This window comes from Chlamydotis macqueenii, chromosome 2 (assembly GCF_036417535.1).
Source record: "Chlamydotis macqueenii isolate bChlMac1 chromosome 2, bChlMac1.mat, whole genome shotgun sequence".
In the NCBI taxonomy this organism is placed as follows: Eukaryota; Metazoa; Chordata; class Aves; order Otidiformes; family Otididae; genus Chlamydotis; species Chlamydotis macqueenii.
In genome coordinates, this window is record NC_141557.1 from 60,501,219 (window position 1) to 60,789,576 (window position 288,358).

Below are 288,358 nucleotides of genomic sequence, written 5' to 3' on the forward strand. Positions count from 1 at the left end.
TTTCCAGCTGAGTGGCCCCTTGGCATATACTGGTGTGTGAGATGGTGCATGTGATCCCTGCAGCATCAGTGATGGTACTTGAGTTTCCCACACCCTCAGAAAGTGCTCTCATTCTTCTTGGATTATCACTGCTACCTTCTCCCACCAGGTCCTTGGAGAAATTCCCCTGGGGTTCCTGGGGAAAAAAATACCTACAGGTGAGAATTTTGAATGCTTAGTCAACACAGCATCTCTCTTCAGTATTTGCTTGATGGGTAGGTCTGTTTTGTGGACACACTGACCTCTGGAACAACCTTGCTGACTGCAGAGTCTGTTGCAATCCTCACTGGAGACATCTGTCAGTCACACATACATCTTGAATGTGAAGGCTCAAAAGTTATAAGCCAGGCATAAAACCATGTAGAGCTGACAGAAAATAGCCAGCTGACTTCCTCAACCTTTGGATTCAGCCTTGTAGGACATGTTTCCACTGAAATGAGGAGACTTTCTTAGGCAGTGCGATGAGCAGAGCTGGCCACTATGGCACAGAATTAATCATTGGGCACAACAGAGCGGCACTTTGAGCTAAAAGGAGTGAAAGGTACCCTCCAGGTTTTGGTGAGTTCAGTGCAGAGCCAAAAGAGTACGTCAGTGCTGGACAAAACTGTAAAAACTACTTGCAAAAATAAATACAGGTTTCATCAGTTGAATATTCCTACAGATTTTTTATTTTAATGTTAGTATTGCCTTCCATTCCTTAAAATCCCTTGGAAATCCTTTAGAAAGTCCTTTAGGAAACTGCATTTGCCCTTTAGCGTCACCTGATACCTTTGCAGTAATCTTGGAGTGACCTTTCTCCCACTTAACTGGAATATTCAAACTGCCCAGACTACCACGTTGTCTTGCTAAGCAGGATTAGGGGAAGAAAAATAGCATTTAACCTTGTTTCAAGAAGTGAGATACATTTCAGACTAGAGGATAAGACTCAATCTATAATACATGTAGTCAGTCTTGTACGTACTCAGTCTAGAGTTAAAATCAATGGTAAGCTCTCCTTAGAGTAATGCATCTCTGTGCTTTAAAATGCTATCAGCACTGAGAAGGGGAAGCACTCCCAGGGATTAACTGCTGAGGTGCTACAAAAATAGCTGTACCAAATATACAATTAATTCTTTAGGCATGCTAACCTATATTTAAACTACTGTATTTTTAATGATTTTTGCAAACAAAACTTGTGAGAAAAAATGTCTACTATTTTTAAGCAAAATCTAAGCATTGGTTTTATTTTGTTTTTAAAAAATTAGATTATCTTTATGAATCCCTTCCAACTGGAGATATTCTATTCTCTATGAGATTTTTAATTTCACCTGTAGGCTTTTAAAAAAAACAACCTAATTTTCAACTGTAATCTTGACTGATAAGCAAACAAATTGTTGAGCAAGTAAACGAAAACACAAAAAACAAAGGAAGACTGTGTGAGAAAGGTATGAAATGTAGCGTTAGTAACACCACCACCACATAACTCTCAATTTGTCTCACATGAGGAAAAATGTAAAATGTTTCCTTTTCTTGTCTTTAAAAAAAAGACAAGAAAAAAAAAGACAAAAAAAAAAAAGTTTCCCTATATTTACAAATATATACACTCATGTGCACGCACATACAAACGCATATACAGGAACACCTGTAATATTTGGGGTTGTTCTTAAGGCTCCTACTTCTACGTCAGCTCAGAAAATTTTGTGTTTCCCCTCATCTTTAAAAAGAACAGTTAACACTTACGTCTTAAAATTCCTTTTGAGTACACAATCTCTCTTTCACATCTTCATGCACACAAACACATGCAGTGTGTGAGCAGGAAGAAAGAATGAGACAAGAAAAGAATTAACTTGCTTTACTAAGCTGAATTTCCAGTTTGTCTATTTATAGTAACAGTGGAGCATAAGCTAAATAGCCTTATGCAGGTTTATGCAAATTGTTTAGGATGAAAGGGGAGCAGAGGTGAAAACTAATGTATCATTGAAGGCCACCAGAAATCTATCTTAATGTTGAACAATGATCTGACCAAAGGAATACTAAACACAGCATGACATAAAATTGTCTCTGTACTTTCAACACCCAGCAGTTCTTACCTTAAAGAAGAGGGTAGCTCTGTCTTGAAGGTTTAAACTCAAAATAGATCCAGTAACATATGTGCTGCTAATTTGACCTAATTAGTTGTTGTTAGTTGCAGGACTTACATGAAGAATCTCATTATATAGATTAGATATAAAATGGAGGGAATCTTGGCCCTCAGTGAAGACCAAGTGAACAGCAGTTTAATATCTAATACATGCTGTTTCTGGGTACTCTGGTCTTTGCAAAGGGCTGTTATAGGGGGGCTGTTTTATCTCTAGTGAGTGTCTTCTGTGACTTTGCCTTCTGTAACAAGCTTATTTTTTTTATTTGAAAAGCATCATTAAGATTTTTATTTAAAATTCCACTAGTTTGGGGGATTGTTTCCTTGGGTTTATAAAAAAAGCAAAGGATTGTATCTGTATTCACTTCAGTGATGCAGTGCAAGTGCTAATTGGCAGGGAAAACACTGGTTGTCTGTAGTATGCTATGTATTGAAAATATTGTTAGCTTCATAGTTATCATTAGAAAACACTAAAATTAACATAAAAGCAATTATTTCCTCCAGTGGGAACTGACTACAGATATATTACTTTTACTTTTGTTGTTAAGTTCATATTGTCAGTGTACTTTTCACTCTTTGACAGGAGGCTCTGCAAATGAAAATATGCAGGCTTTTAGAACTCTTACTCTGGAAAAACTCGCAAATGAAATCAATGTGGAGTTCTGCCCAAATCAGAAGTCCAGAAGGAAGCCTCAGGCCTGGCACTTGAGGAAGCTATGTAGAGAACTGCTAGTGAGTGCACTGTGATGGAAACTCATAGCAGAGCATATCCTGGATATTACCAAGAGTGAAAATTTGACATAAAGAAAACATATATGGGATTAAAAAAAAATCTTAAGCAACTGATAGCTTTCATTTAAAATTAAAAAAATAAAAAAGCAAAAAAAAAGCTGTCTATTGAACTTCCAGTTCATAAATAATAATACTATGCTTTAGCATAACTGATCCAAAAATACGTGTGCACTACAACTTAGAGATGAGCAAAATAGGAAAGACCAGATCTGGTGAATATGAATTACTACATAATGTACATTTTTAAAAAATGGATGAATCAAGACATATGGCTAGGAGTGAACTGTGAAATTCAACTATAATTTGTCTTTATTTTTGCTTATGTCTTGGCTTTTCCTTTTCAAGGGATTCAAGGGATTACACTAAGTGAAATGTTTGCCCTTACACACATTCTGAAATACATCTACACCACATTTCATTAGCCAAACAAGAACGCTACAGGCTGTGAACAGAGCCATGCTCTTACCTTAGAAAATGGCAATATGAACATAAAAAGGAACAGAAACCTTCCTTGGAAAATAAGCATGGTTACAGTATCAGAGTAACACAGCTGCAAGTGTCCCTTGATTTCATGGAACACGATCAGAGCTGTGTAATGTTGTCAAACAATGCCAAGTGCCCTGATGTTAGGCGTTTACAGAACTCCTAAAATGAGATTTGAATGCTTGACATGGAAGCAAGAAGAATTTAAAACATTTTCCTCCAAGTGGTGTCAATTTTACTGAGTACATTTTTACAGCTAAGGGCTTTTTAAGAATGCCTTGGTCAATCAGATCACCTGCACAACAGAAATTACTAGCAAATCTGATAACTGATTTGGGAGATCTTCACTGTTCTGTTGCATAGATAAGTACTGAGATGCACAAGGGGAAGAACGATTTGTTTTGTTTTCTTTTCTTTGCTTTTTCTGAAAGGATTTGCAAAAGGAAACTTGTGGGAACTGGAAAATATTTGTATTTTCCCTAAGAACCAATTCAGCTTTATATAATTGTGGGTTTTTTTGCAAGATATCGACTGTGGAGCTGGCTCAGAAAAAGTCTGTCAACCAAACCAAACAAGAAATATAAAATAATAGCTTTACTGAAGCAAACAATAAAATACAACTGCTTGGGCTATATCCTGGCCTTGGATACGAATGTGATTCTGAAGATACCAATGTGTTGAAAGATCATAGAATCATTGGATTGGAAAGGTTGGAAGGGACCTTCAAAGGTCATCTAGTCCTACCCCCCTGCAAGGAGCAGGGACATCCTCGACTAGATCAGATTGGTCAGAGCCTCATCCATCCTGGCCTTTAACGTTTCCAGGGATGGGACATCCACCACCTCTCTCTCACCTGTAGGACACTATGCAAGTGTTCTACAACCCTCAGTGTAAAAATTTTTTTCCTAATATCCAACCTAAATCTACCTCCCTCTATTTTGAAACTGTTACCCCTAGCCCTGTCACACCAAGCCCTGCTGAAGAGTCTCTCCCCATCTTTCCTGTAGGCCCCCTTGAGGTACTGGGAGAGCGCTATCAGGTCTCCCCAGAGCCTCCTCTTCTCCAGGCTGAACAGCCCCAACTCTCTCAGTCTGTCCTTATAGGAGAGGTGCTCCAGCCCTCTGATCATCTTCATGGCCCTCCTCTGGACCTTCTCCAACTGGTCCATGTTCTTATGCTGGGGGCTGCAGAGCTGGATGCAGTACTCCAGGTGGGGTCTCCCAAGAGCAGAGTAGAGGGGGAGAATCACCTCCCTCAACCTGCTGGCCACACTCCTCTTGATGCAGCCCAGGATGCGGTTGGCCTTCTGGGCTGCAAGGGCGCATTGCCTGTTCATGTTGAACCATCACTCCCAAGTCCCTGTCCTCAGGACTGGTCTCAATCCATTCTCCACCCAGCCTATATTTGTGCCTGGGATTGCCATGACCCAGGTGCAGAACCTGGCACTTGGCCTGGTTGAACTTCATGAGGTTAGCACAGCCCACCTCTCCAGCCTGTCAAGGTCCCTCTGGATGGCATCCCTCCCCTCCAGCATGTCGATGGCACCACACAGCTTGGTGTCATCATCAAACTTGCTGAGGGTGCACTCTATCCCATTGTCCATGTCACCAACAAAGATGTTGAACAGGACCGAGTCCAACACGGACCCCTGACGGACGCCACTCATGACTGGTCTCCACTTGGTCACTGAGCCGTTAACCACCACTCTCTGAGCGTGGCCATCCAGCCAATTCCTTATCCACCGAGTGGTCTGTCCATCAAACCCATGTCTCTCCAGTTTAGAAACAAGGATGTCATGTGGGACAGTGTCAAATGCCTTGCACAAGTCCAGGTAGATGATGTCTGTTGCTTATCCCTTACACATCGACGTTGTAACCTCATCATAGAAGGCCACCAAATTGGTCAGGCACGATCTGCCCTTTGTGAAGACATGTTGGCTGTCACCATGCCTTAGCATGGTTTCCAGGAGAATCTGCTCCATGACCTTGCCAGGCACAGAGGTGAGGCTGACCGGCCTGTAGTTCCCTGGGTCCTCCTTGTTCCCCTTTTTAAAAATGAGGGTTATGTTACCCCTCTTCCAGTCATTGCAGACCTCTCCAGACTGTCACGATTTCTCAAATACAATGGCCAGTGGCTTGGCAACTTCATCCGCCAGTTCCCTCAAGACACGTGGATGCATCTCATCGAGTCCCATGGACTTGTGCACCTTCAGGTTCCTCAGACGTTCCCGAACCTGCTCTTCTGGTACAGTGGGCAGTTCTTCATTCTTCCTTTCCCTGCTTGTGCCTTCCAGAGCTTGGGTGGTGAGACAAGAGCCCTTATCGGTGAAGACTGAGGCAAAAATGTCATTGAGTACCTCAGCCTTCTCCATGTCCTGGGTAACTGGGTCACCCGTTTCCTTCTGGAGGGGGCCTACATTCTCCTTGGACCTCCTTTTGTCCCTGATGTACCTATAGATACCTTTCTTGTGGCTTTTGATGTCTCTGGCCAGATTCAAGTCCGGCAGGCTTTAGCCTGCCTCACCTGATCCCTGGCCACTCGCACAGCCTCTCTGTAATCCTCCCACACTACCTGTCCCCACTTTCACCCTCTATAGGTCTTCCTTACTGAAAGGAAAGGGAAGGAAGGAAGATGTAGTCAGCTGCTGCAGGCTAACATGTCTCCAGTCTCCAGTCTGCAGTGCAAAGATCTCAAAGCAGCCCTGAACAAGTTGTCTTCAGACATGGTTACCGCATAACTGGGTAAACATAGTATGAAGCCTGAGCTGCTGAGCTCTGAGACAAGTGCAAATCTGTATAATGTGCAGCTACATGGGTTTCAGTAACTGACCTGGTACCTCTGCATAGAGCTGCATTGCACCATGAGGGTGTACCAGAACATTCATAGCCAAGTGAGAGTAGCTGCATCATACCCTCCTGGCGCACTATTCTCCACCGAAAAAGAGTAGGCTTTAACTTACACATCTAAAATGAAATAACAAAAATTAGCTGGTGCAAGTGCTGTGTAGGTTTTGCAGATGGTTTATGATTTCTTGTTTTGCTGTTGGGTTTTTTAATCAATATATATATATATATCACTGTTTTATACCCCTTGGCAAAGTATGCAGCAAACTGTTTTGAAGAAGCTTTGAAACCTTTCTTGTGTCATTTCCATGCTGTTACTGTCCACAGGCTCATGAAAGAAAAATCTTGACGTCTCTCTGAGGTAACAGGGAGTTTGCAGTAGCAAGTGGTGAGACAGCAGCATGGCCAGATGGGGCATGGTATTTGGGGAAGCTGCTGAGAACTGTGGCTTACTAGAGATCATAAAAGAAACAGTCAATGAATTCCTCACAAAAATGCATCAACCCCGTTTCCTGAAATGTTGCCTATATAATAGTCTTTAGATGGCTCTAACTGTAGATGAAGAATAGATGAATCAGGGCAGTACTGATGGAAGAAATGAATGATTTGTCAAAAGCTGGAAGGATCCAGCTGACCTGCTATAAATCCTTGCTGGCTGAAAAACATGCTGCTTGCTCACTGGAGAGATTCATTACTATTAATATAGAAGTTCAGTAGGTCACTGTTCCGGTTTTGTTTAGTGAGGGGGTGCCTAAGGTGGTAGCTTCTGTAGGAAACTGCTAGAAGTTGCTCCCCTTTGTTCAGTGGATTCGGAACCTGCTGCTGGCCAAGGCCGAGCAGATTGGTAGCAGAATGTTCCGTGATAACGCCTCTGCGATAACGTATTTAAGAAGGGGAAAAACAGAAAAAAAAAACAGGAGAAGATGTGAGCCGGCTGAGTGGGGACAGAGAGCGGGAGGTGCGAGCCTTGTAGGCCTTGCAGGCCTCACCCTCTGGTCTCTTGCCAGGCGGCCAACTGGGCCCAACTCAGCCCGGCCCGGCTGCAAGAAGTGGAGAGGAGATGAGATGTGAATGAGGTGTAAAAAGGATCCTGAGAGGCGTCTGCCTGCCTGCTGTGAAGAATTTCTTGTGAGAAGAACGGCTGCAGATGCCAAGGTCAGTTCAGAAGGAGGGGGAGGAGTAATGCAGCTCCTGGCCAAGATTCCCCTGCAGCCTGTGGTGATGACCATGGTGAAGCAGGTTGTCCCCCTGCAGTCCATGGAGGTCCATGGAGGAGCAGAGATCCACCTGCAGCCTGTGGAGGACCCCAGCCAGGGCAGGTGGATGCCTGAATGAGGCTGTGGCCCGTGGAGGGCCCGCTGGGGCAGCTGTTCCGGAGGGACTGCACCCCGTGGAAGAGATGACCTATGCCAGTGCAGTTTCACGAAGGACTGTGGCCCGTGGGAGGGACTCCACGATGGAGCAGGGGAAGAATGTGAGGAGTTCTTCCCCCAACAACGAAGCAGCGGCGTAAAACAACATTTGATGAACTGACCACGACCCCCATTCCCTCTTCCCCCCTGTGCCGCTTGGGGGAGGAAGGTAGTAGAGATAATGTTAAGCCTAGGAAGAAGGAGGGGTGGAGGGGAGGTTATCTTGTTCCCTGTCTCAATCTCCTGCTAGTTTTAGTAATAAATGAATAGTTTTCCCCAAGTCAAGTCTGTTTTGCCCACAAGGGTAACTTTAAGGATTTTCTTCCTGTCCTTATCTCAAACCTTGAACCATTTTTCTTATATTATATCCCTCCATTCTCTCAGAGGTTGGGGGGAGTGAGAGAGAGACTGCATAGTCTGGTCCCAATCGGGGCTGAACTGTGACAGTCACAGAAGTCTCATGCTCTCCTGGAAGGCTTAGAATAGAAGAGAGAGGTAAAGGATTCAAATGCTCTTAATGTCTGTACTCTCTGCTCAGCAGAGGACTGGAGAAAGCCCATCCCCATTCTCTGCTGGCAAATTAGCCAGTTTAACCATATTATTTTTCAGTCAAATCTCCTAATTGCTTCAGCAGCAGTCTTGTCTGACAAGTGATTGGAGGTCGAGGCCTTAATGTAATTTTCTTCTCATCTGATTTTTTTTTCTCCAATAGATTACATAATTAAATAGACTTTATACAGACAGAATTGTGATTAAAATAGTCTGAGTGGTCCCCTGTATACAAGGGAAACTGAGCGAGCATGTGCTGTTCTTAGACCTGAGCAGAAGCTAAGGCACAGGTTTGCCACTGAGTGATTAGTGTTATAACCCAAATTTACCCTTGAAGGACTCAACTCTTTTCTGGGTGCCTTGGCTAATTGCTCATCTCTTAAAACTAGTTCTTGTATGAAGAAGCACAAAAGAAAAATTTAAACCAAAAAGTTGTTTTGGAGAACCTTGTTGACATTAAACACTGATGTTTGCTAAGAACTGAACTTGTAGGTGTTGTAAGGCTTTCATTTATTGTTGTGGACAAAGTTTATTTCAGCTCTGTAGTAGAAACTCTCTAGTTAGGTGAATTCAAATTTGCAGCTGAAGTTGTTTAACTGTGGAAGTGGTATATATCAAAACTATCTGTTTCATTTGCTCTCCATCAGAATGCATACAATATAAATCAAACATTACAATCTCAATTAATTTTAAGGAGCAGTTATTATGATGCTCATGAGATCCATTCAAACAGCACTTCAGTAGCCTTACAGAAACCTAGTCTGTATTTTTTGAAAGAGGAACAAGAATGGAGTACCCATACTGATTCCAAATGAAATCTGTGCATGATTTGGAAAAATATACTTTAACTTTTTTCAAGCCTTGGCTTTCCTGAAAATCTAGGAAAAAAAATAGTGAATGTATTTCAGAGACCCTTGAGGAGAACACTCTGTTGAATGTTTATGTTTAAGCCTGGTGATTCCCACTATTTTCTGAAGGACCTCTTCTGTCCTGCCCACATCACTGCTGTTCTCTCAGTAGACACATTTCTGTGGTGGCATTAACAAGCTGTGCCTGCTAGAATGAGTCTGCAGAAATTTCTCAATAGCTTTATGCAGAGTCCTTACTCTTACTGTCAGAGGGAGTGAGAAGAAAAAAACATTTCTATCCATCTCAGATGACAGAGTATGGCATTCTGTCACAAGTAGGGCAATACTAAATATGGATAAAACATTAAGATCTTTGAAATCCTTACTCAGACAAAAATTACCCCAAGACAAAAATTCCATTGATGTAAAACTTTGATTGTGCTTAATTCCAAAATTGCCATGAATCTGAAAAGCTCTAGTTCTGTGACAGGTATTGCTGCCAATCTCCAGTCAATGTATCAGGCACCGAGTGATGAAAACTGTTGGAGGTGAGAAGACACAAAAAGTAAATCCTGAGTTCAGTAAAGTAAAACAAGATGGATAGTGAAAAATAAATAATTATTAAATGGATAATCTATACGCACAAAGTAAGTAAAAATAAACGTTCTGAAACTGTGAGTAGCCCTTTAATTCAAGACTACTCCTAAGGTCCAGTAAAAGGTAGAGAGACTTCTGCTTAGTGTAACCTAGATCCACATACTGCCCAACTCTCCATTAAGAAATGTTTTCCACTTCCAGTGACTCAAACAACAAAGTCAGCTTGCCTCTTAGGAAAAGGCTGAAAAAACAGATAGGTTTTGCAAGGCAAAAGTTGATAAAGCTGGTCTCTAATCACCCTTTCCTGTTAATACTACATTTATTCCCAGAATAGTCTCTGGTTACAAATGCAAGGACATTAAACAGGAAGAGCTGGCTTGGATCAGGCCAACATCCAGAACTTTGAGGGCATTATATATCAAAACTAACCACGTATCTTCCTTAGGAATGAGCCAGAAGTGTACTACAGACCACAAAGAGTTGTTGATAGTTCACAAAACTCCAACCAGATTGCTATCATCTGCAGCAGACAAGTTTGGGCAGAAAATACAGCACCGTGTCAAGTGCATTCCTGCTGTCTTATAGCTGGTTATTTGCTTCAATAGGATGCCTGTTTCAGACAAAGGTTTTGAGGTTCCTTCTTTATATTTGTGAGATCAAGTGGTAAAAATTGGGCTCTTCACTATGCAGGGGGCAAGGTGAGGTATTTGCCCTGTGATGTGAAGCAGTGTATAAAGGATGAAAGAGTTTCATTAATCACCATGTGATATTTCAATATTCCTACAGTGTCTAAGGAAGATGAAGCTTTAACTCCACTGATTCCCCTTGACCTAATAAGAACGGAAATGTGTATAACATATACATATGGGCGTTCTCTACTATATATATGTACTAACTCACTCAACCTGAGGTTGTAAGAACCATGAAAATAACGTAAACCACTAGGTGCCTTGTAGGGAATTACTCACCTGCCATTTCCCCAGCAGCAAGCTGAGAGCCAGAAGAAAGAAATGATAACTGCTAGCATGACAACTCTTTCAGTTCCTAGGGCTAGGCAGCTAGGTGCCACCTCTTATGTGGTGTGAGATGTGAAATATTAATTTACCCCTCAGGATACATGAGCTCAGAAGAAAGCTGAGGACAAGTGAAAATATAGCAGCGTGTATTTGTCTAATATATGTGTGACCGAAGTGAATTTATGCACCAATGTAAACAAGGAGATTAACCTTATTAGCTTTCCAAACACATTAGAGATACTGCAAAACAAAGGAAGTCTTTTCTTTTTTGTTAGATTTCATTTAATTTCAGCTAAGCATCTCTTCCTGTTTCCAGCACTCAGACCAGCACATCCAATCCTTTTACTTTTTTCCTGAAAGAAGTTACAGAAATCTAAATACCAGCCATATTTACAGTTCTGCAGTGTTTGAGGGTCTAAGTCACAGTCTAGAAAACCACCATGAGTGGCATCACATGAACACAGAGCAATTAACATTGTCTCAGATGTGAAATATTTTGAATTTGTAACACACAAACTCCAGCGATGTTGATTCATTCCCTTTGCCTAATGACATCCGTACATGTTCAAAAGAACGACTGCATACTGAGTCTGTAGGGCTAAGACTAACATAAAATATTAAAATATTAATGTAAAAAACTATGTTGCTTTAGATCATATATCAGAGATTCTTTTTAAAGCTACTTTACTATTCAGAAGTGAAGTACCAACATCATTCACAGCTGCAGAAATCTTAAAGAATCTCTGCCTGCTGTTGATCTTTGGGCCCTTCAGCCCAAATCTGGAACCAGCATCTGACATTACTGACAGAAAAATCAGCAATTAGATCTTCAACATACCCATAAGAGTAGGGTTCTGCTTTGATTCTGGAAAGTATTCCTGCCCTACCTTTGAAAAGCCAAATGTTTGCAATCTATTAAAGTATTCTATTTTGACATTTTCCTAGTCCTGATTCTTACAAATGCTTGATCCAAAGCCAAAAGAAACACTGGAGTAATTTCTCTATTTTTTTGGTGACTTTGGAATCAGTCTCCTAATCCCAAAGTTAGATGACATGGTTACAGAAAAGAATATTGTATCGTATTCTGTAATGGCAACTTGGTAACAGTGGTATGTGGTAGGCGCATGACAGGCAGAATTAGAAGGGTTTTTTTTCAAAAACAACACACAGACTCCCAACTCAAGTTATTTTTTTATGAGGCACCGAGTGCAATTTTGTGTGCTATTATAATTAACTCCTGTCACAAGAGTAGCCCTCCACAGCCACTGACTGATTTGTACTCCCAGACAGGCAAAAGTGTGCACAGAAACGTGTTTTCTTGAAAATTTTCTCATTCACTGCACTTGTTCCAACTGCTTCAGAGTCTAGGAGGCAAAATGAGTAAAATCAGCACATTTATTCAAGCAGATGAGACTTTGTTTCTCAAAGGAAGCATATACACCTATATGTAGAAATGTATGTATCAGTATATTTACACACGTGTGTATATTTACACGTATTTCTATGTCTTTATATACAGATTTTGTATATTTATAGATCTGTCAATAGATGCAAAGGCGGAAGCGCAACGCCAGGCTGGCACGCAACCGCCGCAGCCCCACCGGGTGCGCAACCAGAGGGTGCTCAGCAGGGGGCGAGGAAGGGCGCCGGGTGCCCCGCAGGGGGCGGGCTGTCCCCCCGTACCCCCCTGCCCCGCGGGGACGTGGCCGGCCTCCTAGGCGGGCGGCGCGCAGGCGCGTCTTGCCGCCCAGGCCCGGTGAGATGCGCTTGGACGTGGGAAGGGCATCGCCCTGCGTTTCGCTCCCTCCTGCTTTCTCTCCGGCCCCGCTGCCCCATTTTCCCTCCTCTTAGCCTAGTCCCCAGGCTGGCTTTCATTATTATTTTTCTTTCCTTGGCGTTGTTTATTTTATTTTATAAATATTGTCCACTCCCTGGGGAGCCGGTTTGCCACAGGCTCTGTAGCTGCGGCTCCTCCAAATAGCAGTATCTGAAGGGAGACCCGCCTGTTGATTGTTCCCCACTCCCCTTCTCTCTGCGTCCACCCACCCTCTGCCCCCACCCCCTACCTCCGCTTGATTTCCAACCTTCGGATGGTGTTTTGTTGTCATTAGGAGATTAACATCCCTGGAGCGCCAGGGGAGGAGAAGGAGAAGGAGGAGGGTGGAACGGAGAAAGAGACAGCAGGCAGGAAGGTTGGCGTATTAGCAGGAGCGAAGCTCTCCTGCCGCCGTCCCAGCCATCCCTGCCTCCTCGGTGGCAGCGGAGGGGGTTGTTCGCCGGCGCCGCGGTTTGCGGTCGGCGGCTGGGGGACTGCGCCCGGTGCCCACGCCCGCGGAGCTGCGGCGGCGGGGGCTGCCGGCGGGCGTGCGGCCGCGGTTCCTACTCGCAGTCCCCCTCTCTTTTATGAGCAGGGAGGCACAGGAGCGGCAGCGGAGGACACCAGGAGGAGCATTTCTTCCCCGGGGTTTATGAATGGCACTGACATGGAAGAAATACCGTTTCAGAAAGCCAAGACCAAGAGGAAGAAGTGCTGCCGCTGCTGCTGCTCCCCGCCGGCTGCCGCGGCGGCAGGAGTGGGAGCCGGGCTGGGGAATTCCCCTCCCTTCCTGCTGCTGGATGCCATCGCCTGCGAGGACGAGTTTGACTGCAAGGAGCTGGAGGGTCTCTTCCAGAGCTACAATCTGAAGCTGGAGCAGACGTCCACCCTCAAGGCGCTGGCCGTCCTCATCGTGCTCACCGCCAGCCTGGCCCTAGTGGAGCTGCTCTCCGGCCCCAGCCTGACCATCTCCAAAGGCTCGCACCCGGTACACTGCATCATCTTCCTCTCCCTCTTCATCGTCACTAATGTCAAGTACTTGCAGGTCACCCAGCTGCAGCAGATCGTCAAGCTCACCTTGCTTTTCAGCTTCACCTTCTCCTTCCTCTGCTGCCCCTTTTCGCTCGGCGCCTACGGCATGGAGCCCCCCAGTGCCCCCGAGCAGGGCATGTGGCAGCTCATGCTCGTTACCTTCGTCTCCTACTCGCTGCTGCCCGTCCGGACCTTGCTGGCCATCGTCTTCGGACTGGTGGTCTCCGTCTCCCACCTCATCGTCACCGCCACCTCCGTTAGTGCCAAGCGGCAGCGGCTCTGGAGGACGGTGAGCTGGGGCCGGGCCGGGCTGGGTCCTGCAGCGCTGCACAGCCGCGCCGTGCCGTGCCTGCCCTGCAGGCGGGGAAGCGCGGAGGGGAGCCGCGGAGTGGAGGCCGCTTTCCGCTCCCCGCGCAGCCCGGCGGCGTGGCGGCAGCGCCAGGCGGTGCCTGGGGGACGGGGGGGACAGTGCCCGGTGTGCCCCCGGCGGGGACGGGGCCAGGAAGAACCCGTGTTTTAGGCGGTGTCTGCAGTTCCCGAAAGTTTCCGGGAGGTGGGGGGACAAACACGCACACTACACGACACGACAGGACAGGGCGGCTCCAGGGACACGGGACCTCTGGGTTTTGTCTCTCGAAGGAAAACCGGGGAGCGGGCAGGGGAGCCAGCAGTTTTCAGTTTCCTCGCTTCGATCGAGTTGATTAGTATCCTCGCTGTCTCTCTTAGCTGTGGCACCCTTCGCCCCCAGGGATGCTCTGCAGAAACGATCTGAAATAGGTGGGACTCTCACAGGGGAGCCTGGCTGTTCTTGCAAGGAGCCTAGTATTCCCCCTTCAGTTTCCTCAGGGCAGCTGCTGCTGCCTCTCCACAGCCGTTACCTGCTCTGTCAGTGAACTTCCTAGCGGTTCTCTTTCCTCTCTGAATTAATCCAGCGAAACCTCCCTCTGCAGCAAGCATCTTTGGAAACGTGCTGCTGCACTCTTCCCCCCTCCCACGAGGAGCTATTTATAGCCCTGCAGGGCTTTATCCGACTCCCGTGGCCTGATGGGCCGCACTGCCAGGAGAAGGAGGATGAGGAGATGCGGGTATGGGAAAGGCTGGGAGTCGGGGTTTGCCGCTTGAGGCTCCGTTATGTGGTGACGCTGAACCACTGGGAAAGAGAAACCGAACAATTTTTTTTTGCGTTCTCCCTCATGTTACGTTGATTATGTCTGCCCTCAGGGGAAGCACACGGGTTCTGGGGTCTAGATTGGTGTTAGGCAACAATTTAATGCCTAATTGAAGTACTTAGTACATTACTTCTGCTGAATCCTGGCATTATTCTCCATGACTGTGTAAGGCTGTGTTGTGATGCTGGGACGCACACAGTTGTCATGGGCATAAACGCTGCCATAAGCAGAACTGTACACCTTTGTGCCCGGAACTGTTAATTCCTTCTGCCTTCTTAGATGCTCACACAGACACACACCCCAGCATGACATATATGCACATAATAGAAATACCCAGGGACAAGCAAAAGAGTGGGGTTACTGAGACAAACGGGATTATTCATGGCTTCATGCTGCTGAGCTGGCGGACAAAATAAATTGTATATTTTGAAGGGGAAGAGAGAGATAAGCTGAGCTTTATGATTTACCCAGATAATCTGATGGTCTATTTTTAAATGCATGATTTAGAGTTTCCATGAGAGAGAGAGCTGATGAAATGCAGGAGCACTGAGAGGAGCCTTCCTTAAAAGCATCCAAAAGGATGCTAAATACCACTAAAATATTTATCTTTGCGTAGGGCTGAAGACAGGTTTTTTTTACTGCAATACCAATCAGTCCTCATGGGACTCCAGGCTGTCCTGGCTGCCCTGACACAGAGGCAGATTTTAGATTTTCCTTGATGCCGAATTGCAGCTCAGTGTGGCATCTGCTGTTCTAGAAGAACAACATAAAGAGGCTGACAATAACGTCTGCTCAGTAAATTATCTAACCAAGGGCTCCAATATGAAACATTTCAAAGAGAGGAAATCTGCTAACTTACTTTCTTCACACTAGTTTAACTCAGTTATTCAACAGGTGAGAAGCTGGCTTAAAAATACATAGAAATAGTTGACTAGCGGCTGATATAATACATGTATGTTTCTTCATCATCGCACTCTCCCCTCCACCAAAGTAATTTCACTAATTTGTATGCCGTCGCCAGAGCAGTATACTTTGCTGATAACAGGAGGCAGAAACCAGGTCTGAGTCAAGCAGAATAACTGGTCTGTGAACTTGTGTCACGCAGAAAAATGCACATTGATTTGTTGCATATTTGCAAGCAAAAAGTCTTTTTGATTTGAAGACTATCTCTACATATAGAAGGGGTTCCCTTACAAAGAATTTTTTTTTCTTTTCCAAAGAACAATTTCACAATGTTTGGAAATTTAAAACCATGTTAAGGCCACATCATTTCAATTTTATTTACCTGGCTTGAGAGTAGCCCAAGAGTAGCCCAGCCTATTTTGTAAAGGCTAGAATCGATGCTGACTCGCAGTCTGGATCTGCTTGTCAGCAACTGGATTTTTGTCATGACCATCCCAGTGCTTGTAGACACAGCATGCAGTCAGCCTGTCAGGGAGGCTGGACTGCTCTACGTAGAGGTGCAGTAGCATGAATGGTTCTTTTCTTTCTCCTAAACTCTTGCCCACTAACCCCAAGCAAACAGGTGAATTTAAATCTTTAAACAGAAATATGTATCCAGAAATGCAGAAGCACCTGCACCAACCACTGAAGCCAGTGTTCTATTAAAGAAGCCTTTGATTTTTGGGTGACTTGGGTAGGGAACTAATTTTATTTTAGTTTTGCCTGAGCTTTAAGAGAGTGCAGATCTAGTAACTTCGACTGAAGCTAAATTGGGAAGTTGTCAGCAAGACCAAGCACTTCATGTTGTTTCAAGTTCAACTAATTAAATAATAGGCGTAGCCAAGTTAAGAGGTTTGTTCTGAAGTGGGATTTTGGCTACACATCTTCTATTCAATGCTCTCTGAGGAACCACTGTATGCAAATTTTTGAATGCCAAAAGCTTCACTGACTTCAATAGTGCTGAATCAAACCCTGAGTGGGTCCCATGGCGTGCTTAAAATTTGTATTCATATAGATGTACAAACACTTCTGCATATTAAAATCAATAGATCAGCTCATTGTGAGATAAGTTTGTTGTGAGGTCTATGCAGTAAAGTACTTTTAATTTGCAAGTGACAGTTTTCGACAGCACAGTGTTGACTGCAGGTGGCCAGTGGAGATCACAGGCTCATTTTTTATAGCTCTCTCTACCATTAGATGTCGTGCCATGTCATGTCATGTTATGTTGGAGTTGAGACACAGGTATTTGTAAAAGCAAGAGGAGAAGAGGAATGCAAGTGCAGGGAGGAAAAGAGAGCTGGGGGAGTAATGTGGCAGAACTTTATCTTTCCACTCAGTAGTTGGTTTTTCATCAAATGAGATATTTCGATCTCCTAATCTGTCCTGCTCATTTCTGAAGAGAAATGTAGTAATAAATAATATATATATACAAATCCATGGAATATTAAAAATATACAAAGTACTTGTGGGCAAACTTGACCCCATTTGGAATAAGTTCATGGCAAAAGGCATGCTGACTTCACAGCTGGTTTTGCATGTCTTGTTTGACACTGTGAGAAGGATATAAATGGTGTATGTAACCAATAGCATATTGGTCACATTAGTCGGTATCTTTCACTTCCTTTGGAGTCATGGAACAAAGTGTTCATGCCATATAATGTGAAAAGGTATCCACAGACAGCTGAACCTACAAATGAAATTTTAACAGCTTGGATTTCAAGTCTTTTTTTTTTTTTTTTTTTTTTCCCTACAGCTTCTGAATGTATGTTAGGTGCTTCAGAGCAGTTACAGAAACAGAAAACCCTACCCCAAGGAGCTTAGTCTAATTTTTGTTGTGATGCAGTGAGTGGGTGTTAGAGACATTAAGACCAGATGGGGTGAGGAAGGCAAAGCCTGCTCACAGAAATTACTCAGTGGTGGCATGTGCACAGTTTTGTGACTTACTGTTAAATAACTTTTTTGTCCCTCTGAATATTTTTGTCCTCTTGTTTCTTTTTTTTTTCTTTTAAATGTATGCTTATTTCCAGAAAATAAAAAAGCAAAGCATACATAATGTACCCTCACAAATCACAGAAGTCTTTCTTAAAGAGCAAATCTTTTATTTAAACCGTAGTTCCAACCGGAATAACAAAGAGCAGAAGAAAGGTGCTATCATAAATTAGTGAAAAAAACACCCCTACTTTTTTATAGCAGTCTGGTGAAATAAATGTTGTAGTATTTTTCTGACTGTATTTAAAACTGGTTTTATGCATGTATTTATTTATTTCTATGATTAGTATTTTTATTGATTCAGCAAGTATCAAATTTGTAGTGAGGAATGGATTGACTATGAAAAGGATAACATGGAGAAACTGGTAACAATTATTTAACATAATTTATTTAATACTTACAGTTTTATTTTATCTTAACTCTTTGCAGGTTAACATGATAGTAGTCTAGAATATCACAAGGAATTATCATTATCATGCCAAAGTTAATCTTATTTCTGCTAGTGTTTAAAATGTAATTAATAAACACATCAGTGATAGAACTGTTAATCGCTACACCTTTGTCTCTCACACAGAAGGTAGAGTCTAGCAACCTAATAAAAAGGATTGCAAGTCAAAGACAGCTCAGCTCCATTGTCATTGTTATTCAGTGCAAAGCTCAGGTTTTCTCCTTCATGCATATAAAGTACTGCTGAGGCACTGTACTAGTGCATTCTCTGTGATGCTTTTCAAATATTACTATTAAGAATATTTCTAGTATTGCAGACATATCTATGCACTAATAATCTGTTTGAATTAACTGTTTTCATCTCTTTCCAAAGACTGGAACCACTGTTCTCAGAGATTCTCCATATCTGTGTGTAACTCTCAACTTCAAGTTGGCATTTAATCCATATTAAGAGACTGGTAAATTTTATTTCTTTTTCGTAGTTAAAGTGGGATTTTAATCTTCATTTGTGATACAGAGATTGCCAAGTATTGACCATACTCCTTTTACCTAGGGGCTGAAGTATAGGATTTTCTATACAATGTAGAGCTCAGAGTGTTTTTCCACAGAGATTAACGTGCTCTTGGCTTCCTGAGTCTGCAAACTCTGCAAAGCTGCTAGTCTTCATAGGTTTCCAAACAATAACAGCATACTGATGGTTCTGTGTGCTTAAGAAACAAGAAACCTTTGGGAAACTGCCAAGAATCATACAGACTTCAATAAACAGTAAATAACAAATAATTTATCCAATAAGTTTAGTTGGTTTTCTCCTACTTAACAGCTTGGGGAGAATGCAGCTTCCCTCCAGTGAATGTCACCATATTCACAATTTTATAAGAATTTTTTTTTTGGTAGCAGTTCTTTGCAGTGATTTGTCATGTGATCTTTGTATGGACTCTTTTGCCTAGTGTACTACTGTTTGTGTTGCAATAGCACCTGTGGGTCCCCATGATGGACCAGATGCCTGTTAACTAGTCCAGTGAATAAATACATGCCAAAAGGACAGATTTTCTCTTTGGCTTCACCTCTTCCTCTCCCATTCTGTACTTTTCGTTTGGAAAAAACTTCCCGTGAAAATTTACATTGAATTTGCTGATGGTAAGCTCTGGCTGACTTGTCAAACATCTCTTAACATATCTTAATCTTGTTAGGCTCAAAATCTTGTTTATGGACAGAGGAAATGCATCTTACATAAAGCTAGGAATTTATTTTTTTTTAGTGTAATCAAAATCTTAACTGGCTAATCAAAGAATCATTTGTAGGTTTGATGCTATTGTTACCAAAGAGAAAGAGAGCTTCTATGCAGAAAATATTTTAATAATAATAAAGCAGCTAACACTGTTATACACTCACTCACTTTCTACCCTCTTTCCCTTCATGTTATACTCGCCCTTCTCCTGCTTCTCCAAATCTTAAGGTTGGTGGCTTCATTCTGCTGGTTGTGCTATGTTGGCAGCATCTGGAGTCCTTCACTGGAAGGAAGGGGATGTTCATGTTAATGGTTGCTTTCTATTTGCTCTAGGTTCCATTTGGTGACATTTTAATAAGTTTATTAACATGTGTTTATCTTTCTTTATTGGTCTATGGCTCCATGTTACATCCAAATTTACTATATATGGTTCCTGTTATGTATGTTCGATACTTGTTCTTTGTTCTCTTTGTTGCACCTAAACCCAATTTTGTCCATCTTCAGGTCCACATTTCTTCAACTGACCATTGGTGAGTCTTTTTTATAGCTATGGGTGTTGTCTCCAGTACCAAGCCTATGCCCCGTCTTTTGTAATCTCATGCCTATACTCCTTTATACAGTCTCCTGTGTCTCCACTTCTCAGGGCGTCTGCTGTATTTCCATAGGCCTATATTTCTGCATGCTAGATCATTATATTATAGTCATAAAACTGTTGTACTAACATACAAAGATAAGCAAAAGTAACACAGATTAGCTACAGACATTTGGTCAATTAGAAAAAAAAAAATGCTGTTATGTGTAAACCAGGTAAAAAACAGTGCAGGGAATTAAAAAAAAAAAAAAAAGTGTAGCCTGAGAAGCCAAACTTTTAGCCCAGAGCAAGCCTGACATGCCTCAGTCCAGAGGTCTTGCAAAATCGGTATAAAGCTTACAGATTTCTCTATAGCTATGGCAATACAGTAATAGCAATGGCAATACAGTATTACAGGGCTATATGGTTGCAGTCCTTGTTAATATGTGTGTGGTTTAGACTGTCTCCACGTGTCTTATTATTGCTTTCTTTTTAATGTTAACAAAGTGGGCCAAATGGTGGCTTCATTTCAAAATGGTAAAATTTTATTGTCTGGATCCTGGTTAATAGCAAAACATTGCATGTAATGTTAGTAATTAGTGACTGTATTTAATTTACATTCTTACTGTGTGAAGGAGCAGTTTTCATATGTGTGTGTGCAGCTCCGAACTCAGGGACTCCCAATTTGTGTTTAAAGATCTTTGAGGCTTCTGTGGGATAAGTTATTGAGGGTTTCTGTTTCTGTCTTCCTTCATGTCTGTCTTCCTTCATGTCTGTCTTCCTTCATCTCTTCCTTTCTGTCTCTTTGTTTCTTTCCTTCTCGTTCTCTCATCTTTCATTCCCTGTCTCTCTCCCCGTCTCTCCCTCCCTCCCTTCTCGTCCTTCCTCTCGTCCTTCCTCTCGTCCTTCCTCTCCTCCTTCCTCTCCTCCTTCCTCTCCTCCTTCCTCTTTCTCCTTTTATCCCCCTTCCTTCCTTCCTTCCTTGCTGCCTTCCTTCCTTCCTTGCTGCCTTCCTTCCTTCCTTCCTTCCTTTCTTTCCTCCCTTCCTCTTTCTTTCCTCCCTTCCTCTTTCTTTCCTCCCTTCCTCTTTCTTTCTTTCTTTTCTGAACATGTTGGATATATTCAGTGCTAAACTCATATGAGAAACTGTTGAGAATTGGGAATAGTTGTCCTTGATGTGATCTGCCATTTCTTCTTCTAAATTCAAATGTCTAGATTTTTTTTGTTGTTGTTTTTCCCTTGTTATTATTATAGTGCAGTGCCTTGCTGGACAGAACCAGTGTAATACAATATCTAGCTAGTGCAGGTTTCAATTTCTTTTCATCTACTTTAAGCAGCCCTGAATGTCTTCATGTCTATGTTAGATGACCCTTACTAACCAGAGCAGAAGTTTTTGTTTGGAGCTTTTTCTTATCTCATTCTGTCAGTTTAGATGCATTGCATTCTTACATGCTAAATTCTGCTGTTGTCATTTCAGAAAACATCAACTAGCATAAAATAATGCTTTCTGTCTGTCACGTTTAGTTACTGTCTTGTACTTTCTTAGATTCAAAAGGCCATATACTCCTGTCTTCCCTACAGGAATAAAGTAGTAGAAAACACAACTAAATGCAGATGGCATGTATGGAAAGAGGGGAATTAGCTAGAACAGCTTCATTTCTTGTTGCTTGTAAGCTCCTGGTTGTTGCAATACGGGATAATTGTTAGAAAGTCTTTTATGAGTGTGGTAAAGGGATGGCATGGTTTCATGCAGGTTTCATGTTCTGATTGATTCATAGTATGTTATAAGAAAATTTCATCTAGAAATTAAAATGTTTGTGGTTTACAACTCTTAAACATTGCTGATAGGAAGAAGTCAGGTAGTATTAACTCCTGCAAAATCCTTGCTGTTGGGAAGAGGAGGAAACAGTGCAAGTGCGAGAGGGTGATTCAAGCTTTGAGGCTGAGTTCTGTCTTTGGCTTGCTATGATGGGTGGCGCTGAGAGACCATCAAAGAATATAATGTAACCCATATGTTTTATTTTAAAATTTCTGAAGTATGTGATTTCCTTTCTTACTTTCTTCCTCTGGGAAACTTTTCATGGAAGAAATTTGCTTTGCGTCAAATTTTTAAGATATGTACCTGGAGAAATTAGAGGAAACAACATAGTTACTACTCTGTCCACCTGTTTCTTCTGTACTTGGAATAACTGAAAACAATAGCATTACCTTTCATTTACTCAAGTGTAATCTGGGCAAAACACTTCCCTTCAATGCAGGTTAATATAATATAAATTTTAATTCATATAAATATTCAGTCAATATTATACAGGAATGTTTATTCTGTATGAACTTTCCATATGAGCTGATTCCTGAAAGAAATACGTTCACCAAACACATTGTATATACAGAAAAGCTGTTTTCTCCAGCAGGATTTGAAATAGTGAAAAATCCCAGAAATGTGGCTTTAGGCAGGCAATAAAGTGCGACAAAGCTGTAAGAAATATAGCTATTTCTTTAGTTATGGTTCAGGAATAACAGAAGTCCTTTGTCATCCAGAGATGCATGTTGCAGGAAATCATCTACGTCTGCTTAATACAAAGAACAGTATAGAACAATATTCCACTATAACACCACCTTTCATTGTTCACATTTGTTCTGGAGCAAGGTGTTTATTATTTGATTCAGTAACAAGTGGTTGTGCATCCTTCTATACAACTTAATAGAAGTAAACAAAATTAAGTGTTCTTTACAGTGGTTAGCACATAAAATTAATGGATGTTTATAGCCAACCTGAGAGTTTTTCTTTTTGTATAGGTTGCTCATTCATACACTACCATAGCAGAGAAATATTTTTTTTATTTCCATATATCTGCTTATGATTCTCTCTTAGACTGTGAAAGTGGTTATCCATCCACACAAAATTAGGTAATGAAGAAATATCAATAAACACAGTTGTAAAAGAGATTTACATAAAATATATACTTAATTTGAAGTATCAACAGCCTGAAAAAAATATTGTGCTTGAGCAGAACTTGTGAAATTTGTTCATATGAAGCTGAGAATAGGCCTATGCCTTCTAAGCAAATAATGTCTTTTATTCTTTACAGAGTTTCAGTTAATCATAGAATCATGGAACGGTTAGGGTTGGAAGGGACCTTCAAAGGTCATCTAGTCCAACCCCCCTGCAAGGAGCAGGGAGCAACCTGACTAGATCAGGTTTCTCAGAGCTTCATCCAGCCTGGACTTGAACGTTTCCAGGGATGGGGTATCTACCACCTCTCTGGGCAACCTGTTCCAGTGCTCTACAACCCTCAGTGTGAAAAATTTCTTCCTAATATCTAATATAAATCTAACTCCCTCTATTTTGAAACCATTACCCCTTGTCCTGTCACAACAGGCCCTACTGAACAGTTTCTCCCCAACTTTCTTGTAGGCCCCCTTAAGGTACTGGAAGACCGCTATAAAGTCTCCCCAGAGCCTCCTCTTCTCCAGGCTGAACAGTCCCAACTCTCTCAGTGTGTCTTCATAGGAGAGGTGCTCCATCCCACTGATCATCTTCATGGCCCTCCTCTGGACCCTCTCCAGCTGGTCCATGTCCTTCTTATGTTGGGGGCTCGAGAGCTGGAAACAGTACTCCAGGTGGGGAGTACTGACCTGCTGGCCACACTCCTCTTTCTGCAGCCCAGGATGTGGTTGGTCTTCTGGGCCGCAAGGCTGCATTGCCTGCTCATGTTAAACTTCTCATCTACCATCACTCCCAAGTCCCTCTCCTCAGGGCTGGTCTTGATCCATTTCATACAATGTAGCAAAATGAAGCTTTGAGATAAATTGATAAATGTTCACGCAAAGGCAAAGGATATAGGCCTGAGCCTTATTTCACTTTTAAGCACCAAAAACTATCTCATAGGACTTTGGGGATATTTACGTACTGTGCCAAAAATTCTTCTTGCCTGTAATAACTTCATCCCAGAATGATTTAGCTAAAAGGGCACACCATTTAATGTGAACTGTGTAGGAAGTCAAGATCTGCTGTTTAACTTGTGACATGAAAGTAGTAACGTCAGTGGAAAGGAACCTCCCTCTTTATGAGCAAACAGGTCCGTAAGTGAGAGAGGCTATATCAGGATCAAATTCTCATGCAGGTTATCTCTGGGGTCCACTCTGCAGACTCCTGGTCAATGCTGTCATGGCTGTCAAAGATATGGGTGCTAATCCTCACCTGGGATTACAGGTCACTCCTCATGGATGTCCTGTGTGATTCCTGATACTGGACTCTGCAACTGTTGTGCTGATGTCTCTGCTGATCAATGCTGGTTTAATGCAAATTAGCTGTAGTAGGGCTGTGGGAGTTGAAAAAGCCTGTTTTTTAAGTCTATAGTTGGATTAGCTATGATGAGTACTCTATCATTCATCTATGCTTTGAAATATAAGGAATAATGATGCTTTTCAAAGGAGAGAAACAAACTGAGCCTTATCTCCATGTTCAGTATGTGAGTTTCCTCGTCCCACCCCAAGTTATGTAAATAACAGTGGTTCACCACATAGTTGCTTGAGTTCCCCCAGATGGAAAGTTTATATTAGCTTATTTGGACTTCTCCATGCAGCCTTCTAACTATTTTAGGCAGCAATAGATTAAGGAGATTGCAGCAGAGTTAATTTGCCTCATCTGTTAGTCAAAATAAACTGCTTTATCAGCAGTCCATTTCTTATTGCTGACACTGTTAAAAGATTAGTCTCATTTTTTCCTTTGAAAAGACCACAGCCTGAAGAGGGGATTCCTATTCTAAACTGCACTTCACAGTTAATATTGGTTAATATTAACACAATGGCTGAAATGGCTTTGGTAGGTGAGTAATGTGCTTTTCTAACTGAGAGCACATGCTCTTCTTATGGAATATCCTTAACTTAAAAGGATGATGATGTTTAAGAGGAGAGAGGGAGCTTCATTTGCTGGGCTGTTAATCAGTTCAATGGCTATTGCTAAATTCAAAATCTTGAAGAGCTGATTGATAAAATTGATAAAATTATTTGGCATGGCGTTTTTATCTCAACAACATTATTTCTAAGCCTTATTTGATGTCTGACAAAAACATTAAGGGAATCGTGAATGATTTCCTGAATACCAGATGACTGATTTAGTGCAAATTGTACATGTAGTTAATACATTTATTTGGTGGGCAACATATCGGGTAAGCTATAAGGATTTTCTTAGCTTGCCTGTGGGCAAGGGACATGAAAAATGCACCTTTGTTACTCTTACTCTTTCTTACTTTCTTTCTCCAGCCTTAGGAGATTATGCTGAAAAATTTTACAGTTGGTATTTATTTATGAGATGCATCAGCGGGCCTGAGGGAACTGGTGGATGAAGTTGCCAAGCCACTGTCCATCACATTTGAGAAGTTATGGCAGTCTGGTGAGGTTCCCAACTACTGGAAAAGGGGAAATACAACCCCCATTTTCAAAAAGGGAAACAAGCAAGATCTAGGGAACTACAGGTGGGTTAGCCTCATCTCTGTGCCTGGCAAGGTCATGGACCAGATCCTCCTGGAAACCATGCTAAGGCACATGGAAAATAAGGAAGGGACTGGTGACAGCAAACAGGGCTTCACGAAGATCAGGTCATGCCTGACCAATTTGCTGGCCTTCTATGATGGTGCTACAGCATTGGTGGATAAGGGATGACCAACTGGCATAATCTACCTGGACTTGTGTAAAGACAAGTGTCTTTGACACCGTCCCACATGACATCCTTGTTTCTAAAGTGGAGAGACATGGATTTGATAATGGACCGCTCGGTGGATAAGGAATTGGCTGGATGGCCGCACTCAGAGAGTGGTGGTCAATGGCTCGATGTCCAAGTGGAGACCAGTGATGAGTGGTGTCCCTCAGGGGTCTGTGTTGGGCCCGGCCCTGTTCAGCATCTTTGTCGGCGACATGGACAGCCGGGTAGAGTGCACCCTCAGCAAGTTTGCCAATGACACCAAGCTGTCTGGTGTAGTCAACATGCTGGAGGGGAGGGATGCCATCCAGATGGACCTTGACAGGCTGGAGAGGTGGACCCATGCAAATCTCATGAAGTTCAACAAGGTCAAGTGCAAGGTCCTGCACCTGGGTTGTGGCAATCCCAGGCACAAATACAGGCTGGGTGAAGAGCAGCCATGAGAAGGACTTGGGAGTGCTGGTGGACAAGACATGCTCAACTTGAGCTGGCAATGTGTGCTTGCAGCCCAGAAAACCAACCGCATCCTGGGCTGCATTAAAAGGAGCGTGGCCAGCAGGTTGAGGGAGGTGATTCTGCCCCTCTGCCCTGGTGAGACCCCACCTGGAGTACTGTGTCCAGTTCTGGAGCCCCCAACATAAGAAGGACATGGACCTGTTGGAGAATCCAGAGGAGAGCCATGAAGATGATGAGAGGGCTGGAGCACCTCTCCTATGAGGATAGGGTGAGAGAGATGGTGCTGTGCCTGGGATTGCCATGACCCAGGTGCAGGACCTTGCACTTGGCCTGATTGAACTTCATGAGGTTGGCACGGGCCCACCTCTCCAGCTTGTCAAGGTCCCTCTGCATAGCATTCCTCCGCTCCAGCGTGTTGACGGCACCACACAACTTGGTATCATTGGCAAACTTGCTGAGGGTGCACTCTATCCCACTGTCCATGTCACCAACAAAGATGTTGAACAGGGCCAGGCCCAACATGGACCCCTGAGGGATGCCACTGGTGACCAGTCTCCACTTGGACATTGAGCCGTTAACCACCACTCTCTGAGTGCGGCCATCCAGCCAACTCCTTATCCACCGAGTGGTCCATCCATCAAACCCACGTCTCTCCACTTTAGAAACAAGGATGTCGTGTGGGACAGTGTCAAAAGCTTTGCACAATTCCAGGTAGGTGATATCCATTGCTCGTCCCTTGTCCACCAATGCTGTTACCCCGACATAGAAGGCCACCAAATCGGTCAAGCATGATCTGCCCTTGGTGAAGCCATGTTGGCTGTCACCAACCACCTCCTTGCTCTCCATGTGCCTTAGCATGGTTTCCAGGAGAATCTGCTCCGTGACCTTGCCAGGCACAGAGGTGAGGCTGACCAGCCTGTGTTTCCCTGTGTCTTCCTTGTTCCCCAAAAAAAAAAAAAAATCTCCTCTCCGCTTCTTGCAGCTGGGCTTGGCCGAGTTGGGCCCAGATGGCCACCTGGCAGGAGCCCTGAGGCCTGCAAGGCCCACAAGGCTCGTGCCTCCCCCTCTCTGCTGCTGCTCAGCTGCTTCACATCTTCTTCTTCACATCTTTCGTCGTAATTCAGTCCCGATCCAGACCAGACTACGCAGTCTCTCTCTCACTCCCCCTACCCTCCCAGAGAATAAAGAGAGATAATATAAGAAAAAAAACGTTTGAGATAAGGACAGGGAGAAATCCTTAAAGTTACCCTTGTAGGCAAAACAGACTCGACTTGGGGAAAACTATTCCTTTATTACTAAAAAACCCAGCAGAATAATGAGACAGAGAGCAAGATAACCTCCCCTCCACCCCTCCGTCTTCCCAGGCTTAACATTATCTTGACTACCTTCCCCCCCTGCCGAGCAGCACAGCCGGGAAAAGGGAATGGCGGTTATGGTCAGTCCATCACATGTTGTATTACGCCACTGCTGCATTGTCGGGGAAGAACTCCTCACATTCCTCCCCTGCTCCTTTGTGGGGTCCCTCCCACAGGCCACAGTCCTTCGTGAAACTGCTCTGGCATAGGTCATCTCTTCCACAGGCATCCCTCCAGAATGGCTGCCCCAGCAGGCCCTCCATGGGCCACAGCCTCATTCAGGCATCCGCCTGCCCCGGCGTGGGGTCCTCCACGGGCTGCAGGTGGATCTCTGCTCCTCTGTGGACCTCCATGGGCTGCAGGGGGACAACCTGCTTCACCATGGTCATCACCACAGGCTGCAGAGGAATCTTGGCCAGGAGCCGCATTACTCCTCCCCCTCCTTCTGAACTGACCTTGGCGTCTGCAGTCGTTCCTCTCACAAGAAAAGTTCTTCACAACAGGCAGGCAGACGCCTCTCAGGATCTCTTCACATCATCCACCTTATCTCCTCTCCACTTCATCTTCTTGCAGCCGGGCCGGGCCAAGTCGGGCCCAGTCAGCTGCCTGGCTGGAGGCCAGAGGGTGAGGCCTGCAAGGCCCACAAGGCTCACGCCTCCCCTTCTCTGCCCCTGCCCAGTGTCTTCACATCTTCTTCTCCTGTTTTTTTTTTTTCTGCTTTTCCCCTTCTTAAATACGTTATCACAGAGGCATTACCAGGGAATATTCTGTCACCAATTGGCTCAGCCCTGGCCAGCAGCGGGTCCGCCCTAGGCCCGTCCGAGTCCACCAGACAAAGGGGAAACTACTTCTAGAAGCTTCTTACAGAAGCTACCACCGTAGCCCTCTCTCACTAAATAAAACCAGAACAGTTTACTTCGAGTTGCTGGTTGTCTGTAAAGGTAAGGATTTGACACATATATAATCCATTACCTAACATTCTTAAATAAATTCTCCTGACAGGGAGATACCAGTTGCTATCTTGGCTTCTTTTCCCTTGTGTATGATAGTTGCTGCCATTCCACTCAAAAAAAAAAGACTGAAAAATCAAAGATTTACACTACTTTGTACAAGACAGTTGAAAACCTTTTCCTGAAGTTGTAATTTATATATAGCATATAATTACAATATATAATTATAATATATATTAATATATTAATATATTAATCTATAATGCACTGTTGAGTTACAGTAATCTTACTGTGTTCTAAATGAGGATGGTTTTATTCAATGGTACAAACCTTGGAAAAGATACATCTATATATATAATATATATATTTTCCTTATTGCAATTAAGAGTTTCCACAGTGGAGCTGTATGAGGGAAAGGTCTTTTCTTCTTTGGAGTCACAGTCCAAATTTAGGTTGCCAAAGTTCAAGTTTCTTTACTATCTAAAGATATTTTGATGACCTACAAAAATGAGTAAGAAATACTGATGCTGATAGTCCAGCTTCTGAGATGCAAATGTGAGTTTTTTGTTTAACATCACTGTTGGTAACTCAGCAAGCCCAGCAAACTTAAAGTTGTTTTTTTAGTCTGTGGGCAAACCTAGTGTTGTTTTGCTAGGATTGCTTGTGAGGTAATGTGTATGTCTTACATGGAATTGTAATGAAAGTTCACAGGGCTTCTGCCTCAGTGGTATTAACATGTGTAACAACAGAATGGGAGGCAAACATCCTTTCGGGGTGTTACAGAGTCCGCTGCTGTGTTTATGTTTTAACATGTTGGGTAAATACCATGATTCTTACTGTGGCAAAAGTCACATTGACTCTAAATCAGTCCCAAGGGTGGCCTGAGGGCTTTGACGTGTCAGGAAATGACAGTGCTGCAACATGTAAGTAGACATTGGCTACAGCTTGAGCTCATTCTGTGGCATGAATATAAAGTATTTTGAGGGTGTGGGTTTTTTCCTTTAACGAATCCTTAAGTAATCTGGAAACTACAGTACAGTAGTTCAAAAGCTGGCACATAGCAGGCTCTCCTAGAGTAGCTGAAGAAGGGAAAACGATTAGGGGTCAGGTTAGTCAACCTCAGGAGAAATATTTATCTGTCAAGCATCTGGAAATCTCACAGTTGTTTTCAAAGTTGGTTTAACTGTCTCCTTTTTTGGAAAGGTTCTTGGGATCAGTGTAGATGTCAAAGGTCTACTAGTGGCCTAGACATAACAGAGTATCACCTAGATGTAATATAATCAACAACTGCAGATGTTGATTAGTATTATCAGTCTGTAGACTGAGCAGTTTCTGGGTTAAGTTCTTTTACGGAGTTTAATGTGACAAAGGAGTACTATAGGAAAAACAGGTTCTAGTTAGCTTTCTCAATCTTTGTCCTGTAGGTACAATGCTGCATATCTTACACCCCTCCTGGACTCTCTTCAGGGGTGAATTTCTAGTCCGGCACATGATTCCCTGAGCATTGTGAAGAATGAAGGAAGTTTGTTTTTCAAGACAAAAATTAATGAGATACTCATTCATACAAAATACAAAATTTAATTCATTAATACAAAATTAATGAAATAAACACATACTAGACTTCCTTTTAACAATTAATAAACACCAGATGTTTGATTCCACCTTCCATTTTATGGATTAATTTAGTCCTTATTAAACTGATGGACACAGAAGACTGTCAGTGTGAGTCAAACATAATGCCAAAGACAAGAAGGAAACTGCTCTTTGCACTAACTTGTTGATGATGCCTTTGTGGTCTGAAGCACACTATTCCAGCGTAGGGAGCTCCATGTACAAACCTTAACTCATATTTGAGCCAGCTGTATAATGTGTGCAAACAGACCAGGAACTACAGCTAATACATTTTCTCCTCTGACTCAAGGAAACTGGAACATAAGTCTTTGTATTCAGAAGAGAAGAGCATTAGTGACACACCTTGGTGCACCGTGTTCTGGTGCATTCACTTTCTGCATTATGGAGTCACACCTTCCTATAATGGAAGTTGTGCCTGTGTTTTTCATGAGAGTGGGTAGTACTATATACTGTCACACCTGAGGCACATTTTTGAGAATCTGTCAGTCAAGCATAGTCACATGAGCTTACAAACTCTGTCACACAGCCAGGTTACAGCCTTCTCTGTTGCAACCACATCTCTATGTGGGTCATAAAGTGGCATAAAAGTGCTAACACACAGGTCAGATAACAGGAGAGGTAACAAAGCCTGGTGATAAACGGTAATATCATCACATCTGCTGTTTATGTCCTGAATAGTAAACCTGGAAACTATTAGCAAATGTGATGATGTGTGATGCTCAAGCAATGCCCTCTGAACAGGAATCAGAAACCTCTAGTGTTGAAAGGCAGTGCCTAGACTTTGTTCGGACTCCAGGAACATCAGATATTCAGAGCCTCCTTCAGAGTAGGAAGGAAGTCTCATAGGTCAGTGATTAGGGTTAGACAAATAATTAAAAGGCCAGCCATTTCCTTCTGAGTTTCCTAAACCAGCTATTAATGGTCTAGTTTTACTCTCAGGCCACATTTTTAGTCATCATTACCATTGAGAAAAGTAGTCCTGTAGATGTGGATATGCACTCTTGTTCACCCATTTTCACCACCCAGACACAGCCCTGCACTGAATGGACCAGGGAGCTACTGTGGATTGAAATCAGCCTGGTAGGATGGGCTCCCATATGGATGAGTTTACTAGTCCTGTTCACACTTGTGTGGGCTATTGTGGTGGCATGAAGAGGCTGGGAATAGGAGTGAGCAACCAGTGTAAAAAAGACAGTAGAAATGGTGTTTTTACTGTTCTGTCAGTGTATGTCCTCATGTTCTAACAGCAACCGTGTTGTCTTCGCTGCTACATGAACTTCACTGGAAATACCATTAGTCCAATTACATCTTTTGTAAATGAAGCCTAACTTTTAACTTTATAGCTAATCATATGCACATTAATTTAGATATGGATGTTTGGAAAGGTTGGGTTAATTTAGTAAAGCTGCTAAAACTATGTTTTTTATTGATGGATCCTGGAACAGCTTTCAGCGTAGGTGCTAAACCTTTATAAGCAATTGCAAACAAAAATTACTGTTAAGGACCAATAATCATATTTTCTTAAGTTTCAAAAACCCTTTAGAAGTAATTCAAAGATCTCCACTTAAGCCATTTGTGTAGAGGGACTGTTTTGCTAAATGATGTCAAAAGAAGGAAGTGAGTTTTAAAAATTGCTAGAAGCAAGTAAAATATGTTTACAGATTTTAAATTCCTAAAAGGTGGCATTTTAAATCCCCCAAAACTTAAAAAATTGCCTCACTGTCAATAAAGAAGTTTTATACTTGAAACCAATGTGGTGTACTCGATGAGTGAACCATGGAATCCATTAGTTCTGGAGCAGGTAATGATGTATCTGATGCCAAGTACAGAAGATACTGTATGGGATTTTGATATGGGAAATCAATGCATATTAGCATGGAAATGTTATATGAATATGTTATTTCTTTCAGAATGGACAAAAACTATCTTCTCTGCATACAAAATAGGTAGTGTATATCTTATGTTATTACTTTGGCTATATTTGGTTCTAAATACTTGAGTTACAAAGCTTTTACTCAAAAAAACCCTTATTTTTGGTAGCAATGATGATACCCTATAATAATCTGTGCTTTTCAGCACTGCTGCATCCAGTTACAGTTAAGAGCAGAAGGATATTCACAATATGTTTAAATTTGTCTTCCAGTGTCTTTCAGGAAGAGGCCTTGCATAGTACTGTAGTTGCATGTATTCAAATAAAGATGACTTGTAGCAAATTCATGGAAAACACAAAAGAGCAGTTGCTGAAAATTAATGATGCAGTGCTATAAAATGCACTAGTTGTATATCTGAAACAAGTCTCAGGGAAGCACTGCTCACTTAAGATGGTTCTTTTTCAAGGACTGTTTTCTCATTGCAGCTAGGAAAACACAAAGCAAACGGGATTGCTCATGAATCTTACATACCAAATTCTAGGGTGAAATTCAGCTTGTCTTATTATTACTTACTATTGATGTTATAGTAATGTCTACAGGTGTCAACTTTGATGAGCTTCTCAACTTGGTGCTTGCTGTACAAGTGCACAAATAATAGGCAGTCCATTGTTCTCTGCTAGCCATGGCAAAGAGCAGAAAAAAGACTAGAGATCGAGAAGCAAGATGATTTTCCTAAACTTGGAGGTCAATCAGAATAGATTGTGAGTCTCCTGACTCCAGCTGTGGTTGTCTGGGACACAAATTTCATAAAGACTTCATCTTAAGCATGATAAAGCCCTAAGGAATAGTTTAAAATATTTCCATTTACTCTGGGCTAAGCCATACTGTCATGTTTTCTTCTTTTCAATTACTTCGAGATGAACCTTTTCCTTTGATGTGCATGACTAGGGGCAGGATGTTGATAAAAAAAAAAGTGAGGAGTTTCATGTTACAGTTAAATGGAGCATGTTTATGAGCCACTTAAACTTTTTTTCCATGTATTTGCCTCAGTAACTGTGTTATTAACTGCATAAGATGTAGATGAAAGGTTGATTTTGTTCACCCAAAGCAATGATGTGAATGTTCACAACCAAGAATAGCTATTAATTTATACATTTTCCAATAATAGTCAGAATTGTTTCACTTATTTTCTTCTCTCTTGGGCAAAATGAAGCTACAAATATGTTTTTGAGTAATTTTCTGTCACATTTTAGAAGAAACCAGCCATAATTTTAATTGTACATTTTAATGGCTATTCCTTATAATTCTGTATCCCAGATATAATGTTTGAGGCAAAGATGATTGCACTTATGACAGAATATAGTGTATTTTAATTCTGATAACTATAAGAAACTAACACTAAGCAATGTGAAATCTGGAAAACAAACATGATCCTTAAATGCTGTTTTCTACAAAGATTATTTTCATTTCTGTTTGGCATTTTAAAGAAATATTAACAGGCTTTTTGGAGGCAATACACTGGTTTACTTGCAGAGGATTTTGTCTTCTTTTTGCTCCACAACATAAAAGAGTTAGATGTAAGTTGTGTGTATCTGGTCAGGTTGAAAGCAAGCTTGAGAGAGTCAGTTGTTAGTCAAACCAAAAAGACTAGGGAAGCTGTCCTCTAAACCGTTGCTAATTGATGATAATTTCCAGGAGCAGCTTCACAAGTATTATGAGTTAGAAAAATCTTGCCATGCACATTATGGACTTCTACCTGTAGCTATATGTCTGACAGCATATGGTCGAAGCATACTTCAGCAGAACAAATCAAAATGATCGAAGAATAGATAAAGAGTTTAGAATGTGAGGAATATAAGTGGCTTTATTTTATAAAATGTGAAAAATTACCATTTCCTTCCCCTTGTCTGGTTTCATTTGTGAAACACAGACTGTGCTTGTTTTTTGCTATTTGAATATTATATTTGAAAACTGCAAATGCTAGTCTAAAGGATACAATCGCTTACACAAAGATAGAGCAGATTTATTGTGAAAGTTATTGAAAGAAGTGTCCTGCCTGTTTTCTGGGTTTTTCTTTTTCCTCATTCAGTTTTTCCCTCCCAAAGGAAATGAGTCAGAGAACTCTTAATTTCTCATTCTATCTATCTCTTTTCTTCGTTAGTGTTCTTGCACAGACCTCTCAAAGATTTTCCCTCAACTAATCTCTACGCATCTCCATGACTAGAGCAAGGTCTCTTTTTGTGGTACCTTTTCTGAGTTCTTTTATTACACAGGCCATAAATACAAATTTCTGCATCTTGTCCTCAACTCCTGCTTGTTCAAGATCCTCAAAAGAGGAATTCATCTTGGTGCAGCTTCCATTCTTTACACTTTTCAAGAGTAGAAATTGATGCAGAAATGAGAAAAATGAAAGGGTATATTTTTGACTGTTCTGCTTCATCCTGGAATAAGCAATTCACCCAGTGACTTCAGTAGTGGATTTGCTTTAGTATGAGCACCAAGACTCCTCTGTAGACTGTTTTTTTGGTATCTACATTCAGAAGAAAACAGTAGGAAGTGTATTGGCTCTTTCTACATGCTGTTTTGTACAACTTAAATTTGTGAACCTCAGATAATAGCTGGAGGATTGGGTTTTTTTCAGAGTTCTTCAAAAAAATAAAGCTCTCCATGCTCCTAAAATTAAGAGCATTTTGTCAGTTAAGTATTTGAACTAAACTGAAATTTTCCTGCCTGCTTAATTGTAGCTTTCTGCATTTTATGCTTTTTCTAAGGAGCTCTCCTTTACTCTATGATTACAGGCTAGGTTGTAATCTGCTGGAGGTTTCTGGACACAACCTCAGGATCATTACTGAACAGTGGTAAACAGAAAATGCTGACAGTACTTAAACTATTGGTGTTTCTTTTTTGTTTCTTTTTTTTTTTTTTGCCTTCTATTTGGTTTGAAGTTCTCTGTGTAACCCTGACCAGCAAATGTAACATCTTAAGTGTGTTGCTCTTGACTTTCCATAAGCACATCACAAAAGTACAATTTCCTGGGTTTTTTTGGTTTGCTTCTTGAAAGATCATTTGTCATCAACCACGGAAAAAAAATACACCATTCAACCTTCTTAAAGTGAAATCTGCTTTTTTTTTTTTTGGTGAATAAATACTCACTCATCTTCTGAAGCTTTGATGCAAATGTTAAAAGCCTCCAGAACAATATAAATTGTGGCCCTTTACAAATACAGTTTCCAGGGCAACTAAAGAGCCAGCTGTTTCATAAACACTGTACTCTCAAGCAGAAGCATTTATCTGTCTGCTAGAAGATTATTTTACATTTAAAATCGTATTCCCCCTGTGAAAAATACCTCTATCATACTCATACAGGACTATTTGAAAGTAAGGCATGGAAATATATTGTACAGCTGCACTTATAAATGAGGTTTGGGCTGTAAATATGACTAGTGTGATATAAGAAAGCTGGCAGATTTCCTCATGTGCTGCAGCAGTGTCGTAGTTTAGCCCCACTTGGGACCTAGCTACGCAGCCTCTCACTCACTCTCCTCATCCCCCAAGGGAATGGAGGCGAGACAATGCAACAAAAAGCTTGAAGTTTGCGATCAAGGACAGGGAGAGATCATTTGAGTTACCGTCACAGGAAAAACAGACTTGATTTGGGGAAAACTATTTAAATTTATTATTAATAAAACCAAAGCAGGATAATGAGAACAAAAACATCCCCCCCCCCGCCTCCCTTTTCCTAGGCTTAACTTTATTTCGAATTATATCTACCACCTCCTTCCTGCCGCAAGTGGCACAGGGGAGTGGCACAGGTCAGTTCATCACATGTTGTTTTCTGCTGTTCCTTCGTCCTCAAGGGAAGAATTCCCCCCATTCCTCCCCTACTCCATCGTGGAGTGCCTCCCATGGCTTACAGTCTTTCACAAATTGCTCCAGCGTGGAGTCCTTTTCCACAGGGAATAGGCTGTCCCAGTGTGGGCCTGCCACAGCCTCTTTCAGGCATCCGCCTGCTCTGGTGTGGTGTCCTCCATAGACTGCAGGTGGATCTCTGCTCCTCTGTGGGCCTCCATGGACTACTTCAGCATGGTCTGCACGACGGGCTACCAGAGGAATCTCCACTCTGGTGCCTGGAGCACCTCCTCTTCCTCCTTCTTCACTGACCTTGGCATCTGCAGCTGTTCTTCTCACAAGAAATTATTCACAATCAGACTCGGGCAGATGCCTCTCAGGTTCTCTTCACATCTCCTCTCTTCACTTCTCTCATTCGGGCCGTTTAGGTCAAGTTGGGCCCAGATAGCCACCTGGCAGGAGGGCAGAGGGTGAGGGCTGCAAGGCCTACAAGGCTCACACCCTGCTCTCACTGCCTGCACTTCTTCACTTCTTTTATTTTCCCTCTTCTTAAATATGTTATCATAGAGGTATTCTTGCTGTCATCAATTGGCTCAGCCCTGGCCAGCGGTGGGTCCACCCTAGACCCCTCCGAGTCCACTGGACAAAGGGGAAACTTCTAGCAGCTTCTTGCAGAAGCTGCCAGTGTAGCCCCCCCACTACAAAAAAAAAAAAAACCACAAAACAAAACAGCACAAGCAATATCCTTCCTCTAACACCCAGCCAGGGACTGACATGCAGCCCCCTTTCAGTGTGATGTGCTTTACCGCTCCTGTCTGTTGGAAGATGACTGTTAAATCCCAGGTGAGGCTTTTATTGCCATTCAGGTGTGGAAAGGGTGATTTTTTTTGTTTGACAGAATATGTTTGGGTTGTAGCTATGAAAAATGTTTGATTTGCTATTGACTTCCATATGTGTACTTTATGCGTGAAAAAAGTGATTGTGTTAATGAGCTTGTTTCAGAAACTCTGTATGAACTCACCACTTGATTAACATCCTCCTTGAACAATTTAATCATTTGCAACGACCAGCACCATATTCAACTTTTAGTCTCAGAATCAAATTATTTGTTGTTGTTCTGCTTTTTTTGTGACATAGTACTCCATGTGATCACGGCATTACAAGCTTGGCTTTTGCATGTCCTATTTAAGTATTAATGCAGCCTAACAGACAGTTTGTAAACCCTACCCATCTTATATGGTGTAATCAATATAGTGTATGAACAGCTAATTAATTTGACTTGACTGGATTTAAATGACTTGTCTCTACATTAAAAGTCAAGTTCAAAACAAAGATGCAAAAAATTATTTGAGTGTCTTTCTAATTGTGCTTTGGGTAATGTATTTTCAGTATTTGCAGTGTGATTAGTCTTGGTGAGTTTTAGAGAACACAGTAAACACTGTGGTAACATTTTTTTAGTTTTCTTGTGCAACTAAGGAGGTGGTTTAGGCATAGTAATTTTGGAAAACAAAGCAGATCTTGTCCCAGCTATATTTGTATAACTCTTCCTGATTTCTGCACCAAGTGCATTCATGCATATCAGAGTACAGTGACCTATATTAGAAGCCTGTTTTAATTATGTATAATCAATTTAGTATATTTTCAAGAGTTACTCCATTTTTTTACAAATTTTAAGTGAGATGAGAACTTGTGCTTGTTAAGACATCTCTCTCCAGTGAAGTCGGTTCACATAGGTTTAGAGACTCCATTATTTCCTTTTTTAAAAAAAATCTGTTTGCGTGTCCATCCTTTTTTTCTTTTGTTTATTTTTTAATCTTTTTTTCCTTCATGCTTTTTTGTTCTTTTTCTTTCATTATTTTTCTTTCTCTCTTTCTATCATTCCCTCTTTCCATCTTTCTTTCATTCCCTCTTGCTTTGATTCCCTCTTTCTCTCTTTCTGTATTTCTCTCTTTAATTCTCTTTCTCTCTCTCTCTTTCTCAGGTGGCAGGAGAAAGAAAATAAACACTGTATTTTCTTCATTTATTTTCTTCCCTCAGGTATACATGTTGACTTCACTCTGTTTATGCAGACTGCTCAGATGATGATTAATACAAGACTAGCACACTGGAAAATCTGTAGAGAACTGTACAGGGCTAGAACCTGTCACCTTCTGTAGAAATGTGTTCTGTATCTGACTTCACTGGGGATTTTGACTAGAAAAGCCTAGGGAATAGTAAAGTACAGATTTCAAGATTTGCTCTTCTGGCTGCTTGTAGTCTTTCATGTACTAAAGCATTTTGACTTCTGAGGTTTGAATCAAATTCTTAGGTTTTTTTTGTACAGAGAAGCAGTGACCTACTCAGGTCTCATCACCAAACTGATCTGTAAATGTGAAGACATTTAAGCATAAATTTGTGAAGGTATCCTCTACTCAATGTTATGAAGGCTAAATATCCCCTTAGAAATAATTTAAGACATAGTGGTGACCACATTATATATTGAATACTACATTATCCGTATATTCAATGAGACTTGAACTGTGAGGCACAGGTCCTCACAAGTATTTATGTCTCAGAGCCCCTAGGTTGATTTTAGAGACAATTAGGCACCTAAATATGTATGTGGCACCCAAGTCAAGCCTTGGTTGACTGCTTTCATCTGTCTCATAATGATTTCTCCACAGCCAGAAGCCAGGCCTTTACTAGCAAACACCTTGAAAACCGTGGATGCTAATGGAAGCTCTGGTTCACATGGAAGCAAGTGCTAAGAATCTGCAGGTATACACTTTTTTTACCAGTAGTGCTTAGTTTGATGAATGTCAACTCAGGAATTGTTTGCCATTTATCAGACTCCACATCAGGAGGGACACATACAAACCGTGAAGTACAAATTAATGCAGATAGAACTGGTGCAGTGTGTCCCTATTACCTTGGGCATTTACTGGGCACAGCAAAGCAAAGGTGGTTAAACTCTGAGAAATGGCTTAAATGCCTTTCCTCTGCAGAAGGAAGTCCGACTCTCCATGCTCCATAAGAGAAGACCTTGGGCTTCCAGCTTGGGCCTGAGGTGGATAACTCTGGATGACTTGTGCTGCAGAAGCTGAGTTACACTCCAGCTGTGCCAGGAGTATTTGCTTGAACACCTTTCAGGATTGCATACTGAAAACATCTTAGCTGTTGAATTTAATTTGGGCTGAAACATCCAAAAGGTGCAACTCCTCATGATCTTGGTAGAATTAAACTTCTAACTCTAGGCATTAGTTCTTGCAACTGGATAGAGTGGTGCAGAAATAATTTTATAAGCCTGAGCTCTTGTTTTGTTTAGGAAGGTTGTGGTAACTTCACAGGACTGAGTTCCTGCTTCATGGCCATTTGAGTCACACTGTGGTGCCACCAGCATCTCCACAAGCACCACAGTGCACGTGAACACTGGCTACTAGTCAGTCTGTGATTAGCCTTTGTTAATTATTAGACTGTAGTAAGACATTGTGTTTCAAAGGTCAAGATAGGAACCATTGGTACCCAAGAGATAATCAAAAGTGCATACTAAAATGGTACCAGTGTAATTGTGTAACTGTTTGCTCAGGCACTGGCAGTGAAAACATAGTGATAGGTGCTTCATTAATGATGAGAGCCTGTCCAATAGCATTAAATGGAACTTTATTCCCTGATCCAGAGCATACTTCCTACCATAGCTCCAGTGACTTTTGTTTATATAAACTGAAAATCTATCCCTTGATGTTTTTTGCTTTGTTAATTCTGTGTTTGATTATACCTATTTATCAAATAGTTATAGAATACATTTGCCATCACTGAGCTAGTACTCTGAAAATTTTTTTAAGACTTTTCTTGTAGCCATATGCTCAGTAACAGGAATAATATAATTTGTTATGATGAGATCATACACAGAGGAGAAAGAAATATGTGGTCAGAAAGAATCACACAGATAAGTGCTATTTGTGTTACCAGGAGGGATCATGGCTGGGCTATCATGTGGTTGTAACTGCACAGCTTAGGTTTTTGTTCTTAATCACACTGATGAGCACATGCAATACAGCATCAGCGTAGGAGATTTCCAGAACATCAGCAATCACTGAAGACAGACCATATGAAAAGCACATGCTAAGTTTTCATGCTAAGAAGTCTGACAAATGTGCAAGAATTGGAAATCTTGTAAGAACTGGAGATACAGATGAGTTAAGTTGGTATGAAGATGTTTTCCCTTTAGGAAAAGAATAAAAAATATTCTTAGAATTTTCTTTGGCTCCACTTAAAAGCAGCATTATGGCCTGTATACTCCTGAAAGAGGAAGGTTTCTTAAACTATGATACAGGAAAAACAACATGGCATGTAGGTTATCTTAAAATAGAGGCTGTTCCTTAGTCATCTCCTGCTCAACTGTCAGAGTATATAGCACCACCCCTCATATTAGCAACCCCTATGAAAATGAATGCCATGCAGAGAAGTAAAAGGGAAGGGGAGAGTCAGGCAGAGCTTAATCAGACAGGCAAATCAACCCCCAAAAACCTTCTACTCTCCTTTCTCCAATACCTCTTGAGCACTTCTACCCAGAAAGATAAATTTAATAAAATAAATTTTAAAAAATCCCCCAGCAAAGACGTGCATAAGGATTTTGTTGAACTAGGTTGTGCATTAGTGCAAAACAAAAGGATAGTCCCTGCCTCCTCCCAAATAAATGTAGTATTATTGTGCTTAATAGTAAACAGTAAATATTAAGGAACTGAAGTTGGATAACAAATTTTCATAGTAATCATATCATTAATGCATCCATGTTGCCTTAAGGTACATGTACGTACATTTAGAAAGAAGCTGTTTTCAGGGAAGGTAAGGAACTGTCCCATCTGTTTAACAGCTTCCTGTGTCTTATGGAAATAATTCTTTCTGTCTTTATTGCCAGTCACTGTGACACCGTGTCTGTCACCTTCCTCTGAAAGTATGCTTCTGGTAGTGAGCACTCCAGGAGAGCACGTCTCCAGCACTGATCTGTTCCAGGAAAAGAGTTTCTCCTCGTGGCTCGAGGAATGGTCACAGCTGCCTGTCTTAACGACAGAGATTAATATAGCAGAACGTGAGGCCAAATTCAGTGCAATGGATTGTAGCATAGAAAGGGAATGCTGAGCTTAAACTGACAGTGGTGTAAGGGAAACATCCAAGAAACCAGCTGAATTAGAGAAGGACTGCAACGCTCTGCTGTTTTTCTGCTTGGGATGAAGTGAGCCCCAGCTCAGGTATTTGTTCTGTGTGCAACCGCCAAGGGAGATACTTACACATCTCTTAGAGAAAGGGAATCTCTCTGTGCTTTCTGTCTGTGTCAGTGTAGCTACTCTCTAGATACATGTCTGGATATCTAGACTTCTCATATCAGTTACCTTCATGGAAATTATGGTCAAGAAAACAGTACATTTAATTATCAAAGAAACTTTTATTTTATGGCCTATTACTCACAATTTTATGCTTGCTTCGCTGTGCCTAGTACCTGGGGCACATTCAGTGATGTTCTCAGTAGAGCTTTTTCATAAAGTTTTTACTGATGCCCATGCTGTTGGCAGATTTTGGAAATTGCTTCCCACTCCCTTATTTTTTTTCTCTCTATTCCCCTTTTCTCTACATCAAAGTGGAATGATCTCTCAGTAAAGTTAATTCAGGCCCTTGAATTATGTCATATGTCAGGCTGTGGGAAACCATGCACGGTGATCTACAAGGGTAAAAAAAAAATAGATGCAGTTATAGTTCTGCATATCTAATAGTAAGAAATAACTGATTTAGTGATAAACTTGCTCATAATCATCACACAGTTACTACTCACTGGCCATTCAGTCCAGTAATTGAAGTGAACTGGCATTCCCCTTGCAGACTGGCTGCAGTGGTGCTGATAGCAGCAGGGCAAGCGGAGCAGGGCATGACCATCAGAACCATGGTGCCAGGTTGCTCACCACAGTTCTTGCAGTTCCTCAGATGGAGGTCAGTGGTGTGGCAGATACTGCCTGCGCTCTGTGGTGGCTCAGCGTCAATGACTACCAAACCATCTCATCCTTTCAATGTGCTGTGAACTTCACTTTTTTTACACCGTGGAATGTATTCTGTTCGAATTCACAAGTCCTTGAAAGGGTCAACACTCAAGTGCAGCAAACTTAAACTTGAGAGTCCACTGCAGATCATACTGCAATGCTGCTCTCTTCACCCTGACTAGAAGTCTTCTGGTTTCCAATGTTAGAAGCAAGGGTAGAACTTGGAGCCACAGTTCATTTGAGTGAGTGGATAGTAGCTGTATAAAAATTGGACCTTATTTAATGATAAGTATATCATAAATCACTTGGCAATGGGTGTATCTTTGAGTAACTGTTTAAAGCAGAATTGCATGAAAATTGTAAATTCACATTACTTCTGATTCTAGTTTGGCAAATACTGCCCTTATTCCACCTATTTTTTTAATTAATACTTAATAAAGAAGCATGTTGATGAAAATGTTAAATCTCTGTTGTAAACATTTAGGTCCTTTCTGATAATTAATACGATCTGCATTTGGGCGGTAGGAGATTTGCATGTTTGTTTCCAGGAAGGTGGAAGTCATTTGCAGGAGTGGAGAAGCATGATGTACACTCACAGAGTTACATGTGTCCATATTGCTGTGTGGGTTGGCTAAGCACGCAATTAGAAAAACAAATAAAGCATATGTAGTTCCATATTTTGTATGGAACTACATCAGAGTGTTAGCCTCGCTTGCTTGCTTGCAAAGCTGTTAAACATTGGCTATGTGAAGGCGGGCAATATAGCAGGGCAGCATGAAAATTTGGGTTGAGTTGTAATCAGAAGTGATCAAAGGCTGTTGAATAAATGTTTTACATTTTGTGTATTTTGATTTTATTATAATATTTGGGATGCCTTTTTCAGTCATTCTAAATTGGAATTAGGAACATATATGTGTAGATATTACATATACATTTATAAAACATACATATAAAAATATATAGATGTCGCACATACATATATGTATATGTATCATTTCAGAATGGATTATTTTGGAAATAAGTTTAAATTTAAACTCCTTTAAGTAGGTTAAGATATTCCAGTTATCTGATCAGTGGAATACAGTCACTGACCTACATCTGGGAGGAAATATTTTTTCTGAAAATGCTGTTGTAACTTTAAAACGATAATTAATGGAATGTATCTGGCAGCCTAATCTGCATTTTAGATAACTCGGAATTATTAATTATCATGTTATACCCAGGCAAACTTCTGATTTCTGCAGAGAAGTATCTAGGCCTTTAGAGCTTGAAAGGAGATAGCCAAAAACAACTACGCAACAAGGGATAACTGTACAGGATGAAAGGGATTTGCTCTCCCGTGGATTTCCTGCTGTGCTATTTCAAATCTCTTGACAGGGTTACAGGGCTAGCCTCATTTCTTTCTCCCTGATCTATTTTTGGCTTTGTTCTTGGTTGCTTGCCATGTAGTGTCTCACAGTGGAGTTTTGGGATTCTTTCACATATACATAAAATATCTCCACAATGCAAACATCAGGTTGGCTATACAAAACACTGTGAAACCAAACCTGTTTTTTTCAGAAATAGTATTTCATACCTCTTCATTGTAGCACTTTGTGCAGTGACACACAGGGGCAGGGATGTGTGCTTGGTGTACACCAGCCACTTCTCGTACTACCAGATTAGCCAAGGTCCCTTTCCCATATCCCACTGGTCTGTGAATGACTTCTCTTTTAAGTGATGAGGACAGAAGCAATCTTGTATTTTTCCACAGATTATTCTTCCAACTTAATTATTGTGCAGAGCATGGCATGCTGCTATTCCCAGCAATTGCTTGTGAGAGCCTCAAGAGTGCTCTGCCTCGCTCTGTTTGGTCCAGTCTGTCCCACTGGTCGTTTGGTTTGGTACGATTTTTCTCGTGCAGAAGAACTGTTGAGCAGAGGCTGTGTAACACAGAAAAACAAATGAGACAACTTATCACTTGAGCTGCTAGATCCATTCAGTCAGTTTTCTCATCAGTGCTGTGATACCTGTGTCCTTTTTGGAGGAGGCCAGGTTGCAGAAACTGTTTCATCCTGTCTCAGGAGTCAAATGCATAATCATGTTTTGGATAAAGGCAAAAATACAAAGTTCTTGTATATGTTCTTGGTCATACTTTATTGTAGGCCCCATCAACTACTTTTAACCACACATGACAAATAATAGCTTGTGCAGTAGTTTTAATGCCACAGCTGGTGGGCTTGACATTAGCTTGCTGTAATGGTTCCAAGCCAGTCTCTGTCTCACAGCACATCTGAATTCCTCACCAGGTTTGCCAGAGTGCCATTGCAGGGTGAAAATTTCCAGAGCAAACTACTGTTTGATGAAGAAAGCCAGAGGTGTGGAAAAAGGTGGGATTATTTTTAATAAAAGGAGTTGTGCAACAACTGAATTAAATATTGCTGAATTGGAACTGTATGACATATCTTTGCAAGAGACATTTGATATTTGTACTTCTCTCGTAGGGTGCTAATTTAAATTAAAATATGTTATCAAAATACTGCATGGTACTCATAACCTTCAGCAACTGCTGAAAGTATTGATTTTGAGCTTTGATCTTTTGTGAAGAACTATTCCATCTGGGAACTGTGGGTTTGGCTATTTCATTTCTTAATTCCTCATGTGATCTCTGTGGTGAGTGGGCATCTGTTCACTACATACTGCAGTTAGAGGGTTCATCCTTTGGTCTTCTGTAAGGTTGTAGTAGTCATAGAAAGTGATGGCTGACTTCCCTTGTTGCCTAACTGGCTGCTGCCAATACCGTTTCCATCATTTATACTAGGTGGTTAATTTGTGGTTCTTGTATTTTGGTTACCTGATTGGGTTTTTAAAATGAACAGCATATAACTGGCAGTATGGCTCTTGTCCATCTGTCTTTAGGCCTTAAAAGTAGACAGGCGGTCTACTGCTTGTCTGCCTATCTATACTTAGAGCATGAACATGAACATTTATTTGTTGCATCTGTCTTTTACTTCTTTACTTGTGGCTTCAAAACTGCCAGACTTGACTGTGGCTTCAAAACTTCAAAGACTTGATGGTAGTCTCTGTAGCTTTCAAATACTTTTGTCTGTAATTTGTGCACCTTTAGTATTTTTTCCCTGAACCTGTAAAAATCATCATGAATATTACAATATGGCCCACATTTATTAGAATGGCACTTCGTGTATATATACTTTACAATAATGGTATGAAATATATAGAGGCTTTATGAAAAAATAAAATATTACCTGGTAGCTGTATTTCTGCTTTGGGCCCAAACTTATTCTCCCTTGTAATCCAGTACTGATTTTTCCTCTGCTTTCAGCTCGGGACAAAAGTACCACAAAACAAACAAAAAACTCCAACAGATTGAAAACCTGACGTCTTTTCTCTGAACTTTCTTCCCTGAAGCATCTACCTTTTTATACAGAAATATTACTCAATTGTTCTCCATTGTACTCTAATTCTGGTGTGGTTTCCCAAAACTTTCTGCTGTAGCCCTTGGCACCTTCAAACTGGACCTCTGATACAAACTGGTTTTTGGCCTTGTAGTGAATTATTTTGCTGCATATTTAGGACTCTTCAGGGCAGCCTTTAGCACCTTTCAGAGCATAGTTCCAGTGCAGTGGATCCCAAACTGTCCCAGTTCATAGACAACATAGGGGCAGTAGGCAATTACTGTACTTAGTCCATAGCTGGTCTCTGTTTGGAGGCTGGAGGTATTTACCCACCATACCTCTTTCTGTATGGGCAGCATGGATGAGACATGTGTGGTCGGAGGACTAGATCATTAAGAAATCACTGTCAGGTTCAGAATATAGATTTATTATTGATCCAAGAGAGTCTGGACTATTCTCCTGAAGTGGATGTTCTTGACAGAGCTGAGGCTTAGCAAAGAAGATAGGTTACATCTTAGGGTTTTGTACCTGTACTGTTAAATAACCTTGATGTTTGAAGTCCTTTTCTAGGTTCTTTTGTCACTGCAACTTAACTTAAATGTACTATACATCCTCAAAGTCAGCACCTTCATAACTGTCACCAGCCTTCCTGTGGAAATAATCAGGGCCAGCATTTTATGACTTAATTCTAATATCTGTGGCATCTTGCTTTATTCAATTGTTTAGCTGGAATAAGTTTCCCTGCAGTGGTGCATGTTGCTTACTCTTGAAAAACATGTGATCTCTCAAGGGGCACAATTTTTAAAAATAAGATGATTTGTAAAGAGTGGGTTATTTTTGGCCAGGTGAGTTTCCAGAGCCAGTTAAACCTGTGACTGCTGGCACAGGATAGGAACAAGAGTTGTCAGAAGGGAAAGTAGCATCAGTCACTGCTTCAGCTGCCTTGATGCCCCCTGCCTCCAATTCCCCAATTAATGTGTATGTAGCAGCACTAATGAGGACATAGTGCAGAGCTTCTAGAATCCATTTGAACACTGAAACCCAAAGCAATATGGCCACAATAGCACAGCATTGCACCTGGAAGGATAAACGCTCTTAAGACAGAGTTTCAAGTCTCCTAGGTAGAGAGACTGCACTGTTGTGGATAGATAGTTTTCAGAGCTCAGCTGGTGTTGTCTTTGCAGCACTGTGCTGTGCTCAGGAGACATACAAGCACTGGTCACGCTTAGGACAGGTGCCTTTGAAGGATGTTGGGTGACTGGCTTTCTATTTGGACTGTGCAAAGGAGTCTAACTCCCTAAATAAATTGACTTATTAAATTATGCAATGTCTTTTACAAAAAAGTTGCATTGCTAGATCGAATTATTGATCCACTTATACTTGTATCCTGCTCTTATCAGTAGTCTTGTCTTGAATACTCAAAATGCTATGCCATATTGTGCAGGCACTACTTAGTAAAAAAAAACACAGAGAGCCAGTGGTGTTCCTGTTCCCTACCAGTAACTCAAAGGACTACAGTGGTGAGCTCTAACACACTGAGCTGTTGCTGCATAATGTTGTATTACTGGAGACAGCAACAGATAGGGTTAATTAGCTGTGCAATTGTACAGATTATAAAGTAGATTTTTGCATATATTGGTCCGTTTGAAAGTGTGATGAGACTTTACAGACCTAGAGGAATAATTTTGCCTGCTGCATTGCTGAAAAGCCTCTACTTGAGATGAAACACAGTAGCTGCTTAACAGCTGGCAGATTCCTATAATCAGTTGAACCTACAGGGGTAATTTAGGTAGGCAAAATATAATTACCTGGTATATTTCCTACACTGAACTAATTACACAATGCGTTACACTGGAAGAATGTCTCACTCAATGTCCCTATCACCACAGGTCTCTAAGGGTAGAATTGTATATAATTTGTATAATCTCAACGCAATTACAAACATATATTAACGTATATAAAGTTATTTAGAGTTTTTTCTAAAACTTTTATCTCAGTCACTGCCTCAGTTCTTGTGCTTAGCTGATTCTAACTATAAAAACAGACCCTTTAGTTACTCGATATAAAAATTAGTCTATTTTAAAATTAGGTTTTTTTCAACATACCAAAGCAAGGCAATATAGCAAATGCAACAGTACACAACATAGACTTTAAAATAAATTTTAAAATATTAGAGATATGTAGGTAGGCTGGCAATAGTGACAGAGCTGCAATAACTAAGTCTTTAGATTACAGTGTGGAAGCTTAAGCTATTAAGGTAGAAAGCATGCTATCATTCTGACTTTTATGTAGATACGTAAGTGAACCAGATTGTGTGAAGTGACTAGTGTCAGAATTTAGTGCTGGAGATCCCAAAAAGAACAGAAGTGGTGTTTCTGTGATAGGTACTTGTGTTAGTTCAGATTAATTTTTAAATAAAGATACCTACTGAGACAGACTTCATGTTAACAGACATACCTTTCCTCTAAAATTCACTTTTCTTTCACTATGCTTTTTCTACAGATTCTGTTGTTTTTCATAGTTTTTACCACTTTACCCAATACAAAAGCAATAGTTCAGTAATGTCACACTGGAGTTTTGTAGGAATGGCTAGCAGAATATGGCCCACTCCTGGCAATTTAATCCTCCTCATTTAGGCATTTGTTTTAGAACCTGTTTTATGGATAATTCAATCTAAGAGATTCCCTGATATGTTCCTTATAAGTAACAATAGTTCCTCCTTCTGAAATCAAACACTACTGTAGATTTTCTGTTTGTTTTGTTTTGTAGGGTTTTTTTCCTTTCTTTTTCCCCTGCAAGGGTATCTGGAAGTAATTTGTGCTTACTTGTACTTTGATGGTTACATTTTGAACCAGGTATTAGGAAAGAAGTCAGAAAAACATTCAGGAGTGCTTCTCCTGTTGTTAATTCCCCATTTATCTGCTTCAGGAAGCAGTCCTTTATGGGATCTAAAAGCTTGCCTTCATTTCATCGTCCAGTGTAATAGTTACTGAGTCTGCGTGGGAACGACGGGAGCCTCCCTTTAGTCTAGAAGCATGATCAGCAGGTGATCAGGAGGTAAAAGGAGGTGATTCTGCTGCTTTACTCCACTCTCATGAGACTCCACCTGGAGTACTGCATCCACCTCCAGAGCCCCCAACATAAGAAGGACATGGACCTGTTGGAATGAGTCCAGAGGAGGGCCACGAAGATGATCAGAGGGCTGGAGCACCTCTCCTATGAGGAGAGGCTGAGAGAGTTGGGGCTGTTCAGCCTGGAGAAGAGGAGGCTCTGGGGAGACCTCATAGCAGCCTTCCAGTACCTCCAAGGGGCCTACAAGAAATCTCGGAAGGGACTTTTGACAAGGGCATGTAGTGATAGGACAAAGGGCAAAGGTTGTAAACTGAAAGAGAATAGATTTAGATGAGAAACAAGGAAGAAATTCTTTATGAGGCACTGGAACAGGTTGCCCAGAGAAGTTCTGGGTACCTCATCCCTGGAAGTGTTCAAGGTCAGGTTGGATGGGGCTCTGAGCAACCTGAATTAGTGGAAGATGTTGCTGTCCATGACCGGGGGGTTGGAACTAGATGAACACAAGCCATTCTAAGATTCTATGATATTCTGCAGCAACAACCTCTCTAAGAGTTCCCAAGGGAACCATACTCCCTCTTTCCATCCTCCTCAGGTTGTGATAGTACTGCCCTGTTAATATACTTTTCCTACAGAAGTATCAAATTTTAATCCATGGAGATTCTGTTACATCTCAATACATCTCAATAACTTAATCACCTGGTTGGGCTGCATGCTTCCTTTAATGCATAGCACCACTCCTGTGACCTTGCCTCTTGTTTTTTTTCCCCATATATTTTGCACTTTGGAAATAAGTGTCCCATTGATTATTTTCTTTCTAGCATCCTTCTAATATGATATTTCTCATTCAGTATTCAGTTTTAATTCATCCCAGTTCCCTCTTCTGTAGTAGCATAGAAGCACATACTGTTTGGTCTGACTACCTACTTTCTATGCTCTGTTTACATTGGACTTGACTGGTTCAAGCTGTTCTTCATTGTTTCTCCCTGTGGAAGTCTAAGTAATCTTTTGTTACTTCCCCTGCAAAGGATGTGCACTCTTGAACTGTGTGATCCTCCACCTTGTCAGAACTCCTCAGTTTTTAGTTTTCTTTTGGCCCATTTTTATTTCTATGAAGTTCATCCTACTTGCAGTAACTCATCCTGTTCCAAAATTGCTAATTGAATGCCTCCATTTTTTAAGGGTCTTCACTGAACTTCTGCTATCACCTCAACTTTCAAGTACCCCATGACACAGAGTTTGAGTCCATGTTCTTTTAAGAAGTATTTCAGATTACTTCATTGAGGGAATTAGGATCAGATTACTGGTATTTAGTTCTGAAGGCAGAAGAACTATCCCCAATTAATGTTTGTCTAAGTTAGGATTTTTTACAAAGGATTTGTGAACAACTAACATGGATACGTCAGAGCATTTGGGACAATCACGCAAGAGATACTCAGTGCATCAGAACTGAGAATTTTTGAAGGATTTGACGTAAAATATTTTTAATTGTATTATTGTTATCTTCACATCAGAAACATACATAAAAAGAGTATAATAATGATAACAGTAAAGAAAACTCTTTACTAGCATAGTTTAATGTGTACAATTCCTTACAGAGTCATAAAAATGAATATAAATAGTATTATGCTGTTGTTGCAAGAATGTATATTTCACATCTATTTTTATTCTTAAGTACAGAAAGGGAAAAAAAGGAGAAAAATGGAGACGTTTTAGTGTACTGTGAAATTATATTTTCTTATTAACATTTCTGGTCTAAAAAATTTCAAAATATCTGCACAGTTATTATGAAGCTTTAAATCAATACCACCTATCTAATTTTTAAATCCCCTCTTATTAACTTGTAATTTCCAGGATTGTTTGTAACATCATCCTATAATGATTTAGGAACTACTTTTTTCAGGAGATTACTATTATCAGGAGACATTACAAAATATTAAAATGGTTGACAAGTAATTGAATGAATAGATGATTAATATTTTAACCTTTCTGCAGGTAGTAAAGGTTTGCCATGAAGCAATAAGCATCTGCCAGATTTTGTGTATATTGTAGCTTGCATATACATGATCAAAATATACATAATCAACAGTGCTGTATTTGCTTTTATTATGAGCCCTTTTATACACTTTCATGCTTAGCATGATTCAGTACATATCTCTGTGATATGTACTGAATCATGCTTTTCCTATACCTGTGCAGTCTTTATGATAAAAGTCCTTTGAGACTTACAGGGTATTGGAATATTTCAAAAAAGTAATCTTTATTTTTTCCTGTATTGAGGGAAAAAAAAAGAAAAAGCCTGAAACTCTTGCCTGTATTCTGGTAATGCACCTTGTGCCTATAAGACCAGAGACTTAAGTGGAAAGTGGGCTAACTGGTGTTTGGTCCACAGGACCAAGACAGAGCTGATCCAAAATAACCTCTCCCAAAATGCACATAGTGTGGGCATCCTGAGCACCACCTCTTTCCAGCCGCAAACCTCTTTCCATGTGCAAGTCCACATGTCTTGGGCATTTTTCTTGCTGTTGTAAATGTAGTCAAATACAGTCCTTGATTTATCTTGTGTCTTTGGGGTCAGATAAAGAACATGCAGAGCCCATGCCAGAAAAAAAGCAAAAATACAGCAGCACCGAAGAGGACATGTCCTATTCCATACTTGTTATTTCATAGAATCATAGAATCATAGAATCATAGAATGGTTAGGGTTGGAAGGGACCTTCAAAGGACATCCAGTCCAACCTCCCTGCAAGGAGCAAGGACATCCCTGACTAGATCAGGTTGCTCAGAGCATCATCCAGCCTGGCCGTGAACGTTTCCAGGGATGAGGTATCCACCACCTCTCTGGGCAACCTGTTTCAGTGATCTACAACCCTCGGTGTAAAAAATTTTTTTTCCTAATATCCAATCTAAATCTACCTCCCTCTATTTTGAAACTGTTACCCCTAGTCCTGTCACACCAGGCCCTACTGAAGAGTCTCTCCCCATCTTTCCTGTAGGCCCCCTTGAGGTACTGGAAGACCGCTATCAGGTCTCCCTGGAGCCTCCTCTTCTCCAGACTGAACAGCCCCAACTCTCTCAGTCTGTCTTCTTAGGAAAGATGCTCTAGCCTTCTGATCATTTTCATGGACCTTCTCTGGACCCTTTCCAACTGGTGCATGTCCTCCTTATGTTGGGGGCTCCAGAACTGGACACAGTACTCCAGGTGGGGTCTCACCAGGGCAGAGTAGAGGGGGAGAATCACCTTCCTCGACCTGCTGGCCACACTCCTCTTTCTGCAGCCCAGGATGCGGTTGGTCTTCTGGGCCGCAAGGGCACATTGCCTGCTCATATTGAGCTTCTCATCCACCAGCACTCCCAAGTCCTTCTCCTCAGGGCTGCTCTCAATCCATTCTCCACCCAGCCTGTATTTGTGCCTGGGATTGCCACAACCCACATGCAGGACCTGGTACTTGGCCTGGTTGAAGTTGGCACAGGCCCACCTCTCCAGCCTGTCAAGGTCCCTCTGGATGGCATCCCTCCCTTCCAACATGTCGGTGGCATCACACAGCTTGGTATTATCGACGAACTTGCTGAGGGTGCACTTTATCCCACTGTCCATGTCACCAACAAAGATGTTGAACAGGGCCGGGCCCAACACAGACCCCTGAGGAACGCCACTCGTGACCGATCTCCACTTGGACATTGAGCTGTTGACCACCACTCTCTGAGTACAGCCACCCAGCCAATTCCTTATTCACTGAGTGGTCTGTCCATCAAAGCCATGTCTCTCCAGTTTAGAGAGAAGGATGTCATGTGGGACAGTGTCAAATGCCTTGCACAAGTCCAGGCAGATGATATCCTTTGGTTGTCCCTTGTCCATCGATGCTGTCACCCCGTCATAGAAGGCCACCAAATTGGTCAGGCACTATCTGCCCTTGGTGAAGCCATGTTGGCTGTCACCAACCACCTCCTTGCTCTTCATGTGCCTTAGCATGGTTTCCAGGAGAATCTGCTCCATGACTTTGCCAGGCACAGAGATGAGGCTGACAAGCCTGTGTTTCCCTGTGTCTTCCTTGTTCCCCTTTTTAAAAAGGGGGTTATGTTCCCTCTCTTCCAGTCATTGGGGACCTCACCAGACCGCCACAATTTCTCAAATATGATGGCCAGTGGCTTGGCAACTTCATCCGCCAGTTCCCTCAGGACCTGTGGATGGATCTCATCAGGTCCCATGGAGTTGTGCACCTTCAGGTTCCTTAGATGTTCCCGAACCTGCTGTTCAAGTACGGTGGGCGGTTCTTCATTCTTCCTTTCCCTGGTTGTGCCTTCCAGAGCTTGGGTGGTGAGACAAGAGCCCTTATCGGTGAAGACTGAGGCAAAAAAGTCGTTGAATACCTCAGCCTTCTCCATGTCCTGGGTAACCAGGTGTCGTAGTTCAAAACCACAACACCAGGATACCCGTTTCCTTCCGGAGGGGGCCTACATTCTCCTTGGACCTCCTTCTGTCTCCTACATACCTATAGAAGCCACTCTTCATTTCTTTGTGCAAGAAAGAGTCAAGTCAGCAAACCCTTAAGAAGGGTTTGTGCATAGTTAAGAAAGATGTAATATGACATAGTATGACATATTACAGTAGTTGCAATTGATTCTTATTGGTTTTTTTACCAGTGATCAGCTTCCTTTGGGGCTGAACGTATTGCCTCCCTTGTCTCATTTGTTTTGAAGCAGAATAAGAAATTACTGATGTATTTTGTTTTTCTCTGTAATTTTCAGAATTCTCAGTAAGTCAGTTAAATCCCACTCTTGTCTTTTCCATAAAATTCTGCTGTTTGCAATCTCTTATAATATGTACATGGAAACAGCACCATTTCTCTTAAGATTGCACGTTTTTAATTTGACGAACAGCTTTAAGCTAACCAGAACTGACAAGACATCCAAAGCAGAAAATAGACTCACCAGATATTTTGTAGGAAGGAGGACTTCCATTTTTTAAATGAAAGTTGGGATGGGTTTCTGACTATTTTGGTAGCTAGAGGAGCACAAAAACTCCCAGGAAGGCATCTCATTCACAATTCAAAGAACAGCAGTCCGTGATCCTTACTTATCATCTCCTTCATTCAAGTAAAAAAAAAAACAAACCACCTCCTCTCTAACAAGGCAGAGCAAATATGAAATTTCGCAAAAGAAAAAAAAATAGCACAATCTTCAAGGTTGTGCTAAATTTTCTTTAAATTTGGCATCATATCTGTACTTTTAGCCCGCTTATTCTTTTGCTCTTCTGCTCAGAGTCGGCATGTTTCAGTTCCACTTTTTATCATTATTTTCCTTCTTTCTTTTTTTAAATTTCCCTTTACCCTCATTTATTCCTTCTCTTCCATAACATATTTGATTTATGTCCTGTATCTCTTACCCTCCTCCAGGTTTCTGATTTAACATTTTTATTTATTTCTGCAGCTCAGCTCAGAAATAAATGCTTGGCATTCACAATATTCAATATTGTGACTTCTTTTCAAGTATTCTTTTTTTTTTGCATTGAAATGTTGTTACATTAAAACAGAACCAGAAAACCTACACATGACAAGAAGATCGTATGACCCAATAAGTTATTAGTCATCTGCTCTCATGATATGTCTTTAAAAGCATTCTGTTGCTTGCAAAATTGGCATATTGTTTTTTCTAAGGTCCTGATCCAGCAATGAGGTTTGTATTAATCAGTTTGGAACACTACTCAAATTCCCAGCTACAGAATCATGCCTTGATCTCTTATTACACTCAGACTATTTTTAATCATACAGCGTAGAGATTCTAACAACAAACTTGATTTTTAGGATCACTAACTGAAAATGAATAGAGTTTGGTCCTTTGGTCCTAAATCTTTAGAATTTCTTTGCTTTCTCTTGAAATCATTGACTGATTAATTTAATTGTTAAATAGAATCATTAAACAGAGATATATCCTCTTGTTTTCCTAATGTCTCTGGAGTGAAAATATGACCGGAAATGCTTTTTTTTAAATCTTCCATCAATTCCTTGCTTGATCAGTTGCTTAGTGACATACTATATATCTGATTTCTTATTGCAAAAGTAATTTTCAAAGTTGAACAAGAAAATGGCTAGCATTGTCCATCTCTTCTGCTTAAATCACTCCTTTGCAACTTTGACAGTATTAAAGCTTTGAAATGCCAACACTGACAGAAGATACCATAGCTTAAATGGCCCTGCAGAGTGAAAATCTTATTATCGGCAGAGACAGCTCTTGTAAAGCACAATAGGAGAAAAGAAAATGGACTCTGTGTAATAGAACAGAGTTTCCTCAAGGCAAACACTTTCATCTTTTCAGGACATTTGACCAGATGTGACATAATTCACCAACTGTTTCAAATATCTGCATGGAGAGGAAGAAAAGAGAAAAGAGGTACAAGAGGACATTTGTCAGGTCTAGCAGGCAATCCTTCTGGTGGAAAGGAAACCGGCTGAGGTCAGTTTGGTCTGACTGCAGTCAGTTTTCACTTAGCAGTACACAGGCAGCCAGAGCAACAACGTATGCACTTTTTCTGCTCTTCATCTCCATCTGCCTTCATTCATCTGTAAAAGGACCAGGTGTTTCAGCAGTGAGAGAGAACCAAGGCCTCACAGTTTAGTCATTCAATCTATTTTGCAGGTGACTTGTTAGAAGACTTCGGTATATTTCTTGACATTTTGGGGGCAGACATTTTTAGTGGTATAAAATAAATATGAGGTCCTATGCTTGATATGAAAAATTTGTACCTAACACTAGGTCATGAAAAATGACTTGAATTTGCTATATAGGACCATAAGTAATGCATTGGGGTTACAGCATCAGTGGACAAGGGACAACCAAAGGATATCATCTGCCTGGACTTGTGCAAGGCATTTGACACTGTCCCACATGACATCCTTCTCTCTAAACTGGAGAGACATGGCTTTGATGGACAGACCACTCAGTGGATAGGGAACTGGCTGGATGGCTGCACCACTCAGAGAGTGGTGGTCAATGGCTCAATGTCCAAGTGGAGACTGGTCACGAATGGCGTTCCTCAGGGGTCTGTGTTGGGCCCGGCCCTGTTCAACATCTTTGTCGGCGACATGGACAGTGAGATAGAGTGCACCCTCAGCAAGTTTTTCAATGACACCAAGCTGTGTGGTGCCATCGACATGCTGGAGGGGAGGGATGCCATCCAGAGGGACCTTGACAGGCTGGAGAGGTGGGCCCATGCCAACCTCATGAAGTTCAACCAGGCCAAGTGAAAGGTCCTGCACGTGGGTTGTGGCAATCCCACGCACAAATATAGGCTGGGCGGAGAATGGATCAAGACCAGCCCTGAGGACAGGGACATGGGAGTGCTGGTGGACGAGAAGCTCAATATGAGCTGGCAACGCGCCCTTGCAGCCCAGAAGGCCAAATTCATCCTGGGCTGCATCAAGAGGACTATGAGACTCCACCTGGAGTACTGCGTCCGGCTCTGGAGCTCCCGACATAAGAAGGACATGGACCAGTTGGAGAGGGTCCAGAGGAGGGCCACGAAGATGATAAAAGGGCTGGAGCACCTTTCCTATGAGGCCAGACTGAGAGAGTTGGGGCTGTTCAGCCTGGAGAAGAGGAGGCTCTGGGGAGAGTGGTCTTCCAGTACCTCAAGGAGGCCTACAGGAAAGATGGGGAGAAACTCTTTAGCAGGGCCTGTTGTGACAGAACAAGAGGTAATGGTTTCCAAATAGAGGCAGGTTGATTTAGATTAGATGTTAGGAACAATTTTTTTTATACTGAGAGTTGTAGATCACTGAAACAGGTTGCCCAGAGAGGTGGTGGAAGCCCCATCCCTGGAAAAGTTCAAGGCCAGGTTGAATGAGGCTCTGAGCAACCTGATCTAGTCAGGGATGTCCCTGCTCCTTGCGGGGGTTGGACTAGATGACCTTTGAAGGTCCCTTCCAACCCAAACCATTCTATGATTCTATGATTTCAACATGATTTCCTAACGATGAGTTCATTACAGTGTAATATTACAGTGTAATATTTGGACAGCTGCTTGAACTTAACTTGTGTTTATTTTCTCTTCTGGGGTATGCCTGTGATCATACCTAACTGACAAACACTGACTTGGGTACCTGGTTGCATCCATGGCTATCTCCTTGCTCTTGAGAAAGTGCCTTGAAGTTAAATTCAAAAAAGGCACTTAGAGGTTTTAAGCATGGGTGTTAGCATTTCCAAGTTTTAAGCACTCGACCTTCCAGGAGCAAAATTGAAGCCCTCCTTGGAAGTAGCCTGTGCACAGCACAGGAGAGTGCCATTTCAGTACCAAATAGATGGTTCAGTGTCTGTGTAGTGTGTATAATAAGCCCTAGGGATAGTACTTAGTCCCCAGCAGCATAGTTCCTAGGCTTGACAAGACCAAGCCTGAACCACTGGAGAAAAGAACTGAGTCTTGGAAGACGCATATTTTGTCACCAGCTCCGTCACTAACAGGCAGAATGAGTCCTCTGCCCCAGCATTGTTTATTAGGAAAGCTTTGTAGAGCACTTTTAAGTTTTTACAGAAAATACTTTGACAACTAAACTAAAGCTGAGTGAGAGGTCCTGAGTGAAAAGCTGGAAGCGCATTCCAGCTGCCAGAACGTGCAGGAGCTCAGCGCATAGTTATCGGTTTTCAGAAAGGCAGGTCCCATAAGAGGCACAGTGTGGAGTACATTTTATGGATATAACCAAATCATGCCATGGGAGCATGAGACAGTGAGTTCACTCAGCTGGTGGCACACAGTGGGCTGCAAAAGGAGCACAGCTGGGAGCCAGGGAAGGAGGCTGTCCCACTCAGACTGGGCAGTCTTCCTCCTGGGTTGTTACAGGAGCAATCTGAAAACGTGGTGCCCCTTGCTGAACTGAAGCCACAGCCTTATTTTGTGCCTCTGTAGCTGAAGAGCTGTACACTAGATAAATGCTTCCTGTCTACAGCAGTCAGGCACCATACTGAAGCTGCTACCCGCCATTTCTCAGCCATGCATAAGATTCAAATCAAGAAAAATTGTATTTAAGATCTGAAAGTCCAGTCACCTAGCAACTGCAGTCCCGTTAAAGCTTTCAGACCAGCTTGGACTATGTATCCCCGCAAGTTTGTATCTCTATGTATTTAATTACTGAAGCTTTATTAAAAAAAAAAGTATTAAGATATTCAGATATATTCTTGTGGGCAAGCAAGTACTGGAAAGGAACCATGCGTTTCATACAGCAAATGCAAACAAATTTTGGACAACAGATTACTGTACTATGCTCTAATTGCACACCATGACATTATACTGAAAAGGGGAGAGAGCTGCAGATTTTTGATGTAGAACAGCTTCAGGGGCTGATTACATGGATTCTGTCAAGCAAGTAAATAACATGCACAAATAAATAAAAATATTAACTGTACTTTCTATAGAAATTATTTAAAATTGCTTTAGCAACATACTCCAAATCTTTTGTGACAGATAGCAGCTATTCATAATGCTTGGGAACAACTGCAATGTCCAAAAACCCCAAACCATGGCAACCTACCCCAAAAGCCCAGAAGAACTGAAGGCTTATTTGTTCCATGGTGACTTACAATATGTCATAATAGAATGCAACAGCTAAATCACTAAATAAATAAAAATAACATTTGCCTTTCTCTTTTCAGCACAAAGAAATTTGTGGGATGTGACAATATATTTTTGTGGGTAGCTCATTGTGTCAGCTTTCCACAGAGGGAAGTGACTGACCCCACATTATTATGTTTAAGGTATATGTTCTGCTGTGAACCTGTTACATACTCTGGAGCACAGTACCGTAGTATAACAGCAAGAGAAAGCTGCAGCTGAGATATCATATCTATCATGTCTTATCTGAGAGGCATACATGGCCTCTTGTATAGCGAAAAACCATGGAGATCAGCCAGTTCTCTTGTATACCTAGACTTGACTGATTAGTATGGATGACTACGAAATTGTTTTTGCTTCACATGTGATATTCTTCAGATATTCTCTTCTGTCTGCAATAGCCCAAACACTTCTGTGGGCTTTGGAGAGACTTTGTTGCCTTGTATGAAAGTAACCTCCAATCTATATATAAGGTCTGATTTGATATATGGAAACATTGCTGATACTAACCTCAACTGGGCTTAACAGATACAAATATGAAACCAAGAGAAATAATTAATATTGTGCACATGCTATCAAGAACCAACTCACAAATGTGTATCGGTACACACACATTATGTATAAAAACAGGCTTCGGATGGAGAAAAATCAGGGCATTTTCTTACTGCTTTTTTGAATTTCTCATGTGCAACAGCCCAGTGCTATATTGGGCAAGTTTCAGACATTACTGTTGCCATTGCAGCAACCATTTCTAATAGAATGCTGCTATGTGTTTAGTCTGTTTTTTTTTTTAAATGCAGTTTTTATGAAGTCATTCATTATTTGTAATCGTTTGAAGTGATTGAGAATATATGATTGAAGGTATTTCAGTCTGTATGCTGCTTGCAGTGTTTTCTATCCAGTCCTTTATGTCTTATTTCTGAAATTTCATATATCAGTGCTGTGTTGTATATCACCTATAAGTCCCCTGTCTGATATTTTTCCTCTTTCTAAAAATCAGCTGCCTTTTTTCCTTAGTTCAAAAAATGCAGATAAGAACAAAAGTTCTTGCACATAAGTGCTTCTTTCTCTCTTCCTAACAAATAAAAAATAAAATTAAAAAATCCAGAAGTCTTGATACATCAAAATAAAGATTTAATTTGTTGGTAATGTGAAAGGTAAAAATGGTGGAATGAGTTCCTTTCAGAAATTCACTAAGAAAGGCACAACAGCTCAGAATCTCAAAAAGAGGAGCCTGAAATTAAAGTCATAGATTCATGTCACACACCTGAGTGACAGTATTGGTGGGCAGGCAGGTGTCACTCTGGGACTTCCACAAAACAAATATTTTGTATCTTACGTAATCACAAGTATCTTTATCAGAATGTTTTTAAGCTGCAGTACTACATAAGTTTTATGATTCAATATTTATGATTCAATCAGCCCCAGTTCTGATATTCCATAATAATTCTCTGCTACTTAATCTCAGAGGTAAGTGCTTCTCACACCAAATAAACGACCAGTGGCGTGTAACATGAGGAGAGGTCCACTAACTTTTAACACTGAGGAGCTTGGCAGCTCTTGACTCTACTTTTGTAGGGCTTATTTTTAAGAGAGGGTTATGGCATGTATTTTAAACAGTGGTTATAAATTGTGTTGTGTACTTTGGTCAAACAGGTATGCAAACAGAAAGACAGACACAGAGCAGATTTCTGCAATTACACATTGTGGATGTACCCTTCAAAAAAACTGGCTGTGGTTAATGGAAATAACATCCTAGATATCCTAAAAGTCTCTCTTCACTTTTACAGTTATAAACACTGTAGTGCTACTTTCTTTTCCTCAATAGGGACATCTGCTCCCATTCAACACGTTATCACTGAAATAACTAGTCACTAATCCCCTTTTTGAGTATGCAGTAGATTCAGGAGGGGTGCGAATGAAGACAGAAACCATGGAGAATGGCACAGCAGAAGGGTATTTTTTTAGTACATCGCATAAAGCAGTTAGGATAAAAACTAACCAAAATAAAGAGGGATGTTTATTCAAAATGGGAATACATTCATTTAATCTGGAGAAAATTTGTTTGGCTGCCTTCTCTGGTAGGAGAGTGTGCTTTTTGGGATGCAGTCAGGAACTATTACACCACTTCAGCAAACAGAGGGAGCAGATGTAGTAATTTAAGTGTTCTCAAAAGGTTGTGAAGTGAGTTGATTAAGTGAATTACTAAACTTAACAAAGCCATGTCAGGATCAAGAAACAATTGTGCATTCTCTTTTATGAAGACTGTAAATTAAGCACTGCTCTAATGGTAACATTTTCCATAACAGGAAAAAGATAAATTAATTCTGTTTAAACTTGTAAAAGGTCTTGTTCATTATATCAATGATTTTCCTAAACAGCACAGTCTTGCCATGCTCTTCAAGAGTTTTTAATGGTGGAAGTACTTACTTATTTTGGTAAGCTGTTCATGACTCTTTCCTTAGAGACATGCTTCACGATAGACATTCCTATTTCACACAAATGCATTTTGTTGTCATATTTCAAAGAATTTTGACAGAATGAGTAAATGTTACATTGTCTGCACAGCAGGAACAACAATAGTGGCACAGAAATTACTTGCAGTGAAATTCAGTTAACAGAGAAAAACTAGAATTCAGGCCCTGCATACGTCTCATCTTATCAGGTATCTGAGGGTTAAGATGTAAACAAACCACATTGGTCTTGTCAAATTTCATCCTTCACCTGGAAATGCTGGTCACATTTCCTACATATTCCACTCTTCTCTACATAGACTGTTGTGAGAACTCATGCTGCTGAAAATAAATGGAATATTGATATTAGCCACTAAATTATAATCCTGGGAGTGATAAATATTGAAATCCCCTCTCAGTCCCATTCATGCCACAAGCCCAGCTTTTAGAAAGCACAGTGGAGTTCTGAGGGAGTCTCCTGAATTTTTCTTCTCTGGTAATTTATATTTCTCATTTAGTCTACTTCAGTTTAGTATTTCAATATTCATCCACATGAATGCCACTTTGTAAAAAAGTCTTTGAGATCCAGAAGTTATTTACACCTTTGTGAAACAGCCATATTTTTCTATGAGGCGGTTTCGTGAGCCAAACATAAAGCTACTCCACAGCAAAAAACAGCCTCAGGTGTGAACTATTTACTATGCAACTGTTTACCCGATAGCCGAATTAGTCTGCTGAGCAGACAGAGTCCTCTCAAAAGGCAGATAATAACATGTAGAATTTTTCACAATTTGTTTGAGAGAGCACAACTGTGTGCATGAATGCACACATGAAAATTCTTGCATTGAAAGAAAAAGAAGTGGAGAATAAATCCTGTCTGTAATAGAGAGAAAAGTTTGAGAGACTCTTCAAAGTCTTTCTCAACTAATCCCAAGGGACACTTAAGAAGTGGGAGATCATTGTGGGGAAAGAAAGGGGATCTTCAATTGAACTCTTCAAGCCTTGTGGTATGCATGTGCCTGTTACATGCTTCTTACTTCCAGAATTATTTGCTCACTCCCTGATGGGCATTGCTGTACTGGACAACTTGAGTTCCCTACCAAAACTAACTTGAGAGCCAAGGAAGTCGATGGAGAAAAAAGCCAGGACAGACAGAAATTTGGTTGAAATACTTGCTGGAGCTGCCTGTCCCTTTTCACTGACTAGGCAGCCCACAAGAGCTAGCTGTCTGTGTTGGAAGTCTGCCTTTGGTAACACCCTCTAGAGCCAGCACAAGGAACCGTGCTAGAGTTCATCCATTGAGAGAAAGCATACCCTACTAAGAACTAGACAAGTTTAAAGCTCAGGATGTTGGTACTGAAGTGCAGCAGATATGCAGAATGCACAATACAAGATTCAGTGACAGCAATTAAAAAAAAAAAAAAATCTTTAAAACAGGCTTTCATGACCCTGGTGCCCTTTTTTTTAAATTCTGGTTGACCTGTAATCTCATTACAGAATGAGAGAATAACATTGCTTGAAAGTGGTTGTAGTATAAAAATGTCTTTGAGTTACTTTGTATTGCATTAAGTAAATTGATTTTTTTTTGGTAGTTCTGTAAATAGAAGGCAATGGGGAAACCTGAAGAGCACTCTTTTTGCTACTAAGCAGTGGTATAGTGAATAATATAGGAATGATTTCAAATAAAATTCTTTGATATTTCAGCAGTTCTCGATGCCTCAGTACCACTTCAGAGATGCTTAATTTTAACAGCAAATCTCTTAATCTTTTATGGATTTACAGCACATAATGTGTGTAAGTTATTTATGTATGTACATTTATATGTATATATAGAAGTATATATTTACATATTAAAATGAAAGGAACTAGGAAATGGCCTGCATTTGAGAAACCCAGAGAGAGAGAGATGTATGTAGTTTGCAAGTGGGGAAAAATAGTAATTAAGCAGAAAATGGGTTGTGAAGGGAAGGAACTCTTACCTCAGGAGACAATCTGCCCTACTTTCTTTTCTCACAGTTTGAAATCTATGAATCTTTTACTTGCTTTTTCACTTCTCCTGATTCTCTGCAGGCCAGAGCTAACAGCTAAGCCTCTGTTTTATCTTAAACTGTTCAAAGCATGTCGGAAAATGACTTAGCCTGCTGAGTCTGAAAGTGGCTGCATGATTGCAGGAATTCAGCTACTGGTTACCCCCAGTCCAGGTGATCATGGTTGCTTGAGTGAAATTGCAATGATAGTCCCAGAACAGCTGTCAAATTGCTACAATATATGGTCTTTTACTGCTTCCAGTTGAAGACAAGAAATTGAGTTCAGTCTTTTTTAAAAAAACAAAAAAAAAAATCTCTATAAGTAATTATTTATGTCTTTGGCCACTCTGATATTAGTGCACAAAGATAATATTAGGTTTTCAGTCCGTGTTATTAACAGCTGTTTTGTATATGGCTGGAGTCAAGTAGTTGCATTGTCTGTAACTGTCTTGACTGTTTATTCTGTGAACTCTCTCTACTGCCTTTGAATACAGCCTTTACAAATCCTTTCTATTTTTATTCCATTGCACTTCTAAGAATTAGCTTTAAAACACACTGTTGTCACTACACTTCAGCATGATAAAATGCAGGGATAAGGTGAGTGCGGCCACATTCATGTCTCTAAAAATAGGATTCTACTGGAATTTCTACAGCAATTTCATTTTAGTGGGCTTTCACTTCTGCTGAAAATTGATATACCTCAAACAGTTCTCTGTGATGACACAAAGTAAAGCAGGATAGAAATTACAGACTGTTTATGCTCAGTCTGTATCATGAAATGATATGCTCGTGTACTGCTTTTCATCTTCAAAGTTTTACTATGTGTATGACCATCTCTGAGAAGCGACATGTGAATAACTGGTATATAAGGTTCTTAGGTTGAATTCTTAGGTTAATTGATTCTTAGGTTTGGATATCTGAGGAGAAAGAAAACACTAATGCTAGGCACAGCTCTCTTCTCTTTATTGTCACAGGGTATCTTTTGATTTTGTGCTGGTCAGAATGGTTGCAGGGAAGTTGTTGTTGATGTCTTATTAATTAATAACAACCAGATATGAAGGTAAAAGTTAGAGGACTTGTGAATCAGTGAAGGTCTGGAGAACCTACCCAGAATGAAGCCTTCAGTTTTCCCCCCTATACTGAGATCACAGGAGATGGAGATGTATATTGCCATTAGTTACCCACATCAGAAACTTCCTTCTTATTTTTGTAGGGTGAAACATTTCCCAAAGGCTCTCCAAACTCAACAGGGAGTTTCTGGATGTAATTTTGGATCTTTGCTTACCATATTGGCAGAATTCAAGCCTTCAATCCTAGTCCCATTAGTCAGTAAGCATTCTTTGCAACAATGTAGGTGTTTGGGTTTTTTAAAAAATTGATTATATTCTTGGCATGTCGAGACTCACTATGCAGCACAAATAAGGGTAGTAGTCTCCTCTTCAGTTTACACTGAGAGATCATGCAACGGTAGAGACGTACTAGCTTGAAATGTATATCTTGAATTATGAAATAAATGTCAGTTATATGATCTTTATGAACTATTTTAGGTGCATAGGAATTTAACATGAATTGTGTTACTTGCTGTAATGTCTTTCTTTGCTCTTATTATACCCAATCTTGGCCAATTTGTGTGCCAGTTGATTTCTGAAATTTTGGAATTTATGAGTCCCGTGAATTCTTGTCATGATGCTGTGGTAGTAACTAGAGTAAATATGGAGAATGAGACTCAGAAGATATTGGGTAATGAGGCCTTATTGCCTCCTTTCTAAACAAACACTGCATTTCATTGCAGAATTTACCATCTGAAGACATGTTTCGGACATCAGAGATGCAATGAGAAACTTGGACAGAATTGCCTTAGATAGGGAGGTTGTGTACAAGCCACTGTTGACTTATTTAGGTTAGTTAATTAAATTTATCACATGCTGCAAAAATATTTAAAAAACCTAGAAGGGCACTTGGGTCATTTAAGTGTCTTTCATCAAGTCACTCTTCATAGAAGGAATTCTGAAGTAATTCATTATCCCTGCTTATAGCATTGTGGTGGGGCTTGGTTTGTGGCAAGGGCCATCATTTGAAAGCACTCTGCACCTTCTGAGAGGTTTGCTGCAGGATAGTATCAACAATATTTTGGGTGATTTCTCAAAAAAATACAATATAGTTGCTCATAGTATAGATATGGGAAGAGAAGCAGATTTTCCAAGTGCAAGCTGCACAATATGAAAGCTTGGGGTACCCAGGCACATATTTTGATTTAGTCACAGGTTTTGTCAGTGCCTTGCTTCTTCTCAACTATAAAGAACGGGAAAATAATATCCCTACTTTACGAAGGCATAGGAAAATAATTTTGGTCTTCCAGGCATCTCGCAGTTGAACAAATGCTGATAGTGCTATTGTCCTTATTAGATACACAGATCTGCCCATGGGCTCATGAAAGAACCAATGCTGAATGAAAGTGATAAACTACAGATCACTGTAAGAGAAATTAACTTCAGTAGATGCAAAGTTCTGTATTATGCAATATTGCTTGCTCAGACTTGTGATAGTTGCTATGATTATAGAATCATAGAATAGTTTGGGTTGGAAGGGACCTTTAAAGGTCATCTAATTCAACCTCCCTGCAAGGAGCAGGGACATCTTCAACTAGATCAGGTTACTCAGAGCCTTATCCAACTTGACCTTGAATGTTTCCAGGGATGGGGCATCTACCACCTCTCTGGGCAACCTGTTTCAGTGTTCCACCAGCCTCATTGTAAAAAATTTTAAAACCATTACCGCTTGTTCTATCACAGCAGGCCTTGCTGAAGAGTTTCTCCCCATCTTTTCTGTAGGCCACCTTTAGATATTGGAAAGCCACAATAAGGTCTCCCCAGAGCCTCCTCTTCTCCAGGCTGAACAGCCCCAACTCTCTCAGCCTGTCCTCATAGGAGACATGCTCCAGCCCTCTTATCATCTTTGTGGTCATCCTCTGTATTTGTTCCAACAGATCCAGATCCTTCTTATGTTGCGAGCTCCAGAGCAGGACGCAGTACTTGATGTGGAGTCTCAGGAGAGCAGAGCAGAGGGGGACAATCAACTCCCTCGACCTGCTGGCCATGCTTCTTTTGATGCAGCCCAGGATATGGCTGGCTTCTGGGCTGGAAGGGCACATTGTGAGCTCTTGTTGAGCTTCTTACCCACTAGCACTCCCAAGTCCTTCTCCTCAGGGCTGCTGTCAATCCATTCTCTGCCTAGCCTGTATCTGTGCCTGGGATTGCCCCAGCCGATCTGCAGGACCTTGCACTTGGCCTCGTTGAACTTCATTAAATTTGCATGGGCCCACCTCTCTAGCCTGTCAAGGTCCCTCTAGATGGCATACCTTCCCTCCAGCATGTTGATGGCACCACACAGCTTGATGTCATCATCAAACTTCCTGAGGGTGCACTATCTCACTGTCCATGTCGCCGACAAAGATGTTGAACAGGGCCAGGTCCAACACGGACCCCTGAGGGACACCACTCGTGACCGGTCTCCACTTGGAGAATGAGCCATTGACCACCACTCTCTGAGTGCAGCCATCCAGCCAATTCCTTATCCATCGAGTGGTCCGTCCATCAAACCCATGTCTCTCTAGTTTAGAAACAAGGATGTTGTGCGGGACAGTGTCAAATGCCTTGCACAAGTCCAGGCAGATGATATCCATTGCTTGTCGCTTGTCCATCGATGCTGTAACCCCGTCATAGAAGGCCATCAGATTATCCAGGCACGATCTGCCTTTTGTGAAGACATGTTGGCTGTCACCAATCACCTCCTTGCTCTTCATGTGCCTTAGCGTGGCTTCCAGGAGAATCTGCTCCATGACCTTGCCAGGCACAGAGGTGAGGCTGATCAGCCTGTAGTTCTCTGCGTCTTTCTTGTTCCCTTTTCTGAAAATGAGGGTTGTGTTACCCCTCTTCCAATCATTGGGAATCTCACCAGACTGCCATGACTTGTCAAATACAATGGCCAGCGGCTTGGCAACTTCATGTGCCAGTTCTCTTAGGACCCGTGGATGCATCTTATCAGGTCCCATGGAGTTGTGCACCTTCAGTTCCTTAGATATTCTGGAACGTGCTCTTTCACTGCAGTGGGCAGCTTTTCATTCTCCCAGTCTCTGCTTTTGTCTTATGCAACTCTGGTGATGTGGGTAGAACCCTTATTGGTGAAGACTGAGGCAAAAAAGTCATTAAGCACCTCAGTCTTTTCCTTATCTCAGGTGGTCAGGTCACCTGTTTCCTTTTGGAGAGGGCCTACATTCTCCTTGGACCTCCTTTTGTCCCCAATATATCTAGAGAAGCTTTTCTTGTTGCCCTTGACGTCCTTGGCCAGATTCAGTTCCGTCAGGGCTTTAGCCTTCCTAATCTGATCCCTGGCCACTTGCACAACCTCTCTGTAATCCTCCCAGGCTACCTATCCTCGCTTCCACCCTCTATAGGCTTCCTTCTTGATTTTCAGTTTGTCCATGAGCTCCTTCTTCATCCACACAGCCCTTCTGGCATTTTTGCCCGACTTGCTCTCCATTGAGATGCATCGCTTCTGAGCTTGCATGAGGTGCTCCTTGAATATCAACCAACTTTCCTGGGTCCCTCTTCCCTCCAGGGCTGTATCCCATGGCTCTTTACCCATCAGATCCCTGAAAAGGCCGAAGTCTGCCCTCCTGAGGTCCAGGGCAGAGAGCTTGCTGCACGCCCTCCTCCCTTCCCCAAGGATCCTGAACTCCACCATTTCATGGTCACTGCAGCTAATGCTGCCCTTGAGTTTCGCGTCTCCCAGCAGCCCCTCCCTGTTGGTGAGAACGAGGTCGAGCATAGCATCCCTCCTCGTTGGCTTCTCTATTGCCTGCAGGAGGAAGTTGTCATTCACGCTTTCCAGGAACCTCTTGGATTGCCTGTGCCCTGCCGTGTTGTCCCTCCAACAGATGTCGGGGTGGTTGAAGTCCCCCATGAGGACCAGGGCTTGTGACCATGAGTCTGCTTCTATCTGCCTGTAGAGGGCCTCATCCGCTCAGTCCTCCTGGCTAGGTGGCCTGTATCAAACCCTCGCTGTAATGTCCCCTGTGCCTGCTCTCCCTCTAATCCTGACCCGTAAGCTCTGTCAACTCCTCCTCCCTCCCCAGGCGGAGCTCCATGCTCTCCAGCTGGTTGCTGACATAGAGGGCGACACTGCCTCCTCATCTCCCCTGCCTGTCCTCGTCCTTCCTAAAGAGCCTGTATCGCTCCATCGCAACGCTCCAATCACAGGAGTCATCCCACCATGTCACTGTGATGCCAACAAGATCATAGCCCTGCAGGTGCGCGCACATCTCTGACTCTTCCTGTTTGTTCCTCATGCTACGTGCGTTGGCATAGAGGTACTTAAGCTGGGCCCCCAATGAAGAAGACTTGCTGGCTGGAGCAATGGGATTTCCTTTGGCCTGCATTTTAGGTTCTCTTGTACTTACCTGAGATCCTTCCCCAGGTTCTGGGCAGTTGTTGCTGGCTCTGGTGCCATACTGACAGTGGTGGGCCGGATTGTGCTTCCCCTCCTCTGGCAACATTAGTTTTAGGCCCTCTTGACAGGCCTGGCAAGCCTTTGGCTGAAGATACTCTTCACCTTCTCAGTTAGCTGTACCCCATCAGCCCCTAGTAGACCAGGCTTTTCAAAGCAAGTCCTGTGGTCTAAGCAGCCAAATCCCTGGCTGTGGCACCATTCCTGTAGCCATTTGTTGACTTGCCAGATTCAACTGGCCCTTTCAGGCCCCTTCCCTTTGACCGAGAGGACTGATGAAAAGACTGCCTGCGCCCCAGAGTCCTTAACTGTTGCTCCCAGGGCGCTGTAGTCCTTCTTGATGTTCCTTAGACTACTCCTGGCTGTGTCACTGGCGCGCACGTGAAACACCACCAGTGGCTAATAGTCTGTGGCCCATACAAGGTTTGTTACTCTCTTAGTAACATCCCTGACAGGAGACAACACACCTCTCTAAAGAGTGTGTCAGGTTGGCAAATGGGTGCCTCCATACCTTTCAGAAGAGAGTCACCCACTACTACCACCCGTTGCCTTTTCTTGGTTGGACTGGTTGTTACGCGAGCAGGTCGGGCTGCCTTGCTCAACTCAAAATTGTTTCACTGCAGTTGGATTGTTGGAAGCGGTATCAGTGACATGGCTAGCAAGGCAGAATTTTTAAAGACAGTGAGCTTTTTTTTTTAATTTTGCTGACTAGAAATGCAAAATAAAAATCTGTATTTTAAAATATTTATTTATTTTTCTTTCTTTCTTACAGCTTGTGGCCAATGCAATCCTTTTTGTCAGTGTAAATTTGTATGGGGTCTTTGTGAGGATTTTGACAGAAAGGGCTCAGAGGAAGGCGTTCCTTCAGGCCAGGAACTGCATTGAGGACAGGCTGAGGCTGGAGGATGAAAATGAAAAACAGGTCAGTTTCTAAGCCTTATTTCCTTTTCTCTGTTTCTTCTGAGGTGACTGTAGTTATGTGAATCACAGGTCAGGACATTTCTGTTGAGTGCATGGTAGGGTATATGTGTGTTTCCACAGCAAAGGAAGGGTGCTGCCTTGCTCCACCTCCTTCAGCTATTCCTCCCCAGTGCATGCACACTCCTTGCTCTTCATCTGCAGCACGCACAGAAGGTGCACGCTGACCCCACAGCTACTGTCAGCTCCAGCACCAGATGGGATCTATTTTAGGGCTCAGGTAAATCTGACATACTATTGTAATCTAAGATCCTGGGTTTTTTTCTGCATGAATGTTTTTAGGTGGGTGTTAGATAAGCTGTAAATACTTCTCTTCTGGCTGTGTTTGCTATACCTCTTTGCATTCATAACACCTAAAAACAAAAGTCTACATTTTCAGGAGAAAGGGCTGCACTGGTATACATGAATAACTGTGATAACAATCTATTCCTTTTCTCAAAAGCCACCTTAGTAGTTTGATGATCACACGATTTTATCACTCAATCTTCCAAGGAGATTTGGAAACAATCAAGAAAACTGCTATATTGTGGAGCTTGCTGTTGTTACTCACAGGTCTGAATCTTAAACCTGTTAAGAACTGTTAATCTGTAAGGTTTGGACCAGATTTTTCTTTCTGTCTAGGTGATAATAGAGGGCCATGCTGGAATACAAAGATATAACTTCATTGACCTCTGTGGAACGATGGTAGCTTATGCCAATAAAGGACTTAAATGGTATTCAAAGATGAAGGGGTCCTCAAAGCTTGTGTACGTCACACACTTTTACTTCACTTCACTTGCAATTTCTCTAGCAAGTCTGTTCCTATGTGTGAAATAACAGAGATCCTTATGTACTTTGTTATGAATTGAATGAATGCATTTTTATGACCTGAACATACTCTGCATAAGTAGATGTCGTCTTCGGACAACTGCATGTCTTTACTGGCTGTGTAAAAATGGTATTAGGATCAAAGCCTTTAGGTTTGCTTTTGGTCTTTTGTAATCCAAAGCTGCAGATTTTCAAAGGCATAAATGTGCCAGAAGTGAATTTCTGTGGGATTTAGGCAACCCTGCTGCTTGTGCCTATGAAAACCCACTTCTGGCATCCAACATGAAAATAATAGTGGTTTTTGTTTTTCTCTAGTTAGCACATTAGAAATCTGTCTTATTTTATATTTTATCCATGCATATGGAAAAACAAGAAAGCAAAAACATCACCCGTAAGTACCATTATTGTTGATAGTATACCTCAAGAATCCTGAAAATGTTTTTCCAGTGCAATATACAGGTCAGTGAAGAGAGTACACTTTTCTCCTACACTTGTGAAATTACCTTTGTGCAACATGTGTACAACGCAATACAGTGGTGAAATATGCTAATTAGCTGTCAAAAGTACCGCCAAAATACTTTCTGTGGTTCTTCTCAATACTTCTTAAGCTAGGGTGAGAATTAAGACATGATTACAGACTGCAAAATTATTCTACAGTTGCTGTGGCATAACATAACCCAAGTTTCCAGCTGGCAACACTCAAGAGTGTTTGAGAGGAAAAGAGATGTTGCTGACCTAGTCTGATTTTTGTGATCGTTCCCGTGTTTTTGTTCTCTGAAGTACCAACATTACATGTTAAAAAGGACTGATTTTTTTTAATCAGACTTTCTTGTCTCATTCAAATGCTTTGACCTGAATACTGTAGCCAAAATGCTAAAATCTTTCCCTGGTATTTCCGTGCAAGTCTCTAAAGGGAAAGAACATACTATTGACTTTTGAACATGCACAACCTTCGGACTGTGTGAGACGAATACCACAACTGAAACTCTAAGGGATATTTCTTCCTCTGTGTCCTGCTTACAGTGATTCTCCTCATGTGATGATGCATTTGCAGTAATAGTCCCACTGATAATTTTGATAAATCTATTCTTATAAGCTAGAGCTCATGTTGTAGCATTTTTGGAGTCACCATGCAGGAATTTGCAAGTAGGATTTGAAAGTGTTGGTAGGGCAAAAGGGGAGCAGATGGACTTTTTTTTAATTTTAAAATTCGGTTTAATATTTGCCCTATTGTCTGTTCTCTGTGGTAACAACAAATAACTGGCCTCGATGGTGCCATCATCCATTTGTTACGTTGCTGAGTGATAGACTACAATTGCAGAGAAATACGAGAAGCGAAGGCCAGGAACCAAGTAAGTTTTAGACCACAAGCAAATAATTATAATCATTCACTTGAGATAAACTACTTCTCTCATTGTCTATAAATCTCTGCAGTAAGACCATCCTCTGCAGAGCAAGCAGTTAAGAATAAGTATTGTGCGGTGGAACTGTGCTGGAACTGTGCGGTGGAACTGTGCTTTTTCTGTTCCTGCTCAGTCAGAGCACCTGAGCACTTCCCCTTTATTCCCACTGCACCATCTCTTTGTTTCCACTTCATTAATTCTAGATTATTCTTTGGCCATACAACAAGCAAGGCATTGTTACTCCTCTCCCTGGAGGACTCCCAGCATTAGATGTTCCTACTGATCCTGAAAGCAGCCTTCAGGCAGTGCTTCACCCCTTCTCAAGTAAGCGAGAAAGAAGCAAGCATGGAAGTTGTGGCTCACCATGCATTAATTCCCTGTGTGCCGGCTCCTGAAGTAATGCCATGCTCCAAGGAAGTGGTAGCATTGTAATTCTGAGGCCATCTTAATTTGAAGTGCAACTGGACCACTGTGTTTAAAGACCTGTAGATGCCCATTTTCCATTTTTCTAGTCTCTCTTTCAGTGTGTGTGTAGTTTTGTCCTCCCCACAGTTTAGTGATGGTGAATTTCACTCTGATTATGTACTTTGAGAAACAGAACTTCTTTTTTTTTTTTTAAATTTGTCATAAACTTGTCTGACAACTTGATTGGGTGCTCTCCAGCTCTTGTTTTGTGATAAATTATGAGTAATCATTCTACAGTAACCTTTTCCATGCCACTCACAACGCTGTAGACTTTCTCATAACCCTCCTCATCTTTCTTTCCAAGCTGAAGAATTGTAGCCTGCTTAGTCTTCCTGATGTGTGGAAGCTCTCCAGACAATAAGAATATTTTTTATGCATCTTCATGGATTGAATTTGGAGATAAAGCATATGATTTCCACCAGTGAAATGCACTTGCTGTAAAGTGCCTGTTGTTTTCATATGAAGAATTTTGGAAAAATGTTTAACTTCCTGCAAACCTCCAAAGCCCACAAAAACATCTTAGATATCTTCACTGATTTTTAAAGACCAAAATAAAGACCATCTTTCAAGCAGAAAAAGAAGATCTTGTTCAGATCTTTCCTTCCCTCCTAAATGTTGCTTTTGTACTTGCTCACAATTAGAACATGGTGGTGGGAAAACAACTGGAGAATAGCAAAGTCTCCAGAGTCAGGGATTCGCTACCTTAAAAACTTTGTGAATTCATATTTAGTTTGTCAAACCATTGGGACTGCAGAAATGTATTTAGTGGTGCCATCCATTTTTCATGAAATAGTTGTGTACTCCACTACAATGCAGGAAATTTATTACAGGCTTCAACATAAGAAGCTAAAGGAAGCACTAAAAACTATAGGGAGTTAGGAAGCACTGGGCTGAGACAGCCAGCTCTGTGGTTAGCTTCAGGATCAGAAGCATGGCACTTCATCTAGTCTAATTAGATTTGCTGAGAGGTAGGGTTGTTCCATTTGCTAGGGCAATGCCGTACTGCTGCTGTAATGCTGGTTCTGGGAGATAGCCTAGCACCTCAGTGTTACTCTGCAGTGCTTTCGTACATATTCACCAGATCATTTGAAGCTAGCTAAATTCTCTTTAAACAATGCTGAATTGTGCGTAAAAATGTCTGAATAGAATCATAGAATCATAGAATGGTTAGGATTGGAAGGGACCTTCAAAGGTCATCTAGTCCAACCCCCCTGCAAGGAGCAGGGACATGCCCAACTAGATCAGGTTGCTCAGAGCCTCATCCAGCCTGGCCTTGAACGTTTCCAGGGATCGGGCTTCCACCACCTTTCTGGGCAACCTGTTCCAGTGTTCTATAACTCGCATTGTAAAACATTTTTTCCTCATTTCCAATCTAAATCTACCCCCCCACTATTTTAAAACCATTACTCCTTGTCCTATTGCAACAGGCCCTACTAAACAGCCTCTCCCCATCTTTCTTGTAGGCCCCCTTGAGGTACTGGAAGACTGCTATCAGGTCTCCCCAGAGCCTTCTCTTCTCCAGGCTGAACAGCCCCAACTCTCTCAGCCTGTCCTCATAAGAGAGGTGCTCCAGCCCTCTGATCATCTTCGTGGCCCTCCTCTGGACCTTCTCCAACTGGTCCATGTCCTTCTTCTGTTGGGGTCTCCAGAATTGGACACAGTACTCCAGGTGGGGTCTCACCAGGGCAGAGTAGAGGGGGAGAATCACCTCCCTCGACCTGCTGGCCACGCTCCTCTTGATGAAACGCATGTATACGTGTATGCGTTCCAAGTGTCTGCTGCTGCGGCACTATCCTTAACATTGCGTATAGTAACTGGGACGTCACTGAGTCAGAGATTTGATTAATAATGGAAAATGAAAAGGTGTCAGCAAAAAATACCATGAGTCTCAGTGCAGAATACTTTGAACTGCTGCTTAGGGCATTTTGAGTTCACATTCCCTGCTGGGTTCAGATCTCCCTTAAGAAAAATTTAATCTAGATATTACACATTTTGGATATGTGTACTACCTCCTTTGGATAAAAGGATGACACCCATAGCAACCCACCAGTGGATTTGTCTGTTATGTTTAATTTCAAGCACTTAGGAAAAGAGAAAAAAAAATAACATTATGTTTGAATAAAGCAAACCATGTTGGTCTTTTATTTTGGTAATGGATAAGAGGTTGCTGGGGTTTTTTTTCTTCCAATTCAGCAACCAAACTGAAGAATGAGTTATTTGCACAGCCTCAGGCAGAAGTAATTTCTAGGGTGTTTGACAGAATGCTTATCAATGCATCAGGTTCTCCTCATGTTTTTCATACTTTTTATTCTCAGAATCTTGCATTTTTTTTTCATTGCAGTGCAGAAGAAAATATTAAATTTATCATTAAAACACAGGCCCGTTTCCATAATCATTCATACTGGCTCTATACATCAGCAAGTAGCCCTGCAGCAAAAATTTCATCTGAATCATGTGTGGGCACAAAAACATGTTCTTGACAAATTATCTAGTGTGCAACAGGGAGCTGATCCTGATTTTCCACAAATTGCAGGGCCAGTGATGATACCTGATCCTTCGCAAAAGCTAGCCAGTACAATCGTTGAAAAACGTAGGTGGACTAACTAATTTTAGCTGACAGGGTAAGCTTGTTCCACATTAATGCTGTGTTCTATGTTACAAGGAGGCTTAAAATTGAATTTATTGTGTCATCGAACCACAACCTTACCCAGGAAAGTCCACCTTCAAAAATCTATTTGCTCTTTTCCAGGATCAGGGAAAAGAGAAAATAAGGAATGTTACAGTTTCAGGCTCTCATTCGAACTGCTGGGCTTCACGGCCACTCATGCAGGGTGGCTAGCAATGCCTCTTAGCCGAATAGCAGCAGCAGCAGCAGAGATGGGAACTCGTCCTGCTCTCTGCTCTGTTTGCCACCTTTGGCTGCTTAGATCCTTACACAGAGTTGAGGTGAATTGTTGCCTACCTTCATCCTGCAACGTAGCATCCCTGGTCTGTCTTCCACTTTTCTCAGGTAAAAGGAGTTGTGAAGAGACACTTTTCTCTCTCCCACACAGCAATAATTGCCCTGAAGCTTTCTACTGACTAGTATCTGTTAGTCCTCTGTCCTGCAAGATTCATGCACATGTCTGTCCTTAATACAGCAAATAATAAACCTGAGGGCTACTCAGGTTAAGTGTAGATCTTCAGGTGGAAGGCTTCAGCTTCGCCCTGAAGCCATTGGGACCTTCTTGTTACCCCTTGCAAGGCACGGTATAGCAAACAAATAAACATGTTCTAAATTTACAGCTCTATTGCAACCTTTTTATGCAGAATAAACATCTCATCTGAATGCGGTTAGTGCCAGAAGCTATGTTATTTGGCATACAATTGAGATTCTTCTTAGCTAACTTTGGCCAAGTAAAAGTGAGATTTGTAAGCTACAGGCAGTAATCCTCAGCAGCAATAGACACATACAAGGGTAGTTCATCCCTGCTATCCTGAACATGTTCCTGAGGATGAGATGAGTTTTTCCCTGGGAGTGGTTACAGGGGGCCAACACAGCTGTGTGATAAGAAAGGTGCCTTGCAATTGGACTTGAAATGTCAAAGTGTAGAAACTCAGTAATACACAAGAAAAAGCATACAGTTGTAAATCATAGAAAGTGCATACATTTTAATTGCATTGTAATTGTATTACTCTACCCACATGCCTTTAATTTGCAAAATACAACATATGGTATTATAGAAAAATCTATAAAAGCCTTTAAAAAGCCACACTTATAACAGCAGGCCAGATCAGTACCATAACAATTTGGTTTAACTTTATTTCACCCCCTGAAAGCTCCCTGATATTAGTAAGTATGCCAATTAAATTGGTTATCGGGCATTTCATTTTTTGACACAGGATGTGATCTATGGCAAATTTCTAAAGAAAAAAATAGGGCATATGGACTTCACTTTTTAGTGTAAGCCTACATAGTCACTCATGCTCAGTCTAACAGGAGGATATCTTGGACTGCTGTTTCTTGCAGTTTGTTCTTTCTCATAGATGTGTGTATGATGGAGTCATGCCACCTATGTTAAGCTCTTATATATTGTAATGGATGCTGGCTTACACTGAGCAGAGTAGACAAACATAAATAGATAAGTTAAAAAAAAAGTAGTTGTATCATTCTGAAACCTGTTGATACTTTGACTATTAGGAGTTTTGAAATACATATTGGGAAATTTTGAATATGTTCTGCTTCAAACAGCTGTCAATTAAATATGCTGGTGTTGCTTGACTCTTGGTGAATTTTTAGTTTATTTTTCCTTCTTGCTCTGTGTATTTTCCATTAGAAAAAGGAGATACTAACTGCTTACCACTTAATATGTCACTTTAAAAAAAATCCTTAGTCTACTTACACCCACTACTGAGCTCCGTTTATGTCACTAGCAATCAAAAAGTTTAGCTTTACTAAAGAGTTCTTGCTTGTTCCACCACTGGCAAAAGTCTGTAATAAGAAAGGACGTGCACTGATATTGAATGGCTACTGCATCTCTAAATGTATGTATTGTCTGTATCAGACAATAGCAATGTTGTGAAGCACCAGTACTAGTGCAGCAGTGTGTCCTTAATGTTCCTCTGATTCTTACACTATTCTGGACCTTCAGCTGCAGTGTGCCTGCTCCAGCAGGCACATCTGCATCCTTTCTCCTCCCCACTCCCCTATGCTGGCCCCATTTCTCAGCAAGGTGCCAGAGTAGATCACAGCAGGTTTGCCATGTATCTGTGTGGAGCTGGTGGAAATACCTGGGTTTTGGAGAAGGAGTTTGGTGAGGGTCGTATCTCATGGGGCAGAGGAAAAGCAGAGACTGCCACAGTCCCAGTACCATCTCGAGCTGTGACACGTAACACGTTCTTCGAGAAAAACACCACTAGCTAGGGACTGGAGGATTAGTGAGGGCAGAAGAGGGGGATGTGTCTACCTTGCTGCAAGTTTAGCTCTGTGACTTTCACTTCCTGAGGAATACATACGTTACCTAGCCCAAGTATTCAGTGTTATGTTGGTGGAACAAAACAGACATGGCTGTAAACTGGCAATAGGTGAACCTGTAGCTGTAGAGGAAACTTAGTATAGCAGAGTTAAGTCAGTGAAGCTATGTTAGCTGTTCCATTTATCCTAGAAGGGGGTTAGTGTCAGAGAAGATGGGAAGAAGCTGGAGCTGGGGCAGAGAGGGGGAGCCATGAGTCTTGTGGGCCTTGAGGCCCTCGCACTCTGGCCTCCTGCCGGGCGGCTGTCTGGGGCCGAGTTGGCCCAACCCAGCTGCAAGATGTGGAGAGGAGATGTGAAGAGAACCTGAGAGGAGTCTGCCTGCCTGTTGTGAAGAATTTCTTGTGAGAGGAACGGCTGCAGATGCCAAGGTCAGTGAAAAAGGAGATGGAGGGGTAATGCTGCTCCTGGCCAAGATTCCCCTGTAGCCTGGGGTGAAGACCATGGTGAAGCAGGCTGTCCCCTTGCAGCCCATGGAGGTCCATGGAGGAGTAGAGATCCACCTGCAGCCTGTGGAGGACCCCATGCCGGGTCAGGCGGATGCCTGAAGGAGGCTGTAGCCCATGGAAGGCCCAGTAGGGCAGCTGTTCTGGAGGAACTGCACCCTGTGGAAGAGATGACCCATGCCAGACTATTACCGAAATCCGGAATAAAACTCCTTAACAGCAATGAGAAGTTGAGAAGCAGACACTACTTTATTGCAGCGCTGGGCGCACGGGGGATCGCTCCACCTAGCATGCACACCTGTTCGATCAACAGCACAGGTTAAATACACATTAATTATACATATTCACTAAATTTCTGAGAAATATTATACATAAACATCAACTTCCCAAGAAATCATTATAATATTCCCCACCCACTTGCACATGCTCAGTCTTTTGAGTCGAGGGTCTTCTGGTGGTCTTGGTGGTCGTCAGAACGCCCCCTCCTCGAATTCGCTGGTCAAACTCCTCCTTGAAATTTCCATATATGGTCTTGAGCTCAAGGTCGTGTTGTCCTTGAAACTTTCTGGCTCCAAAGTGGTGGCTCAGGGCCTATTTCTACAGGTGGTGTTTGAGGTGTTTGGGACCTACCGTTGTTCTAACACCCTTCTTAATTACCCCCAGACATGCTAGACTAACTTCTAACAAATGGGATATTATAATATCTCTAAGATTCTCATTCTCTCTAAGGACAAATAGATTTCATATAAAATTTAACCTTTGTGACTACAGTTCTGCAGTTAGCAAGAATCACCTCGTATTGATATTTAATTTTCAACGTTTATGTCATGTAACAGAACCAGTTCACGAAGGACTGCAGCCCGTAGGAGGAACCCCACGCTGGATCAGGGGAGGAATGTGAGGAGTTCTTCCCCTGAGAAGGAAGGAGTGGCATAAAGCAACATGTGATGAACTGACCATAGCCCCATTCCCTCTTCCCCCCTGTGCTGCTCAAGGCAGGGAAGGTGGTAGAGATAATGTTAAGCTCAGGAAGAGGGAGGGAAGTTATCTTGTTCTCTTTTTCATTATCCTGCTTTGATTTTAATAATAAACAAATAGTTTTCCCCAAGTTGAGTCTGTTTTGCCCATATTGGTAATTTTAAGGATCTCTCCCCATCCTTATCTCAAACCTTGAGCCTTTTTTCTTATATTATCTCTCCCTATTCCCTTAGAGGGTAGGGGGAGTGAGAGAGAGACTGCGTAGTCTGGTCTCGATTGGGGCTGAACTACAACATATGCATACTGTCAGTGCTACTATGAGGAGATCATTTCACTGAAAGATGAAACCTGACTTTGCTGACTCTGCAAGAGAATGTTTTCTTTACACATAGGAAGATCTAGAACGGTACGTTCAGTGGCTGTTCTGTGCCAAAAAAACCTTTCAACTTCATTGATATACTCTCAAGAACCCTCTTATTAAGATCCTACTGAAGCTTGAGAGATAGAGACAACGGCATTTATTTAACTAACATTTAATAAATAAGAAAAACTTCAAAACCTCCCATTTGACTTTTTTTTTTTGTTTTCCTAGCAGATATTTTCAACTATACCATATTACTGTCTTCCCGTACCTACAAACCTTCTCTAAATGTTTCCATGGTTGGTAGCATGTCTTTGCTGACATCTTTTGAACAGAACAATGAACAAGACTAAAATAAGCAATTTGTGTTGAGACTATATGCTTTAACTCCTGAATCCAATTCCTCAACAGAAGAGCACAGAGTTAGAGTATGTTTGAAATGTGTGTTTAAAGGATACAATTCCATGATTGCTGACCATTCTGTCACTGGTGGTTGCAACCAGGGAAGTTTGCAGACCTCTCTTTTCTTTCCTTGTGTTCATCACAGAAAGGCAGAGTCTTGCCACTGCTTTTTGTTTCTGCGTTGTCTTATTTTCCTCCATCTGTTTCTGACTTCACCAAGCAGGAGAGATAAACAATGCGGTGTTCCACACCTAGTTTGAAGGGGTCACTTTGAAGAGATAATCACTGCTGGAGTCAAGATATATGTCTTCCTAGCAATGTACTGCACAAATGCTATTCTTTCTTCCCAGCCAAGCATAAGGAGGCTTTCAAGTTTTCTGTTATAGAGAATGGTCTGATTATATCTGTGTGACTACTTGCCTGCACTATAGTGAGGCAAATGAAGATAACTTAAGTATAAAGCCATGGTTTGGTTGTGCGAATTTAGCTGCTTCTCACACAAGTTCACTTCCAGTAGGAAAATTTACAATAACTGAAATGAGTATCATCCTTTTCCTGTCAAGTTTTCTGTGATGGTTTTGTGGATATATTGAATTTTGCTTGTTAGGTTTCAGAAAGAGTAAATACTAAGGATATGGGGTGAAAGTAAAAAGATGAATGGTAGGGTAATGCTGCAGTCATTTATTCATTACCAGTTTATATCTGATGTCAACGCTCTTAGCTTGCCTTTCTGAAGGTTAATCCTTACTGATATATTTCTAGAGCATTCAGATTTAATAAATATGAGGGCAACTACAAAAATAGGCTATGATTTTTATACTTCTAGTTTCCCTGTTTATCCTCAAAACCTTTCTCTGCTCTTGTTCCTGTTTGAACAAGACTTGTGGAGCTGATCTCAAGTTACCCTACTAGCAATCTTACAGTCCACTCTGGAATCACACTTACCTTTTCAGGTTAGTGTAACATAAATACTCCGTAGTCATTCAATGGTCAGTGGATATCTGGTGTATTGATCATCTACTATAACTATGTTGTTAGCCAGCCTCTTGCTACTCAAAATCTGTGTATTAGATGGCAGTTTTAGGGATGGTCTTTTATGATTATGATTGTAATAATAACCTACTGATAATTTTTCAAGAACTCTTAGGAACATTCTGAAGCATTGCCACCTTGTGGCTTTTAAAAAATCACCACCTTTAACAGTGCTTTTTCTTGTACTTAGCTGGAAAGACATAGCATAGTTTAATTTAAGATAATTAATTAATTAAATCTGCTGGTTTTGTTTTCCAGCTTACTGGAACTATAAATTAATTCTAGTAGTTTTACACAAAGTTGTTCTTCCATGCATTGCACTAGGCTTATTTTCTCTCTTTTTTTTTGTTTTCCTTACAAGGAATTAAAATGGCTACATAGTGTAATATAGAGATGACAGAGACCGTAAACCCACTAAGCAGTGGCTTTTAAAATTATGCAAGAGTGAACTTATCAAGGTATAATTAGGTAGCAGGTGGTCATATTTAGGATGTACTTTGTAGTCCCAACTGACTAAGTAGAAACAGAATCTCAAAATTATACAGATGATTTGACTTTGAAACAGTCCTATTAATATTTTATATACATGTCTGATGCTTGTCTTCTCTGGGAAAAAAAAATGCTTTTAAAATATGATGGCACTTTCCATTTAAGTATAGCAATAACAAAAGAAGATCTCTGGTAGACTGTAGAAATTGGCAGGTTACATTTCATGTTTTGTATTGTAAAAAACCTTGTAGAGTAGATGGTCAAAATGCTCCTTTCTTTTATGAGCTCCTTTTCCTATTTGTCATCATTGTTGGAGCATTACTATAACAAACAAAAATATTTATATTTTATTAGCCAGGAAACAAAGGTGCAAAATGTTGCTTACATGCTTCTTTTCTTTCTTTCCTTCTTTTTAAAGTCCCTATGAAAATGCAAAAAGCAGTGGACCATGGGCACATAGTCTATCCTGAGTAATGTGGTTCAGTGCCAGGAAGTATGAGAAAAGACCAGAATCTGGAGTGCCATCCTCAGCATGTGCTACTTTCCTCAGCATGAGCTTAGGAACCTCTGAGTCCCCTTTTGAGTAAGCTCTATGAGACAGAGCTCTCTGCCAAACCAGAAGTAGGGCTTGGGCTCCCTAATGGGTGAGGGTAGCAGTGCCAGCAGGTTGGCTGTAAGCAGCAGTTCAGGAGGAACCCAGCAAAGCTGACTAAAAGAAACTGAGTTGCGTCCATTACAATCCTGTTCTCATGGGATTGAAAGAGATGCAAAGCAGTAAATTTTTCTGCATGCCCCTTCAGAAGGTCTAGACTATAACTTCAGTCTCAAAATTAATTCCACGAGATGTGCATATACAGTAGCATGAGAGGACAAGGAGCAATGAGATTCAGAGAAACACAAGAGCCCACAGCTTTGAGGCAATGCTACAGTACCTCTGATTGCTTCTCTTCTGTATCCCAGAAAAAAAGGCAACTGTTTCCTTTGATAAAATAGTCTGTTCTGATTATGAATAAGGTTTCTTTTTTGTTTTCTATTTATTTTATATGATAATCTACATGAATACAATTAAGCATGGAGAAGCACAGCAAGTGCATCCAGCTTATGGGTATAAAGTTGTGAGGGGTCATCCAAATGCACAGCAGGCAATGGGAGGGAAAGGAGAGAATCCTCACTGGGAACATTAAGACATTTTTCTGCATTTCCATCTTCTTTTCTGATGAAGGGAGAGTGGGTTCATAAATGATTTGCAGCTTGTTGAAGGAAGTTGAAAATGTACCACAGTAATTTCCCATACAGATTTCAAAATAAATAATTTTGTACAGTAGGAATAGAATGTGGTATTGGGCTGGGTAGTATTATTTGGGGAGTTGCATGAAATTATTATAAATCAAGGTGAAAATTTCAAACGGACTTTAGGAGAGTCATCAGTGTTTGGAAAAAACAGTAAAATACAAAAGAATTATTTTCAAAACAGGAGGGGAAGGGCATCTTCATTTGGAGAGAGATGCAATAAATGTATTAGGAACATGCACTGCAGACTCCCATAAAAGCAGAGCTGAGGTGCAGGTGGGAAAAGCTGTCTATGCCATGGATGGGGATGGGGAAGGGAGTTGTGCTGAGAAGCCTTCAAATTGGAGAAAGCTGAAGAGAGCATTGGGGCAGAATACAGCATGCAGATGACGGAAACTGTTGCTTCAACAATCTCTGTTGTCTGCTTGCTTCTTTCTGCTTCCCCTCTTGGGAAAGAGAAGCCACACTACTGCTAGAAAGTGCTGAGCCTTGAGCTCCCCTGCTATTTTAGAAGCCACGCTTGTGTATAGTAAGGTGGCAGGATGGCTGCAGGCCTCCCCAGGGAGCCACAGGCATGCTCCGCTCCTGATCCTTATGCTGTTGTCCTCCTTGGCACACAATGGTCAGAAGGGACCTCTGGAGATCATCCAGTTCAACCACCTCCTCAAAGCAGGACTGCCAGTGACACCAGGTCTGGCAAGACTCTTAAAGTATTTTCCCAGGTCCAACCCGGAGTGAGAATTGCAGTACAGGAGCTTGTACATACAGTTAGGATTGAGAATGTTCCAAACAAGTAGTAATACAGGGTCTTTTTGCCCCTTTGGAAAATAATAATTTTTTAAAATTTCTCTGCATTTTTTCCTTCTTTGTCATGTGCGTAATGGTGCTAGTTGTTTAATAGTGCCAAGGTAACACTGAGCAATTCCTAATTGGCTTGGTATGCACATTTTGACTTGCCTTGGAGTCAAATTCATGTTTGTTCCTTCTCTTATTTCTAACAATGCTTCACTGCTGTGGGAGAAAGATATCTAGATGTTTTTCTAAATTGAGTATCCTCTTCAAAATTAACTTAGTCTTCATTAATGGTGCAGAAATCCTCATTAATGAGAATAAGACAGTTGGCAGAGACAGCCCAGTTTGGCATCCCAAATCCCAGGCTAGGACTGGCAATTTAAAATACAAATTTAATGAAAAATGTTGTGAATGAAGGAGATATACGTCCTCATCTGTAATTTTCTTTTCTTAGTGACATTTGTGCAGGGAACGCAAAATCATTGACAGACAATTACAATCTCTGAAAATAATATTTTTTTTCAGCGTCTGATTTGACTTAGACCATATTAATTCTGAGTGAAGGTTTACAGTAGGAAAAGAAGAGAGTACAAATTCCTAAAATAGCATAAGTTGGTCATAGGGCCAAGATTTAATTTTCTGGGTAGAAACAAGCTGTAATAAGCCTAAACAGCATTGTGGATCAGTGAGAAAGGTGAAAATGTGGAAACATTTTTCTTCCAACTAGGCCCTGTGTTTTTTGAATAAGCAACATGTTGAGGCTACCCATTTGGCACCAATAAGAATATCTGCAGCGTCAGTGTTGTTTTATTCTAGTCAAATTTGTTGCTAATTGATTAGTGCTCCCTGACTCACTCTTTCATTTTTTTCTGTCACCACCATTCCTTGTCAGAGGCAACAACCACTCAAGCGTGAATGTCACCACAAATGTGACTGGCCTTGCTTCAGTGCTGTCAGTTGTTCCATTCAGTGCACTATGCAGCCATGCACATCTAGTTTTCCTTCTAGTCTGGTTTTCAGATTATTTTTATAATAAGATTAGCCATACAGGAGCAAATGGAAAAAAATCAGACTATGATGGTAGGACTTGCTGAATAGAGATCTAGGCGGAGCCCTTTCCCAAATCTTCCAACAGCTGTATTTGGCATACGTGGATTCACTCTGGCAGCTTCAGACCTCTGAGTCCTTCATCATTCCTTAGGCTGACCTGAGGGGCAATACTGATTTGTTTGACAGATAGGATTTTGTCCAAAATAAAATAGACTTTTCTTGTATTTTTTCTGCTGAGCTAGATACTGTCTTTCATTTATTTTCACTGCTTCAATACTTTCCATTGTGGGGTTGTTTCTTACATTTTCCAGTCTCTCCTCCAGTGACAATTCTTTACAGCTACAATGCTGCTTCCCTTCTTGGCCTGAAAGGTCAGCAGTGGCTGCCCTTTGAGAAAGCCATAATTGAGTCTTTCCTAGCTCAATGAGTCTGGAGACTGCTAACCCTCTTTGTAAAGACTCTACAATTCTTCAGTAATCTATCTCTTTTTTTTTTTTTCTCATAAGTAATGAAAAAAGCAAGCCACCACAATTTGATACAGGATTTTTATAAGCTCCCTTCAAGTCGTGTAATAGTCAAGCTAAAGTGTTCAGGAATTGCCTTTTTTTGTGGCCTCCCTTAATACATCTCACATCTGCAGGTTTCAACACTGTCCAGTGCTATATCCTGCAGCTCTCCAATGCTACCTTCACAATAATGATTCCTATTACTTCCCTGGCTTCTGTGCTATTTGCCATGCACTGCAGAAGTTATCTGTGAGTTTTTTATTCACATCTTGTATTGTAATTGTGTTTAGAAGAACTATTCAGTCAGCATTGTTCTCTATAAGAGTCTAACAGTGTAATTTTTGTTTGGTTGTTTGCCTGTTTGTTTTAATCTGACTTAGGAAACAGAAGCTGAAACCTTACTCTTTGTCCATAACAGCTTTGGAATTTACTTAGCCATTTAAGCAAAATGGCAAAGATCTTGTTTAATATGCTCACTTAAAGAGAAGCTATCATGAACATTTAGTCCTTATCAGACATCATAAAATTGGCATCCAAGATAATACTTAATGAAACTCCAGCATCTTTTTGAGTTTATACCATCTTAAGCACCAGAGAATTTAACCATCAGTCCGAAATTCTCTCTTGTGTGGATTCCTTGTTGTCTGAGGTGTTCAGCTCATTTTACAACCTCAGTATATTTCAGTTAAAACAGTAAGCCAACTACAAGACACAAATAGTAGGCAACAGAACTTCATAAGATCCACTGTTGACAAAGCTATTTGTTTTAAATTTTAACCCAGATTTTGGGTTACCCAAATATATTCTACTGCAGAGATATAAGCATATTTAATTAAATTAACATGAAAATTATAGTAATTAACCATTTTCTACCAAGATGTAAGACTGTTTGGTTAATCTGAAGTTGATATATGCTTAAACTGTTAACAAATATTTAATTTCACCATATTCTTCGCAATATTGTTAGTATACCTATGAGAATGGTAGGAAATAGACTAAATTAACTATCCTTAGCCTCAAATCCACATGAACTGCCACAAACATATGAAGGAACTTTAGTCTAAAGTAAGTACCAGGGCAGTTCTGCAAAGTTTAACTTATTCCTTGGTGACATAAATATTCAATGTATCTTCTTCCAGAAGAAACTGTAAAATTAGAAACCCTTTGAGTATTATTTGGGGTTTTGACTGGTGAATGTGTGCATGTGAGCAACACAAAGCACTTCTCTGTGCAGATACCCTCTTCTCATGTTAATTGTTGCTCCTTATTTATTTAATGATATTTAAATCAAAGGAGGATGTTGTTTGTCCAAGATTTGCATTTCTGTCATGTCTTGCAGCTGCCATTATGGTGGCTCTCAATCATCAGATAACAGAATCACAGAATAGTTGAGTTAGGAAGGTAGTTCTGGAGATCGTCTGGTACAACTACCCTGATTTCCAGGATGAGCTGCTCCACTTTTCCAGGACTCAGGGTGAAACAGACTAGCCTGTAGTTCCCTGGGTCCTCCTTCTTGCCCCTCATGAAAATAGGAGTGACATTTTGTTTCCTCCAATCTATGTTTGATCAAAGATTATCAAGAGTGGCCTTGTGATGACATCTGCCAGCTCCCTCAGTGCAATGGGTGCTGGACTTATGTATGTCCAGCTTTTTTAAGTATTCCTTGACTTAATCCTGTTCTACCAAGGGTACATCTTCCTTTTTCCAGCCTTTCCCTGTCTTCTCTGGAACCTGGGATTCCTGAATCAGGTCATATGTGGCTATATGAATTCATTTAGACTGTTGCAATGACTGAAGCTATCAGGTCTGATGGGTAAGCTTTGAACTGCATTTTAAATGGCAAGTGTTTTATGTGTGAAAACAAAACTTAAGTAGATATCTAAGGACACCTTACAATACCTAAGAATACCTGCTGCAAGTTTTCCAGATGATACCTGTGCATGGGCCAGAATATGTGGAAAAACTACTTAGGCCTTTATAGACAATACTGACAAGATTCAAAATGTTTAGAGGTCCTTTTTATACAGGTCAGTAACCCATGCTAAAAATCTCGCTGTGGATATAGCAAGAAGAGATGTGTTTAACAGGAGTTTGTACTGATGTATTCCATTACTGAGCTGGCTGGAACAGACATTCCCACACTGGATAAGATGTCATTAAAACTGTACCTTTATTACTGTTCTACCGATTCAAACTGTGGATAAGTGTATCATCCAGCCTCGCTGCTTAATAACCAGCTGTCATAGTCCTTGTAGTGTCACACTTTCATTAGATTCAGAAATAGGACACACAAAAGGATAGCAAATGATCCTGAGAAGTCTTTCCAAGACAAATAAATGCTACTACCAATAAAGTTGTTCTTACTAGCATTGTTTTGTTAATGAAAATTATGGACATTTATCTGCTCTTGAAGCTGTCTGTTCCCTTTCTGTATAGTTTTTTTATTATGTTTTTTTTTTTAGTGCAGAAGACTTAAAAAAGACACCCACACAGGCTGCAGAAATTTGAGAGAAATGGTTCATATTATTTATGCTGTGGAAATTCTCAGGAAGCAGACTAGATTAGGAAAAGATTGTCCAGTTCACTAGTTCAAAACTGTTGCATAATGGTCACATATTATACCACAAATTGATGTTGTTTATGTTTTTTTTTAGGAACGTCTTTTGATGAGTCTTTTGCCCAGAAATGTTGCAATGGAAATGAAGGAAGATTTCCTGAAGCCTCCTGAAAGGATTTTTCACAAGATTTACATTCAAAGGCATGACAACGTTAGGTAGGATTGATGTAGCCCATTAAATAATTTGAGGCAGAGAATATACAGTACAAATAAAGTGACATGTGATTGCAGTCAGGTCTGTTATTTATGTAGAGAGGGAGTATGGGCCCACTAGGAAGACTTAATAGTCTTCTGAGAAGATAATGGTGAATCAATATCTTAGAATAGTAGTGCTGGGAGGCAGACAACTTTTTTTCAAATGAGTAGTCGTTCTTTTTGTACTGTATTACATTGAGTGAATAGGAGTATTTATTTTGCATGATATCTTTTACACATTTATATTTTCCTGATAGCAAGATGGACTACTTTTAATGCAATAGATTTTCTGGGTAATAGCATGGAAATACAGAAAGAAAACATGATGTAAACTTTAAAAAATGTGTATCTGTCTGTCTTGGGAGCATTCCTCCTCAGAGGTTATTAATTGAGGGTCAATTCTACTTCTTGCTCTTGTTCAGTAGCAAGCTGTTGTGCAAGTGCCCTCATTTATACTGGCTGTTCTTAAAGTGCATTTGCATTTGCTATTTTTCTCTGCCTCCCCAAGCAAATTCCTTAGAGGCTTTATCTGAATGGTGTTGTTTTATCATACTGCTGCTAGATACTTTTTCTCCATGTGCCTTGCTTCCACATCAAAAACAGTGTAAAAGAGGTTTGAGGTTTTGACACCTTGATTAATGCAGGCTTAATAAGTGATGCTGCAGAGCTGCCTTGATTTGCACCATGTACTCATGTGGGAAAGGAGTAAACTCCCTTAGCACCTGCTCCTCTCCCTCTTCCACTGCTAACTTTCTTCTCTTGAGGTTCAGTCTAGCTCCCATTGAACTGACTCTAGTATTTGCAAGGAGCACTTCCTAATGACTAAGCTTTTGCAACTAAAAGCATTTATGTCGGTGAGGGAATCAGAAATGGCTGTGATGGGAGTGTTTAAAAGACTGACAAATTGTGTCACTTTTACACTGTGAAATTACTGATGATCAGAGGAGCACCTCTCCTATGATGACAGGCTGAGAGACTTGGGGTTGTTCAGCCTGGAGAAGACAAGGCTTCAGGGAGACCTTATAGCAGTCTTTCAGTACCTAAAGGGGGCTTATAGGAAAGACAGGGAGAAACTCTTCAGCAGGGCCTGTTGTGATAGGATGGAGGGTAATGGTTTTAAAATAGAGGGAGGTAGATTCAGATTAGATATTAGGAAAAAAAATTTTTACAGTGAGGGTGGTAGAACAATGGAACAAGTTGCCCAGAGAGGTGGTGGATGCTCCATCCCTGGAAACATTCAAGGCCAGGCTGGATGAGGCTCTGAGCAACCTGATCTAGTTGGGGATGTCCCTGCTTCTTGCAGGGAGGTTGGACTAGATGACTTTAAAGGTCCCTTCCAGGTCTAACTATTCTATGATTCTATGATTTATTCATTAGCAGCTCACTTCTTGCTAATGGTTAACTCCTTACATAATGCTGATCGTCATCACAGTGTATACAAAACTCTTGTTTTTTTAACAATCAATTTAAAGTTAGCTCTAAGTGTACAGTACCCCAGTGCTGATGCTGCAAAGTTAGCATTGTTGGTTACAGTTTTTGATGGTTCTCAATTGCCAAAGGCAGGCTTGAGAGCTCCTGAAGGAGCAAATTCAAGATCAAAGTGAGCTGTCTTCCTCCTTCTCCCATTTCCCTTGTTTATATTTATGGTTTTATGCTATTGCCGTCCCCACCATCAACATAATTTGTCTTTTTAAATTTTTCTTGCCAATCTCGATCTTTCAATGATGTCCTGTCTATATGCAGTCACTTGTGCTTATCTTGTCTGCTACCTGCCAGATTTTTGTTGCTTGGGTGCCTTCTACTATCTATGTTTGTCCTTTCAGTGATCACATTGCTTATGTACTTAGAAAAATCATGTCTAGTTAAGCTGTCACAATGCTATGAAATACATGTATACTACTGTTGATTGCACTTATATTCAGGTTCAAGGCAAGCCAATGATAATTGTATTATGAATAGTACATTTATACATTGTGCATGTCACAGGTCTCTGCATTGGTTACAGTACGGGTAGTCTGGTTTTGGCTTTGCAATTGGACTGGTTGATTACAACACTTCTGAGTCCTCTCTGGCGCTAACATCTTTTTGAAATGTAACTTCAGGAGTACCTTTTTTTTTTTCTACATGAAAGGGTGTTTCATGTAACCACTAAGGCTATTGTGGCTTACTTACTAATTCAATGTGGAGTTCATAAAAGATTTTGAACCTCAGTACCCTACTGGAGAGGTGAATTCATTCTCTGACATTAAGAGAGTGCTTTTGGGGTGAATGGAGGCAAAGTAAGATGGTCTTATTTTAATGTCAAAGGAAAGATCCTCAGGGAAGAGAACTGAAAACAGGAGACTTCCCTCACCATCTCTACTATAAGAAACTTACTTATTTATTTCGGTAATGCAACTACTGTATTAAAAAAAAAAAAAAAGATAAGGAGAGGCATAGTGTCCCAGTAAATATCCAGCAAGCTGTTACTAGCAGATGCTGGTAAACCTCCACCAGAGTGGAGGACAGCACTACAGCATCCCTCTGGAAGTGCTGCTGGTGGTCAGTGCCAATAATAACGTGTTCTTTACGTTTTTAAGGAGATGAAACCAACTTTTTTTCTTTTGAGTAGTGGCAGTTCAGTGCTATACCGGGCAGACCTAAGAGACCATTCCCATATTCTCATGACATGCCCTCTTCACACCAAGCATTCTGTAAAACACCACTATCAAAAAAACAAACAAACAAACAAACAAAAAGCCCCTCTGTTGTTCTAAATTCCTGGAGTTTTTAAGCCCAAAGGTACACAGTGGAAAATAAAAAATAAGCTGCACTTTTACATTTCCTATTGCAACACTTTCTTTTTCTCCCAGCAAATATCTGGAAGTGTCAGAAAGGACAGGCTGGAGGAGGTAGACATGCAATTAGTAAACTGCAATATTTTTCCACTCCTTGCCTATAAAACAAGAACAACAACAACAAAAAAAACCTCACCAAACCCCAACAACAAAAAAAAACCTCACCAGCAACAAAATTCATCTGTTTCAGTCTTGTACATAGCTGCCTGGAAAAAAAAATAAATAAACCAGAGTCTTTAAGCACTAGATCTTGCATGTGAAAAATAAGAGATTCATACAGCTACCTTCTTTATCTTCTCTCAGAAAAACACAGGGGAATACGTTACAGTGAATATATATATACCCCTGTAAGAAGTGAATGATGAATTAGGAAAAGATACTGGTATATTTCAGATACACCATGGCAACAGCTCTGCTTTATCAATTAGTTGGCCAATATTTTACGAACTCTCAAAAAGTTGTTGAATGACTGCCTGCAACTGACTGCATCTCCGGAAGGAAATGGAAGCACGTCTCTCTTTGTTGAGGGCAGAGCCCTCAGTGTTGTGTCATGCTTCAATGAGATCTTGCCAGATCTGCAGTGAAGAGAGGAATTTATTTTGCTCACAGATAACTCTGTTCAGTTAGAAATAACTTCAGACTTCCACCTTAGTACCCAGGATTTTATTTTTCTTTCTGCAGTACAAAGCGGTAAAATCCTTCAACATCAACTGAAAATTTTTGTGTGGAGAGGGGGCCTTTTTAAAACTTACTTTATATTTCCATTTGATAGTATTCCAAGGGCATCAATGAATACTGCTTATGAAAGAACACTAAATAGATGGCTTCCTATGCAGAAAACCAGTGCCATCAAATGAACTTGCAAGGGGCCTGGAAACTGTAGTTGTTTTCTCCTCCAAAATGCTCACAGTTAGCAAACAAAAAAATCCTGCTAAGACAGACGTGTCTCCTAACTTGTGGAAGGTCTGTTATATAACTACTGAAAGTGCCAGAAGTACTGAAAGAAGGGATTAATACTAAGGAATCAAGCTGATAAATAGTGATCAATGATTTACTAACCTTGAGAGAAAGAACACTAGAGTCCTAAACTTAACATAAGGAGATGCTTTCAGGATGCTCTAGCAAGAGCTAAGATAAGTTAGATGGGAACATCCTGAGGGTGTACAGACACAGTGGCTGAGACCAAGATAAGGGGACTTAAGAAGTTTAGAACCAACTGATAGGGTGGAATAACCAAGAAAATTGGGAACCAGCAAAGATAAGTCATCAAGAAACCACCCTGGCAGCAAGAACAAAGCAGGACAAAGGTCTGAATCCACACAGCTGGACATAGCGATAAGGAGGAGAGAACGACCACCAGAGAGACTGTGACTCCTGAGCACAGACACGAGATGGACACAGAGACCGGGGAATAACCTGTCGTGGGAGGAAACTTAGGATAATGATTTCTTGGAAACCTAATTAGTATATAACCAAGTCCACAGGAATTCTATGAATATGCTTGTCTATGATGCATAAATACTGTACCTGTTGCTTAACACATTGCGTACGTTTGGAGGAGCGATCCCCCATGCTGCCCAGCGCTCAATAAACATACCTACTTTACAATCTTACAGATTGTGGAGTCTGTTTTCCACACGTCAGTACAGAGAAAGGCTGAAAGCTTGAACCCTCCATGTTCCTCCAGTTCCAGAGCTTGAACTTTTATAATTTAGTTCCAATAGAAGCAGATCCTTTGCACAATATTCATGCTTACTGCTTGACCTTTGCAGAAACAAATACTGACAATCTACAATCTGAAATGTTGTTTGGCCGCTTGAGATACTTCTTTTCTTGTTCTGTAACTCTTTATTTTTAATTTAGCTTTTATATTTTAAATTAATTGCTCTAAATATTTTGTTTATGCCAGCTTTTTATTACCTTTATTTGCATTTTCCCCCCTTCATTTTATTTTTTATTTGGTTTCTCCTAATGCAGTTTTGTTGTGGTTCTTTTTTTTTTGCATTATTTGAAGATGAAGTGCAACATAAGGAAAGAACTGCTTTTTTCTCCTCTCTCACAATCCATTAACTGTTATCTTTTGAAATGCATCAAAGCTGTCTGTTCAGCAGCAGTTTCATGTCAAAAGAGAAAGATTACTAGGCCCAAACTCACCTTACTTTTGGAAGTGAGGTAATGGTACAAGAAGACTCTAACTCTCTGTATGTATTTGTGCCTGTGCGAAAATGAACAAGAAATCTTTCCTAGGCAAGTTTTAGTATCTCCTGTGTACATGTGTAAAGAGTAGTGCTTAAAACATAATATATTTATCTATGTAACCTTCCCAAATAAGAAGTCAGTCAAAAGGAATTGTCACAAGTTGTTGAAAACCAGTCCTTCGCCAACAAATTCTTCACTCTACGGATAAGCTGCTTCTTTTCCTATGTTTTGTGTGGAATACCTGAATATTATCCAATAAACTTGAAGAATACACAATTATTTTTTTTTTGTCAAAGAGGAAGAAATTAGGCTTTTTGTATATCTGCTACTATGTAAAGTTTTTTAATAGAATTGCTGTACACTAAGAAATGAGTGCATGGGTTTTAAATGTAAACAAGCAACTTTTAATACAAATGCAACATGCAAAACAAGACATGCAAATACATATCCAAAATTATTATAGACTGAACCCAGTGAAGATACTAAGTTCAAGCATCAGAAATGTAAAATGATCGCAACCAGTATAATGTCTGTGCCTCTTGAGAAGGAAATAGTCCGTATACAGCTCTGGAGCCATTACAACACATTATAGGCATTATCTTACTATGGTGACCCCAGCCAAGGTCACAACAAAGGATTTGAGGGCCAGATGTCGACTTACATGTGAAGACTACCCAACAGAACATCTCTTCTGTAATGCTTAGGAGTATGGTTTGTAACATACAAGAGACAGCTCTTTCCTAAGATTAGGTTAGGTAATGTAGGATTAATATTTCCTTTTCTTATCCCTTGCCTTACAGGGTTGAGGAATTTACAGATTACATATATATGTACACTAGCTACTGCAAAAACACGCTATTCCTGACTGAATTTCTCCATGCAGCTGTAATTCAACTAAGTAATTTCAAGTTGTGTTTCAGCTCAAACATATGCCCTATGCAGACCCCTCAACAGATTTTGCTGTTTGTCTCTTTTGAAATGAACTTTTCCCGTTTCACTAGATATTAATGAAACTGTTTCAGCACACGTGTGGGTGAGGATATAGCTGACTTAATATGTTAACAGACAAATTCTCTATTCTGTAACTCAATTAATATTCAAGAGAGAAACAAAGTGAACATTGAACTGCTACTGATTTCTTGAGCCTCTGGTACAGCAGTTTCATTTAGCCTCATTTTTACAAGTGTGAAAGAAAACTAGGTGCTTTGTAAGAAGAGATATTAATTTCGGGCAACACACTGCCTCATTCAAAGCTACCAATAAAAAGATTCCTCATGGCCATTTAGAGATTGTTGTGACCCAGTCTGAGGCCAGAGCATAGTCTGCAGCTGTTTATATGCAAATACTTCTGATCTATCCTGTCTTCTAGAAAGCATCAGAACTCAAAAAAAAATTGAATTTAAATTCCCATTCCAAAGTTTTAAAAAGCCATGATCATGATGCCTATGAGCAGGCATTTGTATGTAGGCTTTCTGAGCTCGTGAGACTTCACAGTGAAGTAGTTTTCATGAATGATTATTTTGTACAAACAACTCCCCCTTGGTTTTTAGTTTTAACAGCCTTCTTTATTTTTTTTCAGAGCACTTGTTTCTTCATCACTGCAGTAAGTTATAGATGAAATTATTAATAATTTTCCCTATGGTTGATCTTTAAGGAAAAACCCCACCGGTTCCTTTCTGAGACAGCATGTGCCACTAAAATATCATTCTTATTATAGGTTGTACTGTAATTAAACACATGACCCACGTGGAAAGAGAAAACAGGGCATACAGCCCCTCCTTATTTTGCTGAGTATTTGTTTATACAGGTGACTTCATTGAAACCAGCAGGACTATTCAAGTGCACAAAGCACATGTATGAGCGCTGTTAAAAGCGAACATTTGCCACCTACAAGCACTTAAATGTCTTGTGTAACTTGTCAGGATTTCTTCTCCTTATGAGCGCCCCATAGAGCGACGTAAAAAAAAAGGATTGCTCCGTCAATACCCGCAGTTGGGAAGCAGCTTAAATGTCTTAAACGAAGCCACAGGCTTTCCACACTCGGTTTTAGCAGGTACAGCAGCTTCCTGCAGTGCTAAGGGAAGGCTGCAGTCACCGGGCAGGTGCTGGCTATGCCTGCCTGTAGGGATCACAGAGAGAAAACAGGAATATAGAAGGTACTGGAGAGATGACTCATGGCTTGTCAACACAGAGGTGCTCCAGATAGTCAAGTGATACCGTAACGTTGGCCGAAAGAAACTCTGTAAGATTCAGTTTCATAGTTTTATAAAGCAGGCATTCTTTATTGCAGCGCTGAATGGACAGGGGATAGTTCTTGGCGTGTGTGCCGAGTGTGGTTTCAATTAAAGTTTATATTGTCCTATTACATATATATGTAATAAGTTTTCGAGTAATCATTAATATATTAATCACATTTCCTGGAACTATTTAGCATATTTAAATGTCCTTTGCACATCTGTAGTGAAATGGGTCGGTGGTCCTCTGGGGGTCTCTGGTGGTCTCTGGTGGTTCCTGCTGGTTACTGAGGAGATATCCCCTAGTGTCTTTTCCATGAACTCTGAGTCCTTCTTCCACATAGGGTCTTCTCTCGACTCATCGGTCTGCTTGTAAATTCCTTAAGCTCCTTATCTTGGTTTCAGCTAGTGTCTGCTGATTTGTCTGTACTCCTTCAGGATGTGCCATCACAGTTGCGAAAATCTTATCTCAACACCTCCTGGAGCATCCTTAAAGGAGCTTTGTTTTGTCACACGTTAAAGTTTATGACTCTACTGTTCCTTTTCTCAAGGTTAGTTTACATTTTCACAGAAGGATTACACTGTTATAGTAATTACAATTGGAGCACATCATTCAGTAACTTGGAACTAACTGTATCAATTTGCTCATTTAGTCTGGTATCACAAAAAGTATGAGATAATGATGTAGGTAACTCATATGCCTGTGATGAACCAGCTCAACTCCTTGTTTGTGACAGAGATGAGAGAAATTACTGTTGATAATACTTTCTTTCCTGAAGTTGCTCACTGCAGTGTTGCTTTACTTTTTTTTTCACAAATTTTTATACCAGAAGCAGTTAGAAATAGCTGCTTGCGTATCAAATCAAATGCTCCAGGTAATTTAAAAAAAAACAGACAAACAAACAAAAACCTTAGGAAACCTCCACTGAAAATTAGAATAATGGAATAATAGAATGGTTTGGGTTTGGGCTATGCTTCCTTTTATGCCTCCTTGGATGCAATGACTTTCTGGGCTGCAAACGCACAGTGCCAACTCATGTCCAAGATTTCATCCAGCACTATCCCCAAGTCCTCCTCTGCAGGACTGCTGTCAATCCATTCATTCCTCACCCTGTATCCGTGTTTGGGATTGCCCCAACCCAAGTGCAGGACCTTGCACTTTGCCTTGTTGAACGTCAGGAGTTTCACAGCAGGCTACTCCTCAAGCCTATCAAGGTCCCTCTGGATGGCATCCCTTCCCTCCAGCAAATCAACTGCATCACTCAATTTGGTGCCATCCACAAACTTACTGAGGGAGTACTCACTTTCTCTGTCTATGTTATTAATAAATTAGGATGGAAACGAACAGTCAAAATAAAAACACTTGCACTCCAGTGCTTACAAATCTGTAGTTACACATTAAGATACAGTTATATATACTTTGTTGCAATAGTCTGTGGGCTGTACAGTCTTCTACTGAACTTATGTGGATATTAGAGCTTAGGCATGTTTGTGTGTGGAGCATCTAGCAGGAACTGTTAATCAGTAAATGTAGATGTGATTACTGTACACTGTTTTTGGAGGAACTGTTTTCTCAAGCTTTTTTTGAAAAAGATATCTTTTCAGAAAGTTAGGTGCATTTCATTAAGAAAGGAGGAAGTATTCTAAGATCAGAGGGAAAGATGCAGTGCATAGCATCTATAACAGGAAATGTTCTGTAGCAAGCTAAACTCTTTTGAAGAATTTATTTGCAAATCTGGTGATTTTTACAGTTGCAGGTAACTTTTTAATATTATATATATTACAAAATGTTTTGAGCATAGTTGTTGTAAGATTATTTAGTATTATTGGTAACTAAACCAAGACATTTATGTATAAAATATTATTAATGAAAAAATGGGGTAGCTTTCTGTCAGAAATAAGAATATTTTCCTGTCAAATGTAGAAAGATGAGTATGTAAAATGTTAGATAGGCCAAGTTTTCAGTGGGACGTATTTAAGCTACTGACGTGTGGAAAATGGACTCCACAATCTGTAAGATTGTAAAGTAGGTATGTTTATTCGGTGCTGGGCAGCACGGGGGAGGGGGGAGGGTAGTCCCGCCAAAACCGTGCACGCCTGATGCGGCAACTCACTTTGAATTTATACAACCAAGTGTTACATACACATGAAGTTTCAAAAAACACGCCTATACATATGCATGAGCTATCCCCGCTTCGTATTAAAATTAGTTCCAAGGAGTCATTTGGTTGGTTTTAGCTGGTTCTTGAAGGAGGCCCCTTAGTTCTTATCAGGAACTGTCCAGCTGTCCGTGTGAGGAGGTGCAGGACTTCTCGCTTCACATAAAGGGTTCAAAGCACAAAGCAAGGCCCCTCGGTTCTTATCAGGAACTGTCCTTGTGAGGAATGCAAGACTTTCGTCCCCCTTGGATAGTTTTTACAATAGCTAGTTAGTAAAGCACAAAGCATTGTATGTATTAGCATGCACAGCGATAATCAATAAATGCCATATCTATTAAAGTTTTTTTAACCCCTTCTCTCAGTCCCCCCTTTTCTAGAGAATTAGTAAATTCCTTTACTATACCTAATCCTGGCACAATGTTTATTTATTTAGCACTTTCTCAAAGTATTGATTAGACTCAAGTCTTTGTCGCAATTGGTTTTTCTTCCAATTACTATAGGAATTTCCTGTGCTTTGGAAACACCAGAAGTTGCACCGAACTGTTATAAAAAGGATTATGAACAAAACTATAATTATAATTGTTATAATAAATAGTTGTTTCAGCCATGTTAAATTTGGTAGCCAAGAGGTTAACTTTTCCCACATGTCAGAAAATCCCCAGGAAATGTTGTCCCTGGTTATTTCATGAAAACTTTTCGTTTGTTCCCAGATTTTAGATAAGTCTTTTTTTATCCTTTTTTCTTGGTTTATATATGTACAACAATGTTTGTCTATAGCAGTACATAATCTCCCTTGCTGGGCAAACAACATATCCAAACCCAGTCTATTCTGGAGGACCATTTTTTTTCAGGGAAGAAGTCTCCTCTTGGAGGCCTTGGATTGCATCCCCTGTCGCAGTACTGAGACTTCCCATAGTAGCCGAAATATTTGCTAAAGCCTTTTCTAACTCACTTGCTCCCAACCATGGAATAAATTACCGCAAAAAATTATGAAAGCCAGTGGGCCTGTCTATTAGGGGGTTGTTACCATGCCTCTGCCGAAAGAGTCTCATGTGTTTGTGTAAGAATTTTGGTGTGTTAAGGTAACCAACAGTCAGACCAATTCATGACTTTAGCAACTTTTTCATGGAGCTGCAGAAATGTGTTACTTTCCCATGCCCTGACTTTATTTGTCAGGATAACGACTAGTGTCGTGATAATATAAGTTTTTGAGGCTGTACTTGTGTGACCCTCCATGTAGACTTAGGTGCTCTTTTTACCCTATTGTGGTGTATCCAGGCGCTCTGCTCTCTGATCTTGATTGCTGTGAAGGAGGTGAGGAGTACCTGGTACGGTCCTTCCTACTGTGGTTCCAGGGTTTTTTCTGCAAGAGACTTTACATATATATAATCTCCAGGTTGTATATCATGTACAGGTTCATCTAGACCTCTTCCCCGGGTCCCAATTACATGTTTTCTAATTTTATTGAGCTGTTTGCTCGATGCCACCATGTAGGAAGTCATAATTTTGTCCCCAGTTTGTCAAAGGAGCTCAGTCCTTCCCTCGCCCTTGGTCTTGTTTGTATACGCAAAAGGGCTAAAGGGAGAGACTGAGGCCATGTCAGGTTCGCTTCTTGTCCCAATTTCACAATTTGCTGTTTGATTAAGTGGTTCATTTTCTCCACTTGGCCACTCGATTGAGGGTGATATGGGGTATGAAGTTGCCAATCTATTCCCAAATGGTGGCTGATTTGTTGTACTATTTTTGAGACAAAGTGTGGTCCTCTGTCAGAGGACATGGTTGCTGGAACCCCAAAACGTGGTATTATCTCTTGTACCAATACTTTAGTTACCTCCCGAGCCTTAGCTGTTCTGGTTGGGAATGCTTCTGGCCAACCTGAAAAGGTATCAGTTAATACCAGTAAATATCGATACCCCCCTTTTCTTGGAAGTTCTGTAAAATCAACCTGCCATTGTTGTCCAGGCCCATTGCCCTTCCCAATCTGGCCCATTTCTAGTTTGGGAGTATTTTTAGGATTAGTCTGGAGGCAAAGATCACACTGTTGAGTCACCTGTCTCACCGTGGTATATAAATTTCTTTCCATAATTTCTCTTATCAAATGTTTGTACAGAGCCTCTGTTCCCCAATGCCTTTTTCTATGTTCCTCCCGTATCAAGTGCCACAGTAAACGAGAGGGAATAATTAGTCTTCCCTATGGGGTATAAGCCCACCCCACTTCATTATATGACCCTTCTTAAGTCTGTACCAACTTAGTTCAGGTGCTAACACAGTCAGAAGGGTATATGGGTTTGCCACTACTGGGTAGAGGTCTTCAGTTATCTTATTCACTGCCCGTAAGTCTTGGACCACCCAATATGACCCATCGGGTTTCCGAACAGGTGATATAGGGGTATTGAATTCAGACTCACATTCCTTTAATAGTTCTAACTGTAGAAACTTTTCTATCACTGGCCAGATTCCTTCTCTATCTTCCTTCTTTAAGGGATATTGTTTAAATCTTACCGGTCATTGGCCTTCCTTAATTTTAACTTCGACAGGTGTAGCACTTTTTGCTCTTCCAGGTACGTCGGTAGCCCATACTCCTGGATACACTTGGTTTAGGATTTCTTCATTAATTCTTCCTTCTGAGGGGAGACTGGTTAAGGTTAGACTCAATATCTGAACATATTGCTGATCTTTTACCTCCAGAGTAATTTCTCCTTTTTCAAATATAATCTTTGCTCCCAATTGTTCCAACAAATCTCTTCCCAAAAGTGCTTTCGGGGAGTTGGGCATATATAAAAACTTGTGGATGCCCCATTGTTTTCCCAATTTGTATTCTAGAGGCTTACAAAAATATACCTTTTCACTTTGGCCAGTTGCTTCTTTTACCATGACATAATCATTTCCCAGGGACATCAAGGCTTGATTCAAAACTGAGTATGTTGCCCCTGTATCTACTAAAAATTCTACTTCTTTGATAGTTACATCATCATATGGAAAATCGTCTGGAGCCCTTCTCTGCCAGTTGCAGCACCTCATCATGGCTGAGACAGGCTCCGCAGAAGTGGGGCAGTTTTTTCCTGTTTAATTTGGGTGGGTTGGTTTTTTGTTTTGTTTTGTGTTGTTTTTTTTTTTCTTTTAGGGGATGGCGGGGAAGGGGGCGCAGCTCGTAGACGTCCTCCCCCTTCCCCGTGGGGCAGTTGCGCATCCAGGCGCGGCAGACGGGGTATGGGGGGGTGCCCTGGAGGCGAGCAGCCCCTCCTCCGCCTCCCGGCGCTTTTTGCGGCACTGCTGAGCCAAGCGGCTCCGGGCTCTTTCCCTGCCTCCTCCTCCAGCGGCTCCCGCTGTATTTACAGAATCATTACTGACGGGTACACAAAAGGAAGCACCCGTATCAACCAGAAATTTCACTCCCTTTTCCTGCCCCCCCAAGCTTAATTTTAACCAGTGGATCCGCTCGGGTAGATGCCCCGGGTTCTGGTCAGTCAGATGTCTCCATTTCTGTCGGGGTATTTCTGCGCTTGGGGCACTCATTTTTCCAATGCCCTTGCTCCCAACAACATGCACATTGGTTCCTTCCCAGCATCCTTCCGCCTCGTCTCCCTCGAACACCAAATCTGCCTCTATTGCTGGAATACATTCCCCTTCCACATCCTCTAAGCCTTCCTCTATTTATTATTCCTTACTTTCAGACATCTTTTTCCAATACTACATGCTGAACAACACCTCTTCAACTTTTCTTTTTCCTTCTTTTTTTTTTTTAAAAAAAAAAAGGGGATCCTGAGGGGCCAAATTTATACCACATTCCTTTTGCCACTCAGAATGATTTCTTAAAGTGAAGAACATATCAGCATATACCGCCTCGTCCCATTTATCATTCTGAGAAACAGCATCAATGGCAATAAAGTATCATAATTCAGCCACTTTTCTTCATCATCCAGTTTGTATAACGACCACGACTGATTACAATATTTAATCAGAGTCTTCTCATTCTCATTACTCCCTGGAGGACCCCCAACTTCTTTCCAGTGGTGTAGGATACACCCTAAAAGACTCTTCTTTAATATACCTCCGCTCTGACCTCCTTCCATATTTATCGATTTGTTATTTGATCCTCTTTTCCACTGTACAAAAACACAGCCCTTTCTTCCCTATCCCAGTCTAAATTTTACACTTAGGACACTTGAAATTCCAGCCAAACCCTACCCACAACTTTTCACTACAACACTTACACTCTTAGAACAAATATAGGTTTACAAGAGTTATCGTGGTGTGAGGGACACCATTTGGGACTGTCGGGGTCCCTCCACAAGGGAAAAAAGGAATCTACAATGACAAAACACAATAACCTACTACCGCGGTTATAAACACACACACACACACACTTTAGATCCAATTCAATCTTTGCACACAAACAATACAATTCCACAGAAAATCGTCTCTTACACTTCTGTATAAGCTCTCTTCGTGCCGACATACAAAGGTGCTCACAGTGTCCACACTCATGGACATCCACACACTCATAGTGGCCACACAATCATACAAGAAACTTCGGAAAGAGGAAAGTCCCCTTGCTTTCTAGCCCACCTCAGAAGAATCTGGGCGTCTAGGGGCGGCTGGACAGACTTCACGCCACACACACAGTCATAGCTTTGCTCAGATTCCTGGGACTCACTCCCGCTTTCACAACACAGGCATTTACACCATAGAAGGTCCCACACACACAAAATCCTTCACACAAACACTATGGTTCAACAAGTCCAAATTAGTAGCCAACACCCAATATCTTATTACAATAACCAAAAATCAAAAATCAAAGAGATTTAACATAGCATCGCTCCAGTTGTCAACCTTCTAGCAGCTGCAAGTGTCTTTTAAAATTGCAAGAGGCCCGCTTACCCTTCTCCTGCTTCTCATATACCGGTCATCAGCAGGTCCGTCCTGGCTCCCAAAAATGGGATGCAGCGGTTACCTTGGACTCGCTCGATCTACTCCCTGTTTGAAAACATACCGTTTTCACCCGTAGATCCAGGGGTTTCTCTTCTGCTCCCGGGTGAATAGCTGAGAAGGGGAGGCTCCTCCGAGGAAACCTCCCGGGGCGCGCCTAGGAGCGTCCGCTCCGCAGCCGGTCCCTCAGCCGAGCAGAAATCCTCCTGCCTGGCTCGCCAAACTGACGTGCGGAAAACAGACTCCACAATCTGTAAGATTGTAAAGTAGGTATGTTTATTCGGCGCCGGGCAGCACGGGGGGGGGGAGGGTAGTCCCGCCAAAACCGTGCGCACCTGACATGGCAACTCACTTTGAATTTATACAACCAAGTGTTACATACACATGAAGTTTCAAAAAACACTATACATATATGCCTATACATATGCATGAGCTATCCCCGCTTCGTATTAAAATTAGTTCCAAGGAGTCACTGGGTATTAAAATTAGTTCCAAGGAGTCATTTGGTTGGTTTTAGCTGATTCTTGAAGGAGGCCCCTTAGTTCTTATCAGGAACTGTCCAGCTGTCCGTGTGAGGAGGTGCAGGACTTCTCGCTTCACATAAAGAGTTCAAAGCACAAAGCAAGGCCCCTCGGTTCTTATCAGGAACTGTCCTTGTGAGGAATGCAAGACTTTCCCTCCCCCTTGGATAGTTTTTACAATAGCTAGTTAGTAAAGCACAAAGCATTGTATGTATTAGCATGCACAGCGATAATCAATAAATGCCATATCTATTAAAGTTTCTTTAACCCCTTCTCTCAGAATAATATGTTAAAGTGCAGTTACAAATTTTGTAAAAAGGCAGATACATTTAAAAAAAAAACCCTTATGACAAAAAGTGTGTCTAACATTCTGTTAGCTTTAAAATATATACATGTAGTTAACTGGCATAACTGAATGACAGCTGTGTCTCAGCACACAATAATTGTATATTTTACCTAAATTTGTAATTACATGTTCAGTTATGTATTGTCAGTACTTTTATGGACTTAACTTTTTTTTTTTTGTATAATTATCAGTGTTTTGAATCAAATGCTGAGGGCTAAGCATTATAAATACTCTTTTTAAATGTTTAAAGGATTAACAAGGATCCCATACTGACTTATTAAGGTAATCATATGTAAAAATAACTTTCCTTTTAACTGAATAACTGCGCATGAGTGTATTTTCTGTGTGTTATAAATGATTTTAATCCCAAACAGAATTCCAATTACAGTTTCCAATTTATTGAATAGAGGCAAGCAAACAGCGCTGGGTGCGCCGGGAGCCTCCGCTCCACCAAGACGCACACCCCTTTGTTCACAGTTACAGTATTTATAACCCACCTTGCCTGTCTCCTTTTTTTGGGGGGAGCTCACAATCTGCATTCCAATGGTTACTCACACCGTTCGTGACAGGTGCTGACTAGCTAAGAGCGTGTCTCCGGCCACTATACAGGTGTTAATTAGCTAAAAGTACCGAAGCGGCTGGTCCCATATTTGGAGTTGTTTACGTGCCCGTGCTCATCAGCCCCCAGCCCGCTTTTCCCGCCTTTTGTTCGCTCATTGTCAAGTGTCCTTCTTATGCAAACAGCGCTGTTAAGCAGGTAAAAATCCTTAATTATGTCAAACTACTAAGGCAGGAGTGAATCCTGCCAAACACATTTTAAATAACTTAAATAAACCTCCCAAATATGTTTACAACTTTAAACAAAACTTATACGTTACCTATACAGTTACAAAAAAAAAAATGGGCTTAGAACTATGTACATATCTTCCTGTTTCCCCTAAGCCTGTGGCTATATAAGAACAAACAGGATAATTAAAGATTCCATGTACAAAGAGGGTCACATTTCACCATCCATGCAACCCTAGTATTGCTTCACATTAACACGAATCAGGTGAACATATCTCACACTGTGCTCTGTGTTTAACTAATTGAAAGGTTTTGATGTAAGTGTACATGTCAGCAGTGTAATGGTTGCTCCGTTAGTTGTTAAGACATTGTTAGATAGTCTCCACAAACAGTAGACATCTCTAGTTTGTGTGTCTGTGTATGTTCTTAATTGTTAAAGACCTTGGTAAACATATAACATTGTTATTACCTTTAAGGCCTAACCACCCTCCCAAATGCTGTTTTTTTTCAAGTGGACATTTTTTGTGCTGTGGGAGATATTACTATTCTGTAAATGTAGTTAGACGTGATAAAAATGTGGACTGCCATATTTAAAATCGAAACAGAATAATAAAAACAATCAAAATGTAGAATGTGCAAAGGATGAGATATAAAATGGCGAGAAGCTAGCAGAAGCTGTTATAAAATAGCATCTACACTCCCACTCCAGACTAACCAAAACCTGGAAACTACATGACATGTTGTATTACATACAACAATTGTAGTTGTTTTTACATTTGTTTTTCAACTGTATGAATTCTGATGTGAATTTAGGCCTTAAAGCAAACAGGTCATAAAGCAAATTGTATTTGACTTTGTATATTGACTTTGATGCACGTTTAAGTATATTTGAAAATCTTCAAGGAATTTAGGAGAATTATTTGATATTAACTGATAAATTTCCAGAAAGACCATCCTAGGATTGTCAGACAACAAGGATATCAGTCTAGAATTAAGAGAACAAGTAGATCTTCAAGGCTAAATATGCAGAGCACTTTACTGGCAGTATTGCACTCTGTTAGTGCCTTTTACCTTACCCATCACTTGGTTGGTTCACATTGAATATAGCAGAGTCATAAATTGGTAAAATTAACTAAATGCTGAATGTTTTATTTTAAGAACCCTCTTTGTTGTGTTTAAACAGCATAGGAATTAAATAGGATTAACATGACCACAGAGAGGCTTTGTTTCTAGATTAAAGCCATCTAACTTTGGATGAGTCAGTTTTGTGCTGGTGGACAAGAAGTTTTAGCAACTGAGTTAAATTAAATTCCAGAAACAGGGACTGAGCCAGTAGTTGTATTTGCTCTTTTTTTGTAGCTTCATGGGAGAGTTCAGACTTGGTTATAGTGAATGGGAAACAGTAGACTTCTTAGTCCTGCTTTGCAAGCACCTGTTATTTGGTCTATAAAGTGAAGGTTTTCTAAGGAGTACATAATTCTTAATTTAACTTACAGTTTGCAAGCTAAGTTTTAGACTATGTTAAGTATACTCAGAATATGTAGCATGGGACTGTTTGTTAGCATTTGCATAAATAAAAACTTGTTTGACATTTATAGTCTGGGTGTTGGAGATAAATGCATTAGGTTTCTGCCGTGGTCTCTGGGCCTCCGCCAGCAGATGAAGGAATCTAAATAATTAAAAGGATCACAGCTCCATACTCTCTTGAGTTTCAGGATCTGCAAAAGAATTTTTATTCTATCACAGTAGTATCTGTGCTTCTTTCAACTATCTCCCCTTATCATCACAGATGGGTAGGGATTGTTAAAACAGATTGAACTGTTGGACATTAAAACCTTGCTAATGGTGATGGATGCTGGACACTTACCTGAGACAGACAGCACAGTACAGAGAAACTTGGCCTGACAATGTGGATGCTAGCTCCTCATGAGGAGTAATAAGACCACATCACAGAGCTGCTGCATGCAAGTTATTAACTCCTGTCTTTCAGTACTTAGTAAACCTCATGCAAGGTTTACTGTGGAACTCTACCAGTGCAAAAACTGTCTTAGACTGTCTTTGAAATCAATCGAGCTGAGAAGATCCCAGCTGTAAAGAGCAATTGTTCTCTCTGCTCCTGGAGTGCTCATGGGGGAATCTTGTGATTGAGATGCTTTGCCATATGTACACCAGATAGGTATATAGGATAGGTAGACAGGCATTGAAAGCATCACAGAGCTCTCTACAACAGTTGACAGCACCAGACTGATGCCTATTTGTCTGAATCTTTGCCATTTTTCTTCCAACTAGCACTTTATTGGTAGCATTTCAGGGCTTCTTTGAGTTTGTGCTTTGGATCACATTGATGCTATAAAAGAGGATAATGAGAATTTGAAGATTACTTCTGTATTGATATCTCTGTGTCTTTTTCCTTCTTTACAGCATTTTGTTTGCAGACATTGTGGGGTTCACTAGTTTGGCATCACAGTGTACTGCCCAAGAGCTGGTGAAGCTGCTGAATGAGCTTTTTGGCAAATTTGATGAATTAGCTACAGTAAGTACAATATTCTTATTTCAATTTAATTTAAATTCCCTTCTGAAAAACGATGCATGAGTAATATGTTAGAAATCTGTAACCGACTGATTTAGCCCCATATGTAATGAGTTTCTAAATCTTCTGACGCGTGGATCAAACTCTACAACTCAAGAGAGTTATAAAGCAGGCATGTTTATTCGGCACCGGGTGCGTGGGGGATCGCTCCTTCAAAAGCACGCACCCTGACAGCACATTTTACCAAAAATTTATATGGTGCAGCTATACATATTCATTGAATTGCACAATGCAGGCATACATATGCATAAGTGAGGCAGGGTTATTAAAAAACCACTTGCGTTAGCATTTCAGATCTGTCTCTGGTGGTCGTTTACTTCTTGAGGGGGTCTTATCTTCCTCTAGATGAACTCTAGTCATTCACCCATGCTGTCCTTTCACTTGGTAATTTCAGCAGTTTCCCAATATTCCCTCCTTTGCTAGACATATTAGTCCTTGACAAATAGCAGTCCCTGATAAGCTTAAGTGAGTTTCAAGGCAAACAGGATTGTTAGGCATTCTCTAGCAGACAGTTAGTCTCCTAAATCAAGCAATATTTAGCAGACCGTTAACTCCCTGTATCAATTCCCCCCTCTTCTTTCTCCTAAGCAAATTATTTTGCTGTTAAAAGTGGTTCATTATATTTCATTACCCTTTTTAAGGCCCATATTTGTTCAGCAAGCTTCTTCAGTTTATACCAAAAGATAAGATTTACTACCGTTAACATTGCCATGACTATCAGTAATATCAATATCAGGTGGGTCAGTATGTTTAAGATCATGGTAGCAGATGGGGAATAACCCATGAACACATCTCACCAATAGTTCTCTCTGTCTGACTTCACTCTTTCCGTTATTTGGTGTATTCTTTCTGCATCATGTTGTATAGTAATTAAAGTCTTTTGGCCACTTTCCTGGTCTTGCTTTATCAATCTCTAAATTTTCATGATGCAGTAGTTCCCTTACTAGAGCAAGATTCATTCCAATAGGGGTGGACTGCAAATCTTGAATCAATTCATGACTAGATTGTATCAATTGATAGGTAATGACAGAAGCAGTATAATTAAAATCACATCCTGTGAGACTAACAAAATTAAAGGTGCAAATATTTGAATGGTTACTCATGTCCACTATTAGGTCATCAACTAGTACAAAATCACAAGTCCTTAATCGAATACATCCCTTACCCCTGTAAATTACAATGGTTTCTAGGGTCTCATTGGGGTATATCTCAAAGTGAAAAACATTTTGTTTTGAATCCAGACAAATATCCTGCCCTTTCATGGTATTACCTTCACAAATAAATCCCTGCTGGTCTCTCACAGCACAGGCCTCGACATCAATAACATCAATAATTTGCCATTTTTGTCCCCTTTTTCATAGCCCATACCCTATGTTCTGTTGTGGTTTTGTTTAGTAAGGGGGGCCTAAGGTGGTAGCTTCTGTAGGAAACTGCTAGAAGTCGCTCCCCTTTGTTCAGTGGACTTGGCCAGGCCTAGGGCGGACCCGCTGCTGGCCAAGGCCTAGCCAATTGGTAGCAGAATGTCCCGTGATAACGCCTCTGCGATAACGTATTTAAGAAGGGGAAAACAGAAAAAAAAAACAGTAGAAGAGAAAATGTGAGGAAGCTGAGTGGGGCAGAGGTGCAGAGGGGGAGGCGCAGGCCTCATGGGCCTTGCAGGCCTCACCCTCTGGCCTCTCGCGAGGCGGCCGACTGGGCCCGACTCGGTCCGGCCCAGCTGCAAGAAGTGGAGAGGAGATGAGCTGGATGATGTGAAGAGATTCTGAGAGGCGTCTGCCTACCTGTTATGAAGAACCTTTCTTGTGAGAGGAACGGCTGCAGATGCCAAGGTCAGTTCAGAAGGAGGGGGAGGAGTAATGCGGCTCCTGGTCAAGATTCCCCTGCAGCCTGTGGTGATGACCATGGTGGAGCAGGTTGTCCCCCTGCAGTCCATGGAGGTCCATGGAGGAGCAGAGATCCACTTGGAGCCCGTGAAGGACCCCACATCGGGGGAGGTGGATGCCTGAAGGCGGCTGTGGCCCGAGGAAGGCCCGCTGGGACAGCTGTTCTGGAGAGACTGTACTCTGTGGAAGAGATGATCCATTCCAGAGCAGTTTCAGGAAGGACTGTGGCGTACGGGTGGGACCCCACAACAGAGCAGGGGAGGAATGTGAGGAGTTCTTCCCCTGGCCATGAAGCAGAGGCATGAAACAACGTGTGATGAACTGACCACAACCCCCATTCCCTCTTCCTGCTTGTGCCGCTCGGGAGGGGAAGGCAGTAGAGATAATGTTAAGCCCGGGAAGAGGGAGGGGTGGAGGGAGGTTATCTTGTTCTCTGTCTCATTATCCTGCTGTTTGTAGTAATAAATGAAAAGTTTTCCCCAAGTTGAGTCTGTTTTGCCCGTAACGGTAACTTTAAGGATTTTCTCCCTGTCCTTATCTCAAACCTCGAGCCGTTTTTCTTACATTATCTCTCCCTATTTTCTCAGAGGGTGGGGGGAGTGAGAGAGAGACTGCATAGTCTGGTCCCGATCAGAGTTGAACTACGACAGTTCTACGGGATAAAGTACAGTTCCATGGTGATTTAATCCTAAGGCAGCAATCGGATATATATTGTACACCAAGGCTTTAGATACAGTTAGTACAAAAGCTGTGGTTGTGTTGCTAGTAGGTTCAACGGTAAAATTAACTAAGTGCCACCAGGATTGAAATTTCCTTTCAAATTCATTTGCATTATCTCAAATTACCTTTTGGATTTCTCTTGGCAGGTTTCCGTCCTCTCCTTCCCTGATGATTGCAGCTGCTATTGATTGTATCCATAATTGGGCCTGGATACAACTGAGTGCTTTAGAAACATTAGTTTGAACTAGGTTTAATGCATCTACAATTAATTCATTATAACAATTTTTACAATAAAATGTGGTCCTTTGTCTGAGGAGATTGTTGCAGGAATCCCGAATGTCGGTACAATTTCTTCTAGTAATGCTTTAGTTACCTCTCTAGCTTTATTGGTTCGGCAAGGGAATGCTTCTGGCCAGCCTGAAAAGGTGTCCATTAGGACCAACAGATATCGGGACCCCCCTTTTCTTGGGAGTTCTGAGAAATCAATTTGCCATTTCTGCCCTGGATAGTTTCCTTTCCCTATTTGTCCGATTTGGGCTTTAGGCCTTTTCTTAGGATTATTCTGCAAACTTATTTCACGCTGCTGTGTCACTTGTGTAACAGTAGTGTAGAGGTTCCGGGCAGCTATACGCTGACTCAAGTATTTGTACAAAGCTTCAGCTCCCCAGTGGGATTTTCTGTGTTCTGCTATAACTGTGGCCCACAATAATGCAAATGGAATTATTATTCTGCCTCGCGGAGTCTTTGCCCACCTGCCCTTCTCTATTTCTCCACCTAAATCTTCAGTTAATTTTTGATCCTCTTTGGAATACTTGGGTTCACAATAAATTTGTATTTTACTGTCTGGGACCAAAGACCGCACCTCTAATTCGCCCCTCTCAGCTGCTCTTTTGGCTTCTGATCCATAGCATTGCCTGATTCCTGAGTGGTGTTTCCTTTCTGATGAGCTTTCCAATGCATGGTAGCCACTTTTTCGGGTAGCTGCACTGCTTCCAGGAGCTTAAGAATTTCTTCAGCGTGTTTTATATGTTTCCCTTGGGTGGATAGGAGTCCCCTTTCTTTCCATATTACCCCATGGGCATGGACTACCCCAAAAGTGTATTTGGAGTCCATCCAGACCTTAATCTTCTTGTCTTTAGCTAGTTCCAATGCTCTGGTTAAAGCTATTATTTCTGCCTTTTGTGACGAGGTATTTGGGGCAAGGGCTGCAGATTCTATTACCTGATCCATAGTGGTTACCACATACCCTGGCTTTGCGGATGCCTTGTCGAACAAAGCTGCTTCCATCTGTGTACCAAAAGTCTTCAGCATCTTCCAGTGGCTCCTCTTTCAGGTCCGGTCAGCTGGAATAGACTGCTTCAATCGTTTCCAGGCAGTCATGCGATAGCGGTTCTCCTGTGGTTCCACTGCTGGGTTGACAATGTTAGTAACAACTATTTCCACATCATTCTGTTCCACCAGAATGGCTTGGTATTTAAGGAATCTTTGTGGGTAGAGCCAGTGCCCTCCTTTTATCTCTAATACTGTGGATACAGTATGAGATATCAACACCATAATCTTTTGGCCTAATGCCAATTTACGTGCTTCTTGGACGTTTAACACCAATGCTGCTATCGCCCTTAGGCAGCTAGGCCAACCTTTACTTACTTCATCAAGTTGTTTGGAGAAGTACCCCACTGCCCTTCTATATGGTCCAAGTTTTGGGCTAGGATTCCCAGGGCTATTCCCTGCTTTTTGTGAGAGAACAGCCAGAATGGCTTAGTAGTATCTGGTAAACCCAAGGCAGGGGCATCCATTACTTTCCTTTTCAGTTGCTGGAATGCTTCTTCTGCGTCTCCATTCCAGGTGAGGTCTTTTGGATTACATTTCAACAGTTCATAGAGTGGCCTTACCAAGAGTCCATAGTTATATATCCATAGGCGAGCTGTCTGTCGTCAAGGAGTCTGACAGATGGCCTCCTTTCTTGCTGTTCCTAGGGTCCTTTGGTCAGCAGTTATCTCTTATCTGAGGTAAGTCACCTGCCGCTGAGCCACTTTCTGTGGAGAGACTCGATAGCCGTTAAGTCCAAGGAAATTTAGCAGACTGACTGTCCATATTATACACGGTTCTTTTGTTTCAGTGGCTATCAATAGATCATCTACATACTGTAATATTATTCCATTTCCATGTGGTCGCTCCCACTGTTCCAAGTCTCTGGCTAATTGGTTTCCGAAAAGAGTGGGGCTGTTCTTAAACCCCTGTGGTAACACAGTCCATGTCAGTTGTGTCTTTCTTCCAGAATTGGGGGTTTTCCATTCAAATGCAAACAGCAACTGGCTTTCTGGGCTCAAGGGTAGGCAAAAGAAGGCATCTTTCAGGTCCAGTATGGTAAACCAGGCCAATTCAAGTGCCAATTTAGTTAATAATGTGTATGGACTTGCTACGACAGGATACAGATCTTCAACGATTTTATTAATAGCTCTGAGATCTTGTACTGTTCTGTAACTACCATCTGACTTTTTGAACGGTTATATTCTGACTCACACTCTGTTAAGAGCCCATGTTTGATAAACTGGCTGATTATTGGTCAGGTTCCTTCCCTATCCTCTGTCTTGAGGGGATATTGCCTGATTCTTACAGGCCATGCCCCTGGTTTGAGTCTGACTACTACTGGGGAAACGTTTTTCACTTTTCCTGATATTTCTGAGGCCCATAGCCCCAAATATAGTTGGTTCTGGACTTCCTCAGGTATTCCTGAGCTAACAGGAGTATCTCTATCTATGAGGGCCAGACTCAAAAGTTCGATTAGCTGGTCATTTCCCACTCAGAGTTCCACTTTTACTTTTTCAGATTTTATTTCCGCCTTTAGTTGTTCCAATGGGTCTCGCACTAATAGGGGTTTTGGTGAGTTAGGCATATATAAGAATTTGTGTATTTCCAATTGTTTTCCCAATTTAAATTTAAGAGGTTTCAAGAAGTACGCCTTCTCACTTTGGCCAGTAGCTCCCCTTACCGTTACGAAGTCATCATCCATAGGTGTTCAAGCTTGGTTTAAAACCGAAAGTGTTGCCCTGGTGTGATTGTTTAGCCCAAATTACCACAGAGTTTCTCGCTTACCCTCCCCCTCCTCAGTGGGATGGGGGAGAGAATTGGGAAGGAAGGGGGTTGGTATGAAGACAAGAAGATAATTTACTAAAATAACAAGGGAAAACTACAATAATAACAGAATATAAGGATATTAAAATATACAAAATGAACGATGTATGTTTTCTCACCACCCGATGTCCCAATGACTGATATAGCCCGTCTCGAGCAGTGATCACAGAGACAAAACTGAGCGGCAAGCAAAGGGAGTGAAAGAGAGCCAGCAAGGGAGAGGAAATGATGCCAGCAAACGAGGGAGAAAGATGGATGCCAGGAAGGCAGATACCTGCCTTGGCCGGTCCCCACTTATATACTGAGCACGACGTTTATGGCATGGAATACTCTCTTTGGCCAGTTTGGGTCAATTATTCTGTCTGTCTTTCTCCCAGCTTCCTGCATCTGCAAATTAGCAAGACTTGGAAAGCAGGACAGTGTCCTTGGTCTCATTCACAACAACTGGTATCATCAGGGTGTTTTATCAACATTCTTCACACACAAAATCCAAAACACACCAGCTACTGAGAGGAAAATTAACTCCATCCCTGCCAAAACCAGGACACCCGGTATCAACTAGAAATTCTATATTCTGTTGTTGTTTCCCTAGCTTCAATATAACCGGTGGATCTGCTAGAGTAGATTCCCCAGGTCCCCATCAATCTTCTTTGATGTGGGCCTGTATCCTTCCTTTCCCTTTTCTCTTTGGACATTCACTTTTCCAATGTCCCCTTTGTTTACACCACGCACACTGGTCCCTTTCCAAAGGTCTCCTGGGTCCCACACCTCTAGATCTCTTACTGTCTTGTAATGCCGCTACCAGCATCCGTTTATCCTTCCTCCGATCCTCCTCTTCTCTATTGCTAAACACTTTCCAAGCTTTATCTAACCGAGTCTCCAAATTTCTGCTCTCTGTCGGTCTTAATTTCTGCAACTTCCTTCGAATATCACTTGCTGACTGTCCTATAAACAGAGACACTAACTGCTGTACTCCTATTTCCGACCCTGGGTCCAGAGGAGTGTGTCGCCTCCCTCTGGCCCCACTCCCTCCCTGAGGGGTGCCTGCACCACTATCTGTTCTTTCTTACTTCGGGTGCCAGAGGATACTGGACTATCTGGAGGGGCTTCCGAATCGGAACCTTCATTTCCTCCTTGTTGTGCTCCTATCGGTGGTTTATAATGCTCCGGCAGGTCTCCCATCCCGAGACCCTTTATTTTCCCCAACTTTGTACATCTCTGCCCTGTGCTGCATGCCGAGCAACACCTCTTTCCTTTTCTTCTCCAAAGCCATCCCCATTAGGTCCTGTGGGGGTGCTAATGATTTCGGAGGGTGAAAAAACGTGTCCGCATATGAGACCTCATCCCATTTCACTTCTTTCCTCAAAAACGACATCAATTGCAACAAGGTATATTATTCCGTTAAAGGACCATTTCTCCTCATCATCTAATTTATACAAAGACCACCATTAATTGCAATACTTTAATAAAGTCTTTTTGTTTACACTTCCCCCTGCGGCTCTCCTATCTCTTTCCAGTGAGCTAAAATGCAGCCCAGAGGGCTCCTTTTCACTATTCCGCTGCTTCGTTTGCCTCCCATAACAGACACTCTGCTTATTCTTCAGCCAAAGAATACAACTTAGTTAAATTGACAACAATAATACCTTATCCAAGGCCAAAGATACAAGGGCGTACTCACCCCACAGCGAACACACCTCAATTCAAGACAATTGTCGAGATGAAATTCCTGTCTCCCGTTAAAAGGAATAAAGTACTTAGGACACTTCAAACAGTGTGAACAAACAAGCAACAGTGGACAGGCACTCGTCCGTGATCCACACCAAATAAACCTGGCACTACTCCGCTCTACACTTCGTCCCTTATATCAGTGGCATTCTTACTGATTCCTTACACCCTTTTAAGTTTCCACCAAGCTCGTCTGAACGCCTGATTCTATCCCAGTCAGACCAGTTCCCTTGACATTCACCACACAAAAATAATCCCCAAACAGTACCTCAATGTTCTGTTTACAACCAAAGCATTCAAAAACATATATTGGATTGCATGAAACATCCTTATGCACATGTACAGGACAATAAAGGGTTAAGAATTGGTTAGACTAACACGGTCTCAAAGTCTCTTATACGCTTAGTCTGTCTCCAGCAGCTGTCCGGATCAGGAGTCCACACTCACTCTGCAGTCAGACTGCGTCTCACTCACTCACTCACCCATCTTACTTCAGATAGCAACATAAAACACTAACAATACAATAAAACGCTTATCCCACAACCCACAGTACCGGACACACAAAACTTCTTAAGTAGACAGCCTATAATGACTATCATAAATCAATTACAGCTGCAATGATATAAATTCCAATTCCCATGGGTTACAACAGACGTACGATAGCTGTCCCACACAGTGCTCCCACTATTCCAATGAGAAGCACTCACATCACTACAGGGACCCACAAAGTGTCCTGTCCCCACCCCTCCCCGGTCCAGACTACACAGGGGTGAGCAACAGCTCCTTTCCCTTGTGTAGGACGTTTCCTCACGACTTACAAGTATCCCCTCTCTGACATACCTGGTCTGCTGATGGCCCTTGTCTACTCCCGCAGCGATCAGGCCAGGGAAGGAATTCTTCCGAGGAAGGCTCGGGGCGCGCCAAAGACGTCCCTCTCTCAGCCAGTCCTGCGGTCGAGCAGAGAGGGTCCCATCTGGGTCGCCAAATTGACACACGGATCAAACTCTACAACTCAGAGTTATAAAGCAGGCACGTTTATTCAGCGCCGGGTGCATGGGGGATCGCTCCTCCAAAAGCACGCACCCTGACAGCACATTGTACCAAAAATTTATATGGTGCAGGTATACATATTCATTGAATTGCATGATACAGACATACATATGCATAAGTGAGGCAGGGTTATTAAAAAACCACTTGTGTTAGCATTTCAGATCTGTCTCTGGTGGTCGTTTACTTCTTGAGGGGGTCTTATCTTCCTCTAGATGAACTTTAGTCATTCACCCATGCTGTCCTTTCACTTGGTAATTTCAGCAGTTTCCCGACTTCTGACCGAACTTGTGGTGGAACTAACATTCCATCCTTTGCTAGACATGTTAGTCCTTGACAAAAACCAGTCCCTGATAAGCTTAAGTGAGTTTCAAGGCAAACAGGATTGTTAGGCATTTTCTAGCAGTCTCCTAAATCAAGCAATATTTAGCAGATAGTTAATTCCCTGTATCACTTCCATTTTTTGTTAATATTCTGGAGAGAAAACGGTGTGTTTTAGTTGTTTAGGGAAAGAAGCTTTGTTATCACCCAGGGCCATAGCAGGTTCATTATTCCCTCAGACTAAATTAAGGTGAAACTGCACCAAATGATCGAGTTAACATTTTATTTAACATTCAGTGGAACAACTTAACTTTGAAAACTTGGAAAGCATAAAGGAGTTGATATCTGGGGCTCTTATCAGAACGTTTCTAAGAAGGAAAAGGAGAAGATGGAAAAGAGCAAGAGAGGGAAAGAGGTATCACTACCCTTGGTTCCAGTGACTACGATGACGGGCTGGCGCGCGCGAATCCTCCAGTGGGGTGGTGGGCACACGGATTCTGGTGGTGGGTTCCAGAGAGTTCTGAGTCCTCTATGCAGGTGCGAAGCAGGTGCTAAATGTGAGGGGTGGTTGGAAGCCCCATTCCTCAGATGACCGCTGTGTGACCCCTTGCCATATATGGCAAGTCGTTAACAGGGACCTTTGGAGCTGTGTATCCCCCATATGGCCTCCACCTCCTGTGTCACCTTCACCTCCTGTGTCACCAAACTCCTGCCCCTATGCAAACTGCACCCTGATCCACAACAATGTTTGAGACATGAACACACATTAACTCTTTCTGTCTCTCGCAAGCTTAAGTTGCTGTTTTTAAATATACTTTTCTTCCCCCTCCTTGGAGGCCATCAGTGTTTTTCATTGGTTTTGTTTGCACAAAATAGGGAAAATATTTCAATATTTACATTTCTGTCCTGCATGGAAAAAAACAGGATAATGAAAAATAGGAATACTGGCAGTATGGTGTAAAACTACTTTCATATAATATAAGAAGATAGAAAGTAAAATTAGTTCTTCACAGAGAGCACTCCTTGTCACAGAAATGATGGTAGCTTTTCAGAGAGGCTATTGTAGGCAAAATGCGATCCATATCATTACTGAGGCTTATGTTTTGGTCATTGCACTTACGTTGTGCCAGATTCCCCAAGCAAAAAGAAAATTAGAGAAATGTTCCTTGCCTATGACCCCTAGCAGTCTAATGGTACCACAAGCATGTGACAAGAAATGAAAGGAATGGATGTGCCTGAAAAAGCCACACATCTTTTATCAAATTACAGTTAACAATATGCTGAAAATGTGTTTTCCCCTTCAACAAAACACAACTTCATCAAATCTGTCTTGTTTGCCAACCATGTCCTCAGAGCCTTCATTGCTCAGAAGTATCACCTCCACATAAATTATGCTCCTCCACCATCTAGCTATCTTGTCTTCATACTCTGTGCAGCAGCCTAGGGAACATATTTCTTCAAGTTCCCAACATAAACAGCATCCATATTTTTTCAGTCCAAACTCAATTCTCTTTGATGTAGTCTTCCACATGAGAGATCTGAAGCCTGTGGACACTTTGCATTTATGTCTCCCTCTTGATAAACAGCTGTCAAGGATGCCAAGGAGAAAGAAATCTGCTCCACAAGATGCCAGGGTTGAGGAAGACCTATTCTTAGATAAATTGATTATAATTTGATCAAGTGCTACATCCTGATTTGCACTAGATCTTCTGTTCAAGTCAGAACAGAGAGGAACTATTGTGTGTTCTCTTTTTCATAGAATCATAGAATGGTTAGGGTTGGAAGAGACCTTCAAAGGTCATCTAGTCCAACCCCCCTGCAAGGAGCAGGGACATCTTTTTCCAAGAAAAACAGAAGATTAACTTAGACGCTGAGTAGTGATAGAATGGAGATGCTGGGTTTTGGTATGAAGTTATAATACTCTTATAACCGATGTGTAACCAATTCATCAGGGAACTACTGGCAGTGCCTCACAGAGCACACAGGTCCCCAGGCCAGAATACTTCAGAGAAGTATACCTTAGAAATAAAAGAGACTGCCATTGAGATGATCACTGGCAAGAGTTTAAATGTCTTTAAAAGTTCAAATAGTCTCCTTACTTTCATTTAATTAATAAATTTAATCCTCCAAATGTCAGCCAGCCATCTAATAAGCTCTTCTAAAACTTATAATGTTTTAATTTGTGAAATCATCATAACCATGAAACACAAGGCATTGCAGTAACACAGGAGTACTGTGACATAGCATGAGATTGCACATGTGCACAGAAATGCACATGGCTGTGACATGTGACATGGCATTGCAGCCAGGGAGATGGCTACTGCACTATGCTTGCTCCCTTAGCAGCAGTCAGGTGCAACCAACTGGAGGTGTCAGTGATACCTGAAGCCAGAGTACCAGGCAGATGCCAGCATTTGGTGTGAGGTCAGATGTCTGTCAGGGAAGAAGCAGATAAGAGATAGCAGAAGAGCTAAAAAGCCTCAGCTTTTCTGTTCAGCATGCATACATTCTTTTTCCAAAGTTGAAAATAAAATTTATGGTTTCTTTAAGCTATGGGAGAAAGATTTGTTACTTACTTGTCCTAGTTCAGACTGTGCTGCATCAGGGTGTGATCAAGGACAGAACGTATGAGCTTTGCTTGGTGCCTTCTGATGTGGTAAAGGGAAACTTGTTATTGTGTCTCCTCCAGTCAGAAGAAATGTGCTGAGAAGTGTAATTTTTAGAGAAGGATTCTGATCTTTTGGTTAAAACAACCAGATATTCATTATTAGGTCAAAACAGAGGTATGGGCTGATTTTAAAACACTGCTGTGCTTTAGCGTTCAGAATGATGAAGGAGGAAACTCTAGGGACTCTAAAGAATAATATAATGGTAATAGGTATGTTCCCTGTGACTACTAAAATGGGATCTGTGAGTGTGCATGCTGAGCGCTGCTGCTTCTTTGGAAGTGATGTCAACTGGAAGGGGCAGTTTATGACAACCTTTACTTAAAAATGACAACCTTTTTACTTAAAATGATGGCAAGTTTTCTGTTTTCACAATAGTACTGTTTGATTTCTTAAACAAACAATCTTACGTAGTCATATTTTATACAAGACTTTGTGATTCCCTTAACTTTTGATTCTATGGGCCAATTTCAGTCTCTTTGAAGAAAGGAAAGTGAGTTTCAAAAATATAAAGCTGAACAAAAATAAGTGTCAATATTAGTATCCTTGCAGGAGTGTAACTTCACCCTAGACAGACATCAGAGGATCCACATAGAGAGGTGCTGTTATGAATGCCTCAGGTATAATTTGTAAGCCTTGTTACTGAAGTATAAAGCATAGAATCATAGAATAGTTTGTGTTGGAAGGGACCTTCAAAGGTCATGTAATCCAACTCCCCTGCAAAGAACAGGGACATCTCCAAATAGATCAGGTTGCTCAGAGCCTCATCCAACCTGGCCTTGAACGTTTCCAGGGATAGGACATCCATCACCTCTCTAGGCAACCTGTTCCAGTGTTCTACCACCCTCATCATAAAAAATTTTTTCCTAATATCCTTCTACTTCCCTCTGTTTAAAAACCATTACCCCTCATCCTGTCACAACAGGCCCTGCTAAAGAGTTTTTCCCCCTCTTTTCTGCAGGCCCCCTTTCGGTACTGGAAGGCCGCTAAAAGGTCTCCTCCAGGCTGAACAGCTCCAACTCTCAGCCTGTCTTCATAGGAGAGGTGCTCCAGCCCTCTGATCATCTTTGTGGTCCTCCTCTGGACCGTCTCCAAGAGGTCCATGTTCTTCTTATGTTGGGGGCTCCAGAACTGGACACAGTACTCCAGGTGGGGTCTCACTAGAGCAGAGTAGAGGGACAGCTTTCTGGGCTGCAAGCGCGCATTACCTGTTCATGTTGAACTTCTCATCCACCAGCACTCCCAAGTCCTTCTCCTCAGGGCTGCTCTCAATCCATTCTCTGCCCAGCCTGTATTTGTGCTTGGGTTTGCCCTGACTCACGTGCAGGACCTTGCACTTGGCCTGGTTGAGCTTCATGAGGTTGGCAAGAGCCCACCTCTCCAGCCTGTCAAGATCCCTCTGGATGGCATCTGTTCCCTCCAGTGTTTCAATAGCACCACACAGCTTGATCCCGTCAGCAAACTTGCTGCGGGTGCACTCTATCCCACTGTCCATATTGCTGACAAAGATGTTGAACAGGGCCGGGCCCAACACGGACCCCTGAGGGACACCACTCTTGACCGGTCTTCACATGGACATTGAGCCCTTAATCACCACTCTCTGAGTGCGGCCATCCAGCCAACTCCTTATCCACCAAGTGGTCCCTCCATCAAACCCATGCCTCTCTAGTTTAGAGAGAAGGATGTCGTGCGGGACAGTGTCAAGAGCTTTGCAGAAGTCCAGGCAGATGATGTCTGTTGCTCATCCCTTGTCCATCGATGCCGTAACCCCATCATAGAAGGCCATCAGATTATCCAGGCACGATCTGCCCTTTTGTGAAGCCATGTTGGCTGTCACCAATCACCTCCTTGCTTTCCATTGTTCCTTGGCATGGTTTCCAGGAGAATCTTCTCCATGACCTTGCCAGGCACAGAGATGAGGCTGATCAGCCTGTAGTTCCATGCATCTTCCTTGTTCGCCTTTCTAAAAATGAGGGTTGTGTTACCCCTCTTCCAGTCATTGGGAATCTCACCAGACTGCCATGACTTCTCAAATACGATGGCCAGTGGTTTGACAACTTCTGCCAGTTCCCTCAGGACTTGTGGGTGCATCTCTTCATGTCCCATAGGACTTGTGCACCTTCCGGTTCCCTAGGTGTTCCTGAACCTGCTCTTCTGCTACAGTGAGCAGTTCCTCATTCTCCAGTTGTTCTCCCAAGTACTTGTAATATCACAGTCTTTAGGCACCCTGATTTTCTATAAGCATTTTGGATAAGTTTGCCCATTCTGCAGAGGTTCCCTTGTGACTGTGCGCAACAATAGCAAGCCACCTTCCTGAACATACACAGTTTGTTAAGTTTCTCACAAGGCCTATGAATAGATCAAATAGAAAGAATGATTTTGTATTAATTTCTGTTGGATTTTATCTGCTGTTCAGGCTTAGTTTATTTGGTTGAGGATGCTATTTCTGAAGTTCCTCAGTTTCTTTCAGTCTTGGTTAAGCAGAGTAGCTTTGTGCATTCTGCATTACACATTATCAATGAATGCTTTAAACAACTGATCTTTGCATGAGGTCTTCAGGTGCCTTGCAATTAACCTTCAACACTAGCTAGCTTCCAGTTTGTCGTTCTTCAGCTTACTTGTAAGAGTGAAAAATTTTAATGAGATATAATCATTTGCATAGTGTTCTATGTTCTCAAGGAATTCTTGGACATGTGACAATTAGGCTTCATTCCTTTTTGCTTTGCTACACTATATATTTCTGTGCATATTCTCTTCATGCTTTAGCTGTGTCATGGATTTACTGTGAATAAGAGAGGTTCTCAAGGCTGTGGTTGTAACAGAGTTGCACATGCCTCTGCTCGAGTACTGTCACAGTCACAGCTCCACTATCTTGTGATACAGTTCAGCTATACCCAAAATATTTTGCCTGTATTAAGTCATCTAAGTCATCTTTCTATTAAGAAAAAAGGAGGCATTTCTCCAGCATCCTGCATCGTAATGAAACAGGTTTGCTTTTTAAAGAAGTTCTGATCTTCTTTAATTGTTCTTTTATTTTGTAGATTTTTCTCATATACTTCCTGTGTCTAATCTATGTGGATAATTAATTATTTGTGTTTACAGATTCAGTTAATTCCCTTTCAGCTTTCATATTACTGCATCTTGGACTTCTAAGACTTTCCATTTACAAGTGGCTAAGGATAAATAAAGTTTAGGCTCTTTTCAAACGACATCACTAGAAGAGAATTTTAATATTCTGAATGAAAGATCTTACTTGTTCGTGCCGCTTTTGGCATCTTATCTATTAGCCAGACTGACACTCACCACTTCCTTGTTCTTTCTATTTGCAGGTATGTATACTTTCAGGCTTTGTCGGTATTTGCAAGCTGAGTCTATTTTTATTTCTTTACATTTTAATTTAGTAACCTTTCCTGATTACCTTCTTGGCTTTTAACAATTTTTACTTTCCAAATTTCAATGTTACTGAAGTGGCTTTTTGTACCTGTTCAGCCTCAAAGATACTGGACTTAACAACGTTGCTACTGAGCCTTAGGCAGAGGGTCAGTAAATAATATTTTTAATCAGCTTCTGTGTGTTCTTTTTTTTAACTTTGTCGAGAACAATCAGTCCTTTGCTGTGCTTTGAACTAGCTATTCCTAGAAGCAATCGCTTTCAGAAATGGATTCTACTGAATCTGTAGAATGCTTTTAGTTTATATGAAGATAATTATGATGTATTTTTGAAAGATAAAATGATCACAGTTTTGTGGGCTGGTTAAGATGGAAATTTAGTGCTGGAAAACACAAATATAAACTTGTAGCATGTAACCTTTCTTTGTGGAAATTGTTAAGTGTGCACTAGCAGGGGATATTTACAAAGGCTAATTTTAAGGAGACTTGTCTCCCCAAGTTCCCTTGATAGTCAATGCAGACATAGCAGGATCCCACTGATGCAGATCATGGGCATAAGCTTGAGTTAGGTTCTGAACAGCTGTCTGGTGAGCTCTCCTAGAGACACCTAAGGAAGTAAGCTTTCTTAAATTAAAGTGGTCTTAATGAATGTGCCTGCAACTCTATGGGATCAGGGACTAATTATGTGTGTATGTGTGAAGCCAAAGCATCTGTGGGACAGTTTTCCAGGGAGGAAGATAAAGTCACACACTTTAAGTATTGCAGGTACATATAAATGGGCAAGTCTTGCCTAATCTACTTTATAATACTTTTTAGGTAACAGCATACTATGCTTGGTATGCCAATTCTCTGTCATTCATAGCTCTTGTCATGATTTGCACGCTTGTGGTAAATTACCAAATTCTTCCTGAGCTTGTATTCTGCAAATCTGAGATTTGCATCTTTGTATAGGACTGTGTTGGATTATTTTGATCAGTTTTAGATGCTTGCAGTGTGGGCATTTGTACTGAAACAAATTGTTTTGAGTCCTTGTGCAGTTAGTATAAAGAAAGGTATTTCTGGAGTTTAGTGTGTGTTATCCGAGGCGGATGTCTAATTGCAACTCCAAAAGTGCCTCTTTCACTTCATTGTTGTAGAGGCAGTTTGACTGATAACCCAGGTGTATATTTTAGCTCTCTGATGTACTCTGCATAGACAGTCCTACCTAGAGTCCTTTGCCCATGCACAAATCTGTTATGTGGAGCATAGCAGTGCATCAGGAGAGCAGACATCAGGACCTCTCCGCTTCCTGCACTGGAGTCCAGAAGCACTATCCTCAGAGCAGTCAGCTTTTTATCTCCTTGAAGTCTATGTAAATCTTTCTGGAAACTACTTTCTTTATAGCCAGCTGTGTACATGTGTTGGTTTTATTTTGGGAGGGGGGACTTCGGTGGCAGCTTCTGCAAGAAGCTGTGAGAAGTTGTTCCCCTTTGTCCAGTGGACTCGGCTGGGTCTAGGGCGGACCCGCTGCTGGCAAGGGCCTAGCCAATTGGTAGCAGAATATTCCCTGATAACACCTCTGCGGTAACGTATTTAAGAAGGGGAAAAACAGGAAAAAAAAAGAAGTGAAGATGTGAAGAAGCTGGAGTGAGGGCAGAGAGAGGGAGGCATGAGCCTTGTGGGCCTTGCAGCCCTCACCCTCTGACCTCCCTCTGGGTGGCTGTAGGGGCCCAGCCTGGCTGCAAGAAGTGAAGAGAGGAGATGTGAAGAGAACCTGAGAAGCATCTGCCTGCTGGTTGTGAAGAATTTTTTTTTGTGAGAAGAATGGCTGCAGATTGTGAGAAAAAGGGCATAAGGTTTTGCTTAAACCATTTTTGGAACCTTATCTTGAAAATCAGACCTTACCTTGGGCCATATAGATAACCAGATCTTATTTTGGGACATATAGAAAACTGAGAAGTGGTGGGGAGGGGAGTGTGGGAAACAGGGATGCAGTCACATAGATTGTGAGCGCCAGCAAAGAAAGGAAAGAAGAAAAAGGAGACAGACAAATTGGGTGATTGGGGGAAGGGTATAAATATTTTAACTCTGAACTAAGAAGTGTTTCTCGGCTCTAAGACGCACCTGACTCAGCTGACTCGCAAATAAAAAAAATACTTTGCTCTGGTGACTTTGTCCTCTGCAAATTATTCATGGTGAGTGGTTGTTTCTCACAAGATGCCAAGGTCAGTGAAGAAAGAGGGGGAGGGGTAATGCAGCTCCTGGCCAAGATTCCTCTGCAGCCTGTGGTGATGACCATGGTGGAGCAGGTTGTGCCCCTGAAGCCCATGGAGGCCCACGGAGGACCAGAGATCCACCTGCAGCCCATGGAGGACCCCACGCTGGGGCAGGCGGATGCCTGAAGGAGGCTGTGGCCTGTGGAGGGCCCGTGCTGGGGCAGCCATTCCAGAGGAACTGCACCCTGTGGAAAAACGACCCACGCTGGAGCAGTTTCACGAAGGACTGTAGCCCGTGGGAGGGACCCCACGCTGGAGCAGGGGAGGAATGTAAGGAGTTCCTCCCTCGAGGAGAAAGGAGTAGTGTAAAGCAACATGTGATGAGCTGACCATAACCCCCATTCCCTATTCCCCTCTGTGTCGCTTGGAGTGGAGGGGGTAGGGCAGGAGGTAAAGATAATGTTAAGCCTGGGAAGAGGGTGGTGTGAGGGGAAGTTATCTTGTTCTCTTTCTCATTATCTTGCTTTGATTTTTATAATAAACAAATAGTTTTCCCCAAGTCGAGTCTTTTTTTGCCCATATTGGTAATTTTAAGGATCTCTTCCTGTCCTTATCTCAAACCTCGAGCCTTTTTTCTTATATTATCTCTCCCTATTCCCTTAGAGGGTGGGGGGAGTGAATGAGAGAGAGAGATGGCATAGTTTGGTCCTTTGTTTTAGGCTTGTTTCTCCTGGGATATTCCTCTTCATAAAAAGGCAACAACTTAAAGGATGCTTGAGGAAAGCTGGGAGGGAGACATGCATGCATATCAGTCATTATGATTGTGTAAAATATTCTTGCTAAAATGCTTTTTCATTTCCAAGTAAATTAACATATATGACTGTTAAATAGGTTCTCACTCTACAGGACTAAAACACTTAACCTTCTAGTTTTGTAAAATTACACTCCTGTGGAGTAGGGGAGGAATTTATTGTGAGAATGGGAATGCACAGTAGAGGTAGGCAAAGAACCAGTAGGTTATTGTAGGTCAGCATATGTAATTGCCAATAAGATTGAGGGAAAGCATTTGAAGCAATATGCCTTCTTTTTTATAGCTATTCTGAATAATTCTACATTTGTTCATGCATGATATGGCTGCCATGATAGTAGATAATTTGTCATGACTTCACAAATACATTACTAAATTACAAGCTTACATATGCGTGTCTGTTGATGGCCAGCTTTCCTCAAGCAGAGGCTACGAAGTCATTTCCTGTGGTACTTCTTTACTGTAACCAGATTTGTTTTCCTTTCCTATTATTTCTACCACTCTGGAGAAGCTCTTCTTGTTAAGACTATACCAAGTGTTATTGCTATGAGTATGCTTCCATTACCCTGCTAAATTGAACTCTTTGGAGTATTGCCATTAGCTCATTCTCAAGGTTTTTTTTTTATGCTGGGACTAGCAGATGTGCAAGAAGTAGTGTAAATTTATAAAGATACTATTTGCAATCATTAAAAGGTTGTCAGAATAGTTGTCAGAATAGTTGTCTCAATAACCCAGTTCATAACCTGGGTGAAAAGAAATGTTAAAAGGTATGTGCAGTAATTGACAATATTCAATGAAATTTTCTAATGGGCTGGACAGTTTTCAAAAGTGTATTATCTCCATTGCATACCCATTGCATACTGCAATGTAATGGAGCTGGTTTTAACTTCCATGTCACTTCATTACATTCAGGATTTGACTGTGAAGTTTATCTCATAAGCTGGCTTCAATAATCATCTCACATGTTGTGGCCCACATTCAGCATAGTTATTAAAACAGATTTGGATACTACACAGAGAAACCATGTTGGTAAATCTTTTTGGTTTACTGAAATAAAAGCAAAATGATAAGTGAAGTTGCTGTTTGTCATTAATGAAAGTTGCAAATGGCATGAGTAAATCCAGCTCTGAGGCCCCTAGCACAAGACCTGTTAGAGTGGGTCCAGAAGACAGTAATGAAAATGATCAGAGGGCTGGAGCATCTCTCCTATGAAGACAGACTGACAGAGTTGGGGTTGTTTAGCCTGGAGAAGAGAAGGCTCCAGGGAGACCTTATTGCAGCCTTTCAGTATATAAAGAGGGTTTATAAGAAAATCAGCAAGAGACTGAAAAGAAAACTGAAAGAGAGTAGATTTAGATGAGGTATAAGGAAGAAATTATTTATGATTAGGGTGGTGAGACACTGGAACAGGTTGCCCAGAGAAGTTGTGGATACCCTATCCAGGTCAGGTTGGATGGGGCTTGTAAAAGGATGATCTAGTAAAAGATGTTGCTGCCCATGACAGGGGGAATGGAACAAGATGATCTTTAAAGGTCCCTTCCTACACAAACAATTCTATAATTCTGTGATTGTATGATCTTCAAAGATTTAGCTGTTAGAAGTCAGCCTAAGTAGACTCACTTTTCATCGGCACAGAAGAGAGCCCTCTGGTAGATACCTTCTATCAGTCTGTGGGGCTCAGAACTGCTGTCTGGCCCATAACTGTCAGGCTGAGCCCCCTTGGTTAATATACCAGTAGTCCAGAGGATGAATATTAACATTTTCATTTATTGCATATGTTGTTTATATATAGTTGAACTTGTGCATATAGTTACACAGCATGATAGTCAAAATATAGTTTTTTTCCACTTCTGTTCCAATCTAATGGACAAATTTAATTAAATTCAATAGAGACCTCATTTCAGCTTTAGAAAATATAGTAGAAAATACTATTCTTTCTGCAAGTCTCGTTTATGTCTCTATACATATCTGTAATATAGATAAATTTATGTTAACTTCTAGAGTAATTCAAAGCTTTCTAATGCAATTTTCTTTTGACACTAATAGCACTCCCATAAAGTGCTATAAATGTTAAACATGCTGCACATGCTAAATACATTGAAAATAAGTTGCAGTGGTAACAGCAGTTAATCCTATCTTGTCCTCTCTCGGAATGAAGTTCTAGGTTTGTGAACAGAGATAAATAGGGAATGCATTTTATTGGTATTTTACGTCTTTGGGGAGTTCTAGAGGTGCTTTGCATTCCCCCCCCCCCCCAATAGTAATTTCATACTGTGATGACTAAGAAAGGACTGTAACTGTGATATGGTAGGCCTGGATTATTGAATTATGGCTTGGGTCCCTGAGGATTAGAGGGAGAGCTGGTGCAAATTGGTGTAGTTCCCCTGAAAACCCATGATGCCATGCTGATTAATATGAGCTGAAAATTTTATCCCCTTTGCCTACCTTATAGAAACAGTTCAGCTCTGAGCACAGCAGGCTGCTCAGAGGAAGCTGTTGGAATGGTTCTTTCCAAAATGAAATGATTGATAAACCAAGAAGGAAGGAAAACAAGAGCAAAAATATGAAGAGGAATGAAACACAGAAGTACTTGTGATCAGTTCTTTCCTCAGGGTCACTGATCTTCCTTTTGGCTCATTGAACATCTGTAAAGGAAGATGTCCATGCCCTTGTGTGGCACTGCCTGGCCTTAGTGACCAAGCTCTTGACAGCAGTGGCAGGGACACTATCCCCCCTAGAATTAATTCTACTCTCATTGAAAACTGAGCCATTGGAGATTTGCACTTTGATGGTTTCCCTCTACCTAAGACTTCTCTTCAATATGAAAAGAAAACATTTAGCTAACTGTTTTTTTTTTTCAGGGAGCAGGGCAATGTTGTTTTTTTTTTCCACCACAGATTCGGTTTCAGGTAGTGAGTGGATGGGGGAGGCATGAAGCTGCTTTGAACTCAAGAACTGCTCCCTGTGCTGCCAGTGCATCTCTTCCCACTCCTCTGCTGCATGCAGTGCTGCTCATGTACTAATTTGCTATGCAGGGGCAATACCCAGGATTCCAAAGCCTTCACCTGAGAGAGTAAAGCCTTCAATGTAAGTCCAGGACTCATAGATCTCCTCCCTTTTACCCCAACACTTAAATAGCTGAACCTGGACAAGCGTTGATTTTGGCTTCCTCTTTTTTACTTTTTTTTTTTTTTTTTTTAAAGACTCTAGCTTTGCAATCACTAAGCATCATTGGTAGTAACTAAACCCTTGTTCACACTTTTCTAGCCTAATCAAAACTATATGTTATTGCTGCTCATGTCCAAAGGAATTCTAGTACAGTGTAAGTTTGGTAGAGTCTGAGTTAGAGGAAACAGGAATCACTGCTAATACCTCTTTTTGTAGGTCTTATTAATCTTTTCTCTTACTCTGCACAGCATAACTAAATCCAAATTGGCTGAATATGGTAAAGAATCTTTGTATGTACCTTAGCCGAAGCAATTTTTATTTGTAGGAGCAGCAAAAAAGTGTCTTTCTAATTTGTGGATAAATTAAATCCCTCCTACTGATACATTGAGATTCTAGGAGGGTAGGACAGTAAAAGTCTGAAGAGCACAGCTGCAAATCAGGTTCTTAGAAGGCTTGCTGAAAAATAAATGTGTGTGTATAATAAGCATAAAATATATTGTAATTAAGTCACACAGGGCCAGACTTATCCTTGGTGTAATTCCACTGCAGTTAGTGGAGTTATGAGAGAGAAGTTCAATGTTTAGCTTTTAAAATTTTGCTTTTTAAAATTGTAGTCTATCTGACCTTCCTTTTTGGCTCGCTTTGATAGGTGCTCACATACTATGATGACACATGAGTATGTAGAAATACATAGATTGTTGTAGTGACAGAAGGCAGAGCAGGGACTCTTTCTTGCATTAACATCTGCCATGTCTAAAATAAATATAAGCTTTAAAGAGGCTCTTCTCATACCAGGCAGTGTTAGAAGAAATAAAAATAATGTACTGAGCATCCCTGACTTTGGATCTATTAATGTAACAAACAATTACTTACTTGGATAGACTATTAAAAAAAAACAAGCAAACAACCAAAAAAAAAAAACCCAGCAGCAACAATAAGAATTGATGCAATCTGACATATGAGAAAGATCCTGCTTTAAAAGATTTTGCACTCATCCAGTACAATCTCTCTGTTCAAAAGAACATCTGGCTGTCTGCTTATTTATTCTGCTGGGAAAGGTCTGAAAGTACCTTAACTTTGTTACTTCTTTAAGACAACCTTTTTTGAGGTATATATATATATATTTACAAACTGTGAATTGTTTTCCCTTTGCTTTTTATTAAAAAAAACAGTGTTTGACTTGTACAGTACAAGAATATGGAGTTAATGGTCTGAATTTCCAGTTTTGCGATCTAAGTTGGCACACTTCTTTCTTTCTGCAAAACACATTTAAATTAAGAACTACAAGAACAACAAAACCCCAGAGTTGCTTGAAACAGAAGCCATTTCCCCTTATACCTAACAGATAGATAGAATTAACTGCTTTATAAAGTGCTTGTCTGAAAGTGTAAAAAAGGCTCTGTCCATCTTTGTAGTATCCTCTGCTTTCCGAGCTGGGCTTCCACTTGACAGTGACAAACCCTGTGACGGACAGTTGTGCCTTAGGGAATTCTGCAGATTCCCTTGGAAACGTCTCAGTAAGGCACGGCAGGTGGGCAAGATGCCTGGCTAATGCAGTGCTGGCAGTCTCTGGTGCTTTTCTTCATGTGCGTGAACGCAAATTATCAGCTATTTCTGAACAGACATTGCTCGTGTCAACTGTGGTTAGAATTTGTAACTATCACACTTGAATTCGTCAGTGTCACAGGTGTGAAAGATATTGCTGAGTCAAAGGGCTTATTTCGAAGTTGCTGAGGAAACAAAACAAAGAGAGGGTAAGAGTTTATTTTGTTAATTTGCGCATCAATCCTTACAAAGATTGCTCTTACAAAGCTGCACTGCATCTCCTTCCTGGAAGTCTGCCTCACATGTCGAGAAAAAGAAAAAAAACTATTTTACTAGATGTTAGTGTACATTGATTAATTATTATAAATAAGGACAGTCAGGATAACATCTAATAAGGACCAGAGTGGTGGTTTCAAAAACAGCAGGTGATTTAACCATATGTCTTTCATCAAAATTGATATCTCTCCATCAAGTGCCGTAGTCCTTATTTGCTTTTTCTTTTATTTTTCTCCCAACTTGGAAAAGTGGTAATGGATCAAGCTCTGTTCTGTGTTGTTTTTTTTTTTTTTTTCCTTTCTTAAACTGGCTACCAGGCTGCTAGACTGTGCTGTGCCAGTCTGACTGTAATTCTGTGTATCCCATTATAATATACAGGATGTGCAGTACTGCTCTATAGCACAGTAAGCTCTCTGAGAAAACCAAATAATTAGAAATGAGCCATTTTGGAGGTAGACATTGAATATGAGACAACACTGGTTGATTAATACATATGTATTGTCCACCTCAGATTACTGAAGTGGCTTTTCTGAATAACTTTCAGCTGTATCAAATAGTCATTGCCTGACCACAAATTATGCATACCAAATTTGAAGATTAAAAGGGCTTTATAGAGGATTATAAGGTGTGGGCCAAAACTGGATTTATTTTGGAAAGCAGGTTCCAGCTTTAACTACTGAGTACCCTCTACTGCTTCAAGATTTGCCCACAATTGAAAAAAAAATTGCTTATTTTGTCAGTGTCATTTAGTGGTTTCTACTAAAAAACTTCATGGTTTCTATTTAAAAACTTAGTGGTTTCTGTCCAAAAGCTTGAGTTGGAAGGCCTGTTTTGTGTCAGGGTAGATTTTGAGGACTGCATATTATTTTGTGTGCATCAAGAAGTATTTTACTGTTATAATACCATTTAGCCAAGGATCTCAAAATACACAGTTAAAACTCTAAGTAAAATTTGTGAGGTATTTTATGGCTATAGGCTATGGGAATACTCTGTGCTAATGCTTCTAGAATAATTATGCTCACATTCATTAAAATATATATTAGCAATGATAAATAGTGGTATATTTAAAATTCTGCTGTACAGCAGAAGAAATGTTAAGTATCACTCTTAGAAAAGCCTTTTCTACTTAGTTAAGCATACCCAAAAATATGGCTTTCTTCTTTGATTCAATACTGCTTAGTTTATAAAAAGAAGTAGACAAACCAATTTTCCCAAACAGTGTTAGCATATCTTCTTCCATGCCTGAACAGAGGTAATTCTCATTTTATAATATTTGTTCAATACTCGGAAGTATTTACAAAGAAGACAGGGATGGGACTGCCTGCAGCTGGAAGTGTGTAATAAGAAGCCCCAAATGTTGGTGTATGACATGTCAGAGAGAAGGCATAACCTTTGCTTCTGAGCTGAAATATGGGTAATGATGTGGAGAGTGTGGTCAACTCAGGACGGCTTTGATTCTTGTAGGCAGGAGACTGGGTGAGCATATGTGCCTGTATGAGAAACTGAACCAGTGTGATTAGGTAATTCTTTTTTCAGAAATGTTATATTCCACTCCCCCCACCCCACTTTTTTTTTTTCCCCTTTCTGTGCCACTGAAGTCAAGTCTATATAGCACACTGCTGGGGGAAGAATCAGATTTTTGTTAATCCCCTGTCATCATATTCATAACAGCTAATTTTGTATGGTACTTACTGGAATAGTCTCAGCTGTGTAAGTTGTATTCATTTAAGCAGGTTATTTACTTTTCTGTGTTGTACTCAAAATGAGTAGAAGTTGCTATAGTCTAGCTATAAGGGGTACCATCATCTCTTCATGTCTCCTCATAGTTTATTAGTTAAAGGCACTGCTTTGTTAAAGACATTTTGTTATGTGCTCTCTGTTTAGAAAGAAACTTTCTACTCAGACTGATGTAGCAATCATCACATGCCATCATTTGCCTTTTCAAAATGGGAGAGATTGAGCTAGATCTCTTTGGCTGTAGAAACTAAATTGTATACCAACAGGTGATAAATTTGATAGTAATGCAAACTACCTGCATCTTCTGATCTGCAAGTGTGTCTTATTTACACTGATCACTGTATTGTAAATTGTCATTTATGAACTGGTAATGCACAAATGTGTGTATCTTTACAGATAAATTCATCATCATTCCTGGTAAGTTGGAACGGATTTGAAATAAAAGCTTCTCAGAATACAAATGTTTCCTGATACTCAGTAGTTGTTTGGCTTCAGTCCTTTGGTTTGGATTCAAAGAGAAATGAAATCTTATTGCAAATCCTGAATTCATACTGACCTAATATGAGGGCAAGGGTATAATATTTGTTCAGAACTATAGTTTTAAGCAATGTTACCCCATGTGTTTTGAATAATGTGGGGTTGATCTCCAGTATATATGTATTTGCAAATAAATAAATAAACATGTGTATGTCAGCTGTTCTGTACAGGGAACTCAGATTTCATAAACTGTAAATTACTTCATTTGACCACAAAAGGATGCCCTGAATTATTGCGTAGTATTGGAGAAGATTTTGTGCTGTAAATATTGGAATATTTATATGAATAGTAAAACTTTTCCCATTCTGTTTTTATTAAAGGAAAACCACTGCAGAAGGATAAAAATCCTAGGGGACTGTTACTACTGTGTATCAGGATTGACTCAGCCCAAAACAGATCATGCCCATTGCTGTGTTGAAATGGGACTGGATATGATCGACACCATCACGTAAGTACTGCACACAGTGAACCTAAACAGGAGTGCTGCAACAACTTCTATGTTGCATTCAGGAAGTGTGTTCTCAGAAAAACAGCAGTGTCTGCTAGTAGTGCCCACCTAGCAATTCACACTGTTGCATCCAGGTCACAGGATACTGATTTTAGGAAGGGTCATTCTAAACATTGATTTTCCACTCCATTTAGTCACTGTGAGGAAAAAGGGCACAAGTATGAGTATATAGAGGCACATAAACATACTGATGAGGAGACAGAAAGATACTGAGAAGTATCAAAATATTCCTATGGCCATTTGCCACAAAGAAAGGAGTCTGATTTCTTGTTTTACAGGGATAAACATTGCTCATTTTGTACACCAGTACGTAAACTCAAAGCCAGTCCTGATGTATGCATGTTGGGTATGTGCTTGTATTCTCAAAATGCTGTCATTGCTGATTTCTCCTCTATGTATGTCATGTTTAAACCTTTAATTTATTCTGCTTTTCAGAAATGTAATGTGAAATTCTCTTTGCTGATCAGAGGAAATTGTTTTATGCTTGAGAGTTCTGCATTGATCATTACTTTACTGAGGTAGAAAATGTGAATGTGAGAGATCTGTGAACGAGCTTTTAGCAAGACCTGAAGATCTATTTCATTATGTAGGAGGGAAGGGATAAAGAAGGGAAATTTCTTCACTACTGTATTGCTCTGTGTATGTATGCATATGCATGCATTATAGGGAGGCTATAGGATGAAGTTCACACCTGTATTAATTCTGTATATAAATAATACTGGTCAGTACAGTGCTATTACATTTGGAATGAGCTTGCACAAGTGTGTCACATCAGGGACCTTAGCCTGTTCTGTATCAGAAAGTGTTTGGCCACTCTTTCTAGTAGCCAGTTTTTCTTTCTGTTGTCAACTGGCTATTGGGAATATGGAATTGACTCAAGGTTCTGCTTCCCCTCACTTAATCTCCAAGTTTTTGCATTGTATACAGAGAAGACCTACCCTTGCTGTAAAGGTGAATAGACCACAGTGTAATCTCAATTTTAAAATGGATAGCAAGCTATTAAATAAAGAAAAAAATATAGAATAAGCAAACAGAAGGCTTCTGAACTGAAATTATCCATTTTCTATTTGGAACATTACACCTTCTTTCTTGTGTCTAATAAAGCTTTTGCCACATCGAATATTTTGTATCTTCCATTTGTATGTGAGGATGTTTATGCACATATATGCACACAAATAAGTTGTTCTTCCAAAACCAAATTGTACTAATTTGTGGAAAGTCTTGGTGTTGTAGAAGAGTGTATTATGATCCTCTCACATAGTTCACTGTAGGTTTTGCTCAAGAGAGTTAGGTTTATCTCTATGGAAGTAATGGGTTCAAACCCTGCTAATGCCTTAGGGGAATATGGACATTACCACACATTTTTGTTGTTTCATATCAGCCTTAAAATTTTCTGTGAACCTGGATTCATTGAGCTTTCTTTGCAGAGGACTTTAAAGCATAGAAAAAAAGGAGAGAAGTACTTAAAGCTATTGAAGGCTGATTCTAATTTCTTGCTCAATCCATGTGTTTTCATTAGCACATTTGTTTATAAAATCTCTCAGAATGTGAAGAGTTGCGTAAATTAGTACATAGTCTTGCTCTCATTCAATGCAAGTTCGTCATCTTTGTAAAAATTGTAAAATTGATAAAAGACTTCATAATCTACAATAATATATCATAGTCTATGATACTGTAAAATCCTAAAAGAATATCCTAAGTCTGTAGAATATGTATATGTGCATTCTTCCAGCAGTATATGAATACTCCATTTATAAGGAAGCTGTGGCCTTTAGAAGCATAACTCTACAGGCCTTTCCAAAGTATATTTTTTTTTAATCCCTGGAAAGCAGTAGATGATGGTTTCATCCACTTTTAAACCTGGCATTAATCTTTAATTCATTAGTCGGGCTGTGTTTCATGTATACAAAACAAGGTAGTGATATAATTGTCTGAACTTTCTTTTTTTGAATGTTTCAGTTTTACTAATATTTGAAATGAAACATGTTCCCTTTTTATGTTGTCATTTGTCTGCTGTCACGATAATGTAAACTTGACAAAGGCGTTGAATTATAAAGGAAGGAATGAACTGTGGCTGTTCAACTTGGAGAAGAGAAGGCTCAGAGGGAATCTTATCAATGCATACAAATACCTGATGGAAGAGTGTAAAGAGGACAAAGCCAAACTTTTTTTAGTGGTATCCAGTGTCAGGTCAAGAGGAAATAGGCACAAACTGAAATAGAAGAAATCCCATTTAAATACAAGAGAAACCTTTTTTACTGTGGAGGTGATCAGATACTGGAGAGATTGCACTAAAAGATTGTGGAGTTTGCATCCTTGGAGAGATTTAAAACCCAGATGGATACAGTCCTGGGCAACCTTCTGTAGCTGACCCTGCTCTGAGCATGGGGGTTCGTCTAGATGATTTCCACAGACCACTTCTAGCATTAGTGACTCTGTGATTCTAAGTGGATGGGCTATAGTGTGTTATCTAGACATATGTAGTGAGAGGCTGTGGTGGAAGATAACTAACTGGCATCTTCAGCATTTTATTTTTTAAAGAATTCATAAACTTTAAGTTTTTAGAGTGTGTAGTCAGTGGTGTCCTGGTTCTGGCTAGGATGCAGTTAATTTTCACCTGAGCTGGGAGAGGAACTCGAACTGGCAGAACCTGTGGCTGTGGGACACAGCTGGAATAGTTTACCCAAATTAGCTGAAGAGCTGGGCATCAGGATCCATTGTGAGATACTGTACTGTTAATTATGTGCTTAAGTATATTCTGTTATTGTTTTTGTTTTCCATCTGTTTTCTTTTCCTTTGTTGTTCTTTTGAACTGGTTTTCCTTCTTTTTTTTCCCTGATTCTCTTCCACATCACACTGTGGGGGCAGTGAGGGGGGAAGAGAGTGAGAGACACTGTGATATTTTAGCTGCTGGGTGGGGCTAAACCATGACAGTTCTTTTGGCACCCAATATGGGGCATGAAGGATTGAGATACCTGTAGATCTGACCAGAGTGGCTTAAACAAAGTTTGTTACATACATTTGTTATATCTGTTACTAGTTGTTGGTCATAATTTTGCTGTGGTTGGTGTCCTGGTTTCGACAGGGATGGAATTTTCCTCTCAGTAGCTGGTGTGTTTTGGATTTCTTATGTGAAGAGCGTTAATAAAAACACCTTGATGATATGAGTTGTTGTGAATGAGACCAAGGACACTGTCCTGCTTTCCAAGTCTCGCTAATGTGCAGATGCAGGAAGCTGGGAGAAAGACAGACAGAATAATTGACCCAAACTGGCCAAAGAGAGTATTCCATGCCATAAATGTCATGCTCAGTATATAAGTGGGGGTTGGCCAGCACGGGTATCTGCTGTCCTGCTATTAATCTTTCTCTCTCTCGTTTGCTGGCATCATTCCCTCTACCTTGCTGGCTCCCTTTTGCACCTTTTCTTGCCACTCGGTTTTCTTTCCATGATCGCTGCTCAGGATGGGCTGTATTGGCCATTGGGACATCAGGTGGTGAGAAAACGTACATTGTTCATTTTGTATATTTCAATATCCTTATATTCTGTTATTATTGTAGTTTACCTTTCTTATTTTAGTAAACTGTCTTCATCTCAACCTACGAGTTTTTCTTCCTTCCCAATTCTCTCCCCTATCCTGCTGGGGAGGGGGAGGGTGAGTGAGATACTGTGTGGTAATTCGGGCTAAACTGTCACAGTCTTTTTGGCACCCAACATGGGGCTCGAAGGGTTGAGGTAACGACAGGTCTGACTAGAGTGTGCTGAAGTTGTTACAAGTGCTTGTTATTTTTATTTAAGAGTCCCTGGTCACAATGTTGTATTATGTGTTTGCATGGTTGTGTTATGTAAATCCTAAGTTGCATCACATATCTCCTTTGGTGCTGTTTATCACTTCTCGTAAATGGATCAGAACTCTCATTTTGTTGTACTAGGCACTACTGATTTATGATATGATAACATCACTGGTCGTGAAATCAGTCTGGTCCTTGTTTTGGGCATTGCTGGCATCTCCATACTTCGGATGCCACTTTGCAAGAGTTATTAATAATCACAGTTTTTTCTTTTTCTCCCTGGAAAACCAATCTATGGGGAAATCAGAGGAGGATACTTTCCCCATCTCTTTTACCTTCCCTTTTTCTTTCAAGCTAGTCATATCAGCTCTCAAGAATTTTGAATATCCTAGGGATTGCAAGCCAGCATACTCCTATTGCTATGTCTCCTGAATGTGTTTCAGATTTTGTTTAGGATTCAACAACTATTTAATAAAATCCCCTGGAGATCTGTCTCGAGGTTGGAGGAGCAGGGGGTGATATGGCATGTGGGAGAATATGGGAAGGTACCTAGAGAACATCTCACCTCCAGTGGTCTGGAACTTCACTCCCGAACAACTACAGAATCCGGATGAAGTGATAGAATATTTGAAAGGAAAATGCCATGGCTGTTCCAAAGAGGCACAGGTTACCACTTTGTGTTGGGCACTAGCTAGTATCTAGCAAACACTGCTCAGCTTTATTCAGCACCCTCAGGAAGAACGGAGGGAAAATCAACCGACAGATACTGCAGCTACTCCAGCCCCTGCGACAGGCACTGCAGCCGAATTGGAGAACCAATCCATGTTGGTTGCCCCTATATAGAAGAAGAAATCTTGGAAGTGAAAGTCAGCTCGTTTAGTAAGGGATGAGGAAAAACCAAGACCATCATGATCAGAGGAGGAAGAAGAGGAACTCATAAACAAGACTGAAACCACCCAATCCCTATCCCTGAATGAGTTGTGAGATATACAAAAAGATTTCGGCCAGCGTCCAGGTGAGCACCTTGTCACCTGGCTGCTTTGGTGCTGGGATAATCAGGCCAGTATCCTGGAATTAGAAGGTAAGGAAGGTAAATAGCTGGGGTCTCTTTCTAGGGAAGGGGGCATCGACAAAGTGATTGAAAGAGGTGCACAAGCTCTTAGCCTCTGGAGGCGACTCCTGTCAAGTATGAAGGAAAGGTATCCCTTCAAGGAAGATGTTACCTATCACCCAGGCAAGTGGACCACCATAGAGAGAGGTATACAGTACCTAAGGGAATTAGCCATGCACCCATCTGCCGACCCGATGTGCTCTCTCGGGAGGTGTGCTGTCTCCCGGGGGCTCATATCAGGGATGTCACCGAGAGACTACCTAGCCTCATACGGCCCACAGACTATTATTCACTACTGGTGTTTCATGTGGGGGCCAGCGACACAGCCGGCAGCAGCCTGAGAAACATCAAAAGGGATTTCAGGACTCTGGGTTCAACAGTCAAAGACTCCGGGGCGCAGGTGGTATTCTCGTCAATCCTCCCGGCTGAAGGGCAGGGACCTGAAAGGGTCAGACGTATCTGGCAGATTAACTCGTGGCTCATGGAGTGGTGCTACAGCCAGGGTTTTGGGTATCTCGACCACGGGGCATGTTTCGAGAAGCCCAGGCTGCTACGGGCGGATGGCATGCACCTAACTGAGAGGGGGAAGAGTGTGCTTGGACAAAGACTTGCCAGACTCATCTGGAGGGCTTTAAACTAGTGTTGCTGGGGGAGGGGGAGCACAGTTCAGCCCACTGCTGTCAGCATGGTGTCAGTGCCAGCCCTGAGGGTCCAGAAGCTGAGGAAGGATCGCAAGTAAGTGCAAATGAACCTAAACTGCGATCCAATAGCACCCCTGTCGCTCCAGCCAGCAAGTCGGCTTTGTTGGGGGCCCAGCTGAAGTGTCTCTATACCAATGCACGCAGCATGGGGAATAAACAGGAAGAGCTGGAGATGCGTGCACACGAGCAGGGCTACGACCTCATTGGCATCACGGAGACGTGGTGGGATGACACATACGACTGGAGCGTCAACATGGAGGGGTATAGGCTTTTTAGAAAGGACAGGAAGGGGAGACGAGGAGGGGGTGCTGCTCTCTACCTCAGAAACGAGCTGGAGTGTGTGGAGCTCCGCCTGGGGATGGAGGAGGAGCTGACAGAGAGCTTATGGGTCAAGATTACAGGACGGGAACAGAAGGGGACATTAGGGTGGGGGTCTGTTACAGGCCGCCTGGCCAGGAAGACAGAGCAGACGAAGCGCTCTATAGGCAGATAGGAGCAGCCTCACGGTCACAGGCCCTGGTCCTCATGGGGGACTTCAACTACCCTGACATCTGTTGGAGAGACAACACAGCAGGGCACAGGCAGTCCAGGAGGTTCCTGGAATGCGTGGACAACAACTTCCTCCTGCAGGTGATAGAGGAGCCGACAAGGAGGGGTGCCATGCTCAACCTTGTGCTCACCAACAGGGAGGGACTGGTGGGGGATGTGAAACTAAAGGACAGCCTTGGCTGCAGCGACCACAACATGGTGGAGTTCAAGATCCACGGGGCAGCAAGGAAACTACATGGCAAGCTCTCTGCCCTAGACTTCAAGAGGACGGACTTGGGCGTCTTCAGGGATCTGATGGGCCAAGTGCCATGGGAGGTGGCCCAGGAGGGAAGAGGGGCCCAGGAAAGTTGATCTATATTCAAGGAGTACCTCCTCCAAGCTCAGCAGAGATGCATCCCAACGAAAAACAAGTCAGGCAAAAAGGCCAGGAGGCTGGTGTGGATGAGCAAGGAGCTCCTGGACCAACTGGAAGTTAAAAAGGAAGCCTATAGAGGGTGGAAACGGAGACAGGTAGCCTGGGAGGACTACCAAGAGGCTGTGCAAGTGGCCAGGGATCAGGTGAGGAAGGCCAAAGCCCTGACAGAATTGAATCTGGCCAGGGATATAAAATGCAACAAGAAGAGCTTCTATATGTATGTAGGGGACAAAAGAAAGTCGAAGGAAAATGTAGGCCCCCTCTGGAAGGGAACTGGTGTCCTGGTTACCCGGGACATGGAGAAGGCTGAGGTACTCAATGACTTTTTTGCCTCAGTCTTCACAAACAAGAGCTCTTGTCCCACCACCCAAGCTGTAGAAGGTGCAAGCAGGGACTGCGAGGATGAAGAACCGCCCACTGTACTGGAAGAGCAGGTTCGGGATCATCTGAGGAACCTAAACGTGCACAAGTCCATGGGACCTCATGAGATCCATGCACAGGTCCTGAGGGAACTGCCGGATGAAGTTGGCAAGCCACTGGCTATCGTATTTGAGAAGTCGTGGTGGTCTGGTGAGGTCCCTGATGACTGGAAGAGAGGGAACATAACCCCAATTTTTAAAAAGGGGAATAAGGAAGACCCGCGTAACTACAGGCCGGTCAGTCTCACCTCTGTGCCTGGCAAGGCCATGGAGCAGATTCTCCTGGAAACCATGCTAAGGCACATGGAGAACAAGGAGGTGGTTGGTGACAGCCAACATGGCTTCACCAAGGGCAGATCGTGCTTGACCAATTTGGTGGCCTTCTGTGACGGGGTGACGGCATCGGTGGACAAGGGACGAGCAACAGATATCATCTACCTGGACTTGTGCAAAGCTTTTGACACTGTCCCACATGACATTCTTCTCTCTAAACTGGAGAGACATGGGTTTGATGGATGGACCACTCGGTGGATAAGGAGTTGGCTGGATGGCCGCACTCAGAGAGTGGTGGTCAACGGTTCAATGTCCATGTGAAGACCGGTCACGAGTGGCGTGTCTCAGGGGTCCGTGTTGTGCCCGGCCCTGTTCAACATCTTTGTTGGCGACATGGACAGTGGGATAGAGTGCACCCTCAGCAAGTTTGCCGATGACACCAAGTTGTGTGGTGCCGTCGACACGCTGGAAGGGAGGGATGCCATCCAGAGGGACCTTGACAGGCTGGAGAGGTGGGCCCGTGCCAACCTCATGAAGTTCAACCAGGCCAAGTGCAAGGTCCTGCACCTGGGTCATGGAAATCCCAGGCACAAATACAGGCTGAGCGGAGAATGGATTGAGAGCAGCCCTGAGGAGAAGGACTTGGGAGTGCTGGTGGATGAGAAGCTTAGCATGAGCAGGCAATGCGCCCTTGCGGCCCAGAAGGCCAACCGCATCATGGGCTGCATCAAGAGAAGCATGGCCAGCAGGTCGAGGGAGGTGATTCTCCCCTTCTCCTCTGCCCTGGTGAGACCCCACCTGGAGTACTGTGTCCAGTTCTGGAGCCCCCAACACAAGAAGCACATGGACCAGTTGGAGAAGGTCCAAAGGAGGGCCACAAAGATGATCAGAGGGCTGGAGCAGGTCTTTTATGAGGACAGGCTGAGAGAGTTGGGGCTGTTCAGCCTGGAGAAGAGAAGGCTTCGGGGAGGCCTGATAGCGGTCTTCCAGTACCTCAAGGGGGCCTACAGGAAAGATGGGGAAAGGCTGTTTAGTAGGGCCTGTTGTGATAGGACAAGGAGTAATGGTTTTAAAATAGTGGGGGGTAGATTTAGATTGGAAATGAGGAAAAAATTTTTTACAATGTGAGTTATAGAACACTGGAACAGGTTGCCCAGAGAGGTGGTAGAAGCCCCATCCCTGGAAATATTCAAGGCCAGGCTGGATGAGGCTCTGAGCAACCTGATCTAGTTCGGGATGTCCCGGCTCTTTGCAGGGGGGTTGGACTAGATGACCTTTGAAGGTCCCTTCCAACCCTAACCCTTCTATGATTCTATGATTCTATGCTGGAAGTCATTTATAGTGACTTAGACCATGAGGATCCACCCAAAGCTCCAGATGAAGTCCAGTGCACACAGAAACTTCCACATGGTGGAAGTTTCTACGGAGTGTACCATCGTTATATGCCAATTCACTGGCAGTACTGAGTTGGAAAGATGGAGAGGGACCAACAATGGATGAATTGGCCAGTCAGCTGTGGCAATATGAAGAAACTCTTTCTACCTCCCTTGTCTCGGCTGTGGAGAAACTGTCTCAGGAGGTCCAGAAATTCAAAGAGGATAGGTCCTACTCCCCACCCATACAGACCAGTATTTCAGCTGTTAAGAGTAAACATTTCTCTGCTCAAGACAGACGGTACACGCAGCAAGGTACCCTGTGGTTTACCTTGCGTGACCAAGGAGTGTCGTAGTTCAGCCCCGATCGGGACAAGACTATGCAGTCTCTCTCTCACTCCCCCCACCCTCCGAGAGAATAGGGGGAGATAATATAAGAAAAATGGCTCGAGTTTTGAGATAAGGACAGGGAGAAAATCCTTAAAGTTACCGTCACGGGCAAAACAGACTCGACTTGGGGAAAACTATTTGTTTATTATTAAAATCAAAGCAGGATAATGAAAAAGAGAACAAGATAACTTCCCTCCCTCTTCCTGAGCTTAACATTATCTCTACCACCTTCCCCGCCTTGAGCAGCAAAGGGGGATTAGGGAAATGGGCTATGGTCAATTCATCGCATGTTGCTTTATGCGGCTCCTTCCTCCTCAGGGGAAGAACTCCTCACATTCCTCCCCTGCTCTGTTGTGGGGTCCCACCCGTACGCCACAGTCCTTCCTGAAACTGCTCTGGCGTGGGTCATCTCTTCCATGGAGTGCAGTCTCTCCAGAACAGCTGTCCCAGCGGGCCGTCCACGGGCCACAGCCTCCTTCAGGCATCCACCTCCCCCGATATGGGGTCCTTCATGGGCTCCAAGCGGATCTCTGCTCCTTCGTGGACTCCATAGACTGCAGGGGGACAACCTGCTCCACCATGGTCATCACCACAGGCTGCAAGGGAATCTTGGCCAGGAGCCGCGCTACTCCTCCCCCTCCTTCTGAACTGACCTTGGTATCTGCAGCCGTTCCTCTCACAAGAAAGGTTCTTCATAACAGGCAGGCAGACGCCTCTCAGAATCTCTTCACATCATCCAGCTCATCTCCTCTCCACTTCTTGCAGCTGGGCCGGACTGAGTCGGGCCCAGTCGGCCGCCTCGCGAGAGGCCAGAGGGTGAGGCCTGCAAGGCCCATGAGGCCTGCGCCTCCCCTTCTGTGCCTCTGCCCCCACTCAGCTTCTTCACATCTTCTTTTCTGTTTTTTTTTTCTATTTCCCCCTTCTTAAATACGTTATCGCAGAGGCGTTATCATGGGACATTCTGCTACCAATTAGCTCGGCCTTGGCCAGCAGCAGGTCTGCCCTAGGCCCGGACGAGTCCACTGCACAAAGGGGAGCAACTTCTAGCAGTTTCCTACAGAAGCTACCACCTTAGGCCCCCCCTCACTAAACAAAACCACAAGAAGGAGACAACATGAGAATGTGGGATGGGAAACCTACCTCAGACCTAGGACACGGGTAGGTGAGTTGCAGGGAAAAAACAATTGCAAATAGAAGTTCTCCCCAGAAAATTTCTGCTCCAGTCTCCAATGAACAGTTACCTAGACAGAATAGAAGGGCTGATCTTACCTCTGATCCTATGGAAGGGAATTCTAATTCTTATTCACAAGAAGATAGCAGCTAATACTATGAACAAGACTAGAGGGGCCCTGCCTCCAGCCCAGCAGAGGAGAGGGACAACAGAGTTTACTGGATTGTATGGATTAAATGGCCTGGCACATCAGACCCATGAGAGTATAAGGCTGTAGTAGACACTGGTGCACAGTGTACCCTAATGGCATCAAGCTATAAAGGGGCAGAACCCATTTGTATTTCTGGAGTGACAGGAGGATCCCAACAGCTGACTCTGTTGGAGGCTGAAGTGACTGTAACTGGGAATGAGTGGCAAAAGCACCCCATAGTGACTAGCCCAGAACCTCCATGCATTTTTGGTATAGATTACCCCAGGAGCGGGTATTTCAAAGACCCAAAAGGGCACTGGTGGGCTTTTGGTATAGCCACCATGGAGATGGAGGAAAATAAACAACTGTCCACCTTGCCCAAGTTCTCAAAGGACCCTTCCGTTGTGGGGTTGCTGAAGGTTGAGGAACAACAGGTACCAGTTGCTACCACCGCAGTGCATCGGTGGCAATATCTCACCAACCAAGACTCCCTGATCCCCATCCATAAGCTGATGCCAGGGAGTGATCAGCAAGACTCACTCACCCCTTAACAGTCCCATATGGCCAGTGTGAAAATCAAGTGGAGAATGGAGACGAACAGTGGACTGTCGTGGCCTGAATGACGTTACACCACCACAGAGTGCTGCCATGCCAGACATGCTAGAACTTCAATATGAACTGGAGTTAAAGGCAGTCAAGTGGTATGCCACCAATGATATCGCCAATGCATTCTTCTCCATCCCTTTGGCACCAGAATGCAGGCCACAGCTTGCTTTCTTGGAAGGACACCTAGTACACCTGGAATTGACTGGAAACAGCGGTGGAAACACAGCCCTACCATTTGCCATGGGCTGATCTAGACTGTACTGGAAAAGGGTGAAGCTCCATAACACCTGCAATACATTGATGACATCATCATATGGGGCAACGCAGCAGCAGCAGTGTTTGAAAAGGGGGAGAAAATAATCCAAATGCTTCTGAAAAGCAGAAATGTCATAAAACAAAGCAAACTCAAAGGGCCTGCACAAGAGATCCAGTTTTTAGGAGTAAAATGGCAAGATGGACGTCGTCACATTCCAATGCATGTAGTTAACAAAATAATAGCTATGGCTCCAACAATTAACAAAAAGGAAACACAAGCCTTCTTAGGTGTTGTGGGTTTCCAGAGAATGCATATTCCAAATTACAGTATGATTGTTCGCCCTCTCTATGAAGTGACCCAAAAGAAGAATGATTTTAAATGGGGCCCTGAGCAATGAAAAGCCTTTGAACAAATTAAACTGACACTGCACTGACTCATGGATAGTGGCAAACACTCTGTGGAGATGGTTAAAGCAATGGAAGCAGAGCAACTGGCAGCGTAGGGGCAAGCCCATCTGGGCTGCTGCATTGTGGCAAGATATTGCTGTCCGGCTAGAGAATCTGGTTATAAAAGTAGGTCATGCAGATGCCCACGAACCCAAGAGTCAGGCCACTGAAGAGCATAAAAAAAATGAGTTGGTAGGTCAGGCTGCTAAAATTGAAGTGACTCAAGTGGATCTGGATTGGCAAGATAAGGGTGAATTATTTTTAGCTCGGTGGGCCCATGACACTTCAGGCCACAAGGGAAGACATACAACATATAGATGGGCTCGTGATCGAGGGGTGGACTTAATGGTGGACGCTATTGCATAGGTTATCCATGAATGTGAAACATGCACTGCAATTAAGCAAGCCAAGCAGTTAAAGCCTCTTTGGTATGCAGGACAACAGTTGAAATATAAATATGGAGAGACCTGGCAGATTGATTACATCACACTCCCACAAACCCACCAAGGCAAGCACCATGTGCTTACCATGGTAGAGGCAACCACTGGATGGCTGGAAACATATCCTGTGCATTGTAAATTTATACGTGGAAGTTGTCATCTCTAGCGACAAGTTTGTCATGTTACCTGGGATAAATAAATAAAATCACTTAAACTGTGATTCAGCTGGTGGATCTGTGGAAAATATCTGTCTCAGAGATATGTACCACCAACATTTCCTTTTTCTAGGAAATGAAGGGATAGAAGCTTCTAGTTGTTGATGGATCTGTGATTTGACTGAGTTGAATGTTATAAAAAGTTCATATAAATGGATACTTTCAATTCTCTTCATATTCTGTGTAACTGTTATTTAAGTATTGTAGAATATGGTCCTGCATGTGAGTTGTCTGAGAATGTTGTTTCATTACACTTAGATTGAGATTTTCAGGGTAATTTCAAAACATTATAAAATACTTAAAATTGTCACAATTTCATCTGCCTTCTACAAAGTATTTTTTTCAAGGGCACAGTCAGATCAGAATCGTTATGGGAGATCTTTTTTTTTTTTTTCTTAAAAAAACGGCAAAACAGATAGTGTTATATTCTATTTCTATTCCAAAAGAATTTCTGCTGCTGATGAGCTCTGTGTTAGTGCCTTGGTAGTACAGACCAGGTGTTTTTTCTACTTCAATGTCACTTAAACTATAATGACAATATGTAAGTGGGAGTTAAGTGTTTGATACCACCGATGTAACTTTCATCAGGTAAGTTCTACCTGTCAGATTTTTGTTAGTAGTATAAAGTGGTCACATTCATTAGCGCCTCTAATGTGCCAGATGTTACTCTAATGTGGCAGATGTTGGCCACACCTCAGCTTTAAGTAGCGTGTTAGGCCAAGTACATTCTTCACCTTACTTAAATTGCTTGCCTTTGAAGGTTCCACTCTATTTACTATGGTATTTTACTTTCTAAATAGATATTTTTATTAGCTAATTGCCATGTAGAAAAGTTTTGCTCAGCTATCCAAGCTCTTCCGTGTCTCTCCCATAAATTGGCCAGAGTTCTGGTTTAAGTTATCATTATGGGGGCAATTTTATACATTCTTAATAATAGTTTGTCTTTCTTTTCAGAGCACTTCATCAACTGACATAAATTATATTAAACAATTCTTTATCTCAATCCAGAAACGTAACTTCTTAATAGATGAAATGTGATGAAATGACTGAGCTGTTTAAATGCACTTGATAATGCTATGGGGTGAGAAGTGAACTGTAATTTTTTCCTGTTGGAAATGACGAGGGAATCTGTGTGAGCAGGATATAAATACTAGATTTGGTATTGGGCCTGAATACTGGGGTTAACATTCATAAACTTGTCCAAAGTGTAATGGGATCTTGTAATCATTCTTGTTGTCACATAAACGGTACATTTTCATGGTACTCCTTCCCTTAACATCTTACTAAGATGCCATTTTACTACTCACTCAGAGGGAATTGCACAACTAGCTGCATCACTGGCTATGTCTACTTTAGCAGGTAGCATGGAGCAGTAGGAGCACGTCTGTAGATCACAGCAGGTGGTGCTGACTACTTCGGCTTAACCTATACGCTTTACTTTAGAATAGGTCTCATCTGCCCCACTGTATTGAATGTTCCTACTGCATGTGAAGTTTGAAGAGGTTTGAAGGGAAGTGTCCGTGAACCTTTGCTTTTTGAAATCTGGGCACTCCAGTAGGGTCCATCAGGAAATAGATCAACTTTTCTCTGTATCATATAAATGAGTTTATCCCACATACATGATTCCACCTAATATGGATGACTCCACCAGTCATCTGTGTAAGACATCACAGATGAAAGTTGGGCTTATTTTGCACCTGCACACTGTGTTGCTGTTTAGTTGTGTGGGACGTTGTGGAGGTTGGTCCTTTCCATGGGCTTAGTCGTTGACTGGCCAAAGGCACTAGGAAAGGGAGAGGAAGCCCAACTGAAACGTGAAGTTTTCCTATGTGATCTTTCATCTGAGGAAAAAGACAGAAGCACTAACTTTCCTGATGTCAACACTGTTGATACTTCTCCCCTGGTCCTCCAGAGGTCTGGGGCCTGGGAATGTTTGGACTGGTAGGAGTGAGTTGACTTTTAATTCAGGGAGAACCAGCAACTGCATTCTCAGCAGTGGAGAGAGCTGTCTACCATGAGCTGACTTCACCACTATTGGTGAAAGCTTAGTCAGCTTGCACTTCTCTCAAAGTGAGCCTCTTGACTGCTGAAGCCATCAGACCTTTACAGACCAGGCTCTGCTCTAGCTCTCTGCTGGCGTGCTCCAGGTAAGTAATGTACTGGGAAAGCATGCAACTCTGGTCAATATTAAAAAAAAAAAAAAACAAAAAAACCTGACTTGGAGAAACAGCTGCTGAAATTGGATAGCAAAGTTTTTCAAACAATGAAACTTAATTACCTGGGAGAACTAACATGGCCCCTGCCTTGTGAGAAGACAAATTGGAGAGAGGGCAAGGGAGCCGAGCGTACGGGTGTTACTTAATACTCTAGGTCATGGCCTGGAGCCTCTCCTCCCATGGCCTGCTGGGCTGACAGAGCAGTTCATAGAAAGATGCTTTGTCATTAACATTAAAGAACTAACTGGAACTGACACAGAAATATTTAGGGGAGATGTGCAAAATTAAAGGGCACCTTTATCTTAGAACCGTGCATATATAAAAAGCAAATGTATGTAACTGTACCAAGAATCTTGCTATGCAGATATTTTTAGACCTAAAGAAAAGCTCTAAATAACTTATAAGAAATGACATGCAGAGGTTTTGGTTTTTTTTCACCTTCAAATGCAGCACAGGTCTGGAGCTGTTCTGCAGATGATATAAATGACTCTGATGGTTTGTGGCAGCACATGAAATATTTGTAGCTAAGGAGAGAAATAAAATTTGAAGGCTTGGTAGGATACTTGAGCTGTCAGGGCAGATGGTTATCTTATTAGTCACTTAGACTCTGCACACTTCTACTTTAAAAAGAAAATGTTTTTTGATTTCCATTTGTTTCTCGGCCTACTTTTGTGTTAACATTTAGAAAACTTTTGAGTATATTATATCTGAACCTAGGAGAGAATAAGTTACAATGAATAATTTATTTGAGAAACTTCTTTTCTTTTTCCCGTTCATGGCTTGTTTGTGAAGTGCTGATATTTTTTCAGAAATATATTTATAGTTTAAAATGCATCATTGGAAACTTTTCTGATATATTAGTGCAGAAATGTTGATGTTGCTTCAGAATATGATTGTGATATTGCTCTGATTTTATATTGGAAACCTATTCTTTATATATTAATTAACATTCCTCATTTTTGGTAGTTCAGTGGAGTATATTCATGGAAATTAACTACATAAAGGGCACACAGATCTTCAAGGTAGAGTTAAAAAAATTAATGAACTGTTAATGAGCTTTTTTTTTTTCTTACTCAAATTTAATAATGGTGAAAGCACCCCTGAAACACACTTCAGTTTCTGGGGAAAATGTATAAATGTGTTCTCGATATATAGTTGTTTGGTTTTTTTTAACTAAATGACTCCTGGAAATCTCTTGTTCAAAACATAAAGTGTTTTTAGATTCTGCTTTATGGTTCATTGATACATTATAAAGTTCAGCTTATTTCACAAGGAGTATGATCAGCCATGTTGTATTTCTCCGCTCATTTCATTTACTTTTGGTTATGCCATTCAAATTTCTAAAAGCAGAATGAAATTCCCCCCTCCCCTCTCAAGCCAGTTAGGACAAAGCAAGGTCAGAGGTCTGGAGTGATATTTATCAACATCTGACTTTCACTGTCTTTCCACTTACATTTAGCCAGAGCTTTTATATATTCTTGTTTTCATTGGGAAAACAAAACAAAACAACAAAAGCCACATTCATTTGTGAACAGAGAAACTCACACACGTGCAGGGTCACTAATGAAGATAATTACGTAGGTACTTAGTTATGCAGGAGAACATAGACAAGCAAACGACATGTAATCCTGAAAGGCTTTGGCTTGCATGATGTGATCTTGGTGTAAGGTGAGTCTGTTAATGGCTCAATGCACAGGCACAGGTGAAGATACAAAGGTTATCATTAAGTGGCTTGTATTATTAGCTCCTTTCATTTCCTCAAGGCTTTGTCAAGCAGATAGTGCGCACAGCAAGTCCTGTAACACTCAGTCCTTTTAGGACTCCCTGGAGTAATTTCTGAGGCTTAACTGGGAACAGATACTGAATAAAGGAAAACTGATTTGCAGTGAGTAGATATAGGACAAGGAAATATTTAATTTTTCAGAAAGCTGCACAGAAGCCTTTCTGTGCTGTTGCATAAGTTATGACTGAATAATGTGGTATGCCTAGATTCCCTACGGGAACAAAAGAGATCTCCATGTTACTCACATTAGTGACAGCAGACACGTTATATCCATCAGCACTTCATGGCTGCAGAGTTCCTTACTTAAATTGAGGCCAGGTATCTTTCTGCTGCTCACCCCACATCTTGACCTATGCTGCCCTTTCTGTTAATTGTATTTAAACAAGTACAATTATACAAGAGACAAATACAGTGACTACTGAAATAGTTGAAAAGTCCTCCTAAAGACCTCTCTGCCAAATACAGTGTAGCTGGATGATACTTTAAAAAAAATATTATATTGAATGAAGATCAAGGGAAATTTATAGCTACAGCCTTAGTTTAAGGTCTTCTATTAAATGCATTGGAAAATTTAAATTTAAAAACCTAATGAAAATCAAGTCTTACACTGATTATTTTCATTTATTCACTGATATTTTATCTTTTTGGACTGCAGCTTAACTGTGGAATGCCAGGTGTCTCTGTAACTGAAAAAGCTGCAAAGATTTATGCACGGTGTTATCTCTGCATGTAATGTGTAAGACCATTAGCTTCAAGGCTCCTTTTCAGTGTTCACAAGTCAGTGTGGGGTGTGAGCTATAGCATGTCCTGCATTTGCAGAAATGAAGAATCCTTCCTTAATGTGGCACCAAAACTAAAAATACTTTTAATAATGACTTTACCAATAAATTTCTCCTTTCCCAGCTACACAACTAAAATCTCTGAAGGGTAGATTTTATTTACAGGTGCAAGTCCATAGTTACAGATGGTTTCTATGCCACTCTTGCAGGAACTTTGGAACGATACTAGTGTTTATAAGCACTTTTAATCCACTGTTCTTGCACTGATTTATTGGTTTAATAATTTTCTTTGTCCTCTACTCCTGTAACTGGGTAATTGGTATATGGTATATGTTAGGTTAAAATTAAGCCTAATAAGATAGTTTCAAAAATCTTATTTTGATTCCAACAGTCACGTTGTGGTCCCTTGTCATCCTTGCTGAAGTAAACATGCATTGGGAAAAAGGAACATTTATGACAAAAAAAACCCTGAATATATGTGAGATGGAAGATAAACAGGAAAGTGCAGGAGTTAAGCTGGCTGACTCTGAGTTATCTGAGTTACAGCCAGAAAGTTCTTTGTTTATTTCCTGGTGAAATATCTAAATTTCTGTAGAACCATGACAGCAAGTACTGTGAAAGTGGCAAATAAAATATAAAAGTTATAGTCTTAGGGAATTTTTGTGACAAAGCCATTTGCTAGAGATACTTTATTGTCTTTTTTTTTATTAAATGTAACGAAACACAACCTTTTCTGGGTTTCCTTGAAACCTGCAAAATTAAATTTTAATCTACTAAGTCAGGAAATTTAGAAATTGTCCTGATTTTGACAGGAATGGAGTTAATTTTCCTCTCAGTAGCCGGTGTGTTTTGGATTTCTTATGTGAAGAGTGTTGATAAAAACACCCTGACGATATGAGTTGTTGTGAATGAAACCAAGGACACTGTCCTGCTTTCCAAGTCTCGCTAATGTGCAGATGCAGGAAGCTGGGAGAAAGACAGACAGAATAAATGACCCAAACTGGCCAAAGAGAGTATTCCATGTCATAAATGTCATGCTCAGTATATAAGCGGGGGTTGGCCAGCGCGGGTGTCTACCATCCTGGTATCCATCTTTTTTCTCTCTCGTTTACTGGCATCGTTCCCTCTACCTTGCTGGCCCCCTTTTTCACTCCTTCGCTTGCTACTGGGTTTCGTTTCCATGATCGCTGCTCAGGACAGGCTATACTGGTCATTGGGACATGGGGTGGTGAGAAAACGTACATTGTTCATTTTGTATATTTCAATATCCTTATATTCTGTTATTATTGTAGTTTTCCTTTGTTATTTTAGTAAACTGTCTTCATCTTAACCCACAATTTTTCCTTTCTTCCCAGTTCTCTCCCCCATTCATGCTGGGGACAGGGAGGGTGAGCAAGAAACTGTGTGGTGACTCAGGCTAAACCATCACAGAAATACTGAGATTTTGGTTCAACAGTAATTAAAATATGGCCAAGAAAATTATTCCTTTGTAATTACAATTGAGGCTTTTGTGTGAGGGATTGCAGTGGTGGTCCGTGTAGGGCCACTGTGGGAAATTACAAGCTGCACACAGCTGCAAGAAGGCGACCTTGGAGAGGGGAGCTGGGAGGGTTGTCATCTCAGAGAGGGGAACTAGGAGGGCTGTTATTGAGCAGTATGTTGCTGCTATCCGGGAACCGCTGTTAGCCAGCAGGGCACGTACTTGGCAGGCCTTGCTGCATGCGCTGGCCACGCGTGCATCAACACCTGGTCAGTACTCTTCCACTGAATCTGCTGAGGGTGTAAACAGAGGCGGCTCAGCGCAGAGGGAGAGAGAAAGGACCCAGAGCACACTCTGCGAACAACAGGGGATGCCCTGAAGGTGCTGCACCTACCTCCCTTCTCTGCTATGATCCTGCTGATAATCGTCCTCCTGCTCGGTGGTGTCTCCCGCATAGTCATGTTGGTAAGACTCTCACAAAGGGAAAACAATACACTGGTAACTGCTTATGCTAGGCACTGTAACTGCTTATGCTAGTAACTGCTTATGCAAGGCTATAATAGAGCAATAAATACTGTTGTGCTTTTAAATATCATATGTTTGGTGAACTTGGTGCATAGGAATCCTACGAACCGGTTACAGTTTTGAAACCAGTGAAGGAAAAGAACAGTACATGAATATATAATCTGAGATTTTTAAAAGATTCTGTCTATTCAGTCATGTATGTATATGTTAACTTTGGGGGAAGGAAAGAAAAAGAAAATTAAGAGCGATGTCATTGTTTAAAGACTAATACTCTGCTGTTGTCTATTCCAGATCTGTTGCAGAAGCCACAGAGGTTGATCTCAACATGAGAGTTGGATTGCATACAGGCAGGGTGCTTTGTGGGGTTCTGGGTCTCCGAAAATGGCAATATGATGTCTGGTCAAATGATGTGACTTTAGCTAATGTAATGGAAGCTGGAGGACTCCCTGGGTAAGTCTGAGAAAGAACCATAGAAAAAGAAACAGAAATTTGTATGGGTGATTAATTTATTTCCTTCTTTGAGGCATTTGCAATGGAATTGCTACTGATAAGAGGGGTTGTGTTCAGTAAGAGCAATCAGCGTATTATGTGATTTATCCTGTTGAATTCTCTGAATGATCTTGATATTTACATTAGTAATATATTGGGTTAGAAGTAAAGCATTTCCATGCGAAATCCCTATTAGAAGCTGCCAAATACAAAGAGTAGGAATGAGGCAATGCAGGAATGTAGGAATGCTAGACTTTCCTCATTTCATATTATAAAAGTAAAATTCTCTAGTTATTCCAGGAAATTTTTACCCTTGAACCTCTACACATGTGGGAGATGTGTGCCCTACACCTTTTACATGGGAAGATTTCCAACATTGGTAGTATACTATAGAAAATAATACCTTTTTATGCACTCAAATATTGATGGTTTGTGTGCAAATGAGATGGTAGCACATAAACCTGCAACCAACCCATGGGACACATCCTGGAATTTGACAACCTCCTTGCACAACCCTGGACCCAATTTAAATGCACACAGCGCACTTTCACAAACATGCATGGGTGTGCCTCTGTGTGCAACTCACATTTGGACTGGGCCTTTCCATCCTCTGTTGGATTTTTACAAGATCATGATTTGCTGAACAGGAGGACAATGGAACCTCTTAATTTTTGTGGTTAAGATGAGTGAATTATTGTTTGTTACCTATGTATCCCGTAGACAATTTTGGGAGTGTATTTTGTATGTTCCTTACCTTAAGGCTTTCCAGACAAAAAAATAAATCTGAACATACGTTTAATAGAGGAAAGCAGTAATAGCTTTTCAGATATCTTCTTTGGAGACATTTCAACTATAAGGAATCTTTTGAGAGAAAGTGTGATGACAGTTTTCAGGATAAGAAAACTCACGATTAGTGTCAAACAGGGCTATGCTGCCAAAATAAAGTGAATTAGAAATCTACCTACAAAACAGAGTGAGTAAATGAATCAAGTCAGAGAGGTGAAGAAGAACAGAAAAAGAAGTTTCTTCTTTATGCATGGGAGAGATTCAGAGTGTGAAGTCATGAGTTTCAAACAGCAGGATATTTTTCCAAGCAGGCAGTGAGGTAAGCACTTAAGAAAGCCACACAATGTGGAAGATGATGTGCAGACTTTCACTTTCTACAAGCCAACAAATATGCAAGTGTTTGGGCAGTCAACAGTTATCTTTCTGTTCATTCTGCTCAAGTTTAGAAAATGCATGTAATAGAGGTATTTCTTATGTTGTATTTGTCTGAAAAGACAAAACAAATATTTTACATAAAAAATTGAGTTCTGCACATAATTTAATCTCTTTATGATCTTCTGCACAGGAGTGTATTTCAGTAGCAGCTAGTTCATAGTGTATCTTTACTTTAAATAACAGTGTCCAATTTTTCTCTCCAGGAAAGTTCACATTACAAAGACCACCTTAGAGTGCCTAAATGGGGACTATGAGGTAGAACCAGGATATGGTCATGAAAGGAATAGTTTCTTGAAGAAGCATAATATTGAAACATATTTTATTGTGCCATCCCATCGTAGGAAGGTAAGCTCCACAAATTCTACCTTATTCCATAAAATGTTTTTGTACTTTGACAACTGTTCTGTGATATTCTGAAAGCAGAGGCAATGCTGGTATTTCTTATTTCTAAAAGCTCTTCAAACACACTTGAAATTAGATCTTTTGATTTTGACTGAGGCAGGAATGCTAAAAAAGCTAACCTTGAACATTACATAGAGAAGATAATATATTTACTTCTGAAGTTTAAAAATAAAACATTTTTCCCTTTACCAAAAATAAAACTGTTGTTTTATTCAGATTCTGTAATAATTTCATCAGAAGTTAAATGTTATGTTACTCCAAAAACTTAATTCACTCTTCCCTTCCTCCTCCCTTCAAAAGGATGTTTCAGAATATTGATGCTTACCGCTTAGTTATTTTTCTTCTAGTTTTCTTTACTCTTTCATTCCCATATTCCCAGGCCATTTTCCTCATGCTTTCCTAACCCTTTCTACAACCACTTCTGATACTGGTGGCTTCTTTATTGGGCCTGGAGGATTTCTCAATGAATAGACACAGAAAAAGAAGTATTTACAGACATGTCGTGCTCACAGCAGAAAAGTTAGTGAAATGAGTTCAGCAGTGATTGAACTAAAATCCCCTGGAAGTACGGAAAAGCTGCCGTGTTGCCAAGCTGTACAACACAAGCCCTTTTATTCAGGTCAGAGGAAGAGGCTGCAGTCACCAATCCTGCTTTCATATGTATGTACCACTGTACCACAGGTTAGGTATTTATGCTGAAGCATAATTCTAAGATAATTGCAACAAATAATATATTCTATGTCCAAAACATGCATGTTTTTTTCCCCTGCTATGTTCAGCTACTCATGACAAATACAATGTTTTCCTTGCTTGCTCTGCTACCTCAGACTCCCACAATGATTTTGGTCACCCCTTTCTTAGCTGCCCTTCCCTCAAAATTTTCTTAAGCTCCCCTCGCCCTTCAGCTTCTTCCTTTTGTCAGACCCCTGGAGATGTACTGGGGAAAGAGGAGTAAGTCAGCAGTGCTGTTGAGGGACAATAATGTTTCTGCTCTTTTCTTCTTTTTGGTGGAGAACAGAAAATGGAAAGTGTGGAAAGAATAAGGTAAGAGAAGATTTTAGCTCATCTGAACAGGAACTTCATTTCTTAAGTGTTGCTCAGGATTTAGCCACTCCTGATGGAGATGGATGTGACTCCTCATCCTAACCACAATTTCAGGGTAAGGAGAACAGAGACCCAACAATGCGATGATAATATCTTGAGTCTCAGCATGCAGTGAAGGTGTTGACAGTGGTTTTCCAATAGGTTCATTTGTAGTCACACATTTCTTCCTCAACTAATTACTGAGTTTAGGGCAGCCTTTTGTTGTCCTACAAAATGTTTTGTAACTTCAGTAGAAGTCTTGAAAGTCCATAATAATGATTTAAACACATTCAGTTTCTTCCAACCCTTTCCACATCAAGTGAGGCTTATCTTAGAAGTTATCTGCCATAACATGTTTACAGGCCAAGAGGAACTTTATTGCTCTTTATGTCAGCCAGACAACTCGGGCTACAGACTTTTGCACCCTTATCTGCTGACACTCTGCCCAAATTTGTTTTGGGATTCAGGGATTTGACCTTTAGAGGGAAAGTTATAATATCCAGTTCTGAAAGTAAGTATGAGACCAACACAGATGAGATTTTAAAGTGGGTCAAAGCTCCCTGCTTGAGAGTGTTAGCCAATGGGTGTTTGACAAAAATGTAACCAAGGGAAAACAGATCATCTTGAATTCCATGCCTGCAGTTAGTTTCTTGATCTGAATTTGATGGCTCAAGGAGCTTTTATGGAAATGCTGGGAATCCGGTCACCAGGGGAATTTGATTCTGAGAGTGAAAACTCCTGTTGTTTTATCCCAGAAAGACTGCTGCAAGGGTCTTTTTATACACTTCCTCTAAACCATCTTCTTATTAGAGAGATGAAGTGTTCTCATCAGCTGTGAAAATCATGCAACCTCATGTTTTGTTCTTCTGGTGGTATATATTATTAGATTCATTTTTGGGAAGTATGAAAGAAAACAGGAAAATCAGTGGGCTAGATTCTATTTTGGCAGTCAGTGAGAGATTTTTGTGGTGGCTTTCTTGAAACCAGATTTAGTTTCTAAATTAATCAATCCCAATAAAAAAGAAAACATAAGGGAGGATTTCATTAAGGTAGATGTGTTGCTTATTGCTGCTAGATTTGTTTGTCTTTGTTTTCTGCCATTTTAACTCCTACAGCATTATGTATAATTTCATTTCCTATGCTATTATGTATCAGGTTTCATTTCATATTGAGAGGGGAAATAACTGAATTTCAGGAAATTGTAGATAGGTTAGTGCATAGAGACAAGTAGAAAGAAAAGGGGATAAATATGGCTATTACATACAGAAACTGTGTTGTGTCAACTCTGCTGCATAAACCAGTGGTTGAGGAACAGAAGCCTGACATTCACATATTGAAGTAAACCAGATCAATGCATGTTTAATGTGCAAGGATGAGACCCTACTACTGTGTGAGCACACACTTCTTTGTCTTTACAAGATTGCTGAGAAACTACTGGTGACTGCTGAGTAATGACTGATAGGTTTGTCATCAGGTACATTAACAAAATGCCATATTACCCATGGGTAAGATGGGTGTCACTGATGAAGTGGCAGATGCTGCAGTACAGCTTGGCTAACGAGATTTGCTCTCTGGCACGGATCAATGGCGTGTCAGCCAAACTGGCAAAAAGAAACACTTCCTGAATTTTACTGGTATTGACTGGCTTCTCCACTGGAGTTTCTTTAGGTGAATTCAGGTATCTGCTGGTTTAATATTGTGTTCCTTCCTCTGGATCCTCAGTAGCTGAAATGCAGAAACAATTTTTATTCTGTATGCATCATTTCTGACATTAATATGGACTGACTTCAAGAGGTAAGGTGCAAAGAGGAATGACAGCCAATATTATGAGCAACAGATGGCCAAGAATCTGTGGAATTTGAAAGGTAAATAGGCCCACTTAGGTTTTATTTATTTATTTAGAAGACACATGCCCCACATTCTTCCATATTTGGTCTCACAGGAAGATCTTTCTTTCGCCCCAAGGCTGAGAATAACAGTATAAGACATTACATTCATGTACCAATCACATTGTAAATTTGAACAAATTATGAAGTATTCCAAATTTTTAAATCTTTTATTGAATCAGCTGACAAGTATAATTTTGTAGTCTGATCTGATTGCTAGTTTGGTGTATAAGCTAATATGTGTGAGAGCACTTCTAAGGGGCCACTGAGGGAATACTTTTATTTTTGTTTTGCTACGGTTTTTATTTTGGTAGAGATTATGTTAGCCTATTATTATTATTATTATTATTATTATTAAGCAATGATTATGAATGTTTGACTGGATAACATTCGGCTTCTACACAGACATAAATAATTAATCTGATTTCCAAAGGCACAGAGAATTTTTTTTTATTAAATTAAACTTTCTTTTTAACTTATAGTTAAAAATTTATGCAAATATGCTTTTAAAGTTTCTAGTTCTGAAAAAGCTGGCACATTTCTTTTAAGTAAAATGTAATTGAGTCTTCATGATATTTTATATTGATACTAAAACTTACAGTAATGTGACCAAAATATTGCAATGAGAAAAGATTTGAAAACTTTGATTAATATAACTAGCCACAAGTCTGACCACATACACAAATGTCTTGGGCTTTTAAAACAGATCTGATCCAAATAGAAAAACAGATCTCTTTCTAATATATTAAATATTCACTAGATCCTTACTCTATGCTTTAGACACATGGACATTCTTTTAGTTTCAAAATGTCCTAACTTGCTGAAGTATTGTAAGTATTACTGTAGATGGATGTTATTTTTGAAAAAAAAAAAAAAAAAAATGTAGGCCGGATCTCTTAATCTCACAGCCCTTACAAGAACTTTGTGACTCTGCTTAGACCCAGCTAAATAACTTTTTCCATTAATGATTCCTTGATATCTACCTGACTAATCCTGTTCTGACTTTCAAACGGTATGTTTAAAATTTAATTTACAGGTTTTTTAATAGAATGGATCTGGCTTTCATCAGAACTCTTTCTTTGTTCCTTCATTGTAAGCACTGACATTAGTCAAAGTACTAGTTTGAGAGCTGGCATAGCTGGATCCCAAAAGCATAGCAGAGGTAGCAATCTTAACTGGACTGTCTACTTCACTTCTGTGGTTGCTCTAGAAAGTACAATTCCTGAAGTATAACATGTTGTAAAGTTTGGCCACAGCCTCAGTGATAACCATGTGGTTTTACACTTGCCTGTTTCTTTGTATTTGTTGCAGCAATTCACTCTGTCACCTCTCTAGTTTTGAAAAGACTCATTAGTTTCACCAGCTGAGAAAACAGCGAAGCACAGATGATGTGAAATTCTGTACATTTACAGATAGCCAAGCAGTGGTGAGAAGTGATAAAAGTTTTTGTGAGAGGAAAGATTTCTCAGAATGTGTTAGTTTTTGCATTTAAAGCCTACTATCACTGTTACATATTGCCAGCTTAAGGTAATCTGCTTCACTGAGTAACTTTGCTGGCTCCAGAGCTAAGGCAAAGACAAATAATGCTATATAGACCATTAACAGGAAGCAATAGAGCTGTGTCCAGGAAAGCAGGTCATAAAAATTAGAAAAATCATAGGGAAGCACTACAGATACAAGTTATAAGTGATTCCTATATATTCATAAATATCCTGTGGATTTTACAACATACCTCAAATATAATCAATAATTAGCTTCCAATGGGTTGCTAATTACCATCTGCAAAATTTCTGGTAACACACTAGTGAGTTGTTCACCAACTAACTGTGTATTCAAAGATATTAGTTATCTTTTATTTGTGGCAATGTAAATCATGTGGTGTCTGCATCTACTGTTTAAACAGCACACATTCATGAGAAGTCCATGAAAGTGAGTACCACATCTGTTTGCCTTTTGGAAGCTAGCTGTTTCTCTGAAAAGACTGACGTTTCTCTTTCCTACCTTGCCATGTACATAGAAAGCCATACCAGGCAGTCTCAAAAAATCCTTTCTGTAGCTTGGGCAGCCCTGCTCCACTATCTGAAGTCTCTCAGTAATGGTATCAGCATCCTGAAAATCCCAGGTGAAAGAGTCTCATGTTTTGTTTTGGTTTTGTTTTGGTTTGGTTTGGTTGTTTGTTTTTTTTTCTGAATCGTTGGTTAGTTATCCAGCTGGAGGGAAGCAGATACTGGTTAGAGGTATGGCGCTCTGTCTACTGCCTGGTTTGCTCTGTTGAATCATGTTGTAAATATTTCAAAGTATCCTGCTAAAATTTGAGTTTTATTTTTGTCCAAAAAATAATAATTATAGCCAAACTAAAGTACCAGCAGTCCATTTGAAAAGAGAAGCTAAAGCAATAGTTGAGGAAGAGGAGAGCATTTTTGTCAGTCTTATGAGTTTCAAGAAAACTCAATTGAAAGAATCCTCTCAGTAAGCAAACACAGCTCTGGAGCATCCTTTGGAAAATAGTATTTAAAATGTAAAAATTCTTGCAAATGTCAGAAATACTTAGAGCAATTATCTACAGTACACACCTGTGGCATAATTTGTTGTGAACTGCAGATGGAATTCACAGCTCAAAAGGCTGATCAGTTAATTTACTTGACTCATGATCAAATAGGCAGAAATTAATCAACCTGAGATTTGTTCTAATTTGCATCACATCAGCTGTGAGAAAAGTGGCAAAGGCTGTTGCATCAGTTTCATATGTTGTTGTTTTATCTAGCATAAATGGATCTGTTTTTAAACTTCCTATGTTGCAGTCCTGTCACCAAGGAGTAACAGGAAGATAAACAAATTTTCTATTGCTCTGCTACTTGAAAAGGCAGTACTTTTTGACTTAGAGTATGATGTCTTCCTCTACTGTTAGTCAGCATAGCTTTGTCGCATGAAGCAAATGATCTTCCTTCTATGTCAAAATAAATTGCTAGGCTCCGTATCTTTCCAGCATCAACCAACGAGTTTTGTCTGCTTATGTCTTTCCTGTGGCTGATTTGATTCCTGCCCCACCTGCCCTGCGCCAACTGTGGAATGAACTTTATGCATTATAGCACTGAGAAAACAACATAGATTCATGGTAGCTTTTTAGCTTTGTATGGGTGAAGTACATAGTAACTACATGTGCTTGCCTTTTGACTTTTACCTGTTAACCTTGTTAACAAATAGCATGTTTCACAAGTGTAACTGCTCATACACACTCTTGAGATACTTTCTATTATGTTGTAATAATACTTTCAACTAACTTTTTAAAGTGAAGTAATTTGCTATATATAATCCATGTATTACTAGGATTTTTTATAGCAGGTTCTTGAATTTTGACCTAATTAAAAGATGTCATCTTGGAACCATCATGTGAACAATAACAAAAGAAAAAGAAGATTACAGAAGGAAAAAAGTTAACTGAGTGAAACAATAGATCTATAGTTACTGCACTTAATTCTTCTTTATTCAAATTGAAGTTCCATCCATATTTGTAGGAAACTTCCTTCTCTGCAAAGTTAATTTTATTTAATCACTCTGATTAGGTCTACATAAACATGCCACACTGTTCTCAGCATCTTCTTCTTTTTTTTTTTTTTTCCAAACGTGTAAAATTTGTGTTTTCCACAGAGCACTTATGTCCCAGTAAATCCATCCTTATGGTTAGCAGCAGACTTTTTTTTTTTTTTTTTGCATCTGACTCTTCTAAAATTATCCAGTCCACTTTGTCTCAGGAAATATGGTCATTATAAGTTATCAGCTTTCTGGACTAATTAATTCCGAGGATATTCCTACTTCAGTGACCATATGCTTACCAGCTTTTATGGAGTGCTAGAGCTCTGATTCCTAAGCTCTTAAGTAGTAACAGAAGAAGAGAGCTTTATGGTTAATGCAGGGGATGTGTAAACTTTTCCAGCTACTCAGACGAACTCTCTCCTTTGCTAGCGCACAGCAAGCAAAAATGTCTTTGACAAAATTGTTTTAATTTGAAATGCCCAAGTTAGTCATCTGAGTTCATAGCTGGGCACACACTGATGATTTCTTCTTTCAAATTGATGACTACCTGCAGCTACCGCTGTTGCCATGCCTACGAGAGTCCAGAGTGGTCTTTGCTCTCAGTGGCTAATGGCTTCTACCGAGGAACTTAACTAGAGACCTGAATGCGTAACTTAGGCATTTCAGATTTTAACACCTCAGATATACCTTAGCAGATCTGATTTAACAGATAGACACATAGCCTTTTGATGAAAGCTGTAGCTTGTATATGGATGGGTGTGGTCTGTGCCTGAGACTTTGCATTGCACAAGTAGTTGGAATATATGCGCTGTGACACTGGAAGTAGGCTGCTTGTGTTACCACTCAGCAAACACAGACAGAGGAATGGTGCTTGTGTTGCAGAATGTGTTGCTCTACATCTTCAAGATTGTTTCTGCAGTGGCTGTAAAGCTGCTGCATCATCATCAATGTGACAGCCTGCAGCTTGGGCTGTCAGTAATGGTGGAATTAGTTATATGCTCTAACAACATTCTCCTCTCTTCTTTTTCTTCCTCCAGAAAGTTGAATCTGTGGAAGGAAAAACATTGGGCACTAGTATAAGATTTTCTCTGTTGTTATCTCCTAGAGATTGTTTTAGTCTTCACAGATGCTGAAAACTTTTTCTAAGTCTGTGTTGAGAAAGTCGCCACACAGTTCTGAATGTTAGAAATTTGTTTTATAGAAACTGTATTATTTACTGGTAAAAATCCCTAATATCCTGATAGACAGCTGAGATGTGATAAGCAAAATGTGTCATAAGGGCAGTAGAAAAGGATAGAAAAGCAAATGTCTGATGATTTTAACCTTAATGACGTGCGGAAAACAGACTCCACAATCTGTAAGATTGTAAAGTAGGTATGTTTATTCAGCGCCGGGCAGCACGGGGGGTAGTCCCGCCAAAACCGTGCGCACCTGACGCGGCAACTCACTTTGAATTTATACAACCCAGTGTTACATATACTTGAAGTTTCAAAAAAACACGCCTATACGTATGCATGAGCTATCCCCGCTTCGTATTAAAATTAGTTCCAAGGAGTCATTTGGTTGGTTTTAGCTGGTTCTTGAAGGAGGCCCCTTAGTTCTTATCAGGAACTGTCCATGTGAGGAGGTGCAGGACTTCTCACTTCAGATAAAGAGTTCAAAGCACAAAGCAAGGCCCCTCGGTTCTTATCAGGAACTGTCCTTGTGAGGAATGCAAGACTTTCCCCCCCCTCGGATAGTTAGTAAAGCATAAAGCATAAAGCATCGTATGTATTAGCATGCACAGCAATAATCAATAAATGCCATATCTATTAAAGTTTCTTTAACCCCTTCTCTCATTAAGAAGAAAAAAAAAATATTTGTCCACCTATCTCAGGACAAAATGGCTTGCGGATAGTAATGGAACAAACACTACTACCAAAAGGTACGGTCCTGCCTGTCTGAGGATAGAAAGCCCAGACAGACATAGTGCTACAGTATTTAGGTTTTGTGTAAATGTGTTTTGAATGTCATTAGTATCTTCTTTCTCATGCCATTTTAAGCACTGCAGTTGAATAGTCAGGGAAACAACAGCCTGCTACTGTTTCTGGGAATCCAAGATAAGCACCAGTGAATCCCTTACCAGAGTATTACATGAGATTCGAACACTGGGGTGTTTTCCCAGAATTTTAATCAGTGTTTGTTTGTTTTTTGCATACTTAAGGATGCTCACAAAGCTGTAGATAGCCTGGCTGCTTTCAGAGTGCTCTGTTAGAAAATCCCAGTTCTTAACCTTATTTGCCAGCTGTGTTGCAGCAAACAACCAACCTTTCCTAAAATTATGAAGCAAATGAACAGTGAACAGAATAAGAGGTGATCCCAAGGGTCAAAAAAGTGGGACAGTAAAATACATTGACTAAACGAGCCGGAATGAGAAAGCTGCAGTAGAGCTTTTCTGTAATGCTCACCTGGAGTAAGTTCAGAGAAAAGACAGAGTGAAAAACATTGGGGTTGGATTTTTGGTTGGTTTTTTTGTTTTTTTTTTTAGTGTTTAAGTTTGTTTTAACAGACTGTACTGTATTTCTTGCCTTTATCAGAGGCTTATAGCAGAATATTCCACTCAGAAGTTCACTGTGTCAAAAGTGTTGTTCTGCTGTAAAAGTAATAATAAAAAAGGGTCATGATTTGTGAGATGAAAGTGGGAGAGATTTAGTTTGTTTGTATTTTTGATATTCTGTATATATAATAGGAGAATGGAAAATCCTCAGTCCCAGTGCAGAATCTGTATGTCCTGCAACCACTAGATTTAAAAAAAAAAAAAAAAAGCTATATATAAAACTATACATGATCTGTCAACTACCAGTGCCTGCTACACTACTTGTGTGTATTGGAATGTCCTTTGAGTGGTTAGGTTCTTGGCTAGCCATGAAGAACAGTAGCTATATGTGTTTCAAATGTTTTCATAGCATCACACAGTAGCTGAATTTGGAATGGATCTTTGGAGGTTGACCTCCCTCCTTAAAGCAGGGCCAGCTTCCAGTTAGATTCACTTTTGACATAGCAGGTTGCTCAGCGCAACTCGTCTGAGTGACTGTGGAGTGTTTCCCTGGCTGGAGATTCAGCAGCCTCTCTGGGCAGCCTGCTCCAGTGCATGATCATCCTCACAGTCAGAACTTCTGGTCTTTCTGTCGAATATTAATTTCCCTTGGTCCAGCCTACATTCATTACCTCTTGTGGTTTTTCTGAGCATTTTTGGGATGAGTCTGACTCTGTCTTCTCTCTACCTGCTACTTAAGTGGCTGAAGATAGCAATTAGATCCCTCCTTAGCCTTCTCCTCTTTCAGCTAAACAAGCTGAATTCCCTCAGATTCTTCTCACATGTTGTGTGCTTTAGAACCCAAATTGTTTTGATGAACCTTGGCTGAATTCATTCCAGTTTGTCACTGTTTTTCTTATACTGGGGAGCCCAGAAGTAGACACACTACTCATTTTTTTTTCAGTGACCTGAGTTGAAAAGCTTCTATTTGACTCCAAGACAGCTGGAAAACTCCCCTGTATTTCCAACATACAAAGAGTGTATACTATTGATGTATTATCTTTATAAGATTTATAAAGAAAAAAAAAACTGTCAATGGCATGAGCTAAAAATGTTCTACCTACTTCTTTGAAGATATAATCAGGAAATTGCATGAAAATATGTGTTTGAGGAAAAGTCATGTTGGCTGCAAGGCCGCACTGCCTGAGTCAAACTGTATCCATTCCAAGTTTTCAAGTTGCAGGTTGTTCTCTCTTACATCTATTGTAAGTTTGCTTTAAGGAAAGCCTAAATTCTTCTCTTTTCATGAGACTTCAAATCCTTGTGGGAGGATATAGTCATGCCCATGTGCTCAACTTTCTCAGTCATGCCTTCTTGAATTTTTTTGCCAGTAAGATGTCCTACCTATTCTTTGCCACTGTTGCACCTTTACTGTGGCATTTCCATAATGAAGGATGTCAGGCAGCTTCTGTAGCTTTCTATACTTATTTAAGAGCATCTTTTCCAGCCAATCTAATGGTCCACACTGAAAGGTTTGAGCAAAGAAAGAGCTAATGATCCCTTGAGATATGGTCTGCCTGTAAACATCTATGTATTGCCTTTTTATCTCTGTGTCTTAAAAAAACTGAAGCAAAAAGCAAAACTGAAGGGAGTTTCAAGAAAGTTGCTAATTTTTGTTGTATTTAAAGATTGATAGGGAGACTGAATAAAATATATAGTACTTCTAGAGGAATTATGGCAACATTAAGAAAATTTGTAAGTGGAGAACCTATCCAAAAAGTATATTTTAGCTGTTGGGAATGGTAGCTCAAAAGCTGATCACTTCTGCTATACTCAAGCTTAACAACTATCTGCTTGGTATCCTCAGGAATACCTAAAGGATGATTAGTGTGTGAATATTCTTGTACAGTATCTTCTACGCTGTTATTGCAATACAGTGGTAAGTCTTCTGCCAGAAAGCTCTCAAAAGAAAAGGTTCATATTCTCTCTATTCATAGTCTCTTCATGAAGACTTTTGTTAAACTATCACTTTTACAAGTGATAACACACTAGATAACACTAGATAACAGTAGTGTCCGTTTAGATTCCAGCTGATGACTGTACAGTACAGTGCTGGTGATGCTAGCTGGCTTCAGTCAGCCTTTCAGTGCACAATAAAGCACATGTGCATACCTAGGCACGTTTCCACATTTGAAATGTTACATGTTTATAACATAGCCATCTGCTAATTAAAAAATGTGCAACTATTTATACACTAGTAATTTTTGTGTTTCATAGCCACAGTGCAACTGACTAAACAGTGTATTGGTAGATCAATAGGATATACTCTTGATTCCCCAGAAAATGCAAGTGCTGTATGGGTTAAACAGCATAGCAAACCAATACATGAGATGCCATTCAGAATATAAGAAGTGTCATTTGCCCTGTCCTTCTAAATTTAGGTATCCATGAAAACATACATTGAACAAATGCTTCCAGTTTACTTCCTTCTTCATTCCTTGATCATTGAATTAATGATGTAAACTGGTCTAGTAAATCATAGTATTGTGAACACTCGATAGCAAATCCTCAGTGTCATTTGTGGATTTTAGAGCATTTGATTAAGTTTTTGGAATGTGATTTGCTCTGTCTTTTGTACCTAGGAACACTAGAGACCAAATCCTCTGTGCTTCTTTATTTTGCTGTTCCAAAAAAGATTAATTTTACAAGCTTAAATTCCCATACTGTGGTCCATTGAGTCCTTCCACATTTGCCATAAGCACTGCTTTACATATTCCACATGCCAGAAGCATGAATAAGATTGGTATAAATACTGAGGGTAGAATAAAGGATCACTCTTATTCTGATCTGTGAAAGCATCTGAACATGTGCTAGGGGTTTACTAAAGTAAGCAAGAGTTAAATACATGCTTAAGGATTAACCAAGAAAATATTTGTCCTTGCTGAACCAGGAGCTCTGTGATAAAAGGTATAGATTATACCCAACCCTTTGAGAATATTTGTCTGTGATATAAAACTCCTTGCTTTGAAGAAATAAGATGTAAGATACAACCTCAGTGCCTCACAGACTCCTTTTAGGGCATGTATATAGGTATATCTTTAAAGGAAAATCTATCTTCTTCTGATTTTAACAGGCTTACCTCTGGCTAAAGTAACAAAATGAGGAAATATGAAAAAGATTTAAATTACTTTTTTTTTTTAAACATCTATTTAAAATGCTGCTTTCCTCCTTAGTTTTTCCTATATTTTTCCAGAATTTATTTTGAGGTTAAAGAAATACAAATATTGCCTCTTTTATGAGTTTGTCACTAATACACTTTTTAATAGCCTACACTTCTGTGCAGAAAACAGTTCCCAAAATGTTAAGTATGTGTTTAAATATTGTCTGTTCAATAAATTCTTTGTCATAGGTTAAAAAAAAATTAAGTAATCTTCATCTGCAAATATACAATGTTTATCAAAATTTATTGCTTCTTGATTAGAATATTGCTTTGTTCTGACTGATAGATGGTGTAAACGTCTGCAGGTATGTATGTCAGCGTGGGAATAATGACACAGTTATAAATATTATTTTTTCTAAACACTAGATATTTCCTGGACTGATTCTCTCAGACATTAAGCCAGCCAAAAGAATGAAGTTCAAGACAGTCTGCTACCTGCTTGTTCAGCTCATGCACTGTCGTAAGATGTTCAAAGCGGAGATCCCTTTCTCCAATGTCATGACGTGTGAGGATGATGATAAGGTAATCTCTGTTGGTTCTTTGAGCATCAGTTCCAGAGCCACATCAATCAGACCTACTCTGAGAACATATGGAGTGCTCTTACCAACTGATACAGAAGTTTCTGGTGTTCCTGCTGGAGCTAGAGCTGTGTAATGCCCACAGCCTTTTCATAGTAAAGACAAAACTGAATTATAACAGGCTTCAAATTTGGAGCTCCTCTTAAACAAGCTAGCACAAGGTGGCCTATGTGACTTCTATTAAGGGCTTCCTTCACAGGAATTAGTTTCTGAGGCTTTTTCTGCAATTACCAAGAGCTATTCTTTAGCATCATGAATCCATCACAGTCTGAAGAATAATTTTGTATCTCTAAGTGGTTCTCAAAAAAATGAAGGGCCAAAAAAACCTGTTAATCTCTCATACAAATTCTAAATACAAAAGTCCCAAATACAAATACGAATATTGCTTTCTTGAATGGCTTCTAATGCCATGACTCAAAATTACTTTACATACTAGTAGCTTGGTTTACTTATTTTTCTGTGTGTGGATCTACCCAGAAATTTATTGAGAAAAAACTTTTGAAAAGTTGCTCATTCGATTTTCTTCGCCAGCAGGTAGCAATACTGCATAGGTCACGCCACCAGTTCTCCAAAGCACGGCATGTGTGCATTGGAATCAGTAATTAATCTTGACTGATTGCTCCACGTTTTTTTTTTAATGTACATTTAATGAAGATTCAATCTAAATCTTACTTTCAGAAAGCATTCTAACTTTTATATTTTGGCTTTTACATGTGCTTTTGTTTCTTCTGTGGGAAAGGGAGAAAAGTCCTTTAGTTCCTTTAAAACACATTTTCAGTGAAGACTTTCAGAAATTCCAGATTTTATTTTGAAATTGGCCATGTAGAAGGCCTTGCAGTTATGAACTAGTATTGTTCCTTCAGTGTTTTAAAAAAGTAACCCACACATTCTTTGAAGCATGTGCAATACTTTACAATGTGTCTGGTGTGTATATATATGTATAAATATGGTAGTATACACAGAAAATCCCAATATGGGTTTGCTAGAGATCTTGTGAAAGTTTTCTCACGTTGGAACAATGCTATCTTTAACTGAACGAGTTGTTCTGAGCTTTGTACCTAGTAAGTAACATGTATAGTGAAGCATGATACATGATTTTAATATAAATACACAGTTGCAATACAGGGTTTCTTCAGAGATATCAGTCCTCAAATCATATAAAACAAACTGTGGCTATGAAGGCCATAGTAAAACCCAGCACATCACTGTACCATGTATTTATTTGTTTAACTTCTGAGAAATATAAATACTGGATCTTGATCACATATAAGATATAATTTAAGTCTACTGTGTGAAATAATAGCGGAGGTAAAAGTAAGAGACCTAGTTAAAATAATTATATGTGAGCAACTGCTACATTGACTGAGTACAGTAATTTTAACCCTATTTTAAAAAGGCAGAATAGATAATATGACTTATTCCATATATCAGAATAGCTCTACCCTCATACTAGATTTTAAAGCAAAGAAGCTTTTTCCTTTTTTTTTACATGCTTTTTTGCTTACTCCTATTATTATGCTATAGGGTTATATTTGGATTATGAAAAATTCCCAGAGATGTACTTTCTGATGCACCTTAAGCAATACATACCCTAACTAATTGTTGTTTATCTTTTTGAAGAGCAAAATTGTATATTCCTGACAGCACTCAGTTTCCCTACAAACTTCTGGGACAAATGTCTTCTGCAAGAGAACAACTTTATCTCTGTTTAGAAACATTTAGAATAGTTGTTTGGCTGGCAATTTAAGATTTCTATTATGGCTAATAGAACCCAGAAGATTGGATTTGAAAGCTCTAATCCATGTATATCCACAAGATTAATTTTCACATTGAAACAATTAGTTCTTATACCACAGACAGCTTAACAAGTAATAGGATCTGATAGTTCAAAGAAAAATGTTTCAAGTAGCCTCATAATGCTGGTTTAATGCTGCTCTTTACATATAAAGCCAGCAAAACAGGACTTGGAACGTTACTTTATCTTTTCTAAGGTCCATTCTTTTTAGAAAACTAAGGTATGAGTCAGTAATTAGCCCTTCCCACTGTTCATAAGTGGTCAGGTCTAGTATACATATAAGGTATGTAAACTAATAAACTGGTATAATCTACTGTTCACTGATGAGGATCTCAAGAGAACATAGCAATCACCACCTCTTTTTATCACTGGTTTTAAAGGATATTATGTAGTATAGCCTTTAAAGAGAGGGCTGTTAAGTACCAACTGCTCTGAAGAGAAAAATTTTGTGTGGTTTTGTAATAGACTTTACTGATAATACCCTGAGCCAGCATTGTCCTTATCCCTGAGCAGACTTGTAATTTCGTAATGTTTCAAATTGTCTTTCTGAACTCTGCAGATGTTAGATAAAAAAGTATTCCTTTATCTGTATAAAAATGATACAACTTGCCTGAGCTTGGGTGTCAAAACTCTTCTAGGGAGTAAGGCTTGACCCTTTTTGAGGTGAAACGGATATTCAGTTGATATCTGTTTCTTCCTGCGCAATGTGCTAACCATTGGGTGAGTGTTTTTTCTTTTACAAGATTGGCCTACATGTTTCTCACTCTGTGTTTGAAAAATGTTGCATCTGCAAGAGTATTTTGTGAAGGCCCTGATCCTTTCCATGTGCTGGGTCATAGATAGTCATACTAGTGCAGATCTATCCATAATGTTTTAGATTACAATGCCCTCAACTGAAGGTTACCACCAGTGTGGCTGAGATGCTGCTCACAGTCTTCTATGTACTCTTTGTGAAAAGTGAGACAGATTTTTTAAAATCCCTTTCAGATATGCTCTGTGGTAAATCTTTTGCACTGAAAAGGAGTATGAGTGATCATCTTGTCAGTTATGCTATCTCAGCCATGGAGGAATTAAATTTAGTAGGACACAGGTTAGCTCTGATAATTTGTTGGACTGCTCCATCTGGATCTGCAAGTGCACTTAAGGCATACCCAAGAGAGCCACTTGGATGAGTTAAAGATTGGAACACTTGAGATTTCAGATCCTCTGAAGTCACACATGGTCGTTGTGCAAGAGGTTAAGGAAAATTGTCTTTTCAAAATGTATGTTGTTACCTCGACAGTCTTGGACAGTAAGACATTTCTTGTGTCATGAATAGGCTGGTCATCTTGTCTTCAAGATGTCCAGAACTCCATGTCTTCCATCAAGAAAAATATTTAATTTTTTTTTTTCTAGATAAAGTCACACTGATTGGGATCAAAGCGGTTATTTCCTCAGTGGCACAGAAGTGTCACGGCAGCATGTAAATAGAATTTCTGCAGATGTGGATTGAAGTCCTGGAATGCAGTGGGGCTTTTCTCATTGATTTTAATGAGATCAGGATTTCAGCTAAGGAGTTTTTAAAAGATGGCAATCACAGGAAGACAAGACCTCTGTCATTTATAGTTGTTCTGCTTAATGAATTTCTCATCCTGGCTGTGAGTTTGAGATAACACGAACAGCGATGAAAAATTTCCATGTTAATAAAATCTGTGCTTCTTTCTTCATCTGTGCTACAGAGGAGAGCATTAAGAACAGCCTCTGAAAAACTCAGGAATCGTTCCTCTTTTTCTACCAATGTTGTATACAACACTCCAGGAACTCGAGTAAACAGATACATCAGCCGTTTGATAGAGGCCCGGCAAACTGAGTCTGAGATGGCTGACTTGAACTTCATTACCCTGAAGTATAAGCAAATTGAGCGTGAAAATAAAGTAAGGGTTTTTAAAATTTGTTTTACGAATTTCACTGACTATGAGACAACTAGCATTGGTTTTTTGTTTGGTTTTAGACAATATTTAAATTCTGTTCACTATCTTTAAGTAATCCTCTGGACTGTCTCTCAGTTAAGAGGGAGACATTCTCTCCACCTTCTGTCGAAGCACTTGGAGGGGATAAAAAGAAAGATTAGTATCTTTCTACTGATCAATATCCACCCCCATAAAGTTACATATCCTGTGTTTTGGCCTTCCTTTTGATTCTCCAAACTGCCTGACCTGCGTCACCTGTTTGATGCTGTCTCATGGCAATGTGGCTGCCTACTAACTTGTCTGCTTTGGATAAGCATTAGTGACAGGAGGATGCTTCCCTCTGCATATGTAGCCTGCTAAGTATTGATCCCACCAATCCTAGAAAATAATAAAAAAATCTTAAATCTCTCGGCACAGTTGTGATCTTATGCCAGTGTGAAAGCAGGAGACTTACTCCAGACTTGTAAGCATGCATACAAACTAACAAAGAAGAGCTATTTCTTCCTACCTTGTATGGATTTTGTTTGTAAATACAAATTGTTTTAATTGAAAAAAAAATAAAAGCCTTTGGTTTATGTGTTTGTCTTGAGCATTAACTTTGATTCAGGTTTCCATAGTGATTTATTATTTAATTATTGTTTTATTTCAAAATAAGAAAGTCTTTTGGTGCAAATGAGATTGAAATTTGGATCTTTCTGAGAAAACACTCGTGTGTTTCCAGTCCTGAAAAGTGTTCCATTGTAAGGACTGTGGCTTAGTGGATTCAGGGACAGTAACCACTCAAAACTGAGCCTTTATCTCTCATTAGCAGCTGCCTGCAGCCCACCCACTGGTGTCCTGTCCTGAGCAGCTGAGGTGACAGGACTCCTTTAAGGCAGGACCAAGGAGGATTGGGCCTTATTTTATGATGAATAAGTGGAGAGGAGGGAGTGCCACCACCTTCTGGTTCAAAATGGCTGAATTCCTTTTGCTTGGAAAGATAAATTATGTCTGAGCCTAAGCCAGATTTTACTAGTTACAGGGTGAAAACTAAACAACTAGGCCAACAGGAGCAGCTGAAACAGAAGGCTGTCAAGGAAAATGTTGTGTAGACATGCCTAATCTTTTTTGTGTGTGTGAATTAAACAACTATTGTTTGTATGTTTGTCAAATGGGTAGAGACTTGTTTTATTTTAGGCTATAGTCCTTTCTTACCAAGAGTGGACAAGTGTGGGTGGCTAGGTATAAAATGCTCACTGTCTTAATTTCTTTCTTTCTTTAACAGTACCACCAGCTTCAGGATGAGTACTTCACCAGTGCTGTAGTTCTCTCACTAATTCTAGCTGCCTTGTTTGGCCTTGTCTACCTTCTAATAATACCACAGTAAGTTTCTATCTTTTGCCGTTAGAATTCAAAGTGGAACATCTTTAAGCATCCTGACCAGGTCAAAACATTAATATCTTTGGAATGGGATTAGCACTCAGGTCAGTATCTTCTCAAACAGGAGATTCTATGTTGACAACTTACTCTAACTGTTATCTCTTCCATTTGTCCAAAGGAGCAACATTTTGCTGTCCTATTTACAACAATTTCTTCCCCATTCTCTCTCTTTCATTTATTTATTTATTTATTTTGGTACAAGAATGCACTTAGAAGACAAAAACACAGACATCTGCTAAACTTATTTAAAGCATTTCTGCACTACAAACAAAGGTGTTACTGCAGCTTTTCTAAATCTATTTCTGCTGGCTTTGGATGCGGTACTTCAGGTATTGATAGCATCATAGATAAAACTATACAGAGCTTAATGGGAACTAAGCACTGAAGTATCCATCCAGCTTTTCAACTCAAATTTATAGCCTGCATTGATATTTTTAGTATCAGTGAAAACTGCCTCCACAAACTGCCTAGTGCATAGTTTGGCCATTCCCACATGAGTTGCAGTCAGACCTTGGCTGTACTAAGGCAGACATAATCAAATACTCAATGTGTATTTGGTGAATGTCTGATGCCAACTGTTGAGTCATGTAGTTTAGTGATTACTTCAGATTTTGTCAAGTCAATGTGAATGCTTACTAAATAAGGAAAATAATTAGCCTATACTTTCAAATCTAGGTGTTATAATAAGTAGCTACAATTGTGTTCAAGGTGTGAGACTGATTAGTAATAAGCTTTTTCAGATGAGAATATCAAAACATTCAACATAAGTTTCACTCACTTTTACTAATTATTAGGATTTCAGGAGGAATAGAACTGGCCACAGGATAATGCTTTTGAAAATTCCACTTAAAAAAATCGTCTAATTTCCAGACTAACAACCTCTGATGACTAATTGGAGCATAGTTAAGAACTCTTTCACCTACTTCTGAAGTAAAGCCCAGCAGCAGTATATGGCAATTTAGAACAAGGATAGACAAAGAGTGTAGTATAGTTGAAATTAGAATTAATTTCCAAGAATCATATGGTATGGTAGTTGTTAACCTTTCCAAAAAGTACTGTCACTTGAAAAACAATTGAACAGAGGTTCAGTTTAAGTTCTGATCTGACAGGCACACAAGCTCCAGTAGAACATGGCCACTGAAGGCCATGAAGATGGACTATCTCATCACTGGGTTAATTAGAAAAGCCACCCAGTGAATGATCTTAAGTTCTCTCTTCCAGTGTCTGGTGGTGGTGACTTCATATAGCCAAATTACTAGTCTTCTTGACTCTTCTCACGCTGTGGCACAGGTGCAACCATGAGCTAGACAGCAACTTTGGAAGTATTGGAAAATTTCCCCTCTCCACAGAACGCAGAGCTTTAAGTTGTTCTTTGGATTGCTGAAGTAGTTGTAAGTATGACAAGAGAATGCAAAAGCCAAGACAAGAAGCGTAATGTGTTACTATAATGGGATTGTAATTTAAGTGATAATAATGATGTTTGACATGTATCACAGTATTCCAAGGGAGGAGGTTCAAAATCTAGAGACAAGAAAATGTTGTAAGAAAGCCAGTTGTTGCATAAATACACAGAAAGCAATGAGCTCGACATTCTCACAATTCCTATGATCATCTGAGCAAAACAGCTTCTCGGCCAAAGACCAATGGATATTTTATATCCCCAGATGGAGCTGGTGAAAGTAAGGCTGTATTCCTGTCAACCTAAGCTGTCCAATTATGGAGGCACACATGCAGCGTAGTCACTAAAAGCCCTGAGGATGAACCTTTCTGATGTCTTGTACTGGATTTATTAAAAAAAAAAATATGTAGCCTATTGTTTCTGGTGCCAACCCAAGTCAGGGTCCCACTCAGCACCAGTGTCAGTTGTTGGCTCTTGCTGTCTTAAAAGATGTAGTTGCAATCATATCCACTGCATTTTTTTTTTCTAGCTTACTACCATCCTGAATACAAGCCAATTCTCTAAAAGCACAGGAGAGCCTTCTGACTGTTAATACTTGTATGCAGAATCCACACTGACAGCATCTAGAGTCACCTCTCCATTCTGGTTACACGTACTACATCTCAGAATTTCCCCTGTTTGTGTATTGGTGGGAATTGTTACATGAATTTGAAATCACAGCCAAATATTGAGAAATTCTACAGCAGAAGAATGTCACTCTTCTCTCCTACTGTTAGAAACCCTATATAAGGACTTTTTTGCCAGTGAAGGTCAAGGGCACAGATACATATCTGCCTGTAGCCATGGCTCATATCTTCTGAACTGGCTAGGTTGTTCTCGCAAGACTAGAAAAGAAGGTGTGAAAATAATCTTAAACTGCTTTCATGTGGCCCTTGTTCTATGGCTGGCTTGGGGCCAGGCTATCCCTGAGCACAAATCAAAGCACCAGCATTGGTGGACTAATTTTTGCCAGCTTGCTCACATCCATAAGGTACTGTTCCAATAACATAGGTTTTCTAGAAGAGAGAAGTGCTTGGTCTGTACCCCTCTGCTTATGAAGAATGAGCCTATTTTGAAAGATCAGGAGAGGGAAGATTAAGAATGGAAAGAATTATTAGAGAATCACTTTGAAATCTAAGATTTTTCTAACCATTGAGGAAGACTCAAAAGGAGGGAGTTGCTCTGTTTCATTAGAAGAAGAGATTGCAATCTGGTCTGATTTTATTTGACTTGGTAGGTGACTGAGTTGACTGACCTCTGATTTCTGAATCTTTGAGAAGGAGAAATTAGAAGGGAAAAGCATCTGATAACTGTTACACAGCTGCCAAGGACAAATAACTGGATTACACACTCTGCTTTCAAGAGTCATCACGCTGAATATTCTCCATTAGCCTACAATTAGAAAGTGTGTCTCCTGACACACCATACAGTTGAATTTTTGAGGTGCTTTGATCTTCTTACTGAGGTCAGAGTGGGCACCATATACAACAGCATTTACTAATTTCTCATTCTTGAAAGGAGTGCATTTCACTGTGAAATTTCCTCTGTAACAGTTAGTATTACAGTATTACAGGTGGAGATCCTCCACTATTCATTGAAAATACCGTTTCAGAAGTACCCCTGTGCTGTTTGTTCTCATCTACTACTGAGTTGCATTGCTTTACCTCTGTTGTGTTTTGATTCTAGGAGTACCATAGTTCTTGTTCTCCTGGTGTTCTGCATATGCTTCCTAGTGGCTTGTATTATGTATCTACATGTCACACGAGTACAAGTAAGTGATTTAAGATCTTATGATTGTTCTTCCTTTTTGGTGGCTATACTTTGTTTGTCTTTTGGAATATAGAGTTTGAAATCTTGTGTGCTTTCCAAGCTCATTGTTATGTAATATGGACTTCATAAAACAAAAAAAGGATAGTTCACCTGATAGTAGATCTTTTACATGAGTAATCTTTACAGCAGTGTAGCATTCAGTGACCAAAGAACTCCTGTCGCTCGGGCCAGCAAGCCAGCTCTGTTGGGGACCCAGCTGCAGTGTCTATATACCAATACACGCAGCATGGGGAATAAACAGGAAGAGCTGGAGATGCATGCACACGAGCAGGGCTACAATGTGTTGGCATCACAGAGATGTGGTGGGATGACTCGTACGACTGGAGTGTGAACATGGAGGGGTATAGGCTTTTTAGAAAGGACAGGAAGGGGAGACGAGGAGGGGGTGTTCCTCTCTACGTCAGCAACCAGCTGGAGTGTGTGGAGCTCCGCCTGGGGATGGAGGAGGAGCTGACAGAGAGCTTATGGGTCAAGATTAGAGGATGGGGACGGAAAGGGGACGTTACAGTGGGGATCTGTTACAGGCTGCCTGGCCAGGAAGACAGAGCAGAGAGCGGACGAGGTGTTCTATAGGCAGATAGGAGCAGCCTCACAGCCTCACAGGCCCTGGTCCTCATGGGGGACTTCAACCACCCTGACATCTGTTGGAGAGACAACACAGCAGGGCACAGGCAGTCCAGGAGGTTCCTGGAATGCGTGGATGATAACTTCCTCCTGCAGGCAATAGAGGAGCCGACAAGAAGGGCTGCCATGCTCAACCTTGTGCTCACCAACAGGGAGGGACTGGTGGGGGATGTGAAACTAAAGGACAGCCTTGGCTGCAGCTACCACGACACGGTGGAGTTCAAGATCCACGGGGCAGCAAGGAAACTACATGGCAAGCTCTCAGCCCTAGACTTCAAGAGGGCGGACTTCGGCGTCTTCAGGGATCTGATGGGCCAAGTGCCATGGGAGGCGGCCCTGGAGGGAATAGGGGCCCAGGAAAGTTGGTCTATGTTCAAGGAGCACCTCCTCCGAGCTCAGCAGAGATGCATCCCAATGAAAAACAAGTCGGGCAAAAAGGCCAGGAGGCCGGTGTGGATGAGCAAGGAGCTCCTGGACCAACTGAAAGTGAAGAGGAAAGCCTATAGAGGGTGGAAGCAGAGACAGGTAGCCTGGGAGGACTACCAAGAGGCTGTGTGAGTGGCCAGGGATCGGGTGAGGAAGGCTAAAGCCCTGACAGAATTGAATCTGGCCGGGGATATAAAAAGCAACAAGAAAAGCTTCTATAGGTATGTAGGGGACAAAAGAAAGTCCAAGGAGAAGAGGAGGCTCCGGGGAGACCTGATAGTGGTCTTCCAGTACCTCAAGGGGGCCTACAAGAAAGATGGGGACAGGCTGTTCAGTAGGGCCTGTCGTGATAGGACAAGGAGTAATGGTTTTAATATATTGAGGGGTAGATTTAGATTAGATATTAGAAAACATTTTTTACTATGCGAGTTGTAGAACACCGGGACAGGTTGCCCAGAGAGGTGGTGGAAGCCCCATCCCTGGAAATGTTCAAGGCCAGGCTGGATGAGGCTCTGAGCAACCTGATCTAGTTGGGGATGTCCCTGCTTCTTGCAGGGGAGTTGGACTGGATGATCTTTGAAGGTCCGTTCCAACTCTAACCATTCTATGATTCTATTACATTAGTGCTATGCTTTTTGTCTTTTTTTGCTACCCCTTCCCTGGACACCTACCACTAGCTACTGAATCATTTCAGTGTTCAGATAAACGGCTGCTTTAGCCTGACTTTTTCTGCTTTCTGACTGCAGAGCACACTAGTTCTCTCTTCTATTCTGACTGGTAGTTGGATGCTAAGCACTGCTAACTTCCCCTTTGTTTTCAGAATTTTTCCTGCCAAAGCTGCAGCTTTTTTGATGGTAAAGCACAATGTTTTGCACACTCAACCCTTGGCCTTTTCAAAACCTTTAGTAATTATTAATTCTCCTGCATTACATTTTCACAACAGTAATGATGCAGACATTTGGTTGTTGTATGACAGAACTAGTCTGCCAGATCAGAATAAAACATCTACAGACTAATTTTCTGATTAAAGAAGTCTGTAGTGGTTTAACCTAAATTTGGTCTTCTCAGGCAAGGAGGAGAAAAACATCTACACAGTTATCAGCTTTGCTGATAAGCACACATTAATTTTTAGTTAAGAAAATATGCCCTTTGGCAGGAGGAAAGTAATTGCTTTCATGGAAACATAAGTAGTGTATTAGGAAACTATCTGGTACAGAGCAGATCTTTCTTACACAATTATTTGGGATTAATTTTGATAATCTTTTTTGTTGCATAAAGGCACAGTTGTTTATAATCTGTTGCTCTGTCTACGGACAGTGGAAACACAGATGAAGTTTGTAGGAAATTGCTCCTCTTTATGCATTTCCCTAGGGCTAGTGCAAACTTAGTTTGCTCCAGCTGTTTTGGCAGTCAAATGAATTTGAATTTACTCCAGGTTCCTCTAGAGATTCAGTATCTTACAGCATCAAATCCAGCATTAGAAAAATAAAGAAATACAAAAAATCAAATAATATCACAGTTTTAAATTTTGTGGTGAAAATTTTGTCTTATATATTTAAAAAAGGTAATGAATATGGTATGTATAATGCATATAGAATAGTAAACCAGTCATTCCCCTATTTTAATCAGTCTTCTGGCACTTATTTTCTATTTTCCACTGGACAAGTGACTCAACTTCTCCATGCTTCAGCATCAAATGCCTTACTTGTAAAACCACTATAATAATGTGGTAATAATGCTAGGTACTAGTTACCTAGCTAGGTAATAATTACCTAGCATTTGGGGATCTGGCAGTACTTATTTAATAAAAATTCTGTCAAAAAAAGAAAATGAAGCCCAAAATTCTATGCTATCATAAAAGAGCAGATGCAATCTTAGAATAACCAAAAATCAGAAGTATAAGTCTTAAGTGTTAGTCAGAGTTTTAATACAGATGTGTCTCATACCTTACCTTTTAAAAGTTTCTTTTCCTTTTTAACTCAATAGCCTAGCATGTCAACATTTTGAATGTATATGTACCACACACAAACACAAAAATGTCTGTGTGATGTGTCAGGACATATTGTCTTTGAATCTGCGTTTTGATGTGTCACTGTTGACCATGCAGCATTATCTTCGAACTATGGAGATTCTCTCTTTAGCAAGCAGCAAATAACAGATTTGGTTGCAAACTGAGTTAGTGGAATATATATATGTATTTCCTTTAAATAAAATTATTATTTCATATTTTATTTATATGGATAAAAACACATATGTTCCACTTCATGTGTACATAGGATTTTGGTCTGGTTGAGTGGAAAACTTAATGGGTAAAAAACCATCTGGATGGTCACATTCAAAGTATAGCAGTTTGTCATCATACTCTACCTGGAAGCCAGTAGTACATGGGATACTGCAGAAGTTTATCTTGGGATATGTCCTGTTAAACATTTTTATCCATGACCTGGAGAAGGACATGGAGTATACTTATGTCAAGTTTTCAGGTGACTCCAATTTCAGGGTGACATCTAATACACTGGCAGGATGACCATTGAGGGGGACCTAGATAGTTTGACAGAATGGGTCAACAGGAATCTTAGGAAAATAAAGTCCAGGCCCTGAGAAGGAAGAACCCCCCTGCAATGACAGAGGCTGGGGACTGACAAGCTCTGCAGAAATGATCAAGGCAGATAGTACTTTTGGGCCCCTTTCCAACCTGAACTGTATGGTAATGATGAATAAATGCATAAATAGTCTATCTCTTTTTTCATAGTGTAATTTTGGACACTGCTATATCCCCTTCCTTGAGACACAGCTTTTCAATGTGAGATTCTTACAATTTAAGGTTCTTGTTCTGCAGTGTGCTCACTGTTCTATTAAAGGTGATATAGCTCAGGTATCCCAGTATATTTTACTGATGCTGACTAATAGTTAAACTGGTTTCTCGTGTAGCCAATTAACTCAGGTCTATAATATGCTTATATAAATCTACTATTGTTGTTACATTGGTTGTTCCCTACCTACGTTTACATGGACTTAATCCGCCCTGAAGAGAGAATGTATTTGCAGATCATACATAGTTTTTTGTTTTTCTGTAATTGCTATATTCTTCTATTTCACAGCCCAGATGAAGTTGATTCACCTATAACTGTTTCAAACTTTTAATTTATGGACACACATACAGGGGAAATGTCTCTGCATATGTGAAGGGAAGGGAAGGAGTTTCAATATGTGATTTCTGTTGTACCAAGACCACAGAAGCCCCTCTCTATGGGTACTTTGCTGCCTGCTGGAAGCTATGCTTTTCATGTTGATGATACCCATTAAGTGAACAGCTTTTCTTCAGGACTGGTGACTTTCATTCAAAAATTAGATGTTTGCTTGCTCCATTTGATCTTAAGTCAAATCCAGCTTTCATAAGTCTGACCCCCTATATTTAAGAAGGGACACAGGTTTGGTCCCCCTTTAAATCTGATTGTTTCCTGGAGTTAATTCTTGCCCCTTGAAGTCACTGAAAGAAGTTGTAGAATCATAGAATTGTCAGGGTTGGAAGAGACCTTTAGAGGTCATCTGGTCCAACACCCCTGCAAGGAGCAGGGACAACTTCAACCAGATCAGGTTGCTCAGAGCCTTATCCAGCCTGGCCTTGAATGCTTCCAGGGATCGGGGCATCCACCACCTCTCTGGGCAACCTGTTCCAATGTTCTACCACCCTCAGTGAAAAATATTTTTTCCTAATGTCAAATCTGAACCTACCCCTTGTCCTATCGCAACAGTCCCCACTGAAGAGTTTTTCCCTGTCTTTCTTGTAGGCCCCCTTGAGGTACTGGAAGACCGCTATCAGGTCTCCCCGGAGCCTCCTCTTCTGCAGGCTGAACAGCCCCAACTCTCTCAGCCTGTCCTCCTAGGAGAGGTGCTCCAGCCCTCTAATCATCTTTGTGGCCCTTCTCTGGACGCTCTCCAACAGGTCCACATCCTTCTTATGCCGGGGGCTCCAGAGCTGTATGCAGTACTCTGGGTGGGGTCTTATGAGAGCAGAGTAGACGGGCAGAATCACCTCCCTTGACCTGCTGGCCACGCTTCTTTTGATGCAGCTCTGGATGTGGTTGGCTTTCTGGGTTGCAAGCAGACATTGTTGGCTCATGTTGAGCTTTTCATCCACTAGCACACCCAAGTCCTCCTCAGGGCTGCTCACAATCCATTCTGCGCCTAGCCTGTATTTGTGCTTGGGATTGCCATGACCCATGCCCTTGCACTTGGCCTGGTTGAACTTCATGAGGTTTGCATGGGACCGCCTCTCCAGCCTGTCAAGATCCCTCTGGATAGAATCCCTTCCCTCCAGTAGTCCTGTGGTCTGAAAGACATACTGTGGATCCAGTAGATAACAGGTACCCCAAATATTCTTAATGTAAGGGGAAAGGAAGGACAGCAGCTTTCCCTGAAACCACAGTAAATCAATATGACTGGAAAAAGTGTAAGTACTAGAGCCTGACGGACTTATCCTTCCTCTCTCACCTTCTGTCACTGGCTTTATATATGCTTACAGCAGCAAGCACTTCACACTTCACAGTGATGAAATCAGGGTAAAAATGGAGATGAGCAAGACATTCACAAGACTCTGTTCCGCCAGGCATTTTTCTTCTCTACTGCTCTTTCTGCTCTGACAAATTCAATATTTTTAATGAGTCCGGATAATTAAAACTACCCTGACATTTAACGTGACTATTATAGCAGAAGACACAGATACCACTCCAAAATTCTATGCTGCCACAGTGTGTTCTCTTGGATCACTGTTTATAGCTGATAATTTGCAAGGCAAAAGATGCTTTGGGTATTTTCCCCATGGGAACAAAATTAAGTGCCATGCTAATTTATTATTTGCATTATAAGCAGACATCCTATTAACCTTTCAAAGAGTTTTAATTATAGTGAGAAATAATGTATAGTAATAATAATTTCACATTTATTACCCTCAAAAATGCAATTACCATTAAAACACGTGTACACAATAACAGCTGCAGGCTTGTTTCATAATTTGCAGTGAAGACAAAATTTCAGTATTCCTTATTCACTTCTTTTTGTAGACTACTAAAAATAACAACCCCACTTAGAAATTATCTATTAATCTTTTTCTTTTTTTCCTTCTTCAGTGTTTTCCAGGGTGCCTGACAATACAAATTCGTACCGTTTTGTGTATTTTTATTGTGATCTTAATATACTCTGTGGCTCAAGGATGTGTTGTGAGTATTTAAATCAAGTATCTCTTAATTTAGCATTCTGTTTAAAGAACAACGTGATACAGATCCTTTAAACACATACCATATTCTCATCTGGTGAACTCCTGCTCTTTTTATTATTCATACTTGCAGAGCATGTTTCTTCAAAATTAAAGCACTTTGCTATAATTTGAACTTTCACTGCCCTGAGTCAGAGTGTTGAATTAGGAATGCAATGCTATTAGCAAATTACACAGATAATACATCTGTAAAGATCTATAGAGATTTTTGTATCAAACCTTGGTATCACATAGTCTGCTGATGTCATGTACTTTATGGAAAAACTATTTTACATGTTCAACTTGCTTACTACTTCAATGGCTAATATTTTGTGACAGACAAGCCATGGTGTCAAACAACATTACTTATTTCTATGTTCTATAGAACATATTTCTGTATAACAACAGGGGGATATTTTTAGTCCAGGCAGTTCAGAATAGATAACGAGAACTTTAAAATATGGACAATATTGCATAATGGGAAAAGGTGCTACACTGGGCTACTTAGAGGATCCATTCACATCTAATGTCCAAGAAGCTTCTCTTGTATGAAGAGAACTTGCTCAATACTTCTGAAAATTGAGTTTCTTTTACTGTAGATTAGCAGCTAGTTCTACATGGTAGACTTGAATGTCAAATGGAATTTAAACTTCCACCTAAGTATTTGGCATTTCGTTGCCTTGTCAAATTCCTAGCACTCAATTTCAGCATTTTGGCTGTGAACACTAATGAATTAAACATGTTAGGGTACCCACAGGAAAGAATCCATACAAAAATAGCACGCTAAACACAATTGGAAATGCTGAGAAGGCAGATATCTCAAATCATGCCTCTCTGCGGGATTTAGGCAGTGTATTCTGACCAATAGGAAGACAGTGATTTCATGAGCAATTCACAGTGCTAACTGAGATGCCAAGCCTCTTATTTTATATTTTGTGCATTCACCCCTCCCTGGACCTGCCCTGAGAACATCTACCAAGCTGATTCCCATTAAGAATGGGCAGAGGATCTCTTGTCTGTGAATTCCAATGTCCTGAGAGAGGTACCAAGAATTACTGATGTTCACACATTTCTGGGAACTTCTAAACATCAGCTGTGTGAGTAATACACAGCCCTAATAGCACACAGACATATATCTGGTTCTTAATGTGCATATAAGCCCAAAATGCATAGAGATATGCAGTGCCTCCAGGCTAGCTAGCATCTCAGCAAGTTCTGTGTATCTGACTTTGGGATTGAGGTGAATATTATGACAGCTTTGTGGATCAGCCTTCATAGATCTGACACTTTGAAGAAATAAAACAAGCACCATTGTTGCCATTTAAAGATGGTGAAAATGAGAAACAGACATCGTAAGGCCTAAAAGGCAACATTGGACATCAGTGGAAAAAGGCAGATTAGAATTCAGAAGTTCTGGCCTCCAACAAGGCAGTGATCATTCAGTTAAAATTTAGAATAGATCCCAAATATAACTTTATCCTTTATTGAAGCAAAAATAGCCTGAAATCATTGAAATGCTTAGGAGAAATGTGTAATCAGTAGCAAGTATTAGTTCCTGCAAAGTAGTGCCTGTAGAATTCTCAGCTAGCAGAGGAGCTAGGTGTTGAGGTTTCACTCTTAGTTGTAGAGCTGATGGTGTTTTCCTGGATGGATTGCACATCATTTATGAAGCCCTCATGCATGCCTATGTTTTCAGATGTGCTTAGTATGAACAGCGTTTTTAAGGATGTTGAACAAAATCACATTAAACAGATTTTTCACTTCACTCTTTCTCATCTCATTTCATGATGTTAGCCATTATGAATTAAATTCACATTTTATCTGCTATGTCTCATCTTTTTAAATTACTACAACCCCCCGTAAAATATACTGCTTAATCACCTTTCAAGTTGTTGGTTGTTTTACAGCATGCTATAAAATTTCATTATCAGTGGTTAGGATTTAATAAAAAGGTTTAATAACACACTTCAAAAGAGAAACTTAAGTACAGGGCAGGGTTTATGTGGCCGTGCCTGTTAAAATCAATTTCACACTGCCATTCCACTCTCCCTGTTTATGCTAGTTCTTATCCCCTCCCTTTGTAAAGGGTGAAGTGCAATTAAAACTGGAGCTCTAGGGACTTGCATTATTTGCCAGGAATTCCTCCTTTCCTTGAGTAACAGCTCTGAGATTTGTACATAAGATTGCCTTTGGAAGAAGCAGGTTAAATTTCCTCAAATTTCCCACAGGAAATGCACTAAATATTTTTTTCATTTCCCAGTCTAGGGAGGAAATGGAACTCCTTGAATAACTGAAAAGACAGGGATAATTAAAGATGACGCCTTGTATTTGAATCGTATGTGATAGCAGAGGTAGCTTTGAAATTGACAAAAGATATCATTCTTGTTTAGCTTTTCAATTAAAGATTAAAATATTTTATTTTGTATTTGATTAATTGAAATTTATACGATTTACATAGTATATAAAACAAACACATTTCTTTCTGTGCTCTATGCGAGATCCTTTCTCACCTGGCCATATAAAATGTTTACTGAAGTTCCTTAATTTTGCAGTAATGTGTTGGCTTGAGAATCTCTTGGTTTTGAGCACTGAGAGGGAAACTGTTCAACTAAGCCCAAACTTTAATTGGTTGGCCTTACTGGCATCTAATGAACAAAAAGTGTCTCCCACCTAAAACTGAGTAAAGCGTTATGGGAAAAGGAGAGAGATTTTATTAGAGCAATGAGCTGGGTGGGAACTGCGTGGCCATATTTTCCCAATTAGAAAAAAAAACTACAGTCAGCCCCCATAGCAGCTGCATTTCTGTTTATTTCATAATTAACTTTCTCCCCTTCTCGCTTCTCCTGTCTTTTCTAGGTTGGCTGTATGCCTTGGATTTGGAATACCAATTCCAGCAGTTCAATAGTTATCATTTCTCCTGGTGGAACAAATAAAACAATGAATGAACTTCCATGTGACGCAGCCCACTATGCTTTCCTTTCCTGTGTAGTGGGGACTCTCACCTTGGCAATATTTCTACGTGTATCTTCCTTGCCAAAAATGATTCTCCTGCTTTTTGTTACAATTTTGTACATAGTTATTCTAGAACTCAGTGGTTACAGGAAAGCAGTGGGGTATGTATCTTGCAAAGTTAAAGCAACAGTATTTCTGTATAGTCACGACATTGATTACTCATCTGTGAATTGTCTTCTAGCATTCGGTGCTGCTTTGGGCTATATACTCAGTACAGCATAGAAATACTTGAGCTATACTCTCCCTAGCAATTGTATAATCTAGTAATACCCATCAACAGGAGGTCAGCTTTTGGGAACTAACAATTGTTGCCCCACTATTCTGAAGTTTTATGCTAACATCCTCAGCTAAACACATTGCAGTCTAATTATAATATGAAATATGAAAACACTGTTAAAAACTTCACTTCCATATTTCGGCAGCCCACAACCAATTCCAATTTCCTTTAAGCTTTTGAATGTTTATGTATTTCCTACCTAAAAACATGCACATTACAATAGTGTATAGCATTATAAAATCAATTCTCAAGAAGTTGAATATTGGTGTGATGCAGTGATCAGATTTACTGTCACCCATCTCCCTGCCTGTATGAGCCTCTTCAGAAAAGGCTAGTGATTCGGGGGTACCTACATGTTCTAAACTGAAGATCTGATGCTAAAAATATGCAGTGTTAGGTATTAGAAAACCTTAAATAATGCTTCCCTTTTCTTTTCAAGGGGTGGCTCCTTTTCTATGCATGGCTATGAACCAATACTAGCTATTTTGCTATTTTCTTGTGCTTTGGCACTGCATTCCAGACAGGTGGACTTAAAGCTGCGTCTGGACTACCTCTGGGCTGTGCAGGTAAGTCATAGGCCTTTTCTTTCTATTATCTGTGCACACAAAATGATATGTGAATTATTTAATTGGCTCGCAAATACTTTCAGAACAAATTAATTGGACTAAGACATTTTCAAAATCTTTCATGTCTATTGAGGTTTACAGAGAAAAATTATTAGAGCTTTCTTTCCAGAGACCTATAAAACTCATTTGGTCTGGAGAAATGACTTTTTTTTTGTTTATTTGTAGTTATTCCATAACAGTACATCATTAATGAAGTAATATGTTTATATTTAAGGTGCATTATGGAGAGAGAGAGAATTTCAAACATGGGAAATTGACTGTTAGCAATATAAACTTGAGATAAAGAAATTAAATCCATGGAGTTTTTTTTTTATCTTCTAGTACAAAAGGAGGTGAAAATAAGTTGATGTTCAGGTAAACTGAAAAGATGCAAATAAAACTGATAAAAGGAGATACTTATACACATATCATGCAATGAAACTGTGGAACTCTTTCCCAAAGGAAGATAAGAAATTTATTTAATACCAAGTGCCTGGACTTTTTAAAAAATATATATTTGCTAAATATAATAATCACATCAAAACGTATAGTAATTATATTAGCTATAAGCAGGGACATCAGGAAATGTCTACCTCCTGTCACGCCTCTCAGCAGTCCTATGCCCACCTCCAAAGTGTTTCACACTAGCCCCTGAGTGAAGGAGAAAGATGAAGATGTAAGTTTGTTTTAGTGGAATTTGGAAGTTGCCTTTCTGATAAGTCTTACGCTCTTACATTCAGAGGTCACATCCTGTTCTCACCTACACCCTATTAACAGTGCTGTTAAGAGAACTGTATAAATCATGGCAGTGCTTGCTTTTATGTGTAAGATCAAGACTGGAACACATGGATTAAACACATCCCTGACTCTATTGTGTTACACAGAATGGAGAAATCAGGAATGGCTTAGCTCTATTGTCTTCTACTCTTAAAGTTTTTCAACCTAAAAGTTAAGCTCTGTTGGGATTTTTTTTTGTTTATCTTTGATGTCCAAGACCATGTACACCTCTGTTATGATTTAAGTTTATCTTGTTCTATAGTTTCTGTGGACTCTGTGCTGTTTAACTGAGTAAACAATGCATGATCACTTTGTTTAATTTTTGTCCTATGACCTCCAGTATTGATAGATGCTGTACCTGTCAGCCTCAGAAGTTTGTTTTGGACAAACTGATAATAGTTACCACTTGCTGTGTTGCCAAATGTAGTTTTCAGGTGGAAAAAAAAAATCCCTTACTTTGAAACTCAGAGCAGCACATGACTAGCTATATAGCTATCTTTATATAGATTGGCACATGGTGGAGGTATGTGAGTGCCATATGATCCATGAATACAAGACCTTCTGTATGTTATTTCTAGCTGTGAAATAGAGTAGCAAGTAGTAAGATACTGTTCTGCTATCCTGTGGCCTTTCAAAAAGTCAAGAGTTCGTTCCACCATCTTAAATGCTTTTCATCATTCCAGCTACTATGACTTGCACAGTGAATTGTGCATCCCTAAGGAATGTACTACTTAAAGTTTCTTAGTTTCAAGTTTGTTTTTCATTAACAATCAGTTAGTTTTAAAAATTCAAGTACAGAAAACTGATGGGATGCTTGCCTGCTGAAAGACCGGAACTGGACAAGGGTAAAGGAAGAAATATAAACTTTTTCTGTTTTCTTGGAGCCAGGTTTTACAGAACTATCTAGTCATCTACCACTATTAAAACTATTGTGCACTTACTCCAAAGGACAATAAGGGGAGTTAAGACATATGGATGCCTATCAAATTTCAGTAATGTCCAGCAGCATGTTCAGGTACCATTTGAAAAAGTGCTTTTCATCTGAGAAGATCAGATGCCATTTGCCATTTTCAGAGCTTTTCAATTGCTGATTTAGCACTTATGTGGTACCATCTTGTCTGTGAGATTTGCATGATAATAATCAGAAAGGGGAAAAAAAAGTGTAAGTAGAAAATTCAGAAATTAGGGATCAACATAACTACCATTCTTTGAAAAAAGTCTGCTAGGTAGAAGCTTGGCCTCATTGATGATTTGGGCATATACTGGTTTTTTTTTTCTAGATTCCACAAGGAAGATCTATTCCCTATACAATAAAAATAGTGGATAACATAATGTAAGGAACATTGTCCTGGTTTCCGCTCTGTGCATTTGTTGCAAATTTTATTGAATACAAGGGCTAATTAATGTAACATGCCGAAGTACCGTCATGACGGATATTATAGAAGTGCTTATGTTGCTTACTTATTCAAATAGATAAGTAAAAAAAATCTTTGTATTTATTAGGCTCTTTGGCATAGGAAAAATATGAATATTAGAAGGTTTGGGAAGACTGTTGATTGGATATATCTATATGTTAAAACTGCCTTTGCATAGTTAGCAAACTCCAAACTACTAATTGTTTAACAATCTGTAAGAGGAGACAAAAGTAAAAATCACCTTCCTGAGTGACAGTTTTCTCTAGCTGCGGGACTGCAGGAGCCCTGTATATGGTTGAACAGTCGTGTTTCTCTGCAGCAGCAATACTACTTACCATTAGACCATATTGGCTCAATTTGGTTATATTCTTGGTAGCAGAAGTTTTAGAAAGACCATTGACTTAGTGCACAGAGACTGTGGAGATTTTCTTCTGTTTTACAGAGTGAGTGTGCTGGTTCTTTGTGCAAACACTGAATTGCATGAATCTGGAGCTGGAGACACATTTCCCAGTAGCCAGCTGCTGCTGTGTGCCAACCTGGTACAACATGTATTCTTAGGAAGCTTCTCAGTTATTGGCTTAAAACTGGGAGAATTTCAGACTCCAGAGCTTTTCTGGAAGTTGGAAGCACTTTGTTTGCATACTTTTAGTAAGGCTCCTTGTGGGGCTAATCCTGTAAAAGTGTTCTCAGATTAATAAAACCATTTGTGGCATAGGCTGTAATAAAAAGGATTTCGTAGATATTTTCGTTTATGTCATCATGAACAACAAACAGTCTAGTACTAACTGAATGATATTTTAAACTCTGAAAGGTTCCTGCAATTAACACCATTATTAATAAGAATACATGGATAGATGCTCAGTGATCTATGCTAAGGTCTGAGGAAAACCCATTTCCATAGGTTTTGTCAGCCACATGAGGAAAAAAACATGTTTTGAGGAAAAGCAGATTTCAAACAAGAAAAACTGATTTAGAAAAATGATACAGTTTTAAGAAAAGTTAATTTCTGTGAATCTAGGTTACATAACTATAAGCAAAATGAAATTGTAAGTAAAATGTTTCACTAATATTTTTCTTTAAGAATAGATTAGGTCACTGTAACCTTTGGAATGTACAGGCACGGCCAGAACCTATCACCCTTGAAGAAAAGGAGGGATTGATACCAGACTAAAAGAGCAGGTCAAAGACAGAGAAAAGACCAAAAGATGCTCCAAATTGAATAATCGCTGAACTTAGCTAGATAACAATGTTTTCTTTTTTTTTCCCTTATATAAGCAGCTCTTTTCTCAAGGCCTGAGCAAGGAGGATAAGGGTTTCAAACCAATTTGGGGTGGTAGATATTTGCCAACAGGTTTAGGATGTATATTGAGTATGCGCCAGCAAAGAGTTCAACTAAAGGACACTGACTTTTGGGGGTCTGCAACCACCAGAGACCCCCAGAACACTACTGATCCATTTCACTACACATGCACAAAGGACATTTAAATATGCTAAATAGTTCCAGGAAATGAGATGAATATACTAATGATTTATTGGAAAACTCATGGATATGTATATATATAACCTCTGTATATTTTCTTTGTTTTCAAGCTATGGCATGCACGCTAGGAGGAACTATCCCCCATGCATCCAGCACTGCAATAAAGAATGCCTGCTTTCTAAAACTCCAAAACGGGTCTTGGAAAGTTTATTTGCACTGACTTTTCTGGTATCAGTTTTGGTGACCCAGGTGGGACTCAGTCTGTCTACCTGCAGGAACCCCTGAGTCGGTGACTCCCTTGGCTGGCCTCAGAGAACTTCTCTGGTGGGACTCAGCGATTCGGAGGATCCTCGCAGGGACAGACAAGGACCTCTGGTAAGAATAAGGCATTCTTTTAGGTTTTGGGGAGTGGTCATTTGGGCTACTTATAAGATGCAGTTTGTGAAAACTCCGCAGCGTGGCATATGCATTTTATGCATTTGGTAATTTGGTATATACGTGTATTTGGTTTGTAAATAAATACAAGCAATAAATTTATGAAGAAGCTGAAAAAATGGAGTTACTCACCCAGGATTTTTCAGGAGAGGAAAATAAGAATAATACAATGATATGACTCATTATTGCATTCTTTAGGAAACACTAGAATATAATTCAGCTATCTTTTCTAATCCGTGACACTTGTAAGAAATACGTATTTTACAGTAGGCAGGCAAGACTTGTTAGGTGGGCTTGCACTCTCTCTTAGAAATCTGGACCTATAGGAGCAGTGTGATGAGTCTCTTCCCTGTGGTGTTTTAGTGCCACCTTCAGGTACAAAGATGATGTTTCTGCGGCGCCGGTGCCCGGCTTCTTTTTGTCTGTATCTTGAAACAGTGGATTTTCTTGTGATAACTCTCCAGTCAGTGACATTGCCACAGCATTTTTATGCTTATTAAACAGTCACCTGATAGTGCAGGTGATACAACAGCTCACACCACTTCATGAACAGAGGATATGTAACCAGTTACCAACATTGTAAAAACTGTGGGATGCTATGTAGCTTTGTAAAATGCAATAGCTTTTAGTTACATTCATATCAAAAGCCATAGTACCAAATAACATTTTAAATTTGTCACCAAGTCCGAAGCAAAAACAAAGCCTAATTTTAAATACCGCTGCTCTGCAAATACAGTTAAGTTCTGCGAAATTACCTAGCTGCCATGGAATCATAGAATCATAGAATAAGAGAATGGTTAGGGTTGGAAGGAACTTTCAAAGATCATCTGGTCCAACCCCCCTACAAGAAGCAGGGACATCCCTGACTAGATCAGGTTGCTAAGAGCCTCATCCAGCCTGGCCTTGAATGTTTCCAGGGATAGGGCCTCCACCACCTCTCTGGGCAACCTGTTCCGGTGTTCTACAACCCTCATTATAAAATTTTTTTTCCTAATATCTAATCTAAATGAATGAATATCAAAGAGGTGTAAGCAAAAAGCAGAATGTGAAAAATTATGTTTCTCAAATGTATTTTCTTTCATGTTTAGTTTGCAATAATCTGCCTTGGTTTTTGAGCTAGTGACTATTGCATAAATATCATGCTGGCAGCTTTCCTTAATTAACCAATAGGAATAGGGGCAAACAGATGAAGGTTTGGATGCTATTTAGCTGTCTGAATAATATTTCCACCAGAAATGTAAATACCTGTGATCTGTGCTATTTTAATCTTCTTTCGCCAAGCCCAAGTACTCTTTCTCTGTTCTCAGTGTCTGTTTTGCCTGGGAAAGAGTAATGCCTGCACATCCTTTTATCTCAGCTGCTCAAAGAGTAGGTGTTAGGAGTTCATGCACAAGAAGGAAAGGCAGTTTTCATTGCATTCTCCTGAAGGGCAGAAAGCAGGAAGCTAGAAAAAGCTCCAGAAAATATCAGTAATCTCTTTACTTCCCTCCCCATAGAGCTGTGTGATGGTATAGCTTTAAGAGTCCTCACTGCTGAACATGACCAAGTCTTTTTTTTACCTCAGCTCCTTATCTTCCCTTGCAAGAGACACAAGGAGATCTTTCCTCAGGCGGCTCCTGAGGAGTTGCATACATGAGAGCTGTCGTAGGCAGCGCAGGGTGAGAGGATGGATACTCAGACTTTATGCAGTAGTAGCAGAGATGGTACACTTCAGTTCTTGTTCCTAGTAGATCATGTTAATAAAGGCAGGATGTTAGACATTTGGCGTGTCTGGATGGTGTAAGTGCCATCTATGCAGAGACTTCAGATAGAGTACCAACAACAATATAGCAGTATTAACCCACTGTGTGTGCTAAACTAATATACCTTGCTTTTCAACATGACTAAGTAGCTCAGAAGGAGTGCTATGCTAATTCCATGAACTTTGTGCTTCTAGATCTGGAACTAGGTCAGGCAGAACTAACACAGCTTGTTCGTCATGGCACTGCATTGCCCCACATAGGCATTGCCAGTACAAATGTCTCCTGTACCACAGGGAGAGAATGCACTCCTCTCTCCCTGTTGGCTAGGAAGTGCCTGACCTGAAATAGGCCAGGGCACAAAAAGCTAAGAGCACTTGACCTACATTCCTCTTGTTCTGCTTGTTTTGCTTTTTGTCTCTATTTAGGATTTGCTACGATTACCCACCATAGTGTTATTCAAGGGCCTTCCATGACCTTAGTGGAAGCCACTGGCTTCTTTCCTTCTGGCAACTAAACATTCTCGGAGTCAAAATTATAGTTAACAGTTTTGCCTCCAAAGAAGGGAAGAGACTCTTGCTAAGTCTGTTGGAAATGTAGCATTCTACTGTGTTTCTTAGCAATGGTGATATCCTTGATGCCTTTCCCTGCTCTTAGAGGATTTTGCCACCCCTTCAGTCATTACTTTGGTAGTTTGGTTTGAGCCACTAAGCGCTTCACTCAAGAGTTCAGTTCTCAGCCTCCTAGTCACAGCTGTAGTACCTTCATTGTGAATATTGTCATGCCTGTACCTGCACACATACAGTAGTATAACTGGCATTTCTCTCTTAGTAGTTTCATGGCCGTATTGAAGTCAGACAGAAAGGAGGAGAAAAGCCATCACATGCCTTAAAGTTTCATCAGAAGGAAACAGTCAGAAAACCAACAGGCTAGAGTGTCCTTTCTCATTTATTTTATGCTGCTATATTAGGATTGTATTTTATTTCTGTGCATCAAAGGCTGAATGGAAGTTCAGCAACATGATCAAGTTCAGCAACATGATCTCTTATGAGGACAGGCTGAGAGAGTTGGGGCTGTTCAGCCTGCAGAAGAGGAGGCTCCGGGGAGACCTGATAGCGGTCTTCCAGTACCTCAAGGGGGCCTACAAGAAAGATGGGGAGAGGCTGTTCAGTAGGGCCTGTTGCAATAGGACGAGAGGTAATGGTTTTAAAATAGAGGGGGGTATATTTAGATTAGAAATTAGGAAAAAATTTTTTACGATGCGAGTTATAGAACACTGGAACAGGTTGCCCAGAAAGGTGGTGGAGGCCCCATCTCTGGAAACGTTCAAGGCCAGGCTGGATGAGGCTCTGAGCAACCTGACCTAGTCAGGGATGTCCCTGCTTCTTGCAGGGGGGTTGGACTAGATGACCTTTGAAGGTCCCTTCCAACCCTAACCATTCTATGATTCTATAAGTGTCTGCTTCAGTGCTGGCAGCTTTGTCTTTGTGCTGTGACATGCTCTAAAATCTTTGTTGTCAATCATACACAATGGTAGGAAACGCTACGTATTGCTGAAGAACCTTCTCAGTCATGTCTTCCAGAAGGAATGCTTTGGGTCCACAACTGGGCAAGGCAGAGGATTCTGATCACACATTTCAAGATCTAAAATGAACAGCAGCTGCCAGTGATTGAGCAACATCACTATCCATGCAATGTGTCAAACTGATTACTCCACGTACCTACCTCTGCTTGATTCCTTTGACTTGTCTGGAAATCTCTATGCCCTGGCCCAATGGTGTATTGTTCTTTAGGCTGCTCATCTCCCCCGTGTTGTACTGGGACCTTAACTGAGAACCTTAAACATTCCTAGGAAGAAATGGTACTGATCATCTCCCACTTAAAAGGATTTTGCTCCAATGTAAAAGCATGGTTCCCACTCTACTTTGCAGGCGTTATTTTGCTTACTTTAATTTCAAAGGATTAATTCATAGAACCTATTTGATGACTTCAGCTAAATTTTTGAGTTTTGGAAAGATTCTTCTTTTCCTCTATCCCCACAGGCAGAAGAAGAGAGAGATGACATGGAAAGAGTCAAGCTGGATAATAAAAGAATTCTTTTCAACCTGTTGCCAGCACATGTTGCACAGCACTTTCTTATGTCTAATCCAAGAAATATGGTAAACCAAGATAAAATTTAAATACATGGTGATGTTGTATGGGTGTGACCCTCTGTAGTTTGGGTCACCTTTCAACTGTATATTTTCAAGAAATGCTTGGACTTATACATTTTTTTCATGTTAAAAGGAATAGTTTTGTAAAAACTTATGTTCAATAATTAGATTGGGATTATTTCTTTCTCTGCAGTATTCTCCTTCTCTGAAGAATTTTAATAACAAGGAAGATAAGGAAATGTTGTGTCATTCAATGTCAAAGCAGCCAAGTGTCTGCATGCAAATCACTATTTTTTTTTCCAATCAATTTAGAATATTGGAATTTGTCACAGTAGTTTGTGACCTCAGTTTGGTTCTGAATGGTGAAGTATATGAACTGCCAGACACATCCATATGCACCGCTCTGGTTCTGGAAATATGCTACTATTACCAAACCCATCCATTTAAAGTACAAAAAAAAAAAATTATACACACCGGAGGAAGACACAGTAACTTTTAACATCAAAGCTTGCAGTGATTAAGTAAAGCAATTCAGAAAGCCCTTACCAGAATCCTTCCGGTGCAGCTGCAATACCTGCAGCACTGGAGTAGCCATAATGGCCATGAAACTGCCCTTGAGAGTTTGGATCAATGTATGGGAACCACAGAAGAATGGTTTTACTTTCTGTGAGCCGTCCAAATTCTTAAGCAAAAACATTACCATACAGAACAGCATTATATTGTTAATGTTGTATACAGGACTTGGCAGCTCAGGGAAAGACATGAAGGAGTGAAACTTGTTTTGTACTGCAGGGTAAAATTGTTCTATCTCCTATTTTAGTTATAAAACAAAATTGAGAAGATTCAGTTATATTTCTCATACAATAAAAGTTCCACAACTCTTAAGATGTTTTAAAAAAATTTTACTGCCTCCGTGTCTAAACAGAAAAAGACTAAGTTGTTTTAAATTAGTTTAATAGCTTAGGTGTTACTTTTCTTTTGTGTTTTTCAGTGGAGAGATCTTTCAACATTTTTTTAATAAGGCAGTCTTTCTCTCTACCAAAAATGATGGCTTTTGTTCTAGCTATTTATTAGCAGTAAATAGATAACATAATAATGATGCCTGGTTTAGATTAATATTTTAAAATATAAATTATATCTTCTCATGAACCGCAGGACCTTTATTACCAGTCATATTCACAAGTGGGAGTGATGTTTGCTTCCATCCCAAATTTCAATGATTTCTACATCGAATTGGATGGCAATAATATGGGAGTGGAATGTTTACGCCTGTTAAATGAAATTATTGCTGATTTTGATGAGGTAAGGTCTAAACACTTTGTATCAATTTTACCAAATTAGTATCAACAGGGATTATCTGTACGATCTCAATGTATCTTGAACAGCCTGATAAAACAGTACTGTAAAAGTCCTATTTAATTGTAGTTGCTGTCCACTGGGTTTCTCCAAATTGCCCCGTTTGTACTTTTAGGCATAGGAGTTTGACCTCAAATTCCTCTGGTATAGGAAGAGTATTAAAATGTGAGTTAACCATAGTTCTTCAATGACCTCAAACTGCACAAGCCTCAATTTACCAAAAATAATATGGTTTAATCAACTTGCACATATTATCTGATAACTATTATTACTTGTCTAAAATATTATGTAATATTTAACAGTTTTATGTTTTAAACAAAGCTTATGGACAAAGAATATTATAAGGACATAGAAAAGATCAAGACAATTGGAAGTACATATATGGCAGCTGTGGGACTCGTACCTACTTCAAGAACTAAGGTAAGAAAATTTTACATGATGGTCATTTGTGGAGGAACATCAGAAACACAACTAAGTCTTTGTGATTATAGATAACTTGTATTACTTCATTACAACAGTTTAAATCTGAAATTCAAAGAACTGTAGTCTGAAAAAAAACCCCAAACTTTCCTAACAGTTGTTCATGTGGCTTCATTTGGGATTTCATTGTCTGCATCTCTGGATTCTCTGCAAAAAAAAAAAGTCAGAGTGGTAGTGTTTTAAACCTGCTATCTTAGATGACCTTGTAAGATGCAAGGAAGGGGAGACTCTAGGTGTAATGAATTGCTGCAAAACTAACACAAGAATATAAAAATGTTATTTTTTTTCTTTTTTTTTATTGAAATCTGGGTGCAACCTACAATAAAAACGAACAACCTCTTCCAACTCCCATCATAGACAGAAAATTATTGCTAGGCACATTGCTGCACTTTACCCTGGTCCCTCCAAATCAGCTCTTCTTTGTCTCTACTGCTAGCATTCTTTTTACCTCTTTAATTACTCAGAAATCAAAAAAGTAAAATTCGTTTCAGACCCACTAGTGCTGGGTCACAATTCTTCTGTATCCTCATTACTACTCCTGAGTGTATTTCTCACCTTAAGTTAGTGTCTTGGGACAGAAATTTCCTAGATTTGCATTTAGCATCTTGAAAAGCAGAGAACCCTGTGGACAGTATACTGGATATATTGTACACAGAGTACTGTGCACGTTAATAATTACATTAATCTAATTTGTGAAAAAATAACAAAATTGATAACATGATGAATATAATGAAGATGAAAGCAATCCATGCACCTAGTCTGCATAGAATTTCCAGACACCTCTCACCTGTTCTGATATACATGTATATATGTTGTAGAGGTACACTCGTGCATATGGTTTAGCCTTGCAAAATAACATTGAATTAGAAGGCAAAAGCAAAAAGGTCCAGAAGATGGCCTGTGAACTTTCTAGCAACAATTATCCTTGTTAAGTAAATAAAAAACAAGGCCACATTGAAATCAACTATTAGAATCATGTTGGAGTATATCACATGCAACTAATTTTCTGGTCTGTGAATATTTACAACTGATTCTTTCCTTTGTATCATTCCTAAAAATTGATACATTACAAAAAGTTATTTTTAGAACTCTGTTTGTGCTGAAATGTTTGACTCCTGGGCCCTGAGACAGGCAAAAAAATTGATCCTTTGAATTTTGTTCAGTGTGATCTCAGGCAAACAGGTGACGGCATACTTGTGTGTCTGCTATAAATGCTCTTTGAACTATAATCTTGAAAACAAGTGTGTTATTGGGTAACTTTGGCAGCATATGTTCCAAAATCTAAACATGTTTATCTCTTGTATTTTATAGTTGCTAACTGAAGGGTCAGCTGAGTGTACTGAAGATACTGCTCTGAGCTTATCATAGTAATGCATTTTAAATCACTGCAGAAGATCTTGTACAGGACTCTGCCTTTCTCTGAAATCTTAGGGCAGATTTTGATCCTTTCTGTACAGGCAGCATTTATTCAACATTCTGTATTCCAGAAAAATCTAAAGATCTTGCATGCAACAGATAATATTTTAAACTTTAACTTGAGGTTTCAGCTGTTCTCTGATCTCTTCCCACCGCTCGTGTGATGCAAATGAGTAGAAATTATTCACATCCTCTTGGCAGTTTCCCACTAGGTCTTTGGCATACAGCTATACATTATAAGTCCGATGATCGTCGGTAGCCCATCACGCACAGACGATCACTGCCAGCCATCACAGAGTCCCTGGATTGCCCTATGGAGTCATATGTGTCCATGGAGAGCTATAAGAGACTCAAGTGCTTCTGGTGTCCCCTCTGCCAGGGTTGTCCCAGCTTCACCAGAAAATCTGGCACTGACTTTGATTGTGAACCACCAATTTCATACTAGGATTTGGACATGAGCAGAAAACAGTGGATGGGGTTAACTCTGCTCTTAACTGAGTGTATTTACACACATAAGAACCCAGTACCCTGATGAAGTTAAGTGTTTAAATCCCATTTCTTACAGGACTGTTGTTTCTGTAGCTTGACTTCAGTTTGTGACTATAGTGAATGCACATTGCCTCTGTCAGAGTAGTTTTGCTGTGATGCTGTGGGCAGTCTTTCCTGTAACTATTCCTCTGATGTTTAAATAAATAATTGCTTGTCAGTTGCACCATCAAGGCAGCACACAAACGAAGCTCTTTGTAGATCTTTTGCACAATATGAGTTCATTGTGTGTATGGAGTCCTTTGAGGTTACATCTATGTACACCAGGGTCCTGACTTCATCAGGGTCCTAACTTTGTGGTGTTCTTCAGTGCAGGTTCAAGAGAGTTTGCCAGTAATCCTTCTGAGAGGCATCTATCACCTGCAGCACATTCAGTTATTTGTCACCAGTCTTCAATCCTGCAACCCTGAGGGGCATTGCAGGAAATCAAAGCATTCGTCAGGCAATAAAGAAATGGAAGGATAAAGAATATAAAGAAGCTTAGGGGATTGAATAAAACTATACACTCCTCCCTCCCTCCTTGAGACGTTAAATATTATTCTCCTCTATTGGAAGTGTAGCTATCAGCTCTTTAAACTTAATTCTTGTTCTTGCTTTGTGTTGGTGAGGCTGGAAAAGAATAGAGCTAGTTCACGTTCCAAGAAGCAGAATGCCAGAGACCCAGGCAGGTAAATAAAAATATCCTTCCTAAAAACTGAGACTGGCCCAAGGATTAGTCTCATATTTTTTTTTTGTTAGCACTTTGCTCTAATTTTTATAAATTTCCCAGCCACATGAAGGAACCCTTTCAAACAGAGCTGAATAAAGCACATAGCAACCTGTTTCTCAGGTTTCTCAGCCACTGTCAAGTACTCCATTTGTACTATTTCACTATCGTGCCAAAAACCCAGCAAGCTCCCATCTCATGCCAACTGCCACAGCCCTGTTGTGCAACACCCTACTGAAGCTAGATTGCCACTGACCCTGCATTACTTTCACCATATACTACCTTTAGCCCACTTTCACTTTGCAAATCTGTTCAAGAATTCATATTTATTATTCAAATAAGAGCACAACATAAGAGCAACCATACTGAGTCAGGTCAAAGGTCTATTCTAGTAACATATCTTTAAGTGCATGTACTACAGGACAAATATGCAAATCTCTCTTTTCCACTTTCTAATAATATGCTGCTTAAGAAATTCTAGAGCTACAGATAATATGTTTTTACTACTTTGTAGCAAATATTTCTTCCATGAGTTTGAATAACTATGTTTGAATCTAACTAACTTTTGGAATCCACAATATCATCTGAAAATAGGTTCCACTGTTTAATTAGACTGAAGTTGTAAAAATTATTTTCTTATGTTTTGGGTTTTTTTTTTAGGAGTTGATACTTCAGCATTTCATTTGATCCCTTCTGGTTCTTTTACTTTAGTTCATTTAGATAGGTTTTATAACAACTCACTTCAACTTGCCTAGAAAGGAAAGAAAATAGGGGTATTCTGCATCTCACAGGATTAAACCTAACAGGAATTTTGTAAATGGGAACAGCATGCACCCCATGGAGCTGGGAGCTAGCAAAAGCCCCAAAGGGAGAAGAGGGCAGAAACCGTAGTTATTAATAATCATCAGGCAAAGCAGTTTTGTAAGAAAGCAGGTTGTATTCCCTGCCACGCTCACAACAAACATCTGCAGCTCTCTAGCAACAGAACCACTTTAGCATGGGAACTTTGCTTTCCATTCTTCCCAGAAATCAGAAAGAGTGAAAGAAGGAAAGAAAAAAAGAATTCAGTACTTGAGAAAAGAATACATGCACTGTAGCCACCATCAAAAGTTTCTTTTCACAAACAGCAAAATGTGTTAGATTCTTTTCCTAAGCCATCCAGTCTGAGCTTTTAATTGTTTTTCACTTTGGTATTTCACCTGCCTCTAAGTACCATACAAATCTAACGTGCAATAATATTTTGTTTCTAGGCTAAAAAATCAATTTATTCCCATCTGAGTACACTGGCAGATTTTGCAATAGAGATGTTTGACGTTCTTGATGAAATCAACTATCAGTCCTACAACGACTTTGTCCTACGAGTTGGTAAGTCACATTTCTACAATTATCACACAAGCAGAACACTGTTGCTTGTTGGCTTTCCCTGTGCTGTCTGCAAAGGATTACTCGTCCTGCACTCATTATTGGAATTGAAAAGCCTCCCTTAGCAGGAGAGTCACATCCATGTAGAATGTCAGCAGGCTGGATGGTGAGCATCAGTATTAACAAATTATGATTGTGTCCAATTCCAGTGTGTTCACTTAGTCTACACACTTCTAAAAGGAAACTGCACCAATAATTTTATACAGTATCATTAGCGTACCCAGTCTTGTGGCTTACACTGCTTTGCATTGCTAAAATGCTGAAAACTGGGTCTGACTGTACTTAACTATAAAGTTAAGTTGCATCTGCAAAAGCTATGTTGGTATTAAAAGTAGGATGGGAGCTTTTTGTCCACAGATGCTAAATCACCTCAGCCAGACCCTTTTTCTCCAACAAATCAAATCCTCTGGTTTTCACCACACAAACCTTCCCATACAATCCTTTCCACGTTATTACATGTCTTACCTCTCAGAGTCCTTTCTCTCAATGTTCTCAGAGAGCAATTTCTTCTCTTCCCTTCCTTCACTACATCCCACTCCTCTCCAATGGTACTTCCACTGCAGTTCTCATTTCATTCTGTATTCTAACACAGATCGTTTTTTCCAGCTTCTTTCTATATATATTTTCATTACTCATTTGTGAGGATGGGCTGGACAAGGGGAAAAGTGTGGTTGCTAGCAGCAGAAGATTAAGAAAGTCCAAAGACATGAACGGTAGCAATAGGGGAGTTATACATCTTTTCCCTCCTGTACATCCTAATAATTATAAACCTCAAATTCTCTTTGAACTTGGTTATAACTGTTCTTTCCAGGTTCACAAAGGGGCAGAAGACAAATATCTAACCCCCATTCTTCTGCATAACTTCCCTGGGAAAGCCCTTGCACAGAATCTCCAGGAAGGTTTAGCATCTGCAACTCTTCAGAAGGAATATCCTCTTTTATCTTCCAAACAAGGTGTCAAAATCAGCCAGAAATGTAGAATTGAGCCCTGTGGTTTTCCAGAAAAGACACCCGAGCCATTTTCACATGCTCTTGTCTTCTTCCAATGTCTCCCTGATCTGAGTACTGACAACCAATGTGACACACTTCCCTTACCCCATTCCTCCTGTCTTCCAGGCCACTATTTCTGTTCCACTTGGAAAACCTCCATTAAAAGACTTTGTATGAGCAACCACAGTGGAAGTCATAGCAAACAATTAAAGATCTTTAACATTTTATCCTGAATTGTTCTACAGCTAAACTCTGCACTACCACTGCTTTTCTTCTTTTCTTAAAACAGACAAAAAAAGAAAAGGCACAGATGAGCCAGATTTTTATGTTGTCTGTCATATTGCATTTCCAGTAAGGTATCTGTATGTATTTCTTTATTTTGTTTCTAAACCTCTCACAAATACAGAAGTCCGATTGGCATTAATTTAACATATATTATGTCCGATTACCAGAACAATTCTAAGGCACTGGTGTTAAATCTATTTTGCAAGATTCATGTTTCCCTTGGATTATATGTTGTAGTGTTTGAAACCAAAGCCATTGTTTTTATTTTAGGTATTAATGTTGGGCCAGTAGTGGCTGGAGTCATTGGAGCCAGAAGACCACAGTATGATATTTGGGGGAACACTGTAAATGTTGCCAGCCGCATGGATAGTACTGGAGTGCAGGGGAAAATTCAGGTGAGTGCATTCTGAGACAATTTTGCAAACTTTACATACCTCCTGTTTTATATGTGGTTACATTTTCAAGACAACTTAGGAAACACAGCCTCACTTAGGCAACATTGTCCATATGATTCAAACATCAGAAGTATTATTTTTCCATTTTATTTTTATTTTATTTATTTATTTTCCATTATTTCATATTATTCAATTTTATTTTTATTTTATTTATTATTTTTCCATTATTTTTCATTATATATACTTCACTACCTGGAGGCAATGAAATTCACAAATAAATCATTTTCCATCAAAAGAAATACACCACACAGTTGGAGGGAAGCCTGGGAATGCCGACACTGCATGGGTCAGTCCTTGTGCTGTAGGATTTTTGCCTGAATAAGGACTACAAGGAAAGGATCTATGTCCCTTTGCATCCTGCAGCATCTTCTGTAGCTTTAAAAATTCCTTGGATACTTTGAATTTGAGAGGCTACACAGACAGAGAACATTGTTGTTCAACTAGAGCTTGGCCAGAAGCTATGCTGCACCTCTCAAAATCCCAATGAACTCTTGCATTCTTTTATCCAAATACCTGTCTAGTCTCCAGGGATCAAAAGTTCTTCTGGAGTAATTAACGTCACTGGAACTGATCCAGCTTACAACACTGGACAATTTGGTTACACATTTCAGTTGGACAGAGCTTAATCTGACTAAGTAATTATTCAGCTCAAGATCAGAAGTTCTTCTTCTCATATTCCAGATTGGTCAGTGATTTTTAATTCCTTCAGAAAATTCTAAGTGAGCCTGAGAGCAGCAGGTGCTAATTCATTCTGCTTATGCATATTTCATGACAGAGCAGTAAAATGGGGAGAGTGGGCAGTTCTAGGATTAACCTTATATGAACAGGAAAAACTAATAATACTTTTTTTTTCTGTCTTCAGGTGACAGAAGAAGTTCAGCGGATATTAAAAAGGTGCAGTTATGAATTCGTGTGCAGAGGTAAAGTCAGTGTAAAGGGAAAAGGCGAAATGTTGACCTATTTCCTGGAAGGAAAGTCTGATGGAAATAATTCACAAACACGGTCTTTAAACTTAGAGCGGAAAATGTACCCTTACGGGAGAGCAAACATTCAAAAAAAACTGGGCACCAGCTGTCCGTCGGTGTCCTCAGTTGCTAGCTTTACTGTAAAAGCTGGGCTTGCAGCAGGTCAAGCATCTGCCACTCACACAAATCAAACACTGCATTATCTTCCTTCTGTGCCAGCTGTCAAGGAAGTGTAGAGCAAAGGAGATTTTGTTGTGCCATTTGCAATGAACTTGGAGAGCAATGGTTGCCTGAATTTTTACCAAGAGATCAGAGGTTATAGGCCATGGCATTAACTAAGGACTACTACAACCCAACCAAAGAGAACTTGGGGACTGTGTAACAAACTCTTGGGATGGAACATATAAGGGCTAGCAATTCTGTTAGGAAAAGTCAAAACCTGATTTTCTGGAAATGAGGAATATTTTCTTGGCATTTTTAAAGGGTAAATGAAAAAATTGAGATAAACATGCAAGCAATTATTTATGTGTGTGTGTGTATATGTTTTAATCTATATATGCACATATACAAACAGCCCTGTGTAGACTTAATAGAGATAAACATAAAAATATGTATTTATTTACACATCCACCTGCAATGACATAGCAAAGAGATTTCTCTTTCTGTCATAGCCAGCATTGTTGGGGCTGGGAGTAGCAAAGCTGCATTTAACTGTGGAGTGTGGGGCAGCTGGAGACTCTCCAGGGCTACAGCAAGAGTTAGAGAAACTGTGCTCCCAATGCATGAGTTAAAGCAATGAGAACAGTGTTCATTGTGCTGTCAATGGCAGCTTAATGAAGGCTGGATTCAGCTAATTGCTAAACTCCATGTATTTTTTTAAATTCTCCTTGCATGCTCCAAAAGCTTCAAAAAAATTTCAATTTTAACAATAACACTAGGATATGAAGTAGATAAACCACAGAGTTTCAAGGTTTGGCAGAAGAACAATATATATTATTTCCATTAAAAAGACAAAAGGTTGCCTCTTTACAGGTCATTTTGATTCTGTGCAAGACAGAGGAGCACGCTGCAAGAACAACAATATGCTTATGCAATATAGAAACATTCCTTTATGTACAGTGATGATTTTATTGATGAGCGGAAAGATGGTATTATTTCAGGCTTTTTCAAACAGCACAGGTCCTGTGGCTCAGTTCCAGAATTTAGCTTAACCTTTCTAAACAGCTCAAAATTATGGTCCTGTACTAGTGACAAACATGCTGTTGCTAGCTTTGTGACATTTGTGTGTTTGCCAACCATAGTCTTACATCTTAATTGATTTTTAAATTTATTTAAAATTCACAGTTTTATTATATCTTGATTCTACTGAGGCTCAGTCTTCAAAGCTGTACAATTATAGAAAGCTATACTTCTGAGAAACAAGCACAGTCAAACTTTGCCCAAATGAGGAGCACACTGGTAAACGTGCCAGGAGAGTGAGGCCTGCTCTTAATCTGCATAAAAGGGAACATATTTTGACTGCTTTTTCCTTCAATGCAGCCCATATCTTATTGTTCATGGTTTCATCTTGAAATGCTCATCTGGATGTGAAACGTGGAGTGCAGCTCCATAGTCAAAGTGGGGGCATTAGGAGGTCATCCTGTTGAGTGATACGTTCTCCATGGATGACAAGTGCCATACTTGGATGGGAATGCACAAGCTTCTCTTTCCAAAAGAGAAGCAAAACTTTACATTATCTAAAACTGAGCAAAACTTCCTTTTAACAAAAAAAAAAAATCCAAAACCACTCCCCTCCCAAAATCCTAAAAACCCACCCAAGACTTCAGAAGTTGTCCAGATTGTATAGTAGAAAACTTGCATGTGTACTAGATCATACATTTCCCATTGGTGGGCCTATTTTATTACTGATTTCAGTGGAAAGAAGATTCTGAGTGATTCCCTTGCAATCAGCATCTGCTTTGGAGCAGTCACTGTTTATGTAAAAACTATGTAGGCAAATACTCTGTCAACAGATGCAAATAGTTAAAGAAATGCTGCAGGAGTTTCCATTCTCCATGTAGCCATATCAGGCTGTTGTGGGACTCCGGTGGTTTTCAGCAGGGTTTTTAATTAATTTTTTATGTACCCTGTCTGCCAGGTGCTTCATTACAAAGCTAGCAAAATTATTGTTTTAGTGTTGTGGTTATGGAAACATTCAAGGCCGGGTTGGACAAGGCTCTGAGCAACCTGATCTAGGTGGAGATATCCCTGCTCCTTGCAGGGGATTTGGACTAGATGACCTTTAAAGATCCCTTCCAGCCCAAACTATTCTATGATTCTAAAAAAACCTGAGAAATGCTTCCTAACTGCACTAGGTGTATGCACCCTGCCAGATTGGTGGAAAGTCACTATGTTTCTTTATCTCCCTAACGGCTATCCAGCTCACAGATACTCTTCTAGAATAATTTAATTCTGGTTTTGAGGCATTCAGAGCCATTTAAGTAAATACATATAGAGAATACAGATTTAAAAGAACAAATATTTACATAACTAAACTGAATATGTGATATCCATGTAAAGCACACTGCATATTTATGTTTTCTAATAGGTTTGTAAGAATTAAATAATCACATAGGTTAAGTTAAATATTTAACCAAAATAGAAAGCATTATGTGCAATAGCGTTAATCACTCAGTTCTACTCACAAAAAGCCTGAGTTACACAATTTTTGAATCAATGAATTTGGTATGATTTCACCAATGGAGTAATGTCAGTGGAATATCATGTAGCAAGGTAAATTTGATTATTCATTTTAATCTTTTAAAATATTAGCATATGCTATTAGAATTACTCCAAAGTTTTTCTAAGCCTGATCCTCCTCTCCAAGAGTCAAATGAGGCACGTGACTTTTGTAAGAATGTTTTCCATGTTGCGTGGGAAGGATCAGACAGGTGCAGTCCATCATCAGCTTCTCAGTCACCCCTTTTGCAGGAGGTCTGTACCTCTGTTGCAGATTGAGTGGACCAGGAGGTCTCTTTGGTTCTGCAGCGAGTTCAGTGTGCATGTGCTAGCTTACAGCATCAATGATGGTGTATTTGGAGTCAGTTTCCAGACTTTGTTTGAGTTCTACTGTTAACATTTTTTTTGTATTTTTCTTGTGGTTGTTGTTGCTGGCTTTACTATGAGGAAAACTATCTTTTCCTATGTAATCCTGGACTGAGCAGTACAGAATCATGAAGAAAGTTCAGCCAAGGCACAAATTAGTAAAAAGCCATGTGAAAAGCATAGGCAGTATTCAGTAGCCGTTCCAACAGTGAAAACCAAATGCCTATTGAAATAATGATATAATGAAGCTGTGCTCTTGCCCTTATGCTTTCCTTCCTTACTCATATCATTTTTCCCATTTTCCTTTTCTGTGTACGTATGTTTTATTTCAGCTGTCATGTGATAGCTTTAAATGACAGATACAGTCTCTCTGCTCTTCTGTGTTCTTTGATAAGTTCAGTAAGTTTTATACATGGAAAGAGGTAGTAGTAATACTTCCAATAACCCCACAAATGCACATTTTCTGACAAATTAGAGAAGCTTGTCATCAAATTTCTATTTGCAATTGGCTGAAAGTAATATGTGTCCCACTCCAATATCCCTGAAAATCATCAGAATTGGATTTCTGTGGGATTTGGGTTGTGTCCATGATAATGCATGCAGTTGTATTTCCTGTCTTGTATTTATTAATTTTGTGGTAAAGCTCTAACTTTTGTCTGGGTGACCTTGCTGTAGCCCCAACAAGGAGTCAGTTCTGCCCTACAATACAAAAAAAATCCCTCATGTTTAGCTGAGGATAGTAACTTGTTGCATTGGGGGCAGAATAGCCTCCTGGACTTCTGTTCACAGTTTAGTGCAGGTGTTAGCTTGAAATAATTAACAGATACGAGCTCTACAACAAAGGGATGCCATTTTGGCATGTCGATGTCTGTCAAAAGCAAGCACAATATTTCACATCAGTTTGCACGTTTTATCTTTCAGATAATGGTAATAATCTAAGTCTTTTGTTCTTTATATAAGGAGATAACTATTGGAGATCTTCAGGCTTCACTGTCTTGGGAGCTAATTTCAAAGTGTTCCTATGCTACCTTTATCTTTAAATTATTTTTAAATTATTCTCTGCTGAGATTACAAGCTGGCATTCAGTTGAATTATTGACTAGATATTTCCAAACATTTTCCATTTGCATTGACTAGAAAGCTATTTTATTCAGCCTGTAAAATGTGTTGGTTTTTGTACCTGCTTCCCGCTGTGGCAAGTTACACTCCCTTGTCTTCCCTAAAACACATGCAAATTCTCCCTTGCTTTCTCTAGGTGAGACCAGACCCAAAAGCTTCAGCTCATTAGGGCTGAATCTGCATCCCTTATGTACCCACAAGGCCTGCAGAAATCACCAGGAGTTTAGCATGCTTATGAAGGTCAGGAGTTGAGCTTCTGTAGGGAAGTTCTGCTTTAGGTTACAGTGATATCTCACATCGATACTGAACTGAATGTTTTACAACACTGTAACTGACAGTAGGTCATGCACCTAAATCTCTTTCACACTTTTGCCTGTAATTTATCTGTAAGGCAAAAGAAAGTACTTGGGAGTCACTGTTTAAAGGGAAACAGTATACGACCTGTGCCATTTCAGTGCTTTGAGGAGTCTAAAAACATTAGTAAGTAGCGTGAATAATTTTCATGTGTTGAATTCCTGCTTGTAGCAGAAACAAAGCATTTTCTTTACATCAGCAAGTCCAGATTCTTTATGTTTTCTGCCCAGGCAGGAGGACTATTTAGCCATAATGTTCTTTCAAGTTAGCGTTTTGTATTACAGTGAAAACCAACATTTTTATTTTAATTTGTGATAAACCTGTATTATAATGCCTTATTTATTTTTAATCTTGTACAGTGTTAAAATACAACAGAAAACGTTGGCCTTTCATGTATTATTCACTTTAAAAGATGTATTGTATTATGAAATTTTGTAAATAACTTTAGCTCAGACAGGTAATTGCATGAAGACTTGTATAAAAAGAGTCAAAAAGGCACTTTTAACAAATGTTAATGATTTTTGTAAGAGACGTTTTACATGTGCATGGAGATGATAAATGGAAATGGATGTCCTTTTGCTTTTCCTTGCAATCTGTTGCATGCCACTCATGCCTGACTTCAGTAAAACAAAACAAACCAGTAAGTTTTCTTAAATGTTTTTGACATGTCACTTCTGGCACAGAGTTAAATCCACTAGTTGCATGTGCGTGCAGCAAAGCAAAATCAAAATGCAAACAGCAAATAAAGAAGAAAAATAATTTAATGATTGTGATCTGCCAACCTCAGTGTTCCAAGATCCATAGTACAGTATATGAAAAGTGTTATCTATGCTGCCTTCATAAGGTACCTTCTGGTCATTAGAAGCAATAAACTCTACTTACTGTAATATAAAAAGCAAGGAGATATTCTAGTTCATAATGGTGTAATATCTGACAGTCAATGGGTATTCTCTGATACTGCATTTGATGTAGTATTGTCATCAAAAAGGACCAAGTGTCAAATCCATCATTGCTGTATGCAGATGCAACACTATGGAAGGTAAAGGAGGTGAATTTGGCCCATTGATGTTACCCAGAGTATATTTCTAATGTGGTAATAAGTTATTGTATGTGAAAAGTACACAATGCAAATAGATTGTTTTCTCAGATACATACATATGTATATATATGTATGTGTATATATATATAAAAATTAATTTTGTTGCCTTATTTTTGTTATCTTTTTTGACTCATTTTCCAAATTTTCTATTGCTAAGCAGAAAATATTTAACAGAACTATTAGGAGAAGGTTCACTGGGTTCACTGGCTTTGAGCCATCTGAGTTCTATCCTGATGCTAGTCCTGCTCCCACTAAAGCCATGCTTATGGGGATGCCTCCCTTAGACATCAAAGCCTAACCCACAGCTTGAGGCCCATGTCAGTTAGTGATACAGGAATAAGAAATCACTATCTAATCCTCTAGCTGATTTTTCCCATATTGCTGCTGAACAAAATTTTAAATTCAGGAGGTATTTTGCATGCATTGTTTTTAAAGTTGTCATATCTGTGTCACTACAGCTGGGGATTACTTCTCAAATTACTTTTATAATTGCTGTATGATAAATGAGGATTATTTTAGGAGCATAACATTGAGGTTGGTGGCAGAGGAAAAAGGGTGTGAACTGCAAATACTTTCTACTATGGATTAATAAGGACTTATTGTGTTTTACAGATTTGAGCTAGTTTTGTAATAGGACTTAGAAATCCATGAATTTTTCTGCTTAATCAGGTGACTGTGGGGTAATCTAAGCAGTACAGCTTCTGCACGTACTTCTGTCATCGTAAATTAAGATGTAGATGCATGCAACATATCCCAGTTGCCTGCATACAAGAACCACTTGTACTGATGATTGGCTTCATACAGCAGTTAAGAGTTTCAAACAGTCATAAATTAACTCATCTCAAATTCAGTGGGTTTTACATCTAAGTGTGGCATAATTGTTGTGATTAATGACATTCTGGACTCTGGTTGTCTACCCCAACGCTGTTTATGATTGGCTTTTTGCAGAACTCCCTATAGGCTTTTCTTTTAGTTCATCATTCCATTTAATCCCATCTCTCACTGAATTTTCAGGCCAAATCTAAATGATTAATAAATATACAAAAGTAAATAAATAGGAAAAAGTCCATGTAAGGGGAGGGGGGCACTGCCTTTTGCTCTTTAATTACTCTTCAAAATGTCACGCTGCTTGAGTGGCCTGGTGTGACTTATAATCTGATCGGTGCAAGGATAAAAATAGGAAAAGAAAGAAAAAAGTACAAAGTTAGCCGGAGTACAAAATAACAAAAAGAAAAGCAGCCTGTGAGATAGCAATTGCTGAAAGGAAAAGGTGAAAAGCCAGTACTCCTCCTGAAGTCAGTGGTAAAGCTCTCACTGACATGGGACAGGTCTTGAGTATCTGAGCTGGCAGAGTACTCAACCAGATTCCTAGTGCAACAAAAATAAGGCTTGTGTTTAACTGCACAGCCAGATCAATTTCTGAGTTTTCGTGTCTGTTCACCTTCATAAGAGTGTTCATGATCTCTTGGTGAACTGCTTTCAGAATTTCAGAAGAAATTATTAGAAATGGTTGGGGGTTTGTCAACTGTAATGCCTATTTTCTGATAGTGAGGAAGCACCTTGAAGTTTGCATTAGCATTGGTTAATGTACATAGCCTATGTGCTGAAAGGACTTGGTTTTGCTTGTGCCTTACTGCATGCTGAAGGATCTGCTTCTTTATATTAGGATGCCTTTTTTATATCTTCTGTGGCATCAGACATGTCACACCTGCATAAAACTGATGGAACAAACAGTGCTGCATCACTGTGACGCTTTTTTACTGCTTCCTTTCCTACTTTCATTTACTCCCAGCACAGCTGTGTGAATGCAAGGAGTGCTCCAAGTGTTTAAGGAGGGAGCCAATACATAGGTATGTGTGGGTCCAAGTAAATAAAAACAGATTTCCCAAAAAGCTCAGCACACACAATGAGTTGAGTTCTGCAGAAAATCTGTCCAGATAGTTTGGAGCTCCTTTGAAAGAGCTAGCTGCTCTCCTTTTCGGAACAGGCTAATAAAACACATTGATTAAAAACATCCAGAACACTCACCTGCTGCTTATAACTGCACTGCCACATTTGCTAGACGTAGGTCAGGCTGCTAATGGTAAAACACCTAACAGTTGTTGTTGTGGGCAAGGCTAAGTGGTGCTTCGATTACTGTGGTTGTGCACACTATCGTGTCTTACTTTCAAGTGCCTGACCTGTTGCTTTTATCCTAGATCTGTTAATGGTGGCATCAGTTATGAAAAAAGTAGAGCTGGCATACTGAAGTTATTTAGGTCATTTCTCATCTTTTACCCCTTCATATACGTGAATGCAAAGGTTATCTGTTCTTACATTTCAAATACCATTCAACTGATATATTAAGAATCTTCAATTAAATAGAGATGAAAATTAATTACCTGTGCCATCAAAAAATTGCTTCACGAAAATTATATTTTAAAATTGCTACAGTAGAAATCCTTCTTCACTTAAAATTCCTGCTTTTTTAAATGGTAACATTACTAGAGTTCAATTAACAAAAAAGAAGTAAAGTGATTGTGTAACTTGCTTCTGTTTACAAGTGCAATTGTCTGCACAGATTTGGACTTAGACGAAGCAAATGGTGAGTTTCTTATCTGCATTCAAGCAGCTTGTTGTTACACAGAGGGAGCTTTAGAAAATGTTACAGAGTACAGTAAGAATGAAAGTACTGCTCTCAGAGTTACTGGTCTGAATAACAGACTCCAAGAGCAGTTACCACTTCTAGCACGATTTAACCCAACTGAGAGAATTTCAGAGCAGTAATATTATTTTCAGAGAAATTCTGAAAGAGGTTAAAAACCTCATTTTGGAGGTTCTTTTTCCATAATATGTGTGTAGATTTGTCTGTGTGTAAATCATCGGTTTGTACACAGAATGTGAATGATGGTGTAAAACAGTAGTAATACACGCATTTTACAGTTTCAAGCAGATTCAGACAAATTTGACACATCTCTTAAAATCCCTCTCACTAAAACTTGTGCTGTAACTCACATCTGTCTGGATTTTAGTCTGCTAATTAGTCCTTGTACTTTCTGCTGTCAGGAGGTCAATTTTTGCCCTTCTGGTATATGTCCATATGTTCTGCTTGGAAATGAGATGTTAAGTATTTTTCTCATCTGTTAACTGAAAAGATTTAAAAGTGTATGTAATTCCTTCTTTTTATAATGAAATGTTCAGCAGCCCAAGGTAGGGAGCAAAAAAAAAACCAAACCACATGGAGCATTTGTTCTACAATCAAAATTGATTTGCCTACACATGAAGCACAGCGTCCATTGTAGGCTTACCCATAATTTCAAGCATCCTAGAAATATTTAAATGTAATATATGCCATAGCACTAACAGGAAAAGGAACTAGGTATGCCTGCTTGGCTCTTAACACCACATAGTTCTTCTTTGGATGTAAAAATGTGACCTTCAGCTCTTAAAACACTGCTTCTTAAGAAACTGGTGCCCCTGCTGCCCTTAACTTGCCTTCAGTTGTTCAGTGCCACCACATTTCTATTGCAGGCGGTTACTCTCCACTCAGGCCTGCTGACCAACTCCTTCTGTAGGTCCTTCACCACATGGTTGTTGAACTTATTTTTCAAAAAGCAGATTTTTTACATAATAGGATTTTAGGGGAAAAGAAACAGCTTTGATATAATCTGATTAGGAAGCAGTACATGTGACAGCAAACCTGAAAGGGCAAGTAGCTTGTGCTGGGAGTGCAGACACCAGCAGCTGGTAGCAAACTGGGCAGTGAGGCTTAACCTTGCCAGCTGCAGGCAAAGCAGCATCTCTGCTCATGTCCCCAAAGAAGAGATGGAGATAAGCAAGAGGGGGGTAGCCTAATTCATGTTCCCTAGCAGTTTACTAAACCTATGCAAACACATTTCAAGGGCAGTCATGTCATATGTGTCTGGATGTCACTCTATTGAAAATAAGAGCAAGCAAAGATACTGTCTTGTGGTTTTATAAGGCTGGTTGAATTGAAGTATTCAGTAAGAAGACCATACAAGAGGAATCTTATCAACTGTTTAACCTGCAGATGTTTGCAGCAAGTTCTGCATTGCTTTCAAACTAACTTGAATATTCTGCTTAGTCTTTGTAAAAAAAAAATTATTTGCATCAGGTAGAGATATTCCATTCTCAAAGGGAAAATCAAATGTACTCTTCTCTCTATTAAATTGGCATATGAGTTTTCAGAAGATTTTTTTTAGTCTCATTTACAGCCCAGTAGAGTTAATGGAAATATTAACTTCAATGATTGTTGAATTGTTAGATCAGGCCGTATTCTAAAGTCTGTTCCTCTCCCACTGATGTCAAATGGGCTGTTGGCAGTGACTGCAAAGGCACCAGGAGGAGGCCTACTGTATCACAATACAAATGTCTACATAGGTAAATAAAATGAATAATCCTAACTTTAAGGAATGAACTAGTAAGTCAAGATGTCATTTTTCCAACTATTGTAGCCCACTGAAGAGGTAAAAACTTTTTATATCTATATAGCTATACATTATATATATATAAGTATGTATATACATAGTACAATACAATAACTTAACACTGGGTAACTTCTAATGAGAGATTTGCATTAATAATACGGGTCTATTTTTATGTAAATAGAATATTGTAGAGTATCTTCCAGTCTTTTTCAGGATTGTTAAATTGAGAAGAGCAATTGAATATTTGTCCTATTTTTATGTTAAAAAGTGAATGGACTGAAATGTTAATGTGAATGTAAATTTCTTATTGCAACTTTTATACTGAGTGTTTGCACTATTATAATTTCTCGAATTCAATTAAAAATAAAGGAAAAATTTGCTTGAATAAACAGCTGTTTGGGATTGTTGTTTTGGTTCAATCAAGTTGCATTCATTATTCTACACCAAGCTACCTCTCAGAGAGTGAGTCCAACTACAGCGTCTCAGTTTTCAGGCTAAGAATATGCATCTAGAAATCCTACAATTTTTCTTGGGAACAATTCAGCTCCCTTGTAATTCTTGTTGACTTTCTGAACTGACCACAGTGGAAGCCAGCTTGGGCCAAGTGCTCCGTCCATTGTGCAAGCAGAGGAAGGTAAACATGTGCAAATACTGGCAAAGTGTGGGCCACGCAGACCATACAGAAGACAGGGAAGGGAAGCTCATCTTCCCCTTTCCACAAGCCAGCAACAACTGGCCAACTTGGGCCAAGTGTAGATCATGTAGGCAGTTTATATTGTGCAAGATACAAAACCAACCTAACTGCAAAATTGGGTAGGTTAACTTAAAACTGATTTGCAAACTGATAAAGTTATATCTGATAACATGTCTCTCAGAAGATTCTGTAAGCTTGAGCACAGTACCAAAGTAATTTGATCTTACTGTTTCCAAATCACAGTAGACTCCCATCTGGCCAGCTCAGAGCAAAAGCAGAGGCACTCAGGTCCTTCATGCCTGTCCATGCAGATATGCCCTGAGATAATGCCCTGTCTCTCTGTTGGAGAGACAACACGGCAGGGCACAGGCAGTCCAGGAGGTTCCTGGAATACGTGGATGACAACTTCCTCCTGCAGGCGATAGAGGAGCCGACAAGGAGGGGTGCCAGGCTCGACCTTGTGCTCACCAACAGGGAGGGACTGGTGGGGGATGTGAAACTAAAGGACAGCCTTAGCTGTAGCGACCACGACACGGTGGAGTTCAAGATCCACGGGGCAGCAAGGAAACTACATGACAAGCTCTCTGCCCTAGACTTCAAGAGGGCAAACTTCGGCCTCTTCAGGGACCTGATGGGCAAAGTGCCATGGGAGGTGGCCCTGGAGGGAATAGGGGCCCAGGAAAGTTGGTCCACATTCAAGGAGTACCTCCTCCAAGCTCAGCATAGGTGAATCCCGATGAAAAACAAGTCGGGCAAAAAGGCCAGGAGGCCCGCGTGGATGAGCAAGGAGCTCCTGGACCAACTGAAAGTAAAGAAGGAGGCCTATAGAGGGTGGAAACGGAGACAGGTAGCGTGGGAGGTCCACAAAGAGGCTGCGCGAGTGGCCAGGGATCAGGTAAGGAAGGCCAAAGCCCTGACAGAATTGAATCTGGCCAGGGATATGAAATGCAACAAGAAGAGCTTCTGTAGGTACACTGGGGACAAAAGAAAGTCCAGGGAAAATGTAGGCCCCCTCTGGAAGGGAACTGGTGTCCTGGTTACCCGGGACATGGAGAAGGCTGAGGTACTCAATGACTTTTTTGCCTCAGTCTTCACCGATAAGGGCTCTTGTCCCACCACCCAAGCTGTAGAAGGTGCAAGCAGGGACTGCGAGGATGAAGAACTGCCCACTGTGCTCGAAGAGCAGGTTCGGGATCATCTGAGGAACTTAAAGGTGCACAAGTCCATGGGGCCTGATGAGATCCATGCACAGGTCCTGAGGGAACTGGCGGATGAAGTTGCCAAGCCACTGGCCATCATATCTGAGAAATCGTGGCAGCCTGGTGAGGTCCCCAATGACTGGAAGAGAGGGAACATAACCCCAATTTTTAAAAAGGGGAATAAGGAAGAACCGGGTAACTACAGGCCGGTCAGCCTCACCTCTGTGCCTGGCAAGGTCATGGAGCAGATTCTCCTCGAAACCATGCTAAGGCACATGGAGAGCAAGGAGGTGGTTGGTGACAGCCAACATGGCTTCACCAAGGGCAGATCGTGCTTGACCAATTTGGTGGCCTTCTATGATGGGGCAACAGCATCGATGGACAAGGGACGAGCAACGGATATCATTTACCTGGACTTGTGCAAAGCTTTTGACACTGTCCCACACGACATCCTTCTCTCTAAACTGGAGAGACATGGGTTTGATGGACGGACCACTCGGTGGATAAGGAGTTGGCTGGATGGCCGCACTCAGAGAGTGGTGGTTAACGGTTCAATGTCCATGTGGAGACCGGTCACGAGTGGCGTCCCTCAGGGGTCCGTGTTGTGCCCGGCCCTGTTCAACATCTTTGTCAGCAACATGGACAGTGAGATAAAGTGCACCCTCAGCAAGTTTGCTGATGACACCAAGTTTTGTGGTGCCGTTGACACGCTGGAAGGGAGGGATGCCATCCAGAGGGACCTTGACAGGCTGGAGAGGTTGGCCCGTGCCAACCTCATGAAGTTCAACCAGGCCAAGTGCAAGGTCCTGCACCTGGGTCATGGCAATCCCAGGCACAAATACAGGCTGGGTGGGGAATGGATTGAGAGCAGCCCTGAGGAGAAGGACTTGGGAGTGTTGGTCGACGAGAAGCTCAACATGAGCCGGCAATGCGCCCTTGCAGCCCAGAAGGCCAACCGCATCCTGGGCTGCATCAAGAGAAGTGTGGCCAGCAGGTCGAGGGAGGTGATTCTCCCCCTCTACTTTGCCCTGGTGAGACCCCACCTGGAGTACTGTGTCCAATTCTGGAGACCCCAACACAAGAAGGACATGGACCAGTTGGAGAAGGTCCAGAGGAGGGCCACGAAGATGACCAGAAGGCTGGAGCACCTCTCTTATGAGGACAGGCTGAGAGAGTTGGGGCTGTTCAGCCTGGAGAAGAGAAGGCTCTGGGGAGACCTGATAGCAGTCTTCCAGTACCTCAAGGGGGCCTACAAGAAAGATGGGGAGAGACTGTTCAGTAGGGCCTGTTGCAATAGGACGAGGAGTAATGGTTTTAAAAAAGAGGGGGCTAGATTTAGATTAGATATTAGGAAAATTTTTTTTACAATGCGAGTTATAGAACACTAGAACAGGTTGCCCAGAGAGGTGGGGAAAGCCCCATCCCTGGAAACGTTCAAGGCCAAGCTGGATGAGGCTCTGAGCAACCTGACCTAGTCAGGGATGTCCCTGCTCCTTGCAGGGGGGTTGGACTAGATGACCTTTGAAGGTCCCTTCCAACCCTAACCATTTTATGATTCTATGATTCTATGATAAGTGAGATAACTTGGAAATGCAGAGTCCCTTGTGATGGAAAATAGCCTGGGCTCAGATGGAAAGGTTTTTATTCCAAATGCTAGACTAAGGATCCCCAGCTGTTTCTCTTGCAGCTTAGAGAGCACAGTATGAGTTGCACAGAATTATTGTGATGACAGTGAGGGTGGTGGAACTGCTCTTGGTTTGCCCTTACACCAGTGATAAGAAGTGTTTGAGGCCTTACGTAGCCATTTTTTGTTTTCTCCTTCCCGTCTGAAAGAAAGCATGCCATATCTTCATAAGCATCAACCAGAATAGCTCAGCTAAAGCCAAAAGGACATAAATAAACTGAAAATCTGGCCTTCATCTTTCATTGGATCTATTCTGCCACATTGGTATTTTAAGTCTTTTCTTAGTACTAAAATGTGCAACCCTTCCTGTGTTGTTTTGTGGGATCTTATGTCTAGAAATACACACAAAGCTATATATAATTGTATATAAAATATGTACATACACACATATGTTAATGAGATAGTGTATGTTCTGTATTAATGATCCAGGTCAGGTACTTGGAAACCTTTTTTCTGCCATGCCCCATTACACAGCTGAATCACTTCAGAGACATAATCACACAGTATGAGAATTTATTTTGCTTAAATAATGATTTAGTAGTATGAGTGGTGGGCTGCTTATATCCTCTAGTAATATTTTTGGACAAGAACACCAGTTTGAGTTTTAGGTGGTTTATGCTACAGAAATGCAGTCCCTGAATGAGAAATTCCAGAGAGACTGCAGTTCTACAGCATAAACCACTCAGGACTGGAACTGGTGTTCTTGTCTAAAAATGTTACCAGAGGATATTGTTGATTTGAAATAGGGGGAAGGCAAGAATGGAAAATGAAAACATTGTGTACATTGTTCATTTTTGGTGGTTTGCCATCATATCTATGTCAAAGCCATCCAGTTTTGCAGCCATTCCCTAGGGCAGCAGGTCACCTAATGCACTGTTCCTGCTGGTGGAACATGATGTTCAATGCAAGGAAACAATTATACAGGTACCCGTCATGGGCCATATTCTTGTGTGTTCTGATGGAAAAAAAAAAAGCCATAGCTGGAAAGGGAGCCACATAGTGGAAATTGCCTTGCTCTCATTAAACTCACTGAACTGTGGAGAGGGCATTTGAGGATGGAGATCTTGAGGTATAGCCAGGCTACTTAGGATTCCTGATCTGATCCTAAATATCCAGTCCTGTGCAGATTAATTCTGCTGTCAATTGCAGCAGTAGTTTGTGTAGGCTTTCAGACTTAAGGCTCAGCAAATAGAAACTGGCTTTTACTATTAAGTTAATATAAGCCTGCCAGCTTTAGACTGTTTCTATACTTACAACCAGACATTGATCAGCTATTATTAGATTTAGCCATAGTGTGCTAGCAATGAAGTAGAAGGAGCTAGTGATGAAGAAGTAGTCATGATTATTATGAATGTGTACCTTTCCATTTACTAGGCATAGTCTAAAGATGCCAATGAAGGCTTTCATAGAGAGAGTGTAACATATCAATTACTACACCACCAGAGACAAAGCAGATTAATTTCCCTATCACAAATGCTCTGCTTCACCAAGTCAGTGGGACTCTGATGACTTCATTAGCAGTCCCTCATCTCAGACCACCTGGGTATTCATCTGCACAACTCTAATACGACCAGAAAGAGCTATTGAAAGACCTCCTGCGCAGGATTACACTCAGTCTGGCCATGCTACTGCACTGCACAAACATAGTATTTTTTGTTTATTATTATTACATGTAATAAAGTAAAGCAAATTAATCATTTTCTGGTCGCTGAGAGATTTGAAGTTAGACATTTGTTTGGCATTGGCCAAACTGTGCTCTTACAGCTGCCAAGTTCATGAAAGCACTACCGAGTGTTTTCCCCAAAACTCTATAGTTACTCTGTATGTTTATTGAACTTTGGCAATAATATTATGTGCTCCTCAGCAGCACTGCCAACATAATTAGAAAGGAGCAGTCATATCAGAAAACACTCAGCAAATTACTGAGGAAAGGTCCCAGTTGAATATTAACTCAGATTGACTTCTGGGGTGTAGAAACATGTAGAAAGTGTATAGGACACTGTCTAGTGAATAAACAACATGCAGATAGAACATATTGTTGCACTCTGGTAAGACTGAAGCAGATAAGCCTATACTGAAGAGGAGTCATTGACGTAATTACAAAGGCAGGTGGTGATACATTGATTTAATCAAGGTTAATGACCTCTAGTGCTATTAGAGTGTACCTAGTTTCTTACTACTAATGTAATTAGACTTTTTGAAGTCAAATATTAATCCACGAGACCTTTGCATGAAAAAGATACTTTTCTCAATTTGGCATTCCCCACAGAAGTTTTAGAAGAGCTACTTGTATATTATAACCTTGTTTAGCCAAGAGAGGCAACAATTTTTAAATTCTTAAGGTTTTATAACTTATCTTAAGATAAATCATTAAGCACATACAGCCTAAACCTCCTCTTACATAGACAATCAAGCACTGTGTCTGAGGGCAGAGCTGGTCTAGGTTGAGGGAAGATGAGGCACAGAACTTGCCTATAAGGGATAAAGGTGAGTTCCTTAGGGATTTTGTTTACTCAGTCCTAATATCACATTGCAGTAGAAAAAAAAAAATGGCTGTTAGAATACTACCTTCAATTCTTTGCAATTGAGGAACCTAGGTGATGATTTTATAACATCAACATCTAAATTAAAAGCATTTAAGAATATTCACAATGGTTCAGAGACAGAGAGACAAGTTTCATTATTCCTCAAATTCTCACTGAAATGAATCATGTGGAAGATGATTTAGACATTTAAATAAGGGTTTGACTTTCTGAGCTGCCGTGAAACCCAGTTGGTATGTCAAGATTGTGGTTTTGAGTGTGCAAAATCAGATTTGTTGTCCACCTGGACAGATCTAGTCATAGCAAAGGTACACTAACCAAAATCTGTAGAAATATATAACCTGAAGCACATGTCATGACTTAGTGTATTGCCAGTACAGAGCCATTTTTTCTCATAGCTTATGAAACCCCCAAACCATCTGTCCAGGACTGCCTAAATCCTTCTTCTCAGGCTATTTATGAGATGCTCCTATGTCAAGAGACAGAGTGGGAATTATACCACACTTAAGTCTGTTCCTGGACACTGCAGCCAAAGACATCAACCTTGACTCTGTCCAGAAAAAAAGGTCATTGCCACACTGAAAAATGGGATATTGCAACAGTTGCATAAGTACCACTTCCACACTACTGCCATAAATAATGCTGTATTTTTCTCCAGTGATCATAACATCATAATTCAGCAGAATTCTACCAACCATAAGGAAAGTCTTCCAAAAGGCAAAACCCCTAAAATTACTGGACAGCAAGTTCATAAAAGTACCGTAAGTGCTCTTCAGGCACTGAAAAGCTTGTTTAGCAGACCACAAAGGATTCATATTGTCCTTGGTTTCTGAAGGTTTCAGCAAAGGTTTTGCCAGTGCAAGAGCTGGAAAGCATGTCCTCTGAGGAGCAGTTAACGACTTTGGGTTTGTGTAGTTTGGAGAAAAGGAGGCTGAGGGGTGACATCATCGCTCTCTCCAGCTTCCTAAGGAGGGGAAGTGGAGAGGGAGGTGTTGATCTCTCCCTGGGATCCTGTGCCAGGATATGCTGGAATGCTTCAAAGCTGCATCCATCAGAGGAGGTTTAGATTGGACATGAGGAAACATTTCTTTGCTGAGAGGGTGGTTAAACCCTGGAACAGGCTTCCAAGAGAGATGGTCAATGCCCCATGTCTGTCAGTGTCTAAGAGGCATTTGGACAACGCCTTTAACAATATGCTTTAAATATTGGTCAGCCCTAAAGTGTTCAGGAAGTTGGGCTCGATGATCATTGTAGGTCTCTTCCAATTGAAAAAATATTCTATTATTTTCTCTTCTGTTCTATTCTATTCTATATTCAAAACACATACACAAAATGCCTGCGTCTGCCATCATGAATCTCAGGATTTTCAGTAGTGCCCAGGCATGTAATTCCTACTGAAATAAGTGGAAATAAAGTGCTAAAATGCTTTTGAAAAGTCCTACTGCATTTCTCTGTGCAGCTTTATGCACCTAAACAGGCTAAGTCCACAGGGAGTGTTAGACTCTTTCTACTTCAATGTCTGTGGCTGCCCAAGGAGTTTATGATTGACTGAGGCAGAGGCTCTGCTCCTTTTGCACTCCCCACAGTATCATAATGCTGGAGAGACTAAGGAAGGCACTACATCTGCAGAAGTTAGTTCATGATGAGGTTCCCTGATGGTTTCAGCCTTGATGTCAACAAGTGAGATGTTCCATTCCTATTTTTACTGAGTTCAGCCTGATCAGCAGTCTTAGAGCACTCATGATTGACTTGCCTATACACAAAATTCAACTATAGGAAGAATAGGCTATGGATATTGAATTATAGTTGCATTTTAACAGGGTTTCATCCATAAACAACTCATAATCTGGGCCTAAGTCTTCTAAATAATTTAGGAAATATAGTTTAATTTCCTTTTGTTTTTATTTTTTCTTTGTCTTGCCCATTCTTTCCATGGGGAAAGAATAAATTAGAATAATTTATTCTTTACACATGGCTCTTAATTTAAGAAAGCATTTTAATCTTTGTGTCCCTCTCTTCATTTCTTCTTCTTCTTTTTACCCTCCTTTTACTCGCCACCACCATTTCTATTCTTCTTCTGGCTCTTCCTTCTTGCTTCCAAGTCTCCAAACAAGGGTTATTCCGCCATGAGTCATCAGACAGTGGAGTGCTGAGCTCCACCCACGAGTTCTTACTACCTATTATGTATTTCTTTGTGGAATCATCAGACTTGTTGCAAGAGCAGGGAGAAGGCCTGATACTGCTCTGCCCAGGAAAGACTGCACCTAACTCCTAACTGCTTGAACACTTTTGCAAGATTTGCGACTTCACAAACTAGTGTTGCATATCCAATTCAATATAATATGTTAGGGAAGCATATGAGCTAAGGCCTGGCTCAGCATCTGAGTTCCCTTCAGGAAAACTGTTTGGCAACATCATTAGAGTGGGAAATGAAGAAATTAATAGAATAGCAATTGAAGAAGCGCAGTCTCTCAGATCAGTCCCTTTATGTCCCTGCATGTATGTTATTCCTCGGTAAACTGAAAAATAATTCTGTCTTCCAGATGAGGCCTCTTCAAACTCGCATGTCGCTGAAGTGAATTCATGCATTTAAATTGGAATGAAAGGGCTGAAATTTGAACAAAACACTGTGCTGTTTTTGTTTTCCCCAATTTTGTTGGTTTTGGAAGTGAAAATATTAAGATTTAATGTTTCCCATAAGGGAATGCAGTAAAACCATTTAAATTATTTCCTATGTGGGTTTTGTATTTTTGGAACAAATTTAGAAAGGGAGATGAAGTTGTCCCCTAAAATGAGACCAACTAAAGAATCTTTCAAGCCATAAACATAAAAAAGTGGGAGGTTTGAAATGGTATATACAGAGGTGCATAATAATATTGCTTGACTTGTATGCCATCTTGTATCACACAGCAAAAGAGAGGAAGGTGTGTAAACACAAACAGCTGGATCCAGACCTACAGAGTTATTGCTCTAAAATATCAGGTAGACAATGCTCAGGTGGAAGATGGACATACCAAGGAATGTAATTTTAGTGAAGGAATGCTTCATAATGAATAGTTGTGAGTGCAGAACACAGTATGTGTCATTCTTTGAAAAATGCAAGAAGCCTTCAAGGTGCCACTCATGCCAGAGCTTGATATTTAATGTCCAGGCTACAGATACACCAACGCCGAGGTAATATCATTGCAGCTGGTCTGCTGAGCTCCACATGCTTACATTAATTTTGGACTGTTTTCTGCCTGATCTCTACTTGGTAATGTCCTTCATGTTCCCTGTAACATCCTGCTGCCACTTCATAAAAAGCTAAATGTGTAGGATGTAAGAGAAACCATGGCTAACAGTGAGAACAACTTGCAAATCTCCTAATTTATACCTTCAGAACATTTGGCAAGAAACTAGAGGGAACAATAAATAATGGCTTTGGAAGAAAGGGGAAGGTTATTTTTTAAGAGGTTTGTAGGAAAAGACCATGGAACATAGGCAAAAAGATGATGCAGCTACAGACATTGCTGGCGGACTGTGAGATGCCATGAAAAGGATGCACTAGAAAGTGAAGGCAAGCATGGCGAGGAGGGCAAACACAAGCTGGAAGCCAAGGCAAGAACTTTTTGAAGGAGTCTAGTGGAATTATGTCAATTTTTCTCAGACTCACCAAAAAGCTTCTCATGCAGATTCATGCTGTGCAGCATTGTTTGCATCACTACCTCGCTGGGAGAGGTGATGCTATGTCCTACTGACACAGCAGGACAGTGCAAATATTGCAACACTATGTCAAGACATCATTCTCCTCTCTGTACTATATAAGGAACTGGCTTGCTGAGCTCTGCAAGGAACAGTATGGCTGACCTCGTGGATTTGCTTACCAAGACACAAGGTTTGAAAACTAACTACTAATATTCAAAATAAGGTAAGGGTTGGTCTAGCTTCTTCTATGTTTATGAAGGACTGATAAATCTTTTAATTTTTTTTTTCCCAGCCACAAATATCTCAAAATAGTTTTTGTTTAGTTCTCAAAATATTCCTGTAGGAACCTCCCTTGGGAGTTTAGGAAATAAATAGCTTATCCTGGGCAGACTATTTGTTTTCAGGATGTTTACTCATGCAGTCCATGTGATTGTAAAGTGTCTCAATTTCTCAAGCTCTCTTTCAGCTCCTTAGGGGCACATAATTTAAACCTAGCAACTTTTCCCGTATACTGACAGACTGTTATTCCTAAATATTGAACAGGTAGCTCCAATTCTCTATTCATAGTGCAATTATTAATGCAGCAAGAGAAGGTGGTTTATGATTAGGTTCGAAATGCCCAGACTCCCTGGAACCACAAAGTCAAATTCTGGCAAGATCAGCCCTTCACCCCTCTGTCTGCACTAGATGCATTCTACAACCTCAGGTTACCCACATAAAGCCCTGAAATTAGGTCTGTCTGATTAGTTTAGATTTTAAAGGTCCAGAGGTCATGCTTTGTCAAAAGGGGCTACCCCGATATTTGTGCATGTACTCCCTCACACCTGTGCTTGCTCTACAGTGTTGTGATAGCAGCTGTTCACTGCCTTCCACCACAGAGCCAACTTGCAATTCAGCGGGGCTGGTGCAGTCCAACTGCTTTTGTCTGTTGACAAAAACTATGGTCTTCCACCTGAACCATGCCATTTCAGACCAATGCAATTCTCATTTAAGAACCAATATTTTGAAACTACTTGCTTCAAGACAAAATGCTGCCATTTCTACAGTGGTTAGCTGCAAAAACCATGAAATTCAGACTGCAGTAAATTAATCTTCAGTTTATTCTCACTCCCTATTTTCCTAAAAGAACCGTTTTCTCATAGCAGATTTCATGTTTGTTTTCTCATTTATATTTTGGGTAGGAGAAGCAGTGAGAAAATAAAATCAGAATGGGAACAGATATATTCCATCAACATACATATGTCCATCAACATACATCCATTCTGTCACAGATCCTCAATGTGCCTTAAGTAGCCATGTGAAGCCAATTAACCACTAGATGTATTTTTGTGATTGAAACAGACAGCAAGCAACAGAGTAATAGTAATAAATATAGCACACTGATAAGTTGGCTATCCCATTTTCCTATGATTAATTCATCCTAGATTTCTATTTAGTAGTTTATTCAGTTAGCAGCACTGCTGAAACTCCCAAAAAAATGCTAAATGTGTGATTTAGGGAGTCTCTGCAGGAAAGGATGTTGAGAGGCTAGCTGGGCTTTAAGTAGTGAAGTAGCAGCTGAAGCCAGATCACCTGAGGAGCAGAGGAAGATATCAGAGGGAATTTAGTAGGTCTGGTAAGGCTGTTTTCTTTTGTCAAAATTGCTGCAAGATATGTTCTTCATGGTAGATGCTGACATTCTTAAATGGTTTATCTTTCTTTGTTGTTTTTAGATTTCTCCCATCCTTTATCTATAATGGTTTTATTAAAACAATGGAACAGAAAGTTTATTGCTTGTATATATGTATCTCTAAAGCACAGAAAAGTGTGAAAGAAAAACCCACAAAAATCCATTTTATTGTTTTTCTCAGAAGCTTTGGTTGAAAATATTCTTTAAAACCTAACTTCAAATAAAAAAAAAAAAACAAAATAATTAATTGACCATGAAAATTTTAATGAGTAAGGGAAAGGCATCAAAATGTATAGCTGAGAATGGGCTTGTGAGAGGGTAGTAGCTGCAAGTTCCTTCCCATTCCTTCTCTAAGTTTAATCATGCAAGCTTACTGTGAGTATGCTTCTATGATAAAGACTAAGGGAAGTCAGCCTACAGACACTGTCTTTTTCCTTTCCTGTTCTGATTGATTAAGTGCTGTTTATAATGTGTCACACAAGCTAGCATTGCTAAGGAGTGAGAGGAGAAATGGGTATCCAAATAAAAGTGATAATGGCGTTTTCTTTCCCCTCTGCCTTTTTTAAGGAGAAAAAACCAAACCACCTGACTTGCTGGATTGAAGAGTCAGTGCTCTACCTCTTGTCTCCTGTTCTTTAGAAAGAAATGCAAAGTAGATGAGAAACTCGGCTAAACTCAGGCTCTACATAGGTGCAAAATATTGACAAGGAATGGAAAACTGATGCCTCTTTCTTCAGCAAACGTTTCTCCCTCTCCTTCTGTGCCACTCCTTTATTGTCATATTCCTCCCCCTCAACTCTTATCAAGACTTTTGAACTATAGGGCTTAGAATTTGGGCTTAGGACATATTATCCCCTTGATGAGCTTCATGCAATCAACCTGCATGAAAAATCAGAACTGCCTCATGAAAGCAAAGAGTTCAACAGTTACTAGAAGAACTGCTCTTCTAATTAAGATATTTATCTTAAACACATCTTAAACTGGATATATTTATCTTGGGCTTCTCCCTGTGTAAGAAGTCCAGTTCCCTTTTGTTGGGAGTTGGCAAATCGGTAGGGGAAATGCTACTAACAAAAGCAACCATGCCATTTTTATAAAGTTAGTTGAAAACAGACTGGTACAGAAAGTAGTTGGTTTAAGATCAGCAGAAATAAGCCAAATGTTAAGTAGGTAGGAGGGAATGAGAGGTTTGTGAGCCTCCTTTTAAGAAATAAGAGAAACAAAATGACAATTGGAGTAAGAGGTGCTTGCTTGAATCCAGAACTTCTCCGTGCATCTCTCTAGAGCACTTGAATTTTTGCTGCATTATGGTAATCCTTCTGGTATGCAACAGCTTTCATCTACCTACTCAGTGTTAGCAGCTGCAACCCCAAAAGTATATTATTTGTATGTGCTGAAGGAGAAAACACTGTCCTAATGATGTTGCAGTTAATGAGGTATCTTAAAAAATTCTAGCATATATGGAGCTCCACATGCAGAGGGCTGGGGCAGAGGCGTTAAGTATTGTATGTGTGACAAGCTGTTTTTTAATTTTCTGTTTCCAACATGGCTCTCCCAAATCCTTGAAGAATTTATCCCTACAAGGGATAAATTAAATGTAAAGACAAAATGCAGACATGAAAATAAGAGCTGGTTTTGCAGGAGCCGAACACCTTACATGGCTTATGAGCAATGACACAATTTTCTCTTCCTATTTTCTTAAGGCTGAATAGTTAATTTTCTTAACCTAACTTCAAGATGTCGGAGGAAGAAGATTCTTTTCTGAATGTTAAAAGATCTCTGAAAAAGAGAATGGTGAAACACAGCACTCCAGTGGACTCAATGCTTTCAAGAACAATGCCGTCTCTTACAGATCTGACAAATCAGTCAATCAAGGACCAAGATGCCAGTAAGAGAGTTTATGGCTCTCCAGTGCCCAAATCAAATCAAAGTAGATCATTAGATCAGGTATCATCAGTACGTGTTGAAGCATACATCCCTCCAAATCTTGACTCACAAGAATTAAACAAAGAGATAAGCCAAAACTCTCGGATTGTATTTTCTAGAAGGAAGCTTTCCACGGTGTTGGGCTCTGATGAATCAAATGAAGAGCCAAGTGACAAGATTGTCCCAAATGTGGAAACTCAAGCTACCACCAAAGCATTTGAGGAGGCTGCAGTAAATCCCAAGAGTGGACCTTCATGGCTTCTTACTGGAATACCAGGGATTAAAGATATCCCAATAGTAAAAACCAGAAAGAAGAATATTGATAAAGCTCTTGTGGTAATTGCTTTCCTTTAGTTACAAAATAGCTAAGCTATACCATTTCCTACCAATGCTGAACATAAACAGATCTCTCTAGTAATTTGGGAATATTTTAGTTACAGAACAAGTCCACAACTTTGCAAGTGAGAACATATATTTATGAATTGGGTCATAACCTGCTACACTCTGTTGTATCATTCCTAATCACAGACTGGATGGGATGCAGTCTTTCAAACCAGTACCTGCTTCAGCTTGTGAACTTGCATGACTAGTTATGTACACTAGTGCAGAAGTAAATTTTTTTTTAATATCTCTTTATTTAGGGGAAACTTAAGAATGGGAAGAAATCAGTGATTTAAATTATCAAATTTCTTAATGTTGGCAAGTTAACTAAAACTGGAGAAACAAATAATCTACTCCTTTCCTTGTTTAATATAATGCATAGTACTTTATAAAAAGAATGCCAGTCATTGCAAATGGGATCTTGTGTGCAGTCGTCAATTAGTGTAGGGTTTCCTGGGGAAAACATGGACTTACAGAACTTATGCAGGTCTCTATTTTTCTGTTCTATGAGCATAAGAACTTTGATTATTGTCAAGGTCCCTGTGGAAAGCCCATAGAAAGTATGGGGAGGCAGCAGAGTTAGACTCTGAAAGCTGTTATGTCAGCACGAAGCCAACAAATTCTGTTCTGGCTTGGTTTTTCTCCTGTACCATGTTTGTGGGTGTGTTGGAAACTCAGGAAAACCTGCCCACTCTGAGAGTAAAGCCTTCTTAGCTTAAAACAAATTGAAAACTTCAGACAAAATACAGTTGGGTTCATAATGCCTTTGTGTATGTTTGTTTTGTTTTTTAAAACTGGTGACATTTGAATAGATTCAATTGATTAAATATTTTATTTTCCATAACAGAGAAAGAAACAAAGAGAATGGGTGCTTCGTCAACTTAAAAATATTGAGGAAGCAACTGAACATGAACTGACAATTGAAGAAGCTTGACTGAACTACGTATGGAATTAGTGCTATTACATCCTTGTGGGAATAGGTGGTTTCAATAAATCACACACCTGAATATAGTGTCTGTAGACTTCTTTCCTTCCAAAATATTCTTTGATTTTGTGATTCTTTTTGCCTCTTAAATCTAGGAGGGGTCAGATACAAATTAGGAAGTATCTCTACAGGACAGCCAATGTTAACTTACAATGACTGAAATCCTGGAATAAAGAAGGGAGTGAGAACTTTGTGTAAGAATCATTTGTCATCCTGCTACAGCTCTTTCTAACCATACTCTTTTGTGTAGCATTCAAACCTTCTAGGGTTGCTGATGTTCCTTAAGTGACAAAGTCCCAGTGGCCACACAGAGTGCAATCCTGGTTAGCCAAAGAGGAATCTCCTCATCTAAAGAGTAATCAAAACTGATGCAATCAGGAATGTTTTTGCTGCTAGCTGGGGAGATGAGGAAATAGTGAGAGGCACCAAGGAGGGAGGCCATCCTCTACAGATTACTAATTAATGGTAGTTTGTTTTGAAGTTTTGATTCAAAATTAGTTTGCCCCCAGCCCCAGATTGTAAATGCACCTCACTGTTGCATTGGAGGTCCTTAATGCTCAGCTGTGCTTGGAGGCTTATGGGTTTTCTATTTTTCTCTGGAGCTGCTGCATAGGGGAGAAGGGTGTCTCCCTGACAGCTGTATTGGAAAATGACAATTTAGTGCACAGTACCTCTTTCTGAAGCACCAGTCAAGAACTGATGCAAAAAAACATAATGCTCATGTTAGTTCCTACTGCTGTCTGGTACTTAATCTTTAGGTGGGGTTTAACACTTCTAAGTGATCTATGGAGCATCAGCAACAGGGACCTAGAACAATTTACTATGTGCACACACATATTCCTGCACTTGTGTGGCTCTAGCAGATGCACTTTCCTGGCTATACTGGTTTTGCAGCCAGTCCCAGGCACTACCTAATTTTCCCAAAGGGGACAGCTCCTCTTCAAAAGAAGCTGCAAATTAAGGATGGAGGTAAGGGAAGCTTTTGTGATTCCTTCTCACACACAGAAACTTGTAACATCTCATGTGCAAGACGGCAGAGAAGCAGAAACATGGCCCAAGCCAACATTGAGACAGGCAAACCAATAGCAGCTGTGTTTTACTTAAAAACACAAGAGTGGAGTTGTGGTTTTACAATCTCTCTCAGGGTTTAAAAGGAATTATGTTGTTTTAGCTTAGGATTCCTGAAGTGAAACTCTTTGGAGTTTCTCAAGAGAACAGCCTTGTCCTCAGACATGGCTTTCTGCAGTAGCCAGGCAGTGGGGCAATGTTGTCCCTCAGATCACCAGCCAAGGCACACTCACTTGGTTTGATGTTTAGTTAATGTTCTGATATTTGTTTGTGTATGTTACCCAGGCTGCTTGTCTGGCCTCCACAGGTTCCTCTGGCAACCAAGGAGCTCCTGGCTGATGTAGATCCCAAGCTGCTTTTGAGATAAAATAGGCATGGATGCAGATGTGCTGCTATTCCCCTTGAGCTTGCAAGCATTTCATCAACATCTATGATTTGTGCCAGGGGCTAAACTAAGATCAGGCAAGTGCAAGGTTAGCGTAAAACCCTCTTCTACCCCTGGGACAAGCACAGATTAGTCTGGCTGCATGACCCAATGCTTAATCCAAATGACCCAGTTCTCTCTTTTTTTTTTTTTTTTTTTTTTTTTTTTTTATTTGTACCCTCACAGATAGCCAGTTCCACTTGTTCTTTCATTAGGTTGCTCATCCTGATCTCAGAAAGTCTTGATATTGTTTCTGCTTTTCTCTCCCCCAATCACCTCTTGTAGTCTCACTTGACTCTTGCTTCAGCCCATGCAGCTCCTTGGTCTTCAAGTATCTCCATTTAATGTCTTCTTCAATCTGGCCTCTAATGGCTTCCTTCCTTATAAGACATAGAAGTCTTCTGTACCTGCTTTTCACTGCTGGATTACTTGCCCATCTGGTACTCTCTGATACCTGATATTAGTCTTCTGCCAAAACTCACATTCAGCTGTCATACTCCTGAGTGCCTTTATCTATGTAGGTTGACTCCCTCCATGATGCTAGGCCAACTGGAAAGGTCATTAAAGGCCAATTGGAACAAGTTTCAGCCTTTAGAAGACCAGGGATATAGTTGGTGGGAAAGTCCTTCTCAGGCCTTGCTTTGGGCTGCATCAAATGCAAGAGGAATCCAGGAAATATGGCTGCTTGACATCTAGGAAGTCTTTGGGTTTGTGTCAACTACAACGCAAAACTTTCTAAGATTCAGAACACAGTAAATGCTGGGAAAGTTTTCCAGAAAACAAGGCTGTTGCCCTGCCAGGTTCCTGGTGCCAATAAAGTCCCAGAGATTTCCTTCAGTGGAGGGAAGCAAATTGCCCAGTGTGATAACACAGAATTGACTTTGATTGAGTCTTTGCAAGTCCTGAAGCTGTATCAGGAGACAGATATACAAAACTAAGGGCTTTCAGGATTTTGGAAACCACTTCTATTTCCTCTCTTTGGAATGTTTAAGAAAAAAATACAAAAGACTGTAAAGCATTTATCTCCCAGTAATTTAGGTCTTCACACATTTGCAAAAGTCACAATATTGCTCTGATAGCCTTTCATGAGAAAATAGTAATAGAATTAATTGGTGCTTCACGGGTTTTCTGAAATGTGTCTGATACTGTACATCAACAGTATTATTGTTAATTATAGATTAGAATATCAAAGGACTTCAACCAGACCTATACAGTACTAAACTACATATTATCCCCTAGCGAATGATTCTCCCAAAGGAAGGCTTGTCTCTAATTTCTAAAAGCCAGAATATCAGGGAATATAATACTACATATATCAAACTACACATACAAAATTACACTGCTATTATTGCAATTCACGTATAAAGATATACATTGGGGCAAAACAAAAAAAAAAACAAAAAAACACCTAGTATTTATTTTCTTTACAGAGTTTGCACTTTCATTTGTTTCTCTTGGCAGTCTACTGGAGTTTAAGTTTAATGACACAGCTAGCTTTCTGTTCTAGTATGCACATATACTTCAAAAAATAGGCTTTGAGAGAGGGCCTAGTAGTATGCAGTTTCAATGTTGATTGATGTTCATCCTCTAGTGGCAACAACGGTGAATTACTGCTTGGTTAGCAACTTCCTTCATATACAAAGTTCCCTTATGCATATTTATACTACAATATAACTGCAGTGTAAAAAAAAAAACTTAAAAGAAGCCATAGAGTCCAACATCTCCAAAAATAGGCCTCTCTAATTATTAGTAACCTTAACTATGGATTGCAGGTGCTGAGTCTGGAAAAGATTAGAGACAACATACACCAGATTCTTATGAGAAGATAACCCCCAAGGCATCATGTTTTATAAAACAAAAAGCCCTTTTTCTGCACGGATGAATGTGAATTGGTTGCAAAAAGTTCTTGAGCCTTGCTCTTGGCCTGGCTTTCAAATGCAACACTGAACATGTTTGTAAGTTCAGAACAACCTTCCCACTGAGAGTACCATTTTAGGGCAGTATTTTTGTTTTAGGAGCTAAGCTATAACCTTGACCTAGGGAACTGTTTTCAGTACATTTGTCTCTGAACGGATATTACACAATCTACCTGCTGATGGTGACTAAGCATGATGTTGGATGGAGACGAGCAAAAACAGTACCAAGAACAGAGGGAAAGAGACAAAAATGTCTTCACCCTGGATTTATGAGCTCAGCCTTGTTCCCACTGAAGCAATGGTAACACTCCTGTTGACAGAGCTGGGAGTGCTCTGCCCAGCTGCAGTACTTCTGTAAGAGGCCAGATTGAAGAGAAAAATGTTTAGTTCACATATTTAACATATTTCAGATTTAAATAACAGACAACTGGTAGCTAAGTTACTTCTTTGCTGATCGTAGCTGAATGATAGCTGGAATAACTAGGAAAAGTGGAAAACTTAAATAAAACCAGATTTTTTTTCTTTTTCCCTCTAAATGACAACATAGTTGCATTCCTCCTATGGACAAAACTCTGAGTAATAAATAGCACAGCGGTGTCACTGACCTGTACTCCAGTGTGTTTTGTGTTTTATTCTACAAGACACACAAGCACAAAAGTCTCCCTTAGCTCCCTCTGTCTTTGTAGTCCACAGTGCCTATTAAAACAGCTCACTGTTCAACACTTCTGACTTATTAGAAAAAACTGAACAAACGTACTGAAGTTTTGACTGAGCCTAGCAGCACCTAGAAATGTTGGACCAGTTGAAGCTATTGGGTAACATTTTCAAATGTTATTAAAAAATAGACCTAGGTGCAGAGCCTAGGACCCCACATGAAATGTAGACCTCCCCGAGAAAACCTCAGATCTGCTGCTCAGTCCTTGTACTGCTATGTAGGTACCTATGCCCCTATACAATGAAATTTTGTTTGATAGTGCAGTTAGTCTCAGTGGGCGTGCAAACCCCATACAGCTTGACAGCAGCCCCTGGTTGCCAGCCTCCTGCCCATGCACATGATCTCCCAGCACTTTACATCAGTCCCACCCTTCCAGCGTGAAATGGGACATGTGTGCCAGAGATATGCGGCAGACATCAGTCAGATAGGAGGTATATCTTTCTGCCTTTAGTTTCAGTAGACCACAGGATAAAACTCTGGAAAGTAAGAGACCACATTTCAAATCCCCTTCTCATCTGAGACAGGACCTTAAAACCAAGCGTCCTAGGTCACAAGGCAGTAATTACCAGCTCTAGATTTACTGTGGAGTCAGGGCTTTTAAGTGTTACTTGTCAAAGTTGGTCTACTTTGCCTAAGTATTCATTAAAAAAGACTGAACTTGCGTCACAGGTCAGTAACTCACTGTATTGCATCTGTGGTAGTTTATTTCTTTGGGGTTTTGTGGTTTTTTTTTTTCTGTTTTAAATCGCTTTTATTGAAGAAATGGAAAGAAGAAGGGGGAAAAGGAAGTTGGGCAAAAATTGACAGGAGGCCTGCATGGATGAACAAGGAGCTCCTGGACCAACTGAAAACCAAAAAGGAAGCCTACAGAAGGTGGAAGCAAGGACAGGTAGCCTGGGAAGATTACAGAGAGATTGGCCGAGCGGCCAGGGATCAGGTAAGGAAGGCTAAAGCCCTGACAGAATTAAATCTGGCCAGGGACATCAAGAAAACAATAAAAGCTTCTTTAGGTACACTGGGGATAAAAGAAAGACCAGGAAGAATATGGGCTTTATCTGGGTGGCAACAGGAGATTTGGTTACCCAAGACATGGAGAAGGCTGAGATAGTTAATGACTTTTTTGCCTTAGTCTTCAGTGATGAAGGCTCTAGCCACACCCACCCAAGTCGCAAAAGGCAAATGCAGATACTGGGAGAAAGAAGAACTGCCCATTGTAGCAGAAGAGCAGGTTTGGGACCATTCAAGGAACCTGAAGGTGCACAAGTCCATGGGACCAGATGAGATATATCAGCGGGTCCTGATGGAACTGGTAGATGAAGTTGCCAAGCCACTGTCCATCATATTTGAGAAGCCATGGCAGTCTGGTGAGGTTCCCAACAACTGGAAAAGGGGAAATACAACCCTCATTTTTAAAAAGGGAAACAGGCAAGATCTAGGGAACTACAGGTTGGTCAGCCTCACCTCTGTGCCTGGAAAGGACATGGAGCAGATCCTCCTGGAAACCATGCTAAGGCACATGGAAAATAAGGAGGTGATTGGTGACAGCCAACAAGGCTTCACTAAGGGCAAATCATGCCTGACCAATTTGGTGATCTTCTATGACAGGGTTACAGCATCGACGGAAAAGGGACGAACAACTTATCTCATCTAAAGGGACGTGTGCAAAGCATTTGACACTGTCCTGCACAACATCCTTCTCTCTAAACTGGAGAGAAATGGATTTGATGGATGGACTACTCGGTGAATAAGGAATTGGCTGGATAGCCACATTCAAAGAGTTGTGATCAATGGCTCGATGTCCAAGCGGAGACCAGTGATAAGTGGCGTTCCTCAGGGGTTCGTGTTGGGCCCGGCCCTGTTCAACATCTTTGTCAGCGACATGGACAGTGGGATAGAATGCACCCTCAGCAAGTTTGCCAATGACACCAAGCTGTGTGGTGCCATAGACACACTGGAGGGGCAGCATGCCATCCAGAGGGACCTTGACAGGCTGGAGAGGTGGGCCCGTGCCAACCTCATGAAGTTCAACTAGGCCAAGTGCAAGGTCCTGCATGCGGGTTGGGACAATCCCAGGCACAAATATAGGCTGGGCGGAGAATGGATCAAGACCAGTGCTGAGGACAGGGACTTGAGTGTGCTGGTAGACGAGAAGCTCAACATGAGCTGGCAATGCACGTTTGAAGCCCAGGAAGCCAACTGCATCCTGGGCTGCATCAAGAGGAGTGTGGCCGGCAGGTTAAGGGAGGTGGTTGTCCCCCTCTACTCCGCTCTGGTGAGACCCCACCTGGAGTACTGCATACAGTAGCAGCTCCCAACATAACAAGGACATGGACCTGTTGGAGCAAGTTCAGAGGAGGGCCACGAAGATGATTGGAGGGCTGGAGAACCTTTCCTATGAGGACAGGCTGAGAGAGTTGAAGTTGTTCAGCCTGGAGAAGGCTTCGGGGAGCTGGAGTTATAGAATCATAGAATGGTTAGGGTTAGAAGGGACCTTTAAAGGTCATCTAGTCCAACCCCCCTGCAAGGAGCAGGGACATCCCCAACTAGATCAGGTTGCCCAGAGCCTCATCCAACCTGGCCTTGAACGTTTCCAGGGATGGGGCTTCCACGACCTCTCTGGGCAACCTGTTCCAGTGTTCTACAACCCTCATTGTAAAAAATTTTTTCCTAATATCTAATCTAAATCTACCTCCCTCTATTTTAAAACCATTACTCCTTGTCCTATCGCAACAGGCCCTACTGAACAGCCTAAAGTCACCTAATGTCTCCACTTGGACATTGAGCCATTGACTACCACTCTCTGAGTGCGGCCATCCAGCCAATTCCTTATTCACTGAGTGGACCATCCACCAAACCCTAACTAGCCTCTGCTTTCAGCTCTTCATATCATTGCAGGTTTGTCCCTTGTAGTGGCCCCCTTCTACTGGCAGATACCTTAAGCCTCCTAAAGCTTACATCTTACCTCTTCTCCTAAAGAGGAGATGCCAGCAGTGACAGGTGTAAGAAATATGCCATACCTCTAGGACAGGAAAACAAAGGTTCTCCTCCTGGAAATGGAATAATCCAACTTTCTAGTATGGAAAAGTGATGTGAATTCAGACATAGGAATGAAAGTATGGGCAGCACTGCTGTCAAATTTACTGGGAGAGGAACTGGATCCAAAAAAGCATGTACAAGATGCCTAGGTAAAATGGATTTCAAAGTATACTTCCCAGCCAAGAGAGCACCAAGCAATTTCTTGCATCACACAGCATACAAATCAAATTGGTGCTCCATGAAAGTATTCATACAAAGGACATGGATGCTTTAGCACTCGTTGCTCCTCTTTTAAGAAAAAAAAAACATACAAAACCCCCAAACCTGCACAAACCATGGCTCAAAAACAGCAACAGGCTTTGCCACCATGGGAGGGAAGCCATTAAAATTAAACAGAAGGCTTACAATTGCAGTTGAAAACATTTAATTACAACACACTTGCTAATGTTGATATGTGTTACAATTGTAACTGTGCTAGAGGGAAGAGAGAAGGGGCGAAACTGGGATGGTGGAAAAAGAAGTTATGTTTGGCATCCAGAATGCCCCTGACTAGTTGAGAAAACGTCCACTGAAACCATAGAATTGGAAATTATACTACAAAGGCTATGATGCAAGCATACAAATCAATAGTGTATCCTGACCTTGACTAGTATATTCAGTAGCAGGTGGGTTTTTCTGGCCACATCTGGATACTGATAAAAATTGACTAAAGAAAACAAAGCACAGAGCAAAACTCTTACATGAGACCAGTAAAATGAAAAGACTATGATGACTACATTTGGAGAAGAGATGAATAAGGCAAGTAAAAACACAGTAGCAGACTCATGACACCTAAAAGATCAATTGGGTGTTGCAGTTTCTCAGAATGCAAAATCAGTGGAGTTAATGGAAAATAAGACTTAAATTGATTATTTTAAAAGGTATACTTTTTTGCATATACTTAATAAATCTGCAGAACATGTTTTCACTGAATCAATATCTTGAGACCGAGAAAATTATCAAATCAGAGGGGGGAAAAAGTGCTATATATATAAAAAATTGCACTAAATGTGATGTTGGGGACAGTTGTTTATTTTTGTCATGTTGACAAAACAATAACTTATGTGATAGACCCATGATCAATCAGTCACTGATCACAATAACAACAGCAACAAAAAAAAAAAGTTAAAATATTACTTTTGTAGTTACACATATAAGCATTTCTACAATAGCTCAATTAATCAAATTTCATGAGAGAAAAGCTTTTGAGACATCTAATAATTCTTCTTTTTGTCTGTCTTAGTTCTTACAACTGACCCATCATCACCAAGCTGTAGATCACTAGAAGTTTTACTCCATTCCATGAGACTTTCCTATGGAAGGCAAAATCACAGTGATTTATTGAACGCAGTCAAATTCCTATTTGTAAAGAGATGCACTCTGCTTTCATCTGTAACAAAGTACCTTGACAGTCTAATCTTGGCTTTTTGCTTTGTTTCTTTATATATTAATTACATTGATTTTTTTTTTTAATCCAGTAACCTCTGTGTTTGATGGCAGAGATTATTTATACAGTAGATCAGGTAAATATTCGTGTGACATTCAGTATCTTATCTCCAGTGTGATTTTGATATAATAACCCCTTCATGTCTCTATTTGCAAAATGTGCTCTCCTTCAAGGAGCCTTAAAACTATTGACAAGTATAGTTAGCAGCTTCAGTTTTCTCTAAAATGCTTGCTGAGATGTATTCATCCAAGAGTAGGAGCCACACAGTGTGACCTGCCTGAACAAGGGTGTTGTGTCTTACAGTTACTTTGTCTTCATGCTGTTCTCCTACCTCCTACCCCAGAAAGCAAGCCCTGCCCACCTCACACCAAAAGGTTCAGGGGTCCTAAGCAGAGGCCAGCACCTCTGAGCATCTTTGTTCCTCTGGACAGGACAAACCTGCCTATACGTCACTGTGGATCCCCTGCAAAGAGTTTGAAATAGCAAATACATGTAGATTATGGCTGCAGTGAGCACCAAAAGCTTTCACACTTGATAACTATATCAGACACTAATTCAACGGTGGCAATGTTTCAATAGCTCAGCCAACCCTGGATCCCAGCAGCAGCTTACCTGGTTTCAGTTCTCTGTGCAAGCCTCAAGCTCCCTCAGCTGACTGGAGTCCTAGAGTCCTGTCTCTCAACATCTGGGGAAACAACAGAAGCTCTGAAACCTGAAAAAAAAAAAAAAAGTACTCTTGGTATTACTAGCAGCAATATTATTATAATAATTAATAGCAGTGATACTGCTGAAATTGGAAATGCCACAGGACAAAAGGCAGGGACAGATTTATTGACAAAAGCAGCTGGGTAAACTGTTTTATTTTTGTAAGAATCAGTGCAGAAGTGAATAATCTAAATGTGGGAAACAATTTTAAATGATGCAGAGAAATTTGCCTTCCTGTTTTAACAGTGTATCATTTTGCTGTCAGTAACAGCCCTCTTGTTCTCTTGGTGAGCCAGCCCCTGTTCCTGTAGCTGGCACAATTCAGGCATGTTTGTCCCCCAGTTTTGGTTTCCCACTACGTAGGATAGATAACCAGACAAAATGGACCTCTTGACTTACTATGGTTTGGGTCCTATGTCTTCTTCCTATTTTTATGAGCACTTTTAAAAGGATAAAAAGATTAAAGAATGGCCTTTTAGATTAGCCAAAGAGACTCAGGGAGGAGAAAAGCCTTCATGAAGCCTCAGAAGAAAAGAGCAGGAATCTGAAAAATTAGGGGCTCCTCCATTTTTGCGTTAGCAGTAAACTCCTTTAAAAACTTTCTCTACTGTGAAAGAGAATATCCACTGTTGCATTTGATGAGGTATAAACCAACATAAATGAGTTACTGTTGGTTGTTGTTTTCCCACGATTCTTTTCCCCTATGTTGTATAACTGGCTGTGACTATGATGCACCTCGTCTGGGGCTAGATCTCACTTTTTCTCCATCAGTACTACCTACTTTTCTCCATACTGCGGTTGGGGAGGCTTGCTCCTGGAAAGCCATGTATTAGCTTGAGGAGGAAAAGGGAGCTTCATGTGCATCCTGGCATTTAACCCATGTGACAGACCCAGATATTAAAGTAAGCAGTAGCCTTCTGTTACTGTCTCAAACTGTCCTTAACCTGAGGTGCCTTAATATGTATTTGAAAGCCTTATATTTAAATTGCTTTTAGAGTAAGTTACCTTTTCCTTTACCAGCTTAAGATAGCAACCACTTAAGAAAGTAAATCTAATGGTGATGAATGCTGGAGACTCACGTCCTCAGTGCCTACAGCCCTCAGGGGCTCCAGCAAAGGGCACAGGTTTCTGTTACTGGGCCCGAGAGACACAGTGACTGAAGAATACACAGATATTTAAAGAGCTGACGCTAGCTTAGATGCCTGGAGCCAGTGCTAAAGGGCTCATATAGATTTTTCACAGTCTGAAGTCTGAAGTCTGCTAAGCTATAGCTTACTCTGGCAGTCACTGAAAAGCCTTCATTTTCATGGCTGGTCCCAGGGAAGACCCCTACTGGGGTTAGTAACGCTGACTACAGCAGAATGGGTGAAGCAGAAGCTAACTCTACACACAAGAACTCACACTTTGCAGCTTGCTTTCAGCTTTACCTCTTGTCAAAATGTTTCTGAATTATATCTCCAGCTAGGCGATCTCACACTTGTGCCATCACTGCATGGAGCAGCTGGCCCATGGTAGGATGACTAAAGGAAGACTTTAACCTGTATTGCCAGAAGAGCTCAGTAGTTCTTGGAAAATAACTGTCTGACTGCTCTATGCATGCACAACATTGTGAACAAGGTGTTTTACTCAGTGCCCAAACACTTTGAGTGTCACCAAGGAAATAAATTACTTTTTCCTCTCTTGTTTTGAACCTGATAACCCATGATTTGATGCAGAAAGTCCATAGGCTTCCCTAGCTAGACTTGCCTCTCACTTTTCTTCTCTTACTAGAGTTTCTTCAGTTTTAGTTTTAGGTATTTCTAAAATATTTTCCACATTCTAGCGAAATTAACTGCTGGGGGAAAAAATAGCAAAAGTCAGCCTGCAAAAGTTAGAGAATACTAGTGCAACACAAACTTGGAACACATCATTATCTGCATCCAGAATCCAATTCTAAAAGTCATGCTTACCCAACCAGAATAGAAGAACAATACCCAATGGCATAGATGTCATTGCCACAAAGTGACAACAAACAATCAATAAATTCTTGAATCAAATTATTCATCAATAACCTAAGTACTGTCAATTACTTGGATTAAAAAAATTGTGATAACCCATACAGTTGAAATAAAGTATTTTTGATATGGGATAAATGACAGAGAAGGGACTAGGTTTTTTTTTTTGTATTTCTTTCATAGCTGTTTCTCTTCATATACTTGATGCCATATACATGTGTGTGCGTGCCTGTGTGTACCACATAGTAGTTCTGGATATTAAGCTTACAATTCAGCATTAGTTTCTTACCTAAAGAAAAACACTGAGAATATTCCACTGGTTGTCTGGGGTTTTTTTAAGCATACTCAGAGAAACAGTCACAGTAGGAAATTATTTGGCAAGTCACTTGAATTTTTGGTAACTATAGGACAAAGATGACTTGCACACAAACTTATATAAAACTTTATGTTCTATGACTCCACATGGCTTTAAAGAAAAAAAAAATCCCAAACTCTATTTAACATGTAAAATGAAGTCATTAGCTAAGAGTTATTGAGAAACCAATGGGAAAAGTCTTGTAGAACAGTAACCCTTGCCTAGGATTCATGTGGTGTTTTTTGACAAGTGGTTCAGATTAGGAGACAACAGTTGGAACATCTGAAAATTACTGTCAAAAGTCTTCAGTAAATACAACTTTACATCACGGATGTTTTTAACTTCCTGACTCTTATCTGTTTGTGTTCTTTAAAGCAATGCCAGGGTCAGAGATGGAATTTGGTAGATGAGTTGTAGTATTACATCAAACAGAGCCTACTTAAACATATACACTATTTTCACTTCATTGATGTCCCATGGCCTGTACAAAAGCATTGACTCATTGATTGACACTGCCCTAAGTTATCATAACCTGTTCTAATGTATGTTCCTCATATCTATATAAATGAAGTACGAAGGGACGGACTTTTATGGGTCTACCTTTTGTGCAGAAGAACTTCCGCTCATGGATGAATCCGCTTTTGCGGAGTTCTAGGTTTCCACATTTTGATTGTACAAAAGATAGCAAGGGCAAAAAGGCTGGGTCATCATTTAGAGTTGACCTGCAATCATAAAGGAAACAAAACAAAAACATCTTCAAAATGTTTTATAATCTATGAGGTTTTTTATTTATCTTACTGGGTACACTGAAAAAAAAAATGGCTTCTAAAAGGCTGCCAGTTGTTAGGAATTGCCTGGGAAGTTCAGATACTGTCAGCTGCCACACAGCAAGGAAAAATATGCCAAAGACCTGAAAACATGATGGTACTTTGGAAGAATGAGATTCTTCTGAAATTAATGGAAGTTTTGTGACATAGGCCTGTACATCAGACAAGGACTCTGTTCTTGCATTAAGTGTCTGTCTTTATGTAGTTACTTAAAAATTATGGTGATGAGTTAAAAAATCATTTTTGGAAACATTTATTGTGTATCATTGAAAGCTATTTCCTCTCAGTTCAAGTCCTTTTTTCCCTAAAGACAGAAAAACTGCAGGCAGGATGGTGGCAGTCACTGTGGAGTAGTCATTTCAGGGGCAAGTAGCTTATGTTAAGCAGTCAGTGGCAGAATGATCCTCAATTCTATTCATACAAAGCTATCTAACACAGCAGAGAGACATACATAGATAAGTGAATGGATACATGGGTACGCGTATACAAATGTATATGAGCTCTTTGAGTCTGTCATTTTACGACTGAGTCTACTTTTAATTTTTAGGGGTTTTTTTTCATGTTTCTTTGTGAAAGGGACTTTGTTTTGCATTGTTTTCTTTTTCTCTTTGAGGGAGGAAAGAAGACATATTTCTGTACATTTTTCACTTCACATTGAATGGTGGAAGAATCGTGATTTTCTAAGACAGATGCACAGGAGAAAATTAGAAATGAAAAGGGGGAAAGAGCGTTAGAGCTTGAAAAGCCTAATTGCAATGTAAAAATTGTCATGCCCTAGGTTTTCAGCCAACATTTGCTCCTAAGTCTGACATGTGAAGTCCACAGAATTCTTTTAAAATATATAAAATTAGTTTGGTTTAAAATGCTTAATAATGCTAATGAGTTTTAAGGGCTGCCGTCTTTTGTGTATCCAGACAGAGATCCCTAAGCACCCTGAATTTAAAAAAGACCAAAAAAAAAAGGATTAGGTGAAGCAGTTCAGTGAAAAGGTCTCAAGATGTAAGTCAGTAAGCAATAAGAATTACTTTTATGAACTGAGTTATGAATGTAGGTGTTAAAAATGCACTACATTGTAAATAAAACCTTTGGCATCAATAACAGAAAAAAAAGAGTGAATAACTGAACATTAAACCATGCTCTACAGTTCTGCCTCACTTTCTTTCACACAAAGGGTGTATGACAGGCTGAGAGAGTTGGGGCTGTTCAGCCTGGAGAAGAGGAGGCTCCGGGGAGACCTGATAGCGGTCTTCCAGTACCTCAGGGGAGCCTACAGGAAAGACGGGGAAAAACTCTTCAGCAGGGACTGTTGCGATAGGATGAGGGGCAATGGTTTTAAAATGGAGGGAGGTAGTTTAGATTAGATATTAGGAAAACATTTTTTACAACGAGGGTGGTAGAACACTGGAACAGGTTGCCCAGAGAGGTGGTGGATGCCCCATCCCTGGAAACATTCAAAGCCAGATTGGATGAGGCTCTGAGCAACCTGATCTAGTCGGGGATGTCCCTGCTTCTTGCAGGGGGGTTGGATCAGATGACCTTTGAAGGTCCCTTCTAACCCTAACCATTCTATGATTTACAAAAGAGGAGAACTATATCATGCTACATTAGATGACTTGACAGTGGAATTTGGTATTTCCAGCTCAGTACATACTGCAAATATCAGGATAAACAATCTGTTTAGCACAAACACTTTTGCTTTAATTGTAGTGACAACCGTTTCAAGCCAAGGAGAAAAAGAAAGATTTTTTTTTCTCCCAGGTGATGTATGAGGAGATGGAGATGGTAACAGGACAGAGAGAAAGGCAGGTAGCTCATTTATTTCTGGACTGTTTGACAAACACTGGTTCCCTCCCAGGTGCATGTTGTGAGGAGTGATGCTCCTCTCATCCCAGCAGCAGTAGCAGAACTGAGTCCAGACACAGATCCCTACAGCTCCGGCTCAGCAGCCACTCCCTGGAGTTAATGTAAGGACTTCTACGTGCATGTGTGCAGTGGTTACAGGGTCCTAATGACTTTATTATCCTCGGAGCCTTCTCTTTGGTATGTGAGTGTCCTCCAAATCTGCAGCCACATGACGAAAATTAAACAAGGGTTTGTTGCATTGGTCGCTGTGGAAATACGAAGTCAGTTGCTTTAGTTTCCATGGGACGTCCCTCCTCCTCTTCTCCCTTCCCCCATCTCTCTCCCACCCCCCATTTACGTTTGTATCAAATGTCGAGAACGGGAGACATTTGTGACAGTCAAAAAGGGAGGGGATACCCCTCACTCACCCCTTCCCCTCGGCCCGTTTCCGCTCCACCCCCAGTCGCATTTTTCCTCGTTAACTGTGCTAGGGCGGAGAAGTTGGGGTGCGGAAATAAAAGCATTCCTGCGTGTCTGGGGGGAAGAAAAAAGATAAAGGGGGAAAGTGAAAGGAGAGAAGAGCGGTCAGGGACTGGAGCTGCCAGTGAAATGATGCTTCTCCCGCCCTTCCGTTCAGATAATAGTTAACTCGGGGTTAACAATTAATAGCCAGGCAAAGCACGGTATAAATGGTGGGACTGCCTCCTGCCCCCGGGCCTGCCGCGACACCCGCCCAGTGGTGCCCCCTCGCCGGCGGCATGAGCGGCCCGCAGGCCCTGCTGCGCCGCCGCTGGCTGCCCTCCCTGCTGCTGCCCGCGCTCCTGGGCCCCTGCCTCGCTGCCGGGGTGGCCCTGCGGCCCCTCCACTGCGCCCCATGCACCCCGGAGAAGCTGGCCCTCTGCCCGCCCATCGCGCCCGGCTGCCCGGAGGTGGCCCGGCAGCCCGGCTGCGGCTGCTGCCAGACCTGCGCCCTCGGGCCAGATCAGTCCTGCGGGGTCTATACGGCCCGCTGCAGCCAAGGGCTCCGCTGCCACGTCCCGGCGGGAGAGACTCGGCCCCTCTCCACCCTCATCCAGGGCCGAGGGACGTGCCTGCCCGCCAGCGAGGCTGGAGGGACGCACCCGACGGGGCCAGCAGGTACCCCGCCACCGGGCTGCCGACCCGCGCGCCGCGCTGGGATCGAGGGGAGGGAGGATCCGGCCGGCGGGGTGCCCCGGGGGCCGTAAGGGCGCCGCGGGCAGCGGGAGCTCGGAGGGGGGTGGGGGAGGGGGAGCTAACTTGGGCAGGCGCTTGAGGAAGGGGGAAGGCGGGCCGCGTTTTCTAGGAAAGCGGGGCTCTGAGCCCTGCGAGGTGAGGCGCATCCCGGTGCGGAGACAGATGTTTGCGGCGTAGGCTGGTTCTGTCACGGGCAGCCAGCGGGGAAACCCTGCAGCGCTGCAACGGAACGATGCAGGGTAACCAGAACAATGTTTATGGGAAGCTTCAGACAGTTTTTCTTTAGCAGTAAACAGTAACTAGAGTAGGACAAATGTTTTCTAGACTTTGTTTACGTCCGTCTCCATAAGTCATGACGGGGAACGAGAAGACCTAAACAGGCTTTGTGCCTGGCTGCGTTTCAAGAACAAAACGTATCTGAAGTAGCGCAGTGCTAGTCAAACTTATCTTTGAGCAAAAAGACCTATCAAGCATCTTATGCTATATGACAGAAACTTCTTCAGTGATATTTCATTATTTTACAATTTGTTATTATTGTTATTATTATTACCATCATTACTGCTATATTAATGCAGTGGTGATTAAGGTAACTCAGTAGCACTACAAAAATGATCCTTGTTGACTCAGAACAATAATGGCCATTGGTGGCAGTAAGTGGAGTTTCTCTTGTACTTGAAGGAGTGGGGAGAGGAGAGAACAGTGAATTGAGTGTTTAAGCCTCCTGCAGTTAAAAAGGCCTAGTATTTTATTTTATTTTATTATTTCCTTGTTTTCATTCTTTCTTTCTTTCCCTCCTCAATTTTCCACCTCCATTTTTTTCTTAAACATCGTCAAAGGGAAAACCAGGTGGTTTTTAGTTGATTGGATTGTTTTACAGCCTTGATCCAACAAGTTATTCAGGGTATTTTGACTATGTCAAACCTTTATCCCATGATGAATCCCTGCAGTTGGAAAGAGTTTCTGTTGCTACCAGTGAGAGGGTTCACAAGTGCAGAGTTAGGTACTGGCTGTGGTCAGGCGGATCCAAACGGTTTCTGCCATTCTCTGTCTTTTTGATTACTGCAGGCCAGTGTGAGCTACTGCTGGCTCCTGTGAACTGCTACCCCTTCTTATACTTGAAGCTAGCCATGGAACAAAGTACAGGATGCCATCGGATCAGGTCTGGAGCAGGTCTTTATTCAGGTCTCCTGAATAAAAACTGAAACACATCATGCTGACAAAAATCCAAATTCATTATGAGTTTAACTCCATTCTTTACTCATTTAGCAAAGCCTCTGCAACCAGAGAGACTTAGCAAAATCTCAACAACAAGAAAGTTTTTTAAATTAATAACAGACTGGCTGCAGCATCATCTTTGGGACTAGAGTAATTTCAAAGGATCGTAAAATAACCAACTTGTTAGAGAACAGCTGATGGGTCCTCATATGAGTTTATGACAAGTTTAATTTGCTGTGCTGCACATGTAATTTATTACTCCTGAAAGAGCTACTGTAATGATCTGTCTTGTTGTTGTTGTCAATGAGTCTTCTTTTTCTTCACCTTGAAGAAATAAATGCAAAAGTTCACTGAAGGTGTTTACCTTAGTATCATTCCTTTCCAGACTCTATTGAACCTGAGGATATGCCTTTGGAAAGCACTGAAATGACACAGGATCAGCTGCTGAACTATCAGTTGATGTTTCCCATGGGCCAGGACAAATCCATCCCCTGGAATGCCATCACTGCATATGAAAACATGAAAGCAAAGAGAATATCTGAACTCAGGAAATGGAAAGAACAGGTGGGTTTTCTTTGCAAACTTTTCAGACCACTTCAGTAGATGCTGTTGGTTCAGAATAAAAAATGAAAATGTGCATGAAATTGTAGCAGCAACACTGAGGTATCAGTGGTTTTGGTCACCAGCAAACAGACTGGCAAAATGGCAGGAGCAATAAAAACAGCTGTGCATCAGATATGGCCTATATAGATTCCATGCAGAGGCTGAATCTTTCTCTGCATTTACTATGAGAATTTAACACAGGCCCTTAATTTCCAGGATCCCATATTCAAAACTTAGACTCCTTTTGTGTTTTAGTTAAAAAATAAAAGGCATTTGTCATTGATCATTGGACCAGTGAAATAAAAGGGAGTCCTTACATACAGTTATTGATGAAATACCAATGCAAACCAGAACGTGTTTCAGATCACAAGGAAATGCTATTAAGTAGATGCATGTAAAAAGACAGAAAGCTCAGCAATTAAAGTAAGCTTTTACCTTCGACACTGCAAAATCGCAGTGGATGTGGGACCTTTGCAAGTAGGGCCGTATTCCACCTGAGGGCACCAGAGAACCACAGTTAGACCAGTCCCAGGAGCCAGCACACCCTCAGCACGGAGCTGAATTAGAATTGGGAGCTACAGAAGCCCAGTTTCATAGTGGTCACAGACAAAATGAAAGAAAAGCAAAAATCTGCTAACCACCACCCCACCCTAGGAAGCCTCATTCCACATCTAGAACAGAACTTAATCACTTATTTAGTTTGAACTATTATACATAAGTGCTATTACCTCTAGTTCTGATTTTTAGGCTTCTGTTTTTCTCACCCAGAGCCACAGATAAGCCTGTTGACTTGAACAGGATGGTTTATGTGAGGGCCTGAAACGGGGAGGTCTTGCAAAAGCAAAGGATGTTATTATTTTCACTCTAAAGCAAAAATATTTGTTCAGTCACTTCTCTCCTTTCACTCATTTAAACACTTTAGGTACTATTAAGACACAGCAATTGTGACTTTGAAAAAGGAAGTGAACAAATTGTGAAAACAGTGAATATTGCAAACAGTTCTTCATCCTCAGTTCCAGGCACTTTGGGTTGGGTCTTAGAGCCACACAAGTGCTCTCTATTCTGTTTTGACGACAGCTCTGTCCTGTACAAAAGATAACAAACATTCAGATGTTTGTTCTTGAACCATCTATATATGTCTTGCACCTATTCTCCGTACATCAACAGAGCCATGGCAACCCAGAAAACGTGGCTAGTCTCACGTACACCAGCCTCCTGATGTGCACCTCCCCATAATAGGAAAGATTGTACCCTCTGAGCAGGAATGTGCTTACTTAGCACAGGTTAGATTTCCTTGTGTGGCAATTTAAGGACTTAAATCCTCATGTTTCTGAGGGCAGAAAATACCTGAAAGAAAAAAAAAAACAACAAAGGCCTAAAAGCAACACCAGAGTTTTCTGGCTCTGCTCCTATGGAAACAAGTAAAAACTACATGCAAAGCAGCCTGGTACAGATTTTATGACTAGTAAGTATTTTCAGCTTTTTGCTAACTTTATACTGATCACTTTTTGTTTAGCTGATTTCATTGTGATTTTGATATTCACAACCTTTGCACGGTATTCCTGCAGGGACCTTGTCAGAAAGAGCTCAACAGAGCCCTGTATAAATTGGCAAAGGCACAGCAGAGAAGTGGCGGGGAGATTTACAAATTCTTCTTGCCCAACTGCAACAAGAATGGATTTTACCAGAGCAAACAGGTACGTGCCTTTTCCCCTGTCTGCTCACAGCAGCGCTGTGACCTGACACAGCCAACCCTTTCATAGCCCTCTGCTCCCAAACTCAAGAGTTTGCAGCTCCTGGAAAAGGAGGTTGTGAATAGAGGGATACTTCATAGTGGGAGCAGATGGTTTGTCCATCTCTTAAAAGTGAGCCGTATGCTGTGGGCTGACAGCAATGGAGGCAGTAGTCTTTTCCAGGTAACAGGTACACAAGGCCTTCTCCAAAATCTTTTAACTCTGTCTGCTCCCACGCCAAATCAAACTCCATGTACCTGATTTGTTAGCATATTCCCAGTTGACATTAATTCATAATATCCACCAAACTGCCTGCAAAGCCCATTGAAGATAAAATAATAACTATGGAGAAAGAAGGCTCTCAGCTCCCAGGCAGTGAAAAACTCACACAGGCAGTGAAAAAAAACAAACAAACAACTCTCTGGAGCAAAATTAGCCTTCTGAAAGTAGAAAAAAAAATACTGATTTGTGCTGCCTATGGATTATGGTATATGCTCATTTCCATTATAGCATTAAAAAAAAAAGCCATTGCAAGTTACACTGAGAGTAATCTGCAAACCTAACTAAACCTCCAAACCTCAAGCCACACCCTTGTAACCACAGGTCTTGCACACAAATTTAGTAGGTCTGCATAAATCTGTGTCACCGAGACTCCTTGTTTTTAGGCATTGCACCACTGTGTGACTTGCAAACATGGTGACCTGGGATCTAATCAGGCACAAGTAGAAAACAGTTTAACCCCCTCCCCAAGGAAAAAAAACACCCTATTTGCCCCCTTGCATGAAGAGCCAGGCCATTCAGTCAATCCTGTCACCCTACCAGCTCGTAGTCTGCCTTCCCTCCGTTTCTCACACTCAAAGATATTGCTGGTTTATACTGCTGTTTACTGAGGAGTGGGTAAAATGTTTTAAATCTGAAGTTGTCAATGTTGTAGCTGAGCTCGGGTTGTGGCTCCCTAACCAAGTATGTTGGTCAGAGGCTCTGTCGGAGCAAGGACCACCACATTCACCACCACATTCAAAACAAATTTGTGCATGGCAGGTCCACACCTTCTGATCCTAGTTCTGTCCAACACTTTTACTTGCAGTATCTCACAGGTAATCTTTTGTTTACAGTTACTTATTGTGGATTTTGTTTTGCTAATAACATTCCAGTGCGAAACTTCACTGGATGGAGAGTCTACTGGATGCTGGTGTGTCAATCCAAAAGATGGAAGAAAAATTCCTGGATCTCCAGAAACGAAAGGAGACCCTGAATGCCAACAGTATCTCAACTCACAAGAATAAAGCTAAACAAATTCATTCACACCAAGTTTTCTGTGGGGCCTGATCTAGTCAGGAAGCATTTCAGTCAGGAGCCATTTCAGTAAGTTAGTTTTGTGTACCTGTATTTTCAGCATATGAATAACCCTGTAAAGTAGCTTTTTTACTACACTGGGATTACTCAGATGCTCGAGTGACAGATACCAGCAACTGCAAGATCAAGTCCTAGTCTTGTATATTTTGCTTGTGTAATATTATAGATACCCTCATATGTAAAGCTGTTGAATTATTTATTTCACCATATGTGTATTTTTGTCTCTGTGTGTTATTACTAATTTATATCCTCAAACACTTCATAACTTTATATGTAAATACTTAATATTATTGCTCTCAAATGTATGCATCTTACATTGGAGGAATGTTGCTACTTAAAACTTCAAATGGGATAACTCTATTGGGAAAAATGGCCCATAAACTTGCATTTTTGTACTATGTATTTATAGACATAAAACTGAATTTAAAAAATAGCTTTCAGTCAAGAACACACTTAGAAACTTATTTAAAACCTGTTTTGTTTATATATCATGTTGCTTTTGCACCTCTGTTTCAATGTCAAGCTGTTTCTTAAAAAAGAAAGTCTAAACCTTTATTATATCCTGAAGCTCCTGATGGGACAGTATTTGTTTCTATTTTCCAAACGTGCACTGGATAAATGGCAAATCACAATGGAATATTCTGTGCCACCTTTGACAGGTGTAAGTTATTCACATGTTGACATTGTCATGTTATTTAAGATAAGCTATTAAATAATGTCTTCTACACTGTCACAGTCTCTTGCTTTCTGCATGTTCCAATTCAGCAGCCTGACAGTGGCAGGACAGCACACTGGCGAGTGGGAGCATAGAGGAGAACACGCCTCTTGCAAACCTCCTCTCCGGAACTCCTAGCTCAGTTTTCCTGCAAATAGTTTTCTTCTTTTGCTCTCCCCACCCCTCTCCCCTTCTGTCCGCTCCAATCCCGGCTGTGCTCTGCAAGCCTTTGCCTTGGGCAAAGCAGCAGCCTGCAAGGGAAGTTATTGAAGGGATTTCTGGGTAGGAAGGCTGGATGCCTTTCTCCATTGAGAAGCCCAAGGCAGAAGCATTAGTGCATTTATAAGATAATGTCGAGACTAGAAAGAGCCATTTCCTGCACAGAATGTCAGAGGTTATAAAAGGGAGGTTGGGGAAAAGCCTGACCTTACTCTTTTTGCTGAAAGAGGCTCCCTTTGGCTTGGGATGCGGTCCTACTCCCTCCCCAACCTGTTTCTTCAACTTGGTGGTTGAAGAAAAGCAAGTGACTGTCCTGCAGGCTTCAGGTTGGTTTTGTCTGTGAGGAAACTGGTGTGGGAAGTAGCAAGTCCCAGAGGTGGAAACAGGCTGCACCAACCCTTCCTGCAAAAACAGCCTGAGAGGAGAGAAATAACATTTTCTAAGAGCCTGGCAGGAGGGAAACTCAGCATTAAGTCCTCCTGTCATTTGTTGGCACAAGCTTTGGATTTTAAATGAGAGAAGGAAGCCACTTGTAGAAACTGCAAAGCCAAAGTCTGGAGATCTCTGCTCTCTGTATCACGGTTCTGTGGCATCAAACTTTGTGCTTGCTGAATGTATTGGCTGTATTTTTGCACGTCAGTGTCAGCTGATCTGATTGGGGTCTAATAAACTGCTCCAGATTTAAAAGTATGGTTATACTACTGAGCTGCTTTGTGAAGTGTTTTGAGATCTTCCCAAAGACAGCACTGCAAAAGCACTGCAAAAGCAGTTGGTATTTGCAGTTGATACTGCAAAATCATTGGTATTATAAATAATTAACATCTAACCTCCCTGTAATGATCTACAGTGAGAGCTGGCTAAAATTGTGTTACAGCACTGCATTCACTGTGTCAAAATGCTTGGCAATCGTTGTATCAAAACAATGAAGTAGCAAATTTGGGCAGAACCTTAGAGTCCTTTCATGGACCAGCACTGAACAACTGTCATGCAGCACTGCCAAGGGAAAATGGTGAAAAAAGGAAGGGAAGTCACATACTCATCTACAGCACACACTTAAGAGCACTCCTGCGGGATATTTGGAAAGCAATGGACACATAATGAACAATCCAGACACAATGGGACTGATTAATCTGTGAGCCAGAGGCCTCTGCAGGTAGCAGGCCTCAAAGATGATAAAAAGGTCAGCTGTTGCTACAAGTTTGATGAAGTAAGCACAAAAAAGCAGAACAAAGTTGGGCGTACGTGACTGAAAGCAGGATACAAGACAGGATACAGGCGGAGGGAACCATTCGCACGGTCAGAAGTCCTTAACCAATAAAATTATTGCTTTAGGCATGTGGACAGCACACGCTAACCAATCAACAAATGGCTTACGCATGAGCAGGAACTAAAATGTATACATAAGCCGAGCTATTTGGGCAATAAAGTGGTGTTTGCTTGATCATAATCGTTGTGTGCAGCGTCCGTGACTTCCGCGTCAACACACTCCGACTGTTCTCACTCTGTTGGCCTTGTGTAAAGGTTGATCTCTAAAGAGCAGAAATCAGTTATTTTTGTTGGGATCATTATATATAAGTGAAATGTTAATCACATTAATAATTATTTATAGCATAGTCTATTTGCAGCATAGCAATCCAGTGGACAGCTAATACCAGGGTTTTGCAGGGTGGCAGGTTCCCATCCTAGCTGCAAGAAATCAGAGTTTTTAACAGAGATGGGTTTTAGGAGGACTCTTTTCTTTAAATGTTAAGTACCAGGAGCAGAAGTTTCTTTGTACAGCATTCAAGCATGACAGGCCAGTTTCTTAGAGTGGTTTAGCTCCCTGTGTCCCACTGAAAGCCACAGGTGATGAGTGCCTCCTTATCTGCAATCTGGCCTCGTCTGACATCTTGCCAGGACTCACCAGGACAGGCTTCTGCTGAGGTGCTCTGGGATGGGCTGCCTGACTTGGGCCAGACTCTTCCATATACTAGGATTAGGACTAGCGCAAGGAGGCAAAGAATGCAAATTTTATCTCCCCTATCACAGTGCTATCAGGAGCTTGGACTCTACATTTAGGCTATAGATTCCATGTGTTGTGATCTGTCCTGATTTTTATGATCAGCGTCAGTAACAGGGTGAAAAATCAAAGGTCTGTAGTTTTCCTTTGTTCTCGTTATTTTTTTCTGCTTGTCAGGAGGTTTTTTTTGGGGGGGAAGGGTTTGGGGGATATTTTTTTTTTTGGCATGCATCTGCTGGCAATCCTAGCTTCAGTGTATGCCTGCTGCAGTGGTCCCACCTGCCCTGGCAAGCCAAGCCTGGTGGGAATGATTGGGGAAACAGGGAAGGTGCTGCAGGAGGCTCTTAGCAACACAGGTCACTTGGCATGTAGCTGGATGTGTAAAGGGGATGTACTATTCCTCATCATTTCACCTCCCTCACTCCACACCCTCTTGTACTCATCCTACGCCACATGAAAAAAAAACACCTAATTGGTGGGAAGGTCTTAAGTGAGCATCTGTAATGTTTGGTTCATGTTATCTGAGAACCCTACCTACGCAGTTTGTGTTTCTTCCTGCCAAAACCCTGCCAGGTTTGCTGCAGCAGGGTTTGTTCTAGCCATGCCTTCTCCTGCTTCTGGACTACTGCCAGCTGCAAAATGCTCATAGCACACAGATGATGTCATTGTCCTCTGGACTTTATTTTCTACCCTTCTTTTCCCCTAAAGCTGTCCAAGACAGCCTACAGTCATCTAGTATTGGGCTTTGCTCATACTGACTCAGTTCTGCTTATCAATTTGGTATACAGCAGAGACACATTCAGAGGTGAGGGGAGAGGAAGAAGGAGAAAAAGAAAACGGGGGTGGAGGGCAGCTAACACTAATACTGAAAACTCATCAGCATCTCTGTCACTTCTCTATCACAAGAACACATGCTCTACAAAGGCAAAACTTAGGCAGGGAACAGCTTTCTACAGATCCAGCCCAAAACACAACCATGTCAAGATTTAGACTTTTTCTTTCTAAAACCAATATATTCCTTTGACCTTGCACTTGCTAATGAGAGACCTAAACACATCACAAAATAAAAAAAGCAAACAGAAAATGTGCCACATATAGCTTTCTTTCCTCAAGGGGAAGAAAAGTGGGATGGAAAAGAATAGCACATGGCAGAGGCTTGTCACAGGTTTTACTGCACTCCTGGAAAGTGTTCAGCTCCCATAGCGTCAGACACTACATGGGAGCTCCAACAAAATGTTAAAACAGAGCAGTTTTGGTTTTTTTTTTTCTGCAAAGTCAAAACTAAAGATGTTTATGCTTTACCAGCAATCTATCAGCACTGAGTTTGCAGAATTAGAAACGTTATTTTTCTACCTGCATCACTGCCTTGCTATTGCAGAACACCACCAATGTCTAATCCCTGCCCAATCCATAATAATAATAATAAAAAGTATCTGTAAAAAAAAAGATTCAGATGACTCATTCCAAGCTAGACTCTCAGTCCATGCTGCACGTTGAATGGACAAGTCCTATTGCTGTCTTCAGACACCAGCTCTGAAGTGGGTCTACTCTTCCTTGGCTATCACTTTGTTGATAAACCACTAGCCTGAACAGCTTCCTCAGGCTGCACTACGACAGGTCCCAGGCTTTCTATTTGCCAACACATTCTGTATTTATGGACCAATTACTTTATGCACTTGCTGTACACTGCATCGAGAATCAGGCAGGGATTCAGACCCCTCAGGAAAGTGGACTCTGAGCATCTTAACAAACATCTAATTGTGTTTAGCACATTTGGCTTCTTTAAGTCTTGGGTAGGTAGTGTATAGTGAATAACAGTAGCAGAGTTGGGGCAACTGGAAGATCTTCTCTTACTGACATGTCACCCTGTATTACCTAGTAGTATTTAGGTAAAAGAAGGGACAAAGGAGAAGAGGATCAGCTGGGAGCACAGCTGGTTAGTTCAATATTACCAGAAAGTACCAAAACTAACAGCAATGGAGCAGGAGCCCAGACATACCAACACTTGCACTCTGAGTAATGAAAACAGCTCTGTGAACAAAAAAGGCCTTATTTTTTACCCTACTTTCCTCCTCCCTTGACCTCCCTCCTCCTCCAAGATGCAAAGTTCATCTGCAAGTAAGCCATTGTGAGGGTCCCAGGAGAGGGGCAGTCTCCTGTGGGAGAGACATTCAGAGCAAGGGTGCTCATGGATGTTGAAGTAAGGTCAAATGAACAGATCTAAACTTAGCTGTTCCAGAACTTGGCTGTTTCATTTTGCATTTTGCTTGCCTTTCCAGACTCTATGTTGGATCATCGCCTCTGAGTGGCAGCCCAGCAGAGACAAGGGCACAAAGGGGAAGGCAGGGCTGCGCACACGTGTGGCTTCTTACTGCTTCCCTACAAACCACGTCTCCCAGCAGAGACAGTGCCTGGCCACTGGGCACAGCTATTCCAGCAGAGCCTCCCTACTGCATTTCTGCCATGAAGAACCCAGCACAGGCATTCTTCCTCCTGCTCTTGTTCGCCTCCAACTTCTGTTAAGCTAACAAAGAGTAGTCCATTTGTGTCTGCACTGAGGTTTTTAATTGCATAATTATGCCAGTAGTGATGTGTGATTTTTTTCTTCTCTCAGTGATGGTGCTTTGTAGTTCAACGGGCTGATGTGTGGGTGCTGAGGTTCCTTGGAAAAGCATCTTAGTGTGGGATGTCTCTGGAGGCCTATAGCAAATGCTGGCTATAGCATCTTCTTTCATGCTTTCTTTTTGCCTGCAGCTTCTGTTCATTGCTGCTTCGGCAGCTGAGCCCTCACATTTAGCCCCAGCAAGGGAACAGAAAAAGAAGTGTAGTAACATGTAGCAGGGTAATAGCAGCTGTGGAAATGTATGGCAGGATCTGAGGGCTGAAGGTTGCATGTGGCACCCCTGTGATAAAGCAATAATCAACTTTTCAAGCTCAGTCATTTAAGTATTTTTTTTTTCACTAGGTGCAAGTTATGTGATATGTAGCAGATGTAGGAAACAAGTCTTCACCTTGAATATTCTGTGTGTGGAATAAGCAGGCAAAAATAGCCTCTGCTCTCCATTTGCAGGTAGTGAGAGAAATGCACACTTAGCCTGGCTCTCATAAGCAAGTCCCTTCACTATCTTGCTTTTGGAAGGTCTTATCACACATGGCTGTGGGAAGCAGCCCTTCTCAATGACATTTTCTTCAGCTTCAGAGATTTTTCTCGAGGAAATCTCAGCTGCTTTCTGCAGCAATAATTTTGCTGCCTTTCTTTCCATCCCACTCATGGAGAGAGAGGTGGGGTGAAATTAGCCATGGCAGAGAAAGGCTCTTAAGGAGTTTGGATAGGTCAGCAGAAGTGGAAAGCCAGGATACATACTGCAGCACGACATGCATTCTGCAAGGATAAACTCAGATCTGCAGCATTACCCTTTGCTTCTGCTAATACCTGGTCTCCATTTTTTTTCAACTGGAACTTTCAGCCTTGAAGCTGAAATTTGCATTTTTTAATATATGTAATGGTTAGGGTTGGAAGGGACCTTCAAAGGGCATCTAGTCCAACCCTCCTGCAAGGAGCAGGGACATCCCCAACTAGATCAGGTTGCTCAGAGCCTCATCCAGCCTGGCCTTGAATATTTCCAGGGATGGGGCTTCCACCACCTCTCTGGGCAACCTGTTCCAGTGTTCCACCACCCTCAGTGTAAAAATTTTTTTTCCTAATATCTAATGTAAATCTACCCCCCTCTATTTTGAAACCATTACCCCTGGTCCTGTCACAACAGGCCCTACTGGACAGTTTCTCCCTGTCTTTCCTGTAGGCCTCCTTGAGGTACTGGAAGACTGCTATAAGGTCTCCCCGGAGCCTCCTCTTCTCCAGGCTGAACAGTCCCAACTCTCTCAGCCTGTCCTCATAGGAAAGGTGCTCCAGCCCTCTTGTCATCTTCATAGCCCTCCTCTGGACCCTCTCCAGCTGGTCCATGTCCTTCTTATGTTGGGGGCTCCAGAACTGGACACTGTACTCCAGGTGGGGTCTCACCAGGGCAGAGTAGAGGGGGAGAATCACCTCCCTCGACCTGCTGGCCACACTCCTCTCGATGCAGCCCAGGATATGGTTGGCTTTCTGGGCTGCAAGGGTGCATTGCCGACTCATGTTGAGCTTCTCATCTACCAGCACTCTCAAGTCCCTGTCCTCAGCACTGGTCTTGATCCATTCTCCGCCCAGCCTGTATTTGTGCCTGGGACTGCCACGGACCACGCGCAGGACCTTGTACTTGGCCTGGTTGAACTTCATGAGGTTGGCACAGGCCCACCTCTCCAGCCTGTCAAGGTCCCTCTGGATGGCATCCTTCCCTTCCAGCGTGTCGACGGCACCACGCAGCTTGATGTCTTTGGGGAACTTGCTGAGGATGCACTCTACCCCACTGTCCATGTCGCTGACAAAGATGTTGAACAGGGCCGGGCCGAACACAGACCCCTGAGGAACACCACTTGTCACTGGTCTCCAGTTGGATATCGAGCCATTGACAACCACTCTCTGAGTGCGGCCATCCAGCCAACTCCTTGTCCACCGAGTGGTCCATCCATCAAACCCATGTCTCTCCATATGTACAGGGCAAAAGAAAAACCAAAGGTTTTTACAATGGGATTTTCTCTATTTGCTTCTATAGCTGCAAAATCTGAACAGGAAGAAATAATACATAAAATGAAGAGTTTTAAAACCAAAACATCTTCTGGTGAGCAACAAGTTTGCACTACTTTCCATTTTACCAGGAAATTTTGTTTTTAGCAGAAACAGATGTAACATCTTCTCTGTCAATGTGTTGTATAATGTAGACAATCTCATGTGCTGGAACTCTGAACACCAAGCTACCACATCCTGACAAGTTCATAGGATCACAGGACGGTTGAGGTTGGAAGGGACCTCTGGAGGTCACCTGGTCCAACCACCCTGCTTGCCCAGGACCATGTCCAGATGGCTTTTGAATATCTCCAATGATGGAGACTCCAAAATCAAATGAAGGTTAAATACTTTCCAGTTGGAAGAAGATACCCAGATCTACTGGACACACCAAAACACTTCTCTTCTAATGGCCTTAAACAACATGGATTTTGTACACTTCCAGATGAAGTTGTTACTGATACTGACCACAAAAATCTTGCCCTTGGAATATTCTTGATGCCCTTTTTTGATCTTATTTTTTGATTTCTCAGGAAAAAAAAAAAGAGGGAGTGGGGGAAGAAAAAGGGGTCCTTTCTAAAGTTGGAAGCAAACATATTCTTCTGATAGAAAATAATAGATGTGAAGACTTCCTAAAAGTGCAGCAGGATGATGTACAAAACAGCTACATGTATAACTATTTTATTTTGAATACTAATATGCTTTGGCTTCCAGGAAAATTGCTCAGCACTTTTCATACTTTAAATGTAGTTCCTATTGCTAATATGTAAAATCTCTGTGGAGCTATTCTTGCTTACACAGCTTTAGAGAGTGACTAGAGATACCAAAAAATGATTTCCCAAAAGGTTTGTAAAACCATTACTTAAATTTAGGGCTCAGTTCAATAAAGAATTATGCTGTGTGAAGGTTTCTATGGAATTTAGTCATAAAAAGTTCAGACTGTACTAAAAATGAATTAATTCTGTGGTTTTGGTATTCATTGAAGACTCCTTCCCCTGTGTACAAATAGCTAACATTATGCCCTGAAGGGCGTGCATGCCAAAAAGGTGGAAAAGTGCATTCTGAGCTCAAAAGACTATAGCACAGTAGGTCTATTAAAAAAGGGAACTTCCTCAAGTAGTTTGAAAGATAATAGAGCTGCCTGAAGGCAGCTTTTACTTGCATTCTGGTCAATTATAGGGATTTATGCAAGTATTTATTACACCGGCTAAAAGAAATACTTACCACATCAATCTGGGCTACATATGGTACCCATGTAGCATCTAGAGATTAAATATGCTCAAAAATAAATTAGCAACTTTTGCAGTGCATACATAAAGCTTTTGTAGTGCCTTCCCATGCAAATATTTGATGTGTAAATAATGTTAGCAGTTACGATTTTTCTGAGACTTCATAATGTTCACCCAGATCACCTGAGACTTTTGAGCTTGTTAAAAATAAGAAAAATGCTTACATTCACCTAAAAAATAAATCACCTGAGCTGAAGGCAGTGAAGGCACCAAAATAGGAGGGATGTTTCTAACACGTTATTTCCACTTCTGCCGTGAAAAACAAAAAGTCGTCTACTCATTGCAGCTCTTAGCAGGCAACATTTCTAACCTGTGTGTGGAGGGAGATCTTCCCCTGAACTGATACTGACCCATAAGTTTGCTTCATGCTACCCACATTCTCCTGCTTGGATGTAGCCCACAAATATTTTTGTTTGAATTGCAGCCTTGCTTCCATAGCTATGAGAAAAATCTTTGAATGACAAGGAACTTATTTATTGAATTGAATCCTTGTCTTCACAGAAACAGGAATGTTAAAAAAAAAAACAAAACAAAAACAAAAAGGAAAAAGCCACCACAGATTCTCTACATTTTAAAAAGTGAATTTCTTGGAGGGGGGAATAATGTTATTTTGCATTTCGTAGTAAGAATGCCAGCTGCCAGGAACATCAGATAGACAATGGGAAGTATCCAATACTAGTGCAAGCAACTGTGCTCGTAAAAAATATCTAAAAGGCAACTTCTGAAAAATGGGAAGCTTTAAATTACAGGTGAGTTGGTTTTTTTTTTTTTTTTTTTTGCTATTTGTAGACACGGTCTTTGTTTTAAAGACATCTGTCAGAAGCAAAATAACCAAACTGACTTGCACAGCCACGCAATTCTTTTTTTTTCCCCCTTATGTTTTCTCCATTACATACTGAAGACCTCTAGTACCACTAAAGAAGCTGAATGCAATTTTTTAAGTAATTAATGAGACAGATTGCTTACTTCAATCAGTTTGAGTTCCTTGAGATGTAATATTTTTTTTTTTAAATAAAGTTGGTGCTCTCCACAGATTGCAGAATTTAGTATCACTTAAGGACCTTTACTAGTCAGCTTCTTCTATATTTATTTATTTTCAATGGTTGGGCAAAACATAAAAAGCTTAAAAACTTGACAAAATACACCAATCCAAAACACTGCCACAGTTAAAATATTTCTTGCATACTGGCAAAATGTGACTTGCAAGGCAGCTATCCACCTTTTTTTTTGGTGAGAACCTGCTTTCCTTTTTCCGAAGGCTCACAAGATAGTGATTAAAAAAAAAAAAAAGCAAAGACTAAGTACTAACCAACTTTCATGAATCCAACCCTTATTTTCATATCTATGGTTATGTGCCCAAATATTGGTGTATGTATAACTTTCTTCCCACTGTGAAACTATTTGAAAGGAACCGGCTTACAATTTAAAAAAAAAAATCTTTGCAGGCTTTACATTTGCATTAGCAGTCAAAATATTGCAATAAATCTTCACCTCACAAAGCTCTCTGTAACCATCTGTAAGGAAATCTGTATTAGCCTGGAGTAAGCATCAGTTCAAATACAATTTTTTTTTCTTACTCTAAGGTTAAAAATTTTCAGTTTTAATGATTATGTAAATTCATTTCATTAGACACAAATTAGGAAGATGTGCAGAATACACACAGGACTGTTCAGCCAATACATTTCAGAGTAAGGCTTGAAACATCTGATTTATGGTGATCGGGTTGTCTTGATCCTGGCAAGCTGCATGTCCTAACCTTTCCATATCAAAGCTTCAAGACATTTGCCATGGCTGGCAGGAACTAGGGTGGCTGTGCTGAGGGGAGACAGCAATGGGCTCCTTGGCCCCGCGGTCTCTCCTCTGTCAGCAGAACCCTGGCCTTATCAGCTGGAAATCCACTGCCCTCAGTATCCACAGAGTTCCCAGCCCTACAGGAAATTACAGTGTTGACGGTTTCTTTTTTTCTACAGTGACAGCAAACATTTATAGCGACACATATAAGAATATATTATATATTTATATAAATATATAAAATATTTATATAAAATATATAAATAAATACATATACAAAATATGGCATTCCTTTCCAGAGAGATGTTACATTTCACAGGCCACCTTTCCTTATCCAGATTTCATCGTCATATAGAATTTGTCATGAAGTTCAGTAAACAATCAACCTCAAAAAAAAAAAAAAAAATTGCCAGTCTTCCTTATGTGAAAGCATCACATACCAGAACAAAACCAAATCAAAAGGACATAGACATACAATATCGTGGCAGACAGTTGGTTTAAATATTTAAGATCAATGGCTCTTATTCTATGCTTAGATACATGCAAATTGTTTCTACCAAAGTCAAAGCAAGTGACAATAGCATGTAGCATAAATGAAGTGCAGGGGTCTCAACACCCGGGTCCATGATCTGCCCCCATCTTGTCGGCACTGTTTTAAAAAGGAGTTCCTCATACAGAATATGTGCCATGGTAGACTGTACCAAAACAACATGGAATAGATACAGCTTTTCAAAATAAATAAGTAAATAGAAAGGGTGGTACTGTAATGGAATTTTCTTTGTCTACTAATATTCTGTATTAGTGTGTGAGCAGGAAATGTAAGCCCTGCTGCACAAACTGAAGTGAAAGACAGACAGAAGAATGCTTTACCGAGAACTTCAGTGCAATTGTTATCCTTTCCAGTGGCACAATTCAGTAACGGTACGTTAGAAACACCAATAAAATATTTTTTTTTTTTTTTTTAAAGTTTTAAAAGAATTATCTTGGTATTTGTAGTTACTTCAAATAACGAAACTTAGTCTCTTCTGGAAACACTTCCTTCACTCCATAAATTCATTTCTATTATCTAGAATAGGTCAGTGTGGATATGGATTGATATATATTTGTAAATCATTCCATACCCTTACTTTCTCTTTGCATACGGAAGTATACACTAGAATTATTGTGTAGTATTTGGTATTCATATGTTACATTTAAATAAAGTTTATTAAAAAACAATTATATTAAATACAGACTAATAGAATATTCATAATATATTTTACAGAAAAAAAATAGCCATGTCTTTATTTTAGAAATATGTTTCTTTAGAAAGTTCTTTGATATTTTTGTAAAACTTTTTACCTGTGAAGATGTTTCCCATCAGACCTGTAAAAAAAGCTTAACCTTTAAATCCTTGTGATTTTTTTTTTGTTTTGTTTTGCTTCTTTAATACTTTTACAAGCTTCCAATCTATAAATTCTTTAAAATAAAAAACCAGTATATTTCGGAATCAAATTGGTCACAGGCCATTCTTTAAAAAGCCAGTGGAGACTCCCTGAATCCATTCTGAAGTGCCTTTTGTTTTTCTCTCTTTAGGTATAAATAGTGCAGATTTATGTGGGAATTCAGAGCTCCCTACATGTCCTATACACAGCCTAACATGTGTCGGTGGTGGGGTGCTGCTGCAGCAGCGTCCACAGAGACTGCGACTTGCCATTCACCGCAGGAGGCAGAGCTCATTACTCCACATGCAACGCAGTCCACAGTGTTAGCCCAGCCCTTCCAAGGTCTCTGTGAGGTCCGGCGGCCACGCACAGATGCCAGAAGAACTGGCACCCAGCCCTCATTTGCTTTCCAAGTTATAGCAGTGGACATCTCCTTTTCCCTTCCCATCATATCCGGGAAGTGGCTGTCCGTATTTATCCACACACCAGCAGTAACCTCTCTTTCGGCCTTTGGATGGGCGACACTGAAACAGAATAAAAGACCCAGTTAGCATTATTTTTGTTTTCTCCACTCTTAAGTATTATAGAGCAGAGATTCCTGCTCATTTGATAGTTGCACCTCCATATCTCGGTCATATCCGACACAATCAAACAGAATATCTATTACCATTACAAAGTATTACAATAAAAGCTACATACTCTGCCTGTCAACCCCTTTGTGTCTAATTACTCCATTATAAAAGTCCTCTGAGAAGTACCAGAAAACAGCCTTATGAACTACTCCCTGTTATATTAGGCAGCACAGTTGTCCCCTTTGAATACCAGGACTCCTTGTAACAGTCCAGGCTGATGACTGGGACTCATCTTTGGAAAATAAAGTTAAAAGTTAAAGTTCTATGCTAAAGCACAGGTCTGGCAAAGATACAGCCATTGCAGCAATAAACACCCTTGGCTTGCATCCGTTTGCTGGAGGAATTTCAATACTGTAGTTTACATTTATTAAGATAATATTTCTGTAATGGAGTTACCACTTCAACAACTGCTACGTGTAGTAGAACTTTACATGTATATTTTCCTTTAAATAAGGTTCTTCATATACTAGTCTGTAACCTATGTCAGCTTTAGAAGTTGCCTGGTGGAGTTTGCCAGCAATGTCGACCAACCTGAAGCTACCAGTAAATAGGCAATGACTCTGAACTTCTTTAGAAAGAATAATGCAATAAAATAAAGTCTAGTATGTACTAAGTCAGTAACACTCTCCCCAAGGAACCAAGAATGGTAAAAACTAGACTGAAGGAGATGACATGCTGCAGGTTGCATTCAGTATGCAACCCTGGACACAGTTACATACTGTGAACTTCTGGGATCCTGCTGCAAAGTTTTCACCCACTCAAAAGACATGTGTCTCCAGGACACCGATTATATCACCACATTTGCCATGGTCAACCTCATTGCCAAGACACAGTCTCCATGTCAGCTCAAGTTTTGAGATTTAGTCATACAGAATTCGCCACAAATCCTAACAGAGGTGACTGTTTAGTCAGGACAGACTTACGAAGGAGGCGGTGACACAAATATATCTAGCTTTTCAAAGATGGAGGTTTCATCTGTGGCATCACCAACATGAAGGAAGATAGGCTACACTGAAGCCACTTATGGCCGCCAAAACTGTAAAGGCTATCTTGCAAGCAGAGCAAACGCTGCCTCAGAGATCACACTCACAGCAATCGAAGTATTTCAGAGGTTCAGGCTGGTGCAAGGGCATAAGTGAGGTAAACTTTGCCATTACCACTCAGCTGCTTGTTCTCCAGTCTAACAGGCATGTTCCCGTCTCCCATGTGGTTATGGCAGTGCTTCACAAAGCTAAGCATCTTTTCCGGGTGCAGGGATGCAAGGAAATATTAAGAACATCAAGCAAGTGTTGGCCTTCACATGCTGCCCAAAGTGTCTGACCATTTCTATGTCTAGTTTAGGACCTCAGGTGAAAGGGTGGTATTTCGGACAGAACTGTGAATATGGGTCACTCCTGGGACAGTCTGCACCAGCATACTGGCCCCTGAGTCAACTAATTTGTGGCAGCATGGAGTATGGTAGACAGTCTTCACTAGGAACTTCTGTGATCTGCTCCCATCTTTTTTTCACATTAGACAGAAATTTCTGAACAAGTTCCCATCTTGTTTAGTTTATTTTAGAGCAAATGAAGTAAAGTTAATCACTAACTGCAAATTACTGTACCCTTGTGATATATTTCTGAGTAACAAGCCCAATGCAGAAATAATACAATGCCTTCTCTTCTCTGAATTTGCAGTCCTTCTGCATTGGTCCTAGGCAAATGGACAGCAGCAGGATGATAAGATCAAATTTAAAGTACGTATCAGTTTATTCTAGGATAGGCTGAAGAAATTCAAATCTACTGAGAGAACAGCTAAATTAATAACTTGCTAAGCTACAAGGTTAGCTGCATTTGAGTTCTAGTTACCTGTTTGGCTAGTTTTCTGTACTAAATCTTTAAACACAAGTTTTACAACTTATGTTTATTGTCTCAAAAGCCTGACTAGGGTCAGGCTTTCCCTGACCCAGGGAAATCCTGGGTATTCTCCAGGATTTCCATGAATGGCTGCTCAAAGTCCACTGATGTCAATGGGAAATTTTCCTTCAATTTTGGTGGCAATGGGACTAGACTCTAGCTTAAGTGGTATTAACATTCAGTGACTTAAATTCTTCATGCTCTAAACTGCAGAATTAATAAACAACCTTTGGACAATTTAAATTTTACAGAAAAGGAAACTGAGGCAGCAGTTCTTGAGTTGTTTTTCCCAAGGGACCAGGCACAGACAGAGCCCAAATTAGAACACAGGGCTTTTGGCTGCCAGCCTAGTGCTCCAGCAACAAAACTACACTTCTGCTAGTACTAGTAACACAGCCTCCCCTTTTAGAAGTACTATATGAAGTATATTACACAACTCTCGCTGATTCATAGGCTTGCATCACTCTCAAAACAAATGATCAATTAAAGTTCTCATGTTGTTCGAGGTTTTGATTGCTTTTTACAGTTGCATAATCAATTTTCAGAATGAACTACAACGTGAAGTTAATCTGCAGGAACACCTTTCCTAGTACTAATATTTTTTTTATTTCTTATAGACATCCCATTTGGAAAACAAAACTGTTAGATTATTCTACAGCTAAAATAACGCTCTGTGAATTTACCTTTTCCAATCTGCAATTTTGTACTACTCAGTCATGCTGTCAATATTAAAGCACTTCTGATTCAGAAGTGATGTTTTTATCCTGAAGCAGCTAGGTTGCATTCCTTACAGTAGTGGTGGACAGTTCACATAGGGAAAAAAAAATTCCACTCTTCTGAATTTCGTATTCTGCATACATTTCAAGGCTCTGCCCAGCTCTTCTGTATGACTTCAGAAGTCCAAAAAGCTGGAAAACTGCCCAAGCGGCGGAGCCAGTAATTACTTCTGATAGAAACACCAGCTGCCAGCTTCCATGCCACCTGCCCCTCTCCCTTCCACAAAAAAAAGTGCCGCAGAGGCATTTGTGGGGCACAGCAAAGCCCCACAATGGTATCCCATTGAATTCCTGATCAGCCCAGAGGTCTCTGTGGAGCTACAACTGTGGTCTCCTGGAACAGACTGCAGACAGCATTGACATATACCTTGGGCCATTCTGGCTTCCGCCAAGCCCAGCTCTGTTTTCAGTGGAATGATGCCAGCTCACATTTAGGTGAGTGTCTGGCTCCAGTATGGGGCAACTCTAGTAATTGTCCCATATAATAATTGTAATTTCATCAAAACCTTTTTTTTTTTCCTATGCTTGAGGCAGAAAGGTGTTTGTATCAACCACATGATGTTTGTATACCACATGAATGTACCTACACATCACAGTTGAGTAGTATAACCTTACATGTGTGATTTATTAAGACAAAGAATTATAAAACTTTAATAGGCCTAATTTTTAAAAAGTTTATATATAAACACAAGGTGTTTATACATTTCATAAACATGAAATGTTTTTCATGTTATATGCTGACAGATAAACTTATGTTCTTAAATTGTTTCACATATGCAAATTACTCCCTATGGTTGTTCTTGAAAAGTCAATTTCTAGATATCCACAAATGTCTTGAAAAATAACTGCGTTCAACTTGACTGGAAGGGCAGGTGACCAGGGATGCAGAATATACTAACATATGAAGTGCCTCCTGAAAGTTTTAATGGTTTTGAGGGTGATCATAATTTATCAGATTCCTACAATCACACCATCCTAGGCAGTGATTTTGGCAGCTGTTACTGGAATTAAAAATGCCTTGCTCACACTCATTTTTCATGGATTTACTGTCTATTTCCTAACATATTACTCTGAATTTTGCTGTCACAACAGAATAGAATTGAAAAGCAGATGGAATGCTGCTAATAGCAATGAAAAAAATTAATAAAATAGTCTAGCATTCTGTTAATGAGACTAGATACCTCCTGCTCACAGTGCGTAAAGTATCAGACCTACATATTAATGCTCCAAAAAGAAAACCAAACAAACACAGTTGTCACCCATGTGGACAGTGAATTCAGTCTGGACAGGACTCACTTCTCAAACTGATGCTTTTTTCTAGGAGTTAATTCTACAAGGGCAACTCAAATACATTATTTTTGGTTTGTATTTTTTTTTGTTTGTGTGAGAAGTAGCCTGCCTTTCTAACCCCTACCTGTGAAGGCCTGTTGCCAGGGTTGACTGAGGTTCATTTACAGGAGAAGCACTCCAGCTGCACTTCACATAGCGTATCTACTCACATGGGGTCCAGTTTTGGGCATCTCCTACAAGATCCCAAGTTGTCTCCAACTACCATTGAAATTACTGGACTTGTGTAAATTGGCACAGTGCTTGACAAGGCTGGCCAGGTATGAAAGCATCCTTCAACCCTCTATCTTTGCTGACTGGATGGGCTGTTGCACATAGTGCAGGAACTTTTCCTAAAGCAGTTTGAAAGTCTCCAGGCAGCACGGACACTACCTGGAAGGCAGAAACATGTCTTTGCTCTGTACTGATGCTTTTTGTTCATAAATTAACTTCTAGGAACAAAGACATATTATTTGTCTTTCCTATTTTTTTCCTCCATATTTTCTTTTTTTTCTGTATAAATGGCAGAACTATGACGGCACTTTAAAGTACAGCCATCCTTTAAAGTAAGGCACTTTAATATGTGCTTACTGTGGATCTAGTTTACTACATACACATGCCAGAAACTGCGTTTAAACCACTATCTTTTTGCTGATGTAGCAAAAACCTCGGAGTCTGAAGACAGATGAAAAGAACATCTACTGAACAAAGTAAATATTAATCTGTGGTCTTCTGTAATACTCAGAGAAGGAAAAGGGCTTACAGTACTCTTGTGTACGCTGAATGCAGTTAAATGATGTGCTGTTCTAGAGTAGATAAGCAAATGCTTTTATGGTACAGGCACAAAACACAGTCCCAGCCTCACTCTGCATAGCAGTCCGACATATTTTCTGCACAAATGCAGACCCAGGTGTGAGCATTGCTCTCTGCTAGTTTACAGGCAGCCGGACATGAATGACACGGGCTTCTCTGTCCCTGCTCAGGACTTGCCACCACCTGCTCCGGAAAACCTGGGGAGTGTAGACAAGCTCAGCAGCATGCACTGAAGATCAGACAGCGCAGTCAATGCTGGGCTGACAGCAGAAGAGAAGGCTGAAAACCTCACCTCTATAGTAAATGCCCCAGCTGACACTGTCATCTTAACGCAGAGCTCCAGGGAATACCCAAAAGGGAAAGATTGTTTCTAAGAAAGCTGGAAGCCAAAAAATGGTAAGATACTATTCCCAAAATAAGGTCGCCTGGTTGGAGGTTGGCCTCTCACTTCCAACCGATGAATGGCATTAGCTAGTAACACAGAGTCAGCTGCTTGTTCGGTTACCAGAGATAGAGAGGCTGACCTGTGTAAACTCAAATAAGAGAGAGACAAACAAAAATTTGTCCACAAACAAAATCTGCCCTTATAGAGGGTTTGCCTTGAGGAAAATCTTAAAGAAATTTTTGAATTCGGGAAATTTTGGAATTATACCAAGGAATACATTTGGAGGCAAGTCACTAATTAAACACTGGAATGAGATGGGATGTGCACACTAAGCAAAGAACGTGGCACGTCTTGTACTTCCCCAAGTTCCTGAATGAGCTTCAAGGGCAGCACTGAATGGAGAATGCTGCCCTAGCTCAACCTGACACAACTAAAGCATAAATACCTGCAACTTACGTCTGTATTTGTCAAGAAAGGACACAACTCTAGAACCAAAGAGGGCTGAGAAGCCATCCCTGCTGCAGAGTAACTACTAGACATATTGCTTTTACAATAACATGACCTGGATTTTGGAAGCGATCTGTGTAGCACATAAAGGACAGATATATGCCTTTCTCAAGTTGCTTTTTGTAATATGAGCCAGTCCAGTTCTTCTAGGAACTCTCAAGCAGCTATTTACAATTCAAAGCATTGATCTATTGCAGTCATATGGTGACTGCAACATTTAGCTCTGTGGGTTATTACAGAGGCACTGCTCTTTTTAAACCAAAGGGCACTAGTATCTAGGACACCAGCCAACCTATGTGTGATTAGGTATGAAGTTTCTCAAATGAATCTGTTGTCATGACCAACAGAAAATAAAAACACTGTCCCCACTTGACAAGGTTCACCACTATCAGACCAGGTCCTAAAACTGAACTAGTTCCTCTGTAAGATGATACATAATGCACCTTGCTGGCAAGACTCTTCACCAAAGATGCAGAAAAGTGAAGTGCATTTATTGAAATGATACAGACTCTGTACTTACTTGTTTTTTCTTGTAGAACCCCTTCTTGTCACAATTTGGAATATGAAAACCCCTGGGACTCAAGACATTCAGGATCTTTAGGTGGTTTAAAGTGTCTTCCATTTCTCTACGACAGGGACCCTGTGAAAGAGCATGTTTTAGAAAACACAGATGAAACTTCATTCCCAAATGCTGCCTTTCACACAAGAGTTAATAAATCTTTAAAGGGCAAGAAGCACAAACCCAAAGAAATCTATTAAAAAGGGATAGCTGGACCTGTCAAAAGGCAGGCCATTCACATATACAAATTCTGACTTTCTGCTTTATTCAGGATAAAGCTATTTCTAAACACTGAAGGCCCTATGCTATGCTGAGACACAGACTGGCATTTCCAGTTGAAATCACAGCCACATATACCTACAGGAAGGCCTAGTGAGTATGTAAATCAAACATAACTTTTGTTTGGAAAAGCTGGCCTTGCACCAGATGGGAAAAGAAGGTGGGCAACTGGAAACACATCACTTAGTAGAATTTCCCTAATGCCATTTGATTCTGTGATTTAAATGAAAACAAGTAGTTTAGCATAACATATATGTATATATAAAAATACTGCAACTTTGGACAACTGTCAATTTCAACTGGACCAAACGGATGCAGTGATGCAAATGAACGGTTGCACACAACATTCACCTAAGGTAAGTGCGTGACTTTTTGCCTTGCTTTCTCCATCTGCAAAAGGCTGACAACAATGTAGCGAGGAACTTCCAGAAGCACTTTTAAGAGCATGTCTTAAATGCCAACTAATTATTTCTCACTGCAGCCCTTCAGGGTAGGGAGTAAAGTGTTATGAGCCACATTTTACAGTCAGAAAACCAGGAGCAGAGGACTTCATGTTTTGCCAAAGGGCAAGTCAGTGTTAGCAGCAGGATAGGGATTCAAGAGTCACAGCCTACAAACTCTGTGCTTAGCTGCACTCCTGTCTGGTGCATTACTGACTCAATCCACTAGCCTGCTTCTTCAGCAGAGACCCCAAAAAAATCCTTTGCATGGCTGCATGCATTTAAAACATCTAAGTTGCTGTATCAACACAAAGACTCATTTGGTGCAATTTTTAATTAGTGAAGTAATGGCATTTATACTTTCAAGTGGTAATATTAATAGTTTGCTCATGTAAAATGCCTTTCATGTGAGTGCCTGAAAGCATACAGACTGGAGTTTAACATTGATTTTTTTTTTTTTTTTTCTGGTGAGCAAAGACATTCCTCGCTGCTTTCACATGTTTTCTTTCAGTATAAATCTCACAAGCTCTACTCATGCACTTTAAATTGCTGCTCTTACTGGCAGCTCTTTAAAAAGACGTAACTGCTCAGACACGCTGACTGCAAATCATACACATTCAAAGATTTAGTCCTGACCTAGGCCTACAAAAAGACCAACAGCTTTTTTTTTTATTATGATTTTGAAGCAGGCTTCTGAAGTCAGAGAGATCAGTATCAAAAGTTAACATGCAGACACAGCTAGAGGGGCATTTGCTGACAAAGGCACTTGTCCCTGATAGACTTATTTCTGGTTCTTATAGACACCAGCAGCATCGGTAAGTTGGTGTGCCTTTACTCATGGGGCTCAAATACCACATGAGTGAAATGTTCATCCTAGTTAACACCAGGATCCTATTTGCTCAGAGCTACTAAAGTTCATTCTTTTACTGTAGGCAGTTTACTTCACATTTTTGGGAGAAGGACACACTGGAAGGCAGATATTGAAGTGTTTTTACTAGATGGCTGGACATCTGTGACAAACTAAACATGCAGCTTCACCACCCTTGCCGTGTTAACTTGGAGGCCATGCTCTCTTCAGATACAGCTTTCCACCTCATTCATATAGGTTTCAAAACCTTCTTTTGTAGGTGGGAAGCCACATCTGGTTTCACCAGGATTGTTTTGACGAAACGCCAGTGTATATATCCAGACATTTTTCAGATTATCTGGCACAGGCACAAGGACAGCCACCAGGTTATCAGCCAGGATGTTCAGGAAGAGGAATTATTCCCCCCTCAGATTCACCACACTCCAGTTGCCCTGTAAAGCCACTGGGCACAGGCAGCAGAAAGCAATGGTAGCTCACATGCCCGTGTGAGCCTTTGCATTTAGGCAATGGCACTAAATGATGACTGCAAGTGGAGGCTGTGTTCAGCACGTCACACAAACAATGACTGATCAGTCAAGATCCTAATCCTGAATCCAGCCTAAGTTTATCTCCCTTGATTTTCACCGTGGATTGTGAACACAGTGCCACTACACTGAACATGAAGCATCTTTTTTCCATTAATGCAACCCAATAATGCTGTTTGCCACCAAATTTAATGATGACACTATTAAACTTGTCCCAAGTCCACTCACACAAATGTGTGATAATTACAGGGGGAACAAGAACTTTCAAAGTCTAATAAATGAGTTTGTGAAAATCATACATGTATCCAACATAATTCTGTTAGGCCTCCATGTTTTCAGAACATTATCTGCTTGGTATGCTGATTGTCTGCATTTGCAGATTCAATAGTTTTATCAGTTAAACAGCCAGAATGCCCTAAATGGCTAAAACAACTGCCATAATTTAGTTATTTAGTTTATTTAGTTAACTTGTTGTATGCACAACATGCATATACATACACACATGTAAGCACACTCACATAAGGGGAAATATCTTTCCATTTACAAAAGTACTTACATATTCAGTCTCTTGTTTGGATTCAGACGAGAAATTCAGTGTATCTGTACTCTGTGAATCATATTCCACTTTATAGCGATGCATATTTTTGGCTTCCACTTTCCTGATGATATCTATTTTGGTGTGTGGTGGATGTGATCTGGAATCCGGCACCCTGTGAGAGTTTGGGATGGCCTGATTTTCTATGCTGCTGGTACTCGGGTCTTCTTCCGAATCACTGGAATTTCCTTTAAGAAGAAAAAAATGTAGTGAAGAAACAATGTTAATCAACTGCCAGCTGCGTCTGGAACAAGCCAGTAGATTAGTCTATGTACTTAACATTCCTTTACAAAATAGTGATATATAAAAAGATGAACAACTTAGCATTTCGCATGCATCAGCCCCTTCATCGCCAAGCGAAGGCTTTTGTATTGGAAGCATCCTCTTGCTCCCGGCAGCCTCGAAAGGTACCCCACGGCACCACGCACCCAGCACCCGAGAACCAGCCACCCCAACTTCGCGACCGAGCCGCCGCCGCCCCGGTTTCAGGCGCCGGCTGTCCGCTGCAGTTCCGCACGCTGGCGTAGGGGGGCAGCTCCGCGCCGCCGGGGAGCGGGAGCCCCCAGCAGCCCCACCGGCCCCAGAGCCGCCGAGCCTCATCCCACACCCCGCCCCCAACCGGCACTGCTGACCCACGGCTGATTTAATCAACTTCAGCTAAACGCGGCTGGCTTGGGGAACTCAGGGCTGCAGAGTGACTCTGTCTTCCCCGGGAAGGTGAGATAGATATATATATATTTTCTTTAAAAAGAGGCATTGATGCAACAAGTTCTACCACGCTGAGTTTCATGGTTCTAGTTAGCTGTTTTAACAGCTTTTCTGTCTTAATTTTATTCACCATACAGAACAGGAAGGAAAGAAAAAACAGCACATTTTCATTCTTCCACTATTAAAATCAGAAATATTTCTAGGTGTACAAAATACATTTTAAAGGCAACAGACAAAAAACAGCCCTTCATTCTGTCATGCTGTCAAAGGACAAACATCTGCTTTCATTAGGAGCTTCAAAAATATCTTATCTTTAAAACTACCACCCAGAAAACTACAGGAAAAGCACTTTTTTTTTTCCAAAATATGTAAGCCCAGTGTTTCTGTACCTTCTGAGGTATTTGTCTACACCGCATTTCTCCCTCTTAGGCGAGTCCTGCAGTGTAACTGTAACTGGCTGCATTTCCTCCAGGGAATTTTTTAAAGTCTGGATATTCCTATCAACTAAGTATCCAAGTCCCACTAGTTGCTGCCCTGGCTGCTGGCCTTTTTTAAAGGAAATAATATTGGGAGTACACAATTATAACTGATGTGCAAGGAACATCCTGGAAATATTTATTAAAATTGTACTTGATAGCTCACTGGAAAACCACAAAAGACAAGAAATTCAGTGCTAAACCTGAAAGCCCATGTTCACATAGTCCATTGACTCTGAAATATTTCAACACAGTCAGTGCAGTGGCACTGCTAATACACAGGAACAGGGGAGAAACATGAGGAGGAGGGATCCGAGTTAACATCTTGGTACTGGTGGTTTTAGTGTAGGCGCTGCTGGCAATGGATGTAATTGACCAGGAAAATTCAACTCCCAGTGCAAGTGGATTAAGGAAGTTTAAGACTTAAGTCTAAATTTTCTGGCTTTTGTGGGTTTAACTCAGACTCTCAGCGGTATTTGAACACATTTTTGGTGGTTTAATATCCTGTTTTTAAACAGTGTTTTTTTTTTTTTCCTCCACATTTTCAATGAAGTTTGTAAGAAATGGCACAATAAAATGTTATAAACCTGAATCTCCTAAATATGAACACTATGCCTACTAGGTTTTCTGCAATCTGTCCAGTTCATTAGTTTGCCTCCTTTACCAAAAATAAGTTGAAAATAATGTGCATTAAATAATTACCAGGCTGATCATTTCTGTTTAGAGACCCCATTATGTTTCAATAGCACTTCACTTGGAAATGGTCATAGTGCCACATTTTAAACTGTAAAGCATATCTGATTAACTCGGTTTCACAAAACTTGGTGCCAGTTGGCTTTACGCCCTTGTAACAGAAACAAAACTGCTATAAGAGTTACTTGCTCTTGGAAAAAAAAACAGATTAGAAGGGTTGCACATGCACATTATTACTGAACACTTCAGTGCTCCCAAAAAAACTAAACTGGAAAATAAGTAGCTGTTAACTGTTACTACAGTTGCTGTTAAGAAGCTACTGTAACACACGCCACCCCATACGGATTTCTAGCAATTTCTGTGAACTATGAACAACCAAGGGTAGCACCTGATGGAGGACCCAGCTGTGTGTAAGGGAGGTGATGTGACCCTGCTCAGGGAGGGCGTGCACCAGAGAGTGTTGGAAGTGGAGCAGTCCTCACAAGGAGGTAGGCACTATGTGCCACACAGGTTCAGCATCCTTCTTCCTTCTTGCTCCTCATGTTTGCAACCTTCACTCCTTGAATGTGAACTATAAATATCCTACTTTGCACTTTTTAAGGAATCAAAGCTCCTACTGATTTCAGTTTTCTCAGCCAAGAATGCAGAAACAGGAACTCAGCATTTTGACTATTTAGGCGGAAAACAAAGATTTTCAGCAAAGCGCAGCTCTGTCTCCCCCTTTCTCCTCTAACAATCACTGCTAAAAGCACTACCCCTCCATTAAACAACACCAGCTCTCAAGTACGGAGGAGGCAACCCTCATTTCCAATCCATGTGAAGGATGAATATACAGAGCCAAGTTCATGTGAGGAAGGAAGCTGCTCCGTGTTCCAAGGAGATTTAAAACTTCAGCGACTACCTCATTCAAAATTGTTACAGCTTGGGAGCAGCACATAAACAGTCACAATAAGGCATTTCCTACCCTCATAGCCGTCAGTTAACTGGAGCACTGGTGCCACTTCCTCAGCTAAGAAAAGGCCTGCCAAAGCGTCCGTGCAACCTAGCAGAAAAAAACCTCCTGGCTTTTTAAAAATGCAAACACTGGAAAGCCTTTTGACACGCTTTTCTGTAAATAAATGCTAACATACTCGCTGTTGGTTAGCAAACAGTTTAACGAAATGTTTGCACAGAGGGACTGTGCTTTCTTGATCTAAATCCCAAGTTTCCCTGTCTTAAGTTTCCACATGTGCGTGCTAACAGAACTTTTTCCAACTGTCCCTTCCTCTTCAAACAAAACAAAACCTGCTTTGTGAACGTGTCATTTACAAGAGATGTAAGATGTACGGGAAAGCTTCGTTTGACCAAAGATTGCAGTGCAGATTATTTGCAGTGCAAGTAAAAAACCAAGGCCCTCTTACATACTGCTAGGCAAACGCTTTGTTCTGAATAAGCACCTTCCCGGCCCAGGGGAATATTTAACTTTTTTTTTCCCTTCCCTCTCTGTTCAGCATTCCCCTGACTTAGCCATGCTGCAGCACAGGAGTTAGCCCACTCTCCAGTCTTCTCGCACCCTCTTTCCAGGAACGCAGGGGATAAATCGCGAGGATTTCACCCTCTCTCCGCTCAGGCTCTGCAGCCTCACGCACCCGCAACAGGCGATCTCTCCCCACACCCCCACCCTGAATTTTTTTTTTTTTTCAAAAGCAGCTCTGCCTCGTTTGCAAGGAGCTACTTCTTAGTGCTAAAAGAAAACAGATCTATGCACAAATAAGGCAGAAGAAGTAAATCTTACTTTCCTTCGGCAAAGGCACCCCTCCTCCAAAACGATCCCGGCCCCGGCTACGTGGCCGCCCGGGGAGCGCCCTCGGGCCAGCAGCCGGTCGGCAGCGCCGGGCAGGGAGCGAGGGGCCCTTCCGGAGAAATAGGGCTGCAGCGCGCCTCCCCCTAACCCTTACCCTTACCCTTACTCCTGCTGCGTGCGACTTAGCTTTTAACTTAAAAAAAAAAAAAAAAAAATAATAAAAAAAAAGGCAACGAAGCAGCGAACAAGCAGACAGGCGCGCGCGCGCAGGCGACCCCGTTAGGCGCCCTCGCCCCCCGCCCCGCGGCGCGGCCCCCTTACCTGCGGCATGCGGCCCCGGCAGGAGGAAGGTCCGCAGCTTGCCGCCCGCCGTGGCGTTGGTGCAGAGCCCGCGGCCCTCCAGCAGCGCCTGCAGCGGCCGCGCCTCCTCCTGCCGCGGCTGGCAGCTGAGGCCAGCGCCGCAGCGTTCGGTGTAGATGCCGCAGGGGTGCCCCAGGCGCAGGGCGCAGGTGAGGCAGCAGCCGCAGCCAGGCTCCCGCACCCGCTCGGCGCAGTCGGGCTGTAGGGGCTTGCACTGCTGCAGCGCCCGCGCGTCGCAGGGCTCACAGCGGACCACCGGCCCCGCCAGCGCCGCCGCCGCCCGCCGGGCCAGCAGCACCAGCGCCGCCGCCGCCACTGCCCACAGCACGCCGGGCCGCGGCACCATGGCAACCGGCGGAGGGGGGGCCGCCGGGAGGCGCCCCCGCGCACCCCTGGCCGGGGAGCAGGACGGGCAGAGCCCCGCCGGCGGCGGAGGGGAGCTGAGCGGCACGCACAGCCCGCGCCGCCGCCGAGGGGGCTGCGGGAAATGGGACCGCCGGCCGCTCGTACCCCGACCAGCGTTGGGGTCAGGAGAGCCGCGTTGCCGCACACGCACGCCGGCCCCTCTCTTCAGCTGCCGGCCCCGAATCGCGTAAAGGCAGCAACTCGGTAGCAACAAAGGCAACTTTTTTTTTTCTCTTCTTTTACTCCCCCCTCATCCCTGCAGAGCGCCTGAATCACTTGGCTTGACACTACCTTTCCCCCCCCCCACACACACAACAGTCAAGCAAAAAAAAAAAAAACAACAAAAAACCCCACGCCTTGTAAAAGTAAAAAACAACAAAAAAAAAGCCAAGCACAGACGGTCTGAAGAAAACGTGGTCCAAAAACGCTTCAGAAAAGCAAGAAGGACAAAGAGTGGAGGTGACGTAGGAAAAAAATAAAGAAGGGGGAAAAAAAATTAAGAAAGCGAGGTTCCCGTCTTTTTATTCTGTGCCGCCTGCCATGCAGCCCCACGCCTCACCACCCCGCGCCCATCTGCCCCGCGCGTAGTGCGGCCCGCCCTATATAGCGGCGTGGACACTGGTCCGCCCCGCGCCATGAATAACGAGCGGCGCGGCGCGGCGCGGCGCGGCGGCCGTCGCAACATCCAGGTTTCGGTCACGGACGGGCTGGGAGGGCGGGGCGGGGGGGCGGCAGCGACGGCGGTGTCGGGTGTTTATGAGCACTACTTCGGAATAATCTGTAAGAGACACGGCTGTGGGGAGAGGGGTACGTTTTGTGCCTTTTGTTTCAAGAAAAAGTGCTCTGTGTGCGTGTCTGTGCCCTCCTGTGTGGTTCCTTGGCGCCGGGAGAGAAGAGACGACCAGAGCTCGCGCACAGTGCCCTTTTTTGGACTCCCGTCTACAATGCCGTCTGCTTCAGGGCTGACGGAGAGCCCCAGCCGTCGAGGAGGCGTGCCTTAGCTCACACACGCACGCACACGCACGCACGCAGGTTCAGGGCATACCTTGGGATGGGCTTGCAGCTCACATGACAGCCGCATTTCCTGGGAAGATGGGGGGAAATGTGTACGCATGCACATGCACACACAGACTTTGCACGGATGTTGTTCTTTGGCACAGGACTCGGTCCATGTGCTGTCCCAGGCTCGTGGGTGTGCCTCCCCTAATTATCCTTTTAAAGTATTTTCTGAACTCTTAAAACTTTTCCCTCCATCCACAAGAAAAGTTTCCATTGCAACATCCTTGCAAATCTAGGGAAAAAAAAAGAAAAGAAAAGAAAAACCAAACCCAACAGCGAAACCCTACATCGATTTTGCTCAATGCATTTATTTTCTTGGTTTTTTTTTTTTTTTTTATTTTTTTTTTTTTCCAGTTTGCATTCTGTTTATAGCCACTGCAAATTCCACCCCTGTTCTGCTTGGCTTATTTCACCACCACCCCCCCCCCCCCGTTAACTTGGCTTAACTTTGACGGAGAAAATCTGAACTGGCATTGGCAAAATTTGTGACCATCCTTTCTGAAGCTCTCCTACAAGCTGATGTGGAAGGGGGTGATGACGTGTAAATATAGACATATATATGGGGTTCCAGCCATAGGAGCCTGATCCTCATACAAAATAAAACCAATAATGCTAGCAGATACTGGCTTACACAAATATATTATTCTGTGGGAATAATAAGAGTCAGATTACTGCTCTGTTTTCAACCCCTTAATCATTAACACTTGGGCTCACCTTCTGGTAATTCAGCTGTTCATGTGTCTAAATTGAAGTGTATAATTGAGCGGAGTATATAAGTTATTGCTCAAGGTACTGGCCATGATACTATGAATCTCAAAAACTGCACTTCTTACAAATCAGATCTTTTAAGATAATTAGAATCAGCTATTCAGTTTGTTTTCTCCGTTCTTTATTCAATAATGTTACTTTTCAGATTCCATCTTGAAAGGGACACCGTATACAGCAGGATAAAAATTACCTGATTTTACGTGTGAAGAATATGGTGTGAGAATAGATAGAGATTTTTCCTCGGGAAATTAAATTAAAGATGTGGTGGGAGGGAGATCAGGTTTGCTTAATGCCCCAATGGGTGACTGCACCAAGGCTTTTCAGCCTTCTTTTGTCCTCTTGCTCATTTTGGTCATTGACCAAAAGAGGTCGCAGGTTGTCCAGGATTGAATTAGTGACTGTGTCAGCCGATCTACCAAGGGGAAATTGGTCAAACACAATATACTGCATGCTTGGTTTCAGGGCTGGGTTTTTGTTTTTGTTTTTTTTTTTTTTTTTTTTTTGAGTCTATTGCAGGAAAACTTGCTGTTACTATTTTATTTTACTTTGGTTTTAATAACTGTTCATAGGTGATGAAGTCTGAAAATCTTTGGGATTGTCTGGCAGTGTGTATCAGGAAAACTCAGATTAGGTCTAGCAGAAAGAGGCCTTCTTCCTTTCTCCTCTAGCAGTAACACAGTAGGGTAGCACTGTACACTGAATACAGACATCTTTTCAGTTGTGGAGGGGCTTTTATAGCATGCCACTTTCAAAACTGAAACAATAATGCATGGGAAATGCTGAGAGAAGATATGTAAAATGGAGCAAAGGGAATTAGGGGATGTAAATAATGAAAGAGAGCAACCCTTTTCCTTCACCGTAGTCATACACTTCTGTCTTACACACCAATACCAGTGTAACTTGTGTTTCAAACTGTGGCATGAATGTTTTTATCAAGCTGAAATTTGATTCCCACCACTAGAAAGACTTTTTTTTTTTCTTTCTGTTCTTTCTTTTATAAGATTCCACAAACTTGTGGTGCACCATTTTGAAGTCCTGTTAATAAAAGGAGATACTTGCAATGTCACCAAATAAAAGTGCTCCACTTTTTTTCTTCTTCTTAGATACACAATTGGTGAACTTAGTATATATTTTTAAATAGCATAAACCAAGGTTAGTGCAATATAAATGTACTTTGGAGAAAAAGCACTCCAAATGGAAAATTAACACTGCCAAAGATGTAGCTGAATCACCTTTCCAGAGAGTGAGTGGAAAGCCAGTGATGTGCCAAAGATCAGAGTGGCCTAACAACTTTTGCTAAACAATTAGCTGTTTGCAGTGCCTTAACCAATGGGCACTGTATTACAATGCATTTATATGAATGAGTGAATTTGGTTCAAAGCTCTATTTGGCAATCAGAAGACAGATACCAATGTATCTGGAAAGCCAGCTAAGAAGTTTATAAAGAAAAAAAAAAAGAAAAACCTCAATGCACACCTATAGCTAGCAGCTGAATTACACTTACAGATCAAACCTTAGTAATATTGATGTAACTCTTTGATGTGGACAAGGCTAAGGGCTAAATATACAATAGTAGCAACGTTTATAAAACTATATGAAATCTCAACTTCCACATGTACATTTACTGTTTATTCTAGAGGCTTTGCAATTTTTTTCCTGTTTATTCAGTTTTACTGGGAGAAGAGGGAGAGACAAAAGTCACGCAGGGTTATACTTGACCTCTACAGTCAGTTCCAGACAATGGAGAGCAGAAGAGGAGCAACTGAAAGGTGCTGTGCTTCAGAGAATCTCATGTCCTCCTCCCATTGTTCTAGAGAGTGAAAGTGTCGTTTATGGAAGCACAAAAAGGCTGCACTTTATTTCCCTTTCCACTTTATCCTCCCATCTCTTTCATGTTTAGCTCGCTTTCTCTTTTATGGTGCACTGACTGAACTCATACTTTTTGTGTACTTGTTTATTGGTGGCTGTGTTTGCTACAGGGACAAGACGTGGGAAGTAGAGTTGTGGTTGAAGTAGCTCTACTTTCTGCTGCAAGGTCACATTACATTTTGGAACAATCCAGACTTTTTAGTGTAGTCCCATTGTACTGCATATGGTTACACTACCCAAAATTTGACTCTCAAGAATATGAGCTTCCCTGTATAATGCCATTTTGAAACTTCTGTAATTTTGCAACTCTTTTTCTTTTTCAGACCAAAAAAACACCCTTCATAGAAATCTAGAGATACATAGCTCATCTTGGGCTGAGGGCTAAATCCACATTTGCAAAGCATCCTTTAATTTGGGTGTCTCTGCTCTTCTTTTTGCAGACTTTGGAGTTTTATGTACAATAAACTTATGAAGTCAGCAGAAAGTAGGATTTCCTCAATATGTTCTTGTTTTTCAGAAGAAGAATACTCAGATTTACAATGAAGTCAGTTGATATAATACATACTTTCAACTGAATTTTAATGATACTTTCATATCACTGTTTTCACAGAAGCAAGGATTAAGATCTCAGCATTATTTGTCACCTGTCTGTAAAAATACAGTTTAATGACAATTTCCTGCAAACCTGCTTCTGGTTCAGGGCTAGATATGACCATCTCAGGCGTTTTCTGGCTCCCCTTCTTAAGCCAAGTGTGCAGGCTTACGAAGAAGAAAACTGTACTGGATTCCTCACAAATGCCACCCTATGCTGCTTGTCTGAAGATGGCAATCTGAATTCTGTGTGGCAGAACAAATGAAGACTGAATTTGGAAGCAGACAAAATTAGGAAACCAAAGGAGAAATAACAAATTCTTTGTTGGGAAGTCAACTGAATTGACATATTCTACTTATTAGCAAAGACTTTTTAGGATTTGTCCCTTTCTTTGCTACCAGAGGCATACATAATGAAAATACATATATTGGCAGTATTACAGAAATAATTACCAAACACTGCCCTTTACTAATTGAGATGTCTTGTTAACCATTATAGAAGAAGGGAAGATAGCTGATGGGTTTCCTATTACAAAGCTGTTATGCAGAGAGGTGTTAATCTATTTTATGTACTAGTCAGACATTTTATAGTGTGTCATGGCAATAAAAATCTTATGGAATTTAAAGAGAACAGGGGGATCAGAACAAGGAGGAAATGAAGAAAAAAAATCTAGCTCTCAAGACTTCTTCATAAGAAGAGAAGAGATTGCTGCTGGACCAGATGTTCTGCACACCCACACAGCAGCCAGCAATCTGGGTATTGTGCAAGTTCTGAAGTGCAGGTGTCATAAGAGGTAAAAGGAGAAATGCTGCTGCTTCAAAAACGTACAGTCTGCTGCAGCCACATTTATTGACACACTTGAAATTCTGTCCATAAGCTTAGAAAAACATAATAAAAAAAAACATATCCTACCTTAAAATCTCGGTGAGATGTTGGAGTGGAAAGATAAGTGATTCTGGATTACTGGAAACAGACTGTAACTGAGACCGGAGTGTATAAAGAACTGACCTTTTTAATGTATATTTGATTTTTAATTAATACATTAAGGTTTAGGTCATTCTATAAATTAGTGGGTCATGAACATTCCTCATGTTCAAGTGGATTTACATACAATCAGGATTGGAAGAAAAAAATTTTAAGAAATTATGTGAGAAATTAATTTAACATGAGCTGATTATTTGATTTATTCACCAATCCCATCCCTTTATGACACTATGTTACAGTACATTAATATCTCACTATGTTTATAAAGTATCATCTATATTACATATATTATAGAAAAAAGGCACTAATTTTAATGCCTGCAAATCTAGATGCCTTGTTACCATATGGCCTTCAGAAAACGTCACAAAGAAAAGACACTTTTAAAAGCTTTGCAAGATAAATGTTGAGCAAGAAAAAATACCAAGTTGTAAAATTGCCTGTCATAGACTGGTGTTACAGCTAAAAGCATATGCTGTGAATTCTGTTGAGAAGTTTCCTCTTACCAAAAGCATGACTTTTTCTGGAGAAATCTGTGTGCAAAAGAAGATAGATAGTTTTAAGTCCATTGTTTTAATTACCCAAGTTAAAATCACACAAGTCTCAACCATTTACAACTGAGAACGGCATCTCTAATATCCTATATATTGCCCTAGTCATTGAACTGTTGATTGTGAATTGGCAGTATTTGTCATACCTTCTCTCTTTGCAACTCTACTTTTTTGTTTTGCTTTATCGTTTTGGTTTATCTAAGACTACACATCTTAGACCAGCGTTGGGGAGCATGGGATACCCAAAACCTCTTTGGCCTCACAGGAGTTAAGGTCCTTTCTTCCGTTGACCACACGAGGCAGATCTCAGATCTATATGAATGTCTGCTGTTATATATCTCAGCCCTCTGGATACTAATGCCTAAGTAAGTGATAGCATACGATCTTATAACAACCAATTATTATACACATATTTTTTACCAGTAACTCAGATATGCAATTAATATCAGGAAAAACATTCATATTAAATATCATCAGTTCCCACTCTACTTCAGTTTACTCACCTATTGCATTTCTTTCACTAGGATTTTAAGCAGCGTTCATACTTTCCATTTTATAAGCAACTCAAAATTTTGAGTACCTCTGCTAATTAAGTATATTTCATGTCCACCATGAGAATGCTGACAGAGACTAAGTAATAAGTAGTTTTTGGTCAGCAAACCTCTTTTAAAATGTCACAGATACAAATTCCAAATCAACGTTGTTTTGGGTTTTTTTTTCAGTGTAGGCCCATATTTTCAAGGAGGCTTCAGAAATAATATTGATCACTTGGACATGCGGGGCATACTTTCAGTAAGAGATACCAGTTTGTAAATTCTGAAATTTTAAGCACTTCATAGTGCTTATTGCACAATATATGGCCAATACGTCTGTTAGGTTTTCAGTCTGAAACCTATTTTCTTTACAATGGCATGCAACAAGAGTAGTGCGGGACCATGCGCATAATTATAAAGGAGATAAATCAAGGTACAAAAAATGTACATTCCTGTAGGAAAAATAAATTTGCTGTATTTATTAGGATTACTGTATACACTTTAAATATAAGATAAATTCTTACAGATAAAAGGTGTGTAACTACTTGTTTCACAGGCAAGTTTTGTTTGATAGATGCTTTGTTGATTGCAAATATGTCGTCAGTGGGCATTTCAGCCTTTTCCCAAAGCAGAACAGGAATAACTAAATCAAAGCATAGCTGAGTTTAGTACTTGTGGGAAAATTTGAATGGCTCCACAACAGTGAAGTATCTCTTGATGACACAATACACAATACAGCAGTATCACTATGAGCGATCCGATCCTAAATCCATCAAATATAATAGGAATCTCTATCCTTTTAGGAGCTATTCGTTAGGATCTTCAGCTGCAGTATAGCTTCGTGCATTAATTTGGTCACTGGATGTGGAAACTGCAGAAAGGCATCCTCAAATGACTGAAAGGAAGAATTTCGCAGCAACACAACAAGAAACCTTTTTTTTTTTTATTAAATATAGTCATGTTCTTAAGTCTGGGAAGCCGTACCTAGAAAAAGAACATAAATACATATGACATATTTGATGATGCGTGCTTAGTATCTCATGCTATCTGATGCTTCTTGTTATTCTGTTTTTCAAAATTCCATCTCCCTGAGGGTTAGTCAGAAAATTATAGTGATTTTTTTTAAAAAAAGATTGTAAATAGGCTGGTTCCAGCATAATTGTCCTTGCACAAAGACTATCTCTGCAATTCACAAGAGTGTTGTATGTCTTGGTTTTGGCTCTGAGCCACAAACTCTGTCAGTTCTTAGCATAATCTGGAAAGTCAAATCACAGCATACAAACAAACATCCTGCTTGCACAGAGTACAGTACTTTCTCAGAAGGATAAATATAACAAATGATGTTGGAAAGATATGTACATGTCCTTGCTATGTATGCAAGTGTGACCAGAAAACAAGGGGGCTAAATCAAGTCCCGTTCCTGCTGCTGAAGTCATTGCCAGTATTCCTGATGACCTGGGAGTATTTGAGTCTGAAATAACGAGTGGCCCTTCGATCCATGTGGATGAAGAGATATTAGGTCTATTGGACTGGTCCGAAATAGAGGCCTAAAGTGCACCCACTACAGCAATAGCAGCTTCTGTGCTCAGTGCTTCAATTTATTGATCTGATAGCACCACAACAAACTACTTGTCCTTGATCTTTATAGGCACCTGGAGTTACAGCACAATCTCTTAGAATTTTTCTGTTGTTTATTAGAGGAAAAGGACTATGTGGTACGGTTGACACGCTGGAGGGAAGGGATGCCATCCAGAGGGACCTTGACAGGCTTTAGAGGTGGGCCCCTGCAAACCTCATGAAGTTCAGCAAGGTCCTGCACATGGGTCGGGGCAATCCCAAGCACAAATACAGGCTGGGAGAAGAATGGATTGAAAGCAGCCCTGAGGAGGAGGACTTCAGGATACTAGTGGATAAGAAGCTCAACATAAGCCAGCAATGTGTGCTTGCAGCCCAGAAAGCCAATCACATCCTCAACTCCCTCAAAAGAAGTGTGGCCAGCAGGTCAAAGGAGGTGATTCTGCCCATCTACTCTGCTCTCGGGAGACCTCACCTGGAGTACTGCGTCCAGCTCTGGAGTTCCCAACATAAGAAGGATGTGGACCTGTTGGAGGAAGTCCAGAGGAGGGCCATGAAGACGATGAGAGGGCTGGAGCACCTGTCCTATGAGGACAGGCTGAGAGAGTTGGGGCTGTTCAGCCTGGAGAAGAGAATGCTTCAGAGAGACCTTATAGCAGTCTTCCAGTACCTCAAGAGGGCCTAAAGAAAAGACAGGGAGAAACTCTTTAGCAGGGCCTGTTGTGATAGGATGAGGGGTAACGGTTTTAAAATAGAGGGAGGTAGATTCAGACTTGATATAAGGAAAAATTTTTTTACAATGAGAATGATGGGACACTGGAACAGTTTGCCCAGAGAGGTGGTGGATGCCTCGTCTCAGGAAACATTCAAGGCCAGGTTGGATGAGGCTCTGAGCAACCTGATCTAGTTGGAGATGTCCCTGCTTCTTGCAGGGGGGTTGGATTAGATGACCTTTGAAGGTCCCTTCCAACCCAAACTATTCTATGATTCTGTGATTCTATGAGTGTGGTCTTTGTATTATTGAACATCATATTTAAAGTAACTTGAAAACATGGGCACTTGAGGCTCACCTGCTGACATTTAGAATAAGAAGAAATAGCCTCAAGGTGCACCAGGGGAGGTTTAGGTTAGATATTAGGAGAAATTTATTAACTTAAAGGGCTATGAAGCATAGAAACAGACTATCCAGGAAAGTGATTGAGTTACCATCCCTGCACGTATTTAAAAGACATGTAGATGCGGTGCTTAGGGGCATGGTTTAGTGGTGAACTTGGCAGTGTTAGGTTAATGGTTGGACTTGATGATCTTAAAAGGCTTTTCCAACTGAAATGATTCTATGATCTCTAAAGAAAAGTAATTGTGGAGTGCATCTCTACAAATGAAAGACTACTAGCTGTCAGTTAAACAAAATAATCTTGCATGGGGAGTCAGTTTTAGGAAGGCACACTATAGCAGCCATATAATTTGTAGAATCCCTTTTACCTTGTGCTCTTGTTTAATTGTACTTTCATAACATTGCTAAGAATTAAGAACAACTTCACTGAAATTAATGGAGCTAAAATGGTGAAGAGCTGGCAGGAGGGAAAAGAGAATGAAGCCCTGCATATCAGAGCTCACTTGGCAGTAAATTTGGTAAAACAACACTTCACAAAGAGATTAAAAGAATGAATACATCTCTCACCTCACTAGCTAGAAAATGTAAAGGACACTAGACATTATTATTATATGGCCATATTCAAAGAACAACCTGTTCAAGAAGTTGTTATGTATGGGATGATGGTTTTGAATCCAGAATTCAACTCTGAAGGAAGCTGTCCTAGAAGTCTCCCTTAGAAAACTTCTAAAATTGACAGAATCTGATGTAACTTCTCATGTTGCCCAGCAGTTCACGCCCTTGCAAAGAAGAAAAATTTCCCAGACTTACAGAAAGATCAGTCTGCCCCTGTCCTTATTGACTTCTATATCTTAGTCTCTTCTTTAGACTATTTCTGCACTAAAAGTCTTTGTTGATTTCAGCCAGATTGGTCAGAAGTATGATGATAGCAATTTTTACTGAGATATATATAGTTTTAAATACTCACATATAGCTTTATTATCACAGGAGGACATGGAAAGGGTTGTACTGACAAAGGTAATAGTTCTACATCTGCAGTTGTGTCCCTCTTACGTGCATTGTGTATGAGGTACAACTCTTTCAGTCTGCTAGAAAAGTGATTTCAAGCAGATGCTTCCTGAGTTTTCTGGGCCCATCCACAATCAAACTTCCTAGCAAGAGTTTTTATTTTTCTGGAAAGGAGCCAAACATAAGAGCTGTCTCTTTTCATGTTCTGGTTAGAAAGTTTACTCTTCATTTTAACCAACCTAATTAATTGCCTTTAATTGCTTCTAGTTCATAAACGCCTCTCTAAGGAGAACACCAGCATGACAATTATAGTCACTTTCTTCCATGGACTACATATACAACTGTGTATTTTATCCCTATTCATTTGAATAAAAAATAGATGCCCAATGTGGTTTTGAAAGGAATAAGCCATAGCAGCATTTTAGAATTAATACAAATGATAATTGATCTACTTGCAGATGAGGATGCATCAGAACTCCTCAAACTCTGAATTATGAGTACAATAATTTCAAGAAAAAGCCTATTGCAGCCTTACTGTTGATAACATATGCCAACATACCATAAGACATTCACTAATACTGTCAGTTTCATTCAGTATATACTCTCCCATAAAATCTTCATTGCTTCTTTATATGCTTAGCACTGCAAAAAAAACCCCAGCTTACCTAAATGTAGTGCATGACTTATTTTTTTCTTTTTTACTACTAAAGTTTTTATTAATTAGTATTCTAGATTAAATCTGCTTAATGACTGAATTGTCTTATAACAGTCTACACTGAGAATTTGTTCAGATGAGACTGGATTAATTTAAAGTCGCTTTAGAGAGAGACTAGGTCATATTTTCTAAGCTAGGCAACCTCTATACTAATCTAAGGACCTGACTCCCAAAATATTTGTTATTATATGAATAGCACATTATTATATATAATTATAATTCTGTATAATAAAAATAGCTATATGGATAAATGTATGCAGATGTAGACATATATAGCTATATTAAACTTGCCACCAGAAAATGTGGGTCATACAGTCATTCCCATAACCATATCTGTGACTGAAAGAAGGAACTCAATGGAATGCTTTTAAAAACTATATTTTTCATTATTCTTAATTAGATATAAACAAAAAGTGAAAATATGCCTAAACAAAACTGAGCAGTTTTGCTTTAATAATCTAACCAGAGGTCCAAAACCATCTTTGACTGAAAAAGATGAATACTAGCCATCAGATTTTTTTTTTTTCCAGACAACTGAACAGACTAGCAGCTCAAAAATCTGGAAATTATTAAACATATGAATAACCCACTCCCTTTGGGGTGTTAAAAATATTAAAAACAATAGAGAATCATTTGAACTAAGTCATCTGTTGTCCTATGTTGTGGGATCTGCAACATGTGGCAATAACAGATGATATAAAAACACAAAGTTCTTAGAAGAAATCTACATTTGGAATTAATTTGTTAAACTGTGAATTTTGCACTTTCAAAAGCAACAGCACCAGGATTTTCAGCCTTGCATTAAAAATATGCTAGCAGTAGTAAGATGAAGGCAATATTTTATGTCTTCTGGAGACATTATTATTTCCATATGGTGCAATACCTTTCATGCTCTTATGATATACTGTAATACTAATTGCTATGGTAACTATGCTTGATTTAATTTTATTATAGGCATCTAAATAACATACACCTTTAAATAGCAAAGATCAGATCCCATAAATACTATTCATACACTGCCATAGTTCAGTACAGAATAGAGAGAGGCTTGTAGTACTCCAAGCAAATGGGAACTTTGCATATGATTTAATTCCATTGTTATAAAAGACCAAAACCAAACTGAAGCATAAGAAAGCAAATAATCTTTGCATTACTTGCAATGGAAAATACTATTAACACTGAATGAAATGTAGCTGAAGCTGCTGAGTGTAGCAGTTACCCTTCATCGGGATATGCATTAGGATTAGTTATGTTTCCTTATTCAACAAAACTGTCGAAGCAATAGGGAGCCACCGCCCAAAACATAGGCCACATGCATGGCTAGTCAAATACTTAGCTGTGTGGGTGGAGAGATTTCTCTGGGAGCTGAACACAAACACAGGGGTTGGGCATTGCTGGAATAGGGTTGTACATGTGCTCAGAAAAGAAACAAGCAGCCCGAACACCACAGAAACAACAGCGAAGAACCAGAGACAGTTAGGGGAAACACTCTAGATACAGTGAATAAAGGCCACTGAGGTCAATGGAAGGATGGACTCTTTCAAAATTGTCTTTTTTGCTTCTTTGCAGGACTGAATGTAAAAATACAAAATAGTAAAAGATCTAGTTCCATGGGCCTTGGAAAAAAGAGTGATCAGCCAGCCAAAAAAACCCTGACTCTCAAATCCATTCAGTCTTCTACCAAATAATCAGCTACGCAGGAGTGACTGAATTTTATATCTTAAAGACAGCAAGCTTTCTTTTCTAGAGTAAGGGCATTTTTAAGGGGTATCTGTAGGAGTTCAGCTGCCTTTCATCAATAGCTGACAATTAATTATAAATTTTGATAATTTATTCATTAGTCTTCTACTAAACCAAGTACAGATGTAACTGTTTGTTCACACTGCAAAATGCATTGGTGAAATGATTTTGCTTAATAAAGTAGGAGGTATTAGACTGTTTAGTTACTCAGCTTCAGGCAAAGCAGCTATCCTCTTTACAGGCTGGCCTGCAATCGCTTCCAGCAGCACAGCTGTAGGGGGAAGCAAACTGTGGTGTTGGATGTTCAGTTAAAACATATATATATATATATATATATATGTATTTTTTAAAAAAATCCACACAGAACAAAATTTTTTCTGCTAGTATAATTACACTAGCTCTCTCAAAGACTTAACCTGAATTGACAAAAGCTGCCTCCTGTCAGCATGGCTGTGACTAGACCAGGGGTTCTCCTTAACAAAACTGTGTCAGCCATGATGTGTGAAATTTTTCTATTAAACAAAAATACTGTCTTCTTACACTAGCACAGTGTCATAGGCCAACTTCTGTTTGCAGAGTCTTGCTTTGACAGCCATAAATCTATATTATTTGATGGTAGTGTGGAGCCATACAGGGAGTGAGTTACTGGTCAACAAGGTTCAGATTTCAGTTAAGAAACATCTATGTAGCAAAGATCTGACTGGCATCTTCGTTGGCATATCATAACACTGAACAAACACTGCATGCATACAGTGAGTTTTTTTCTCACTCTTGATGTGATCTCATGTTAAAGACAAGGCTGTTTAGTAGAGCAGAGCTGCTGCCATATGTTGTACTTGCTCTGTGCCATGAGGATCCCAACTTCCTACAGGATCCCTCCTGTATCACCCAGGCGTGGATGCTGTGGTGGTCCCTTTCTTTAGTAAAGACAAGCATCTCCATCAACAGTCTCAACCACGTCAAGATATGAAGTAAGCCTATGTATTTTATTAGCATCAGTTAATAAACAACAACAAAAAAAAAACAACAGCAAAGCAGACTTATTGCTTCTGTAACACTGTTATTTGGGGGACCACACAGAGGACTGCAACGGTGAGGTTATGGGACTTGTGACTCCTTGGGAACTAAGGTACTAAGCAATAAGCAAGAAGAAAAGGAGCACCAACAAGGCTGAGCAGGATGCTCCATTCCTTCCTTGCGCTGCAGCCAGTGATGGTCTCACTTCACTACTTAACAGGAAGAGCTTGTTACTGAGGTTAAGAAATGATTCTTTTTTTACCTTAAAGAATCAAGAGAAGTGGCCTGTGGCATGAAATGAAAACTCCTGGCATGCTTGTAATACCTGTATTCTTTCAAAACTAAATATTCTGCTCCTGTCCCTAGGGCAACAGAGTTTCCCAGCACCTGGGAAACTGGCACAAAAGACTGGCACAAAAGACTGGCACAAAAGATTATGCCAATCTCTTAGCTGTACAAGTGTTAGTAAGCAAAACAGGCTCGGAACCATCCCCTGGCCTTGAAACTAACTAGTGTGACAAGACTCATGTCAGCAGTGCTAAGCTCTCCTGTCCCCTAAAACAGAGTAGCCACGTCCAGATTGCCCACAATATGTCTCCCTCAGGCCACCACGTAACGACAGAGGGGTGGCACACAGGGTTTACAGTTTCAGGAATGGTCCCAGTACACAACTGCTTTACTACCCTAGACAGCAGGGAAACCAGCAAGTGTTTTGCGTGCTGATGCTTCAGACTGCCCAGGCTTTGTTTGTGGGTAACAATGATCAGCTTGTGCCACAGTCCTTACTAACAATTTGACAGTATCAAGTACCCCAGGGCAAGGTTTGTACTTGTGAACTGGCTCTGTTTAGTTTAATAGTATAAACACAGACTTAGAGTCTTCTGCATGCAAAAGGGTTGCAAGGGTTCAAGGGCAGATTGGACAAGTACTTGGAAGATAGGTCTACTGAGAGCTGCTAATAGCCAAACCACATCAGCTACAGAAAATCCCCTGACCTAAAACCAGCCAGAGATTAGGAGAACAGTTAGGAGATGTGTCATATATGGTTGTCCTGTTCTCACTCTGTCCTGGGAATCAACTCAACAGTCGATCTTAGAAACTGTATAGACAGACCAGTAAAGGCATTCTCATGCTCGCAGGAGTCACAGAAGCCATGAGTGCAGCACTGGCCTCAGTTGCCTGAGACTTTCTCTTTATATGTGTGCATAGATACAGGCACATGCATTTCTTATTTCTTTTTTTTTTCTAAGACCTCCTCCTCCTCCTCACCAAGGATACCGTGAAATGGCAGGAGAGACATGCTGTCACTGCATCCACAGCAGTGGTCTTAGAGGGAGATGACCAGAGCAGGGAACTTTGCACTCAGCTGCTGCCAGGTGTCCAACATTTGAACCTAACTGACTTTCCTACACATTAATTAGGTATAGAGTACATCAGGTTATTTCACTTGTTTGCAATAAAAGCTTTCCTTTGCAAGATGCCTGATAAAATAATTTTAAATTGAGATTAAGAAAAGACAGGGAATTAAGTCCTTTGGTAACACTGAGAAACATGATATGAAAGTGGAGAGAGTGGAAGAAGAATGAGGATCCACTTGAGAAATTTTGTTTCAGAATTTTTACTTAATTTACTCATATCAAAACGCTATTCTTCCAGTCATTCCCTTGCTCCCCAAATCCAGTAACTGGCTATGTAGTAACACATGACTTGTGCATCTTTCCTGCTTTGGTAGCGTGCAGGAGTTTTCGCAGACCCTTTCTCTGTGAAGAGGGAAAATGAATCCCAGGGAAAAGAATAGCAGCAGTATTGCCAGCCTCCTGGTGCTTTCTCTCCCTGAAGCGACAGCGTGAAGCACAGGGCCTTTGGGGAGGAGACAGCAGCGCTACAGGCAGGGCTTCTCCCCGCTCTCCAAGCGCAGCAGCAGCGCGGGCGGGGAGCGTGTGTGAGTGGCCCCGCTCGGTCCTGCCCGGCCAGGCCGTGCCGTGCCAGGCTGGGCCTGTTACATGACATAAACGTTGAAAATTAAATATCAATATGAGGTGATTCTTGCTAACTGTAGAACTGTAGTCACATAGGTTAAATCTTCATAAAATTTGTTTGTTCCTAAAGGGAGTGGGACCCTAGAGATACTATAATATGCATTTGTTAGAAGCTAGCCTAGCATATCTTTAATACAATGGTAAGTCCTAAACACCCCAAACACCACCTGCAGAAATAGGCCCTGAGCCATCACTTTGGAGCCAGGAAAATCAAGAAGCATCGCGACCTGTTCTCAAGACCATCTATGGAGATTTCAAGGAGGAGTTTGACCAGCGTTTGACGATCACCAAGACCACCAAAAGACCCTCGCGTCAAAAGACTGAGCATGTGCGAGTGGGTGGGGAAATGATGTAATGGTTTCTCAGAAAATTTATGTTTATGCATATTATTTCTTGGAATTTAATGAATATGTATAATTAATGTGTATTTAACCCGTGCTGTTGATCAAATGGGTGCACACGCTAGGTGGAGCGATCCCCCGTGCGCCCAGCGCTGCAATAAAGAAGTGCCTGCTTCTTAACTTCGCATTGCTGTTAAGGAGTTTTATTCCGGATTTCGGTAACAGGCCGACCCGAGCCGCGCCGCCCCATGCCGATCTGCCCAGTGCCGACACACCAGGGGCCAGACCTTCTGCTTTTTGTCCCCTTCTCCTGCTCTCGAAAGGCGGCTGGGAGCGGTGCCGTCCTCCCGCGTCAGCCCGAGGGAAGGCTGGTTTCCTCCCCGCAGGCGCCGCCGCTGGCAGCCGCGGGCCAGGAGGCGGCGAGGGAGTCCGGGTGGAGGGGCGCGGAGGGCAGCGGGGCCTGGGCCGCTGCCAGCAGCCCGCGGCCCCCACCGTGCTCGCTGATGTCTCCTGTGGTTTAACCCAGCTCGTTTCCACAGTTCCTGTTTGCCCGTAAACCTGGTGTCCCTTCTACTGATGTGGTTAATAATTCGTCAGATCCAGTGGACAGCAGCCAGCGCATGACCTGCCACACCCACTACTTATTTTACTCCACTTTGCAGTTCTGACATGGGAGAGAACAGCTTTCTTCCCAAAATTGTTGCTGCATCTTGCTGGATTTTGAGCTGTTGTGGCTTCATGCCAAGCCACATTATTTTTCAGGACGTGTTTTTTAGCCAGAAAGGTCCTCGTTAACCTTCCCTTTGCACCACTGGAAGCCTTTTGCTCTAAATGGAGCTACCCTTGAT

At 40.8% G+C, this 288,358-nt stretch overlaps 4 protein-coding genes and 1 long non-coding RNA gene across 5 annotated transcripts; 3 read left to right on the forward strand and 2 right to left on the reverse strand.

Annotated features, from left to right (window-relative positions):
- Nucleotides 1-12,714: 12,714 nt before the first annotated feature.
- On the forward strand, nucleotides 12,715-200,383 carry ADCY1 (adenylate cyclase 1). The gene is made up of 20 exons (XM_086741474.1): nucleotides 12,715-13,832; nucleotides 68,534-68,683; nucleotides 86,426-86,544; nucleotides 105,016-105,127; nucleotides 130,657-130,784; nucleotides 150,263-150,421; nucleotides 151,885-152,026; nucleotides 164,688-164,843; nucleotides 168,413-168,607; nucleotides 169,908-170,005; nucleotides 173,187-173,271; nucleotides 179,510-179,599; nucleotides 182,491-182,747; nucleotides 183,363-183,489; nucleotides 191,417-191,533; nucleotides 192,683-192,829; nucleotides 193,205-193,303; nucleotides 197,282-197,396; nucleotides 198,998-199,122; nucleotides 200,045-200,383. Exons 1-20 carry the CDS (start codon nucleotides 13,164-13,166, stop codon nucleotides 200,381-200,383), a joined length of 3,429 nt encoding a protein of 1,142 aa, XP_086597600.1. The 5' UTR covers nucleotides 12,715-13,163.
- Nucleotides 200,384-223,439: 23,056 nt separating this feature from the next.
- Nucleotides 223,440-224,943, forward strand: CCDC201 (coiled-coil domain containing 201). The gene is made up of 2 exons (XM_086741181.1): nucleotides 223,440-223,964; nucleotides 224,857-224,943. The coding sequence occupies exons 1-2, from the start codon at nucleotides 223,440-223,442 to the stop codon at nucleotides 224,941-224,943; spliced, it is 612 nt and encodes a 203-aa protein (XP_086597307.1).
- A 14,370-nt stretch (nucleotides 224,944-239,313) lies between these two features.
- On the reverse strand, nucleotides 239,314-240,462 carry LOC147601669 (uncharacterized). Its single transcript, XR_015257780.1, has 3 exons — nucleotides 240,327-240,462; nucleotides 239,791-239,896; nucleotides 239,314-239,628 (listed from the first exon to the last, which is right to left on the reverse strand). It is a non-coding gene; the product is annotated as an uncharacterized LOC147601669 (long non-coding RNA).
- On the forward strand, nucleotides 240,108-246,214 carry IGFBP1 (insulin like growth factor binding protein 1). The gene is made up of 4 exons (XM_086741745.1): nucleotides 240,108-240,499; nucleotides 242,178-242,356; nucleotides 243,964-244,092; nucleotides 245,283-246,214. The coding sequence occupies exons 1-4, from the start codon at nucleotides 240,121-240,123 to the stop codon at nucleotides 245,412-245,414; spliced, it is 819 nt and encodes a 272-aa protein (XP_086597871.1). The 5' UTR covers nucleotides 240,108-240,120; the 3' UTR covers nucleotides 245,415-246,214.
- Nucleotides 246,215-257,347: 11,133 nt separating this feature from the next.
- On the reverse strand, nucleotides 257,348-272,132 carry IGFBP3 (insulin like growth factor binding protein 3). The gene is made up of 4 exons (XM_086743068.1): nucleotides 271,165-272,132; nucleotides 267,145-267,371; nucleotides 264,439-264,558; nucleotides 257,348-258,108 (listed from the first exon to the last, which is right to left on the reverse strand). Exons 1-4 carry the CDS (start codon nucleotides 271,547-271,549, stop codon nucleotides 257,983-257,985), a joined length of 858 nt encoding a protein of 285 aa, XP_086599194.1. The 5' UTR covers nucleotides 271,550-272,132; the 3' UTR covers nucleotides 257,348-257,982.
- Nucleotides 272,133-288,358: the final 16,226 nt, after the last annotated feature.

Excerpts from the sequence above, each read along its gene's own strand:
- ADCY1 (XM_086741474.1), top strand. The coding sequence starts at position 13,164 with ATGAATGGCACTGACATGGAAGAAATACCGTTTCAGAAAGCCAAGACC. Across the intron at positions 105,128-130,656 it reads AATTTGATGAATTAGCTACA|GAAAACCACTGCAGAAGGAT; the intron begins GTAAGTACAATA and ends TTTTTATTAAAG. Across the intron at positions 173,272-179,509 it reads TACATGTCACACGAGTACAA|TGTTTTCCAGGGTGCCTGAC; the intron begins GTAAGTGATTTA and ends TTCCTTCTTCAG.
- IGFBP3 (XM_086743068.1), bottom strand. The coding sequence starts at position 271,549 with ATGGTGCCGCGGCCCGGCGTGCTGTGGGCAGTGGCGGCGGCGGCGCTG. Across the intron at positions 267,372-271,164 it reads GCCGGGGCCGCATGCCGCAG|GAAATTCCAGTGATTCGGAA; the intron begins GTAAGGGGGCCG and ends TTCTTCTTAAAG. Across the intron at positions 264,559-267,144 it reads CCAAACAAGAGACTGAATAT|GGTCCCTGTCGTAGAGAAAT; the intron begins GTAAGTACTTTT and ends GCTCTTTCACAG.
- IGFBP1 (XM_086741745.1), top strand. The coding sequence starts at position 240,121 with ATGAGCGGCCCGCAGGCCCTGCTGCGCCGCCGCTGGCTGCCCTCCCTG. Across the intron at positions 242,357-243,963 it reads TCAGGAAATGGAAAGAACAG|GGACCTTGTCAGAAAGAGCT; the intron begins GTGGGTTTTCTT and ends GTATTCCTGCAG. Across the intron at positions 244,093-245,282 it reads GATTTTACCAGAGCAAACAG|TGCGAAACTTCACTGGATGG; the intron begins GTACGTGCCTTT and ends ATAACATTCCAG.
- CCDC201 (XM_086741181.1), top strand. The coding sequence starts at position 223,440 with ATGTCGGAGGAAGAAGATTCTTTTCTGAATGTTAAAAGATCTCTGAAA. Across the intron at positions 223,965-224,856 it reads ATATTGATAAAGCTCTTGTG|AGAAAGAAACAAAGAGAATG; the intron begins GTAATTGCTTTC and ends TTTCCATAACAG.